This window comes from Rhinolophus sinicus, linkage group LG05 (assembly GCF_036562045.2).
Source record: "Rhinolophus sinicus isolate RSC01 linkage group LG05, ASM3656204v1, whole genome shotgun sequence".
Taxonomy (NCBI): domain Eukaryota; kingdom Metazoa; phylum Chordata; class Mammalia; order Chiroptera; family Rhinolophidae; genus Rhinolophus; species Rhinolophus sinicus.
This window is the reverse complement of record NC_133755.1, coordinates 52,636,287-52,924,644: the sequence shown is the minus strand read 5'-3', so window position 1 is coordinate 52,924,644 and position 288,358 is coordinate 52,636,287. Positions and strand designations below refer to the sequence as shown.

The 288,358-nt window shown below is 39.7% G+C and overlaps 7 protein-coding genes across 18 annotated transcripts in view; 1 reads left to right on the top strand and 6 right to left on the bottom strand.

The window, feature by feature from the left end:
* ACTG2 (actin gamma 2, smooth muscle) overlaps nt 1-21,775 on the bottom strand; it is a 22,442-nt gene extending 667 nt beyond the window's left edge. Inside the window, exons 1-8 of the mRNA XM_019712879.2 lie at nt 21,683-21,775; nt 12,750-12,911; nt 11,737-11,865; nt 6,948-7,058; nt 6,607-6,691; nt 4,827-4,988; nt 3,979-4,170; nt 2,051-2,232 (exon numbers count right to left, since the gene is read on the bottom strand). Of these exons, the coding sequence (XP_019568438.1) occupies nt 2,051-2,232; nt 3,979-4,170; nt 4,827-4,988; nt 6,607-6,691; nt 6,948-7,058; nt 11,737-11,865; nt 12,750-12,875 (987 nt within the window). The 5' untranslated portion in view covers nt 12,876-12,911; nt 21,683-21,775. The remainder of the gene's footprint in view (nt 1-2,050; nt 2,233-3,978; nt 4,171-4,826; nt 4,989-6,606; nt 6,692-6,947; nt 7,059-11,736; nt 11,866-12,749; nt 12,912-21,682) is intronic.
* A 19,568-nt stretch (nt 21,776-41,343) lies between these two features.
* On the bottom strand, nt 41,344-67,759 carry STAMBP (STAM binding protein). 6 transcript variants are annotated; one of them, XM_074332180.1, is made up of 11 exons: nt 67,641-67,688; nt 65,524-65,741; nt 56,167-56,254; nt 56,006-56,081; nt 55,619-55,714; nt 54,131-54,497; nt 52,100-52,224; nt 51,073-51,210; nt 44,154-44,266; nt 43,410-43,509; nt 41,344-42,003 (listed from the first exon to the last, which is right to left on the bottom strand). In XM_074332180.1, exons 2-11 carry the CDS (start codon nt 65,552-65,554, stop codon nt 41,947-41,949), a joined length of 1,191 nt encoding a protein of 396 aa, XP_074188281.1. In that variant the 5' UTR covers nt 65,555-65,741; nt 67,641-67,688; the 3' UTR covers nt 41,344-41,946. The 6 variants fall into 6 exon arrangements, with proteins under 6 accessions (XP_074188281.1, XP_074188280.1, XP_019568427.1 ...); XM_074332179.1 differs by lacking the exon at nt 67,641-67,688 and adding an exon at nt 67,138-67,632; XM_019712868.2 differs by lacking the exon at nt 56,167-56,254 and having other exon boundaries at nt 67,641-67,759.
* A 6,811-nt stretch (nt 67,760-74,570) lies between these two features.
* On the bottom strand, nt 74,571-92,974 carry NAT8 (N-acetyltransferase 8 (putative)). Of its 3 annotated transcripts, XM_019712860.2 has the most exons (3): nt 92,844-92,961; nt 78,937-79,118; nt 74,571-77,826 (listed from the first exon to the last, which is right to left on the bottom strand). In XM_019712860.2, the coding sequence occupies exon 3, from the start codon at nt 77,751-77,753 to the stop codon at nt 77,076-77,078; it is 678 nt and encodes a 225-aa protein (XP_019568419.1). In that variant the 5' UTR covers nt 77,754-77,826; nt 78,937-79,118; nt 92,844-92,961; the 3' UTR covers nt 74,571-77,075. The 3 variants fall into 3 exon arrangements, with proteins under 3 accessions (XP_019568419.1, XP_019568421.1, XP_019568418.1); XM_019712862.2 differs by lacking the exon at nt 78,937-79,118 and having other exon boundaries at nt 92,844-92,974; XM_019712859.2 differs by lacking the exons at nt 78,937-79,118; nt 92,844-92,961 and adding an exon at nt 77,977-78,049.
* TPRKB (TP53RK binding protein) lies at nt 84,239-92,975 on the bottom strand. Of its 2 annotated transcripts, none has more exons than XM_019712863.2 (5): nt 92,844-92,975; nt 89,470-89,629; nt 88,436-88,558; nt 86,922-87,098; nt 84,239-86,415 (listed from the first exon to the last, which is right to left on the bottom strand). In XM_019712863.2, the coding sequence occupies exons 2-5, from the start codon at nt 89,608-89,610 to the stop codon at nt 86,329-86,331; spliced, it is 528 nt and encodes a 175-aa protein (XP_019568422.1). In that variant the 5' UTR covers nt 89,611-89,629; nt 92,844-92,975; the 3' UTR covers nt 84,239-86,328. The 2 variants fall into 2 exon arrangements, with proteins under 2 accessions (XP_019568422.1, XP_019568423.1); XM_019712864.2 differs by having other exon boundaries at nt 89,470-89,569; nt 92,844-92,951.
* A 9,311-nt stretch (nt 92,976-102,286) lies between these two features.
* DUSP11 (dual specificity phosphatase 11) lies at nt 102,287-120,911 on the bottom strand. The gene is made up of 9 exons (XM_019712873.2): nt 120,695-120,911; nt 119,190-119,265; nt 116,229-116,360; nt 113,168-113,291; nt 109,765-109,825; nt 104,223-104,269; nt 103,872-103,947; nt 103,470-103,646; nt 102,287-102,938 (listed from the first exon to the last, which is right to left on the bottom strand). The coding sequence occupies exons 1-9, from the start codon at nt 120,796-120,798 to the stop codon at nt 102,743-102,745; spliced, it is 993 nt and encodes a 330-aa protein (XP_019568432.2). The 5' UTR covers nt 120,799-120,911; the 3' UTR covers nt 102,287-102,742.
* A 6,557-nt stretch (nt 120,912-127,468) lies between these two features.
* On the top strand, nt 127,469-133,264 carry LG05H2orf78 (linkage group 05 C2orf78 homolog). The gene is made up of 3 exons (XM_019712844.2): nt 127,469-127,565; nt 129,718-130,479; nt 131,345-133,264. The coding sequence occupies exons 1-3, from the start codon at nt 127,469-127,471 to the stop codon at nt 133,237-133,239; spliced, it is 2,754 nt and encodes a 917-aa protein (XP_019568403.2). The 3' UTR covers nt 133,240-133,264.
* Nucleotides 133,265-144,834: 11,570 nt separating this feature from the next.
* ALMS1 (ALMS1 centrosome and basal body associated protein) lies at nt 144,835-287,903 on the bottom strand. Of its 4 annotated transcripts, XM_074332174.1 has the most exons (25): nt 287,524-287,903; nt 271,048-271,243; nt 267,590-267,707; nt 266,042-266,370; nt 264,599-264,757; nt 264,225-264,343; nt 263,969-264,118; nt 253,033-253,192; nt 230,584-236,229; nt 229,372-229,505; nt 213,254-215,103; nt 201,762-202,006; nt 196,866-196,991; nt 190,779-190,949; nt 188,156-188,311; nt 186,181-186,351; nt 175,460-176,625; nt 168,005-168,079; nt 157,496-157,616; nt 156,280-156,483; nt 155,639-155,868; nt 154,708-154,891; nt 153,713-153,776; nt 146,294-146,393; nt 144,835-145,197 (listed from the first exon to the last, which is right to left on the bottom strand). In XM_074332174.1, exons 1-25 carry the CDS (start codon nt 287,863-287,865, stop codon nt 145,153-145,155), a joined length of 12,261 nt encoding a protein of 4,086 aa, XP_074188275.1. In that variant the 5' UTR covers nt 287,866-287,903; the 3' UTR covers nt 144,835-145,152. The 4 variants fall into 4 exon arrangements, with proteins under 4 accessions (XP_074188275.1, XP_074188277.1, XP_019568424.2 ...); XM_074332176.1 differs by lacking the exon at nt 153,713-153,776; XM_019712865.2 differs by lacking the exon at nt 168,005-168,079.
* Between the last annotated feature and the right edge of the window lie 455 nt (nt 287,904-288,358).

Below are 288,358 nucleotides of genomic sequence, written 5' to 3'. Positions count from 1 at the left end.
CTGACCTTGACAACCTACTCCTAGCTGGCCTGCGGATACCTGAGCGATGACTGCTCCTTGTTATGTGCCCTGAGATTCCACAGCTGCTTGTTACTCAGCAGTAGCTGAACAGCACAAACATCTACAGGAGGAGAGCAGTTCGGTTCTTGCCTGGAGTTTGCCTGCATGGGCAGCTCAGGTTGGGCCTCCTCCGTTCCTGAGTCTGAGCCAGTCTACTCAGACCCTGTCTTGAGCGTCATCTGTCAACAGCCAGTCGTATCTGAGAAGTTCTCAAATTCACACAGACATTGCTCATTCTTGCCACTGGGAGTCCTTAGCGTAGCCTTTAGAAATTGGTTGTCCTGTCAAACAACTTTGAACTCCACCTAAAAATGGGTCTAGAAGGATTGCGATTCTTCAACTAATTTCCCAGTTTCTGAAGGGTCTAAGACTTCAGTGCTAAAACAAACTAGAAACTAGTTTTTTTGTCTCCTTAGAACCTCTCTACGTATTTCCTAATTTACAGAGCTCATGGAATTGCAGAATAAGAAGGGTCTTTAGAAGGTATCTTATTCAGGCCGACAAAGGTTACCCCATCACTCCTTGGACAGACACCTCAGGGACTGGCAGAGGCACTGAGAAGGTAACAGATTTTATGGCTGGGCAGGTCTAGTTGTGAGAAAACTCTGGCTTGTCTTGGGCTGAAGGTCCTCAGTCTCAGCCCCACCCCAACCCCACATCTCTTCTTCTGTATCCTGAGGCTTGCCTCATCTCCCCCAGTTCCTCTACACATATTGTGCTGTTCGATTTGTCTCAGGTGCTCGTACACACACACACACACACACACACACACACCCTTGGACACCTTTGCTCGCTCTATTGCCTGGAGTGCCCTTTCCCCTCTTCTCGTCTTACTTAAGTTTCTTTGATCACGTCTATTAATTACACCCTAAACCCTGAAGGCTGGTACATGATGTTAAACTCAGGCCGTGGCTCACAAATAGGGATACGCATTAAACCACTGGTGTTCATTTATCAGTGTAGGTGATGAGACTTCCTCGGACCTGATGAACCAGAATCTGGGGGTGAGACTAGGTGTGGCCTCCTGACACATGGTCCTGGTATAAAGTCCCCGTTCCAGGCCTGGCGCGATGCCCCCCAGAGGGCAGGCCTCAGTAAGCGAGGCTGCTCCAGTGGCTCGGGGTGCAGATAAGAACGTACACGTTCTCATTTGTTTTCTGGGGAAAGCTTTGCTTCCCTGTGCTGAGCACCCTCTATCTGCTAGGCCGGGGGGTGGCCTGGGGAAGCCTTCCTTTGTGAAGAGGGTTCTTAGAATACTGACACAGAGAATATGCTTCCTTAGGTCAGGCCTCCTTCCCAGAGACCAACTTGATTGTGAGACTTTGTAACTTTCAACCCATTCATTATCTCCATTCTATTCCCAGCTCTTTTTCCAAACCTGCTAGCAGCAAAGTGCCTGCACGTTCCTATTATTGATAGCTTGGGGACCAGAGGCTGGGCAGGAGCAATAAGACAAGTGAGCTCCCATTCCACCAAGGCTATAAGGTGAGAAGCCCTGGAGAGAGGCAGTGGGGAGCGCTGTGGCTGAGCTGGGACAACAGGCTGTCTAGGAATCACGGGTGGCCCTGTGAGTTCAAACCAGCAGCCTGCCCCATGGCCAAACTTCCTCTCTTTGAAATTTTCATCCTCCTCGGGGGTAACACCCAAGTCCTTTTTAAAGTTCAGAGATGCTGTAGTGTTGCTGCCTTCTTTTCTTCACGTCTATTTCCCTCCTCCTGATTTCCTCCTCAACCCCCTCAATATTCCCTTCCCCCCAAATTCTTTCACCCCCTTGTCATATGACATCATGTGATTATGTCTGAGAACCCATGCTAAACGTGTTTCCAGCTCATCAGTCCCCAAGGAACACAATTCTCCCAGGATGAAATCTGGCCCATACCAGGATGAGCGGAGCCCAAGAGACCTCCGAGCAGCAGGCCTGGCAGTGTGACTGAGCATCTGGGAGCTCACCGTACAAGGGACAGGATGAAGGAACTGCGTCAACACCCACCTTGATCTTCATGGTGCTGGGGGCCAGGGCTGTGATCTCCTTCTGCATCCTATCAGCAATGCCGGGGTACATGGTGGTGCCCCCGGAGAGGACATTGTTGGCGTATAAGTCCTTGCGGATGTCAATGTCACACTTCATGATGGAATTGTAGGTTGTTTCATGAATTCCGGCGGACTCCATGCCTAGTGGAGAGCATAGTTTTTGGTCAACATCCATCTCTCATGAACACTGGCACCCCCAGCTCCTCAGGTGACCCTTCTGGTGTTGCAACTACTTTGGTTCACACCCTTAATCACCTCCCAAATGGTTTTCAAGATCAGACCTTCTAACTGGTTATTGCCCTGCCTTTCATTTCCCCTGTTCTGATTGAGCTTTCCCATTGTTGCCTGAGGTATATTTCTGAAGGAACACTTTGATCTATTTTCACAACTTACTTGAGATATAGTTCACACGCCATGAAGAGTACATCTTTAAAGAGTACAGGTTAGTTTCTAGTATATTCACAGAGTTGTGAACATTGCCACAATGTAATTTGAGAACATTTTTAACACCCTCCAATAGAAACCCCAGGCCATTAGCAGATACTCCCCTTTTCCCCCTTCTCCAGCTCTAGGCAACCACTAATCCACTTTCTGTCTCTAGCTTTGCCTATTCTGGGCATTTCACACAAATGGAAGCATACATTATGTGGCCTTTTGTGTCTGGCTCCTTTCACTTAGCATGTTTGCAAGCGTCATCCATGTTACAGCACGTGTCAGTACTTCCTTCTCTCTTATTGCCACATGGTCCTCCCTCGGGTGGACATACCCATGATGCCATCTTCAGCAGTCCCCCATTGACATTTAGCTTCCTTAGCCTGGCACCAAGATCTTCCTGTGCGCCAAACCGGTTCATACCCACCTACCTGCCTCCCCCACCTCTAGTCTTTTGTCCATGTGGTATAATTTCACACAGTAGGTAGAAGAATCTTCCTAAAATACAAACCTGACCTGGCTACTCTGCTGCCTAAAAGCTTTCAGGGGATCTCCACTGCTGATATGATTAATCCCTATGTTCTTTGTGTCGTCCAGCCATTCTCCCCCATTTCCCGTGTGCAAGCACGACAAACACACACACACACACACACACACACACACACAGAATTCTTTCATCATATCCCAAATAGAACATGACCTTTCACACCTCCATGCCTTTGCATATACAATTCTATCTGCCTTGTACGCCATTCCCCACTCTGCAGTGCTTCCATCCCCAGATACCATAAAATGATATTCATTCTTCAAGGTCCCGTTCAAATATTCACCTTCTCAAAGAAGGCTTTCCCGATTTCTTAGGCCTGTAACACATTGTCCAGTTTGCTATTGACTGCTGCGCTGTGTATCAGCATTTGCTTATAGGCCCATCTTTCCTTACACACTTCTCAAGAAAGTAGTTGTCCTTGTACTATGCTCTTATTTAATCCTTGTCGCAACCCTATCTGGTAGGTACTATCATTATTTCCCCTTTATAGATAAGAAAAGTGAGATTTGAAGAAGGTAACGTCCAAGGTAACAGGGCTTGAAAAGGTAGAGTCAAGACTTACAACCAGGTCTGAGCCCCAAACCCATCCTGTTTATTGCTACAAATTTCAGCCCCGTGACCTAAATGTTGAGTGATCCAAGAAGTGTTTTGTTTATTAAACTCATTCTTAGTTTCTTATGATATTCCCTCTCCTGCTTTTCCTTTACCTTGATTTCCTTACCCTGTTATTTAAAATTAGATTTTATCTACTTGTATTGTTTATGTATTTTTGGCTCTTCCTGGAAAAATATGGCCTATGTATAAACAAAAAACAAAGTTTGTGTGACCCCTGGTGTTTGTCTTTCCATCTCTTACCCACCCCTGCACCCTGCCCTCCCAGCTGGCAGGGGCTGGGGGCAGCGCCTCACCAATGAAGGACGGCTGGAAGAGGGTCTCGGGGCAGCGGAAGCGCTCATTGCCGATGGTGATGACCTGCCCGTCCGGCAGCTCATAGCTCTTCTCCAGGGAGGAAGAGGAGGCTGCTGTGGCCATCTCATTCTCAAAATCCAGGGCCACATAGCACAGCTTCTCCTTGATGTCTCTCACGATTTCTCGCTCAGCTGGAAGGAGTAGAAGGACAGAAAAGAGATACTCAGTGGGAAGGGGGAGTTCAAAGCAAAATGTCTCCTGGGCTTTTCTCCTTGCTATGACAATGGTGCAGACCTTCCTGAGGGCCCTGCAGGACACATTTCCTGTCTAGATAGAGGCTTGTATGTGTGATCTTATAGATTCTAGGACGGCCTCTATCCCAAAGCCCCTCTTGCCCAGGGTGCCCACTGAGGCATGACACCTCCCTCTTAGCCAAACCATAAATGCCCCCAGGTAGTGAAATGCATCACGCATTACTACCATTCAGGGCTGTTCAAAACAAGCTCTGATTGAGTGTGTTCATGGACAGCGGTGGCAGGTTCCTGGGGAGGGAGGGGTGCTGTGAAAAGGCATGTCTGGAGGGCTCAGCTGAGCACCGTGTAGGAGAAGTAAGCCTAGGCCTGTCCCCCATCCCGAGGCATTTCGGTTGGGAACCTTTGTGCTTAAATAAGATGGCCTTGACTATCTGGTTTTGTCCGGAGGCCCGGCCCCAGCCGAGGGCTTCCCTGTCTATCCTAAGAGAGCTTGAGCACACAGAGCCACGACGTCTCATCATTCCTAAGAACTTCTGGTCCTAGATCAGATTTGGTCGTGAACTGCACTCCGAATCAGGAAAGGGGCTGGATACCTGTGGTCACAAAGGAATAGCCTCTCTCTGTGAGGATCTTCATGAGGTAGTCTGTGAGGTCGCGGCCAGCCAGGTCAAGGCGCATGATGGCGTGGGGCAGGGCGTAGCCCTCATAGATGGGGACATTGTGGGTGACGCCGTCCCCGGAATCCAGGACGATGCCTGTGGACAGAGGGGATAGGACCTAGGAAAACCTTTCTGGTCTTTCATCTGTCTCGTCTGGGACCCGTTACCAATATCTCCAACTATCATATTTTCCTTTTGCAGCTGAGAAAATTCACCCAGCATGCAATAATCAACCATATTTTTTGTTTACATCAATTTATTCTCCCAAATGATACTGCGGTCTTCTGGAAAGTGAGAAAAATGTCTCCTCTTCTTGTATTCCTTGAAACATTTTTCATGATAACGCACAGTTGTCAATTTGCATCTAGACGGCACGCTCTTTAAGTGACACTGGATAATTTGCACATCTTTCATGCATCAAATTAACACATATGCACATGCAATTGGAATGCTTAATCTGAAAGGGACTATCAAAACCAAGCAATTTGAAAAAATTAACATTCTCTACTGATGAAACGTTTAGGAAACCATGAAGAGAAATATGCTTCCTCAACATGATAAGAAATCGCTCTCAATCCTACAGCCACACCATAATTGATGGGGAAACACCACAAGGTTGTTATTTTATTATTATTATTTAATATTGTCCTGAGAGTTCTAGCCAATGCAATAAGGCACAAAATGGAGATAAGAGGTATTATTGTCAAAAGGAGACAGAATTGTCATTATTTGAAGATGATGTGGTTATATACCTAGGTATATAACCCAAGAGAATCAACTGAGAAATGATTGGAGCTAAAAAGATGGTTCAGTAAGGGCCAGATGTAAAATAAACATCCAGGGACCACCAGGTTACTCTTGTACAAGGATGCTGATCATAGTATATTTTATAACAAAAAAAGAAAAATTGGAGACAACCTAAAGATCCAGCAATAGACAAATGGTAAAATAAATAAATAAATTATGGAACCATCATATAATGACTACTGCATGGCCATTAAACATGATGTTTACAACATAAAATCAAGTGCAAAGCACAGGACATAAAACAGTATACACCCTGTACTTCCCTACTACTGTCCTTATTCACCTTCAGTGAAATGCCTTTGCTTTTGTCTCTCCCCCACTAGACTGTTAGGTCCATAATAGCTGGAGTGGTCTTGTTTGTCAGTGTGTGCTCACGGCCTGGTACAATGGTTGGCACGTGGTAGACAGTAATGGAAAATATCAAATGAATGAAGGAATGGACAAATCAATGGATACATGAATGAATGTTTGAACAATATTCATGGAAGTTGTCGAGCCTCTATTAAAAATGGCTTTTATTTTGAAGGTCTCTCTAGTTCCCTGATCACTTTTCTATACCAAGGCCACACACTTCCATATCCACCATCACAGGTTCTGCTGTTGCTGCTTCATGAGCAGAAACATTCCAGCATTGTTGGGAAGTGTGTATAAGCTCCTGGTCTGGCCACTATGAGGGAAATGGCCCTTGCTGGATATACTAATCATGGTTTGTTTATGCGAATTCTTTCCAGCTATACTGGGCAGACTCGCCTCTGCATGGGCTTCCCTTCTGTTATCCCTATGCAAGGTTTTCTCTGGACTTTGGCTGTCCCTTTGATTCTTCTGAGCAGGAACCTCTGCAGGAGCCCAGCTTCCCCTTCCTCCCCCTGTAATCAGAAAGGGCATGGATTACAGCAGGGTTACTCACCTGTTGTGCGACCAGAAGCATAGAGGGAGAGCACAGCTTGAATGGCAACGTACATGGCAGGGACATTGAAAGTTTCAAACATGATCTGAAAGGGCAATGCAGAATTAAAGACCGTCTGGCAGAAATCACAGCACCTCTTGGCCCAAAGAATGGCTTATAAACTTATTAAGGGCAGGAACTATGCCTATTTACCCTCCTCCCACCTACCAGAGGGCTTGGCATGGACTACGCACATAGCAGGTCTTCAAAAAATTTCTTTTGCATTAATGCATGAATGGGAGAGAGGATTTGGCCATCCGTGTTGCATTCTCATGCCAGTGCAAGTCTGCCTGGCCTCTTACCTGGGTCATCTTCTCCCTGTTGGCCTTGGGATTTAGGGGGGCCTCCGTGAGCAGGGTGGGGTGCTCCTCAGGTGCTACCCGCAGCTCATTGTAGAAGGAGTGGTGCCAGATCTGTTTGGAAGAAAAGTCAGATGAGTCCAGCAGACTCCCAGTGGGCTGGAAAATTCCAGTCGACATGTGCATGTTGGGGGAGTATGGCTCAGTGTTCTCAGGATGGGCTGGATCTGGAGAGAACCGTCAGCCCTGGAAGTTTCTGATGGACCTTTAGAAGTTATTATATCCCTTCTCAAGAGAGCCCCAGACAGGACTCAGGCCTGGGGCCATTATACTCAGTGTATTGATTATTTCCCTCCGATCTTCCTTTCTTTCTATCCTTCTCCCTCCTCACCCCTGCTTTGTATGTTCCTTGCTTTTTGGCTTCTGACTACATGTATGTTTGGCTGATGGAAGATACCAGCAAAAAGTTGGAGAATGGGAGGAGGGAGCGAGGTCAGGGTGTTTCTCCCGGCAATGGTGTGGCCTTCTAGAGCACAGTCCTGTTGGGTGGCCCCTCTCCCAGGGCTCCAGCTCTCACCGAGTTCTGGTGACATTGTGCCCCCCACCCCCCAGCCTAGTGGTGTAAGACCTACCCTCTGTTCCTTTTGGTTCCCTAACTCTGCTCACACCTCTGTAAGTAGTTCTTCCTTAAATTAATTCCCCAACCCCAGCTGAGTACATATACTGTCTCCTGCTGGGAACCTGACAGTTGAGCTTGAACTTCTACTGTTTATTATTGAACAGGCTGGTGCGTTAGAGCAAGGCTTCTCAACCTCAGCACTTTGACATTTGAGGCCGGATAATTCCTCGTTGCAGGGGGGCTGGCCTGTGCCTTATAGGATGTTTAGCAGCATCCCTGGCCCTCACCCACCAGAGGCCAAGAGCACCCCTCCTGGCAGCTGTGTGACAAGTGACACTGTCTCCTGACATTGCCAAATGCCCTCGGGGAGGCAAACTTGCCTCAGTGGAGAGCCACCGTTTCAGAGGAAGTTATTTCTTCCCTCTGCGTCCAGTTCCCGCTTCAGTGATCGAGGACCACAACACAGGACTTTTTCACTTTTTCATCTCAGAGGGATTCCGCAAAGAGTGCCAGGGACCTTGGGCTTTCATCTCCTGGGAGGCGGGGCACAGGATCATTTCATTCCACTGTACCCATATATTTACAGGCCCCCGGCTTTGTGCTAGGATGGTGCTAAATGTGAAAAGGGCAGACATAAACCAGACATGGCACCTAGACCTTAGTTTCAAAGTCTGGAGGGGAGAAAGACAAAAAGACAAAACACAAAGACACATGCACATTTTAAGTGAAGCACTAGGGAGCTGCAGCTCATTTCCTGGGGGATATAGGTGGGCTCTGGAGGCAAAGGAAGGTTGTCAGAGGCCGGGAAGGCCATCTGAGGCAGAGCAATTGGCACAAGCCAGGGCTCTGGACTGTGAAAGTGTCACAGGAGATGGCAATCAGTCTGAATAAGTAATGTTAGTCTTTCTTCAAATGTGGGCGTCAGATGCCTTCTAGCAGCACCACCTGGGTTGTTACGGGAGGCACAGGTCCCCAGACCCATGACTCAGAACCGTTGGGTGTTGGGCCCAAGTAGCTGCACTTCATTTTACTTCATTTTTTGGAGTTTTTATAAAGTACTTTAAAAATGAAAGATATTGATAATGTTAAAATTAGAAAAAATGTTTTTAAGAGGAATAAAAATTTTCCATATTTCTATCACCTAATAATAAACAGTAAATATTTGGCTGTTTTTCTTCTTCCCAATCTTTCACTTTTATGTATTTTCAAATGTATCACTATTAGTATTCATTTATTTCATATACTTTTATTTATTATTATACTATTACATTTTTATGTTCATTGCTTCCTGCTACTTTTCAGTTAATATAACATAATTTCCTTTTTATAGTAAATATTTATCTTTAACAAGCTGAGCAAACATTTGTGTGTAATGCTTACACATCATTTCATCAGATACCATCATATATTTAATCACATTACTATTCTTGGTATCTTCAATTTTTGTTTTCAAATAATCCTCTGATAGTTGTCTTTGTGCATATTACATTTTTTTCTTTTCAGAATATTCGCCAAAGAAAAGAATTTTAACAGTGCAATTACTGGGCTAAAGAGTATGGTAATTGTTAAGACTTTTTGACTTTTATTACCAAAAAAGAGGCTAAATTACTCTTTACTCCAGAATAATAAAGTGCCTTAACCTTCGTATGTGTTCTTTCTCTTAAAATATGAAATAATTGGATAGATAGAAATAATACCTAGTTGTTTTACTTTGAGTATTTTTGTTTCAAACGAGTTTAATAATTTCTATTTGGCAGATTATCTGTTCATAGGCTTTATTTGTCTCATGGAGATTGTATTTTTTTCTTTTTTTTTAAGGAGGGCGCAGCTCACAGTGGCCTATGCAGGTATCGAACTGGCAACCTTGGTGTTATTACCAGTACCACGCTCTATCCAACTGAGTTAGCTGGCCACCTGAGACCATATTTTTAATTATCAATTTGCACTAGCTGTTTATATTAATCCTTCATTGCACTTGTTATGAATATATTTTGCAATTTGTTGCTTGCATTTTAAATTTGGTTTTATTTTTCACATGCTAGAAGTTAGGATTTTTAAGAAATCACATTTGTTACTTTTTTCTCTATGACTTCTTTCACCAGAACTTTGATGAATACTGTGTTGCCCCAAAAATAAGACCTAGCAGGACCTTCAGCTCTAATGCATCTTTTGGCGCAAAAATTAATATAAGACCCAGTCTTATTTTCAGGGAAATACAGTATAAGACTTGGTCTTATTTTCGGGGAAACACGGTAGTTGTGGAGGGTGCAGCTCACTGGCCCATGTGGGAATCAAACTGGCAACCCTGTTGTTCAGAGCTCGTGCTCTAACCAACTGAGCCATCTGGCCGCCCCTCTATATTATATTTTAATATTTGGGTATGGAAAGTCTCCTCTCATAGTTTTTCTTATTCATTTTGTTCTCATACATTTAGCCTTATTTTTTCTCCAACTACAGTTTTAATTATCTTGCATAATGAAAAATTGTGATTTTTTTTTTTTTAAGTCAAACTCACAGAAGTGGAGAATAGAATGGTAGTTACCAGGAAGTGGGCAGAGGGAAAAATGAGGAGATTTTGGTCACGGGATGCAAAGTCTCAGTTATGCAAGATAAATAAATTCTGGAGATTTAATGTATAGCATGGGGATTATAGATAACAGTACTGTATTATAGACTTGAAATTTGCTAAGAAAGTAAATCCTAAGTGTTCTCACAAGAAAAAAATGAGTAACTATGTGAGGGGACAGGTATGTTAATTAGCTTGAATGTGGTGATTGCTACACTATATATATATATATATATATATATATATATATATATATATATATATAAAATATATATCAAAGCATCAAATTGTACTCCTTAAATGTATACAGTTTAAAAATTGTGAGATTTTTATTGGAATGGCAAAGAGCCCATAAATTAATTTGAGAAGATTTGACAGCTTTATCTTATTCAGTTTTTCTCTTAAGGCACAAAACATATTTTCGGGGTTTTAAAAAAAGAGTTTATATTGTTATTGCTGTGAATAAAATGTTTTTGTCGTATTTTCAAATTAGATATTATTAGATATATACAAGTACTCTGTACCATTTATTGAGCATTAAGTATGTTCCACGCCTTGGGATTACACGAAATATTACCTAATTCAATCTCCAAAGCAACCTAATGAAGAAAGTATTTTTATCTCCACAAATGAGGAAACTGAAGCTTGGAGGGAAGGATTTGCAACAAGATCTCCCTCTCACTGACTCCAGTGTCTGTGCTCTTAACCATTACATTGTGTGAAATGAAAGCTATTGCCCTTTATCTGTTTATCTCACACCCAGAGTGACCCAATCCAGGAGTTAGAGAAAAGTATAGTGGATTACAGATTTTGAACCAGCATCCTTTATTCCCAGGGGCGCCCACACTGCTCAATAAGCCCTCTATAACATGTCAAAAGGCATTCACTGCAGAAACAAGAACTCTCAGCCAACTGTCTGAAGAATTTATCAAAAGAATATTTAGAAGGCTCTGTTAGCATTTTGCACACATGATTTTGTTGATCACACACTACCATTTAAACATTGCTCCCTCCCACATTTTCTCACACAAAAACAAGCTTCCAAAAACCCCTATAAATTCTTACTTAAAATTTTCGTTAGAGAATCATCATAATAATATAGCATCGATGCATTATCGGAGGTCACGACAGGGAAAATAAAAAGAAGAGAAGCTATTTGCCTCTCCAGAGGCAGTAGCATTTGGAAGAAGGGATAAGCACTGGCTTAGAGTGAAAGCGTGTGAAAGGATGATGCTGGGAATTAGGGAAGGCCAGGTCCTCGCATGCCAGTCAGGGAGTTCGGAACTCCTGTTGGTGAGTGAGGAGCCACTAACCTCAGGGAGATTCCTGAGGAGGTTGAGTGACATGACCTGAGCTGTTTTTAGAGAGATGTGCTTTGCAACAGTGTAAATTTAATTGCGTGACTGAGGCAGGAGACAAATGAAGGAAGCCACTGCAATGTCCAGTGAAAGACGTTGGCATCCTTGGTTGGAGAATAGCCAGGGGATGGACAGGAAGGAAAAAAAGGATGTAAGAAACATTTTAGAGGAAGAGTTAACTGGGCACAATGTGTCATGATGATGTATTATTAGTAAAATGAGCTTGTTCAAGGGGGAGTCCACCCATACCTTCTCCATATCGTCCCAGTTGGTGATGATGCCGTGTTCAATGGGGTATTTGAGAGTCAGGATCCCGCGCTTGCTTTGAGCCTCATCCCCCACGTAGCTGTCTTTCTGGCCCATTCCCACCATTACACCCTGCAAAGCAAATGAAGAGAGATGTGAATTGGCTGAGGGCTTCCATCAGAGGGACTCAGGCATCAGAGGGCCTCTGAAGAAAGATGAAAAGAGGAAAACTGTCCTCCAGGAAGCAGAACAGCAGGAGATAAGGGTAAAGCAGATGCCAGTGAATGAGAAGGTGATGGGGAGAGAAGGTGGAGGGTTTCTTGTGGGCTTGTCTTTCTTCCCTCTCCTAAGACAGTATCGTTTTCTTAGATAGAACAGGGACCATCCATACACTTCCTCCCCTTACTTCACACACACACACACACACACACACACACACACACACACACACACTACTTGTACTTGTCTTCCTCAAATACCCTATGTTTATACTATACCTTCAGGTGGTACAGTTCTCTCCACATGCTGAGATACTCCTTAGCCTCAGTTATCCCTTTTTCTACAGTCTTCCCCTTCCTTAGTCCCTCCGTTCACATTTAGTCTCTCCCTCCTTTGTGCTTGCTTGGTGGAATATTTTGTCTCTATTCCAGACTGTGATCTCAAGTGAGTTGTGGGTATATCTTCACGGAGTATGAATTTCTTAAAGGCAAGGGGCTTGCTTAATTGCATATATTTTTAACAGATTTCTTCCAAACCTAGCAACCTCAAAGACTTAAGCCAGACATGATACCATCATTGCATGCCTGATGGATGATTTTGGTTCTGGATATTTCTATCGAAAGTCTTGCTCCATTAGTTAATCAGAAGAGAGAACCCTACACCCAACACACGCGTGTACACGTGTACACACACACACACACACTCACTCACTCACACGCCCCCCAGCTCTGCATAGTCTCTGCAATGCAGCGCTTACTCCCAGTGGCTTGAAGCCTTGTGTCCCGATGAGCACACACCTGGTGGCGAGGACGGCCCACGATGGACGGGAAAACAGCCCGAGGAGCATCATCCCCTGCGAATCCTGCCTTGCACAGGCCAGAGCCATTGTCACACACAAGCGCAGTGGTCTCCTCTTCACACATGGTGAGTGTGGCTGAGTGAACCTGGGGCTGGAGCACCTTGAGGATTGGGGGAGAAAGGAACTAGTCAGCCACTTGTCAAAATCAGGTTGGAGACGGTCTTCTTGACTTTGGGGCCTGCCCCCACCTGCAGCCAGGGCCCAGCCAGGAGGAACAGCATGCACCTGGCTTCCAAGTCTCCGGCAACTGGGCCTCTTCCCTCTACCCTGCTGTTAAGGGCTGAATTGTGTACCCCCAAAATTCATATGTTGACGTCTTAACCTCTAGTACCTCAGAGTGTGACTGTATTTGGAGATAAAACGTCTTAATCCAATATGACTGGTGTCCAGCATGACTAATCCAATAGGATGGGTCTCCATAAGAAGAGGAAATTGGGACCAGATGTGCCCAGAGGGAAGAGTATACAAAAGCAAAGCAAGAGGAGAGCCATCCACAAACCAAGGAGAGGCCTCGGAAGAAATCAACCCTGCCAACACCTTGCTCTTGGACTTCTAACCTCCAGAACTGAGAAAAAATAAATTTCTCTTTTTTAAGCTACCCAGTCTGTGATACATGGTTATGGCTCTCGGAACAAACTAATCCACCTGCCTGTTAAAGACCTGAGGTAGCTACAGAGCTTTTATACAACGGAGAGAATCTCTAAAAAAAACTTGAAGGTTAGGAAAGGAGTTGAAAAAGTGTTCAGAATACATAACAAATGACTATTATTTACTATGTATAAAGAACTCATACAAATCAATGACAAGGAAACAGCCCAAAAGAAAAACAAAGACTATGAATAGATAATTGACAGAAAAGGAAGCCCAAATACCCAACAACTATATGAAAAGATGAACAACCTTACTGGTCACCAGGGAAGTGCAAATGAAATAAGACCATTTTCACCCATCATAGTATTAAGATTCAAAATTTCATAATAGGTGTTGGCAAAGGTGTGGGAAAACTGGACCTCTTTAACCAGAGAAACACACAAACACACAATTTGGAACTACCCCAAGGTCCAAATTATAGGATATTTACTGAAGGTAAGAGAAGAGCCAGGCTAATCTATACGGATGAACGTGGCTAGATTTCTAAATGGTTCTACTGAGTCAACAAAGCATGTTGTTGCAGAACAGAATGTATAGCATAAAACCACGTATGTGAGTTCTTTCTAAAACAACAAAAGAAAACCAATATGGTGTATTTTCCATAATTTGCTATTTGTGGATATGAACACACAGCAAAATGGTCTGGACAAAAGTCTAAGACATACAGTGATGACCTGTGGAGGTGGGAAGAGGGGGTGCTGGGTTATAGCTGTAATGTTTTGAATGTTTACAAGGAGACGGTGTTCTCTAATAGTTTATCATTAAAATCAATATAAGATAGCATTAAGGAAAAAAGCTGCAGCAGTTACACGGGAAACACAATCCTAAGGGTAGAAGCACCTTGAGGAGGAAGGGGCAGCCTGAGAGGAGAGCACAGCACGGGACTGACGGTGGGGCTCACTGCCCTCTGCCGCTTCAGATGGAGAAAACTGAGAAGTCCCTCTTCCATCACTGATGTCTGAATTGGGACGGCTGCAAAGTGATGGGGGAGTTAGTTTTTCCAACATCTATTGCAGGTTTTCTTTCTTTGGGGGAAGTTAAAAGACAACTTCTGAGACATTTTTGGCACTACATGATAAAGGAGATGCAGCAAACAGTCAGGAGACGGTGAGCTGATTGCCTCCTCACCTGGAAAGGCCTGAGTGGATCAGGGGGGGATGGAGGTGGGAAAGGTCCTAGCTGACGGGTTGGGAAGGTCGGCTTCCAGGAGTCCATAGAAAAAAAGGCAGGAGGCATAGAAAGAGCAGGTGGTGGCAGTGGAGAAAGCCCCACCCAAGCTTCATTCAGAATGTGCAAGCACAGAGGGGAAGGAGATGGGTATTCTGGAAACACATGACCTTGGCCCCTCAGTGCCCTCAGGCTGAAGATGGACAGGGAAGATGATGATCAAAGCAAAGAGGAGACAGAGTCACAGGCCTGTGAACACAAGGTCAGAAAGGCTAAGGAGAGACCGAGCGGAAGCTTATTAACAAAATGTGACAGCTAGAAAACCCTTCTCTGCTGTGTTCGAAGCAGAGGGCACACTAGGGGAGAGGCTCGCTGGGACCTCTGGAGCCAGGTCTGCTTCTGTCTCTGTTGATCCTCGTGACCCTCTGTGGCCATGGAAATCAAGTCCTACCTCTCAAACTTGGCCTCTAACAGGGCCCAACACGGCCTGGTCCCTGCCCGTGTCTCCAGTCTCATCCAGCCTCCTCTTGGCCTTCTCACTCTGGCCCTGTGGAGTTTCTCTCCATTCTCTGAACTGTGTCACTTCCTCTCCCTTCTGGACCTTTAGATGCAGGGTCTGGAACGCTCTTCCCCTCACCTGTTTGCTACTCTTAACTCCAATCACCTGCCAGGTCTCTGTGTTGACACTGCATTCTCATGAGGAATCTCCGGCCACTTGTCTTAGTTAGTGGCCCCACTTCTTTTTCCCACAGCACCTTGAATTTGCCCCAGCAGTGATCAACCCTGCATATCCCAGCTCATTCATAGCTCTGTAAAGGCAGGAGCTGGGTCTATTTGGTTCCCCAGTGATTCTTCAGTGTACCTACCCTGTTTCCCCAAAAATAAGACCTAGCCGGACTATCAGCTCTAATGCGTCTTTTGGAGCAGAAATGAATATAAGACCCAGTCTTATTTTACTATAATATAAGACCAGGTATAATATAATAAAGACTGAGTCTTATATTAATTTTTGCTCCAAAAGACACATTAGAGTTGATTGTCCAGGTAGGTCTTATTTTCGGGGAAACACGGTAATACAATATCTGGCACAGAGTGGGCTCTTTAAATGTTTGTTATCAAAATGAATGAGTGAATGCATCAATGGCTGTCAAGGAGAAAGGTATTCAGAACAACGAAGGGAGAACAAACATTGGTAAGAGGAAATCAAGATTTGAGGTGAAGTGGAGATTGAAGGAAAGCACCCAGCTGCTCTGGGTCTGGATTGCAGAGAAGATCCTCAGCCTCCCACCGTATTGGAAGAATGGAGGAGAGAGATGCTAGAAGACAGGAGATGGGCAAATGTTCGATGCCCAACAGAGAAAAAAGGCAAAACTCTAAAACCTCAGATAATCTTGAAATGTAAGTTAAGTAGGTTTCCAGAGGCATTATTAAAAAGCAGTGATTTCTTAGAACTGGTCATGATTTACCAAGAGCAAATGTTGTCAGAGTAAGAATCCTCCCTTTTCTCTCAGGACCACTGGGCAGGAGAAGGTGGGAGACAGTGAGCTTAGCTTGATCTTGGCATCTGACAAGGTCTCCTGTGATGTCTCTATTGATAAAGCCATGGGGGCTGAACAATAAATCAATTAGGCATATTTGTAGCTGCCTGAATTACTGTCACTGAAAGGTGATAATTGATGGGTCAACCTGGAGATAGCAATATGCCTCAGGGCTCTACTCTTGGTTTTTGTCTCATGTGACAATTTAATGAGTTGGATGAAAATATAGAGCATATGCTGATCAAATTTCCAGATAAAACAGACCCAGGGAGAGAGTAATATTAAATACGTTGGATGGAAGAGCAAAACCCAAGAAGATCTCAAAAGACAGAGAAAATAAGCTGACTCCAATAATATTAAATTTAATAGGATAAATATGAGGTTCTGTATATGAGTCTAAATAACCAAACCGTGAAAGCTTTGTTCAGCATCAGTGAGCAAGACCTGGGGGCTTGTTGGCAGTCGGCATTGTGCTGTGGCCAAGATAAAAGCTAACCCCACCTCCGGCTGGAGTACTGTGTCCGGTTCTTGGGGTCACCCTTCCTGGAAAAAAGGGGGCCTGCATTCACTGCTGATGTGTCAAATTGTACTATGTCTTGGAAGGGGAATTTGAAAATACTATTCAAATGCCTTAAAAATGTATATATCTATATCTTTTGTATATAATGTATATATCTTTTGACTTTACAAAGGCACTTGTAGGGATTTATCCTTGGAAAACACTCATGGGTGAGTGCAAAGATTTGGCCAAGAGCTAGTTTATCACAGCTTTGTTTAAAATAACCAAAATCAGAAACAACTTTAATATTGAGAAAGTTGTTGAATAATACATAAACTGGTTTATAACCTAATTGCCAGAAACGTCCATACAATGGAGAGAGCAGCATATCTAATTCAATAGCAAAGGCACAGCTGCTTTGTTAGGTGACTATATTCTGTGTTCCAGTTTTGGTTAAAAAAAAAAAAAAGTAATTTTAATTTTAAAAAATTGGGGGCCCTTCACATATATTATCTACTTAATCCTCACAAAAGCCCTGAGGGAAGATATTTTTCTTTCTGCATTACAGATTTTAAAACCAAGTCTCAGAGAAGTGAAAAAACTTAGCCTGAGGTCTCTTAGCCAGGAAGAGGCAGGGCTGGCATCGGCCCAGGACAGGTTCCAAAGCCTGAGCTTGTACCTTCGTCACCACCACTGTCATAACGTCTCCATGTTTGGTGTTTTTGCTTCTGCTTCTCTGTCTCTCTAGAGCTGTTGGCAGCAAAAGCCCTAAAACAAAAGGGTCTATGTTCTTTTCTCTCTCTGATCTTCTGAATCCCTCCTACTCCATGATTACATCTAGATTTGTTTATAACTCCTGACCCTGTCTCACTGTTTAGCACATAGTAGGTGCACAATAAATGTTGGATGGCAATCCCACCGCCTGACTGGCCCCTTCCCAGACGTGGTCTGCGCTGCCCCTAGTATTCCCAGGTCTCCACAGTCCAGTCTCATGACAGCGTGGTCATGTTGCACGGGCCGAGTTAGAACCACACAGAGACAGTTTTCTCATCACAAGCTGTTCAGCCAACAGTTAGGCTTCCCTGTTCTAGCAGGAGGCCCACCTTGAGAGGAAAGCAACCTTGGAGGCTAGAAAGTGGCTAAGAGGCAAAGCCACACCTCTCTGATTATCTCACTCTAGGGTCCCCTCAGCATCTCTCTCTCATGTGATTTATAGCTCAAGCCTGTCTGGCTTTTCAGTGAGCCCTTTTGTCTCCCCCTGCGTTTCCCACACACAGAAAGAGAGCATTGGACTTGTTTCCCAGGGACAAGCCACAAAGCGACTTAAAGCTGTCAACAACGCCATTCTGCAGCACTCTGGGTGGATTTAAATCTGCTTTCTTGAAGGCGGAACCAAATGAGCAGCCAGGGAGCCGTAGGCGGGGTCAGGGCTGCTGGCCGGGAGTGGAGCCTCCGCGGGGCCCCAAGCTGCCCCCGGAAGAAGGGTTTCACCGAGCACGGAGCCAGACTCTCCTGGAATGCCTCTGCCGAGAGAAATACTACACCCTCCTCAGCTGCTTGCTGGTAACTTGTGGCTAGACTTGAGCGTGTCCGCTGAGCCACAGCCAAAATCACTGTGGTTTCCAGGGGTCACAACCGCTTTGCACTCGCAGAAAGCTGAGAGGCGTGTTCTGGCTCTGTCAGCGCGTACTACATCTGGGCTTCATTGAGGAGTTCACAAAGTTAGAAACACAGTTCACCCCACCCCCAAAGGTGGCCCAAAACCAAAGACAATAATGAGTGCAAAGAATTTGCTCACTCACTCATCTCCCGGGCTGGCCCCCTAGCAACTATGAGGACGGAGGCATTAAGGCCCCTCCCGGTCACTCCGAAGCTTTGGCCTCAGACTTCCCTCCACTCCCCCTTTCTTTGCTCTTCTCCTCCCAACTGGCAGCCTCTTCCCATGGCTCAGTCCCATGCCTCCTTCTCTGGCCTTCAGTTTCCTCAACTATGAAATGGAAACCATAACATCTATCTCCCAGGGGTGATGGATCAAATACAACAATGGAAATGAAAGTGCTTTGTAAATTGTAAATCAGGATTGGTACACTAAGGCCTGTTTTTGTGCGTGTGGTCCACGAGCTAGGAATGCTTTTGACATTTTAAAATGGTTGCCGAAAAGCCCAAGAAAAATATTCCATGACCCCCCCAAATTACAGGAAATTCAAATTTCAGTGTCTACAAATAAAGTTTTATTGGAACACAGCCATGCCCATCATTTGTTCACAAACTGCCTATGGCTGCTATTACTATAGTGGCAGATCAGAGTCGTTGCAGCAGAGACCTTTAGGCTCACAAAGCATAAAATATGTACTGTCTGGCCCTCTACAGCAAAAATTTGCCCATCCCTGTTGCAAAAGACTGCAAAAATAATTATTCTTATTACCTCTCTTACTCTTTTGCATCAGAACTTGCTCCTAGGATGAAGTCTGTCATATTGGAAGGAGTTGAATGATCCACTTTACAAATGAATGATTACTGAAGGTTGAATTTTTGCCAGTTCCCAAGGACAGTTTGGAAATTAGCGGGAAGTTTAAGTCCTAAAAGGAAAGCCTTTCAGATGGTGAGACTTCAAATAACAGTTGGGGAAATACTGGGGGTGAGGGCTTCAAATGACATATAAGCAGCTGCCTATTATAATCTGCACACCACATATATTCATATGATCAAAGAGCCTGGCAGAGAGAAATCATTTCACGAAAAACGTTCTCTCAGTGGACAATTCTAGTAGCACCTCTAACCTCAGGGTATCTGGACTTGGCTGATGTATATTAATTAAATTTAAAATGATTCCTAATTAGTGATATTCCTGATCCTCAGGATTCTGCCTTTTGGACCTGTTCTGCCGGCTTCTGCCTGGGGCTCTCATTCACACCCCCAGCTGTATCCAGACCCCTCTCCTGGGCTCCAGATGTGCAGAGCCAGCTGCCTACTGCGCCTCTAGCCACACACCCTCTGGCAGCTCAATTCTACCTCCAGGACTGCTCTCCACATCACCACCCTCTAAACTGGAATTGCCCCTCACAGAACTGCACCACTCACCCTGGAGCCAACGCCTAACACCCTGCCTCCTCCTGCCTCCTTGCCAACCAATCCCCAGGGTGTCTTAATTCTATCTCCACACCACCCTGCATGACCAACTCAGTACCACTGCACTCTCACCCTGTTCCAGTCCACTCTCCTCACAGCTGCCAGAGCAGTCCCTTCAAAAGGCAGATCTCTTTTGTCACCCTTCTGTGGTCCCCCATTGCCCACTCCTTTAGTGTATTACATAAGGCCCTAATAATCCAGCCCTGCTCACTTCTCTGAACTTAGCTCTCCCTACTTCCTGCCTTGAAGTCTAAATTCAGTAGAGTGAGCCACTTAACGAGTCTCAAAGGCCGTGCTTCCTTACTACTGGGATACACCCAACTAAAGGACCCAGCTTGGGTACCCTTTCCTCCAGGAAGACTTCCCTGATAACTCTTGGGTGAGGGGCTCCTCCTGGAGTCTTTTCATACATTTATTTGTTCCTTAGTTATCATCTGTTTCTCTGCCTTTCCCAATGATTTCAGAAGCCTCTATACTGTCCCTATGGAGCCAGGACAGTGTTGGCACATAGTAAGAGCTCAATAAATATTGGTGGGATGAATAAAGGGAAGGAAAAAAGAAATTGTTCCTCAAGGTCAGGATGTTATACTACCTATCTTGGTTTCCCAGGCTTGGCATGTAGAATCTCTCTGCCCATTGAAGTTTCTCCAGCACCCATTCATCTCTGTCACAGGAAGCACATTTTTCAGCCCAAGGGACCACCTCAAAGTCTAAACCCATTCAATTAATAAAAGCAAAAGCAAGCGCTTAGTTATAGCCTCCCTATTCAAAGTGCAGTCTCAGACCTGCAGAATTAAGCATCATCTGGGAGATTATTAGGAATGCAAATTAGCAGGCCCCACCCCAGTCTCCTGAATCAGAATCTGGGTGAGGTGTAGGACAGACTGTGTTTTAACAAGCCCTCCAGGTGATTCTTAAAGTTTGAGCACTCAGGGCCAGGCCCTGATTGCGCTAAGCCAAGCACTTTATACATGTACTATCTCATTTAATCCTCACAACAGCATTGCCAAGTAGTGTTACTATTACTATTACTCCCATTGTATAGGAGAGCAAATTGAGGTCACTCAGTAACTTTGGTAGCCAAATGGCAGCCTGCCTCCAATGCCTGCAGCACTACAGCAGCCTGCCTCAGCCATAAAGAGATATGAAGGCCTGAGGGGAACAATGGCATTGGCAGGATGTGAGTCTCCGACAAGTCACTTAACTTCTGTAGGCCTCAGCAGCCTCGTCAGAGAATGACTTAGATGGTTTCTATATTCCTTCCAGGCCTAAAACTGCTTGATGCCACAGAACACTCATCCCTACCCCACTCCTGACTTTCCACCTCTCCCGTTGACCCTGAAGCCTTCAAGGGCTGAGAAAATTCTCTGTTCATCTCAGCCAAGCACAAGTCACAGGACAGGAAGACCCACAGGGGACTGAAGAAAATACACTCTTATTCCCAAAAGAGACATCTCACAGACACTGAGACCATTGTTGGCTTGGATACAAAGACCCTGAGAAGAAGCCGGCTTTCTAAAAAGCATCTGCTCCCTTAGAACAGCCTGCCAGACATTCGGAGCCCTGACAAAGCACAGGAGAGTGTGGATGGGCACTGCCCCTGGTGAGCAGGGCGAGTAGACACCACGGGTGTTATTTCCCACCCCCACCCAGTGAGGGGTGCTGGGAGCACTGATCCAGACTGCCCCTGCTCCCGAAGTCTCCATGGCCAGAAACGCCTGGTACTGGCAGGCGGCAGCGTGCTTGCAGGCACCACTGTGCGCCCAGGGCCTTGTTGTGTGACCTGGGCCAGCGTCATGGAAGCCAGGCCAATCTGGAGGCGCTCCTGCACCCAGGGGGCCAGGCAGCCCCGGGAAGGAAGAGCTGGCAGAAGCTGCAAGTACTCACCGAATGTATGAGAGGTCCTTCTCCCAGTGTCTGAGGGCTGGTGTGTCTTTGGCATAAATACCAGAGCAATATAAAACCCCAGAGGCGGATCTTCTTTAAACAGAGTCCCTAAAAAGGCCAGCTGACGGTGTGTTAGCCATATTGCCATATAAGGTGGTTTTTTCAATAAATCGGCTTTGGGGGGTGGGGGAAGAGATTGGGTAGAGTGAATTATCATTTGAAAAATGTATGCAAAAGGCCTTCAGTGGCAACAGCCCCAGTGCTGGTGGATTTGTTCCTTTTATGCTGCACTCTCATAAACAAAACTCACACCAGGCCTTATAAGCTGCCCAGAGTGAGGCCAGATGCAGCTCGGCTCCTGGAAAGAGAACCATACCAAGAATGGCAGTGGGCCTCCTTCCTCCACACCTCCTGCCTCAGGCCCTGCTGCCCGCCATCTGGATTGGCCTGGGACGCCCATGCAGTGGCCCAAAGTGGATGCAATTGTCCCGGTCTGGTGCAAGCCCAAGACAGCTCAAAATGGAAGGGAGATGCTATGGTACCTGGGAAAGTAATCTCCTGTATCCTACTAACCTGCTGCCCCTCACACAAGCTCCTAAGCCCTAGGCTGAGTCACCTGGGGTCCCAGGCCAACTTAAGCTGCCTCTGGAACCTCACTGTCTCCTATCTTTCTCCTTTCCTTACTGGATTTCCTCTACCAGTCCATAAATATTGGGAATTACAGACCAAGGGAGATGCCTTAGGGTTGAGGCACACCTAACAAGATTCATAAGCCTGGGGCAGCTGGTTACCTCAGTAGGTTAGAAGGTGGTACTCATAACACCAAGGTTGCCAGTTCGATTCCTGCATCGGCCAGTGAGCTGTGCCCTCCACAACTAAATTGAAACAACTACAGTGGTACCTCGGTACAGTGGAACGTTTCCATTGATGCACATTTAGGTTTATGAGTGCCGTAAACCCGGAAGTAAATGCTTCGGTTTTCGAACACGACTCAGAAGTCGAACATGTCACACGGCTTCCGCTGAGTGCAAGATCCTGAGGCCTAGCTGTCGGCTATTTTCGAACGTTTCAGAACTTGTGGATTACGTTTGAAAACCGAGGTACCACTACTTGACTCGGAGCTGATGGGTCCTGGAAAAACACATTTAAAATAAATAAAAGTTAAAAAAAGAAGACTCACAAGCTTGTAGAATTTTCCACAGTCCTGTGGTTTTTGCTGTTTTCATAATTCATGTACTCTCCCTGGGTGGCTGTTGCGTTTTCCACACCATCAGCCACAAGCTGTGTGGCAATGACCTTCCTCTCCACATTCCCAGTCCCAATACCTCATGTCAATCACAGTCTAAAGTTACTGATTGCCCATTAGGCACACACTCCCAGAGGATGCTCCAAAAACAGAACCCCTGTCCCGGGCCCTCAGTGCTGATGTGCCTCCTGGGCGCCCTGCCTCGGAATCCTACCCCTCGGCTCTTCGAGCTGGAAACCTCCACGTCAGTGTAGACGTCTCTCTCCCCTTCATGCTTCTCTGCCACCTGGTCACCTTTCCTGGTGGCCCTCTCCCCAGAAACGTCTCTCAGCTCTGTGTTCTCCCCGCTGGCCCTGGTCGCCATGCCCTACGGGCCCTGCCCTGCTTTAGGCTCTGGCTCTGTCTGAACTGGAGCCACCATAGCTCCCTGACTGGCTTTCCTGACTCTGCTTCATCTTCAAATCCAGTGGTTCCCAGAGTGCTGTCCCCAGTCCCACTGGACGGCAGCATCAACATGGCCTGGGACCCTGTTAGAAATACAGATTCCAGGCTTCACCCAGACGGATTGAGTCTGACACCCTGGGGGAGGGGCTCAGCCATCTGTGTTTTATAAACCTTCCCCTGCCCAGATGCCCAGGTGCCCAGGATACCTACCCTTCACCAGAAGGAGCATGCATCATGGGTGGAACACCTGCTTCATGTGACCTAGGACCCCAGGTGACTCAGCCCAGGACTTAGGAGCCTGTGTGAGGAGCAGCAGGTGTGTGGGGCACAGGGGATTTCTTTCCCCAGTATGGGTGACATTCCCCTTCGGCTTTCCTGGGCTTGCACCAGACCTGGATAATTGCATCCACTTTGGGGACACTGAATGGGAGTTCTGGTGGTTTCAGCTGTCCTGGCCCAATGGCTGTCCAGGTCCGTCTTCCTTATTAACTGAGGATTGAGGGGGGTGGCGACGTGGATAAGGAGAGCTCGCAGCTGAGAGAACCCCCTGTAGGGAAGGGGCACTGTAGGTGTACTTCCTCCTCCTTGGACGACTGTCCAGAGTGCTTAGCACTAAGTCTAAAATCTAAGGCTCCCGAATCTTGCAGGGCCCTGGAAAAGTCCTCCTGCGGTTGGTGGGGGCCTGCAAAGCAGCCGCTGAGGTGGGAGCTGTCCAGCAGGGACAGAGTGCTGTCAGTCCTGACTGGCAGAGGCCACTAAGAGCTAGTGCCCAGACCTCCTTCCGTGTCTCCCTCTCTGGGCAGGGACACGGTGCCAGTCTCCCTTACCCCGATCAGGAATCCAGAGGGGCATCGTTTCCCTTCACTGTGGCAAGGTTGGCTCCACTCCCTTCTAATCATTCAGCACCGTGGCCAAGTGGACGTTCACACCTTGGTTGGCGCAATCAGCTGATAAACAATAAAGAGCGTGTCATTAAAGAGGACTGGTTGTGATTCAGGGTCCACAGAGCCCAGAGAGCAGAAAGGAAGGCTGTCTGAATAAACTGAACCCTTAGGAAATGCTTAGGGAGGTGGAGTCTCCTCGACTTTGATAGAGAGCAGGAGGTGGGGGAGGTGGCAGGCTAACCTCGTGCCAGAAGCACTCATTTTTTTATAGTATGAGTAAACCCACCCTCAACATTTCTTTCTTTGTTCCCCTCCCTGTTTCAAAAATCAATGCAAAGAATTCAAAACACACAAAAATGTTTATTTTAGAAAGCAAACGTCCCTTACAACCTCACACAGACCTGAGTCAGAGATGGCCGCTGTTAACAGTATGATGTGTATTCTTTCAGATTTTTTTTCAGACTTTTCCTATCGTTTGTATATTGCTTCGTAAAAATAGGATTATGTTATAACATGTTTTTACAACTGTTCTGAAACTTGCCATGTTCTCGTAATAATACTCTTGGATGTCTTTCCAAATCAGTTTATGTAATTTTTAAACCCTACCATTGTTTTCCACCATAGAGAAACACCATCAATTATTTAACCAATATTCTATTGATGGGCTCTTGGGTCATTTCTAATTTTTTACTTATGCAAACATTGCTGAAATAAAATTTCATATGTGCCTGTGTGCATGTGTGAGTATATCTATATGTTAAATTTCTTAAAGTGCAATTTTGGGTTAAAGCAAGAACATTTGAAATAACGAAACTGCCATATTGTCCTCCAAAAACTTTGCACGAGTTTATACTTCTGCTAGTAGTGTATGAGACCACCTTGCTCTTCATACGCTCTCAGACACTGAACATCAATGTTTTTTGTTCAGTACATTTGTTTATTACATTTGGAAACGTTAATTTTCATATGACTCACCACTTAAGAATTGTTTAGCTTTTTTTCCTGATTATAAAAGTAATACATTCAATGGTTTCAAAAAGAAAAAGGGAAATATGAAAATAAGTGCCAACTGAGCCATCATGATTTCCTTGTGCCCAAAAGAACCATGTGGAACATTGGCAATTACCCATCTTTTTAATTTTTCTTAATCTAATACACTTTGAATCTTTTTTTAAAATTAAAAATTTAAATTATTTGGTAACTAATTAGAATGAACACATTTGGCCTCTATTAACCATTTTTTGTTTGTTTGTTTGTTTTGTTTTGTTTTGTTTTTGTCTTTCTCTGAGAAGAGCTGGATCATTTTCCTGTTATTAATAGATTGTTTACCCTTTTCTTCTTGAGTTATAAGCATTCTTGGTATATTACATTAGTGAGACAAGTAGCTTTTCGCCTGTCATAGGGGTTGCAAATATTCCCCCGCCGGTTTAACTCTGCTTTTTGATTTTATTTGGTAACATTTGCCTTACTGAAGTTTAATCCAATGTCTTTCCCTTTCGGTGTCTGTGTTTCATAACAGCCTTAGGAAGGCTGAACACTTTTTTTTTTCCATTTTATTTTTAATTGTGGTAAAATATTAATATTAATACACATAACATAAAATTTACCATCTTAACCATTTTAAGTGTAAAGTTTAGTAGTTCTAAATATACTCACTTTATTGCACAATTTCCAGAACTTTTTCATGTTACAAAACTGAATCTCTTATTGCTACCCTCCCCCTTCCCCCAAGCTCCTAGCAACCACCATTCTACTTTCCATCTTTATGAATTTTACTTCTTTAGGTACTTCTTTAGAATCATACAGTATTTGTCTTTTTGTGACTGGCTTATTTTACTTGGCACAATGTCTTTAAGATTCATTCATGTTGTTTGTGTCAGAATTTTTTTCCTTTTTAAGGCTGTGAATAATATTCCGTTACATGTATATCCCACATTTCATTTATTTATTCATCCATTGAGGGATGCTTGGGTTATCCCCTTGACTATTGTGAATAATGCTTCTATGAATATAAGTGTACAAACATCTCTTTGAGCCCTTGCTTTCAATTCTTTGGGGTATAAACCCAGAAGTGGAATTGCTAGATCATATGGTAATTCTATTTTTAATCTTTTGAGGAACACCCATACTGTTTTCATAGTAGGGATACATCATAAATCATTTAACCAGCAATTACATCATTTTACATTCCCATCAATGTGCATAAGGGTTCCAATTTCTCCACAACCTCACCGACACTTGTTATTTTCTGTTTGTTTGTTTGTTTTTCTATAGTAGACATCCTAATGGGTGTGAGGTGGTATCTTATTGTGTTTTTTAATTAAATAGATTTTTATTTTTTAAAGTAGTTTTAGGTTCATGGCAAAATGGAGCAGAACGTGCAGAGATTTCTTATATTCCCTCTACGCTCCACCTCCGTGCACAGCTTCTCCCACTATCAACATCCCCACTAGGGGTACATTTGTTATAATCGATGAATCCACACTGACACATCATTATCATCCAAAGTCCACCGTTTACACTATGATTTCCTCTTGGTGTCGTACGTTCTATGGGTCTGACAAATGTATGATGACATGTGTCCACCATTACAGTATCACACAGACTAGCTTCACTGCCCTAAAAATCCTCCACCTCTCCATCTCTTTCCACTCCCACCAGCCCCTGGCAATCACAGATCTTTTTACTATCTTCATAGTTTTAGCTTTTCCAGAATGTCATATAGTTGGAATGTTCCTTCATGTCTTTTTATGGTTGGGTAGCTCATTTCTTTTTAGTGCTGAATAACATTCCATGCATTGTCTGAATGTATCACAGTTTATTTATCCATTCACCTAATGCAGGATATCTTAGTTGCTTTCAATTTTTGTCAATTATAAATAAAGCTGTTCTTAACATCTTGAGCAGGTTTTTGTATAGACATAAGTTTTCAATTCATTTCAGTAAATACCAAGGAGTGCTATTCCTGGATCATACATAGTGAGAGTATGTTTAGTTTTGTAAGAAACTTTCAAACTGTTTTTCCAAGTGCCTGTACCATTTGCATTCCCACCAGCGATGAACAAGAGTTTCTATCATTCCACGTCATTGTGGTTTTGATTTGCATTTGAGCACTTCTTTTTAACGTCACAAAATTTGTCTCACCTGACAGTTGTTGATCTTCTAATTTCTTTGGGGGAAATAGCAAATATCAATTATTCAGATGCTCTTTAAATTAATTTTTGTCATTTTATTTTTGTCAAAATAGAAATTCATTTATTTTCTTCTGATTTAAAGGGAATACTCATTTTAAAAAATATGAAGTAGAAAATTTTTTAAAAACCCATCATCTAGATAAACACTATGAACTAAAAATTCCCAGACATTTTTCAATGTAAAACACTTTTAGAAAAAACAGTATCATACTGTATATACTGCTTTATATACTACATAATTTATGTTACTTTTTATTAGCTTTCATTTGCCACTAGAATGTCAGCTCCAGGAAGGCAGTAATTTTTTTTTTCTTTTTTGTTCACTGTTCTATCCCTCAGGCCTAGAGAAGGGCCTGACACATGAGGCCACTCCATAAATGTCTGCTAAATGAAGAAATAAATAAATCAGACTTTTACCATTTAAAAAGGTCTTGCAATTTCTTCTTTTTGTGTTCATTCATTTAGATTTTCAACATCATCTATTTTATCAACTGCATATATTTCAATGTATTTATCCAACCAGTCCTTTACTGATTAGCTGTGTAAGTGGTTTCCAATTTGTTACCATTATGAACAATATCATAATGAATTGTGTTTTTACTTATGTTTGTGTACCTGTGGGATTATCTCCTTAGAGCATTCTGAAAAGAGAAATTTCTTGGTCAAGGCACAATTTTAATTATAAATCATTTTGCTACGCCAATTATCCAGAAAGTAGCTGCAGTTTATTCTCCCACTCATGTATGAAGTGGGAGAATTTCCTTATAACCCAGCTAGAGAGCATCAAACCTTTTTTTTTATGTTTGCAATCTAATATGTAAAAAATAGTGCTGCACTGGGTTCTAATTTGCATTTATTTGCTTATTAGTGAGTTATGCATCTTTTCTTATTTATAGTCCATTTGTATTTTTTCTTTTGTGAATTGCCTGTTTGTGCTTTTTGCATTTGTATTAGAGTGCTTAATCTTTATATATTAAATATTAGTTCTTAGTTCTTTATATATTAAAGGTATTAATTAACCCTTTCTATGTGATAAATGTTGCAAATATTTCCTCCTAGTTTACTTCTTTTAAAATTATTTTCCAAACAGAAAATTTACTTGATTTCTTAAATTGAGGGATAACATACATACAGAAAAACAGACAAATTTTAAGTGTGTAATGAGTCTTTACACCCACATCATTACCCCAATCATGTTTCCATGCAACTTCTCCCAGTCAGTAATCTTCCCAAGGGAAACACTACTCCGATACATTTTTAACTTTTATCGTAATAATATCTGTCTTATCCTTCATTGTATCCATCTTTAGAAAAGCACATAATTATGTAAATATTCACCTACATTTTATTCTGGCATTTTGATTATTTATTATATTAAAATCTTTAATCCAGCTGAAATGTATTCTAATGTATTTTAAATGTATTCTAAACCATGAGATAAGTATTAAACTCTCCTGTCTTCCCTATTCCTTCAAGGGCTATGACCCAACACCACTGATTAATTATCCAATATCATTTGTAAATTAGTCAATACCATCTCCATGATTTGAAATATTCCCTCTTTCTATACTCTGCTATCTTCCTTTATTTGTCTGTTTGTTTCTGCACCAGTCTCTCATCATTTTAAATATAACTCTAGATTTTTAATATCTGCTGAAGTAAATATTGCATCATCACTCTCTTTCTTGGGTATCATTGCTCATTTATTCTGCCAGGAAAACTTTAAAATCATTTTGTGAAATTCTGTCACCACATTCCCTGAAAAAGTTGAGATCCTAATTGGATTTACAGTGAATTTATAAATAATTCAGAAATGTTTATACTTTTACATTGTTGGACTTTCCATTTGTGTCTTTCCGCTTACTTAAAACTTTATGTTCCTCAGTAACATCTCAAAGTTTTCATCATATAGATCCTACACAGTTCTAGTTTTTTAACTAAGTTTTTATTTTTTTATTTTTTTTTGTTGCTACGGTATTAACATTTTTGTTATATTTTCTAACTGATTACTGACATATAGGATATATATATGTGTGTGTGTATATATATTATGTATATTATACAAATATATGTATAATACGTTGTTATACACACAAATCTAGTCACCTTGCTAAACTCATTAGTGAGACATTTTTCTTTTTTAGATAGATAACATACCATTTGAAAATAATGTTTCTTTTAAACAAATTTCTACCATTTATTTATTTTCTTACTTTTATTTCACTATTTAGAACTTTCAGAACAATGTTTGACATTTTGCCTTTACAGCTGGCATCCTTGTCTTTAAGGAGAATGCCTCTAGTTCAGTGTTCTAAACCCTTACAACCCCCACAGGTTATAATTCATTAAATCTGGGCTGAGACCCAAGCAACTCTGTTCTGTGAATTACACAGATAATATTGAAGCATGCTCTCTCCCCCTACACCACTGAGGAGCCTAGTCTGGTGTGTCCCCATTAAATATTATTCAACACAATATGCATTATTTTATATTAAGGAAGTATTACTCCATTCTAGGTTTATTAAGAGTTGTTAATTGGCAGTTGCATTTAATAAAATGTCTTTTCAGCATCTCAATAGTCCTACCTCTAGGATAAAATATGAAAAAATATCTGTTTGAAGGCACAGAGAACTACGAACGCAGACAGGATGCGAGAAGCCAGAGAGAGAAAACTCATTTAAGTGACTCTGACATTCTAAGCCATTTTCCTCCTGAAACATCTTTCAGTGTTAAAGCAGCACAGAACAGAGGCCAAGCAGTTGAGCAAGAAGCAGTAACTCAGAGGCTGAGAAGCTTCTCAGTGCTTTTGGAGGACTTATGGGATTGGGAGAGAAACACTGGTGTTCATAGCCCACTGTGGAGGAGGAGCCTAGCAAACACTCCTGGCTTTCCACTGGGACCCGTGATGGTTCATTTTATTGTCACCTGGTCTACAGTATCCAGCTATTTGGTCAAATACTAACCTGTGTTTCTGTGAAGGGATTTTTCAGATGAGATTAACATTTAAATCAGTAGACCTTTGCGTAACACAGATTATTCTCTAGTATAATGTGGGTGAGTCTTATCCAATCAGTAGATGGCTTTAATAGAAAAGGACTGATCTTCCTGGAAGAGGGAATTCTGCCTGCAGACTGCCTTTGCACTGAAACTGCAGCTCTTCCTTCAGTCTCCAGCCTGCTGGCTCTTATCTATCTATCTATCTCCCCTCACTTAGTATCAGGCAGTTCCCTCTATTTATCTATCTATCTATCTATCTATCTATCTATCTATCTATCTATCTATCTATCTATCCATCTATATTCTAAACCATGAAATAAGGATTAAACTCTCCTGTCTTCTGCCAAAAAAATGTATACACATTTTAAGAAAGGAAAACTGTATTAAAATTGTAATACACAATATATAGCGATAACAAAAGATGAATACAAGTCACATTTCACTTTTGCAATTACAAGAGGTGCTCAAAGTGGTTACCATCAGCGTCCAGACACTTCTAATTATGGCGAACTACTGCTTGTGCAACGCTGACCAAAGTGTCCAGTTGTATACATTTTTTGGTACCCCCGGTACACACATATATATGTAAAATTGAAAGACTGAAAGTAAAACACTAATTAAAACAAGTTATACCATCATCAGACAAAGTAGGTTTTAACGCAAGGAGCAGTCCTAAAGATAAAGAGACATTTTATAATATAAAGGGTGAGTTCACCAAAGGAGATAACAATTCCATATTTGCATGTACCTAATAGCATATATATAGAGATTTATATCTATCTATCTATCTATCTATCTATCTATCTATCTATCTATCTATCTAATCTATGTCTATCTATATCTATGAAGTGTTCTATATCAATCTATATAGACGATATATCAATCTATCAATTGATATAGAAGATATAGATTGATATAGAGAGAACAATTGCCTAAAAAAGGAGAAATAGAGAAATTTGCAACCATATTGAGAGATTTTAACATGACTTTCTCAGTAATTGATAGAACAAGGAGACAAAAATTATCAGGAAGGATATACAAGATTTGAACAATAGGATTAACATTTATCTGTGTACAGAATGTTGAGTGAACATTTTTCTGTTTCTCTGAAATTGTCTCTATGGCCCCAGCTGCAAACAACAAGCTCTAGGAAATGGACCAAAATGGAGCCCACCACCTCCCCCTGGGTTTTCTGAGAGGAAGCTTCCCTGTCTAGTCCCCTCCCCTTCAGTGTCTACACAAGACTGAGTCTTCCTGTGGGGTCCTCAGCCGGTGGGGAGAGCAGTGTGTTGGGAAGAGGAGAGTCTTTCCTTTCACTGTGGGGAGGGCTGTACCCCCCGCCAAATAAGGAGGGATTCCAAGAGGGCAATGGAAGATCCAGGTTCCCACAAAGTTCTCCTGCACTAGGGTGTCTGCTGGTGCGGCAGCTGTACTGATCTGCCCCAAGCCCACCTGACAGCGGTCGGGGGAAGGCGATGAGTGAGGAAGTCTGTGGGGTGACTTGAGCCTTCTTGCCAATACCCCACCCAGGCAAAGGGCTATGGTGTCCACCTGGAGGAGGTGGGGATAAGGGAGGATGAAAGTGTTTGAACTAGGCCAGATTTCCCATATGAAGGAAGGATGCAGTTTGGGGGCTGAGGATACAGTTTGCACTGGACCCACATAAAACCCCACATGTGATCGCTACAAGAAAGCCAGCATTTGTACAGTTAGTGCTAAACGGAGAAGTGACAGCCAAAGGGGAGAACTCTGAAACCTATCTGCCAGCTTAGTAAAAAGACGCAGGTCCTTTTTCCTATCAGTCCTCTGGAATGACACCATCCCTGGAGCAGCTAGACGCAGACTACAGTGCTCTTCATTTTCCAAGTGTTCTGAGCCTTGGGCTGGCCTGGGAGCCCAGGTCCTTCTTACTTAGTATCAGGCAGTTCCCTCCCCTCACTCTGCCACCTGTGCCACCTGGCAAGCCCTTGGGGGTGTAGAGCCCCAGATGCCTGTTCTAACCCCTGCCCCTCCAGAGACAGGAATAGCTTGGGGGCAGGGAGGGTTGGTAGCCCCCTGTTGGCTAGCTCTTTTGAAAGTCAAGCTCTCCCTGACCTCAGGCCTGCATACCCAGCAAGGTGGCTTGTCAATGAAAGTTTTTTGTGATTAGTGGTTTCCCTAGGAAAGGCCTCAGCTGAATCGTGGCCTTTAGGATCCTCTGCCCATCTCTTAGGCAAGACAAGAGTCCCCAGAGGGTGATTTGGAGCATCCTACTGGCCTTGGGCCTCGTTATTACTATTGAGAGCTGCCGTTGATTGAGTTGTGTCTATGTGCTACACTGTGTACTAAGCCCTCTGTGTGCATTTCCCTATTTAGTCCTGGTATTATTCTCATTTTATAATTGAGGACTTTGAAGCTGGGGAGGATAAGACACTTATTGAAGTGACATAGCCAGTAAGTGAAGAAGCCAGGAATCCATCCCAGGCCAGTCTAGCTTCAGAGACTGTTCTTATAACCTTAGCATCATGCTCTCCCCTAGTTAGTACTGAGGGAAAAAAATACACTTGTAACTTGGTAATAGCTGAAAACTATTAGAAGCATCAATTGTAGTGCCCGGAAGGGGAGGTTCTCCCACAAAATCATAATGCAAATAATTTAGATTCAATCTTAATCTCAAAATGTTACCGTAAATGCAGGTCCTGCTTTTCCTGTATTTGGCGTAAGAATTCTTGGGTTGTTAAAATAACCTTCAACAAGTCAAATGAGGAAGCTGTAAAAAACCAAAATAGGAAGAGGCCACTCAGGACCTCATAAAAGTTAGAGTTTAGAATACATTTTTCACTGTCTTAAAAATACTTTACTTTGATAACACCTTGTGGTGAGAATGGAACCTAGCAACAAGGGCGGACTCTGGGAAGAGGCTTTTAAGCAGTTACCCTGGAAAAGTGAGTTCCTGTGGGACCAAGTATGGATAAGCCCTAGGAAGTTCACTTCCGGTTTTCACCAAACAAGTCAACTGCCCCAATTTTGATAAATATGAGGCCAGTCTCTGACTAGAGCCCAGTTATGGCCTTTCAATGCCCAATTTTAAAACTTGAGCTAACTAAAGCACTCATGGGAGACTTTTTGACACTGGAGTTGTTAATACTTCTCCTGAATGGTTGGCTTTGATCCCCAGTTTTATTTATTAATTATGCTTATTATTTATTTTTTACTCTATGGACTTAGCTGTTTGGCTAGATCCAGAGGCCAAACCTGTGCTTCCCCTGACTCAAATTAAAGGTCTATTTGTTTATAGACCAAAAAACAAAGATAATTCTACTCAGATTCTATACCAGCTCTTTAACAAGTTGTGCAGATCCAAGATTCTCAGATCAACATTTGACATGAGGAACACACGGGCTTCGAACAATAATTCTACCACACGTCACGGCCATAATTTTTGCCTGACAGTGGCAAGAATAATATCCAATTGCTTGTAACTTTCATTGACCTTTCCTCAGTCTTGCTATTCTACTTCATGGGCCAGAGCAGGGGAAAACAGCTTTCCTAGGACTGATCCAGGCTGAGTTCTGGCACCAATATTTTCCACTTGTCAAGAAAACAAAAAAAATCTGATACTATCTCTGGATAAGCTGGCTGTATGGCCTCTTGCCATCGAAAAGGGGAGATATTCTTTTTACTCTGATGCTATGACTTTCTTAAACAAGGAATGGTCTGTATATACAGTATACCCTGCTAACAAATTAGGACAGAAAGAAGGACTACAGATCAAAACTTCTAACATTGAAGTCATTACCTAGCTAAGTATTCCTGTGTTATTCCCAGGTTCATAAATAAGGCGACAATCCCATTGTCCATGATTTGATTCCCCAAATTTGCTTGTACAAAAATGCTTTGTGGTTACTGCCAATTCCTTTTCTGCTGTAAAGTGGGAATCAATGTAGTAAGTGGGCCAGGGGCTCTCTAACTCCGCCTGGGTGAGCTGTGTTAAAACAAAACAAAAAATGGTTTGGAAGTCGAGAACCTTGAATCGTACTTGGACACCAACAGAAAAATGGCAGCTGCACCCCAGGCGCTTGCCAAAGATTACAATTCCACGTTCACTGTCACTAAATATTTATTAAAACATTACCAAAAAGGAGCTTGGAGTTGTTTATAATCCATGCAGTCCATCTGAGCTCTCAGATATGGTCAAATACATCCCTAGGTTAAACCAGGTTAGCAGCCAGCTAGGCTCTGAGCTGAACTATACCACCCCCACCAGCGTGCCCACCTGAGTGCCAGAATTACTTTTACTGTATATTGTGCTTTTGCGAGATGCCATCTTTTCTATGGAAAAACAGACCCCTCTATGTGCTGTCTGGGTTTATAATACAAATGTTTATATTATTTATGACATCACACATCATGTGGCCCATCCATAGCGGGAACATAAGTGAACCTGGTTTACATTTTTGGCTCTATTATTGGATCCACTCTGTTGTATCTTTGTATTCTATATTCCTTTGCCCTTACTTTTAATCTGTTTCTTCTTTGTGATATTTTACGTATCCTGGAAAACCTTTCCACAGGTGTCCAGAGTCTAGCATGGGGCTTGGCATTTAGTAGACAGGCAGTGAATATTTGTTGAAAAAAATTAAAAGTGGAGCACAAATAAATTATAATTATAAATAAAGAGTATAAATTAAATGATAAAAGTGAAGTATAAATTAAAATGAAAACATTCACTTCTCTCTTACTTGGGTTCCCTCAACACCCAGGCAGAAAGTTGATGCTCATCCTGTGTACATGCATCAATTATGAAGAAATTACTCTTGTAATACTGTGAGCTCTGCACACAGTGTGTCCAATAAATGCAAGTTAAATGGATGAATGACCCATGGCCTGGATATGTGACCCACTTTCTTGGGGAGTGAAAGGGTTACTACCCCATAGTTCAGCTGCTATTATCTAAAGCCAGTAGCACTTGGTGTCCCATTTGTATTTTCTTAGCTCGCGCACCTTGGGTCATACTATCCATAGTGGTGATGGTAGGCCCTAGCTTTTTCTCCTAGACACCTGTTGTAGACATCTATCGCGTCAGCCTGCCCAGCATCCACACACCCTTCTACTGTTAATGCCATCGTGATTTTTCTTTGGAGAGTGAATGCTCCCCCATTTTCAGTGCATACGGTTCAGATGGGGTGTAGACATGTGACTCAGGCCTGGCCAATCAAAGCATTCCATTCCCCTGGCCACAGTGATTGGAGCTAAGATGAGTCATGACCAAAGCCATGTCTCAATGACTCAGTTCCAGGACTTTTGTTGATATTGTTGGACATAGAAATTCTTTTTCCTGTTGGATTTACCACAATAGGATATAAACCTATAGCTATCAAAGCTACCGTATTGGGAAATATCTAATTAAATGAACAAACACTGCATATATAAGAGCCAGAGAGGAATACAAAATGAGTCTTGATGACAATGGGCACTAGAGTCAGCCGTGCCTGAATACCAGTTTGAATTTTCTGTCAGTGCAACGAAAATAATTCAAACACAGCATTCTGTTCTCATTATATTGTCTCTTCCTAGGCCACGCTGAAGTCACAAGCACCATAATTAGAGGCCTTGTGCTTACAGAGCAATGCTGGGACTGAGAACTAAAATTTTTGTGTCAACTTATCCTGAGCCTACCATGGTTCAATGAAAAATAATTTAAAACTCCACAGCCATGGGAAAGGTATATGCTACTACGTAGGCTAGGTGAGAGAACTTCTAGACATAGATGCTTAAGTAGGGTGGGCAGGGGTGTTACCAGCTGTTCAAAGTGGCAAAAGGGCCAGTGCTGAAGATGGCACGGGCTTTATTTTGATGGAATTGTGCTTGGTATGATGCCACTGGCTTTTTTTAAGGCGATGCGAGGTGAACAGAGGAGATAGCCAGGGATAGGGAAGCTGACTACAGGAATAACTTAGGAATATCTAAGAATATGCTTCTTTCTTTTCATCTCGGTGATGTTTCCACTTCCTTCACCCACCAATAACCCATTACTATTTGTCCAACACAAGTAACATCCTACATTCTCGCTCAGGTCCAGGGAAAAGACAGAAATAACCCTGAGAGTTCTTTTTTGGAGGAGGGTGAGGTGGGGAAAACTAATCCTTCCCTAGGAACTGATCGGAGGAGGCTGGCTAAGCCCAGATAGACACACTGGACTTCTCCAGGCCATAAGCCCAGTTCTCTCTTCATTAAGTCAGTTCTTTCTTGGCTCTTCACCCTTTAGGTTTTGTCCAAAGAACTCTGCTAGCTCTTGCAGGCAAGGTTTACGTTGAATAGGTTCCAGTGGTGAGGTCATTCTCATGGAAGGTTTCCATATATGACATGCCTCCGCTGCTGTGCCCAGAGCGTTCCCAAGGCCCTTCCCTGATGCTGTCCAAGAATAAGGTCTTGGCTGGGTTCCCACATCGAAGGGGCAGTGGAGCTTTGGTTTCTGAAAATAGTAGAATTGTCCTTTCTGTTCAATTATAAAAGCAATTATAATGTTCTCTGTAGAATATTTGGAAAATTCAAAAAAGTATGGAGGAAAAAAATCATGCCATTTCTGTCACCTACAGATAACTAATAGTAATATTTTGGTATACTTATTTCTCATGGTTTTTATGAATGCATGTATCTATGTGTATTTTAGGAGGGCAGTATTGCGTTGCGGTTAAGAATGTGGTTTGGAAGTCTGACACCACTCATTTAGAGTTCTGTGGGCTTTGGCAACTTAATCTCTTTAAGTCTTACCTCCTTCAACAACCAAGTTTGTGAATTCTTAATCTAGTCCTCCACCAGCATGATATTATTTTAATTTATAGGTTTATAATGAGAGTTATCTGGTAATAAAATTTCCAACATTGTTCTTTGTTCAACTTTTTAAAATGGTTATTTCACTTATTCCAATTTTAGAATAATCTTTTCAAGTTAAAAAAATAAAATTTTTGTAGACTTGCTTTTAAATTTATGGATTAAAGGATTAACATCTTTAAATCATTAAGTCTTCCCTCATGGAATACAGCATATTTGTCCTTCCATTTATTTTCTCTATGTCCCTCTGTAAATCTTAGTAGTTTTCTTCATGTAAGTCCTGTTAATTTTGTTCCAAAGTAGTTTATAGCTTTGGTTGCTAGGGGAATGAGAGTTTTTCCCTCCAAGCACAACTGGCTATTACCTATAGTAGAAAGCTGTTTTAGAAGTTTTACATATATCTTTTACTGGACATCCTTGCTGCTTTCTTGCTAGGTCTATTTTTCATGATTATCTTCAGATTTCTAGGTAGATACTTAGTTTGAGCCAAAAACTGTGTCTCTTTATCCTGCTTCATTACAGCAGCTAGCTATCCTTCAAGGACACTATTCAATAACAGTATTTAGAATGCGCCTGTCTTATCCCCGAAAACATTATTTCTTTATTAAAGATGATGCTGGGTTTTGTTTCAGAAGTGTATTTTATCCTGTTAACAAAGCTTCTTACTTTCCTAATTTATTAGGGGAGTTTAAAAATAAAGGATAGATGTTGATTTTCATCTTCTAATACTTTATTATCTATGAGAGATTCTTGGGTCTGTTTTTTTCCTTTGACCCAATTCTGTGATGTGTTATGTCAGTGGATTTCTTTTATGAGGCCATCACTACCTTCTCAGCAAACTCACCATACGCATCAAGGCCTTTGGAGTCAGGCACACCTGGGCTGCCTTCCTGGCCCACCACCTACTAGCTGGGGGGTAATGGGCAAGTTCTAAATGGGATGCATCATAAATGCTGGCAGTTATGATACATTATTCCTTTAATATATTGATGAATTTGTTAGTGCTTTATTGAGGATTTTTGTATCTATATTACTGAAATGAATTATGTTGGTTTTCTTATTTTCCTATGCCCTACAGCAGTAAAACAGCAAGAGATACTTATACATCCCTGCACTATTTACAGCCGCACTATTTACAACAGCCAAAAAGGGCAGGCAACCCAAGTGTCAATTGATGGATAAATGGATACACAAAATGTGTTATATACATACAGTGGACTATTAGTCAGCCTTAAAAAGGAAATTCTGACATGCTACAACATAGATGAACCTTGAGGAATTATGCTAAATAAAATAAGCCAGTCACATAAAGACAAATACTGTACGGTTCTACTTATATGATGTATCTAAAGAAGTCAAATCTGTTGCGATTCAGACAGAAAATAGAAGGATGGTTGCCAGGGCCTGGGGGAAGGAGGAAAAGGGAAGACGTTGGTCAATGAGTACAGTTTCAGTTTTGCAAGGTGAGAAAGTTTTGGAGATCTGTTTCACAATAATGTGAGTATACTTAATACTGCTGAACTGTACAATTAAATATGATTAATATGGCAAATTTTAGGTAATGTGATTTTTTTTAACAGGACTTTATTGGGGGACAGTGTGCACTTCCAGGCCTTTCCTCCAAGTCAAGTTGTTGTCCCCCCAATCCCAGTCGTGGAGGGTCCCGTTCAGCTTCAAGTTGTTGTCCTTTCAGTCTTAGTTGTGGAGGGCGCAGCTCAGCTCCAGGTCCAGTTGCCATTGCTAGTTGCAGGGGGCGCAGCCCACCATCCCTCGTGGGAGTTGAACCAGCAACCTTGTGGTTGAGAGCCCACTGGCCCATGTGGGAATCGAACTGGCAGCCTTCGGAGTCAGGAGCACGGAGCTCTAACTGCCTGAGCCACCGGACTGGCCCTAATGTGATTTTTTTTAATGATAAAAAATGGCGTAAGAATTATCTGTTCCTTGAAAGTTTGAAAGAACTCATTCATAAAAGCATGCGGAGATAATACTTGCACACTTTTTCCCCCATTTCTTCATTGAATATTGATTTTTCAAGTTTTCCACTTAACATAATTTCGGTTTCATTCACATGTATAATTTTTTTTTTTAACCAGAAAATCATCTATTTCATTGAGTAGCAAATTCATTAGCCTAGTTATACACAGGACTTTCTTATAATGTACATTTGTTCTATACCCTTGTTCATTTCTAATTTTCATTTTCCTCTTTGACTACTTTATTGCTTTCTCAAAGAATGACATTATGAATTTATCTACCAATTGTCTTATTTTAAAATCTAGTAATATCTTCTTTCTTATTTCTTTCTTCCTGGCTTTCCCAGTATATCTTGTTATTCTTTTTTCTAATTTGAGTCAAATGCTTAATTCATATCTTTTGATTCTTTCTTATTAAATAATTAAAGCATTTAAAGTTCTAAATTTCCTTCTCTGTACAATTTCTAGAAAGTCCAGAAGTTTTAATTTGTGATATTGCATTATTATTCATCTCTAAATAAAGACAAAAGCTATATATGTAGTATTTATTTTTTCATGCTTTCCTTCTTTTACCTCCTAAACCGTAACCTTTGATAACTGTGAATTTTAAATTATACAATCTAAATCATTATTTAAATCGTGTACATTTACTACTCTGTTCCTCCCATCCCCCCAAAAAAACCCTAAAGCTAATTAATTGGGTGACTTTGGACAAGTCTGTGCATTTATTTTATCTTATTGAGTGTCAGGCACTATTATGAAAGCTGAGAATTACAAGGGTGAACAAGAGAGACAACCAAGATGGCGCAGTAGGTAAACGCTGTGTTTACCTTCTCTCACAAGCACATCAAAATTACAACTGATCTACAAAACAACCATTATTGAGAATCACCTAAAATCAAGCTGAACTGAAGCCTTTCAACTAAGGACTTGCAGAAGTAGCCACCTCCAGACTGGTAGGAAGGTCAGAGTCGTGGAACAGGCTGGTCCCACACCCACGTGTGACCATTAAAGATCGGGAGGGCTATTTCAGTGGTGGGGGTCCCCCCATCCCATAAAGGAGTGAGAGATACCAGCCCCATCCCTGCCCAGGGTTCCAGTGCTGGGGAGACAAGTCCCCATAATTTTTGGCTGTGAAAAACAGCAGAGTGGCCGGCCCGGTGGCTCAGGTGGTTGGAGCACCGGGCTCCTAACGCCAAGGTCGCCGGTTCGATTCCCACATGGACCAGTGAGCTGTGCCCTCTACAATAAGATTGTGAACAATGGCTCTCCCTGGAGCTGGGCTACCATGAGCAGCCAGAGGTCTGTGAGAACTACCATGAGCTGCCAGGAGCAGCCGGTGGCCAGAGTGAGTGGCTGGCAGGCAGGGTGAGCGGCCTTGAGCTGCTGTGAGTGGCCGGCCAACCGACCGGCGACCGACTGCCTCAGCTGGGGGGCGGGGGGGGGGGGAGAGCAAGGCTCATAATACCAGCATGGGCCAGGGAGCTGTGTCCTATACAACTAGACTGAGAAACAACGGCTTGAACTGGAGTGGGGTAGGGGAGGTGGAAGAAGGGGGGGGAAAAAAGAAATAATTCCTCTCCTATCCACGCTATTTACTTGTCTGCCCCCACCTGAGGGATCATGCACAACAGACCATGAGCAACACCATCATTTCTAGGCTGCCTTAGAACACTAGGCTCAGCTCATAGAAAGAAAAACACAGGATCAACTACAGCATTAAACACCTTCCTAGTTGTGGCTTAAGTCAGAAAAGAATAGCCAACACAACAAAATTGGTAGGGTGAGGCGGCATGGGAATGTAATCATTTCTTTGGAGTGTAACCTGGCACGCCAAATAAAGGCTCTATTATCTTCACCTGAAAGCTTTTAGGGCACAAGGAGGAAGTGAATGGGATGACCCACTTGAGACAGCACCAAAAGAACAGGTGACTTCACAGCCCTGGACGATGGCAACAGGCAGACAAAAAACACTAAACAATTAAAAGTGAACTGGGACACACCTTCGATGGCAGTACATCTCAAATTCCATTTTCCCCAAACAACCAGACCTTTCAGTCAGCCTGTTTAGACAATGCTTGATCAAACGGATCACTCTAGAACACACACAAACAAGTTAACTGTTATTTTATTGTAGAGGAAAAAATATCCTGAAATATTTGTTAAATAACAATAATTCCTGACACAGTCATTCTTCAGGGTTTTCAAGCCTCACCATTTGGTCAGACATACTGAGCTGTCCCTGGCCCTTGTAATAAACTTCATTAATATTGCCATAAACCACAGGAAAACCCAAAGATTTTCTGAATGGCTTCCAAATTTCTGCATAGATGCCCTTAATTAGTCCAAAAGTAAACAATAAACAAGTTGGCAGAGAAATTAGGTGAGCTGAAAGAAGAAAACCGTTAACTAGTAACTCGAGAACAAAGAGTATATGAGTGTTCACTATACCATTCTTTCAACTTAACTTTTTAGTTGCAGGCAGACTGAAAAGTTGCTTTAGCATGATAGTGCTATTTTCCAGACTTGCCTAAAAATGTATATTCAATTATTTCTTTTCAAGCCACAAATGGAAAGTCAGTTCTCCCTCAGATGATACTCACTTTCTATTCTGTCTAAAAAAGCTTTCAGAGCTTTTTGAAAAGTTTAAATTAAGGGGCTACAGTACACTGATGCGGTTTTATAGTTCTTGACAGGTGTCTGAGTCAAACTCTCATCGAAGGTCTGTGATGGTCACTGCTCTGTCCACAACGGTCACGTGGCTGCAGCTCTGCAAGAGGGAAAAAGGGAAAGTCCTGGAAAATTCTGGAAAGTCATTTTTTAAGACTGTTTACTTAAAACACTCATTCTGGCTAGTCGTTCCCAGTCTGGAAGCCAGGCTGCTTACTTAACTGGCAGTTATGGTAGGGGGTGTGGAAATCATTACTTTCGCCAATCCCTATCTTAGCCTGAATCAACATGGGCCCATATATTCTCATTTATTTTTAAAACGCATCTATATTCTAGAATCATTCATAAAGTATACATTTATCTAAAAGAACCGCTGAATTCATTGCAGCTTTTTTTGGTTACTATGTGAACCAGATAATAAATCACACCCACTCTCACATGGGAAACACTAACTTTTGACATGCAAAGGGAGTCTTCGTAACTGAAATCCTCGGCCTTTTGGGGGGATTGTGTAGCCTCTGTTTCAACATTCTGGTACCTTGGCATTTATTATATTCTAAGGCAGACTAACCTATTTGAAGAGATGCATCAGAAAGTTCTTTCTCATGATCAGCTAAAAACTGTCATTCCACAAGGTCTTAGTTTTATTTCTAGGAGTCATTGGAACTACCCTCAACACCTTTTCATACAACAATTCTTCCAACACTTACTTAGTTAGTTCTCAGATCCTCCCTGGGGTTTCTTTTCTAAACATCCCCAGTTCTTTTTATGAGACAAGGTTCTGAGTCCCTTTTCCATATTGGTCACTTTCCAGTGAACCCAAAAGCAATAATAATACTCCATGGCCAGCATGGAGTAAAGCAACGCTATCATATTAGATTTTTTTTTTTTTTTAAATCATATTGGATTTGAGAAACAAACTGAAACATACTGATCTTATCACCAACTGAAACTTTTTATTCTCAGAATACAACTTAGGGGAGAAAAGCGTCCTAAGAAAGTTATAAAAATCCCTATTATCTAAGCAAAATTCCAGAATCAAATATACTTTACCTATCTTAAGCAGCTTTTTTCCTTTGATTTCAAATCTCCTATCGAAGTATAGGCTTAGAAACTGATGTTGATGAAAAAAACAAAACAAAACAACTAACATTTAATAAGCCACCTTACTGCACTAGGTATTTTCTGTACATTATTTCATTTAATCCTCTCGATAACCCCATAAAATAGGTATTATTATCATCCCCACTTAGAGATGAGAAAGCTGAGGCCCAGGAAGGTTAAGTAGCCCGATCAAAAACACACAGTCCGTAAGTGGCAGAGCAAAGACTCCTAACAGTTCCTATCCCACACTGCTTCCCACGTATGTCCTTATTAGGAAGATTTGGAAAGATAGGTGACAAGGCTAGGCTTCTATGTGGGTCAGAAAGTGTAATGCACCTCATCAGCTCTGACTGTCCTCCCTGCTTGAGGCACAGCCATGCTGTCTCCTACACAGATACATACACAGAAGAGAGGTGGATCCTTGCTGTGTGGATGAAATCCTTTCTGGCGACAGGAAGAAATCTCCTCAAGTCCATGGTCAGTTAGTTTAAAAAATCCAGTTCTGAAATAAGAAAAATCAGGCCCAGAATCAAGCAAAGGTGGTCCTGCAATCCTGCACACACACACACACACACACACACACACGCGCGCACACACACACACACACACACGCGCGCACACACACGCACACACACACACACGCGCGCGCACACACACGCACACAGAGCAACAGGGCAGAGCTCATTTTGAGACAGCTTCAAAAGTGTTATGGCTCATAGGTCTCTTCCCTGCGAATGAATCAGAGTTAGGGAATGACTCATTGCTGCCACCACACTAACTTTGCTGGGAGAAGTCATAGTAAACAACAGGTTTTAGAATGAAAAAGAAGTTAACATTGAGATAAGCTGTTTGATTTTGAAATTCTCTAACCTGACATCAATCTCTTAAAATTCCTACTGCTTCACGTCAAACATTTCAAATTTTTCTTAAAAGCAACTAAATTATTGCTTGGATATCTTTTTAAACAAGTATAACAGATTTATCAGGATATGGGGCTTAAAAGGAAGTCTTTTAGAATAATCCATTAATACTACAATCTACATATTTCACAGAGAACAAGGCCTTAAGAATAGAGAGCTTGTCATCAGAGGCTTTCTTCCCCCACTATCTCCTTGTAATGCCCTGAGCCGCGTCCTGTGTACTTACTCCTGGAACTTGGGGGAGCAGACAATGGCTATCGACTCCGGCAACATCAACTGGTAGGAGCAGTGAGTGTGCAGGTCAACACTGGAAAGGAAGGCAGTCTGTGTAGGATGAGTCTGAGAAGAGAAAAAAGGTGAGAGACCCCCCTCATGAGAATACACAGCCATGAAGGAAGGTAGAGTCAAATAGTTCTCAACAGCTGGCACAAGGGCCTTGTCAAGTACAAAGCCATCTGCAGCCATGAGGGGAACACCTGAAGTTCATAATAAGTGATTTCCAGCATTGTAAATAAGTATAGTTTAACATGAGTATGTGAAGAGACTTATAATTTCTAATTGACCATCAAGACTTATTTAGCTCCTCACAAGCTCTCTCTATACAGTGGAGAGTCAGCCGTTCTGGAACAGAAGGTAGATGCTGCCCAATACTGCAACATGGTAGAAGTCAAGGACTTAACAAACCACACTTAGATGAATGATTCTTCTTCCTGATAGAGGTGTTGAAAGGTCAAGCATGAGTCTGGGGCTCTAAAAGTGGCAAAACCTGTCCTTTGTTTAAAGCATAACATCCATGGATATGAGAGGCAGAGGGTGGCTGGGATTTCAGTGGGGAGTTAAATCACACAAAGGACCCTGTCTTATTTAGGAAAAGGACCAAGATATTGAAATGTAAGGATAACACTTAAAGCACCATCTAAATGTACATTCAGTTTCTCTCATTTGTTTTCAATTAAATATATAATGTTTTATCCAGCACATACCTTGTATACAAATAAACAACTATATAACGACATGTTCATCTTAGAGGGGGTGTGATCTTAGATAACAAGAACGGGAAAAGAAAGACCCAATATGACTCGAAAAGACCGCCACTGTTCACTGCAGAAAAGCACAGAAAATAAATACGTGTACTTGACCAGTGTTTTTAAATCTGCTATGCAAAACAGGAAGCTCCTGAAGAGCTTGACAAAAGCACAGGCTCCTGTGCTCCACCCCTGGAAATACCCATCCTGAGAGGGAGCTCTTCTTTTTTAAAAAGCTCACCAAATGATTCTCATGTGCCGCCTTGTCTAAGGAGCACCATTCTGCAGAATGCTGTGAGCAGCTCAGGTGGAACAGGGCTGCAGGACAGGAACGTGGTAGCTGAGTGCTGACAGGAAATCCACACACACGGCCTCACAGACAGGTAACAACTTTGGTGACCACAAGGGAAAAACAGTTTCTACCTGATAATAATATGATCCTATAGACTGCTAGGGACAAATGGCCCGTGCCAGCACATTTCATCCCACAGTTAGGAATTCTAACTGGGAACAAACGAGGCCAACAGAAGCCAATCTAGGCCTCTGATCTAAAGTTGGGTTAGCTAGAAAGACAGTGTGGAGACACACAGCAGGGGCTCAATAAATAATTGTTAAACTAAAGAAAACTTGGCCTTGAGCCTCTGTTTTCCTCTAACTACTATGCCTTCTCTCTCTCCTTCCCTTTCCAGTTTTTTTTCCAAATTATCACAGTTACGAAATTTAATATTTATACACTACTATTATCTAATGCTCAGTTCACATTCTAATTTTAATAACTGTCCCCAAAAAGGAACTTTATGGTTTGTTTCCTTTTTTTAAATTTTTATTTTTTATTTATTGACTTTTTCTTATTAGTTTCAGGTGCACCAGTGCTGTGGTTAGGCATTTATATAATTTATGCAGTGAGTCCCCCCGATAAGTCTAGTACCCATCTGACACCATACACAGTTTTTACATTATTGGCTATATTCCCCATACTGTATTTCATACCTTCACAGATTCTTGAAAACATAGTTATGCCCACTGTGTCCATCATGCTGGAGACAGAGGAAGGCATTTTTATGAAGAGAAAACAACACACCAAAGGAACGGAAATGAGCAAGGGGAGTGAATGCTGAGGGCGGCCTGGGCCCCTCGGCAGGAGTGGAGCGGCCACAGGAGCGCACTGCTGGCTAAGTCAGGCTGAGACCACGTGAAGGCGTGCCTGGAATATTGGGTTGGGGGTAACACAATAGTTGTGATCAATACACAACCATACAAAGCTTTCGACCAGGGAACTTGGTTTGTATAATAGCTAGCAAGGTGCAGAAGGAAGAGCTGATCTTTTGCATTCTCCTCCTGCCAATTGTAAGACATGAATACACCGTTGAGTATACTTTTTGTTTGTTCATAATCCCAAGTTAGGAAGGAATAGTACAGAAATATCATGGGGAAAAAATATCAATTTAGGCCCTAAATTTGTTCCCAGCTGGGCCCTCACTGCTATTAGAAATCCTTTCATTAATTTGTGACTAAGTTCTACCTAAAGTCTAAACAGTAATTACTTCAAACTTTCCCCCATCTCCTCCAGTTTCTAAACCCTTCTCCCTCCTATGGGGCAGTGGGTCTAGACTCCGACCTTACTGAAATCAAGGTCACCTAAACGAGTTTCCTCAACCTCTCCAAATATAACCCCGAAAGTCTCTCTGGATCTTTCTCTCTTCCTTCAATTCTGTCTCTGAGAAATGCATGTTTCCTCCCCCACGTGAAGATGAGCGCCCCTTCTGTATTTTTGATTTGAGACGTTCCTATCTCCACATTACCTGTCTCTCCTGCCCCCACTGGCTCACCGGGCAATAAAAACATTCAGACAGCCACACACAAGAATGTAGGTAAGCCTTAAAAATGTTGAACAAAAGAAGCCAGACACAAAAGAATACATATGGTGTTTCCCTGAAAATAAGATCTAACTGGAAAACAAGCCCTAACATGATTTTTCAGAATGATATCCCTTGAACATAAGCCTAATGTGTCTTTTGGAGCAACAATTAATATAAGACCTGGTCTTATTTTTGGGGAAACGCTGTATTATGTACTTATGGTTATATACCTATGAATACCTACTGTTGTTATTTAAGATTTATGAAAATATTCATATATATGGCTACACAGCCATATTATGTACACAGTTATTCTATTACTTTCATATAAAATATTTCTAATGAAAAAAAAAGAGTTCATATTATATAATTCTATTTACATAAAGTTCAGAGCCAGGCAAAACTGGAAGCTATCGCATGTAGGAAGACACATTTAGGCGGTAAAACTGAAAAGGCAGCCAAGGATGTCCAGGAGTCAGGAGAGGGATTACCTGCCCCCGGGAGGAGTGTGACTGGGCAGGGCACGGCAGTGGGAGCGGGCTCCGGGCAATGTTCCGTTTCTTGACCTCGGTGTGTACAAGCGTGTGTACACAGATGTTTGCTAAATGATTCGTAATTTAGTTTATGTATTTTCTTATATGTTATATTTCAAATATAAAGGTTTCAAAAAAATAGAATTGAAGCAAAACACACGGTCAAGCCTTTCACACTAAACCATAAATGAGGCAACCTTTCTGTCAGCCTGGCGACTCCTTAATCCACCTCCCCATCTCTTTCCTTTAGAGCTGAGCTCTTCAAAAACTTAGTGTGCATTTTACTATCACCACAACCTCAATCCTCATTACTTTTTTTTTTTTTCCTCCCCTTCTTCCGCCTCCTCCCGAATCCAATTCAAGCAGTTGTATATCAGTCTAGTTGTGTAGGATACAGCTCCCTGGCCCATGCTGGTATCATGAGCCTTGCGCTACCGCCAGCTGAGGCAGTCGGGTCTGTTGTCTGACCACTGCCCAGCTCCGGGGAGAGCTGTTACAATCTTAGCTGTAGAGGGCGCAGCTCACTGGCCCATGTGGGAATTGAACTGGCAACCTCGGTGTTAGGAGCACATCGCTCCAACCATCTGAGCCACGGGGCCGGGGTCCACCGCCCCCCACCCCATTACTTCTTAAACCCTTATAATCTACTCCCACCACTGTTTAAAACCTACAAAATCGAGGTCATCAGTGATTTCACTAAATCCAACAGACTCATCCAGGTCTTCATCATTCTGGAGCTCTCTGCAGCATGTGACATAGTTAACATCCTGAAGTTTCTTCTTGAAATGTTCCTCCTCCTTTGGCTTCTGTGCCTTAACACTACCCTCACGTTTCTCTCACGTCTCTTTGCTTCATAACTGCCTACTTCCTATAACCCCCTGGCTAGCCTGTCCCCCAAGCGGCCAGTGAATCTCTTCTTGCTCTCCACTCTCCTCCAAGGTCAGCTCCAGTTCCAAGGCCTCCAAGGTCAGCTCTATGCAGAGGTCTCCCAGATCTCTTTCTACCTTGGCCTTGCTCCCAAGTTCCAGCCACATCTCCAACTGCTTGATAACTATCTCCACTGACTTACTGTCTCACCAGTACCTTAAATTCAACATGCTCAGAACTGCACACACCATTTACAGCTTGAGCCCCTGCTTCTGCCTGTGAGCTGATCACTGCCGCTCCCATGAGTCAGGCCCCGAATCTCCGTCATCACTGACGTTTACTCATCATCCTCTCTTACTCATTCCCACAGCCTCTGACATGTACATTCCTCTCCTCCCCCCCAAATGCACTGTCATCACCATAGCTCACATTATTATGAGATTTTTATCATCATTCTAATCTCTTCAATGATCTCCCTGCCTTGACCTATCTTAAAACTACCTTTATTTTACATTTTCTGAAGTATGGCTTTGATCATATCATTAACTGCTCTACTCAAAATGTCAAATCACACATTGTACACCTGAAACTAATGTAATATTGCATGTCAACTATACTTTAATAAAAAAAAGAAGTCATCATGAATACAGAAAAAGAAACCGAAAAACCAAAAAGCCTTTAAGAGTTCTCCACTTATTAAAAAGGAGAACTATTCTGCCTGTCCACCCAAAGTATCATATTAAAGCTTGTCTACTACCATTTCTTGATAAGAACCATCAGCTCCAGCAAACTGGACCACTCGATGATGTTGCAGGAATGCAGTCTGCTATTCCAGTGCCTTCCCTTACTTATGGAACTCTCCCTGGGCACATCTAGTCAAAATTTTAGCAAATCACCTGAAGTGCAACGCTTCCCTCCTCTGAATCCCACAGGGCTCCCTGTGCAGCTTGAGGCACTGGGCACGTTCTGCCTCACAGGAAGAGTTATGACTTGTCTGTCTGTGAGTCTAATCTCCTTAATGAGACTAAAATCGTATCTTACTCAAATTTGTATCCCCTGGCAGGTAAGGAACAAGTTTTCATCCCTGATATGCTATAATGGGGGATACACAACAGTAATTAAGCTGAATAAAGGACAGAGGCACATGGGACTGCCTCGCAGGTCAGTATTTCCCAAATTCTAACATACAAGTGTGTGTAATCTTGCCAAATCCAGAAATGAGCCGACTTGTTTCTAAGTAACACTGTCACACAACATGAAAAGCAGCTTGGTCTGTGAGAGTGAGGGATTGAAAAGGAATAGAAAGAAAAATTTAGAAATAATCTTTAGGGATAGAATTATATTTTACCTGAATTATTACCAAAAGATTACATAAGATATGCAGATACTTAAAAATCACCTATATTGGTGGCCCTTCTTGTTTACATAAAGGTATGTGCTACTTTAAAAAAAACCAAATGCAAGCAACTGAATTAACTTCTTTGGCTAATTTAAAATATTTTGACTTACATACTTTTAGAAACATCATCTGTATGAAGGTATAGTCAATGTCCACATATATTCTAGGCCAGCATCCCAACACCATTCACACTCCAGGGAAACTGGTACTTTAAAAACAGGTTTGTGAGATACCACCTCACTCCTGTCAGAATGGCTATCAAACAACAGGTGTTGGCGAGGATGTGGGGAAAAGGAAACCATCGTGCACTTGGTGGGACTGCAAATTGGTGCAGCCATCCTGGAAAACGGAGATTCCTCAGAAAATTAAAAATAGAACTACCTTATGACCCAGCAATTCCACTTCTCGGTATTTATCCAAAGAAATCCAAAACACTAAATTGAAAATATACATGCACCCCTGTTTACTGCAGTGCTATTCACAATAGCCAAGATATGGAAACAATCAAAATGCCCATCAATAGACAATTGGATAAAGAAACTGTGCTACATTTATACAATGAAATATTACTCTGCAATAAAAAAGGATGAAATCTTACCATTTGCAACAACATGGATGGACCTAGAGGGTATTATGCTAAGTGAAATAAGTCAGACTGAGAAAGACAAATACCATATGATATCACTTATGTGTGGAATCAAACAAACAAAACAGAAATAGACTCATAGATACAGAGAAAAAAACTGATGGTTGCTAGATGGGAGGGGGTTGGGGGTGGGAGAGAAGGTGAAGGGATTGGAAAATACAAACCAGTAGTCACAACATAGTCACAGGAATGTGAAATACAGTATGGGGAATATAATCAATAATGTTATAAAGATTGTGTAGGGTGTCAGATGGGTATTGGACTTATCAGGGGGATCGCGTCATAGATTATACAAATGCCTAACCACTGTGCTGTACACTGGAAACTAACAAAAAATAATATTGAATGTCAACTATAATTAAATATACATATATATTTATAGTCATGAGAGATAAAGTACAGCATAAGGAATACAGTCAATGGTATTGGAATAGCTGCAGTATGTACGATGTACAATGTCAGAGGGGTAGCAGACTTGGGGAAATCACTTTGTGAGAGGTGTAAATGTCTAATTATGTTGTTTTGCACACCTGAAACTAAAAAATAAAAATAAAAAATAAAAAAAACCTACTATTTGCCAAAAAAAAGGATCATTTCTATTAAAAAAGTTTTTCATAAAAAAAATTTAAAAGCCCTAAGTAGTTCCCAGCAGTCAATACTGGAGTATAAGTAATCAAGTCTGCATCCAAGGGAGGGGAAAAACAATCATCTAAATAATCTGAATACGATTCACTTTGCTCAAAGAAAGAAACTAGCAGTGTGTTTATAACATCATGAAAGAAGAGCCTAATCCTCGGAGCGCTCGGAACTGCTTACGTGAATCCAGCCGAGTGTGATGAGGCGCTGCTGATCCTGTATGAGGAAAAGCTCCTCTTCGTTCTCTGTGTTGCAATAATCAGACCCAGCACTTTGCTTGGGGATGAGAACATCGGTGATGGTAAATTCATTCCTCATCTGCCAAAGGAGAAAACAGCTCGTCACCATTCCCTGGCACTGATGCAACCTCCCTCTGTCACAGCAGTGGAAAGGTAAACATCTGTATAAGTGAAGGCCCCTCCTACCCCAGTCTACATCTTGCTCACTGAGCCCCTCACCTCTGGGGTTCGCCTCCTTCCCTGATCATGTGCATTGCCTGGGGGCGCTTGCAAAGCCACAGATGCCCACGGCCCTTTGGGAATCTCCTGCTGCAGTGAAATGCGTCTACTCGTGGTTCTTGAGAAGCTCCATGTACAGTACCACTGCTCTTCCTTTGCTCGTGTCCAAAGTAGTTTCCCTTTCACTGTTCCTCTGTCTTCCTCATCAGTTAAGACTCAGTCTAATGCAATTCCACTTCACCCATTTGTTCATTCAGCAGTTAGTAATGGGTTCTGTAAGTGGCTCCATTCAATGACCTTTCCTTCCTCAAAATTCCTAGTGCTCTTATTGTACACACTATTTAGCACACTATTTATCTTTTGGTGTATAGCTCCCATCTCTCCAAAGTGCTGGGGTACTTTTTATGGACACATGCTCTGTGCCTTACATATTTCATATTCCCAGGTCCTACCCTAAAGAAGGTGTTCGAAAAGTGATACACAGGTAATGACTGGATCTTCCTATGAAGTTTAGAATTAGGTATTTCTTACTACTAGCATTAAAAGAATCAGTTCAATAGTAATCAAAGGACTCTGAAAATCAATCAAATACAGGGTCACCAAATTCAAAGGGACACTGCATTTTGCTGTCCATGGTCCCTTCAGCAGAGGGGTCGGTGCAAAGAGTAACTGACCCTGGATATCTTCTCTGACTCACAGGAGGCCAAGGGGGAAGAAACAGTCTCGGCTCAGGGAAGTGTTTCTTTTACCAGTTTTCCACAGAGAATTCCACATGTCTCTACTCCCTGCGCAGTGTTGGCGCTGGCTAATTGGAGAAACTGTGGGCAGAGCCTCCCGGGCACCACCACGTGGCGCAGTCCGTCGATTGTAGGAGCTGCAGTGGAGAAAGGGGAACAGTCTGAGACCACGGGCAAAGCCTCCCCAAGCAGACTCAGAGCTGGCAGCCCTGGGAGAGCAACGCCAAATCACTGCTCACCCCACACCCCAATTTCAGGCTGTGAGTGGGAATTTCAACCTAAATGGCAGAAGAAAGAGGGCTATCAAGTCTCTTCTCTAACCTCTGGCCACAGCTGTTGGGAGTACATTATTTCAAGAAAAGAAAAGAGGCTTTAATCATTCAAGTTAAGACAAGAATAAACTACTAAAAAGAAGTTTCTGAGCTATTCAGGAATTCTGTCGCCATCTAATACAAAGGATTAAAAAATAATAATCTCATTCAACTAAATTTTCATTTTTATTTTAAATCTCTCTTTTCGCTCAGATAAGAATATCAAACAGTATGACTTTCAAAGAAATAAACCAGGATATATTCTAGATAACAGAAAGTAATTTGGGTACCTACTTACTTCTAAGTTAGTTCATTTAGAAGAAAGTTAAAGTGATAAAACAAAACAAGAAACATATTCTGGTCCTGAAAAAAGGCAAACATGAACCAAGCAGCTCATCGCCTCGTTCAGATGCCAACAGTGGACTCAGCGCCCTAACACTGGGCAGAAACCCTGTGAGAGAGCCAGCAGGCTAAAGTCAGGGAGTGTCGCTCACAGTCGCAGTTCCATTAAAAAGAAAAAGTGAAAAGGGGTGTGCTGCTTCTGTACATTCAACAGCAAGATCTGAAATGCCGGAGAGGCAACGTCAGAGCAGGAGCTAAAGAGTCATGTGGGAGTCTAAGGACGGGATCTGAAGATTCTGAATTAAAGTTTGGTACAGTCCTGTCCTTTCAATTCAATCATCACTTACCAAGTGCATACCAAGTAGATACTGTGCTCAGTCCACAGGGAACACAAATAGGAAAAAGACTCAAGCCCTAACCTGCAAGAAGTTAAAATCTAGTTATTGATAAATGACTACACTCTTAGGTAATGATTTCAACTGTACTACAGATGATAAGAGTTCTAGGAGTTTTAAGAACAGAATTAATCTGATCGAAGGGAAGGAGATCTGGAAAAACGTGAAGAAAAGTAAGGAAGGCAGAGATAGAGAAAGGAGATTTGAGGTTCAGGGCAAATGTTAACAGACGTCTTTGGGTAAGACAGTCCAGGAAGTGTTCTGGGAACGTGAGAGCTCAATTTTACCAGAGTAGTGACGACACATGAAGGAACAGTAAAACAGAAGACTGCGGTATGTGGGAAGGAACCCTAAAGGCCAGGCGTCAGAGTCCAGCACCCCCTGCCCACGCTTACATTGTCACTTTAAGTGGATCTTCAGTAAAGCTAACTTCCTTAAATGACCACTTGAAAGCTTGTTCCTACACCAAAAGATCTATTCTAATAACCAAGGTATTCTTATCATTTTGCAGTTACTGTTATTGTCTCAGATCGACTATATACGATATATTTCCCGACTAAGCTCCTTAAGGATCAGAACGCTTTCAGGGCAAGCACAATTCGGTTGTCCCTGTCCCCCACCTTACTGTGAAAGTCAGCGGTTAAATTGCAAAGTGGTACGATAAATTTCAAGTTTCCTTTAGAAAAGGCCAACACTGGTCTCTAGTTTTCTGAACATTTCAAATCTCTGTATAACCCTTCAAAGCTGAGGGTATGATTTTCAAAGACATTATTCGTGCTTCTGAAAGTCGACCTGGGCTCAGGTAAATGATATGGTTCAACTGAAGGCCACTTTGATAGTATAGGCAACGTGGTCAGATGGTCACATTGATCAAACGGATTTCTGTGACCAGAGCCTAATGACTGGAATCGTGGGGGTAATCTTAGGCTGAATGGCCTAGAATGACACCGTTGGCTGCAGCTGAGATGGAAGAGGACGTGAGCAAAGGGACTCACTACTTTTGGAGTTGCTCAGCGCTCCAGGTTTCAAGGATCTGTCCACCACAGGTGGCTTGGCAGGCCTCACAGTTGTATGACAGTCGGAAGGCTGTGTGGGTGCGACAGGTGCGGTGGGGGACACATCTAGGGAGGGTTTCTCCACATCAGGCACCAGAGGGCCACCTAGGCTGGGGTCCGCCTTCCCAAACTCCTGTACAATTTTCAGGCGCTCTTTTTCTAGCTCCTGGTTCCGGATCATCTCCTCAAAGGCATGGAACTGGTCCTGCTCCAACTGTTGCTGCTTCTGTTTTGTTACCCTCTGTCTTTCCTTTTCCAGCGCCTGCTGGATGGCCATGTTCCGGGCAAATTCTTCCGCTTCCTTCTTCTACAAGAAAAGAATAGGAGTTAGGCTAACACGCCAGTCAGGCGGCTTTACACCTCAGGAGGACAAGGCTTTCCAGGGGGGGATTTCCCAAAACGGACTTCTGCTCGGGCCTGATTTCCCCACACAGAATCCATGCTTCCCTCGGTACTTCTCCAGCCGTGGAAGCGTGGCCACTCCTGTCCATTTAGCCACTGTGTACCTATTCTTCAAGGGCAGTTCGAGCCCCATCCTCCCAGGACCATCCCCAATGACTCTAACTAAAGCATTTTCTTCTTTACCAAACTCTTGATGCAACTTCTGTCTGCACCTCATAATCGGTATCATACAGTTTTATTCTCTATCCGTGCCAGGTATACATTCTATATGCCCAGTGAGTCTATAAAATAGAACCAAATCCAAACTGAGACCGGCTATGTTGGGGGTCTCTATTGAATATTAACTCCGAAATTTTTCTGGTGACCAGTTCAACATAGAGTGACATTTTTAATGAACAAGAAATAGCAAGTAATAATCTCCTTCATTAAGGTTTTCACTCACTGGATGCCTTAGAAACACATGCCTCGTAGCTGTTCACCTCTCTGCTGATTCCCACCATCAGAGTCCCAAACAGAGCGCTACAAAATCAGGCGGAAGTGCCTGCAGCGTGTACTCACACCTGACAGAGCACTGACAGGGTCTTGGGAGTTTCTCCACGTGCCTGAGCTGACTCTTTCTAATAAGAATCATTTGAAAATGGCTTTTAAAAAGTCAATTATTTCAAACAGGTACAGCCTGTTTCAGGTATAACCAAATGTGAATCAAATCCAGCATATTCTCTGATCTGAAAACCTATGTTTTAGTGAGAATTTTCATTGTTCTTAGGCTCTCGCTCTAGATACAGCAGACAAGCAATAGATTTTCTGTCCCTTGAGTTACCCTGATGGACAAGCAGGCTAAACCTGTGTGAGAATTCTCAGCCTAAACACTTGTGTTTTACTTTTTTGAGTTTCTGGCCTTTGCCAAAAAAAAAGTAAAGCATCACGTTAAAATCGAAGGATCTGCAGAAATATCATATTAGAATCACAGGGTACAGCCTAAGAAACCAAAATGATTTCCTTTTTTTGTTGTTGTTATATACTTACTTTTTCTTCATTATATTCTTCATATTCTTTGGTATATTGTTTTAATAGCTTTGCCTTCAGCTCTTCTGCTTTGGGAAATGCAATCTCCTTTAATTTCTGAGACACAAACACACACACAAAACTGAGCATTAGAACAATTCCCAGCTAATTAAGTAGAACAGTAAAAAAGACGTAAGTCAAATTTGCAATGGCAACAATGTTTCCAAATATGATTTAAAATGGCCCCCGACTGTACCATACCTGCTACTTCATACTGATCTGGTGAAACGGCCTCATATCCTATTGCAGGATTTGATGCTCAGATGCAGACAGTACCACTTTTACCTTGAAGTTAGTGTGTGCCGCTTTGAAAATTTTAGATGGGCAACAGTGAAAGTGAAGACCCACCTTTAATGTGTCTTTCTTTTCAGGAATGACAGCCAATTTGTAATCTCGATGCTTTGGTAGTTTCTCAATAAAGAGCCTAAAGGAACAGATCAGAACGATTATGATACAAAGAAAATATCCACCCGTCCAAAAGACGCTGAAGCAACGCAACTCCCTTATACCGTAGCTGCTGCATGACGGGTTTCCAGATGTTCAGGGGAGGGTAACAGGCACACTCAGACAGGCCGGGTTCCCCAACCATCTCTAACCCTGTAAAGAGCAACAGAGGCAAACAGTAGGTTTCCCTCTACTCCCAAAGCAGGCCTGCAGCAGCAAGCACCAGACTACTTGCAACAACAAAAAAGCCTATCCTGTGCCCAAAAATATATCTCCAAAGAGATTATTTTCTTGTTGAGACAGTGACAAAATTTCAAAGGAAAGGGCTTCTGTCACAAATCATTCTTCAGAGAACAGTGTGGCAGCCAAGGGCAGGAAGCTAAAAGAAAACCCACGTTCTACTTCTACTCCTCCTCCGTGACCTTTAACTTTGGCTTTTTCTCTTTTGGGATTCGTGTTCCTTCAAAGAAGAATACTCTTTGCATCATATTAAGCATTACATGCATTACGTGTGCATGATATGTGCATGTTACATGTGGAATGTGCACTATGATCTCTGATGAAAAGTGCTTAGAGAAACGTTAAGTGCTAGATATTCTCTTTCAGTTCTTGTCCTTGGCTGTCAAGCTCAGTGGGAAAAATAAACTGACTCAATTCCCAGACCTCTAACATTAGGATGTCTACTTGGGGCCATCCACAAACAAGTGGAAGTGCAGTATCTTGTCAGAGCCCAAAGTGGTGAATCCAGGACTTCAGTGCCAGCAGGCCAGCTCCAGAGTCTACTCTTTTACCCACTGCACCACACTGCCTCCCGATGGCTCCTGGGAAGTTCACAACTGTTGGAAGGGTTCTGAACAAAGGGGTCTTTGAATAGAATGAAGTTGTAATAAATATAAGTTGAGACCCAAAACAAGTAAATTGAGGTTAGCTGGCCCATGGCCCTAAAATACTCTGCTGTAGTTGGGACTAACTGACTCTTTTCCATTTTCTGCCCTTGGGCAGGAGAAAACAGAGGAGGAAGCCTCAGTAAGGGGAAAAGAAGAAGATCCCCCCACCCTCAAACAAAGCCTCTATAAATTAGCCCTCCGCTTTCAGTTCTGTATTTGGTAAAAATTTTATTTCAATCCAATCTGACAAGACCCCTCAGGCAAGGAGGAATTCTAAAATCAAAATGATTCTAAAAACCTTCCCTTTGAGTTCATGAAAAAGATATAAAACACTTTCCTTGACGTCTATATTTAAAACAAGTACAGATTTATTTGTTCAACCATGGAGTCCTAAGAGGATATTAAGATAAATAAGACACAGTTCTTATGTTCAAGAGACTTATAATTCAGTAACTTTCTCACCTTGGCACTAAAGACCAAGGTGTACATGAATACCTTTTCCTTGTTTCAACAACTGTTGTCCATTTTCTGGATGGGGACACATGGGCAGAAGGGTCTCTTGAAAACAGAGAATGGGCAACATAACCCCCTTCCCATCCTGGAGGAAACAGAACTTAGTGGTTAGGAGGGCAAGCTCCGGAGCCACTCTGCCCAGGCTCAAATCCTGGCGCAGCCATTTACTAGCCATGTGACCTCAGGCAAATTACTTAATCTTACCATCCCTCGGTTTCTTTATACGTATAAATTATATATACGGAGAGAAAATAGTACCACCTGCTAGAGCTGCTGTGATGCTTAAAGAGATAAAGAAATAAAGTGCTGAGCACAGGGCCTAGTACACAGCTAACATCTACTACATGCTTACGTGATTGTTTATACTCATAAATAAAGAAACAAAACATGTGAGCAAGAAGAACGCTTGAAAATGTTAATACTAGGGTTAGAAACGTTCTAGGCATAGAAGAGCTGTGGCCCAGATGTATACTGTTCTCTGGAGTTAGATCTGGTTGCAGCCTGGAGAGAGGAAATGTACGAAAACAAAGACATGTTGGCAAAAACACAAGGCAAACAACCTCACAGAACAATGGAAGAAAAAAAAGACAAGAAAAGTAAATATAAAAGGTGAATAAGTATATGAAACGGTACTCAACTTTACTTATAACTAAAGGAATTGAAACTAAGATACCATTTTCATCTATCAGATTAGCAAGGGCTTACAGGTTGATTATAACCAATGTAAGGAAATGGGTGTCCTTACACACTCTTAACAAGACTATATATAATTTGAGAATATTTTTTTCTTAGGGGAGGGCGGGGGTGGGGAGACAATATTAAAAATTTTAATTGTGTATATCCTTTAAATTCACAATTCCATTTCTAGGAATTTATCCTACACAATAGTACAAAGATATATGTATAAGACTATTCAATATAGCATTGTTCATAAAAGCAGGGAAAACTGAAAACCTAAATGGCTATCAATAGAGGATTATTTAATAAGTTATGGTGTACTCAAATGTGATAAAAAACATAATCACCTATTCATTCATTCAACAAATATCTATAGAGCACCTACTATGAGGTCAAGCATTGTTGTAAAGGCTGGGGATTTGGCAATGAATGACAGTCACAAATTCTTCCCCAGGGAGTTTATATTACAGGGGAGGAACAGACAATAAACAAAACAAAAACTATGTATATAATCAGTACAAGAAAAAGTCATTAATAGGGAAGGGGACTAGGACATGAAGGGGGGGTTGAGATTTTAGATAGGCAGCTAAGGGTATCACTGGAAAGGCAACAGGTAAGTAAGGATGCGGAGAGAGGGAGCCATGGAGAGGTCTGGGGTAAGACTGTTCCAGGCAGAAGAAACAGCCCTGAGGCAGAGTGAGATAAACCAGGATGTCCTGATACGGAAAGAGGACTGTTAAGAAAGCAAGTTGTAGAACAGAATATATTGTATGATTTCATTCATGCTTTACAGAAAAGGGATAAACATGTGAGCCCACGTGCTTGCATGGGTAGAAACATTTCCTTCTACACACAAGACACATAACAGTGGTTATCTCTGGTGGATGAGGCTTTTCACTTTAATTTTTCCCTCGCTGTTGTTTAAAAAAAATGCTTTTAACCAGAGCAAATATTAATTTTGTATAAAAATAACCAATTAAAAAATTTAAGCAGAAATTATGTAACATGAATGTACTAAGGACTCTCATTTCTTCCAATCTTAAAAAGCTAATCGGAAAAATAAGCATAATCACAAACGAAGACCCTCTTTAGCCTACAAGCCTCAATCCTAGCTGGCCATTTTCAGTGCAGGTGACGGACCATTTTCAGAAAGCACGTTTGTGTTACAGGAGGCTCACTCACCAGACAGGAATTGCTTAAGTCCTCTGTAACTCCTTTCTATGTAGCCTAGTCAATGACCATAAAAAGCTGTGAAAGAATCTACTGCCTGGATTATTGTCTGTGCTCAGCATGAAAATATGTACTGCTTTCATCTGTGGAAGATTCTTCTATACTGGGGTCTGCAAAAGGCAAAGCATTCCTGCAGCAGGGAAAAGCTCTGCGGGGGGACATGTGCTGGAGATCATTAAGATGCCAGAACTGCTCCAGGGAAAAGAACAAACATGCCTTTTAAACTCCTGAATTAAAGGATCCACAAAAGGTCTAGAACAATGACTCCCAACGGTGGGGGAGGCAGAGGAGTGGTGAGGTACATGCCTGCCCTCCTCCTGCCTCTCTCCTCAGTTTAATAATTGCCAAATGGAGCCATTGTTACCGACAGGAATAAACCAAGCAAAATGAAATAGGAAAACAGACCAAGAATACTGAGCTAGAGCTGTTTTCCTACTCTTAGGACTTGTCAGTTCACAAAATCAGAATTAGGGTCTTAAGGATATCTGCAAGAAAAATGAAGGTAGCTACACTGATTGATCCAGGTCAAGTCAATCCAACAAAGTCCCAAATTAAACCCTAAATCTAACAAATTAAGTGAAAAAGCTGCTACATCCCACCCCCCTTCTCACTCAACTCTCCTCCAGGCCTACTTCATCATAACAAATGGTCTTATGAGTGGAACTATATACAGGGACAGACTCCCCATATAGTCTTGCTGTTAACACTAACGTTCATGAGATAGGGTGGGGGTAGGGCCTCCAAAAACACCATTAACCAGGACCAGTAAATGAGACAAGGAAACCAACCAGAACTGGCCAAGACCAAGATGGCAACAAGAGTCCCCTCCAAATAACCTCCAGCCACATTATACAGTCATTGTAACACATCTCCAAGCTAAATGACATGCCCACCTGCTCCATGACACCTCTGGAGAGGACCACATAAGGACAAAAAAGAGGTGTACCCCAAATTCCCGGAAAAACCCACCCCTTCCGAGAACTACTAAGAATATTCCTCCCCTTATTCCCATATTAAGAAGCCTAACTGACTAAAAGCCCAGCCATAAGGAGGATGGGGCTGTCTCTTGCCTACAGACAGCCTCCACTCCGCCTGTGGAGCAGATTCCCTCACGATAAACTACTTCTGTTCTTTTGTGTGGCGCACGCTTGCATTCTTTCCTGCGTGAAGCCAAGAACGCTCCTTCCTGCAACATCTATGTCACTCAAAGTAACACTAAGTCACAGAAAAATACCACTGTCTTAAGGATCCATGTACTGTTAATCCTACCCCTCATGCCTATTTAGGAGTTTACTGCTACCGTTAAGCTCTCTCTTTTCTGTAACACCAGCCTCTCCTCCACAGGATCTTTGCCATCAGCAAACAAGATGCTCTATAATCTCTCATCTGAAAATATATACCACACAGTCATGTCCTCCTTGGCCCCCTTCAATTACTTTCTCATTTTTCCACTTTCTTTACTTCCTATCCAAACTTCTACAAAGAGTTGTCTATGCCAGGTCTTGGCAAACCACAGCCAGTGGATCAAACCCAGCTCACCACCTGTTTTCGTAAATAAAGTTTCACTGAACACAGCCACACCCACTTCATTCGTTTATTGTCTATGGTTGCTTTCACCCTACAAAGTGGAGGTTGTGACAGAGTAAATGCCTGCAGAGCCAAAAATATTCACTGTGTGGCCCTTCACAAAAAGTTTGCTGTCATATACTCACTGTCTCCACTTTCTTGCTGTCCATTCACCTTTCAACACACCCTAATCTAGTGTCTCTTTAATCCTAGTGAAATTGCTTACCAAAATCACCAATGACATCACGTTCCCAAACCCAAATTCTCACCCATTTGACCCTTCTGACCCAGACGGCTTCTCTCTTGTAAACACTGGTCTCTTTTGGCTCCCAAGACACCACTCTCTCCTGAACTTCCTCCTACCTCTCGAACTTTCTTTCACAGTCTCCTTTGCTGGCCCTCCCTCCACTAACCAAGCACAGGGCTCAGTCCTGGGTTCCTTTTCTCATTCTATAGTCTCATTAACAAGGATCCTTCTGGCATTTGGTGAAGCCGATGGACTCCTCAGAATTTTTCTTTTTTAAGATATAACATACAATAGAAAGGGTTACAAAAGAAACCAATTCTAAAATACAGTTTTCAAAATACAAAACATTGTGATGTGTGCTTCTTTATTAATGAATTGTTAGTGCATTAAAAAACAGGATCTAGTCATGGGTTTAATAGCTCTGCACTGTAATTCTGAAGTAGTAATAAGTGTAAACGCTACCTTGAGATATCAGCAACAACTGTACTGTGCTATGAAATATCTTGATGTCTGTTGGCGACAAAATTACAAATACAGGCACACTTTGTTTTATTGTGCTTCGCAGATGTTGAATTTTCATCAACATGATCCTCCACCAGCAAAAAGATTACAACTCGCTGAAGGCTCAGATGGTAGTTAACAATTTTCAGCTATAAAGTATTTTTAAATTAAAGTACGCACACAGTGTTTTTTAGACATAATACTATTGCACACTTAACAGACCACAGTATAGTGTAAACATAACTTTTATATGCACTGGGAAAACAAAAAGTTTGTATGACTCGCTTTATGGCAAAATTTGCTTTACTATAGTGGTCTGGAACCAAACCCTCAATATCTCTAAGATATGCCTATATCATTACTACTACTACCATTTGAGGCCTATATTAAAAATGGAAGGAAATGCTAAATTTCAGTTAGAGGTAGTAAACATAATAAGTTTTTCCCAACCAAATCCATGGACCCCGAGTTCTATCACTGAACCCCGTGGGGTTTCTGGATCCCAGAGGAAGAACCTCTGTGCTAGAAGGTCTTGGTGGTTCTCATGGCTTCAGAACCACTGTATGCTGAGGACTCCTCTGGTTGTGTTTCCAACCCAGATGTCTCTGAGTTCAGACGGAAACATCCGACCTCCTACCGGACATCTCTACTGGGATGTCTCACATGAATCTCAACTGAACCCTTGAATTTACGCCCTACCCAACCCCTTTCAACACCACTCTCCCCATCTCAGTAAATGGACAACCACATTCTGAGTTACTCAAGGCAGAAACCTGAGGTTAACCTTGATACCACCTTCTTTCCCAAACCATAAGTAAGTCCCATGTACTCTACCGCCCAGATACCAAATCCATCTGCTGCTTTCCCGGCCACCACACGCCTTCAAGCCACCAGCCTCCTTCCTGAACCGCTGTTTCCTAACTAATTTCCCTGCCTTCTCTTAACACTCCTTCCACTATTCACCACACAGCAGCCAAAATTTATATTTTTAAAATGTAAGATTAGGTTACAGTCTCACTTAAAACTTTCAATGGCTTTCTACTGCTCTCAAGATAAAATGTAAATGCCTTACTGTGGCCTATAAGGTTCTGAATGATTCTGCCCTGCCTGCCTTTCTGACCTTATCTGGAGTCATTCTCCCTCCTCACCTGCTGCACTCCAAACACAATGACCAACGCTACTGTATCCTTCAAGCCTCGGTTTAAATCTTATATTCTCAGACAGCCCTTACCCTGACTACTCTATTAAAGTAGATATTGGTTACTCTCTATCACAGCACTCTACCTGTTGCTTTCCTCATTTTGTGACTACATATTTATTAGTTTACTGTTTGTTGTCTTCTCCTAGAACTAGAAAGGTACACCAATAAGGGCACGGGCCATTTTACTTACCATATATCCAGGATCTAGTGCAGTGCCAAGTAGATAGTAAGTATACGCGATATATATTTATTGAACGAATATGGTCCTCATCGTCAAAGCACTTTCTATGTGAGGCAACAAGGCCCTTCAGAAAACATCTGGTAGAGTAATTCCAGGATTCTACTGAACTTTCCCCAAAGAATTATGCCTCTGAGTCTCATTCTGGAAAAACTATCTACGAGATTACTAGAAGTATAAAAGAATACTACTTCTATCAGTAGCTAAGTATATGAAGAGAGGGCTAGATGCCAAAGAAACATCTCAGGAAAATAAAATTTGCACTCATTGTGCCTAGGAATGAAAAACTGAAAACAGCAAGGAGACGCTGAAAGTAATTATAATTCTATGAAACTTTATCAACATGAAGGCCACATGACAAGGTGTGACAGCATGGAAGAAATGTAAGATCTCTGAGGAAACAGGCACTACTTCTAAACTTAAAAAAAATAATAAAATAAAAAGACAACAGTGGTCCGTTTTCTCCTCTCTAAAATTACAATATGAATCCTAGGGAGTCCACTGTTCACACCTACTTTTATTTAGAGCACTGGTTCTCAACTGAGGCAATTTTGCCTCTCAGAGAACATTAGGTTAAGTCCTGCAGATATTTTTGGTTTTTACAACTGGTGGGGAGGAGGTGCTGCTGGCATCTAGTGGGTAGAGACTAGGGATGCTGATAAATACCCTACAATGCACAGGACAGTCCCCACATATTATTCAGCCCAAAATGTCAGTGATGCCAACACTGAGATAGATACCCTACTTTAGAGTAGTATGTGATCAAAAACTTATTGTGATATAATTAATATACATATATCATCTCTGGGAGAATACATGGGAAATTAAGAGTGAATGTCTCTGGGGAAGGTAACTGAGGGTTTGGGGCAACAGAGGAGTAGTGGGAGACTTAGTTTTTAAGAATTTATACCCTTGTGTGCCTTCTGAATTCTGCACCATATGTATGTGTTACCCATTCAAAAACGAATAATAAGGGCCGGCCCGGTGGCTCAGGCGGTTAGAGCTCCATGCTCCTAACTCTGAAGGCTGCCGGTTTGATTCCCACATGGGCCAGTGGGCTCTCAACCACAAGGTTGCCAGTTCAATTCCTCGAGTCCCACGAGGGATGGTGGGCTCCGCCCCCTGCAACTAGCAATGGCAATTGGACCTGGAGCTGAGCTGCGCCCTCCACAACTAAGACTGAAAGGACAACTTGAAGCTGAACGGCACCCTCCACAACTAAGATTGAAAGGACAACAACTTGACTTGGAAAAAAGGCCTGGAAGTACACACTGTTCCCCAATAAAGTCCTGTTCCTCTTCCCCAATAAAATCTTTAAAAAAAACAACCAAAAAACCAATAATAAAAAATAATCATAAAAACAGTCATTACGCTCAAGACTCAACTCACAGAACATTACTAAAAGGAAAACAAAAAGAACAGGACTGATGCTCTAGAATGAATCCTGAATTAAGAGTTGGAAAATCTGGGTTTTGTCACTCTACACTGTGGAACAAAGCATATCCCTAACCCGAGTGTGTTTCCTCACTTGCAGCACAGGATGATGATGTGGACTAATCGGGACACATGGAACTGTGAAGATCACATGAAACACCGCAGGGGAAATACTCTATGAACTAGTAAGAGCCATCCTACTACACTTTTATTATTATTGTTGTTTATAAGGTCCTGGTCTTATGAAAGAACGAGACTAGGAATTATAAATGAGGCCCTTAACATTATTCCTTTCTTAACTCACACACATCATTTCCTTATCACTGAGGCTTTAGGAGGTGTTCCCTGTGAATTATACAGAAATCTTCCATTTTTTGCTGCCTACGCTAAGATGCTAAGCAACTCAAGGGAAAGGTCTTACAATGAGCCACACAAACAGTAGGTGGTCAATTCCTATTTGATGAGTTGCATGATCATGATAAAGGTTAAGAAGAAAAAAGCTATTTCCTGAATCACTCAACTTGCTACAAAACAAGTACAGATGAGGAATCTTGGCTCTGCAAAGCCTTCAATATTAATCCCATGATTGGCTGCCTTGATAGATGAGAGATGACTGGAAAAACATTTATCCATACAAAACATGTGAAGTTTAACCACCAACTCTTGCCTAACAGCTGGGCCATGTGGGCACAGTCCAAAGAGCTAGGTCTCTTACTCATGAAATTACTGAGTCATGAAAAGAATACATTCAGTATTCATGCCTTTGAATGTCAAGGACAGCTAATATGTAGAAGCTGACAGAAAAAATGATTAATGCTAATGATGTTGTGAAGTTCTCTGGCATTAGCAATTCTGGCAAATAAATGAGCACAAGAGTGAGGCATCATCGGTCACCAGAAAAGAAAAAAGAAACTGGAGGTGTCTTACGTGATATACTTGTTATAGAGGATGAAAGCATGTTCAATGTTGCCTTCCTCAGAGTAAATGGATGCCATTCGGATCATTTCGACTCCAGAGCGGAAGTACCGACGGGGTGGAATGTCTTCATTTACCTCTACCGCGCTACCCATCTGGGAGAGAGCCCGCACCCGGTCTTCGGGAGGGAGGCTCACATCTCCATGGTCAGACATCAGGACCAAGAAGTTCTGAAACAGAAGAGAAAAAAGATGGCATCAACATAATGGCCCACATCATCCCAGTGCAACTTAGCATAGCGTGTGTTTATCACACAAACCTCCACCTTACGAAGACATGAAGAGAAAAATACCATATGCTATGGCTCATATCAAATAAAGTCCTTCTCCCACAAGAAGGCTGAGACCCTCGAGGAAGTCCGTATCACAATGATAAAACGATTGGCAGACTCAAAAACGCACGATTAGGTGATACAGGAGTATAATTATAACGGGCCACAAGGGGTTCAGTTCTACGCTTCATGCTAATCATTCCGTCATTAGGTGCCCTTGCTCTCTGCACTATAAAAGGAGGGACAGCACCTTATATTTTTTGCATTATTTCTCCTCCCGGTTACCCACTCCCATCCTCTCCAGTACCTGGCAGAGCTTACTCAACGAACTTTCACGATGATCATTAACTGACTTCAAGTTTAATCATTTTTATTTAACCTGAGAGTAACTGATATTTTTCTGTGGTGTACTTTTTCATATTTGTGCACAAGGTTAGTTAGGGGAACTGGTCTGGGAAGGAATGTTCATAATCTTACCTCTACTCACTAAATCACAACTCCAGTCTATGTTCATCATTCATCATATCAGGGCAAGGAATTTAGATCTCGAAAACAATTTACTCAAATCTAGCTTCAAATACTAAGCACTCTCTGAGTAACAAAAGAGCACAAAGGTAACTTGAAAGCAAAAAACAAAACCAACAAAAAACCTGGGAGTCTTCCCTTCCTGCGTCTCAAACTGCAGTAATTCTACAATCTTTCTAGATATTGTTGCTGTGGGAATCAGATTCCAGCTTCTAATTAGATATCACTCAATATCATTTCCAAAAAGAGTCTGGGTATTTGACACACATTGAATTACAGCACATCCTCACCAGCATGCTCTAGAATATACAAGCTATGGTAGAATTCATTTTGGAATTCAAGGCCCTATGTCAACTGGCCCCTTTTTGTCTTTTCTGTCTTAAATCTCACTCCTCCCCAAAAGAGATTATTTGCTTCAGTCAGGATGCTGATCTGCCCAGAAATCCTCACATTTCAGTTCCATTTGTCTATCAACTCTTTTCCTGCTTCTCCATTCTGACCCCTCCTTCAGAGACAGTCTTCTCCTGGCCAGTTCTATCTCTAGGTCGCACTTTCTCCATCCCGCTCTTTCTAAAACATCCTCACTAACAGTGCAATAGCTGTGGCTAATACCAGGGATGCAGAGGCATTCCATGTCCCACAAAGCCTTTTTAGGGGCTCAGAAAGCAACTGAGAAATCTGAAACCTCCTCAAGTTGTCTAATTAGTACACTCAGTCCAGGGCCCATTAAAGCTAACTGAAGCCGAGGATGCTTTGTTGCACCTCAGTACCTCTCGGGAGAGGATCTTTTGGGTCGAGAATGCAACCCCCTCCTGAGGCCAGCAAGTGGTGCCGGGTCCTACAGGGCCGACTAACACTCCAAAGGGGAGAGGAGCATCCGCAAATAAGGGGGAGGTCGGGGAGATGTCGTGAAGGGCTGAGGGGGAAAGGTGAGGAGGACAAAGGAAGTAGCAGGAATGAGCCGAGTGGGCGTATGCAGCGGACAGGGACCTCCTGACAACTGCTTGAGGCCCCCTTCTTGAAGACACTCAAGCCCAAGTTGCCAACCCCGGGCAAAAATCATCCAAGGTTTTCGGGTCTTTCGAGTACGAGAGGCGTGGACGCGCTGGGCCTGGCTGGCGACCGGGGCCGCCAGGGGCCTCGCGAGGGGCGGGCCAGGCAGGGGCCCGAGGGAGGCGAAGGCTGCAAGCCCCACACTCACGACGGCTGCTCCCCTTGAGTCCGACCACGCTCAGCGTCGCGGCCCCACCATATTCCCGGGACCCTTCCCCACCTGTCCCTGTGGACGGCACTCGTAGCTTCCGTGAACGTCACATCCGGCGCCCGCCCCGCCCACTCCCGCTGGTCTGTACTGGTTATATACCCAGGAATTTAGGAAACGGGAGTGTGGGGGGCGGGAGCAGGGCTAGAACAGCCACCTGAACATCTGACCAATCAGGAGAGAGCTCGCCGGCGGCCATCTTGGTAAAGGAAATCAACAGGGAAGAAGGCGAACCAATAGTTGAAGGAACCAATGACCAAACTAACTTGTGTTTTTGGAATTATTGTGGTTTGGGTGGGGGTTCTTATCAGATAGCGACTCTGTCGCACTCACACAAGTCCAGCATTCAAGGAGGCGTTGCTGGTCGGGAGCACCTGGCCAAACTAAGCACGGTTTCTAAATCAGGGAAAGGAAAATTGAAAATCTCAGCTTGTTTGTGTTACTCTCTACACAAAATTGATGGCCTGGGGTATTAGGCAATCAATTTTATGTCCTAGAAAAGAACAAAGAGTAATTCTTAATGTCAGAACACCAAAATTGGTTGAAAAATGGGTGTTTCATTTCTAAGGGTCACTGTGCAAAGCAATGAGGACACAAAAATCTGTATGACAGTTTTTGACCCTGTGCCCAGGACAAGATGGTCATTTACACCAAATAGAAACAGAGTGACACATTCTGTGTGTGGATGTGTGTATGTATGAATATACATACAGCCTTTTTCTGAAAGAGTCCTGCAAGCCAGCTAGTCAGCCTATCTCAGGAGACTTTGTATGTCACCACTGAAACTGTATGCTTTAGTTTAAAAGTTTAACTCTTGGGACTGCCGGATGGCTCAGTTGGTTAGAGCACGAGCTCTCAACAACAAGGTCGCTGGTTCAATTCCCACATGGGATGGTGGGCTGTGCTCCCTGCAACTAAAGATTGAAAACTGGACTTGGAGCTGAGCTGCGCCCTCCACAACTAGATTGAAGGACAATGACCTGGAGCTGATGGGCCCTGGGAAAACACACTGTTCCCCATTATTCCCCAATTAAAAAAAAAAAATGCTTAACTCTGTAGGGATACTTTATCCCCCGCCTCCCTGTAAATTTGTTAGTGATGTTAGTGATGACATGACCTGTCTTTCAAAGCCTAGCTTAAAGTTCTCCCTCAGGTGTTACCTCCTCCACCAGGCCATCATCCATATTTCTAAAATCTCCCACTCCCTTTTGTGTATATTCCTCTTGGATTTCCTTGAAGTGATTCTGTGTGGTCATTGGCTTTTCAGACTTATGGCTGAAAGCACTTAGCAGATTCTCCCCCCACCCCCAAGCATAAATATGTATGTCCGAGCTAAAATCCATTGTTGATTCTCCTGGGTCCCCTACGGATAACTCTGGGAAGACAATTGTAAAGGGCACTCTAATAGGTCTTCAAAACTCTCATTTCTCTACTGCCTCTTTCCCTTCATAATGTAAGCATACTGGATTGAGCCTAAAGAAACTGATGCATTGGGGGTGCTGGTAATAGGGAGGGTATACAGTGCAGATGGGGTCCTGGCAGGAGCCAACACAGGACAAAAATGAACCCATTTAATCTCTTACTCGGTAAATATTTCTTGAGCATCTACTAGTACGTGCCAGCTTCTATTCTAGGTGATAGGAACACAGCAGTGAACAAATCCAGCAGGTGGATACTATTTTTCTGGTAGTACAGACAGAAGCAGAGCTGGTGGGGTGTGGAGCAGAGGGATCTGCTCCCATTGAGCACAGTCTCCAAAAAAGTAGCTCTTTTTTGTAATGTTCAACTTCACAAGAGAGTTTACAAATGTGCTGGACATTAAGACTGTGATGACAAGGCTTTAAGAAGCTGTGACTTGAGAGCACATAAAAGAGGAATGTGCTTGGGCAGCTGGATGGCTCAACTGGTTGGAGCCTGAGCTCTGAGCAGCGGGGTTGCCAGTTCGATTCACAAATGGGCCAGTGGGCTGCACTGACCGCAACTAGATTGAAGACAATAACTTGAGCTGGGCTGCCTCTGAGCTCCCAGTGGTTGGCCAGACGGTTCAGTTGGTTAGAGCACAGGCTCTTAACAACAAGGTTGCTGGTTCAATTCCCACATGGGGTGGTGGGCTGTGCCCCTTGCAACTAGACTGAAAATGGTGACTGGACTTGGAGCTGAGCTGCGCCCTCCATAACTAAGATTGAAGGACAACAAGTTAACTTGGAACTGATGGGTCCTGGGAAAAACAAACTGTTCCCCCCGTAAAGTCCTGGAAATACACACTTTTCCCCTTCCCTAATAAAGTCTTAAAAAAAAAAAAGAGGGATGTGCTTAATCGCAAACACAGCAACCACCACACGCAGGCTGTCCCTGACTTCAGAAGTAAATATGCCCAGGTGCTGGCACTTCTTAAATTAATGGGTAAAAGGATATAGGAAGTAGGATCTGGTCCTTTTAGGGAAAAAAAATTTGTAAATGTCGACCAGAGTTTTTGGCATCTGGGGCAAGTGGTCAGCACTCTTGGCTTTATAGGGACCAGAAACAATAAGCAAGAAAACCCTGGCCAAGGTGAACATGTAACATTCCTCATTTCCTGATTAACTAAGAAGGTTGAAAAGTGGATAATTTTGTACATGCAACCAGGAAATTAAGGCTACAAAAATTCTGTTGGTTCTTGGCATAACTGAGAATATTCTACTTACTCCTGCCCCAAAGGTTGGAGGCTAAGCATGGAAGGTATTCTGTCAGCAAATGGTTTCAGCAGTTCACCTGGTGGGCCAAGGCCAGGCTAGGAAGTGAGGTGCTCTTTCCTTCTGGTGCCCACACTTGGCCATGGACACTTTCCCTGAACAGTCTCCATACGATCTCTTGCACACGTCAGTGTCACAGACTCCTGCACTCTTGCATGCTTATTCCTACCTGCTCCTTCCTGGGAAGCAGCAAGAGGCTCCTAGAAGATGAAATTTTCGATAGACAGCATCATGGTATAGAAAACAGGCCCAGATAAGCTTTCTGGGGGAGCTAAATGCTTCTCTGGTGTGAGTCCAATGAGCCTCTCCAACTGCAGGAAATGCATATTGAGCTGTCCAAGTGATGAAGGCCTGTCCAGGTCTGGAGTCAAGCACTTGCATTGTGATTCCTTTCTGAAACGGCCCTGGCCCTATGGTGAGTAAATTATCACAGACTAACCCAGTCTTTCCTTCTGCAGAGCCTGGAGGGAAAGGCAGAGGGGAAAGAGCCTGGTCCATACTCCTCCTGCTGGACTTTCGAGGGAAAGGTGGCAGCCTATGAACTTGACTCGAGTTTGGAATTCTGGGTAATTCCAGTAGGCCTGCCAGATACAGCAAATAAAATACAGGACTCCGAGTTAAATTTGAATATTAGATGAACAAATGTTTTAGTGTAAGTCTTTCCCATGCTATGTGAGACATACTTATACTAAAAAAAACGACCCTATTGTTTATGTGAAATTCCAATTTATTGGGGCATCCTTTATTTTATCTGAGAAACTTAGTCCACAGATACTAGAGGACAGCCTTTAAGTGGAAGCCGGCAACAACAGGACACATGAAGGGGTAATAGCGGGACAAAACTTTCCAATTGCTGTGTGGGTTAGAGAAATACTGCCAGTGAAAGAGGAGAGACCATACTGAGAGAACCCCTGCTGATGTCAGGCAGTGACCTCAGGGCAACCCAAGGGTGCAAAATGCCTGGGAAGGATTTTGAATCTGTCTCAAGTTATACACGAGACTTCTTTGGAAAGTCAACCTTAAAGAAGATAGATCTATTAAAGGGCACCAAGGATATGACTTCAAAGAGAACTGGATGGCAGGAGAAGGTCAGCCTTCACTACGACGTGACCCTGTCAGCACAACAAAGCAAAAAGCACTATCATAAAAACAATTTTAAATTAAAGATGCAAATAGACAAAAATCCAATGTGATAGTCATTTAGAGTGAAAGGCACAAAGAAATAAGACAAATATTGTATGATTCCATTTATATGAGGTACCTAGAGTAGGCAAATTCATAGACCCAGAAAGTAGAATAGAAATTGGGGGCTAGGGGGAGGGGGAACAGAGTTATTGTTTAATGGGTACAGAGTTTCTGTTTGGGATGATGAAAATGTTCTAGAAATAAATGGTGGTGATGGTTATACAATAATGTGAATATATTAATGCTATTGAATTGTACAATTAAAAATGATTAAGATGCAAAATTTTATGTTATGTATATTTTCCACAGTTAAAATATAAATGAAATATAATGAAAGGACTTATCATGTATAAGAAATAAAAATCACAAATATCATGAAATTTGTAGAATATATAGCTTGGAATTGAAAAGCTTAAATTAAAATATTTAAAATGTCAACAGAAGAGAAATTTTAAAACTTCAAAGGCATGACTTTTAAAAAGTAATAAAAATAATTTTTTTAAATACATGATTAAACCAGTTTATAAATTAAGGTAGGATAGGTATAAATTAAGGTAGCTTCCTTTCTAAAAGGAAGCTAAAAATGCCAAGTCAGGAAGTCTAAGTGAAGACAGGTTAAGCTAAAACAATTCAAAAGACAAACTACAATTTGTCAACAGTGAGGACAAAATAAACTAAGTCTTTGAAAGGAAAACAGGGTAGCAGTTTGAAAAGTGCGATGAGAAAGAAAACGAAGGTCATGCTGTGTAGAAGAGAGAAGGGGTGGCTTGTGTGATCTCCCCAGACAGACGGAGTGTGCGTGGCAAGCAGGTTTGTCTTGCTCACCCTTCTGTCTCTTACCAGGCAGTTCAAGTTCAGAGATCCCCAGGTTACCAGCATCATCAAGGCTCCAGCTGCTACTTGGTGCTTCGAAAGAGAAGCCGTGGGGGGCCTGCCCGGTGGCTCAGGCGGTTTGAGCTCCATGCTCCTAACTCCAAAGGCTGCCATTTCGATTCCCACATGGGCCAGTGGGCTCTCAACCACAAGGTTGCCAGTTCAATTCCTTGTTTCCCGCAAGGGATGGTGGGCTGCGCTCCCTGCAACTAGCAATGGCAACTGGACCTGGAGCTGAGCTGCGCCCTCCACAACTAAGACTGAAAGGACAACAACTTGACTTGGAAAAAAAGTCCTGGAAGTACACACTGTTCCCCAATAAAGAATAAAGTCCTGTTCCCCTTCCCCAATAAAATCTTTAAAAAAAAAAGAAAGAGAAGCCCTTCCTCCCTTATCTCTGGCACCACATGGGAACTCCTCCTGCAGGGTCACCTGATTGGGCCCAGGAGAGCCGGTAGGAGCAGCAGCAGAGGCTAGTCCCCGCCTCTTCCCTCCCCCTTCAGGTAGGACAGACTCAAAGCCCCATCATTAAATATGGAAGCCAGAACACAACTTGGGTGGCACAGAAGTTTGATTTGGAACCTGGAAGTGGGAGCACAGTTTCATGAGTGCTTTGGATGATGGAATGTTCTGCCAAGTTCGAGGGGAAGGCAGCAGACCTGGAGGAGGAAGATGGCCCGGCAGAAGGGACTGTGGGGGAGTCCCAAAGCTAGGGAGAAAAGAGACGGAAATAGAGGAACAGAGTTGAGGCCCAAGTCTTGGGCAAGAAAACATGAATGTTTGGAGCTGTACTACGCACTTGGTGAAAGGTCTCCATTTAGGTGAATTGTGCCTGTTACAATGCCCGGTGGCAGGTGTCATGTGTGGCGGCCTGTGGGGTTTCTGCTCCCTCTCCCCACATAAGAACACAGGATATGGTGCAGCCAAAAAGGAACACCCACGGAGCCATACCACTATAGTCTCACTGGAGGCTGGATTCACATGACGTGCGACCTGCTGTCTGCTTTTCTGCCAACTGACCAACTCAACTCTCCTCGACTCCACTCCCCAGCGCAGCCACGGCAGTTATATTAGTGGCCAATGGCTCAATGATTACAGCTGATGGCCAACTAGCCAGAGCTGATGGCCATCTACTACCTGAGCCAGCACCTTTCCACGTGAGGCCGAGAGCCTGGAAACTGCTCTCTGGGGCTCTGTCCCCACAGCAGGAATGGGCTTTGTTTGTGGCCTGTCTGACACAAGTTTGTGGAACTTGGCCTCTGGGTTGGGGATACCTGGTGAGAGGCTCCAGACATGTGTGGGGCACCCATGCTGGTGATGGGCTAGCTGGCAAGGGTGCATGGGGCTGCACACACCAGCAGGGCCTGAGCCCCACCTCGCCATTGATCAGGGGCTTATACGACGAAGCGGTCAGCCCTGAGGGACCTGTGAGTGTCTGGAGTCTCTGGGATTTGAGGGCAGAGGCAGGGTCCCCGGAGTGGCAGATCTAGGAAATCTGCCGATCCCATTTCCTCTTCCTGGACATGTATTTCACAGCCTTTCTTCAGGCATGCTGGGGGTTTCTGTGTCCTGGACAGTGGGATGTGGGTTGCATGACCTCTAGGTCTAGCCGATATCAATATCCCACATCCTGTCCCTGGCTGCCTTCTTTCTCTTCAGCGGAGCAACTGGGGGCCAGAACAGATTGATGGCATCAGTGGCCCCAGTCCTAATTACCTGGATTCATCCCACACTTTCCCAAGTCCCTTTGCCATGTGAATGCATCTCCTCTCGCTGAAGAGACAGGTCCTACTGAGTCTGGGATGTTAGCAGACGTGAGATCTGTAGAGGCTTGAAAAAGCATTTACTTGTTTCTGCTTTACTTTGGCTCATCTGCAGTCACCTTCACACAATGGCTGAGCAAGCCTGTTGGAACATGAAGAAACAGTCACCCTGTCACTTTAGCCATTGCCACACATGTGAACAAGGCCAAGACCAAAGAGTGGCCCAGCTAAGCCCAGCGCGAACTACTGATCCACAGACTCATGAATAAGTAAATGTTTATTATTTTTTTGGCACTCTTGTGGCACTGTTACCAGACAGTGGGCACCTTCTCGGCGCGGTGTCCAGGTTCTTGACGTCTCGAGCAAAGAATTGAACGAGATACCGAGGCAAAGTAGGTGAGAAAAAGCAGTTTATTAGAAGAAAAGGAAACACTTCAAAGAAATAGAAGCGGACCTGAGCAGAACGCAGTGGCTCAAGAGCCATTACTAAACGGGACAGTACACTCCAAAGAGTTTGGAGCCGGCTGAGCAATAGAAGAGGCTCAAAAAAGGCTCAAAGGCCCAAGGGGCTCAAGGTGGCATGATTAGGAGAAAAAGTACACTCCAAAAGGTTTGGACTGGGCCCCCAGCAAAGGCAAGGCTCAGGAGGCTCTAAGGGACTCAAAAAAGGGAAGGGGTGACTGGCGAGGACTTGGAGTTTTTATCCTTTTTTCTTCAGAATGGGCTGTTCCTTTGCAGGCGTGCGACCACTTGATTGACAAGAGGCTATTACCTCATCTTTTTAGACTTCGCATGTTCTTTCCCAGAATTCAGTCTCTTATAATGAACTTCTGGGCATATGTATGATATTATAATGATGGTATAATAAGGCCCAGGTGAAATGAAGGTCGTTGTGGCCTTTACTGCGCAGGTGTGAGTGGCCAGTAATCTAGTTGGGTATTTTGTACCCATTTGTTCCTCATAGATAATTACAATGAAAAGGGTAAGTTTTGGGCAGAAAGGGGAGTCTTTTGGGCGGTAATGCAGAGACCCGATGTCTATCTCTAACTGCCTGCCTTGGTTTCCCCTTGAGAGACATGATCCCCATACAATCTCTATGGGAAGTTGGGGGACAGGAGGTCTTTTCTTCTGTATCTGCTTCCTGCTGGGCAGGGGCGTAGAGCTGTTCCTACCTATTGGGGGATTCATGTAACTCTCACCCTATCTGATCTCAGATGAGAGGAAGGGGTCTCAAGATCCTCCTGGAAGACCATGCTGGACTGGCAATCTTGCTGGGGTATCCTCTGTATCCCCAAGGCCCCTACATGAGGAAAAGTAGATTTTAATTAATAAATCCATTAGCTCTATGGAGCCTGTGGTCATTCAACCAGTCATTTAGGTGGCGTCAATTGTCCAGGAGCTAGGCGCAGAATGGGTTGGAAAGAACTTTAGGCTTCAATGATTATAATCAACAAGTATACTGGCCTGGGGGAATGTTAAAACCTACATATTTGGTTTCTGGGATGGAATTATCCAAGAGTTAGTTCTGGAATTGCTTTGGGGGTGTTGGGAAGTCACAGGCTTTTAAGTAGTTATCTGAAGCAGGGGTGGGAGACTTTCGGTGATTCAGGTGATTTTAGGTGATTTTAGGATTCAGAAACTGATTAGGAGAGTAATCAAAGCCTGGGGCTAAGGAGCTAAGAAACTAGGGAAAGGGAGACTTAAAATTTCTTTAGTGAAGGAGGCTTAAAACTTCTGTAGCGAGGGAGCTCTCCCATGTCATTTCCCCCCAATCAGTAACAGGGTCTCATATCTTTGAGACCGTTGGGGAATTACAGCCCATTTGGTCTCCATGTGAGAGCTGGAGTTCTGAATTAGCTCCAACCACTGAAACTGGCCCAGAGCCCTGTTGAAGTGTCATTTGGAAGTTGAGCAAGAAATAAATTTTGTTAAAAGGTTTAGGATGCAAAGCCCAAAAACAAGGGTTAAAATGTTCATTAGCAATGGTCCGGCAAGGGGAAGAAGCCAGGATAGGACGCCCAGCTCCAGATCTTGGACCAGGATCCCCAAGATTCACTAAATTGCTGGCGGATCCTGGAGGCTCTATCTTTGAACTTTTGGGACTATGTCAGGCTGATTAACATAGAAACAACAGTCTTCTTCTAAAAATAAGCATAGCCCCCCTTTTCGGTGGTTTTTCAAAGGGAATGGTTAGGGACTGATTATTGGGGGCTATTTTGATCTTTGGAGCCAAGTAGAGGAAAGTATAGGTTGCTATCCAATTAGCTGGAAGGCACAGATAAGACCTCGTGAAGCTATAATGAGCAGCTGCAGCAGTTCTGTTTGAAGACAGCTTCAGGTCTTCAATTGGCTCACAGGAACAGGAGTGACAACCTTCCTTTTGGGGGAGTTCTGTGGAGACTTAAATGAAATAAGTTTAATTCGAGGGAAGTGGACTCAGCCACTGACTCTCTGAGGTCCAACAGCCATTGGGGTGCTTGGAAAACTTGCAAAGGGCTCCTTCCATATACTAGGAGCTAAACGGGTCTATTAGAGACTTCTCCCTTTAAGTTTTTAATAGTACTTGGTTCCCTTTATTTCTTAAGTGCCTGTTGAGCCTCTCCCAAGACATTTCAGGTTATTTGAAAATTTCTATAGTGAGGGAGGTTTAAAACTTTTGCAGTGAGGGGGCTCTCCCCTATCAGCACTAGATAAATGAAACAGGAACAACCCCACAAGGCTGACGAGAGCAGAGCCCCCAGCCACCCCATTGAGTTGCGATGTGAAGGAACAAGGCGCTTTTCCTATGCTGTCACAGCGAGAGTTCAGGGTTTGCTTGGTATTGCCACAGTGCTCATCCTCTCCTTTCTAATCCACAAGGAAACAGATCGCAGGCTCCCTCTCTGCTGCGATGCCTAAGAGACCTGAGTGGAGGGGAGCCGGTAGCTGAATTGTACCACAGTGACAGCCATGAGTGCCCAGATCTTGTTGTAGAAGTACTGGCCTGTCTCCTGGAAGCCCATGCGCTGGTAGAGGGCCAGGGCGGAGTGCTGCATCAAACTGGTGCTGAGGACAACTTCACTGTAGCCTTGGTCCCGCGCAAACTGGAGGACAGTCCTGACCAGGGCTTTCGCTATCCCCTCCCCCCGGCGCTCCAAGGCCACACTTAGGTGAAACAGCTCCACCTGCTCCTTCCGCAGGCTGGGCTCCTTCACGGGCAGAGCTCCCACTGTGCCCACCACCTGCCCCTCAGACTCGGCCACCCAGAAGCAGGAGCCACGCTCACTCATGTAGGATTTGGTGATGTCAGACATGTCTGTGTGCAGAGAGGTGACCACGTACTGGGTAAAGCAGTGTTTGACAATGAACCTCAAGGCAGCAAGGAGGGTGAGGTCGGCTCCGAGGGCCAGGAGCCAGGAGCCGGAGACCAGGAATAGGGCAAGGGGCCCCCCAAGCAAAAGCACGAGGGTTCTTGGCAGCTTCAGGACGTAGCGGAAGGTGGTAGGGATGTGCTCAACTATGCCTTGGGAGAACAAGGCCACAACCTGTTGGCGGTCACTCTCCTGGTATTTGCGGATGTGATAAGGAGCCATGGAAAAGTTCTGTGTCTGAATCTCAAAGTCCACAGGAGAAAGCTGGGCCTCCCTGCCCTCTGCTCTGGCAGCCCTGGGGAAGAGAAAGGAAGCCATGTAAGTAACCCCATCTCTTCCACCTCCCAGGAACCGGACAGACCTGCTTAAGGGCATGTCTTTCTGCTTTTGCCTGAGAAAACAGACCACAGCCACTGGGAGAAGGTATAGGGTCAGAAAGACTCACATTTGACCCTGATTCCATTCTTTTCTAGCTGTGTGACCTTGGGCATGTCAGTTAACCTCTTTGAGCCTGTGTTTCTTCATCTATAGAACAAAGTAAAATCAAAACCCGCCTTCTGAGGTTGTTTTGAGGATTTAATAAAATAACATATACAAAGCTCTGGTGTATAAAGTATCATCCCCTATACCCTTTTTCCCTCTTTTTCTGGTTCTCCGCTTCTTGGTACCTTGAGGTGACAGTGAATCCGGAGGCCAAATAAGTCCAGGGCTCATGCTGCCTGCGCCACTCAGCCAATAGACTGACACAGGAGTTGGGTCACAGAATAAGCGTTTATTATCAGAGAACCGGTGGTCTGAGAAGGCAGCGGGGCAGGTTAACACCTCCAAAAACTGCCTTAACATTCTCAGACCAGCTTGGGGTATTTAAGGGAAAATCTGGGCCTTCCTCCAGAGGTCTGTTGTGGAGGCAGCAACCCAAGGACAATGATGGGAGTAGCCTGGTAGACCATTGAGCTTGTGATCAATAAGCCAAAGGGTATTAATCATAAGTTTCAGGGTAATTTTCTAAAACAGGGAACTGGGTGGGACAGGGGACATTCCGAGCTCGAGCTCAAACCACAGGGGGATGACCTATTTTTAAAGTATAGGTAGGTCAAGGAAAGGTGAGGCCAGGGACGCGGAGAGGCCTCCGTTATGGGGGTGCCAACCAAGCCCTGTTTCAACAGCACCATCCAGAGCACATGTCCCACCCTTTGGTCCCTCTCCTGGGGACCATACATGGCAGGAATCCTGTTTCCAAGAACAGGTTTCAGCAAAGGGTTCTTCCCCCTTGATTGCAAAGTTTTAGGCTGCTGAGGTGGCAGAAGAGCCAAACACAAAAAATGGCCCAGCCTTGAGACCCAGAGGAGGGCGTGGGGCTCCAGGCCACACTCAGAGTGCTGTCCTTCCACCCATGTCCTCTCACCTGCTACCACAAAAGCCTTGTGTCCAGTGGCTTCAGCCTGGCCTCTTCCCTCAGCCTCTGAATGGCAACCAGGAAACTGTTCAGGGCGTGCTCCACCACTTCTGGGGACCAAACACTGGAGGCATCCTCTTTAGCTGGCTCCTGGACGCGTATTTGTTAATCATAAACCCTGTTGTGGCTGGCTGCTTGCCCACGGGTTGTGAAGGAATTCATGAATCAGGTAGAAATACAGAAGGAAGATTAATTAAAGTAGAAGTGTCAGCAGGGTAGAGTCTGCTGGAAACTACTGCTCCAAGTCTTTGTTTTATCTGAAGCTTTATGTTTTCTAACCAGATGTAAATTGCTTTGGTCTGTAGTGGAATTTTCTGTCAAGTTTGGCTTTGTCCTTTGGGGCGGAGGAATGTGCGCTTAAACTGGTTATTGCAACCTTTTCATGTGTTATGTAGATTTAAGTAGGAGCCAGGAGTGGATCCTGTACAGATGTAAAACCTTCCCCAAGTCACAGGGCCAGCATGGGCAAAGTTAACAGAAACACGGAAACTGGTTTGCATAGTAAATGTACTCAAGCAGAGCCAAAGAAAGCTTTCAAAGAGTCCCAAGCCAACTTATACTATTAAATCGAATTATACCAGAGGTCCAAATCTCAAAATAGAAGACTTAGTGCCACTGAAGCAGGGCCCAACTGGGCCCCTGTACTCAGAATGTCTCTGGGATGCCCTGCCCCGCATCCGGTCTCCTTTCACTCTATTTGGCCCTTAAACAGTAAATCTCACCCCTACGGCTTGAGCTCAGAATGCCCCTGGGCGGCCTTGCAGTGTTTTGGCTTCTGGCCCCAGAGCCTGTAGATGCTTGTTAATTACAAACTTTAACGCTTAGCATTTTTCCAGGTTACTCCCCCACCATTTCCAGACCAGGGACACCACAAGAGATACGATGACAAAGGGGGGCATCACGAAAGGAAAACAGACCTCAGAGACGTCTGTCATGCATCCTCTGGGAGAATGTCCAGACTTTCCCTTAAATACCCCAAGCTGGTCTGTGAATGTAAGGCAGTTTTTGGAGGTGTTAACCTGCCCCGCTGCCTTCTCAGACCTCCGGTTCTCTGATAATAAACGCTTATTGTATGACCCAACTTCTGTGTTGGTCTATTGGCTGAGTGGCGCAGGCAGCATGAGCCCCAGGCTCCTTTGGCCTTTGGTTACACTGACGCATGAATATGTCTCTGTGAGTCCCCAAATGATGTAGGGGACTTTGGAGTGAGTGCGGAGATCGTGTCTCGTGAGACCGAAGAATGGAAACATGGACTCAGGAGAGGCAAAGAGTTTTAGAAAGAGGACAGTTTATTGAAAGCAAAGGATCAGAGCTCCTGAGACATTGTGTCCTGTGAGACATTGTGTCCTTTTTATTTTTTCTCTAAATTTCACTATTGATATATTAGCACCAAGGCAATTTATTTAGCCCTATGATGAAACATGATATATGAACGCTGGATAAAAATGTGCAAGGCCTTTAATTATGTTATTTACAAAGGAAAGGAGTTCGCCAATATCTTTTGTTGCTTGACCTCTGAGGAGATATTGTAATTGAGGTCACCCACAGTTTCTGAAGGTCTGATGTCTTTCTAGGATACCACCTCGTCTTCTTGGACCCCTTCCCGCCACCACCCCCCAGAGAGAAGGGGTCCCAAGTGGGGGTGCCCATGATTGAGGCAAAAGCTCTTACTTTTATACCTTCCCTTGCCCGCTTGGGGAAGGGGCTGGAGCCTTCTAATTGGATTCATCTATCAGGTTTGTCCTGTTTGCTCATCCTGAAGGGATTAACGAACCAACCCATTCCTATCTATCAGATCTGCTCCTTTGTCCGGCCAGAGGGGATTTGAGATCATTTATTAACCTTAAGGCGAATTCTCATGTCTCTGTCCTGGAGTGAAGGAGCCATTCCAGGGCCTGGAGTTTCAGGATATGGCTGCTTTTTGTTTATTCCATCAGAGACGCCCCTGTCCACCTAGCAACATGCTAACTAACCTGTCTCAACACCCCTATTACAATCCCGTCTTAATAAACCCTAGTATCAAGAAGCTGGGCTGTGACGAGGTAGGGAGCCTGTTTCCATTCACCTCTGGGATCACCAGAAATTAGTGGGGAGGTGTGGGGGAGTTGGTAAGCAGGGTCTGAAACAGCCGAAAAAGAAGGCACAGGGTTTATGACCAGTCCCTGTAGTTTTGAGTGTGGGAGGTGGATAGTGGATAGGTGATTAAAAAAACCTTCCCATGAGGTGACTCAGCTTCTGCTGCTCTCAAAACTGGGGAGATGGGGAGCAACAATACCCGGGTAACAGAGCCCCCTTCCCTCACCCTATCCCAGGGCACAGAGGACACAGTCAGCTTTTTGCTTTAATATATAATCCTTGACTAAGGAACCAAGCCCACGTGGCCTACCCAACTGCATCCTTCTAGCACCAAAGACCCTGTAGTAACAGGTTGAGTTTGCTGGTAGAGGATTTAGACTCTGGAGCTACCTGGTTAATGCAAAGGGCACTGTTCCTAAATTGGCTCAAAATGACTTTCCCTACGAGACTTGTGGAGCTTATGTTAAATTCTTCTTTCCCAGGAAATGACATTGCTTTTTCCCCCTTCTGTCACAGAGTTGAAACATTATAGTTACAGAGTTCAACCTTACCAGTAGTCGGACATCTCAAAATGGCAAAAACTGCTTACAAGAGGCTGGCGAGCTTGCTGACATCAGCAAGTGTGTCCTCTGCTTATTGATAGTGCAAAATGGTACCTTTCTAGGATTAAAAGCCTCTTCCCCAATAATCCCACTTCTGGGAAGCTATCCTAAAGAGAAACATGTACCAATATTTACTTGTAAAAGTGAAGCGAAAATTTGAAAGCAACACAAATGTGTAAAAATAAAATTACATATGTTACATGTTACACGCTGGTAAAAAGAATGTTTGAGGTGATGGCATAGGAAGAGGTGCTGCGATGGAATCATCAGCACAGCATCAGGGGTCACACATAGATGTGAGATTTAACCCTGACTATAGCATTTTGAGTTTTGGGGGAGCTTCAACTCTCTAAGCTTCAAGGGAAAAGCTGCCTTTATAATGGACAGGTCTGGGGATACCACCTGAACCAAGTGGTTAGGTAGAAGTTAGAAAATGTAGGAAGGGGGGGGGGGAGGAGGGGGTCCATAGTGCCTACAGAAAGAGCTCATAACTTGCTTTGATTAACTGCCTCCAGCCACATATCAGTTTCTACAACAGATGACAAGAGGTGGTCTGGAGCAAGGATCTGAGTCAACAGACCTCCACCCATCTTAGGATGTCATACCCTCCAGTGGAAGAGCATGAACCACTTTTTCCTGCCAAATCAATATATAACTCCCTCCTCCCACCCAGCAAACTATAAGTCCTAGGGACAAGGGTTCTCTCTCTCTCTCTCTCTCTCTGGCCCTTAAGCTCTCTTGCCCTTGCTCTCTACCTCTCCCCCCGCCCCCCTTGGCTAGGCCCGTTCTCTACCCTGAGCATGTATCACTAATAAACCCTGCTTGCACATTAATCAGCTTGCTGACCTTTGATTCTTCACTGTGTTGGCAAGAAGAACCCAGACTCTTGCAACAAAGTAATCAACTTTGTATACCAAGGTGTTAAGCCATAGTGTAGGCCAGGAGCAGAAATCTTAAAATCCATTTTGTCTTGATCCTGTCTGGCTTAATCTTCTAGGGGCCTGGGCAGTCCGGTCGGAGACCTGGGGCCAAGGTGTGGAGTTGGAGGGCTTGGTCATGCCCGGAAACCCTTTGTCATTGAAGGGGGAACAACCTTGTTTACCACTCCTATAAAAGTCCACACCCCTTGGCTCAGGGAGGTTATGATCTTCTCCCTCTGCTCTTGCCTGACCTCCCGCAGCTCAAACACACCAACTAAATTCTGATAGACCAATCAATCTTGGTCTCCTGCTCCTCTGGCTGTGCCTAACACAACGTGGGTGCCAACAGACATTGTGGGCCTCTTGATGACACCCAATGGGAAGGACACAAAAATCTATTATCATTCCCTGAAATATTTAAAGACTCGAATCGTGAACAAATCCAGATTGTGGAATTCTGAAAGACATCTAGGGTACTCTTAAAAAAATGTCAACATCATGTATTTTATTTTATTGGGGTGGGGGTAATGACTTAATGTGTGACTTTTATTTCATACTACAGAAATACAAATCAAAACCACCCAGTAGTCAGGCCAATGCCAAGCAGTATGACAAACTCTCTAAAGAGATTACGAACTGAGTTTCTCAGATTTTTAGTATATTAACTGGGGCCAGCCCGGTGGCTCAGGTGGTTGGAGCACTGTGCTACTAATGCTGAGGTCACCAGTTTGATTCCCACATGGGCCAGTGAGCTGCGCCCTCTACAGCTAAGATTGTGAATAATGGGTCTCCCTGGAGCTGGGCTGCCGTGGGCTACCACGAGCAGCTGGTGGCCAGCGTTGAGTGGCCGGCAACCTGTGTGAGCAGCTGGCAGCTGGTGAGAGCTGCCGTGAGCTACCAACAGCCAACCAACTGCCTCAGCCAGGGGAAGCACAAGGCTCATAATACCAGCATGGGCCAGGGAGCTGTGTCCTACACAACTAGACTGAGAACGGCTTGAACTGGAGTGGGGGGTGGAGGCAGAAAAAGGGGGGGGGGAAAAGAATGAACTGTAGTTTGTTTAAAATGAAGATTTTCAGGCCAAACCCCAGATTTTAATTTAGTAGGCCTGGGACAGAGTCTAGGAATCTGCAAATTGTTCACCACCTCAAGGACTCTAATATGAAATAAAGAGATGACTATGGAGTTAAGCATGCTGGTTCTTACTTGACCTGGATAAATGGATGATGGGTGGGACACAGTGAACAGTATTAGGAGAATCAAGGTAGAGGGAAGAACAAGCCATGGTGTTTCATCCTAGCTTAAGGGGTTCTGATTAGAAAAGCCTTCCACTATCAACCTACAAAACCTGGGGATTAAATCTTGAACCATCTAAGGTTTCAGAATAGGGGAATATGAGTGTGATTTTTTACAAGAATGTTGATTTGATGGGATGAGTTGTAAAGCTAGAAAGCCAGGAAGGTTTAGAATGAGATGATAAAAATAAGCATCAAGGAGGAGGTACTGACAAAAGAAAATGTCAGGAAACATATTGGTAAAAATGGTGAACTTCCTTTCAGATGCCTAAGGATAGTTAGTTAATATTAAATACATTAAAAATATCCATTATGAACATAACATCAGCAAAAATAAAATAGAATAAAATAACCAACAGATTTTTCAGACGTTTATTTGCCTGGTGCTTAAAACTCCATACGAGCTCAATAGCAGTTTGTATTGCCTTCTTTTAAGAGTTTTGAGGGCAAAATTTTCTTTACTTTCATGAAGAAAAGGCTTCGAAGGATCAAAGTGTTTGATATCCAGAACTGTGTTCTCATGAGACAAGTAAAGAGTTAACAGGAGCAAGCTTGTGAGCTAGCAGGAATGAGCTTAAAAATGAACTGCTTGGCTCTGTATCCCCTGGCTAGCACTGCCCTGCAAGCTGAAAAGCATCTTACATCCATCACAGGCAGGACCAGAACAGTTCCCAATCGCAATGGCAAACCCCTGCAAGCTAACAAACACCCATCATAGATGGGAACAGAAGAGTTCCCGGAAGAAGCCAGTTGTAACAGCAACCCCTACAAGCTGACATCCGTCATAGATGGGAACAAGACAAAATAATTGCAACGGCAGGCCCCTTGGAAGCTGACAAGTACCCTAGAACATGCAGAGAAAAATATGAAACGGGGTGGCCTGTTGGCTCAGGTGGTTGGAGTGCCATGCTCCTAACGCCGAGGTCGCTGGTTCAATTCCCACATGGGCCAGTGAGGTGCGCCCTCCACAAGTACATTGAAAACAATCACTTGACATGGAGCTGAGCTGTGTCCCCACTAGATTGAAAAACAATGACTTGACATGGAGCTAATGGGTCCTGGAAAAACACAGTTCCCCAATATCCCCACCACCACCCCAAAATGAAACCCCAGCACTCCTCATCGGGGCAGCCATCTCCTCTAGACACTGCCATGGGCACCCTTGCTGCTCGACTTTCAATAAACCTTTTCTTGCTTTCCTACTTTTTCTGAGTCTCGTGAATTCTTTCATGTTCTGCAAATGACCAGGAATAATTATAAACCAATACATGTTGAATTCCTCCTGAAGTTTTCTCTCACTTTGTTTCTTTTTTAGCAAGCTGAGTGGAGTTTTGACACTGTAAGGGTGAAATTTAGTAAATCAACGTAATTAGACAAACTAGTTTGCAGTTGACTAACTGCATAGCTTGCTATCTAGTCAGCTGTACTAATAGTTACTACTTAGTGTGCAGTTTGAGCCACTCTGATATTCAGCTATTTCCTCTTTGCTTCTCCCCTCACTGATTAACTGAGGAACTGTTTTATTCCCTTTCTCAAGGCTATCCATACCTTGTTAACCCATTTAATCAATAGAATCCTAACCTGAAAAGAACAATTTCTTAGTCCTCAGGCACCCACACACCGGAATACACATAAAGCCCCAGCCCTCGGTGGTCCCGACCGAGTCCAGATAACATTATTGTAAAACAGACCGACCCCAGGAAGGATGTCAGCCCTCGGACCTGCCTGACAGACGCCCCCTATCCTTTGTTCTTCTTGTGTAACCTTCTGAGCGGTCTAAGGACGGGGAGGTGGCCTTTGGACAGGAGTTCGCCATCCTCCCAGAATGTCGGCATTCTGAATAAATCCGGCTTTTCTTTCCACCAACCATGTATCTTGATTATTAACTTTTTAAAGCGGCAGGTAGCCGGACCTTAGCACGGTATCAACACCTCCAATTTGAGTTGGTTATTTTCACTTTTCATTTCACAACATGATTGATTTTTTGCTGTAGATTCTGATAACACAATAATTTAGCATATGAATCTCTAGTTCATTTAGCTGTTCCTAAGCTGTACCAGCCTGTTTCTCTGCTTCAAATGTAGCTGAAAAAGTTTTATTACATAGTTCTTCATAAAGGACATGCCACTTATTCATTTCCTCAGTTAATTCTGCCATTGAACTTTCTTCTCTAGTTTTTTCTTGTAAATGTTTGCAATTGCTATCCCAATTACATAAAAATAAAATATATTTGAACAGAAATAAAAAACTAGAAGACAGTAACAAATAATAGTAACAGTGATTATCTTTTAAACTATTAAGAGGTAGGAGTAAAAGGTTTTTTTCCACCTTTGCTGTACCATTCTGTGTTTTAAAATTGTCTATGATGAACAAATATAAATTTTGTAACCAGGAAAAGAAAACCAATGTTTTTTATAAATGCTGAAAATTATTAATATTTCTGTCATTTCACAAAACATCTTTTGTTGACATTCTACAAATGACACCATCCAATAGTGTTCCAATACTTTCTTCTTGTGAAGATAGTTTATATATCTGTAAAAATAAGACAAAGTATGACATGCTGTTATGTTCACAAACTACCAATTTTCACCATACAAACATGTATAAGTGAAGTTATCATTCAATTATTGGGATAATGGTATGAAATTACAAATGTGATTAAAATATACAAAGTTAGATGGCAAGTCATCACATGTCAAATTGCAGGTATGGTGGTAACTCTCTAAACATAGAAACCAAATTTGTACCAGTTTTAAAAGCATACATCTAGACATTGACTTCATACCAAATTAATTTTTTATGTAGGCTTGATATTTAAAGTTATTCTTTCTTAATTAGAGAATCAAGTTTCTAATTTTATTTTACATAAACCTACATCCAATCTTTGCATCTATAATTATTTTTCAAGTAATTTTTAGTAACAGTAACCTTTCTTAAAAGTTAAAAAAAAACAGGAGCATTGGTGATCAATAGTAAACAGCATTGTTAGTATTATTCCTCATCGATCACACTCTTTTTACAAATGCAGATTTACAAACCTTTTTGACTTCTGGAATATTTGTTATTTCAGAAAGATTTTCCAGAGAAACTTGATGACCTTCTACCTGAGATATTAGGTTTTCTTGATCTATTTGTTTTTCTCCATCTTCAATGTAAACAATTAGAACTGAAGTGTCATTTACTGAGACACCAAATTTTTTCAAAGCCTCTGAAATCTAAGGAAAAATAAAAACAATAAACCAGTAGTTTCTATATCTGAAGCATCTCCCCCTTCACCTTCTTCTCTGCTCGGGTTCTTATTTTCACATCCTAAGGGTTCCGTCTGCCACATCTTTTCTCTAATAATCCCTTCCTAACATTGACAAGTTCTGTCTCTAGAGTGCGCCCTGCTCCAAGTTGCACCTCATTCCTGTGGAAGCAAGCCCAGAATTCTTGGCATAGCACAGAAACATCCCTCCCTCTGGCCTCACGTGACCCTAAGCCATGTATTCCTGTCTTTCAGCCAGTCTGGACTTCATATTTCTTTGCCTGTGCTCATACTTTGTCCTCTGCGAAGTGCCCTCATCTTTCAAGGTCCAGTTCAAATGTCATGCCCCACTGTACCCTCCTCCTTACAGAATGTTCTTTGTTGCTCCCACAGCTTTGAATTATTATTCCCACTATATCATTTATTGTAGAGCACTTGAACTTCTGTCTTGTTCAAATGCCTTCCTCAGGAACATATTTGTTTCTTCTGCCTCTAGAACGGCAACTGGAACAGGGACAAGCGCAAAGGATGTTTACTGAATTAAATAGCTTCTGGAATTATTTCAAATGATCTCAAAGAAACAATAATTATCTGGCAATTTTTTCCTCCCGGTACTGGGGAATTCTATTACCATGCATTTTATAAAGTTTTCAAATATCTGTATTTCAAACCATGCCACAGGTTTCCTAATTTTTCTCTTGATGATATTAGTACCTCGTTGTATGATTAATAGTAATACTAACGCTAAAACTTCACCAGCAAAATTTCAGTTTGGTTTTTTTATATACCACATGTGGAATGTTGTTAGCTCAGTAACTTTGATGACTATCACCATCTCACACCACAAACTCCTCTGTGCACTAGGTGTGTGAATGAGAACGTGTTAAGGGCTGATCCAGGTACCAGAGAGGCTTTTGGTATATGGAAAAGACACAGATTCTTCCTCAAGGAGTTTACAGAGAGGATAAAAGATGCTTATAACTCACAAATATCTATGCCTCATGTTTCACCATTTAGTTATCATTTAGAGGGATCTTCCTGACCTTATATGATAAAGAGGACAGATAAAGCTATCCTCAGTTAGCTAAACTTTTGCTTACTCACATGTGAAGTGACTCCAAGCTTATTTATCTAGTAAGAGGTAGTGCTAAACCTCCACTCTCTGTCCAAAGCTCTCTTCATTTATTATTTTGGTTTGTTACTAACATTAGGCTTACAGGAATTTAGCCTCCAACCCAACACTAGGAAACACACAGGTTATCATGACAAGGTCAACAGAAATAAAGTAAAATCCATATTGATTACATTGTTATTTGGGGAAAGGTTGAAAATAATTTCAGTAGATAGAGTTCTCGTCTTCATTTTTCCCAGTTTGTAGAGGTGAACTGCTTTGTTTGCTGCCACAAGTATCTGAAATGGATCAATGATCTACCAAAGAGAACAAAAAGAATTACACACAAGAGTCTGGAGCACTCTGAAGATGCATGCCCTCTCATGGTAACTCCAACGTCAGGCTGTTTCACGTTATCACAATTTCTATGGACTATATTTTCAAAATTTCTATCTCAAGGGCCTGCATGTTCAGAAAATCATAGACTTTTAAAGCTGCAAAAACAAACAGTAAAAATTAAAAAAACACATTAAGAGCTAATGTTATGGGAAAGGCCATATTCTGAACATTTTGTACCTGTATCTTCTTTAATTCTTAAAACCATACTATGAAATTGGTATCATTATTCACATGCAGTAGATGAGGAAACCAAGGCAAAGAATGTGTGGGTTTGAATCTCAGCTCTGTCACTTACTAGCGAGGGAACGTGTGCAAATTCCTTAGATTATCTGTTAGATGCAGGTAATCTTACTTCATAGAGTTGTTGTGAAGTGAGTGAGTATATGTAAAGCACTTAGGAGAATGTAAGTATGTATAAAGCCAGATGCAGAGTAAGCACTCTTATAAAGGTTGGCTTCTACTTGCTCAAAGTCGTAATAAATGGCAGAGCTTGGATTAAGTCCTGGAAATGTAATTTCACACGTGTGCTCTTCATCACTATGCAATGCTTCCTTTGCAGAGATTCTGTAGTTCAGATGAGATGGAGATCTACTTATCTGCCACTATGTCAGTGCCAGACTACAACCTTTCCCATCTCCTAGAGCAGGGCCTGGCACTGCATCTTCTATTCACTGTTAAATTCAAGGTTGGCCAAATGTGATTCAACTCGACAGCTTGGACAAGAACTTTTTACCTGAAGATGACAATTTTAGGCTAACCTGTAACATTATGGAAAATGAATACATTCTTAAATGCCCTGTAGACCTCACTCATTCTCACTTGTACTTACCACCGTAGGGTTTATTAATGAACCATCAATGGCACCTTCCATGGCCTTTTTTCTCAAGTCTCCAGCATTTTTTACATCTTTAAATAACAGAAGGGTCACCCTGCATTCGGGAAATAAGTCCAGCTGATGTGTTAACTGCATTTCGTAGATAAGCAGGATTCTATTATATAAAACCAAAAAGACCAGAGTCTTTTGTTTAAAAGTCAACATTATAATTCATTAACAAATATCTTTGCTAACAAATAAATTTTCAAAAAGTTAATAATATGATAGAACTGATAAACTAGGAAAATCCATCCCCAAAGCACTTTTGGCATCCTCATGAGATGTTGTCTTCCTCACACTGCTAAGCTGTTTCTAGCTTCCTTTATCATTCCTGGGAAAGGACCAAGGTTGCTGCCTGCTCTTCTGGTTGTACAGATGAGGTAAGCTCAGCTGCACGGCTGAGGGGCAGCTTCCCCAATAGACAACTAGGTGCAGAATACAAGGAATATTTTTTATTTAATTTTTATTGGGGAATATTGGGGAACAGTGTGTTTTTCCAGGACCCCATCAGCTCCATGTCAAGTCATTGTTTTTTCAATCTAGTTGTGGGGTGCACAGCTCAGCTCCACGGTCAAGTTGTTGTTTTCAATCTAGTTGTAGAGGGCATAGCTCACAGTGGCCGATGTGGGTATCGAACCAGCAACCTTGGTGTTATGAGCACCGCGTTCCAACCACTGAGCCAACCGGCCACCCACAGGTGGCTCAGGTCCAGGCTTAAGCTGTTGTTTCTTGCTGGCCCAACTGGCCTATGTGGGACTCGAACCAGCGACCTTGGTGTTATGAGCACCACACTCCAATCACTGAGCCAACTGGCCACCCACAGGCGGCTCAGCTCCAAGCTCAAGCCGTTGCTTCTCACCGGTCCATGTGGGAATCGAATCGGCAACCCTGGGGTTATGAGCACCTCGCTCCAACCACTGAGCCAACCGGCCATCCATCAGGAATTTTTTAGACCACAGGTTACCTATGGTATTAACGAAACCTTACTAGAACTTAGCCTTTTTAGCTTTCTGATCTCACTGTTTTATTTATATTTTAGCAGAACCTAGACACACATATTAAGGAAAAAAATAATTCTAGAGAAAAGAAGTATTATACTTGACTCAAAGATATTCAGTTCACACATGCAATTTAACCAGAGGGTACAACTATTAAATAATTAATAAGATTGGCCCTTTCTTAGACATAAGTTTAAGAAGGAAAAGACAGGGTATGTATAAAGACATAAAAGATGCATGAGACACAACTTAAATAACTAGAAGAACATAACCATATTTGTTAGGTCCCTGAATGTTAGAGACCTTGACTTAATGCTAGGTCCATGAATGTCAGGTCTCAGAGACCCTGACTTACGGACAAAGCCATGCCTGCAAGAAAACAACAAAATGTCTGTTGACCTGTACCTACAGACAGAGCCGAACTTGTGATACAAGAAAACAAAACAGTATAGCTACTGGCTTACAGGCAGTCAACATTTTCTGTTCAAACAATGCCACCCTGTCAGCACAGCCCCTATAAAACACTCCTCAACCCCTTTCGGGGCTGCAAGTCTCCTTTACGGGTGTAGCCCAGACTGTAGTGGTCTTTGCTCAGTACGATATATACTTTTCTCTCTTACCATAAAAACTTCCTTAACTTGCCTGACCATGCACGTTCCTTTACTGGCTGACCTGTCAATATTCTTGAATGGGAAAACAAAGTATTACAAAAATGTGATCTTTAAAACAATTTTAATCAACGTCTTAATGAGATATTTGGGTGAGGCAATTTGATAGGTTCATTTTACCCTTTTATCTGGTAGGTTCCATATCTAGGACTCTTTCTCAAGGAATAAATTGGAAATCTGAGAATTTAGGTAATAAAAAGTTCCTCTCATCATCCTAACAGTAAAAAGTTGAAAACTTATCTAGCTAACAACGGGACTGGTTGTGACTAAACAACCATTAAAAACTGAAATCTTGAAGAGTAAAGATGTGTGAAAATAGCAATAAATAACATGAAGTAAAAATATCTGACTGGAAAACAAAACATAAAATGTGGCATAAATCGTGGGGTTTTTAAAAAGGTAAAAAAAGAAAAAACATTGCAAGGAAAATTCATCAATAAAGTTCTCTCTGACTTGGTGGAATTCTATCTGTTTTTTTTTGTGTTATAATGAGGAGTAAAATATCTGTGAATAAAGTCCTGGCACATAGCAGCTCAATCTTTATTGTCATGATAGTGTCCAACAGAAAAACTACAGAAATCTGTAACAAATTATACAAAAAGATGAACACAGAAAACAAAAGCATGAAGGAAACACACCAAAAGACAGCCATCTTGGTAACTGGATTATAGGTAATTTATATGGTCCTCTATAAAAAAAAATATTTTTGTATGCATGTTCTGAATTTTTTATAGGGAGCACACAAAATATAATGAGCACATATACTCATGGAGAAAAAAATCTTACGTAGTTTTTGTTTTTACACTAGTAAAAAGGACCCCTAGCACACGTCAAAATAGTTTGTTTTATATAATTCACTCACCTAGGCTAGAAATTTACATTAATCTCAAGTCCCATTTCTAATCCATAAAATCGTGCCAATTTTACCTCTTAAATACCATTTTAATCAGTCCACTTCTCTCCCTTACCCACTGCCACCACACGAGGCCACCGTCTCTCATCCACACCTGTGGCCTCTTAGGAGCGGTCGCCTCACAATTCCTGCTCTCCTATCATCCAACCTCCACCTGGCAAAGTGACCCTTTCAAACTGTAAACCAAACCTTGTCCTTCCGCTACTCTTGTGCTAAGGCCACAACTCTGTGTCAAAGCGTTCCGCTTTCTATGACCTGGGCCCTTCCTCTTTTGCTTCCAAGCGCACCTCTTCCCTGACGGCGCTCTTTCCGCTGCCGCCGCAACGGCCGACTTAGCTTCAAGTCACCAAGCTTTCTCCCCACCTCTGCCCTCCCGGGTAGGGAGTTCCCGACGCAATTCCTCCCTCCCATCAACTCGCCGTTAAAGGGTCTATATACTGGAGAGCCCAGAGCCCCGGGGCTGGGTCCCTATTATACGAGCTCCTTCTTATCCCTCGTCACAGCTTCAATGAGTCGGGACCTGACTGGTTTTCTGTATCCTCACTAAGGTGTATAAACCTTGAAGGTAGAGACTGAGTCCATCACTTTGGCGCTACATTTCCAGGGCCTGGTCTCGTGAGGCGCTTGTTAAACAAGGGCGGAAGGAGCTCCAGGCGTGGACTCAAAATAACTGGGTTACAGCTGCCCGGTATCCGCCCTCCCGTCTCCCACCTCCAGCCGTCTCCTCCCAGCCCGGCCCGGAGGACTCACCGCCGCCTGCGCCGTCCGTGTTGGAATATCTTCCCCTCGGAAGGAAAGCCCACAACTTCCGGAAGCCTGGCCCCAGCATGTCTCTCCGGATCCCGGTGGGAGGGAGTTTCCGGTGCGCCGCCCCGCCCACTCCTCCGCGGGTCCTTCTTCCCCCACGTGAGTCGCCTTAGCGGACGCGAAGGAGAGCTCCGTCCGTCGCGTCCCGTGAGGGAGGGCTGGAAAGGATGCGTGGGCCGGGGTCTGGGTGCGAGCCTCCACTTTGTTCCTAACTTGTATTGGGCCTTGAACGAGACGTCTTCACCTTCCTGTGCAAAGCATTGGCCAAGAATAGCTCTACATGTCTCCGATGGTCGAGATTCAAGGTTTTTCTTGGCACGCGGGACTCGGTTGCCTTTTTGCTCTCGGTGCGGTCATTTAGGGAGGATCTGTTACAGCAGATGGCGCTAGGCTATTTGCCTTGGATACTTATGAAGAGATTGGTGACTACGTTAATGAAACCAACCTTTTCCTTCATCTACCAGGCACAGGAATTTGGTTTGTCATCCCTGAATGTACCAGCCTCCAAGAGAGGAGGAAATCCCCTAAACAGGCTGTAGAGAGTTATTTTCCATGTTCTTTATGATTGGGGTTCATTCTGGTCAATACTTTACACAGCACAGGTAAACAACAAACAGCTGTCAGTGAATATGTGCCATGGAGAAAAGGAGGAATGCCAGGTCGTATTACTATTTTAAATAGGACGGTTAAGAAATACCTCACCAAAAAGGACCATTTGAATAGTGACTGGAGGCGGTCTGGAAGCAAGCTGTGTGTGTATCTGGGAGAGCAGCATTCCAGGCAACAAAGAGACTTCAAAGGCTCTGATCCTATTTAAGGAATAGCAGGGAGAACTGTGGCTTGAACCAATGGGAATACATATATATTGGTAAAAATTTACTCTGACAAAAGACTTGTATCCAGATTCTATAAAGAAGTACAACTCAAAAATAAAAGAAACAACCTAAGTTAGTAAGAATGGGTGACATTTGAACAGACACTCCACAAAAGATATCTGAAAGGTCAACAAACACGTAAAAAGATGCTCAACATCACTAGTTATCAGGGAAATGCAAATTAAAAACATAAATATTACTATGCACCCATATGATGGCTAAAATTTAAAAGACTAATAGTATCAAGTGTTGTCCAATATGCAGAATAACTACAACCCTCATGTACTGCTGGTCTGAATATAACACAGTATAACCACTTTAGAAAAGACTGGCAGTTTCTTTAAAAATTATATATAATTTAATAAAAAATTACTTACAAAATATACTTACCATACCCAGAAATTTCATTCCTTGGTATTTACCCAGGAAAAAATGAAAATGTGTGCAAAGGCTCATACATGAATGTTTATAGCAAATTGATTCATAATAGTCATAAACTGTAAACAACCCAATGCCCAACAACACATCAATGGATAAACAAATTGTGGTAAAACTATACAATGAAATGCTACTCAGTAATAGAAAGGAATGAATTACTCATACTTGCAACAATACTTGCAACAAGAACAAGGATGAATCTAAGAACATGATCAGCAATAAAAAAAAAAGAAACTGAAATTATGTTACTGCATGATCCGATTTCTACAAAATTCTAGAAATTACAAATTTATTCTACAGTGACTAATAGCAAATTAATGGTTGCTAGGATTGGGAGAATTGGAAACCTTGTCTGGAAAGGACCCCAAAAGAACCTCTGCAATGAAGCCAATGTTCTGTATCTTGATGTGTTAGTTACAAGGAAATTGAATTTGTCAAAATTCATCATATTACACACTTTAAAAGGGTACATTTTATAGACTATAAATTATGCCTAAAGTTGTTTAAAAAATAGACATTAAAAAAAGTTGTCACCATTCATAGTAGTTTGAAGTTGTCTCTGTTCAGAGCAGCTTGTCTGTAACCACCAAAAGCTAGAAACCACCCAAATGTTCATCAAGTGAGTGAACGGATAAACAAATTGTATATCCATGCAACGACTGCAACTTGGGAATAAAAAGAATCAACTATTGCTACATTCTATAACAGGGATGAATCTCAAAATAGTTATGCTAAATTTAAAAAGCCAGACATAAAAATACTACATGCTGTGTGATTCCATTTATATAAAACTAGTCTATAGTGACAGAAAGCAGATCAGCGGCTGCTTGGGTAGGGGGCATGGGGTGGCAAAGAGGAATTACAAAGGGGCACAAAGAAACGGGGTAATAGGTATGTTTGATTTTAACAGTGGTAATGGTTTCATGGAGGTATACATGTCAAACGTATCAAATTGTGTACTTTAAAAATGTACAGTGTATTGTACATCAATTATATTTCTAAAACTCATTTTAAAATCACAAGACAACACTATATCTGTATTAGAATAACTAGAATAAAAGAAAAAAAAGGACAATACTGTGCTGGTGAGGATGTAAATAACCAAAAGTCTTATACCTTGTTGACAGGATTATAAAACAGTACAGCCATTTTGGAAATGTTTGGTAGTTTCTTATAAAATTAAACTCACAGCTACTTACTCCATAGCAGCAATTCCACTCCAGAGGAAAACATATATGCTCATAAAAACCTGTACACAAATGTTTATAGCATCTTTGTTCAAAAGTCAAAAACTGGAAACCCAATCCTTCAACTGGCAGATGGGTGAACAAATTGGGGTATATCCGTACAACAGAGTACTAACTCAACAATAAAAAGGAATAAACTATGGGTCCATTCAGTGACATGGATGAATCGCAAAAGCATGCTAAATGAAAGAAGTCACATTCAAAGGTTATATATTGTATGATTCCGCTTACATGACATTCTACAAAAGGCAAAACTACAGGGAACTGAAAACAAATCAGTGGTTGCCAGGTCTGGGTTTCGTAGGAGCAGCTGGGTTACAAAGTGACATGAGTGAATTTCCAGGGGTGATGAAACTGTTCTCAAATATAGTTACAAAACGGAATGCGTTTGTCACAACTCATAGAATTGTACACTTAAAAAAGGATGCATTTTACTGTTTTTCAAAAAGGCATCTCAGAGGTAAAGATGATCCTTTTACCTACAGCTGCACAGGAAGAGAGATCATTATGTATCATAAAATTAGTTCAAAAGATCTGATTTGATGAAGTGTTAACTGAGAACTTTCCTAAGACTATCAACCTTGTTCTCCCCTGCAATAATAGACTTGCCTAAATATACGTAAGTGTTATCATCTGTTAAAGTAAATCTAACCTTGGTAGTGTTATCTGAACAAGTGGGTCATAGACGACACCCAGACTCCAAAAACGATTCCCATGTCCTGACAAAATAACCCACAAAATGAAACCTGTACTTCTTGAAAAACTGTTATGTTGGATGTAATTGACATTTCTGTATTCCTAAAAGATGAATGTGTTGGATCTCAATGTTCAATCAGTGGAAGAGCTCTGGTACTTCCTGCTCTCATATGCATAGTTGAACATTAAAAAGTATGACTTTGCCAGATTTATTAACAAATACTAGTGTCTTACCTAGGTCCTACAAAGCAGAGCCTGAGGCAAGGATTAAAGTGCTGGTGTTTTATTTGGGTGGTGAGAGTGAGGAAAAAGGGAAATGAAGCAAGGAAAGAGGGAAAGCAATGTGAGGAAATGTATTACCTTCCTGGTAGACTTCACAAGGAACCAACCAGAAGGAAACACAGGTTGTTTGGTATGTGTGTTCGCTCAGCAGGCTGGACTTTCCCTGGGAGGCGTGAAAGGAAAAACCATGCCTGAGAGTAGTCCACAGAAGAGACAGGAGGGGGAATTTGCCTGTCAGGCTCCTCCTGTCTCTTGTGTTTCATTATGCAAAGATCTCTACTGCGGGAGCTTGTTGTCATGCAGCAGCCTACCTGTCTGTCCCCTCATACCTACCCCTAAAGGAGAGTCTATGAAACTGATCCTTTCAGGGACTTTGCATCTCCTTTGTGCTTATACCTTATATCTCCCTTTTTGGCCCCAAAGGATGGCTGGTTAGTCACTGACGGGTAGGATTCCTTGAGGGAGGAACACCTAAGAGAGGCACAGTCGCATAGGAGCCATCTGGAGAACTCATGGGATTGATAGAGGTGGGCACAGCCACTCACCTAAGGAGAGCTTCTGCCTCTGTGGCTATATTCCTTCCCACAACCTGCTTGGGAAGAGATTCAATGATGTGATAACATCAGTTCTCCATCTATTCATATGCATAAAGGTTTTGTCCCTTGGGGAGGTACATACATCCTGAGACTTACAGTTCCGGCTGCCTGCAGGCGAGGGTGATTGGTTTGAATCAGTTTCCTAGTATAATGTGTGAAATTCACAGATCTTGAGATTAACAAGCTTTACTTTCTCATTTGTTAACCATTAAAAGCTATGCGTTGGCCTGATTTGGGGCTCAGTCCTTGAGGCTGGAGTCCCTTGGCCTCGCTTGCACTCTATTTTTGGCTAGTCTTTCTTAACCCTGCGCCGCCCTTCTCGCTTCCCACAGCTCGTCATGCAGGATGCGACAGGAGCTGACTCCTTCACACTTCTGATCATCTCACCCTTCAGTGGCAGCTCAGAAAACCCGATCCTGTGGCCCATAGTGTGGCATTTCCTCCGACTCTAAAGTGGAGGCATGTGGTGTGGGGGTTGGAAGGGCCATGCAGGCGCAGTTTAACCTGGGCTCTAGTCAGCTCAGGGAGCACAATATTGGTAAAGCAATAAAGAAGTGTGGTGCAGGTGGCAGATGGTACCTTCATGAAGGAGGAGGGGGTTGAAGGAATCTGAAACCATGCTTAGAGCCTGTGTTTCACCGAACAGGAGATATGAATGAAATAAATGCTAAACAATGACACAAGGTACCGTGTAGAAAAAGAAATCAGTAGAAGAGTAGAGTTGGGAGAAGGCTTTAGTGAGAAGGGGCTTCAAAAATGAGAATGGTTTGCTCACAGAAACCACAAGAGAACCATTATAACCAAGCAAACAACTTGAAAGACAAAGGTATGGGGGTATAAACACGCACAACACAGCGCACTCAGGACACGGCCGGCACACCGACAAACGGGAGAGGAGTATCGCAGGGAAACGTGGGCTGGGAGTCAGATCACAGAAGGCCTTGTCCAGGACTTAGAAGTGGCTCCTGAAGGCCATTAGCCGTGCAAGATTTCCAAGAGGGGAATAACATGAATGAATTTGTTTCCAGAACATAGTTCTGGGGCAGTTATTAAAAGTATGCTAGAAAGGTGGTTCAGACAGGACCCTGGATGGGATCCCCTCCACAGTAGGAATGTTTGTAGTTGACAGTATAGGACCAAATCATGACTTAGGGTACTCAATGGCCTACACTCCTGGGACATGATGCATAAAAATCAACTTACCAGACAGGAAAAACCCAAAACCCACTTTTATTGGCTCATTTATAGTCTCATTACACTGGCTGGACTGAACTCATGCCTATGCCTATGTCTCTACTCCCTAGCCAAAATGACAGTAAGGGAATTTTTACAGATTGAAAACTCACAAGAGAATGGGAGAGATTACAAAATGGTAGATGAGAGACAGCAATAAAATTATCAAAGACGGTAGTGGTCAGAATGGAGAAAAATAAAACCTAAATGTATACAGCATGGGGAAAGGAAACGAAAGGCCAGCTGACCACCTTATTACAAATCTACCACAACACAACCAGGGTATCCATCAGCTTCAAGTGCCACAATTCTTAGTACAGAGAAATGGGCAAAGGTCACCGGATATTTCAAGAATACCTCCAATATGAAAGACAGGTATCAATAAACAGGAAAAAAAAAAAAAGAAGGAAAACAGTTGATGCAGGGAACAGAAGAAACCTAAAAATAACTGATAACTTGATAGCAAAGATAATACATCCATAAAAAAAGAATCAATTCACAAATATGTGTTCCTCTAATCTGTACATCATCGGCCTTGGGTATTTGTATGTCTTTCCTCAAGAAAAAGAATTAGTCAGTTGAACTTCAAAGAATTTTCAGAATATGCTAAAATTTGGGTAAGGATTTTGATAGAAAATAGAGGTTTTAATGGGTACTTGTTATAGTCAGTGGTGATAATCACTTGTCAGAATATATTTTTCTTGCAAAATTAATAAAATTATCTAAGCGTTATTTAAAATGAAGTGCCTGGGGAAAACGTCATTTGGAAAATAAGAGCTAGTTCTTGGAAATTAAAAATGTATATAAAAAAATACATAAATAGCAGAAAATGTAAACTATTAATAGAAGAATAGAAAATAAAGCTGAGGAAATTCTCTTGGTTTAAAAAAAGCAAAAAAGGTTAAAAATAGAAAATAAGAGAAACAATATATTATTAATCTAGAGGTACATTTCAGAAAATCCAATATTCAACTAACAGAAGTTCCTGGAAAAGAAAATTGGATAAAGTAAAAAGAAAGTTTCTCAGATGCACATAAGTTGCCAGACTGAAAGAGCTCACTAAGTATCTAGCATTATGAATAATAGTAATAAAAAAATACCCATACTAAGGCGTATCATGAAATTTCAGGAAATCTTGAGATGAAGATCCTAAAGCTTTCAGAAAGAAAAATTGTAGGTCACAGATAAAAGCTCTGGAATCAGAATAGCACAGGGTTTCAACAGCAACAAACGTGGAAAACAATGAATAAATGCATTTGAAAGTGTCTACCTATAATTCTGTAATTTATCAAATTATCAATGCAGTTTAAGAATAAAATAAACCCATTGCAGAAATGCAAATCTCAAAAAATTTACATCCCATTAACCCTCCTTGGGAAGCTACAGGAGGATACACTCCACCAAACAGGGAAGTAAATCATGAAAGCAGCGGCTATGGGGTCCAGGAAACAGAAGCGGGTATAAGAAATGACCAGGGCGAAGGTGAGGAGAAATCCCAGGGAAAGAGCTATGCCCCAGGTGTAGAGAACCACCAATGTGCCTATCATGGGCTGAGTTGTGCCTTCCCAAAATTCGTATGTTGAAGCCATCTTAACCCCCAGGACCTTAGAATGTGACTATTATTTGGAGATAGTCTTCAAAGAGGTAAATAAGTTTGTATGAGGTCGTAAAAGTGGGCACTAATCCAATATAACTGGTGTCCTTGTAAGATGGGGAAATCTTGACACAGACACAGAAGGAAGACCATGGAAAGACAGAGAAGATGGCCATCTATAAACAAAGAAGAAAGGCCTCAGAAATCAACCCTGCTGACACCTTGATCTCAGACTTCCAGCCTCTGCAACTGTGAGAAAATAAATTTCTACTGTTTAAGCCACCCAGTCTGTGGTACTTTGTTATGGTAGCCCTAGCAAACTAATACAGCACCCAATATGGAACAGGCCAAGAAGGTTCAAGGAACGATTTTAAACAAAAAAGAATCTGATGTGTTCATCTTATCCATGTTAAGAGAAATGTTATAATGGTGTCAGAGATTTGAGGATGAATTAGTGATAGGTCCATACATAGGAAAAGAGGCAAATGGATTAGGCAAAAACGAAGTGGACAAAAGTGGTACAAGAAAGGAAACATAATCATGGTACACTATGGCTCAGAGGTGAATGATATTTACCTAGTAAACAACTTGAACTTAGAATATTGATTTAACCAAAAGCTGGGAAATAACTATACTGAAAAGATGAGGCAACAGAAGTGTGTGTGCAGGTAGATGATGTTTTTAAAAAGCTAAATCCTCATCTTCCACAGTAGGAAGTCAATAGATAATATCACAAACTGAAAAATCAAGAAGTGGCAGTACAAGCATAGTATTTAACTATGGAGGCAAATGCAGAAAATAATACAAAAATCCTTAGTGACTGCCTTTGGGGTTGTGGGTGGTGGTGGCTAGGGACTATTCTTTTTCATGGTAACCTTGGTAGAACTATTTGAACTTTAAACTACTCATATGTGCCTTTAAAAAAATATATTTAAAAGCTTAAACAGAACATTAAAGACCTTTTGAAAAGGAGTTGCTGGTCCTTTCAGCCAGAAAACTTTAAATGGTCGGGTGTGAGCAGAAGCCAGAATTACGCTCTATTGAATAATAAATGAGACACAAGACAGGAAAAGGAGACTAGTTTTTAACAAGCCTGTTGATAACTGAAACAAGAGGAAGGGGACAATAGTGTCATGAAAGGTTTTTTGAAGGTGGCAGTGCTTGTATGACACTTCTGCTGGCAAGGTCCTCCTCAGAAACTGCCTGCCAAGGAACCATTAGAACTATTAGACTAGCAGATTCCCATACCTGCCTCTGCTTGTTCTTTTTACCTCATCAGTTGTCTTCCTCCCATTTCTTTTCCAGTGAGCCTTCAGGATGTATCCTGGGGAACAATTTCACAAGAGCAGCCTTTTAGCAAGAACTCTTGTATCTCTGTTAAATGTGGTAGGCAGAGAAAAACTTGATAAGCCATCACTTAGATGAAGGGTAGCAACTTGACTGAGCTACCTAATTAGACACAGACCAGGGCAGTAGTTGAATTACAGGACTTCCTTAGGGTCAGGTTCCATATGTCGTTCATATATAAAAGAGCAGAGAGACAATAACTATCACATGAAGAATCAGACATGCTGATACAAATGTTGAAAATCAGAGGCTTTAAAAAAAATCAAGCCAAGTTGCTGAAATATTCATCAAATATCTACCAAGGCTTATGATGTCATGATGGTGAGACACTCCCCCCCTTTTTCTGCCTCCCCCCGCCCTGCCGACTCCAGTTCAAGCCGTTGTTTCTTAGTCTAGTTGTGTTGGACACAGCTCCGTGGCGGCCCATGCTGGTATTATGAGGCTTGCACTGAATCGAACCGCTGACCTCGGCGTTAGGAGCATGGTGCTCCAACCACCTGAGCCACTGGCCGGCCCAGTGAGACATTCTCTTAAGCAAACAAAGGTTTGTGGCTTCCTTTGCAACTAAAAATTATGAACAACTCTCAAGTGATCTATCTGTGTGTTCTAGAGGTATACAAGCAAAACAAACAATTTAGAAAAAGACAAGGTCAAGGCACCACTCCACTGTGATAGGAAAGTGGAGAAAGATCCCAGCAAGTTATGTTTAATAGAGAAGCAAAAACACAAGGAGCCATGCAAGTCTTCCAGACATCCCAGGCTTTATATGTCATATCCTATACTGTTCATTAAGCAACTTTTATTGTCTATAAAAGTTTTCAAGTTTTCTGAATTGTTCTACCCAGTTGATCCCAATTACCCTGTCAGGTAAATTACCCAGCATTCCAGTTTATCAATCAGTCTCTCCCATCCAATTGACAATCAATCCCTCAAGGTTTATCCATTTCTGTGTTAGATGGCATATCTGACAATTCAGTGAAAGGAAGTTGGTCAAATCCCACAAGAGAATGTCAAAGAAAGAAATGGATAACTACAAAAATACCACAACTAATTACAAATAATGATTAGATTCCAAAGAGACTGTCTCCTAGGTAGATTTTAATAGAAATCTTGAACAGTTAGGGGTTAAAAAAAGATACCCTTAATGATTGGGTTAGAATCAGAACATGGCAAAATAGAACATGACTAAAAACTTCTGTATACACATATTCGTATCACAAGTCTAGTCAAAAGGAAATACATAGAAAAGATAGAATTTAAAAAAATTATGTAAAAGGGATGATCTTTATTACTTTATCAGTTCTAGAATAACATCTTTTAAAAAAATTTAAGACTGGAACAAGATTACTTCTTTCACTGTTGCAAACACTGCAAATTTATCAGCAGTTAAGTATCAATATAATTTTTCCATAAGTTTTAACATATAAGGGAGAAGTAAAATAGTTTTTATAAATCTCATTTGACCTCATCTTATAAAAAGTCACTCCAGCTGTCTTCCTCCTGTCTCCAGATAGATTTCCAGGACAGGTTTGTGTCACTCGGTCCACCCACAATAGCTTTGATAGGATAGTCCATAGTAACTGTCAGGATACCATCTTTTATTCTGGACCACTTGACTGGCGTTTGGCTTTACATTCCATGAATACCTTCTTTGTGAATAGTCCTCCCTGCGAGGACCATGAGGACGGTTATGGCCTCTGTGGTAAACGTTCTGATCCTGTGAAAATTTTCTTAAAACAAAAAATTATAAACTATTATTAATTTTAATAAAATACATAATAAACTTATAAAATAATACATAGATACTCTGCTCTACTGTTTTCTACCTGTGTGACATTAGCAGAAAAATTGCTTAATCTTTGGATTTCTTAGTTCATTTATCTGTTCAAATCCTTGGCAAATTTCTCTACTAGAATTTTACTATTTTCCCTATAATTTGTATTTACTCTTTAAATAACAATCTTCCTTATTCTGAAAACTATACCACTATTAACGTAGCCAAAGAATGCAAGATCCTTCTTGGAAGTCACATCAAAGTATTATTGGCTTAAACTAAGTTTATAGTCAATGAAAATTTCTAAGTCCCTTTCCCAATTGCCTCTGAAAAGCCACATATTCCTCATCCTATATATGATTTTCCAGCCCTAAATTCAATCAGTAAGAAAACATCAATTCCTCACCATTATCATAATGTGTTTGCACTAATTTATAATACTATTGATTTCTAATGTCAATTTTAGAAAAAGGGAAAGCAGGGATACCTTACTGACTGCTGCAAATCTTGGGTCTGGGTGTGGAAACGCCGAGAAGGTGTTGGGTAACCTTGGGTCCAATGTATGTTATTGCTAGGTCCTTGGTTACCAGTGGTGTGGACTGGTTCCATCATATATGTTGAGTATTCACAAGCACTTGGTCTGGATACACTGGAATCCCGATCCCTCAAAAAGAATGTTTTTATACACAGTGTGACTGGTTTCCAAATTTGGTAGCCAATTTAGTGTCTACATTTCAGCCCTTGAAACTAACAATCCCATCCTCCCCGCCCATTCCTATCTGTTTAGGTTTCCCTGGGCAAATAAACAAGAAGAATGGGTATATGCAACTTAAATGATATAAAAACAGATCGCCTTAACCACAAATCTCACATATAAAATGCAACTTACTTTCTGATGGGACCATTCTGAAGGTCTTCAATGTAGTTTTGTCTTTCTAAGCAATGTCCCCGGCACCTATTGAATACTGAGGAATTGAAGAACTGTTAAAAATAACTGTACGAAAAGCAAACAAACCTTTTCCAGAAGACAGCAGTTCAAAGGTGAAATCCACTGACTAATTATCCAGGCTGTTAAATCTCACTATTTCCAGATACATCACTTTATAAACTTTTCGTAAAAGATTACCTTATGTCAGAACAATGAGCTACAAACTTTTTTTTTCTAAAATGTGACATTCATCTACACTTCCACCTTCAATTTTTATCGAAAGGGAAAAATGGTGACAAGCCTTGTACTTACATTCAATTGCATCATCTGGCCTCATGCCTTCTACATCAATCAAATATCTAACAAAACAACATAATTCGAGTCATTTATATATAAAAAGAAAAAAATCAAGTTTTTTCAGAAAAGGTCCAATTTCATTTACAAATATAAAAATCCTAAGAAAATATCAGTTCATCTAATCCTATAATTATTAAATAACAAAATAACATGACCACAAAAAGGCTTTATGCCAAGAATACAGGGATGACCTAACTTTAGAAAATCTATTAATAAAATTATTTACATTAACACAACAATTTAATAAAATGAAAGAGAAGAAAATACAGAACCAAATCATCAGGTGTTAAAAAATGTATCTGGGGTGGGCCGGTTGGTTCAGTTGGTTAGAGCGAGGTGCTCATAACACCGTCACCAGTTCAATTCCCCAATAAAAATTTTTAAAAAATTTATCTGATAAAATACAAGTCATTTTTTTAAATTGGGGAATATTGGGGAACAGTGTGTTTTTCCAGGACCCATCAGCTCCAAGTCAAGTTGTTGTTTTCAATCTAGTTGTGGAGGGCGCAGCTCACTGGCCCATGTGGGAACTGAACTGGCAACCCTGGTGTTATGAGTACTGTGCTCTAATCAACTGTGCCAACCAGCTGTCCAAAAGTCATGTTTTATTTTATTTTTTTTATTGGGGAAGGGGAACAGGACTTTATTGGGGAACAGTGTGTACTTCCAGGACTTTTTTCCAAGTCAAGTTGTTGTCCTTTCAAATTAGTTGTGGAGGGTGCTGTTCAGCTTCAAGTTGGTGTCCTTTCAGTTTTAGTTGTGGAGGGCGCAGCTCAGCTCCAGGCCCAGTTGCCGTTGCTAGTTGCAGGGGGTGCAGCCCACCATCCCTCGTGGGAGTTGAACCAGCAACCTTGTGGTTGAGAGCCCAGTGGCCCATGTGGGAATTGAACCGGCAGCCTTCGGAGTTAGGAGCACGGAGCTCCAACCACCTGAGACACCGGGCTGGCCCCTAAGTAATTTTTGATCAAAATGCTTTGTTCACTGAAAACAGGAGACTTACTAACTATGATAGAGTATTTACCAGGAATCAACAAATAGCAAAGACAAATTGGGAAACATATTAGTATCATATCTAAAAAATGTTATCTAACCTACTGCATGAGCCAGAAACTTGAGTCACCATCACTGTCAGCCATTTCTTCCTTGTCTTCATCTTCAACCCCACCACCGACCTAACAATATTACTTAAATGTCTCTAGAATACGTCCACATCTTTCTACCAAAATGACCATCACACCCTGATCCACGCCACCATTATGCCTCAATTTCTACAAGAGCCTCCTAACTTGTCTACTTGCTTCCACTCGTTGCCCCTGAGTGTATTCCCCACTCAGTACCAAAATGATAGGCTGAAACTGCACACTTCATTATGTTCCACACGCTCACCCTCAGGAGTACTAAAGAAACTGTTCTGTAACACAGAAAAAGTTCTATGGTTTTCTATTACTCTTAAAATAAAGTCTAAAACCTTAAACATAGGCCTGCACGATCTAGTTCCTACACATACTTCCAGCTCCATTTAAAAAAAAAATTTATTAGTTTCAGGTGTACAAAGCAATGTAATGGTTAGACATTTAAAACTCTTCATAAAGTTACAACCCACCCTCCAAGCAACTACCTCTCTGCCATCTTACATGGCTGTTACAATACCATCAACTATCTTCCCTATGTTGTACTCCACATCCCGTGACTATACAAAAACTTATATATTTAGTTATAGTTCACATTCACTATTATTCTACTTCAGCTCTTCAGGTGTACAGCCCATTGGTCAGGCACCTACACAGTCTATGAAGTGATCTCCCTGATAAGTCCAGTGCTCATCTGGCACCTTACATGATCTTTACAACATTGTTGATTGTCCCCATACTGTATTAACTATCAATTTGTATTTCTTAATGCCTTCAACTTTTCCACCCTGACCACAACCCCATTCATAACTATAATACTGATAAATCTAGTATCTATCTGGCACCATACCTAGTTATTACAATATTGTTGACTATATTCCTTATGCTATACCCCACATCCCCATGACTACTGTATAACAACCAACTTGTACTTCTTAATCCCTTCCCCGTTCACCCATCCTTAACCCCCCTCCCATCTCAAAGAAGTCCCTCTAAAATTCCTTGTAATACTGGTTTGGTGGTAATGAACTCCTTCAGCTTTTTCTTGTCTGGGAAACTCCTTATCTGTCCTTCAATTCTAAATGACAGCCTTGCTGAGGAGAGCAATCTTGGTTGTATGTGGTTGCTTTTCATCACTTGGAATATTTCCTGCCACTCCCTTCTTGCCTGCAAAGTTTCTGTTGAGAAATCAGCTGACAGTCTTATGGGCGCTCCCTTGTAGGTAACTAACTGCTTTTCTCTTGCTGCTGTTTAGATTCTCTCTTTGTATTTAACCTTTGGCATTTTAATTATGATGTGTCTTGGTGTTGACCTCTTTGGGTTTATCTTGTTTGGGACTCTGTGATTCCTGGGCTTGTATGTCCATGTCCTTCACCAGGTCAGGGAAGTTTTCTGTCATTGTTTCTTCAAACAGGTTTTCAATTCCTTGCTTTCTCTTTTCTCCTTCTGGTACCCCTATAATGCGAATGTTGGTACGCTTGATATTGTCCTGGAGGCCCCTTAAACTCTCCTCAATTTTTTGGATTCTTTTTGTTGTTCTGGTTGGGTGTTTTCTGCTACCTTATCTTCTACATTGCTGGTTGGATCCTCTGCTTCATCTAATCTACTCTTGATTCCTTGTAATATATTCTTCATTTCCATTATTGTATCCTTTATTTCTGACTGGTTCTTTTTTTATGGTTTCCATCTCCATTATTATGCTTCCTATCTCTCTGTTGAAGTTCTCCCTGAGATCATTGAGCATTCTTATAACCAGTGTTTGGTACTCTGTGTCTGATAGATTGCTTATCTCCGTTTCGCTTAGCTCTTTTTCTGGAGCTTTGTTCTGTTATTTGGGACATGTTTCTTTGTCTTCCCATTTGGGCTGCCTCCCTGTGTTTGTTTCTCTATATTAGGTAGGGCTGCTATGTCTTCCAGACTTAATAGTGTGGCCTTATGTGGGGTTCAGTGGAGCAGTCTTTCTGGTTTTGTTGTGCTCCAGGTTGTCCTTTGTGTGAGTTGTGTGTGCCCTCCTCTTATAGTTGAGCCTTGGTTGATAATTGCCCATCAGTGTGAGGGACTGACCCTTGGGTTTACTGGTTGTGAGGACTGGCCTTGATTACAGTGGAAGAGTTGTGCAGGGGCTGACCCTACGGAGCAGGACCTGTCTCAGAAGGATTCTGGTGCCTGCCCAATCTGCCCCATGGGTGTCGTACTTGGAGGTAGCTGGGTGATGCTCCAGCTTGTTTTGAAGCTGGACATTGGAGGTGCCAGCCCCAGGACCATCTTGGAGGGGATTCGCTGGAGGTTTACTTCAGCCACCGCCCGTGGCCCACCCAGGACTACCCAGTGGGAGCCAGAAAGAAATCCATAGATGGCTGACGCTGGTGCTGTGCTTGGAAGTGCCCTGAGAGGCCAAGCCACAAACCAAGGCTGGCTGCCACTAGTGCCAGCTTAGGGCTGCTTAGCCAGAGGTACAGGACATACTCAAGCCAAATACTGCTTATCTGGGTTCTGCAAACCTTTGAGAGACCCTAGGAAAGTCTGAAGCTTGAGCCAAGGCAGGTGGTCTGCACGAAAAAGCCACTGAAAGCAGCCTGGGTGTGCCTGAAAGTTGGGTGGGGCCAGATCTCAAATCGCCAGGGCGTGGCAAACTAATCGCGGAGACGCAGAAATGGTGGCTGCCTGTGTTCGCATGCAGGGAAAGGGGAGGACTCAACAAAGAAACAATGGCCTCCACCAGCTACCCAGTCCAGGAGAAAGCCACCTCTCCAGCCCGTTTCCCAAGCCAGACAACTAAATTCCCCACCATTTGTCCCTGCTGCCTCTCCAGCTGCTGCCCCAGTGCTTGAACTCAGAGCGTGCGATTCCGTTGGTGGGTAAGTCTGCACACCCCATCCCTTTAAGAGAAGCACCTGTGAGTGCAGCTGTACTCAGTCTCAGTCAGTCACAATCTCCACTGGTTTTCACAGGCAGAAATTATGAGGACTTCTCTCCCTGGCACTGGAACCCTGGGCTGGAATCTCTCGCTCCTCTAGGGGATGGGGAGGGGATCCCCACCACCAAAATAGCCCTCCTGATCTTTAGTAGTCACACGCAGGTGTGGGACCAGCCCGTTCTGCATCTCTGACTTTCCCACCAGGCTGGAGGTGGCTTCTTCTGCAAGTCCTTAGTTGAAAGGCTTCAGTTCAGCTTGATTTTAGGTGATTCTCAATAATGGTTGTTTTGTAAATTAGTTGTAATTTTGATGTGGTTGTGAGAGAAGGTAAACACAGTGTTTAACTACTGTGCCATCTTGGTTGTTGTCCACCCAGCTCCATTTTGATACCATACTTCCCCCATGGCCCAGCCTCCCTGGTAAGTTCCTCCAACACAGTATATGCTTTCCTGTTACGCGGTCCTCACCATTCCTTATGTATAATATATTCCAGAATTGTCTCTCCAATGTCCCTATCTTGTTGATACCTACTCATCCTTTAGATGTCAGCTCAAACATCCCCATGGAAACCTTCTCTAATCTCCATGATGAGGTCAAATCCTATTAACATGCTCTCATAGTACCATGTCCCTCTCTTTCTTGGCACTTGTGAGAGTTGTAATTCTATATGCATTTGTGTGATTCTTGAATAGCTATTACCTCTCTAGACTACTAGGGTCCAAAAGGACTTGCCAAGTCTCTTTGAGCCCAAAGTCTCACAAGTCTTTTTGCTAGCACCCTGCATAGTGCTTACACATATCAGATGCTAAACAAATATTTTTGGAATGAACAAACATAAATATCCACAAAAAGCATAATGGCATAAACTCTTTGATTCATAAATTCCATTCTGAATGAAATTATTTTTGAGACAATAGCATATATATATTCAGATGTTCATGGAGGGATATTCAGCATTTCAATGTTTTATAATATCAAAATCTTCTGATTTTTAAGTTCATCAGCTAGCAAAGGAATAATGCAGCTTTTAAAAAGAATGAGGTCTCCAAATACTTTCATAGGAAGATGTCTACCGTATACTGAATTGTAAAACAGAATGTCTAAATATTATACCAATATACAGAGGGTGCCAAAAAATATATATAAACATTTTAAGAAAGGGAAAAAAACTGTATTAAAATTGTAATAACCAATATATACCGATAACAAAAGATGAATACAAGTCATGTGTATATATTTTTTCGGCACGCCCAGTATACCATATGCTTATATCTGCATTTTTAAAGTGTGAAAAAATAGGTACCAAATCATTACTGGTGGTAATCGAGGTGAAGGACTGTTTTCTACTTCACACATTTCTGTACCGATTGCATTTTTTACAACTAGTTCATATTACTGTTTACAAAAAAACCACTTAAACATGGTCTGCCTCTTGGGGTTGGCAACTCACCTGCAGATGAGGTAGCCAGTCCTGTTTAAACCATGGGTACAGTGGACGCCAATAAGTTTATCTATAAAATAGGGAATATAGAGTTAAATAAATGAAGTAGAAACCCTAAAAACAAATTACACTATTTTATTTTCTGAAGAGTAACATTTATTAGTTACAACACTAGCGCTGCCCTGAAAATAAATAATTCTGAAGAGAAATGTGTTTTTTTAGGAACATACTATAAACAATCATGTAATATAAAGTCAAAATTCATTGTCTCTGGGAAATTTTGCATAGTCCTCAATTAGACACAATAGTGTAAACTGGGAAATGCCTGGTCAGATACTAACAATAAAACTGCACTGAGACAAATCCATTTGTCTTAATATAGAATGTTCATCAGTAATTGACTTAATTATAGAAAAAGAGAGTTAAAGAAAAACAGGCTGTACGAAAAATGAAATTTGTTTCTGAGTGAAACAAATGGAATGCCTTAATTTTTAATACTGAATGCTAAAGAGAACATTTTCTATAGTACTCCTGAGTTCCCAAGGCACTTCCAGGCCTCCTCTCATTTGCTGCTTCTTACCCGCTACAGGTCTATGTGCCCAGTGAATGAAGTACTCATACGCACTTGGATAAACATTTTGTAGTTTACAATGAAAAAAGTAAGACTTGGAGATGTAAGACCAGGCTACACAGCAGGCATTAGAACAAAGATGAGAATCAAGTCTAAGATTTTTCCAACTATGCAATAGGATTTCTAAGTCCATCATTTAAAAAAATTATATGAGAAACTAAATAAAAAAACAACATGTAATAATTCTCTGCAAAATTTATGCCTGTGACTAGGTGGTGTCTGGTAGGAAGGCACTCGCCATCTCCTGCCTAGATTACTACCTAGTTCTAATCTCTTGTATTTCAATTGATCCTCCATATGGAAGATGTCCTTCCTAAAATATATACTTGGCTGGGTTGCTCCCTTGCTTAAAAATCTTCATTTTGCAGGGAATAAAGCCCAAATGTTTAGCAGAGCATTTAGAACTCTTTATAAATGAGTATTAATCTATCTCACTGAACTGTAAATCCACAATGATCTGAACTGACTTACAAGGACCTACATGATCCACGTCCTCCTGCTCCTTGCCAACCTCTCTGATCCCATTTTCTACTGATTTAACTTCACTCACTCTCCCTGCTCCAGCCACACTGTCTCCTCAATATTCTTCAAACATTCTGAGGCTAGTCATGCCTCAGGGACTTTGCACCTACTATTCCCTCTGCCTTACAACACTACCCACTTGCCTCCCCCAGATATCCAATGGCTTGGTTCCTCCTTTCCACGAAGACTCTGCTAAAATGGTATCTTAATAAACAGGACTTCCCTTCACCCATATTCTCTCATCCCTTTATTATTTTGTTATTCTCCAAAGCACTTACCACCATCTGATATTCCATATATTCACTTGTTTCTGTCTCTCCCCCACTAGAACGTAAAGTGTACAAGAACTTTCTTCTGTTCCTACTTCCTACAACAGTGTCTTCAACTTCGAAGGTGTTATATAAGTATTTGTTGAAAATGAACATATGAATTCTATGCCCTTTCACACTACTGTCTAATGGTACCAGAGACCACCTCTCCATGCCACAAGTTTAAGCCCTGTGCCTTTTTCTACCTATTCCCAATACCTGAGCTGTCCTTTCCTCATTCTGGTAAAATCTTCTTTCCCCCCAGCCTGGCTCAAACATTGACTCCTCAGTAAGGCCTTCCTAAATCTCTATATTCCCAATGCACTTAACTTATTCTTCTATTATAATTAACCCACTGTCTTATAGTTACATGTTTATCTTCCTAGATAACTGTAACGTTCTAATGAACAAAGACTGCTATTCACCTCTGAGTCCCCGTACCCTAACAATAAACCTAAAAGGCTCTCAAGTGTTTACTGAATAATTTATTTTCTGTCTCTCTACCAGTTCTAGGGAGGGGATTATGTAGGCTCCTCCTCTTCTTCAGTGTGCCTGGTATCTGTGGGAGGGGCTTATAGCAGAGGTAGCCCAATGGATCATAAGCCAGGTCCCGAGCCCGCTACGGCAGGGAGCATTGCAAGACACAGAGAAGTCAGCACAACGCAAGCAGAAGACGAGTAAGGGGGTCAGCCTACGCAACAGACTACACTCAGTGTAACGTGAACATCAAGGTCACACACATGTTCTCATGCACTTTCAGCCCTCACAGAAACAGATGGAACATTTTATAGTAATTCCACACAAAGGAACCTGGAAACAGTGAGCAGGCTGGCAGCTGCACCCTAGTATCTTAAAGAGGTAATATTTCTGTGACTACAGTTATGAGAAATAAGATAATTTACCTCTGTAGACGTTGTGGTTATCACAGGCAAAGTCCAACCTCTCAAGTTTTAAAGTACAGGGGAGATCTATGATCAGGGCTTAAGATATTTAAGAGCTAGTGCCTACATTAATAGACCAGGTTATAGTTGGAAAATTTATCTTAAAACCCACTGACCCCCTCTCTCTCTCACCTCGCACTCCCTACCTTCCCATCTCTATTCTAGTCTTTCTCCCCTACTCTGTTTATATGCATATACATACACAGATATATGGCATATTTACTACGTTAGATTTACTTAATAAGGGATACACCCCTTAAGCTAAATTTAGGAAGAGGGTAAAATGAACACTTTGTCCTGTGGGTGAGTGGCTTCCCAAGAAAAAAGATGCCTGTCTAAAAATTTGGCAAATGCCATGTTCCTTCTGATAGTCAGATGCCAGAAAAAGGCAACTGAATGCTTAAAATTTAGAAGCTATTAAGATCTATTTTCAACAGAGTAAGGTAGATTTTAAAGCAGGAACAAGAAAACACCACCCTCTTAAGTTCTTCCTGTCTGAAGACTAAGAATAAGAGGAGGCAGTGCCCTTCCTCACTTGCACCCGAAGTGGAAAAGCAGCAGAATTATCTTAAATCAAGTACATATGAGGAGGATGCAGCTGCACTAGTCCACTCCGTTTTGTTCTGCTTCTAGGCGTCTGTTTCACTCCAAACCTTTGCCTTTTGTTTACTCCAAGAAGCTGAGAGTCTAATCTTTTCTTCCATGCACCTCTTATCCAATAAATAAGACAAATGAACATATTTATTTTAATATATATATTTCCCATTCAAATTGCTTAAAAAAGAGATGCGTGAGCTAGTGCAGTTCACATGTCTCACTAAATCCACTTTCCAAACTAAATTATTTATTTGTAACCATGAAAAGAAAAAATGACTTACTCTATCAGTACCACTTGGTATGTCCACATTAGCAAACATAAGGCCTAATTTCAGAACTATTAAAAATATTAAAAATCCCCAATCCCATTCAAAATGCATACCCAAGTTCACGTAAGAAAAAAATAAACTCACCGTTATCTTTATTTTCTTTCAAAAACCCATTAACAGCACACTTGAATTTAAAAATAGTGTCATCATCAGGTACCTGATGCCCAACTGTATAAATCTTTAAGTAAGGAACAGTTTCTGGTAAGTCCTATGAGGCAGAACCATGAAAATATATATTATTTCTTTTGTAGGAAAATAATTAAAAATTAATTAGAAGAGCCAGAATATAAACCAAGAGATTATAATAAACTTAGTATGTCAGTAATTCTGATGAGAGAGACATTTTTTCCAAAGCTGCTTTAACCAGGAAGAATCGCTTGATTTTCATTAAAACTACAGAATGGATAGTCAATAGGTATACAAAACTGAAAGCAAAATTCATGTGAATGAATGTATATATAACTAAAAATTGTATAAATAGTTCTACCTAATATTTTATATTTCAAGGGTCATAAAGCAGCTGTGATTTATATAAAATAGTCAGAAAAACTTAGATTTGAATTGTGAGACAGAGTAAATTCCAGGCACTATTGAGAACTACTATTCTTGGGGTGGGAGAAAGTAGATACTGATAAAAGCCAGAAGCTAAAAAAATACCCTATAGCTCTGAATTTAATTCTGTAATTCTGAAGTATGAGCCTATGGTGTATTTTATATTAAAAACAAACATACAAACACATTTCCTAACTGTGACCACTGAAAAAGTGTAGGAACAACTGATGTCGTGTTATGTCTAAAGGATTCAGGAATCAAACTGAGAAGCTCCAACTGGCCAAACAGGGCCTCGATTTGTGCCTCAATAAGAATACCTGCAATGAAATCCATAACGATACAAAAAAGTAAAAGCTAACTGGTCACTACTGGAGGATGTTAGTGAATCAACTCATTATTTTGAAAACTGATAAAAGGAAAGAATCATACCTCTACAACTGGGCAACCAAGTAGTTGATGAGGGAAAGCTTCTCTTGATAGAAATATACCCAGATTATAAAAGAAAAGAACAGAAATCACCACTTTTGAAGCCCCAACTGAATTAATGGATGTGGGCATCAATCATTAGTGACTTAGCTACTATTACAGAAAGAGGCCATCACTTGCATGTCTACATAGAAAAACATGTTATCACCTATAAAAATGTCTTGCAAAAAAAGAAAAGGAAAAAAAAATAAAGCCTGAATCTGATCCAATCGGATCTAGTTTCTAGATCCGATTATCAATTTACAATAAAAGGACTGAAGAATATGTTAACAACCCACGGGGATGCAATCACCAAAATCTATATGGGACAAACTACCTGGTTTCTTCAGAAAATAAAATTCAAGAGGGGAAATAAAAGAAAGTGAGAGAGAGACATGGAGGGAGAACCTATAGGTTAAATAAGACTTCAGAGACCTAACAATCAAATGCAAAATGTGGAACTTATTTGGCTCTAATTCAAATCCTCAAAAACAAGTGTTTAATGACATTTAGAAGACAACTATAAATTTGTGTGCTGACGGGATATTTAATATTAAAGAATGATATTAAGGAATAAAAGTCCTTTATTTTAAATATATATACAAAAAATGTGCAATTGAAATGACAGATCTGGAATCTGCTTCAAAGTAACACAAAATGTGGTGAAACAGGAGTGTAGATGAAACACGGTATCAGTTGATAAATATTAAAGCTGGATGAGTTCATGGGAGTACAACAAGCACTCCACAGTATAATGTCTACTCCTATACATGTTTAAAATTTATATAACTGTTTAAAAACAAGACAACACTGTGGAAAACAGTCTAACGGTTTCTCAAAAGTTAAACAGAACTATCATATGATCCAACAACTCCATTCCTACCCATACATCTAAAATAACCGAAAGCAGGGATTTGAACAAGTATTTGCAAAACCCATGTTTGTAGCAGCATGATTCACAATAGCCAAAAAGTGGGAACAACCCAAGTGGCCATCAACAGATGAATGGATAAAGAAAATATGGTACATACACACATGGAATATTATTCACCTATGAAAAGGAGTGTCATTTTATTACATGCTATAACATGGATGAACCTCGAAAACATGTTTAGTGAAATAATCCAGACAAAGGACAAATAATATATGATTCTGCTTCTATGAGGTACCTAGCATAGGCAAATTCACAGAGACAGAAAATAAGAGTTGAGGGGAGGGGAAATGAGGTTGTTATTGCTTAATGGTTACAGCGCTTTTGTTGAGGAGGATGAAAAAGTTTTGCTTATAAACAGTGGTGGTGGTTACACTGTGAAGTATTTAATGCCACTGAATTGTACACTTGTGGTTCAAATGATAAATGTCTTTTATGTATATTTTACTACAATAAAAAAAGAACTGAGTTCAAGCTTTAATTCTTCCTTTTCTAAGCCTCAGCTTCATCATCTGTAAGATGAGTAACTGTGATCACAGTGCAGCGCTTAGTGCAGCTGAGCACTCAGTAGGATGTATCAGTACCACCACTACTTCATCAGCAAAGGACTGTTGTGTGGATTAACTAAGTCAAGGTATGTGAAATTGCTTTTTAAACGGCAAACTACTACATAAATATTAACAAACATTGGGTATTATTGTTTTCCAAGGCCATGGAACTGCTCAGGAGAATTCTTCCCCACAGATATGCCATATGGGCTAACAGAATATATGGGGTTTGTATTACACCAAAAGGTGTTAGGAAAAGCAATATACAATTTGAGAACAACTTGTCTTTTACCGTGATGTTTATACAGGCTCAGACTACTGCTTAAAATAAGTGCTAAAGACATAATGAATATTCCTTTCTTTCCTTCTAGGCTACTACTATGCTTTCTAAAAGTTTACTTCATTTTCAGAATACAAAACACAGAAGCGTATAGAATTTAAGCACATACAGAGCCTACTGCCAAATATCGAGTTCAATTCATGTCTTTAATCTCATTTTGAGACAGCAATTAGTTATTTGTAATTAAGGAAACTACTTGGTTCCCTTTTTGAACTCATGAAAGGCCTGGATTCATCTTAGCATAAGGTGATAACTACTAATTACTATGAATTATTATAGAATCAATTTTCAATTGAGGTTTCCATTTACCTCTGGTTTATAATAGCGGTGCGTATACGTTAAATCAATAATCAGTCCAAGTTCTTCATTCTGTTCTTGGATTTTGTTAAAAAGATCCAAGGGAGAAAAACGTTCTTCTGGAACAAGATTCTCTTCAAAACTCTGTCAGAGACAATGAAATAATAAGAAACAGCAAAGGCATACTTAGAATCCTTTATTACATTATCCATTTATTCAAGCCCTGTGATGCTAACATACAATGAGACTCAAAGGCAAGTTCACGTTTCTGAAATTTACAAGCTATGTGACAGTCCTTTCTTCCAGAGAGATTGGAGAGAAGAAAATAAATTTATATCTATATATTTATTTCTGTGTTGGTTTCATGTTGGTCTCCTACCAGACTGTAAACTCCCAGAAGGCAGGGACCACATCAATTTTGTACACCACTGCACCTCTAGCTCCAAGGGGAGTGCCTCCACAAAGGCACTTAAAAATACTTCTTAAATGTCTCTATATATGAAGAATGGCTTTCACCGCTAAGTATTCTTTATGTACTTGGCTTATTTATGTACTCTGTTCCATTGATCTTACTGGTTATTCAAGTGCCAGCAACACCATGTTTTGTTTTGTTTTAATTATAGTTTTTAGAGCACTTTTAGGTTCCCAGTAAAACTGAGCAGAATATTCAGAGTTCCCACTTATACCCTCTCTCCTTTACCCCACACAGCCTTCCCCGCCATCAATATTCCCCACTAGTGTACATTTGTTAGAATCAATGAACCAACACTGACACATCATTATCAACAGAAGTTCATAGTTTACATTATGAATCACTCTTTGTTTTGTAATTCCATGGGTTACGACCAATTTATAATAATACGTATTTACCGTTATTGCATTATACAGAATAGTTTCACTGCCCTAAAAATCCTGTGTTCCAGCAACTTTTAATATGTATGGTTTAATATCTGGTAGGGCTAGATGACCCCCTTCCAACATTCTTCTTCTTTTTCAGAATTCTCCTGGTTATTTATGTTTATTTTTCTATGTGAGTTTTAGAATCAGCCTATTGGAGACGTTAAACTTACAAATTAACTTAGGAAGATTTAACAGATTCATGATGTTGAGTCTTCCACATAATATTGTAAAAGTTTTGAAGAGTAAATGAATTACAAGGCAGACAAAATAATTTCCAGTTTCTTGCAGACTTGGAGCTGATGGGATCAATGATCATCTCGAGCTATCTGAAAAATAACTAACTTTAGAAAATGAAATAAGTCACACCCTTTAGGAAGCCTCCTTGATTAACTCTGTTATTATTTTCCCCTCCTTTGAATTCCTAGGTATTTCTTGCCCTCATATTTATCTGACACGTAACATATTCTATTTTATATTCCAGTGTGCTTGAGAAGTGACTGTCAAGGATTGAGGCTGCTTTTCCATGGGTGACTTCCCTAAAACACATGGGACACCAATGTCACATTTCATTGCCACACAGGGGTAATTACTTCATCTCCCTCACTCTACTGGATGAATAGGGACTGCACTGGGAGTGGTTACACAGCTTTGTAATCCCCTTTATGGTGCTTTAAACAATCCCAGCACTGAATAAAATCACTTGAGTATACAGGGCTAGAAGAGGCTTTTAATAATGACATCACATAGGGAAGAGGAAGGAAAGGAAACTGAAGAGACTGCCTGTTTTCTCTCTTGCTGATATACTTTCAGGCAAGGGACTAAGCGGGGACCCTTATAAAACCTCAGGAATACACGTTCAGAGGCCGTGGAGTAGGGACTTGAGGAGTCAGGACAATTGCATAGAGAGGAGGAGGACTATGCAAGACAATTCACAGCAATTGCAAATGTGGGTGGGGAGTCCATTCATTCAACAACAGGGTATTAAATATTTCTTATATGTCAAACAGCATGCTTTGGTGTTGGTGGACGTGAATGAGAACCATGTTCATCTTTATGAAATGACTGATTTTTAAGCCCAGAAATGCAGAAGAACTGACATAGTAGGTGAAGAAGAAACTATGACCTGAGTCACAAATTAAATTCCCAATACATTCAAAGTGTGCTTTTCCTGATCCAAATCCATGCTATGCTGGGCAGTTTAATGAGACATCATCTCTTCTCACCTTTTGTACAATTGATGAAATGCTTTCCCCACCTATTTCTTTCTTAGTTCAAACAAAAATCACAATTTTCAAAATTTCCATGCTGAAATCCTAACCTTGCTGATCTAGGGCATTTTTTTGGTGGTAAAGATGGGAGCGAAGGGATCTCACTGGCATTTACCTGGGTGGGGTCAAGGATGCTAGACATCTTGCCAAATCAGAACAGTCCTACAAATGTGTCGCATACCTGAATGACTCCTGAATGTCCTCAACTGTTCATAATTATCTAAGCCTTAGATACTAATGCTGTTTCACAAATAAACACAAAGGGTTTTTGCACAGTTTTAACGTACGTTGAATTTTCTTGGATAGTAATCACCTTACTAACCAAGTGAAGACTACATTTTGTTTTATTTGGAAGACTACTAAGAGCTGTTCACTGTCATGGAAACTCCTACCACTAAGGCCATATAACCCAACTAGATCAGTCTGCATTTGCAGTTTCTGCATTCACGGTGCAAGTAACTACTTCTTTATATCTAGTACAGTCATCCCTAAACATTTACATAATGAAATATAAATACATTACTTTATTATAAATTCTTTCACTTATTCCTTATATTAAAGCATTATCCCGATTTTTTTCTTTAAAATTAAGTGTGTAAGTAGGTCGTATTTATCTATGATGGGAGCGAAGGGGTCTTACTGGCATTTAGTGGGTGGGGTCAAATTTCATTTCAGGACAGTAAAGGGTGGATTACTAAGTATTTGCTCTATAAAAAGAGAAAATGGAGTATGATAGGACTGAGAATCAGTGTTCTACATGGTGAATTCAGATTTCTGAAAGAATATTGAATTAACTTTTGCTTACCTTCTTCAAAGGAACTTTGAAAGCAATGAAACGAGTCCCAGGCATCCGCTGTCCAATTGGGAGATAGTCTTTCCACCTATTAATATATTTTTTGTTAGCCAGATTGTATGTTAGCCTGTCTCCCTGCAGACTGAAGACTCCTTGAAAATAGAAATCATATCCCACACAGTAAGTCCCCTCTTCTCTCTGCTCTACTTTTTCAACCCCGCCTACTAACCACCTCTACTTCCTTCTTCCTGTTTCCCCATCTCGAAAACAGATACAAGGCAACAAAACCGTGCCAAGTTTTCAACAAAGCAAGGCATACCTATAAACCACAGATGGGCAGAACTTCTGAAACCCTGATAAAACCTAGCCTCGTCCTGAATACTAAGGTGTCACTAATACATACATGTAGACTGAAAATAATTTATTTTCAATTCTTTCCCTTCAAAGTTTATTTTTAGTTCTCATATAACTCATGCCATCAAATTCAATCAGTAGGGAACTTCAAGTTGGTATTTTAAAAGAAAATGAAAAGGGACTGTGAACTTTACTTAATAATGCTAGGAGTCACAGCGAAAATATGTGAGCTGACTTCTGTCAGATGCCTTAGAATTCAGTAAAGTTAATTCAGTATAACTGAAGCACAGAAAACGAGGGCAAAAGTGGCACAAGTTGGGGCAGGAGAAGCCAGACAAGATTCTAGACCAGACAGTCTTAAAGGTCATGGTAGAGTTTGTTTTCATTCTTGAAACAATGCTTTTGAGCGATGTTTATGAGCTATGTCCCAATTTACCTATTAAAAAGGCTTCTTATGTGAAGAATGGGTTGGAAGGAAACAAGAGTAAATATATATACACTAGTTAGGCCCCAACTGCAATAGATAGGGCAAGTTCTGTATTAGGATGCTGACAAGAGAAGCTGACAGATTCGAAATATTTTCAGGACTTAATGTGGTATAAGACGGAAGGAAAGAAGGTCTCAAGAAATAAAAAAAGAGTTCACTGCACATATGACCAAAGTCATAAAATTAATCATCTCAACCTACAGAAAAAGCTACTTCACATGAGACCTGTTAGGAAGCAACAGTGTGCCCTTTGTGACTCCGGTAAACAATATAAAGCTCGGCGGCAAAGGTGGGTTTTTTTCACTCAGACTTAGTTCTTATTACTCACATTTTCTGTGCCAAAATAACACAGTTCCAGGAATTCAGGGAGACTCCATTTTGGTAACTAATGGGTGTCCCCAACGCGGATGGTTCCATGTTGAAGAAACAGTCCCTCTGCATTTTACCCAAAGGGCAATGGCCAGAGGCTCCCTTTTCAAAGGGTGGGAGAAATCACAGCATCACAGACAGTCCCTTTTAGCTACTGGGGGCGGATTAGCGAAAGGGTCAATGCCTCCTAGAAGTGACGGACGGGCCAAGCGCGCAGCAACAGGGACAGGCAGACACCCTAAAAGATCGAAGCCCAGGCCCAAGAGCAGAGCTGAAAGGGCTACGCCTCGCCGTGGGGGCGAATTACCTTTCGGGGATATGGTTTCCGCCCTTCTTCTTCTTGACTGAGGAACGTCCAGAAAAGACGCGTCCCTGGCCCCAGCTGCCGCGGGCATGACGCCACTGGCTCATGTGGGCCCCCAAATGCCGCCCACCAAACGCCAAAAGCGCCCAAGGAGCCAGGCCAACTCTCTCCGTTCCAAAACAAGACGCCGGACCGGAAGAGCCTAGGCAGCTCCCAGGCTCCTTTGCTACCGCAAATCGCCGCCGCCCGTCGTGATGACGTCACTCCGCAGGCTGCCTGAGAAACTTGCTTAATAAGCAGGGCTCTGGTGGCTGCAGTGCCCTCCTGAGCCGGCGGCCGGTAGCAGAGGTGCATGAGTTCATGCATGCACCCTTCAGGATTCACATACTGCAGCATATGGAATGAAAAGGCCTACTCCCCTACTTCCTTGAGTGGCTCTTTTAGATATTTCCAAGTGCTTACATTCACACTTGTTGTATAGTTTATACAAATATTTATTTGTACATATATGGACATCCTCTATCTCACATAAAAGCAGCAGACTATACATATTCTACAATATATCTCGGATTCTGATTTTTCCCAGTCAATTTATGTGTACATGCTATTATGTTTAATGGCTGCATAGTATCCCACTGATCATAAATACCACCATAATTTACACAACCAGTTCAATATCGATGGACTTTTAGGTGTTTTCAGTTTTTTTGTTCTCCATTACAGAAAGGCTGCAATGTAAACATCCTTAAACATATATACAACTATAGCTAAATTCCAGAAGTAGAATTGCTGGAATGAAGGATGTGCAAAACAAATTTTTGAAAGATACTGCCTAATTACCCTCCAAAAATATTGTATCAATCTACACCCCTACTCACAGTGACATTTTTATTGGGTTCCTATTATATGCCAGGTATCATGCTAGAAGATAACAGCATATATTTACATTTATAATATACTAAAAATAACTGGGAGACAAGAAGGGAGCTCAAGTCTAAAATGTCCACACAATATCAGGCATGGAGATCTGTACCTGTTAGAAAAAAATCTCTGATTTCTGTTACAAGTGAAACAGCAAAGACCTACTACATGTCCTACAGTAGGTCCAAAGGCAGAATAAAATACTAAATTCCAGAGTAAACTGTAGATAATTATAATAGCAAATGTTTTTTATGTTTTTCCACTTTTTAGTTTCTAATTTCTGAAAGTATCTTACATACAAGGTTAGTAACATTCACAATCTTTTGAGAGCTAGGTAAATGGAGGGTCAGAAAGGTCAGAGTTATTGAATGAATGAATGGGTAAAAAGATCACTAGCTTTAACATTTCTGGGACAGTCATATTCTAACCAAGTTTAGATCCACAAACATTTACAATTCTGAAGACTTCCACATAATTAAAAATTAATCAGTATTAAAAAATTGCTATTTGGAGGGGCAGTCAGATGGCTCAGTAGAGCATGGGCTCCTAACAACAAGGTTGCCAGTTCAATTCCTGCATGGGACGGTGGGCTGCGCCCTCCCTGCAACTAAGATTGAAAACGGCAACTGGATTTGGAGCTGAGCTGCACCCTCCACGACTAGATTGAAGGACAACAACTTGACTTGGAGCTGATGGGCCCTAGAAAAACACACTGTTCTCCTATATTCCCCAGTAAGAACAAAAATAAATTGCTATTTAGAAAAAGAAAAGACATCAGTTAGCACAGGACATTTTACACACTTACAATTAGGCACATTCAAATTTGGTGCTAAATCATAAAATATTCTTTTGGAATTTATGAAAAAATATCCAATAGGTGTGTAGTCACCAAAAAGTATTAATAGTACAATAACCATAAAAATTACAAGTTCTGACAATTAAGTTCGCAAACTCTTCCTAGAAAAAGTGCTACATACTTCACTGCTGAATATCACTATGGTCAACTTCGAAGTACTCCCCTTGGGAAGGTATGCACTGACGCCAGTGCCTAGTCCACCCTTCAAAGCAATTTTGGAATGCTTTTTATGGAATGGCCATCAGAGCTGTCATTGTATTACCCTTGATGTCCTGAATGTCATCAAAATGTCTTCCTTTCAATATTTCCTTTATCACCAGGTAAAGAAAGAAGTCACTGGGGGCCAGATCAGGTGAGTAGGGAGGGTGTTCCAATACAGTGATTTGTTTACTGGCTAAAAACTCCCTCACAGACAGTGCCATGTGAGCTGGTGCATTGTCGTGATGCAAGAGCCAGGAATTGTTGGTGAAAATTTCAGGTCATTTTCGTCTAACTTTTTCATGCAGCCTTTTCAGCACTTCCAAATAGTAAACTTGGTTAACTGTTTGTCCAGTTGGTACAAATTCATAATGAATAATCCCTCTGATATCAAAAAAGGTTAGCAACATCATTTTGACTCTTGATTTGGACTGACAGAACTTTTTTGGTTGTGGAGAATTGGCTGACTTCCATTGTGCACTTTAACGCTTTGTTTCAGGGTCATATTGGTACACCCATGTTTCATCACCAGTGATAACATGGCCCAAAACATCATCTTGCCTCTCCAAAAGGTCTTGGCAAATTTCTACTGTCCTTTGGTTTTTTTCATTGGTGAGCTCCTTCGGGACCATTTTGTACACACCTTTCTCATGTCAAGATTTTCAGTTAAGATTTTCCTAAATGCTTCTGTCTCATTTTTACTTGGTCTGCTATGCTTCTCACAGTCAGCTAATGATTTTGACGCACAATTCGATGAATTTTTGCAGTGTTTTTGTCAGTTCTGCTTGTTACTGGCCGCCCTGACCTCTCTTCATCAGTGATGCATTCTCTCCCTTCAGAAAACTGTTTAACCCATTTGTACACTGCCGTTTTTTTCATGGCATTATCCCCATAAACTTGGACTAACATGTCCCTGATTTCACTTCCACTCTTGTCAAGTTTAACAAGAAACTTAATGTTTGTTCATTGTTCTAATTCAAGCTCAGACATTCTTGTGACGGCACACAAAAATACGCAACAACAATAATGAACGCCACTTAGCAAGACATCGCCACATGTCAACATGAACACAGCTGTGAGACACTGATATACCAAGGTTATGAAACCTTACCAAGCTGTGTGTACAGTGCTGCCAATATAAGCGCATAGGGGCAAGTTCTCGAACGTTTGTCAGACCTCGTATACAAAATGGGACATAAATCTATCAGAAATTTAAAAAGTTATACTGGTTTTGCATTTCCAATTTGCTTAAAGACACAAGCTTGGGGTGGGAACAAACTCAGTTATAGATGATACAAGAAAAATTCAGACCTATGCATAATAGGATTTCTAGTAAGTATGGAAACTAGCAAAGCCAGACCTAGACATAATAGGGTTTTCAGAAAGTATGGGATGGGAATGGGTCCAACATGAGGTAAAATAATGTTTTAATAGGTGCGTAATAGATTGAAATGGAAAATATAGAAGCAAGGGATATTTGGAGCACCAAACTGCTAAGTAGTTGACATTACAAAATCTACCAGTATCTGGTAGGGTCCCTGGTACCATGTGGGTGTTTGAGGGATTCCAGTCTTTAATTAAATCAAATAGTGACAATGGGGAGAATAAGGAAAAGCCTACAGGTAGATGGACTTGGTATGTTTCACTGAAACAAGTCCCAGTTATCTTGATGGGTACACAATGCAGAAAGTGGGTTTATGGGACAGGACAATACCTAACTGTAAAGATAAGGCTGTAGGTCAGGGTAGGGCTTGATGCTAAGCTTCAGAGTCTTGGACTAAAGTTCTTTAGGTTCTTCCTCCTACATTTGAGGTTATTTTAGAGGTTAAGACGATGCTGAGCCTGCAAGCGAAAGTTAAATGGCTGCAACTATGGAGCAAAAATAGCCATAGAGGCTGGGGACCAGGAAAGGCCTAACTAAGGGTTTGCCTAAATAGAATTAAATGTTGGAACTGAGTATTTTAACATGTAAACATTTTACTGCTACCAGAATTTGTCTCACCACACTTCCCCCAGTCTTATACTACCCAGCCTAACCTGCAGTAGCTATGAATTCCCTTTATTTCCATGGGAACATAGAAAAAGGAGACTAGTCTGGCTTGCAGATATTTAGCATATGTCGTCAGCCTCACATTGCATACTATATCATGGAAGTTGGTTATCTGAGGTGTGAAGCTTAAGGGAAATACCTTGAAAAAAATTTATAAGTTTAAGCTATAACTCTACACTGTAACACCCTTCACAATTTCTTCTCAGATAAGCATCATTCCTCATCATTGAAAAAACTCATATTTCATAATAGGAAACATAGGCTTATAAATAAAATATGTATCTTTGGAGAGCCCATCTATGAGTATCTTCTTGTGGCTCTTGGTAACTTGTATCACACTTCCTACTCATTGGCACTAGAAAAATCCCCAGACAGGTTGATCTAAGTACCGCTAAATACTTACCACCAAGGAAAATGACTAGATTAATAGATTTCCTCCCCCAACCAGCTTACTCCATATAGGAATCATTAGCAACTCAGCCCTAACTGACAGTCACAAGAGTGGTTAGAGAGAAAGGCACTAATCAGGGGAAGAAAACAGAGGCAATCCAGGCCACGTCCGGCTGACTGCAGACTCTGTTCCTTGTGTTTGGCTGCACAGTGTAACTCACCACATGCGTTTTTTTCATCGACCCCTTTTGAAGTTTCTCCACAAAATCCATAGATCAACTTAGTTCATGATTCTTCAAAACAAAGTTGAGAGAAAACCATGTTTTACAATGTTAGATTTTTAAAAAATACAAAGGGAAAAGAACATGTAGACAAAACCAGAGCATTGATACAGAGCACAAAAACAATCTCTCTCTCTCTCTCTCTCTCTCTCTCTCTCTCTCTCTCTCTATATATATATATATATATATATATATATATATATATATATATCTCACACTTGTATCACACTTCCTCAAAGTGATACATATATATATGTGTGTGTGTGTGTGTGTGTGTGTGTGTGTGTGTGTGTGTGTGTATATATATCAGGGATACACTTGTCAGATGAGCTTTCCACCATGTAAGTTCATGGTGGGAAGTTCGTGAACTTAATTGTCCAAACTTTTCTCGTGTGTAAATAAAACAGGGGTGCCAAAAACATGTATAAAGTGGACACTTTGGTCAACGTTGCTCAAGTAGTAGTTTGCTGAATCAGAAGTGTCTGGACACTGATGGTAACCACTTTGAGCACCTTTTCTAATTGTAGAAGTCAAATGTGACTTGTATTCATCTTTTGTTATCGGTGTATGTTATCACAATTTTAATACAGTTTTCCTGTCTTAAAATGTATATACAGTTTTTGGCACCATATATAAGAATCTATTTATGTGTATATCTAGCTACATCTATCTATCTCTCTCTCTCTCTCTCTCTCTCTCTCTCTCTCTCTCTCTCTCTCTATCTACCTACCTACCTATATGTATTCTGTGAATACAAAATGAGGCCAAAATATGTCAACTTGTTTCTCACAGAAACCAAAACGTCCACATGAATCTCTCTTTTACTGTACCCTTTCACCTTGCCTGTTCCCTATTTTCCATAAATGTCCTTTTCTTTGTCTAACAATTCTTCTCTTCATTTTGCCTGGCCTTGCACCCAAGCATGAGGAGAGAGAGAATCCTAAATGCCCAAGATTCCATAGTGGCTGTTTGTAAGGGGGGAGGAGACTACAATAACTGACACACTGGATACATTTATGTGAGAAGGAAAAAGGAAAATATCACAAATGCCTCTAACGTACAAAAGAGAGGGACGGCAGGATGCCTGCATGGCCCAAGGAATCAAAGGTAGTAAAGTATGGGCAAGAGAATTGCACCCAAAGGCTGAAAGAGGAAACGTTTGCAATCAGCTGTGTCTCTTAGCTCTCTGGTGTTTGTTTCTAATGAGTAGAGTCCATTTGGGGACGTATCAAGCACTGAAGAGAAGATCCCTGCTGCTGGAAGTTGACAGGATGTAACATCCATGAGTGTAAGAATGCAAAAATCAAAGCTTGTGTCAGAAACAATGCCTACAATGAAGATGAAAAAAAAAAGGAGAGCAGAAGAGAGATGCAGGAACAACCTGGCCCAGCCCAGCCCAGCCCAAGGAAGGTAGGAGTCAAGAAGAAACTGAAAGAGAAGAGCTTTGGCCCATCGCATTCTCCGCAAGGTGCACTCAACAAACTTCACCCTACTCTTTAACCAAGTTACAGAAGGAGCGCCTTAACCCCTTCTTTGTTCCTCAAAAGCTGCAGTAAGTTCACGAATCAGATGGGCTGAGATGATTTCAGAACAACTGTAATTGTGCAACCTAAATTTCCCCTTCCTTCCTCTCTAAGGATATTAATTAACAGTATATATAATTATAAATATATGTAATAAAATATAATATGGAGACTATAAATAACTCCTAGTGAATTATATTAATGAATGTATTTAAAAAACATTGAGATTATTTCCCTATCATAAGAGCCTCAGGAAAGTGAGACTACCACATGTGTCTTGTAGACCATCACATCTGTCCCCAAAGCTCAGCCACTAGGAGTTGGCTTAACTCCCCTATGTCTTCCCCCACCCAATCCTATCTTCTTGTTGGGAACCTGACCCCCCCCTTATTGGCTCTCTCATACCTTTAAACTGCCTGCTTTGTGACATCATTCTCCCACCAAACAAACCTACCACCACCTGGTAAAATCTTGTTTCCATGGAGTTGTCTGTAAATACATTTGAATCATCACAAGTGACCAGTGACCAGTGTGACCAGTGATCATCTTACTGAACACATGCGCTCTTTGGCTTCAGCCACTCAGACAACCTCCAGTGTCGTCTCCTCATCCACCGTATCTGCAGTGGATGTTTCTTCTCCTCTGACCATGTCAGGTAAGGAAGGAAACTTTCTAAAGTTTTTCATTAGATTTTTTTGGTCCCTAAATTTAGCAGGAGAGTCAAAATCACATAGAATAATGGGGGAAAGTATTGAACAGGAAACCTGGAGACCTAATTTCAGTTTTGATTTTGACATTTACTAGCTGTGTGACTTTGGACAAGTCATTGACTCTCTCACAAAGTCTGTTTTTTCCTCATCTGTTACATTAGGATATTAGATTGGTTGTTCTCTCTAATCCCTTTCTTTTGTAATATTGAGTCTTAAAGGAAACCCATATAGAAAATGAAATCAAAGACTTCTTGAGAGTGTTTCAACAGAAACAGAGAGGAAACCTAGGTGATGTAGAAAACTAGCAATATATACACGATGTCTCATATGTAATGGTCTCCCACCACTAACATTTCAACTTTATTATTTTAAATGTAATGCTGTTTAAAAAGTAATATTCACCTGTTTTGACGTTTTCTATCTAAACTAGGTGAAAAGAGAAACTAGGGAGAGAGGGTGGAGAGTACTGGGCTATAGGAAGGCAAGGATTTAAAGATGAGTCGGATTGTCTCCATCAGCACAGGCCAACAGGAACCAAGAGGGAGGAGAAAACATAAGATTGAGGGAGGGATAAATCAAAGAATGAAGAGGGAGAGCGTGGAGGAGCTCTCCAGAATAAAAGAGGTGGTTAGGGATGGAATGTTGAAGGGAACCAAAGATTTCAAATTAAAGCAGCAAGAGCATAGTGTGAAATCTGTTCACAGCAGGACAAAAGAAAGTTTATTTTACCAAATGCTTACATTAACAGACTACTAGGAGGGAAAGTAAGGCCAGAAATGAGTATCTCTAGGCAATGCAGCTGATCAGAAAAGTTATATTCAGTTGTTTGTGTTTTCCTATTGCCCTTCTGAACACAGATGGCACTTGACTGTTGTTAATATAAACATTTTAGGACTGATGCTTCCTATAAATAAGAAACTAATAGAGGTGGTTATCTAGGAGGCTGGAGGAAATAGAATGTTCAGTGTTTAATTTCATTCTGATTTTTAAACTATGTAGATGGTTTGCCTATTAAAAATAAAATTATTATTCTTCAAAAATGATACCTCCTAACTTGAATCAGAAAGATTAATTCCTTTGTGTGAATAGCTTCCAAGTCAAAGCTGCTTTTCATCTTTACAGTTATATTCTCTGTAACACAAAGAGCACACCGATAAATAGCCATCATCTCTTTTTAGATCTTAGCCACCTAGGAAGAAAATAAGTCCCACCTCTCTAATTTCACATTTATCTAAAAGCAACTTTGTCGAATCCTTGGGTTTTCCTACATGAAAATTTTTTAAAAATTGGATTCTAGTGATGATGGCTTTTAAGGCTTTGGGGATGACACTTTCCTGGATGTTGAAGATGATTGTGATTTAGGTTTTAGGATAAATATAAAAACTTTGATGATACTTTTAAAGAGTTCTTTTCTGTTTGGTTTGTGGTTATATTAATTGAAATATATATATTTTTACTAGGCTGTTAAGCCTATTACTTGCTGGGTAGTATTCAGAAAAACACGAATGAGCACATAATGGATTTCTTCACTTTATTTCGCTCTCTGCTTTGCACCAGTTTTTACTGAAATGTTTGTCTACATATATTGTGGCTACCTATGCATTCACCTTTATTACATCTTGCTGCTTGTTATACAATTTTCCTGATATATCTTTTCTGTCTGTATGTACTGGCTAGGAATCACCTTCTCTTGTGGGCTGTTTTTTGGTTAATAGGATTCACTAAAATAGAGTAGGCAATATTCACTTTCATAACATTGCATGTATGATACAAAACTTTATAAGTAAATGTATTATGCTTTGATGCTTGCTACATACCCGTTTTCATTACCTATATATTTCTTTTTAGTTCTGTGATATGCTTTCCACGATTTTTCTCTGTCTTTCCAAAACTTATTGTACCTTCTTCTATATAAATCATATGTAATATATCACTTATTCATGTATGAATTATTGCTGTTATTATTATAATCACTTTATAGATGATTGGTATTAGAGGTTTCCTGATAGCAACAACCTTCAGATAATGCTATTTCTCAAATACAGTGAGAGTTTATCAATCTCATTGATTTTTCCATCACCCTCTTGTTCCCTACAGAGAATTTCCAAAATCCACCTTTACTTGGAACTCCAAATTCTGTGCAGCTCTCTCTTCCTGTAGTGAGCAATGCAGCCTCCCTAACAGAAAGTGCCTGCAATTTCTCCAGTCTCTCTGCTCCAGCCGTCAGTTCAGCATGGCTACTACCAACAGCCTCTGGAACCTCTTTCCAGCCACTCATGGGTAGTGCCTATCTTTACCAACATTCTAGCACAACTATGCTGTCTGGAGTTACTGGCCAGAGCCAGCTCTCCACTTCTGCTGCTTCCTACCCAGGTGTTTTTGAGTGGGATATGACGAGAGGCACAGAAAAGCAGTCTTCGTCACTCAGTGACTGCACTGTGACTGTCATTGACCAGAACACAGCTGGGCCTTCCATGTCTATGGCACCCCAATATGATAAAACTTCAGATGGCTATAACGTGGTCCCTCTGTACCCATCATTTTCTGCCAGCCTTGTTCAGAGGACACCATCTCAGATTCTAAATCATGGACATAGCCTGTCACTTCCCTACCAGGAAGGAAGTCAGGTATATTACTATAATCAAAGCACACTGGGGCATCTGCTCTCTGGAGAACTTGGCCCCTGCCTGCAATCCTATGGCTCTGTGTCGTACACAGGGAGTGGGGTCTCTGCCTCCCAACCAGAAATGGTCATGGTACTGAAAGAGGTTCAGCCCACAAATGTCCTATCACCGGCCTCCACCTCTGGAATCTACTACCCTGTGTCTGCTCAACCCATCGCAGAGACAGGGTTTCAAGGTGAGTACCAACAACCGTGAGAAGGGAGAGGAAGAAAGTCAGCATTCAAAACTAGGGTCTGTCTGCATCTGGGAAGTGGAGAGTCTACAGATAAGTGGAATTTAAGTCTTGAGACTTTAATAACCACTGCTCTCACTCAGCGCTCTCCATTTTCAGACTCTATATCACCTAATAGAGGTGGGACACTGTAATGACCATGCGTGCTGTCTGTATGAGAACCCCAAGGGCTTACCAAGGGATACCACACTTTTCACCGCCCTACCAATCAGTCCTCGGGTACTACCACACTGTAAGAAACCCCCTTCCCTGACCTATTGGTTTAGTCTCTTTGGAAGGTGTTTCAGAACTCTTACTGTCATAGTGCCAGTTTAACTTCCCCTCACTTCTTTAATTTACACCAGGATTTAAGACCTTGTATTCCAAGATCTTGCCCAAAGCAAGCAGGCTAAGAATCTCTCCTTGCTTATCTGTTTCAGCAGGAAGCACTCCATCCCCTTTCCTAGGGCATGGTGTGAAATGTTCTTATTCTATCAGGAAAGTGAAGAGAATTAACAGGATTCCATATGAGAATGCCAGGCTTGTAAAACATAAAAAAAAACCAAAAAAACACAAACTTTTACTTTTTATTTGACTTATAACAACCCCGTGAAATACAAAGAAAAAACAAGAAATGATAACATGAAATGATCACCATAAGAACTAGAACAGTTGCCTCCTGTCTCCTAGCACAGGGTGTGTGCATGATCCTTAGGAAGAGCTGGTAGAAATGACTTTTCTATTGTTGGAAGGTGCATGATTGCTGTATTGGTGATAGGAGGAGCACCTTACTTACTAGGAACTGACTTCTTCCTTGATTCCTTTGTAGTGATGGAGACTTCCCTGGGATTGCAACCGTCAAACCAAACATTTCATCTACCACAAACTTCTACCCCCAAGTCCTGCAAAAACAGGAATATCCAGGTATTTGAGAGTAACCCACCACTTGAGCTTGGGGAAATTTCAGTGATCGCTCCGGTCCAGAGTTCTAGTAATCTCCTGGCACTGCCTTCAGCTCCAAGACAGGAACAAAAAGAGAATAATACTTTTGATATTAATATTAAGCTTTCAAAGCCTCTGGACGCCTACCAGATCCCAACAGAAAACCAAGATCCTCCACTGCTCCCTTTAGAAGTCCCTGATATTCACCAGCTCCTGGCCTGCATCGATCCCCTTGGCCAAGGGGAGCAACCTGGTTTTGAAAACACTGATCTGGGAAAGAATAGCCTGAGTCTTAAGGACCAAGGGACACTTGAAAAAAATGTGATTGAATCTAGTGGCGGTTCGCCTGACATCACAATGGTGGAGGACTTTCACCTTCCCCAGCTCTTCAATTCCTTGAATGACCTTGATCAATCCAAAGGTCCCGAGGTGTTCAAAGCCAAAGAGACCACAACCATCAAGGTGAACCAAATGCAGGAAAAGTCAAATGTCATAAAGGCTCCCTCTGATCAAGTCAGAAAGAACAAACGTAAAGCCTCTGAGCCTATCAGTAGTGCTCCCAAAGCCAAAATCCAGTCCAAGAACCCAGAGTGCCCGTTAGAGGAAGAAGTTGTCATTTGCAATATTACAACCAGTGACAGGGCTCCTGTGAACACAGCCAAGCATCCTTCCAACAGCAAACCTAAGAAAGCTGCATCCAGCAGGATCGGCAAAACTAAGAGCCATGGGCAGGAAAAGAGCAGAAAGAGCAGAGAAAACAACTCCAAGAAAACGGAAGAGAGTAAGCAGTCAGGGAACAGAGTCAAGGCAGAAGAGAAGCCAATCATTCCCAAGATGAAGCGAAAGAAAAATCAACCTGAGCTGAGCCAAGAGACTTTCATAAAGCCTCGAAGCTTCCTGGGGATGCACATGCTGGAGTCCGTGCAGGTTTTTCACGCACTAGGGAAGAAGAGTGATAAGAAAACTGGACCCTCTTCCTCCTGGGCCCTGGGAAACTCAAGCAACCCCAAAGGCTGCCAACCATCTCCAGCTCTCAAACGATGGCGGGATACCTCACATGAGGAAAAAGGTCCTGAGAAAACTCAAGTCAAACCCCAGAAACCTGAGGGCAGTGCTGACAAAGAATGTTCATCTCCATCCCAGTATGAGCTGCCACCTCCTGGGAAGGTCAAATTGGTACCGTTGCCTTTTCCAACCTTGGACAAGCCTCAGGCTCGACCTGTTCACCGCAGGCCACAGTCCCTGGCACCACATCGGCGTGCTGTGACCTGCCCTGCCCAGCCTGTTTCCGCTCACTCAGCTCAGCCTATTGCAGTCAATTCAGTTCGGCCAGCTCCTGTGTCTTTGACAGGTGCTCCCAGACCACCTCGGCCAATTTTGACCAACCCAACCCAACCAGGTTTGGCAAACCCTACCCGACCTAGTGGCCCTCACTCTGCTGCTCCGAGGCCTGCACCCTACAAAACATCTTTCACTTCTGTCCAGCGGGAGCCCATTCCTACTGCTGTGCCCAAGGTGCAGTCCCCACCCAAGCCTCAAACCCAATATCTACTCGAAGACTTCAGCTTCCAACCAATCCCATGGAGAAAACCCAATGTTCCTGAACCTGTAATGTCAAAGCCCATCACAAAAGAGCAAAGGCCAGAGCGGGAGGCCATGAAGAAGAAGGCTCAACGAGAGCGCGAGAATGCTGCCAAATACACCTCTTTGGGGAAACTGCAGTTTTTCATTGAGAGGGAAAAAGATATGGAAATTGCTCGATACTATGGCTATGCAATGTAAGAGATGCTAGAATTGTTGTTGCCACTTTGGATACCAGCTGTTTTCCCATAGATAGATATAAGTTTCTCTATTCTGATATATTAAAAACAATAAAAATGAATAAATAAATGTAATAGAATTTGTAGATGAGTAATAAAGAAACCTTTGGAGTTTTGAGATGCTGTTAAGAGTGGTTTTTCTTCGGTGAGGGTGGGGATCAAAGGCTGCCTGAGAAAGAATTCGAAGTTAAGATGGGAGAATGAGGGAAAAAAGATAAAAGTTGAGGCAAGAGGAAGAAACTTATTCCAGGACCAGAAAAGCCAAAATGGGGCGAGATTTTTATGGGTTTATAAAAAGAAGTGGGAGTGGGGAAAATGGCAGAAGTAAGAAGCAGGGTCTGAGGTTAGGGTTAAAAGAATAACATTGGAATAGAGTTGAAGATGGCAGAAGATGAGTCTAGCTTGACCAGGAGAAATGTAAAAAGTCTCTCGTGGAGGCTGGCCTTGCTCATGACCACCAGATAGGTATTTTAGAAAACAGATTCAGGACGCATTTCCAAAAGGTTTGGATTGCCTTAGCCATGTATGATCATAGTTGGGGTAGGTGAGTACAAATCAGGGGAATCTACCAGATGAGTGGCAAGGGCTCAGAGTTATCCTGGGGGAAGCTGATAACAGGGGCTCAGCTAAGTGAAACGCTGCAGCAGGAGGCCCACCCAGGACAGAGCATGGGATATAAATTGCCATTTACTCAACACCTAGGCACCAGGCCCACTAATGTACTACTTTAGTTAGCCTTCACAACACCACCTAAGGCCAGTATCACTGTGCCACTTTATTAGTGAAGTTCAGCAACGGTCTGAGATCACATTGCACGTGGTGGAGCAAAGCCCCATCCTGAGCCTATCTACCACTGAAGTCCTCAGTATTTGCGGGTGTCCATAGGTGGCCAACCTGTCGTCAGAGCACCGCATCCAGAGGTTCCTGGTAAACAAGGTCAAACTTTGGGAGGGGCCTAAATATTAACTTGAGGGGCTGACCAAGTCCTCCATCAAACCGGTTTCCCGCGAGCCGCCTTGTTTAAACACCGCCATCAACAGAAGCCCACGAGAGAAATCCGCTGGAAGCGTCCAACCCCCCCGCCCCGTGAGAGCATTGGGCAGGCGTGCACACTGGGTCACCACTTGAACAGCCCGCGGGACGCAGGAGCCAGTTTAAAGATGCTCGTTGGTAGGCCGGTGGGGCAGCTGGAGGAAGTGAGGGCGGGGGGAGAGTGGGCGGTGATCAAAGGGAACAGGATAGGAGAAGGGGAGATACAGGGATCTTCACCAGGGGAAAATCAGTAATTTACATATTTAAAATTACTTTTAAAATATAACTTACAAATCATAAAATTCACCTTTTGAAAGTAAATTCAGTAGCATTTAATACATTCACAAGCTTGTGCAACCATCACCATGATCTAACCTGCAACATTTTCGTCAGTCCCCACAGAAACCCCCTTAACCATTTGCAGTGGTTCCTTTGTCGCTCCTCCAGCTCCTGGCAACCACGAGTCTGCTTTCTGTCTGTATAGATGTGCCTTTTCTGCACATTTCACATATGTAATACAATATGTGACCTTTGTGTCTGGCTTCTTTCACTTAGCATGTTTTCAGAGTTCATCCGTGTTGTCACGTGTGTCAGTGCTTCATTCTTTTTTATCACATGGATCTACCACATTTGTTTATCCACTCATCATTTGATGGACATTGAGTTTTTTCCCACTAGTAATTTACGTTTATTGAGAGTTTATTCTGTGGCAGGCAGCACACGCTAACTTATTCACCCCATTTCACAGATAAGTAGATAGGTTTGGAGCGTGTCAAGTATTTGCTCAAGATTAAGAGCTAGCAATTGGGGGAGCTAGGGTTTGAACTAAAGCAGTCAGACTTCGGAGGTAATACATTCACATAACAAAACATTAGGTACAAAGGGTATTCACCCTCTTGCCTAAGTTCCCCAGCCATTCATTTCCCTCCTCTCTCAGACACAATACTGTGAGCCTTCCAGGGAAATTATACTCCGACATATACAGAGGGCGCCAAAACAATGCATATACATTTTAAGAAAGGAAAAAACTGTATTGAAATTGTAATACTCAATATATACCAATAACAAAAGATGAATACAAGTCATATGTGTACATGTTTTTGGCACGTTGGTATGCATCACCATTAATTGATGACTCTGTCCCACTAATTTGAAATGTCACTTTTATGGTACCCTAAATTCTTACACGTATTTGTATTAATCTGTTCAGAATTATCCTGGATTTTTGGCCTATCTTTTACATTTGCCATTTCTCTAGGTTCTTTTCATCTTGTTTTTGATTGTTAAAAATGTTCTTTTCTTGTTTGTTTCTCTTGAGGCATTATCCATTTGGTTCATTCAGTCTTGTATTATATTTAGTTTTCATTTCTGAAAATTAAAAAAAATTTTAATTCTCTCCTGAGTTCTATCATCTCACCTAATTCTGATTTATGTTGTTCTTTTACGTTTTTCTATTACAGCAAAATATACATAACACAAAATTTACCATTTTAACCACTTTTAAGTGTACAAGTCAATGGCATTAAGCATATTCATAATATTGTGCAACCATGACCACCAACCAAATTTAAAATAATTATGTCAAAAGATTGAGGACTTCAGAAAAATGGAGGCAGCAGGATAGTTTTTAAATCTCCCCCCACCCTCTCATGGAAATGGATCAACTCAAACCAAACACCCATGGGTAGCACTTACCATTTCCAGAACTTTTTCATCATTCCAAACAGAAATACTGTCCCCTTTAAATAATAGCTTCCCATTCCCTCCTCCCCCATGTTTTTTCATCTTTTGCATTGTTTTTCCTAATGTCTTTTAGCTCATTTTGAAATAGCAGGTTATGGTTCTGATCTGTCTTGTGGGCCTGTCTTTTCTGACTTGTTTTTATTGTCTGAGGACATGTGTGCTGCTTATTTTCCTTTTTCATATACTACCTTTCTATGGGATTTGATCTCAAGCCTTTCTGTTATTTATTTTGAGGTGAAATCAGTTTTAATGCACTTAGAAAAGGAGGTGAGGTTAATGATCCCTTTTCTAACTTTACAGAATTTGTGTGCGTGTGTGTTTTAATGGAGTATTCAGAAACATGGGGTTTGCTTTCTGAGGTTTCCTGGCTCTGTTCCCCTCCCCAACTTTATCAAGACATTTCCTTTTGTGTCTGTGGTTCTTCCCAGAAGTGTCCCCTCTGTGTGGGCTACATCCTGCAAAGGACCTCTGGTGCTTCAAGTGTAGAGGGGCTAAACTGCTCCAATCCTTCACACTCTGTCCCAGGCCCCTTGTATTAGGTTGGTGCAAAAGTAATTGCAGTTTAAAGGTTAAAAAATTGCAAAAACCATAATTACTTTTGCACCAACCTAATACTTGTTTACTTTGTTGTTGGGCAAAATCCCTTCCAGTCTCGGCTGCTGCTCCCCAGTTGGCCCACATTGCTTTCTAGTGACTACCTGCTGCCATTTTAAAGGCCTCATGCCCTCATGTCTGCCAGATGCTTCCTCCTGTCTGCCATTTACTCGTGTGTAGATGCTGAGACCAGGCAGGTCCGTGTCTGGTGGTGGTGGTGGTGGTCTGCTCCACCCTCTTGTTTGGGGGTTTCTATTCTAGTTCATGGTAAATGTTACCCAGGAGCATTTGGTTTGGGTTGATCTATTTCCATGAGTGGTTTTAGGGGAAATTAAAAAACCATGCCACTGCCTCTATCTTTCTGAAATTCTGCTCCATCATTGGACATAATTATTTTAAATTTAGGGGTCCTGTAAGTTTTAGTTCCCCAAAGCGGAGTCCCATTTGCCCTACCCTCATTAGGACTCTGGGTCAGACGGGGCTTCCTGGGTCTCCTCTGTCTAACATGGCTCCTCATGTCTGTATTTGCTCAGTACATGTATTGAATAAGAAGTCAAAACACAACAACCTAAAGGGCTCATGGGTAGAGGTACATTTGGCCACCGTGAAAGGTGGAATAAGCCTGTGGTCAGGTGGAGTCTGGAAGCAGGCTCTGGTCAGGAATGTGCAACTTTTCCTTCCCTTTTTATATACTTTTCTAAACATGTACAAAACGAAATCTCCAATCTGCCCTCCTCCCCAGCAAAAAAACTATAGTCTATGCACAGTTTCTTCATCTCCGTTCATGGTAACACCTTTTTTCCTGTTGCTCTGGCCAAAACCCTTGAAACCATTTGACTCCTCTCTCTCTCTCCCAACTGCACGTCCCGCTGCCGTACCCTCAACTTGTATCTAGACCTTGTCCACTTCTGACCACTTTCCTCCATTTCCACTCTAATCCAAGTCTCCATAATTTCCTGCCTGGATTATTGAAAGTGCCTCCTAACTCGGAGGTTCCCAAACATTCTAGATTCAGAGCCCTTTGTGTGTTATGTCTAGGCTAAAAAAATGACAACGGTCACATTTATTAAGTAGTTAGGTGCCAACAGTGAATCAGTATTCATGCCTGTAGCAGGCTAGATAATGGCCACCCAAAGAGATCAGGTCCAAATCCCTGAAACCTGTAAATATTACTATCTTATTCAGGAAAAGGACCTTTGCATAAGTGATGAAGGATCTTGAGATGGGGAGGGTATCCTGGATTATGGGGGGGGGGGGGAGCCATAAATGCAATCACATGTGTCCTTGTAAAATGGAGGCAGGAGATTTGACAGACAGAAGGTCATGTGACCATGGAGGCAAAGACTGACGTGTTGGCAGCCACCAGCCAAGCAACGCCAGCAGCCAGCAGAAGCTGGGAGAGGCAAGGAATGAAATCTCCCCCAAGGGCCTCTGGAGGGAGTGTAGTCCTGAGGACACCATTTGTCCCAGTGATACTGATTTCAGACTTCTCGCCTCCAGAGCTGTGAAAAAAGAAATTTCTGCTTTTTTTAAGCCATCACCTTGTGGTGATTTGTTAGAGTAGTGTCAGGAAAAATCCTCCAATAAAGCAATACAGTATACAATAATACAATATTCTGACAACTAAGTAGACATTTGAAAGATAATACATGTGAATTTAAAGGAAAGAATATTTTCATTTCACTCTTAAATAACCATAGTTACTTGCTAAGGGAATGTGTGTGACTATTGAGCGCTGTACAACATCTCAAACCTTGGAATTAAAATGGACACTGCCAGCCCCATTTTCTGCTCCACGTTGATTTTCAAATATTACTTTTTATTACAGCTACTGTTAAAAACTCAGCTTCACAAAGATATGACAGTATTGAAAAGAATACAGCACGACCTAAGGTTGAACCTGTGGAATACCTACTAGGTGGAGGCTCACTGGCATCTAGCAGATGCCAAGTATCGCTGTGAATCCCTCAAAAATTTAAAATATCCTGCTACACCCAGTGAATTTGCTGCGGTGTCCTTGGGACACTCGTGTACCATGTGAACCACAGTGCTAACTGGTTTACCTACTCCCATCCTTGCCGCTCTAAAATTTGTCAGTACAGCCACCATAATGATCCTTTCAAAACGTGAGCCAGATCCTGTCCTTCTGCTCTAACCCTCTCAGGACTCCCTGTTTCTCTCAGGTCAAAGCCTGTTATAGATGGCTTAGAAGACGCCATCTACAACAGGGGTCAGAAAATATTTTCTCTAGAGTCAGATAATATTACTGTCTTATTCAGGCAAAGAGTCTTTGCATAAGTGATGAAGGATCTTGAGATGGGAAGGGTATCAATATGTCTTTGTAGGCCAGGTTTTCTCTCTCTACTCCACTCTGCAGATGTAGCATGAAAGCAGCCAGAGAAAATACTATGCAAATGAATAGGCAGTAAAACTTCATTTACAGAGACAGGTCACACTAGTTTGCTGACCCCTACGCTACTTGATCTATCGTGTATGCTCTCTTTCTCTCACTCCACTCACTTCACGCTGAGCCCTTGCTGTTCCCTGCCTGGAATGCTCTTCTAACCTCCAAGTCTTGACTCAAATCTTTTCAATGAGGGTGTACCTGGCTGCACTATTTGAAATTGCAGCTGCCTCCCTGCACTTATCCTTTCCTTCAATCTGATTCCCTTCACCGAGAGCCACTTCTCCCACAGGACTTAGAATCTTCTAATATACTATGTAAGTTACTTGTTTATCACAACAATTGTTTATAATCCATCACTCCTTCACCCATCACTAGAATGTAAGATCCTTGGGGTCGCAGGTTGTTTCGGTCTGCTTTGTTCACTGATATATGTTCAATGTCTTGAACAGTGTTTAGCATGTAGTAGGTACTCAATAAATATTAGTTGATTGACAGAATGAATGTTTTTCAAAGACTAGAAATATACTGGCATGGAATTCTACCTCACATTCAAAGTTATAGTAGTGCCTGCTCATATGCCAATATTTTTGCAAAGAAAATACATAAACCAAGTATAAAATGACAATTTCCCTCGACCCAAAGTGTCCAATTCGAATAGCCCTAAAGTTCTTTGTCTCATTTAACTCTTGTTGATAATTGCCAATTTTGAAAATGGCATTCTTACTTAAAACAAAAGGCTTTGAGTTATTAGGACATAGATTATATAACTTGCAGCTAACTAGTAGGTAACAAAGGAAGAAAATACGTCTAAAATAAAATTGACCCCCTATGTACACATTCAAGCATTAATTGTAATAATACACACACACACTGAAAACCTTTCCAATCGTGCATAGGAACACATTTTCCCAACGAGACGTTTTTTCTTGGTGACAGGACATATCAGTCTTCGAATGAACTACGGGTGAAGATCCAAACCTCAGAGTAATCTTCATGTTCCTGGATTGACTGTAGCCTTCTTCTCAAGGAACAGATTCTTCATCAGGTCATTCCAAATCCAAAAAAAGGAACATAATTTGCATGCATTTGTAATACACAAGTGTAAAAGAACCCAGTACACTTGCCATATTTCTCTTTTTTGTGAATAGCTCATCCCATGTATTTTTCTTCCCAGGTACTTACTTTTCAAATTGTATGTGTCATTTTATATTCCCAATGGGTTCACAGCAAAAAGTTCAACAATGTGAACAATTTGTCTTTAGTACACATTCCATTTCTGCTTTCAGAATGTTCCAAGTAGGCTGTTTTAGTGTCTCGATGCTTGGAACTCACCTAGCATCCTCTTGAGAAACTTAATCGTCTTTCATAGATATTTTTTTCCTTCTGGTGGCTCTAAGCCCTCTCCAAGAGGGCCTTAAAAAATAGGAACTGAGTTTTTCTTTCTCATTATTGTAGACCCATTGGTAACATAGATCCAGGAATATTATAGGTGCTCAGTAAATGTTTGCTCAATTAACAAAGGCCTTTAGCCTTGGAGGCTTTCTGTTCCTAGTTCTAACTGCTTTGTAGAGAAGACTTGGTCCCAAGAGCATAAAGGCCACTGGTTTTCATCATTCATCTCAGTTATCACCATAATTGGCCACCCATCTCTGTAATTCATTTTGGGGACAGTGAAACATTTAGTTCAACAACATTTGAACATCCAACCACCTTTATTGTCACCTGAGGTTAGAAGCTATTCTAGGCACTGGGAATAGAGCTGTGAGCAAGTCAGAAAAAGCTCCTGTCTTCCTGTAGATTATATTCTAGAGGGAAATAAAAGACAATTAACAATCCAGACCATAGTGTAAGGGAAGGAATCCTCCCAAATAGGCTTACAAAGGACACTTAGAGCTGAAGTTGGGTCCTGATGTTTATGGCAACATTATTTACGACAGCTAGACATTATGTTTAACTATTTATGTTTGTTCAAACTGCTTATTCTAAGATTAGAAAATATTTGATACATAAAAATAATCTTACTAAATTATAACGCATAACATGAATACCCATGAACCCAACTAAAGAACTAGAAAGGTGACACAATTTTTTATAAGAAACTATGTCTCTTCCCCAATCCCATCATACTCAAGAGGTATTCACTATTGAGTTTTCCTTAAAAAAAAAAAAAAAATCCGTCTTTCTATCCATCTATCTCTCATCTTAAAGCAACATGTCCAAATAGTCATGGGGATATAGTCATAGAGAATATAGTCAATAATATTGTAATAACTGGATAATGCCAGGGGGTACTAGACTAACTAGGGTGGGGGGAGAGATCACTTTGTAAATTACATAAATGTCTAAGCACTATATTGTACACCTGAAACTAATATAAAATATTAAATGTCAACTGTAATTGAACATGTGAAAAAAACCCACGTGTCCCTAAACAATGTCGATCTGGCTTGTTTTTGAATTTTGTAATGATGATGATGTCATACAATTGTTTTCTGCAGTTTGCCTTTTCTGATTCAACACTATTTCTAAGATTCATCACAGCTGATGTGTGTGGCTGTTGTTCATTAATTTTCTTATGTGTCTAGAATTCTACTGTGTGACCACTCCTTATTGATCCATTCTCTTGTCAGAGGACATTGGACTTGTTTACAGTTCTCTACTATTATGAAGAATGTTGTTGGGAGCTTTTCTGGGGCTGATAGCTGGTGTGCCTTTTTCCCCAGAACGCAGACTTAGAATTAATTGCAGGTTGCAGGGTGAATACAAACCTCAAGCGGCACGTGAATTTCATTTGATCCACATCCAGTGTCAACACTTCAGTGTCAGACTTAAAAATTTTTGCCAACCCAGTCAGTGTAAAGAGGTATTTTTATTCTAATAATGTGTACTTCCCTAATGATAAAGTTGAGCAAATTTTCGTATTTTTACAGGCCAGTTGTGTTAGTTGTCCTGTGCAACTGCCTGCTTATGTTTTATTTAGCTTGTCTTCCTATAGATTGCCTTTTAAAAAAATTTACTCATAGGTGTTCTTTATATATTTTGGCTATAACCCTTTGTTGGTTATATATGCGGCAATTATCTTCTCCCATTTGTGCCTTGCAGTTTCACCGACTTCATGTGTTCTTCGATGAACAAAATTTTTACATTTTATCAATTGAATTTATCAGTATTTTTCTTTATGGTTTAAATTTTTTTTGTGTGCCTTGACATTTTTAAGTTCCTAGAGACACTCTCCTATATTTACTTTTAGTGTTTTAATGTTTTGCCTTTCACATTCAAGTCTTTAATTTTTCAGTGTTTGTTTTTTTTCAACCTCTGTCTGAGTTATATATGTACCTGCCTATTTTAAAGAGAGTGCTATGGATTTGTGATGTGCAAGAGCAGCCCGACACTTCCCCCTGCGCACATACTTCCACTTCTTAATCGAGCTTGTGCGGCTCCTTCCTGCCTGTTGCCTACCCCCCAGGAGGCTGAGGCCACGTCTCCACCACGCACATGCACCCTTCCTGTTCCACGGCTTCCCAAAGAGGATAGGTCCCTGTTTGGGGTCCGTCAATATTCTGTGCTTAAGCTAAGCTACATAGTAAAACTATGATTATATCTCCTCGTGTAGGTGTTTGCTTTGTATTTTTTCCCTTGGAACGGGTAATTATCTGTTATTGGTTGTTGTTCAGTTTTCTATGTATTTATCACTTATTCAACCGCCAACTCCGTCAGATGTTTCCATATGTCTTCACGACATTCAGGGGCCTCCCGTAACCTACCCGTTAGAGCTCCCTAAAGTCTCTCCCAGAGCCCCTGGTCTCAAATCTGGACTGATCACCTTCTGCACGCCCTTCAACAAATCCTTACTGAGTCACAGTGTTCTAGGCCCTGGCAAAACAAAAGGAACAAGGCAGGTATGATTCCTGCCTTCACAGCGCTTACTATCTAACCGGAGAGTCAGGAAATCATGGGTTTTCTTTCCTAGTATTTGCTGGGGTCTGGAGTTGATGCCTACCTGTCCTAAGATGGCACTAGGGGTGTGTCTCCTGAGTATGAAGGCTGCTCCCTGGTTTCCTCCCTGGCCAAAGCTCCCAGCCTAAGTCAGGGACTGACAGTGGGTCCCCACGAGCACTTTCCCACTTTTTCTCAATGGGACCCTGTGTCATGAAGTTAAAGTAGGAGTATTTTTAGTTCAGCGCCATCTGCCCCATGGTTAGTTGGGGCTCAGGACTTGGATTCTGATGGTGCACTGCCTCAGGGGGAGCAATGGTAAGGCTGGGCGGACGCTGCGATGAGAATGGGTCAGGGATCCTAGGCACATGTGACTCTGGTCACACCTCCGGGGACATGCTGGGCCCAAACCCCAGGCAGAAGTCTAGAAAGCGGGGCTGGCCTCAGAAGGGGCTCTATTTCCTCTAAGTCCAGAGAACAGCCTCAGATTTCACCTGTGCAACAAGACTTTCCAGAGTAAAGGTACCAGCAGCAGAGGAAAGAGCAAGGAGGACAAGGAAAAGAAGAAACAAAGGGAGGACTTACCCTAGTGCCTAAGGAGGAGTTGGTTTGCACTTCTGGGTTTTTTCTGGCCAACTATGGAAAGACACGTAGGAGAGGAGCAGATAGGACTAGGGCTGCAGACCAAGAAAACGAAGAACCCATAGCTCTGTGCCTTGTGACTGTAACCCCCTTAAAATGCAGCCCAGTCAGATTTGGAAAATGAGCCAGCCTTGGGGGAGGTGCTGGAGTTTCCTTAGATCAGAATCTTTACCTTGGACAGTGTGGGGATGGATTCTAAACAACTCTCACTTTCTGTCTGTGTTCTGAGTAGTAACTTCCCACAACCTTTCACAACCTTCTGGTCAAGTTAAACTTCATCTTCAATTTTCCTTCCCTGCCCACATCATTTGGGAGAGCTCTGAGAAAAAAACATGGTTTGGTAAAATGTGTTTTTTGGTTTGCTCCAGTGAAATCCTGTGGTTGTTGGTTTTTTTTCAAGTCACAGCCCTTGAGAGCTGAAACGGGGCTTACACATGTTAACCCTCTCATTGTACAGGTAAACTGGCCCGCAGGGGTTAATTATCTTGTCCAGTACGACAGGGAAGAACTAGGAGTTCTCACGCACACACACACGCACCGTCGGATCTTTTCTCTGAGCCTTCTTCACCGTCTCCTTCTGAGTTAGGGAGTCTAGATGGCATCATTTGAAAGCTCTGAGTTGTGCTTGGTGGCAGGGCCTGCTCTTTGATATGTCCTCTCAGGAAGCTCTCTGGGGAGGCAACTGGCCCCTACTGCCCTGCTGGAGCTTCGCTGAACTCAGAATAAGCCTGCTTAGCACCCTTCCCTGCTCGACTTTGAGCCTCAGCTGTAATTCCAGGTGCTTTCTGTGCATTATCACATATATTAACTCCTGCTTTTCAGAAGTGGTTTTCTAGGTTATGAACACTGATAAATGGTCTGAGGCTTCCGTCCTGAAAACAAGAGGGTGGGTGGAGGAAAATTCACCAAAGGCCTTTCGTCCCGGCATGCAAAGCGGTTGGGATGAGGCTAAGGGGAGGTTCGGGATCCACGGTGCTGGGGGCTCTGGGCATGCCCAGCGGGTACCCTCACCAGACACCCTCCCCACAAAGCCTACCATAGCGCTCTTGCCACGTTGAGCTATGTTTCTAGAGAAAGGCTGCATTTCATTCTCACAGCCCATTTTCCTTGATTGATGCTTTTTAATGGAGGCTCCTGGGGTGGGTGGAACAATTGCTCCCTGCACATCTCCAGATGCGAAAGAAATGATCCTTTGTTGCTTGGTTTACGATGAATCAATAAGAAGTCATTTATTTTCTAAAAGTATAAAAACACATACAAAAAGGGTCTAATTCTTGGCTAGAATTAAGAGATAATATAGTTGTAACAAACATCCCTGTGGGCAAGGCCATTGCAGAAAGTATTGCTCCTAAACCACAAATTCTCTTAATCACCCCTCTGTTCCAGACTCTTCAGAAGGTTACCACTTCTAAATTACACATGGACAAAGAGTTTTATTAAACCATACTCATGAAAGTAAGGATTGTGCTTCTTCAGGTTGATAAAATAAAATTTGAAGGCTCTGAGGAAAATAATCTTATGTCAGTCCCAGGGAACTTTTCTCCCCAAGAGTTGATTGGTCACTTTCTGTGGAAGAAAAGAAAGGCAGGAAAGAAGTCAGAAACTGTTGCTATGAGAGGCAGACAGGCACTCTTTACCCCAGACATATTGCTGAGGAGACCAGTGTGGCTCTCCCCAAATCTTGTTTATCTTCCCCAGCTACAGAAACTGTAGTAATTATACAAAAAATGCTTCCTGAAGTGTTTAAGGGAAGATGATCTATACTCAGTATCGATTATTTCTATACAGACACAGATAAATCTGTAATCCTGGTAGACTAATGCATCCGTCAGTTCACAAACACACCAGCACAAGGAGAGGCCTGATGCTTACACACCACACAGGCCGTGCAGTGCCTGGGCCTCTCCACTTGAGGGAGCCCAGCCCGAGCTCTGGGGTGCACTCCAGAAACAGTTTCCAATCCCATGTCAGTCTGGTAGGAACTTGCCTTTTGGTTTCTGACTTTCAGAGTCTTCTGGAGGGGAAGTGAGGGGGTTGGGAAGGAAACGAGGGCAGTGAAGGATATGGACCGTCAGGCACAGTGGCCTGTCTGGTTTCTCAAGGAACTGACTGCTAGCAAGTCCCCTGGCCTGTGAGGTTCTGGGCCCTGCACCCCGGTCTCCCTGGGGCTGTGGGCAGGAAAGGGTAGTGGCAGCTCTGACTTCGTAAGCCACCGACTCTTAAGCTATCCCCGGATGTTTTCCAGTTTATTTTAAAAGTTCTAGAGGCACCTGATTTACCCACAGGGGCAGAAAGCTACCATCTGGGACTCTGGAATGCAAACCCAAGGATTCTCATAGGTTTGAATGTTACCTCCATGACATATGTCTACACTGATGCCTAAGGATGAAATTTGGCTTCATTCCAAATGTATGCCTGGAAACTGCCTGTTTTATATTTGCCTTTTTATTTTTAGATCTGAAATCTATTTTTAGACTTATTTTTAGATTTGAAAACTGCCAGTCACAGGTGCGTTTATCGTCTAAATTTCAGCAGTGGTACAATGCATCAGGAGCTTAAGTTCACCCCCTAAATGTCATTAATTCAAACAGGTCAGATGTGCTTCTCTCAGTTTCTGTTTCCCCTGATAAACTTAATCAATCCCACTCTAAGGCTGACTGACCTTTTTATAGAGCTGGGCTCGCAGCCGGTACGACTTATATTCCGATCTCCTCTTCTCTTCTTCTCTCTTTTTCTGTATTTCTGGAAGCTGCTCATAAATCCTTAGAAATGGCACCAATGGAAAGACAGAAAGCAATGGGGTTACCAAACTCCAGAGACACACGAGCTCTTCTCACCACATCTCCCTAAGCTCTACTGCTCTTAAGGCCTTCAGGCCTTCACAGACAGGCTCTGGGCCCCTGTTGTGCTCCCATCTGCCTGTTAGACACTGGCCCGGGGAGCTTATGATCAGGAAGGAAGACAGATAAATAAAAACACAATAAAACCCTGCTAATAGTGGTTACTGCTGGGAAAGGAGTGGGAGAAAGGGGTGGAGATAAACGGCTTTTCACTCTATATGCAAAAATGTATACTTTCAATAGGAGATAATGAACGTGTATTACTATTCTATTTTTAAACATAAGGGAAATATCGGGAAAGAAAAGTACTATAAGGGTCATATCACCAAAATGCTACACAGAGTGACAGGAAAAGAAGAAACTTATTCTGACTGAAGGAGGTCAGGGAAGACCAGAGAAGAGATTAAGCTTGAGATGGGTCTTGAAAAATAGAAGCAGATAGGGAGTCAAAGCTTCCCCGAGAGGAGTGAGTGGAGCAGGTGGGAAGCGGATGGGGTGAAGGTGAGGTGGGCTGAGGAGGGCCGTTAGCCAGGTGAAAACCGTGGGCTCTGTCCTATCTGAGATGGTGCCACTGGTTCTAAGTAGGGAGGAACATGATCAAACATGCATTTGATAAATATACCCTAAATGGAAATAATCTAAATTTCCAACAAAAAACAGTTAAACAGATTATGGAATTATTATAAAACATTAAAAAATATGTTTCGAAGAACTTTTAATGATATGGGGACATGTTCACAATATAATGTTGAGCAAAAAAAAACAGGCTACAAACCTGTATATACCGGGAGTGCCAAAAAAATGTATGCAAGTGGACACTTTGATCAACATTGCTCAAGCAGTACCGTATTTCCCTGAAAATAAGACCTAATAGGAAAATAAGCCCTAGCATGATTTTTCAGGATGCTTGTAATATAAGCCCTACCCCCAAAATAAACCCCAGTTAAGATCGTCAGCCAGACGGATGCATTTAGTATGTCCATTGCAACACATGATGGACATACTTAATTATAAAATAATAATATATAATTAAATAAATAAATAAATAATATTGACTTAATACTTAAAATAAATGATAATATAAATTATAATTATTTGTAAATACCCAAGTGGGAGACTTTGGACGAGAGGTAAACGCCTATGTAAACAGATGAACTCGAGACCAATCGGAGCACAGACACAACACATGAGTAACATGCGCACTTGGTAACGAATGGACGTGGTTGTGTCTAATATGAATCTTCATAATTCAATATGTCGTGTGTTGCAAGGGACGTATTTAATGCACTTGTGTGAAATAAAGAAACGTTTTCTGAATTTTGGTGCCTGCAATTTTTCATCACTTTTGTGTGGACCACCATTCTTAACTGTCATAATTTTTGTTGCCACTCCTGTCTCATAAGTCTTCAATTAACACTTGATTTAATGATAGATTTAAAGGGAATAATATTTTGACCCCCAGATGAGTGCAAAAATAGCTATTCCGTGAGTACAAGAAAGGAATCATGGAGGACTCCCGGGGCAAGAATCTTATGGCTTTCTGCAAAGAGAAGTTGGATCTCTGAATGGTCCGAAAATGGCGAGCAGAGTACGATAACCTCAGTCAACAGGTGGACGAGGGAAATGCTATGAAGCACAAGTGTGGATCAGGTCGGCAACCATTATTTCCTGAGCTGGAAGACATCATCTGTGAATGGATTGCTGACACGAGAGCAAAAGCTTTGGTTGTGCACAGGGCTGACAGTCAAGCATTTGCCCTTGCAATGGCACCACAGTTAGAAATATCCCCAGAAGAATTCAAAGCATCACAACACTGGCTGGATGGCTTCCTTCAGCGATATGAACTGTCTCTAAGATTGACAACACTGTTCATGCTGGCAGATACTGAAGTTATTTAACGTGCACTTGCATTCAAGTCCTTTGTTGATGGCATCGACTTTTCTAAATACCACCTCTTCAACATGATTGCTATGGATGAAACTGCAGTGTTTATGGGCCAAGGATCTCAAACGACAATTGGTCAGAGGGGTGCCTCGTTAATCTACATTCCCTCCACTGGTTATGAAAGTGCATGTTACCTGTATTTTAGCAATTCGTCTGGATGGAAAGAAAGCTCCACCTCTAATCATCACTAAGGGCAAGAAAGATAAGGTTGACCGTGTTTCAGGCATTTATGTTCTTGAAACCGAAAAAGCCTGTTGCACACAAGCAGTTATAAGGAAATGGGTCGATTGAATGCTGCCACTTGTTTTGCGAGGTGGCCAAAGAGATCTGCTAGTCTGGGATTCAGCCAGCACTCACTGTGCTAAAAACATGAAGAACTTCCTTGCAGAGAGGAGAATAGATGACATAATGATTCCCGCAGGAATGACTGACTATCTTCAGACTCTTGATATTGTAATAAACAAGCCATTCAAGGGCCATTTGTGTATGGAAATCAATGACTACAATGAAAATAGAATGGAGACAAATCAGCGTGGAAACTTTGTGAGGCCTAGCCTGCAAGAGGTCGTGACTTGGGTGAAGAATTCATGCGATACAATCACTGACAGCTGTGTTGCCAATGCACTACGAGCAGGCTAAATGGACAAGAAGTGCTCGTTTAAGGAGAGCTCTATTGCTGGACATGAGAGATTGGGGCCAATGGTTCTACAGGAAATGGAGTTGCAAGAAATTCAAGCCGGAATTCGGGATTTGGAGAGTTATGATGATGTTCCAGAAGATGACATGACTGTATTTGAATAAATGTAGATTGCTGCACATGAAAAAATAAGACATCCCCTGAAAATACACCCTAATTCGTCTTTTGGAGCAAAAATTAATATAAGACCCGGTCTTATTTTCAGAGAAATACAGTAGTTCGCCGTAATCAGAAGTGTCTGGACGCTGATGGTGACCACTTTGAGCACCTCTTGTAACAGCAGAAATAAAATGTGGTTTGTATTCACCTTCTGTTATCGGTATATATTGAGTATTACAATTTTAATACAGTTTTCCTTTCTTAAAATGTATATACAATTTTTTTTGGCACCCTCTGTATATAGTTTGATCAATTTGGGGGAAAAAAAGTGTGTGTTAATACGGGTCTCTGCAAAACCTCCACTCCTGCCAGAAATAGGAATAGTATTACTTATGTTTAGATGGAAGGATTACAAGTGATATTTATTTTATTTCTACTTTTCTCTACATTTTTCAAAGTTTTCTATAATCTGAAAAAAAATCATTGGAAATGATGCAGAGGCCCTGTGGATTAGATTAGAGAAGGCAGAGAGTGAGCAGAACGGGGAGAATAGCAGTCCTGTGTGAGTGGAGGCCAGCCCACTTCAAGGCAGTGGGGAATGGGTTCCAGAGCAATCAGGAAGCCGACTCTCTAGCCTGTGCTGGCTGGCTGCATGTGCAGTGATGGGTAACATGGCTGCAGGGGACCGCTCCCCAGCTCCCTAGCTGGGTGAGTGGGTGTCCTAAGCAAGCGCGGAGTGGAGAAGGGGGAGTTCCATTTTGGCATGATCACTAACTGTAAGCACAAAAGTGGCGATCAGGAAAGAGACCAAAGAGGAACAAACACACATTTTTAGAAGTCACTGTTTGCGAACACTACAATAAGCTATCACCTCACATCTGTTAGAATGGCTATTATAAAAAAATAAATGATAGATAATGCTGGTGAGAATGTAGAGAAAAGGGAACCTTGTGCACTATTGGTGATAATGTAAATTGGTGCCACTATGAAAAACAGTATGGAGGTTCCTCAAAAAACTAAACATAGGACTACCTTATGATCCAGCAAGCCTACATCCAGGTATGTATCTGAAGGAGATGAAATCACTGTCTTAAAGACACGTTCATTGCTCCATTATTCACAATAGTGAAGACATTGAAACAATGTAAGTGTCCATCGATGGATGAATGATACACAATGAAATACTGAATTATTCAGCCACAAAAAAGAAGGAAATCCTGCCATTTGCAAAAAACCTAGATGGACCTTGAGGGCAATATGCTAAGTGAAATAAGTCAGACAGAGAAATAAGTCAGACAGTGATATCACACTGTTTTTCGAAGTAGAATCTAAAAACATCAAACTCATAGAAACAGAATAGAATGAAGCTTGTCAGGGGCTGAGGGGTGGGAGAAAGAGGAGATGTTGGTCAAAGAGTACCAACTTTTATAGTAGGAATAAGTTCTAGGAAGCTAATGGACAGTGTGGTGACTCTAGTTATCAATACTGTATTGTATACTTGGAAAGTTGCTATGGGGGTAGAGCTTCAATGTTCTCACCACAATGACAAGAATGACAAACGGTAATTACGTGAGGTGAATGATTTTTTAATTGACCATACTGTGGTAAACATTTTGCAATATATACTACGTGTATCAAATCATCCTATTTTATACCTTCAACTTACACAATGTTATATGTCAATTATATCTCAGTAAAGCTGAAAAGAAAAGTCACTGTTAGAGAAGGGATAACAAAAGAAAAGAAGAGTTAAAGAAGAGTTATCACGAGAACGTGTGGTGTGAAGGGAAAATCTGCATGGACCAAGACTATTCCAGGAATGCTGGGAGCCAGAAGAATCAGAGTAACCAGAAACTATGTTTTGGAAATGGCTCCTTGAAAGCAATTATTAAATATTACTGAAACTGTCCATCTGCTCGTGGTCTGGAGTCAGTTATCGTTCATCTCTGGCACCTAGTCTAGTGCCTGGCACATACATTAAGAAATGAATGAAATAATTTCTCTTGAAGGACACACTGGAAGAAATGTGTCCAGTTAAAAGAGTCAAGTTTTCTCTTCTCCAAATCCTTTCTTCTCACCAGAAACCTTTAAACATCTTTGGCAGAGGTAGGCAATGAGTGAAGATGATGAGTAACACAGAGATCCAGAGGTACTGGATGGGGAGCTCTCACCCCTGCTCTGGCCCTGACTTGCTGGGCTATTTCCTCTCTCTGGGTTGCAGTTTCCTAACAATTAAGGGTGGACGAGATGGTCTCTAAGATCCCATTCAACTCCATGATTCTCAGACGGAAGTGGATGGCTTCCTTGAAAAGGGGTCAGATGGGTCCTAGACTTATCAGGGTGATCAGTTCATAAGTTAAGTAATTGTCTAATCACTAAGTTGTACATATGAAACTAATATAATATTGTACGTCAACTGTAATTGAAAAAGAAAAAAAAAGGGGGGCCATACCAGAAATAAAATTGAATAGAAGCAATGTAATGAAATGGTGTCAATTTAAAACCTGAGTCTCTTCCCAGAGATGGGTACGTATCCATTTCTACAACTATGATTATGTTTTAAAGCACTGACACCTTACAGAAGGCACCTGCCACTCTTCCTGCCAGCAGCCCTCATGGTCCCTCACGGCCAGAGCTCTTTACCGAGGTGAGAATGTAATCAGCTGCCACAGAGTGAACACTGTAATTTCCCCTAATTCAATTTTGCGACAGAATGAAGAACTGGTTTTCATACTTTTTTTGGACTTAGGACCCCTTTATACGCCTAAAAACTGAGGCCCATTTTGGTCAATGTGAATTTTATATATCCATACTTACTGTATTAGAAATTAAAACTAAACATTTTAAGTCTAAGTATTGGGAGGTACTCAAGCTCATAATGGTAAACACGAGTTTCCTAGAGTTCTATTCTTTGCTTGAAAGCTCAAATTTTCTCTTTGGCAACAAATACTCTCAGCTGTTTTCCCTGAAGTGACAGATTCACTTCTCCATTTTTCAAGAAAATGCCTGTCATATACCCATGTCAGAATTATCAGTTTTATCTGTCATTCTTTCAAGTAAAGCTGTGTACTATGATAAAGGCAGCTAGTTCAGCTTGCCCCACAAACCCTGGCGGAAGTGCTCTTCCTGGAGCCAATCATCGATGTTGGCCCGCAGCAGGAGTGCTGTGTGTACTTCCGGTACAGCACTGGCAGGGGCTCTGAAGACTCCACGGCCTACCAGGCCAGCACAGATTGGTGCCACTGTCTCAAACAGTGTTAAGGCACCAGCAGTTTTACCTCTCCGCCCATTACTTCCACACCAGTGCAAATGTCAACACAGTGAAAAAGGCACAGAACATCCTGGTATTATTTTGAGATTCATTTTGACCTAGCAAATCCCCTGAAAGGGTCCCAGCAACTTCTAGAGGTCCGCGTCCACACTTGGAGGACCACTTGATTAAAGCATCCCTCTGAATTACATCTAAGGAAAGGGTTTACTAAATGGCAAGTAAAAACAAAATTTCAAGAGGAATGCTTTAGTTACCTAAGATAAACTCTTTTCAAGCCTATGCTGACTATAAAACTGTTCTTATTTAACGAGGTAGCTTATGAACCCCTAAACGGTAACTCTTAACTAAGTTATTCCATGGCATTCTCATGATCAATATACGCATATCTCTAATTAATTAATTAACAGCTAATGCACGCAATGGCATAAAATTCAAAAAGTATAAAAAGGCAAAAAATTAGTCTTTTCTCCTACTTCTGAACCCTAGTCACTCAGTTCTTTTCCCTAAAGGCAACCACTATTTCCAGTTTTTTGTGCTTCCTTCCAGAGATATTCTATGCATATAAAGTACCGTATTTTGCCACATATAATGTGCTCCCGTGTATAATGCGCACCCATGTTTTTGGCCCAAACTTTCAAGGAAACGGAATTAATATTACTCATGTATAATGAGCAACCTTATTTTTCCCTCACAAATTTGGGCAAAAAAGTATGCATTATACACGGCAAAATACGGTATTTTAATCTATATAAACATAAGTACTTCTTTTTAAAGACTATAAATAGTAGCAGTACACACATGCTTCTGAAACCTGATTTTTTTTTAAGCTTAACTTAATGTGTCTTAGAGAGTATTCCATTATTTCTCACTGTATTGGATAAATGCCTAGAAATGGGATTGCCTAGAGAAAGGGTAAGGCCCCACATAAATATTTAATTCCAAATATTCTTTGTTTACATTTAGGTTTCTAATAAAGACGAGTCTGACTAAGGCATGAAAATTAGTGGGGATTCTTTGTATCTTTTGTACACAAGTCATCCATACCATAATCTGCTACCTAGTTTTCTTTTCTTTTTTAGAGCCATACGTGAGAAACTACTTTCCCAACTCATTTTCTTATAATGTTTTAACTTGAGCAGAATGCCTTTATTCTGGGGGCAAGCCAGAGCTCTTGGCCACTTGGTGGCCTGTTTTGTGCTTTTGTAATTACTCTTATTCTTTTGGCCTTACCGTTTGGACCTCTGAATCATTTCCTTCTTGCCAATAGGCCTGTCCTTCTGGGCAGCCAGGAAGCCTAAGCAAGAGAAGAGGGGGATTTCAGTGGATAGTGAGTTAACAAGGAAGGCTGTGGTGTGCAGGAGCTGTGAGCGGGAGTTGCCAGGACTTTGTGCTGCTTCTGGGAGCTGACAGTGATGGGTGGTCAGCGATGGCCAAGGCCAAGGCCAGTGTTAGACTATGGTGACTGTGACAGCAGCCTGCCTCTTGAAGACAACACTCTGTGGCACAGACTCGAGAGTGTAAACTGAAACACCACCAGTTTATAGGTAAGGCGGTGACGAAAGCATTAGGTAATACTTTCTAGTTTTCACAGCTGTCATATATTATTTTATTGAGATATTACACCTAGCATAATTGTTAAGAGCACAGACGCTGGAATCAGCCCACCTGGGTTAAAAATCCCAGCTTATTAGGTGTGTAATCTTGGGCATGGTACTTAATCTCTCTTTGCCTCAGTTTCCTCACCTGTAAAATAGAGATATTAATAGTATCTACCTCAGAGAGGTGTTGTAAGCATTAAATGAGAACAGTATCTGGGTAAAACATAAGGGCTACGTAACTATTATTATTATTATTATTACTATTACCACAACTATTAATATTATTATTGCTAATATTATTGCTACCCTATGAGTAAGTAAGCCTGGAATCAGACCTATCTTTAAAGAAAAAAACATTATATTATTTTTAGAACTAACTTGCCCAGACACAGAGCTGGTTTACAAAAACACCCTTCTCACCGCACATTCTCGTATTTAAGATTCGGTGACAGAGCAAGAGTAACTGGGCTTATTTGGATCACAAAAGTGCTGATTGCTAAGGAGATGTGAATCTCAGCAAGCAAAAAGTCACTTTCTGTCCACATAATGCCCGGCATTGAGCAGTGCTCCCAACCAAGAAGCAGATCTTGCCTTCTCTACCCAGTAAGAAGAAAGTGAACAGTGTACCTGTCTTAGGCAGCGGGCGTATGGGGTGCCGGTAGCCCTGCCATTCTCTCACAGTGTTGAACAGGGCCTCCCGCTCACTCTGTAACATGTTCTGCAGCTTCCTCTCCTGCACTATTAACTTGAGGCGTTTTATCCGCTCCCCAGAGCGGGAGATGAAGTCAGGTCTGTGAAGCTGCAGTGACTCCTGAGAAGGAGAAAAAGTGCACATCCTCACATTGACGATGCTACCTGCTGTCCCAGGGCCTAGAGAAACAGTACTTGACCGACAGGTTTGGAGAGTGTGTTTCTAGAGATATTTTCTACTCTATAGAAAATATCTTGAGTTGAAGAATAATCTAACAACTCTCTGTGGGGGAAAGCGCCATAATGGAAATCAGAGGGATCAAAGAAACGCCTTTGGAGTAAGCCGAGAATTAAGACTGTGGCAATTACAACTCTCCCAAATGTCAATGGGATTGAGCTTGGTCCATTGTGCTCCTTTAAATATCCCTTCAAACAAATACATCGCTAAATAACATTTCCTTTCCTTTAGCTCCAAGGGACACATAAACAGACTTGGACCTTTTAAACCCTGTGCTAAACAGAAATAGGAGTTAAATAAATGGAGTAACGATAGAAGGCTGAGGCAAACATGAGGCCTCCAGAGCTCTCCACGTGCAGGTGTCTACGAACCCAAGCAGCAGTATCACAACATCCTCCCTCTATGACCTTGTCCCCAGGTACTGAGGGTGCTGCATGATTTAAAGTGGTTAACAGAGTAAGGCAGCCTTTGGTTAATGACGAGACTGAGGACAGATGAACTACAGAGGTGCTAGAAATGAGGGTCACAAGACCGTACTTCAGAAGACCGTGTCACAGACTTAACTTCTTTCTATCTTGCCCTTTCTTCCCCCTTAAACAGAGGGCTAAAATGAAATCAATGTAACTGTACCTGTAGGGTCACTCTGACAAATGGCTTCAGCGGGCCCCTGCCTGGGCCTGCAGGTGACCCGTGACTGTCCACGTGCTGGCCCTGCCAGTTCTGTTCCCGTAGTGGCTCCCTCCAGGGCTTCGTGTTGGTTACTGGTGCAAACCAGGAGATACCAGGGCCATAAAGCTTGGGCAGGTTTTCCTTCTTAGGACCAAACTTCACATTTTCCACAGGAACAAACCATGAAACTCCTATAGGAAATATTTTTAAGTAAGAAAAAAGAGTTTTCATTTTTCTTATCAGAGACATTTGCGTAATATAGGCTCTCAGCAGACTCAGCTGTCAGAGGTCACCATGATGCCCAGGAGTCTGCTTAACTGCAGGTATGACTGTAATTGTAGTGCGAGATACTCTGAAAAAATATACCATATATATATATGTGTATATATTTATTATATATATATATATATAATATATTATATATATTGTATATATATATTATATATATAGTGTATATATATATATATTATATATTGGCATGATGGTGCTGGGGGAAGGTGGGGGGTCACAACAGAGTCACTTAGAAACAAAGAATCTTAGCATTGCAAGAGGCTTGAAATTCTCTATTTTTTCTGCTACAAAACCAAGCATTGGAAACTGACCTTCACAACAACTCTGCTTGTTCTTCTTTAACTTTTTGTCCTTAAGGTAACTGGTAAGAAGTCTTTTCTCTTCTATTTTTTCTTCTGACCAAGATGTCACATCACTGTCCTCTTCCACTCTAGTCTCGCTAGAACTTGGAGTTGGGAAAGTCATCCCAACATCTCGAGTGTGTTTTTTGACACCATTTACAATCTCCAAGTTCCCTGAGGGGAAAGATCACAGATGTCTCTGAGAGCAGCCTTGAAAGAAATTTAGTTGGCAGATTTATTCACGTCAGTACATGAAAATTTTTTAAGTCTTCAAAAACGCAGGTTTCTGCCTTTGCTGGGTGGGTTGGGGGTATGCAAGGGAGAGAGAAGAAGAGAGGAAAGGTTGGGGGAAGAAGAGGGTATTTCTAAGTCAGTTTAGATACTAGAGGGAAAGAACTACCAATATAGATTTCAATGGGTAAATGATTTCAGTTCTGATCCCAAGAAAAACAGTAAGTGTTTGTGGTCCTACTGGCAGTTGCCCAGGTAAGGAAGAAGTTGACAGATATAAAGACAAGACTCGAGGGGGAAAAAAATCAAGGGGGAAGTTTATTTTTGTTTTATAAAATCAAAAGCTGTAGAAAGGCATGAAATGGAAGGCTTCCTTCCCACTCTTGTTCTCCCTTCACTCAGTTTATAACCCCATGATTCCAGAGAATTTTTTTGCACACATTCAAGTGATTTCTTTCCTTCCTTTATTTTTTAAATACATGTAGTTGCACGCTGTTTTGGACCTTGCGTTTTCTTTCTAATTATATATCTTGGAGAGCCTGCCATATCAATAGAGAGACAGAGCTTCGTCATTCTATGTAGGATTTCATTACATGGATGTACAATAATTTATTTAACCTAAATAAATTCCAAAAGTAAAAGTGCTGGGTGAAAGCAATATTGATAGAATCTGTTAAATTGCCAGTCCTAGGGGTTGTACTTCCAATTTACACTCCTACTAGACGGTATACTCCCAGTAGGTAATCTTATATATATGTAGTACCTATTTCCTTATATTCTTGCCCACAAACTTGCTATTAAACTTAGATTTTTTTTTTTTTTGCCAATCTGATAGGTGAAAAATGGCATTTGAGTATAGTTTTAATCTTCGTTTATTATGAGTGAGGTTGAGTATCTTATCATGCTTAAGAGCTACTTCTATTTCAATGGAAAGGTTTAAATTCAAGTAACTTACCTGCTTGCACGCCCTTGTTTAACATATGTACATTCTGGTTGTTGTAAAGGGTAGAGCTGGAGCTCCAGAAACTACTGGTAGAAGATGAAATAGAGTCAGAGGAAATCACATGGTTTGCCACCTAGAAAACACAAGAGACCCTGTTATCATTACCTGCAGTCAATGGCACAATTATACACAGGATAAGGAAACATATGAAGTCACCAAGACGAGCCCTTTGTAATCCAATTCAAATTATTGAGATACAGTTTCCAGGAAGCTTGACAAGGTGAACATGGTACCACATAATCTGTGGTAGGAAGGAGAACGCTGCTGTAGTCGGTTAAGGGCCTGAACTATCTCCAGAGTAAGACCAAAAACAAACAAACAAACAAATAAAAACCAACCAACCAAACAAAAACAACCTGGGTATATTCCTAGGACTTGAAAAAGCTCTGAAGAGGATGCTAACCAAAAATTAGCCTGGTGGGTTTTCAGAATGAAATTCTGACGACACCCGCATAAAATTTTGATGAGAACGAGAGGCTGGGGGTAATTAACGAGAGCGACGAGCTGCGGAGTGGTTCCTAACGAGATCAGACTCAGGTACTTACACGGGATAAATGCCAAAGCGCTGAAAGGCCTGAGAAGTCCTGAATGAGCGGAGTACTGCAAAATCCATTAAAGAGCCCAAAAGGCCTTTTTAGGTAAGTTCAGAGCAAGTAGAGAAATGAATGGGAAGTTCATGAATGAAGTTGATGCTGGAATATTAGTGGAGGACAAAAATATGAACAAAATCTAGTTGAACAAATCCAGTATAAAACAGTATTTCTTAAACTTGTGTATCTTGACAGTCTTCTAGGGGAGGGGCCTGACCTGGAATGGAACCTCATGGGGCATCTGCCTTTTGAATAAATGCCAGGCGCTCACCTCCTTAAGCAAGTTTGGTTGAGGTGAATGGAAGCCCAACTCAGGAAAGGGAACTGAGGGTATCTGCTCCCCACTCCCCCGAACTAAGCAAACTATATTCCGGGGCCTCCGGGAAACTGCAACAGAATTTTCGAAGAGAGGAGCTATGTTAGATGTCTGGGGACAGGAAATGTTTTAATTTTCAAAAAGATAAACATTGCAAACTGGCAGGTTTCACTTTGATAACCTGAAAATTTCTAGAATGGGTCACCAATCTGATAATTTGAAACACTTGGGGGTCAAATAACAGACTAGCAAATTTCAGCCAGGACTCAGTGAGGCAGGCAGAACAAGCCCTGCCAGGCTAGCTTGTTTTTCTAATAGATATGGTCACTAACCGGCAAACCAATGTGTAGTAACTAGATTTTCATAAAATGACCAACTTCTCATGATATCTTTGAGGGCAAGATGGAGTTATATGGGTTGATTGTTAACATAAGTTGGTAGAACCATAACTGATTGAAACACTCTTACCTAAAAATTGTCAACACAGTGAGAGGCCTTTACTGTGTGCTGTATCTTGCATTCAACAACAAATATTTACTAAGAGCCTACTGTGTGCCAATCTCTTGGTTTGCTCTGGCTATTCCGTCTTAACATACATCTGGGAAGGCCTAAATGGCTGTCAGAATCCCCAATAATAACAGAAATGATGGGCCAGATCAAACAAAGGGTAATTGTAAGTCCCACCCATTAGGCGGCAGGCATGGCAGCAACTTTGATGCAGTAGAAAAAGCTCTGGGTCTGGAGTCCGAGACCTAAGCCAATCTCAGATCTTCCTAGCTTCCTCAGATCTTTACTTGCTCTCTCTACTTGAGCAAGCCATAACTTCTCTATGCTACTTTCCCCATCTAGAAAAGGGAACACCAACATTTCTGAAATTACAGAAGTGTTAGAAAGAACAAATGATTTAGCCTATGAACAGTAAAAAGTTAATATAAAACTATGAGTTTACTATTGTTGAAAAAAATAAAAATGTATGAGTACAGAAAAGGTGGTGAAGAAGATATGACTGACCAGCAATACACACTTCTGCAGCTGTTAAAAATGAAAAAAGAGGGGCGAGGAGGAAGGGAAAAGCACTACAGGTACTGAAATGGGCTGATTTTCAAGATAGGTTGTGAAGTGCAAAAAGCAAATATGCTGCCATTTTTGTGAAAAGAGGTAGAAAACATATGCAGGTATTTGCTTTTTAACATATAAAATACCTGTGAAAGAAAAGAACTCAGATTGGAAAGGGAGAAGTAAAACTTTTTATTTGCTAATGACATGATCCTACCTGTAGAAAATATGAAGGAATCCATAAAGAGGTACTAGAACTAATATGTTTAGTCAGCTTGCAGAATACAAGATCAATAATAAAAAATCGATTGTGTTTCTACATTGTAGCAATGAGCAATCTGAAATAAAATTCAGGAAACAAGTCCATTCATAATATCACCAAATAAAATATTTAAGAATAAATTTAACAGAAGTGCAAGGCTTGCACTCTGAAAACTACAAAACATTGATGGGAGAAATTAAAGATCTAAATAAATAGCGAGCTATTCCACATATGTAATTTAAAAATGGGTAAGATTTGAATAGACATTTCACCAAAGAGATATGAGTGGCCAATAAGCACATGAAAAGATGTTCAACATCATCAGTCATTAGGGAAATGCAAATTAAAATCACAATGAGATATTACTTCATACCTACTAGGGTATCTATCATAAAAAAGATGGAGAATACTAATGTTGACAAGGAAGCGGAGAAATTGGAACCTTCACATATTGTTGGTGGGAATGGAAAATGGTACAGGCACTTTGGAAAACATTTTGGCATTCCCTTAAAAAATTAAATATAAACTTAATATATTACCCAGCAATTCCAGTGGTAGGTATAGACTCCAAATAAATGAAAACACGTCCACACAAAAATATTTACACAAATGTTCATAGCACATTATTTATATTATCCAAAAGATTAACCAATCCAAATGTCAACTGGTAATTGGATAAAGAAAATGTGGTATAGCCATACAATGGAATACTAATCGCCCATCAAAAGGAACTACTGATGCATGATACAACATGGAGGAACCTTGAAGATATCATGCTAAGCCAAAGAAGACAGATACCAGAGACTACCTGCTATGATTATTATTTATATGAAATGTCCAGAAAAGGCAGAAGGCAGGTTAGAGGTTATCTGGGGCTGTCATGCAGATTGGTTGTAAACAGGTACAAGGGACTTTTTTGGGATGACAGAAATGTTCTAAAACTGGATTGTGGTAATGATTGCACAACTCTGTAAATTTACTAAAAATAATTGTACACTTGAAATGGATGAATTTTATGGTATGTAATTTAAACTTCAGTAAAGCTTCATGAGTGACTCTGGAAAGGAGATCTGGGTACCTGGGGGAACAGGAGTGGGAAGAACACTCTTTATCAAATGCTTTTATACATGTTTAATTTTGTGCCATGTGATGGTATTACCAGTTTAAGAAGTGAGAATACACAAAACGAAACTTAAGAGTGTGGCAATAAAGGTCTAATGGCTCTGGTGAGTTACACAGGAGTAAAGACATGTTAGGCCATGGAAACATGTTCTAGCCACAGGAAGGAACATGATACATCTGCTGTCAACACGCTCTCACCTGTGAAGTACAGCATGCAGAGTTTAGAGAGACAGGTTTAAAAACAGGATATTGACAAACTTAATGGACCCAGGAAAGAGAGGGGAGTAGAAAGCATGACCCGAGAGGAATGATTCAAAGAGTGAAGACCTGAAATAAAAAAACACTTAAGGGAAGGAAGTGGAGATCCAAATTGTAGAGGATCAGACCTATTTTCTGGGCCTTCAGAGAGCAGAACTGGGACACAGAGCCAGGAAATCGAACACAGGCAGATTTTGGATCTTTGTAAGACACAATCTTTGATAACTGATGTCTTAGACAAATGGCATGGGCTGCCATGAGCAGGGAGTGGTGGAACTGTTGAAGCAAAGGCTGGAACACCCTCTGGTACAGGAGCAGGCCAAGTGTTGATGGTCTTTTCCAAGCCCGAGTCTGCGAAGCTCCTGCACTTCCAGAGTACACACCCAGTAAGGGAGTGCCCCACTGGTGTGAACGCACACGTTATATCTGATTAAGGGAGGAGCCTTGGTGTGTGCGTTTTCATTTCTAGTTCCAGTCTCTCTTTCTGATTAATTCCTACCTAGAAAAAGGTAAATATTTAAAACTAGAAAATAGTCTAAAAATAAATTCCCTCTCAACAAAATATATTTAGTGAGCCCTTTAGAATGGTGAAAATAAAAAGTACATACAAGTGTTTTCAAGTACATGGAGAAACTGGAACCCTCATACATTGCTGTGGGAATGCAAAATGGTGACAATACTTTGGATAACGGTCTAGTAATTCCTCAAATGGTTAAACATAGTTATATATGATCCAGCATATATCCACTTCCATGCACAAAAGAAATGAAAACATATGTCCATATAAAAACTTGTACATGAATGTTCACAGCAGCTTTGTTAATAATAGCCAAAAAGTGGAAGAAATCCAATTTCCATGAACTAGTGGTTGAATAAATAAAATATATTTATACAATGGAAAAATATTATTTGGTCATAAAAAAGAATGAATACGTTATAATGTAGATGAACCTTGAAAACATTACGTGAAAGAAGCCAGTCATAAAGGATCACATAATGTATGATTCCATTTACATGAAATGCCCAGAATTAAAAAAATCTATAGACAGAAAGCAGATTAGTAACCATGGGCGGGGACAGGGGCAGGGGTGGGAGGTTGGGGGAAATGAGGAGTGACTGCTAATGTGTATAGGGTGTTTTTTGGGGGTGTTGAAAGTTTTAAAATTAGTTTGGGATGATGGTTGCACAACTCGGTCGGTGCCTATACTAGAACTCATTAAACTATATAAATAGGTGAATTTTATGGTACGTGAAAGATCTTAAGAAAGCCGTAAAAATGTTATCTATTCATGTATGCAAACTGAAATATATGTAGGTTACGAAGCCTTATTTGGAGGGAAGCTTCTCACGCTCTGTGGTCCTGCATCTCCTGTGTTACTGCGTCAGGGCTACCAGCACAATGGAGGGTGATCAACAATATCACTTTCACACAATAAAGAATAAACAGTCCTAACAAAACTGTGGGGACTGGATGTGGTAGGTATGATAAAACACTAAACACTCTCTATGGCTAGAGCCAAGTGCGCCGTCAGCATCATGCAATCACGCCATGTTGACTTCCCCAGATTCCCAATAATCACAACGCACAGGCCTGCACTGTGTCTGACCATTTGTGCTGAGAACCGAGCATGGGACAGGACCTCATGTTTCCCGAACTCATTTAGATGCTGTCGGTAAACCACAAAGTCCATGGGAGAGACTCAGGCATCTCCTCTAACGATCTCATCATCCTTCAGGGCCTGGGTGTGGATCAGCCAACTCAGTTCTCTGCAATGGGGCTTTCACATAAAGATTTAAGGGACTACACGTCAACTGACATTATCAGCTACCATGGTTTAAGCTTTCTGTTGTAGAGCGTCTTGGAAGGAAGTTCATGCTGGCTGGCTGCTTCTGCTTTAATTTCTGTATTTATGAGAGCAAACTCACCTGCTGATGCCTTATTCCACACTGGGCAAAGAAAGTAACTACCACAATCTCAGAGATGCTTCCGGCTTTTTGTACCACTTTTTTAGTTTAACTAAAATCTAGGTGAGACTCATTCCCATATTTATTGATTAGAGACACCATCAGATAGACCCAGAAAAAAAAAAAGCTTTTCAATTAAAAATTTACTTTTAGGTGGAAATAGGAAAACATATCCAATACAGGAGAAAGGGCACGTTTTCTTACGTGACCCTATATGGCTATTGTTCACGTAGAGATTGTTATTGCTGACCTGGCAGCCAGGTGCCTGCGGGGAGATGCTTTTCAGTTTTCCCAGAGGAATGGGTTTATGCTAACTCATTTATAATCACTCAAGTTTAGGACCAGAGCCACACATTGATAAGACAGTAAAATTAGAAAGACTATGGCATCAAAGACATTCTTTTCTTGTGAAAAGTTTTTAGTTATGTGTAGATCAAACTGGCAACTGTAGTTTCAGTAATAAAACTTACTAACCAGGAAAGGGTGACACAATCACGTGTCTGTCCAATAAATAATATTTTAACTCCCAGAGACAAGAGCAAAGCTTACAAAAGCAGGAACTCAGGTGATAACTGTCTTATTACTCACCTTTAGACAATCAGAACTGGTCATTTATTTCTGCAAGTATGGTAGATAATAACAATGAAGAATCCTCCCAGAAAATTAAGAGTGCATTGTGCCCACATAATAAAAGCAGCTCAGAAAATTTCTTTTGTTATGAATGAGTAAAGATTACAGAGATGGAATGATTCCAGATGATGCCAAAATTCAAAGTATGGTCAAAAGACTGGATGTTAAAATGGGAACTGAGGTCAAGAAACTCTAACAGGATAGTCAAGTGTCCCAGATAATGGCAGGACTTGGTTAGAAAGAAAATGAAGAGCCAACGTCCTCAATTAACAGATGGGAAAAACCAGAGGTTAACAAATGATCATGAAAATCCTGTAGAGGGTGGGAGATTACATGGGTTCCAAAGGATTTTCTATCAGGTTTGAAAACATCATGGTCTGGAAGCGGCTCTTTCTTCCTTCTCTGCATTCTCACATATCTTTCCTCTTGGCTTTAGTATTTATAAGGATTATGATCACCTTTACATGATGACCCTAAAATCTTTATTTCACTCATGAAGTCAGATATATCTATGTTTGTTAGATATTTTCACTTGGATGTTCTGATCCAACTTCAAGTTTAATATACGAAACTCCTTCATATTTTGGTCAGAATTAGTTTCCTCTTCAGATCTTTCCATTCTTATATATATGTGTGTGTGTGTGTGTGTGTGTGTGTGTGTGTATATATATATATACACACACATATATATGTATATATATATGTATTTATCTGTTATATGTCAAAATCTGAGAAAAGCAATTAAAGTATCCCACTCTTATACTGTTGTCACATTCTATATTATAATTACGTCTGGATGAATGAACAAATAAATGAATGTATTCTGGTTGAAAGCACAGCAGTAATTTTGGAAGTCTCTAAAAGACTCTCTTTCCTCTCTTGAAAATTACAGAGTAGGGGTAGGGTAGATTCTCAAGACAAGTAACATTAAATAAAAAAACAAACCAACCAACCCACAAAAAACCCTACCTTTCCATAGTATAGAAAGTTGTATTTCTAATCTCCCAACAAAAGTAGAAATTATTGGCAGAGATATGGCAATATAGGAATTTGTATACACTGTACGTAGGAATATAGACTGGAAAGCAATTTGGTACTAATGTAGGAAATTAAGCACACATATGGCTTGTGATCCAAGAACTCCACTTCTGGGTACATATGCCAAAGATCGTCTCACACAGGTCCATCAGTGTGGTGTTTTGTGGTGCTGGGAGTTGACAGCAACCTGGCTGTGCATTACAGGGAAAGCGCACGGTAAACTGGCAGATACACTCATACACTCAATGGAGTATTATGCCATTAGAAACCTGGATTAGATGTACTTATAGCAATGTAGATGGATCTTAAAAATACAATGATTAGTGAAAATAAGAAAAAGCATGATATACCTTTTCATATAAATTGAAAATACATGCACACATACAAAACGCACATTTTTGTAAGAACTCTTGAAAGCCAATATATATTTATAGAACAAGACTAGTTCTATAAATATAGCCTACGGGAGGACAGGAATGAGTTGGGGGTATGGGATAAAATTTTGAAAAGAGACAATGAACCTAGGAGTACATTTAACTCAACCTTTGGCACCTGGAGTTAAAATTTTCCTTTATCTTGGCATAGAAACTGTATAATACTTCTCTAATCCTATTCTTTTACTCTGCTTCTAAAAGGTTCAAACAGGTATTTATGAGGTTCAAATAGGTCTTTTAGGCAGAAACTAAAAAGCTATGAAAAAGCTTGAGAATTCTCTTTCCAGCTTATAACTAACATTTTGTGTTTGTTTGATCAGTCTGGCTTACCTCACATTTTTATTAATGTTAAACAAAAATAACTTCTATGATTTCTTACTAGAAAACACGCTTCTTGTTAAAAAAAAAACAGAAAATTATAAAGGAAAAATTATAATCCCATAATTTTAAGTAATCTGTTAATATTTCATTTTGTTTCAGTCATACATATATACATGTATGCATTATACTTGGGATGATAATATAAATATAGCTTTACATCTTGCTCTTTATCTCTTAATAGATCATGACATTCATTCCAAGGTACTGCTTCTGACTGTTGTTTCTCTTCATATGTGATCATGACTATGAAGTCTGACAGGAAACCAGCCTGTTTTATAAACATGTAGGAAACACTAGTAAACGTTTGATTTGATATTACTAAAGCTCTCATTCTATTCTCTCATGGAGGTCTCTTTGTTTGGTAGTTTGTATTATTCATTTGCCAAATTGCTGGAAATGTAGGTAACTGGCAATAATGAGAGGCCAAAAATACAGAGAAATAATTCATCTCCAGCTTTTTCTCCATTAAAAGAAACTGAAAAACTAGAATTTTCTTTCTTTTATACCGAGAGTAGCAAACTATACCCCTTCTTCAACCCAAATACAGAACCAGACACTGAGAAAAAAGAGATGGGGGAGGGAGGGAGGGAGAAAACACACACACACACCAGAGACAAACACAGCAAGAACATGAAAGAAAGGGAGAGGAGAACCAGAACAACAAGAGACACATAACAGAGACAGTGAGACAAGAGACAGCACGGTGGTGAGAAGGGGGAGTGCCGTGCACAGAGGCAGAGAGAAAGAATGGAGAAGCAGACAGAATGAAAAGACACAATATTGAGAGAGAAGCAGGAACTGTAGAGACGGAGGAGAGAGACTGCATAGATACAGCGAGAGAGGCACAGAAAGAGGGAGTCAATGGAAGAGACGGTGTCATCAAAGGAAGGAAGGAGGCGTGAGCAGGCGGCTGCAGTTATTCCCTTATACTAACTCTTAAACCCTCAAATGTACAAAGACTTAAAAAAAAAATATCCTGGGGACACATGTCAGTACAAAAAAGCATTAGCACATGTAAGGAAATCTTAGATGTTAAAGACAAGACAGGCATTTCAAAAAAGAAGAAACAGAAATGGTCAATAAACACACAGAAGAGAATAAAAATTCAGTGGGTGTGACTTAAAAAATGTGAAATCTGAAGAGATACCATATTTATTTGTGGCCCATCTGACTAGCAAATATTAATAAGAATGCTATTGCCAGATATTGACCAAAATATTATTATATATTACTGTAAAAACATAATTGATTCAACATTTCAGGAGGACACTTTAAGAGTGTGGATTAAACATTTTTAATGTGCATACACAGTAACCCAGTAATTCCATGTTTAGAAATGTACCTCAAAGAAATAGAAAAATTCATAAAGATGTAACAAGGTTACTCATCAAAGTGCAGATTATAATAAAAAAATTCAAAACAATTTAAATTATCTGTATTAGGGAACTAATTAGATAAATACTATATTCATACAATGAAACCCATAAAGGCATTAAAAATGACTACCTAAATCTGCATTTGAATAGAAAAATGTCTATGATATATTAAGTGTAGAGCTTCAAAGCAATATACTTAGTATGATTTCATTCTTTCCATTGTTTCTTTCCATATATGTATGTGATTGTAAAGACTGATATGAAACCAGCCTGTTTTATAAAAATGTAAGAAACACTGGTAAACATTTAATTGAACATTAATAAAGCTCTCATTTTATTCTATCATTAAGGTCTCTTCATTTGGTACTTAGCTACATTAGAACATGGACATAAGGAAATAGACCCAGCACGAGCAGCAGGTGTGTGAATCATAAAATATAAACCTGGAAGCTTATTTACGAAGATGTTAATCGTGACTATTTCAGGATGGTGAGAATTATGGGTGACTTCCAAGGTCTTTATAGCATCTGAACTCTTTATATTTAGTTAACTTTTTACCTTAACACTCAAAAGAAATAGATATCTTTTTTGACAAAATATCTGGTAATAAAGAGAGAAAGATACAAAGTGGTAGAAGCATCAACAGAACTATCCTGACAGGTAAGGCCCCCACAGTCTGTGATGAGAAAACACATAAACATGGTTCTAGTTGAGAGTAAGAAGCCTATAGAAAAGGAAGAAATCCAATATAAAAGAGAAACACAAAGAAAATAGATGAATGGATTTTAGAAAATAGCAAAAAGATAGGCTTAATGAATCTCTTCTATAATTGAAAGACACAAACAAAAAGCAACAAAAAGTGAAAAGAATAATCAGAATCTAGGGAAAGATCTCAACTCATACTACATAATTCCAGAAACATTATCTAGAGAAACAACTGGGACCAAACTTAAGAAGCTATCACAGACTTCTTCCTACACAAAGGATTATACCGAAGGGTTAAAGGCTAGTTAATGAAATTCAAAATACCCACCAGTATCTCAGAAAAGGGGCTGCGGTAATAAGTGGCCCAGGAGAAAGGTAAATGTTCCAACTGGACACATATTCCCTGTGAAAAAATAGAATGATTTACCATATACTCCCTTTCTGGCCAGGAAGAAGGCAGAAAAAGGTCTAGAAAATAATCTCTTAAGTCTAAATATCTTAGTGGCATTACTAAGATTTGCTAGAAAAAAAGAAGACCTCAGCCATATCACTGCTCACACGACAATGTCATGAAAGCTTCCATCAGCTGACCCTAAAGCAGTACAATAACAAAACCCCAAGTGTGTGTCCCACAGAACTACAAGCTTTCCTTATCTCCACAGTAGGGATGGTGGCCATCAGTTTACGACCTTTAAAACAATGGGGGAGAAAACTGGCACCTACTGTAGCTGTTCAGAGTCCTAGAATCACCTACTATCTCCCTGCCTTTCCCAACTCTGAGGGGAAATAAAATACAAACCGTAACATACACAATCAGCCTTTAAGTTCTCGTCCTGGGAAGGGGATTCAAGCAATATCTTGTAAACAGGTAATAAAACAGTCACAGAGAATTCCCCTACATTACTTGTGGGCAAATAGTTTCCACAGAACTGTTCAGAGAAAAAGACAGTAATCTGAAAACAAAAGAGAAAAATTTATGTAAATATTTTATAACATTAAAATGGAAGAAAGGGAGAAAATAAGAAGGGAAAGAGAATTTATTTTGCAAGAGGTTTATCCATTTTAGTCAATGAATAATTTGTATTCTCACTCTAGTAAAAACATAGACCTAATGAAATAGATCCAAGATAAGACAATAGAAGGAGATTAAAAGACAGTTGACAAAATTAACAATTCATCAAAAAATTAATGAATACCTATTATATGTTGGAGACCAAGGCCAGGCACTAAAGAAGAAAACTAAGGAAAAAAAATAATAGCATTATATCACTGCAGAACTAATTTATGCAATAGAAAATAAAAATTTGATTAAGAAAACTTAGCCAGTGGAGATTACAGATCGAAAATCTCCTGAAATGCAGAAAAAAGATACAGAAAATCAAAACAATTAGAACGCTAGGAGAGGAAGACATACAACAGACATCTAATACTTGAATAAGTGGCATTGACCCCATACCTCACTCCTAAGATAGAACACAGCTTGAGATGAAAGGAAAAACATTCGAGGAGGCAGGTAAAGAAAACTTCTGCTGAAATGAAACTAAATCTGAATATACAAGGGATATAGTTACTTGGTACCAGAAAAAAATTAATACCCAAAATACATAAAGCAAAACTGATAGAAATGAAGGGGAAAATAGATAATTCAACAGTAATAATAAGAAACTGCAATATAACATTTTCCAAATGGATAGATCAACTAGACAGACCGATAAGGAAATAGAAGGCTTGAACAACACTATAAATCAACTAAACTTAACACATACAGAAACTTCAACCAACAAAAGCACAATACAGAGTCTTCTCAAGGGCACATAGAATGCACTTCAGGAGAGACAGGCCATAAAACAAGTCACATTACATTTGTGAGGACTGAAATCATACCAACTATGTTCTCTGACCACAATGGAATGAAACTGGAAATAAAAAACATACAGAAATTTGGGAAATTCAAAAATATATGGGGAAATTAAACAACACACTCTTAACAACCAATGGTCAAAGAAAAAAAATCACAAGGAAAATTAGAAAATATTTTGTGATGAATGAAAATGAAGACAAAACACACCAAAATTTATGGGATGCAGTGAAGGCAGAGCTTAAAAGGAAATTTAGGTGTAAATGTCTATATTAAAAAATTTCAAATCTATAACCTCATCTTCTACCTTATAAAACTAGAAAAAGAAGAAAACACAAAGCAAGCAAAAGGAAGGAAAATAAAGAGATTAGAATGAAAATAAATAAGACAGAGAATAAGAAAAGAGAAAATTTTAAAAAAAATCAAAAGTTGGTTGTTTGAAAAGAACAGTAAACACTGACAAATCTTTAGTTAGGACCACTACCACACCCCTACCACCTGCATACAAAGAGATAAAACTCAAATCACTGAAATTAAGAATGAATGAGGGAACCTTATTACCAACTAGACAGAAATTTAAAAGGATTTTAAGGGAATACTATGAACAATCAAATGTCAACAAATTAGATAACCTAGATAAAACTGACAAATTCCAAGAAAAACAAACTATCAAAATTGACATAAGCAGAAATAGAATATTGCACAAACTTGTAACAAGAAAAGAGACTAAGTTAGTAATCAGAAAATTTCACAAAAAGAAAAGCCCAGGACCAGGCTTCACTGGTGAATTCTATAAAACATTTAAAGAAGAATTAACACCAATCATTCAAAAACTCTTAAACACAAACAAGAAAAAGGATCATTTCCAAATTCATTCTATGAGGCCAGTATCAGCCTGCTATAAAAGGGATGAACCTTGAAAATATTGTTAAGTGAAAGAAGCCAGACACAAAGGTCCACATATTGCCTGATGCATTTATAAGAAATGTCCCGAATATGTAAATCCATAGAGACAGAAAGTAGATTAATGGCTGCAGGGGAAGACGAGGGAGGCTGGGAAATGACAGTTAATGGGCACAGGGTTTCTTCTTGGTGTGACAAAAATGTTCTGGAATTAGGGGTGATGGTCATGGTGAAGGACTGATACAGAGGCCTGCCCATGTTTTACCTTCTCTGACTCTGCTGAAAGCCACCAGACTGTATACTTACAAGAGTAAACTGCATGGCATGTGAATTTTATTTCATTAGTAAAAAATCAATAGACACTGACCAACACTGAGACATACCCTGAGACGTAATCAAATTTAAATTTTAAAAAACAGACAAGAATTCAGGAATAAAATACCAGGCACCCATAGGGGGGAAAAATCAGGGTTGCCTCTGACACAGGAACATTAAATATCGATGCCCAGAAAAAGGGAGCAAAATTGACAGTTTTGAATTACGGATTATTATCCAAAAGTTTTATACCCAACCAAGTTGTTGTTCTTACATAAAGGTAATAGTCTCAAAATGTTAAGAACTGAAAAGATGTTCACTTCTGAACAATTGTTTTAAAATCTAGCCAAACCACAGAATTATTTAAATTAACAAACTCATAAACAGTTATGTGAGAAGACTCATGGTAAATACTGACCCTATGTTTAAAAACATTAACTAATATAAAATTGAGATTTTGCTTATAACATAGAAAATGTTATAATTCTTGAAAACAAAGCTAGTCAATGCAATAGTAATACTACCATAACTAACTGAGATGAACTTCACAAAATACAATGAATATTGGCAGGCTGGGGGAAGTTTGTGTGTGGGGGCGTGGGTGGGGAGAAATAGGATTAAGTGGAACCAGTTTCTTAATTTTTCATATGACGGAGTCAATAGATACTGTTTCATATCTGAGGGTGGACAGTGAATAGTGGCTTAAACACCTTATTAGATTACATGGATGCTAAGTGACCAGAAAAAACAACTCAAAGAAAATCATACAGCAATGAACAAAAAAGATTGGAAACAGTAAGAAATCATTGAAAATGATAAGAAACCCTGAAGAACCAAGACAATTTTGAAAGGAAGAACAAAGCTGAGGATTCACACTTCCTGTTCTCAAAACATATTACAATGGTATAGTAATATAACACTGTGGTTCTGGCATAAAGACAGACAAATAGACCAATGGACTAGAATAGAGAGCCCAGAAATAAAACCTTGTGCATATGGTCGGATGATTTATGGTCAAAGGATTTTGACCCTTTGACAAGGTGCAAGACCACTCAGTGAGAAAGGGCAGTCTCTTCAACAAATGGTGCTGGGAATACTGGATATCCACATGCAGAAGAATGAAGTTGGAGCCTTACCTTAGGCCATATGCAAAAATCAACTCGAAATGGAATAAAGACCTAACCTTAACACCTAAAACCATAAAATTTCTTAGAACACAAAACTTCATGGCACTGAACTTGGTAATGATTTCTTGGATATAACACCAAAGCACAGGCAATAAAAGCAAAAGCAGACAATTGGGACAACATCATTATTAAAAACATCTGTGCAGCAAAGGACATAATCAACACAACAGAGTGACAAGGCAACCCACTAATTGGGGGGAAAATTTACAAATCATGTATCTGATAAGGGGTTAATATCTAGAACATATAAAGAACTCCTACAACTCAATGACTAAAAATAAATAACCCGATTCAAGAATGGGCAAAGAACTGGAATAGACATTTCTCCAAAGATGATATAATGTATATTAATAAATGGCCACTATATGCTAACAATGAACAATGCGAAAATGAAGAAAACAATTACACTTAAAATGCATCAAAAAGAAAAAACAAACTTACTAAAAATCATATGGTATTCCAAGGGAACCCAAATAGCTAAAGTAGTCTTGAAAAAGAAAAAAGTTGGAGGCATTATACTTCCTGATTTCAAAATTTATTTCAAAAGATAAAGTAAACCAAAACAGTATGGCACTGGCACAAAGATGTACATATAGACAACGGAACAGAACAGAGAGCCTACAAATAAACCCTTACATATATGGTCAATGATTTTTGACAAGGGTGCCAAGACCATTTCATGGGGAAAAGACAGTCTTTTTTCAACAAATGATGCTGAGACAACTAGATATCCACATGCAAAAGAATAAAATTAAAGGCTTACCTTACACCATATATAAAAATTATCTCAAAATGGATTAAAGACCATTTTGAAACTTACTACAAAGCTACAGTAATCAAATTAATGCAGTAATGGTGTACAGATATGTAGATCAAAGGAATAGAGTTGAGAGCCCAGAAATAAACCCTCACATCTACGGTCAACTGATTTTTGACAATGGTGCCAAGACCACTCAAGGAAGAAAGAACAGTCTGTCTTTTCAATAACTGGTGCTGGGACAGTTGGATACCCATGTGGAAAAGAATGATGTCTGACCCTTATCTCATACCATATACAAAAAGTAACTCAATATAAAGATGCAAATGAAAGAGCTAGAAGTATAAAATTCTTAAAATAAAATATAGGGACAAAACTTTATGACTTTGGATTTGGCAATGGTTTCTTAGATATGGCATCAAAAGCAACAACAACAACAACAAATAGGTATACCAGGACTTCATCAAAAGTAAACTGTTGTGCATCAAACGACAGCAGTTATCAAGTGCAAAGACAACCCAGAGAGTGGGAGCAAATATTTGTAAATTATACATCTGATAATCATCTACAATCCAGAATATATAAAGAAATCTTACAACTCAAAAACAAAAAGACAACTTAATTAAAAAGTAGGCAAAGACTTGAACAGACATTTCTCCAAAGAAGATACACAAATGTCCAACAAGCACATGAAAAGATGCTTCACACATTATTAGTTATTAGGGAAAGAAAAAGGCAAATCAAAACCACAATGAGTATGGATACCACACTCACACTCACTAGAATGGCCAAAAAAAAAGGTAAATAAGTCTTGGTGAATGTGGAGACACTGGAACCCTCAAATATTGCTGGTGGAATGTAAAATGGTGCAGCCACTGTGGAAAGCAGTCTGGCAGTTCCTCAATAAACTAAACATAGAATTACCATATGACTCAGTATTTCCACTCCTGGGTATATAACCAAAAGAACTGTTTACAGGTGTTCAAATAAAAACTTGTACACAAATTGTTCGTATCAGCTCTATTCACAATAGCCAAAATGTGGAAAGAACCCAGATGTCCATGAATGGATGAACGGATAAATAAAACATAGTATATACATGCAATGGAATATTATTCACCATCAAAAGCAATGAAGTACTGATACAAGCTAGGACATGGATGAACCCCCAAAACATTAAGCTAAAGCGAAAGAAGCCTGACACAAAGGTCACATATTGTATGATTCCATTTATATGAAATAACCAGAATAGGCAAGTTCACATAAACAGCAAGTTAGGTAAGTGGTTGTCAGGGGCTAGTGGGAACGGGGAATAGAGAGTGCTTAATGGGTATGAGGTTTCCAATGGGGCGATGAAAAAGTTCTCGAACTAAACACTGGTGGTGTAATGTGCTCAGTGCCACTAAATTGTACACCTTAAAATGGTTAAAATTATTACATAATCTTTATGCTATGTATACGTATTTTACTACACACACAAAAAAACCCTCTACCTGGATTTTTTCCTCTATCTCCTCTACGGAACAAAAAGCCTTAATCTGTGTCATTCTCAATTCTTTTTTACTTAAAAAAAAGTCATATTGTACTATTTATATACGTAATCACTGTCATTTAATACCTACCAAAACCTCAATTATGAGAAATAATACTTAACGTAAACTGTCAAAACGTCCTGTGCCTTTTTTCCTCTAGTGTTCTCTCAGTTATTTGATCATGTGGTGCTACTGATAAAATATTTTTGAGCATAAATTGTCAAAGTAGATATTTATAAGTTATATTTACTACTGCACTCATATACAAAATTATGAATTTTAAAAGATTGAGAAAAAGGAATAATCTAAAATTTTTCTTTCTATACGCCACTGAACCATTTTGGAAGCATCACTTTTGGAGAGCACTTCGCTAGATACCCTAAATTTTATTTTTGGGTTAAAGTAACGGTCTGATTTGCTGACCCCTTGAGATCTGTCTTTCCTGAACTCCCGACTAAGGCTGTATTAGCCTTATAGGATTTGTTACCGAACCTACTGTAAGGACACTGCTCAGGCCTTGGACAGATGAGTACAATTTCTCTTAGGTCTCTGTACTGCAAATATCTGTAATGCTTTTGAAAACTCAGTTAGTTTTTATATTACAGACTAATGTAATTGATCGCAAAATTCTAGCCATACTAACTGGTAGAAAACAGAAAGTGAAATTTGTGGCTCTCATCTAGCAAGCATATCTACCAGGTATATTTATCTCCCCTTTGGCTTTAACGTATCTTCCTATCACTTACAATTCTTCATTTATTTATTTTAAAAAAATTATGTTGTAGCTCACCCCTCTCTGGTTTCCATTTAATTTTCTTTTGTTCCAATTTATTTACTGTTAAAAAATCATATTGTGTTACTTGTGTGTGTGTGTTTAAAAGCAACTCAAAATTTCTTGAAAGACCGGGAGAAACAAATAAAAAAAACAAAACAACCCAGGCAACATAGATCGAAACTCGAAGCTCCCCTGTGCCAGGGGTGTACTTTGAAGATTCCGAAGCATTTAGCAGCAAAGCCCCTCATCCAAATGGTAATTTATAAATGAGTGTTGATGAAAAGAATGACAACTCACAATAGCACTGTACTACACTTTCTAACTCTTTTCCAGTTGGTAAGAAATGTTATAGTGAGGAAAGGCAAATGGCTTTTTTTTTCACCTGTATGCAAAGCTTAACTAGAAAGTCCATGAAAAAGGCAGTCACATTGCCAGAGGAAATTTGTAGCCATGTACCTGGATGTGCTTCCTTCTGGTGTGCTCACAAGTCATTTGGGGATAACCTGTGTTCAGTGCTCTCTTCATGTTCTTGCTCCGCTTCTCAATGAATCTCCTCTGATGGTCAGTGATGCTGCTGTATAAGTTAATTCGTCGGGGTGACAGACAAACTCTTTCATGGCCAAAGGCCCGGATCAATCGGGCGGTGTCAATGGTGGAGATAGAGCTGCTCCTCTCATGCACAGTCACTTCTCTATCTGTTTGGGTCAATATATCTGATTCCACAGCAGAAGTGGTGCTGGAAAGGATGTTGGTGGCAGTATCTGTGAGCAGCTCACTGTCCTCTGAGGGTCTAGAATCTGAAGAAGTGTTGTTTAGATAATGAAAACCGGGCTGTTTTCTCAAAACATATTTATCAAATTTAACCTGTTCAATTTTAATATGATTGGACCTCCCAGCTTGATGAGTAGAAAGCACCTTGCTTTTTTTGAGATCTCCTATGTTTTTATGGCATTTCTCTAAACTCTTATACCGCTTCTTTTTATGAAGCTTGTTTTTCTGCTGTTGCTGTCTACCACTCCATTCCTTAGCGTCTCGTTCCCCTCTGCTGTCATCCTGAGTACTTTCTGAGGGCTGGAGAGAATGTGTGATGGGATTCTGGAGAAGTTTAGCCAAACGGTCAAGTCGCTCCACCAAGGATAATTCTTTCCTGTCACTGAACCCTGGGGGTTTCTGCTGCTTCTGTCGCTCCCGATACTTGTTCCAGAGTTCATTCAAACTTGCCGTGTGCTGAGTTGTTGGCTCTGGAGGGACCTTATCATTCTTTTTTGGTTCATTCATTGGTTTGTCACACTTTGCATAATCTCTAGTCTGAGTTTTAGTGGGATGTATTGTTTCTTTGTTTTCCAAGTTTACGTTGATACTGAGACTCTCTATTCTGGTAAAATCTGTCTTCGTCTTTTCCTCATTTTGATGAGGGGAGGGAAGACAAGTGTATTCTCTCTGTTTGTCTGGATGATGCTGAAATAAATCTTTCCAAGAATGTCTCACGAAAACACTCCTCCCTGAGGATTCATGGCAAATATCTTGATCAGTTGGTAGGTGCACTGGATGATGAAAGTAAAACTTGGCTGACCTGAACACAGAATGAGTAGTATTTTCAAATTGTGAATGACGTCTGGACTCTGAAAAGGAGAAAAGAAAAGATTTTGAAAGACTTTCAAAATATTTTCATTGTCTTTAGTAATAGTATTCACACTTAATTCTTTAGATATAGAACAAAAAACTGAAAGAAAGAACAGCTTATATAGTTTCAGAAAATTCACTGCCTGTGCAAATGATTTATGCCTTGTATCTGGTGGCCAGCTGGTACAGTAAATGTTTGAGACTCAGGGTCAGAAGACCTGGATTCTAGGCTGAAGTCTGCCACAGACTGGCTGTGTGACCTTGAGAAAGGCACTTTAGTCCTCTGCATCGTAACAGCTGCTTTGTAATCACTGCCTGCTATGTGTGGGGTGTTATGATATGTGCTCTAGATCTGTATTTTTTTCCCTTTTTAATTCAATTGTGTTGATAAAACTGAGAGCCAGGTATTGTTAACCCTCTTTCCAGCTAAGAAACATGAGACTTCATTTTCATCATCAGTAATTAAATGAGTGGGATAAAAAGGAATAACTCTTTTTTTTTTCCATTAAAGTTTATTGGGGTGACAATTGTTAGTAAAGCTACACAGATTTCAGGTGTACAATTCTGCATTACATCATCTATAAATCCCATTGTGTGTTCACTACCCAGAGTCAGTTCTCCTTCCATCACCATATATTTGATCCCCCTTACCCTCATCTACCATCCCCTTCCCCACTTCCCCTCTGGTAACAACTAAACTATTGTCTGTGTCTATGAATTTTTGTTGCTCATTTGTTTGTCTTGTTTTTTTGTTGTTTTTGGTTTATATACCACATATCAGTGAAATCATATGGTTCTCTGCTTTTTCTGTCTGACTTATTTCGCTTAGCATTATAATCTCAAGATCCATCCATGTTGTCATAAATGGTCCTATTTCATCTTTTCTTACCGCCGAATAGTATTCCATAGTGTATAGAAAACTCTTTATATGTCTTAGAGCCTCTGAAAATTCCTTTCTGTCAACCACCTTTACATTTTTCCTCCATTTTTAATTTACTGTGGTAAAATATACTTAACATAAAATTTACCTTCTTCCATCTTCACTTTTTGACCGTCATTATTCATTGTCAAAACAGGCATTTTTAGATGTAATAACACCTTACAATCATAAACCCTAATTGTAAACACTAACATAGGATCAATACACATTTTTTGGAATTCCAAGGCATGGGTAGAAACAAAGACCTATACATGCAACAAAGTAAAACTTGTAAGTATGGGAACCTTTTCACCTATACTTAGATTATTGGCAACTAGGGTTTTCACTAAATCCTCTTGGAATCACTAAAGCAAGTTCTTCAGAATACAATAAGACACATGGAATCTGCTTTAATGTCTAAAGTTTAAAAAGACTCTCAAACATCCCAATGAACAAAACATCCAGGACCAGATGGCTTTACTGGTGAATTCTACCAAACATTTAAAGAAGAATTAATACAAAACCTTCTCAAATTCTTCCAAAAAACAAGAGGATGGAACTCTTCCAAACTCATTTTTTCAAGGCCAGCATTACACAGACAAGGACACTACAAGAAGAGAAAATTACAAGCCAAAATTCCTGATGAATAGAGATGCAAAAATCCTCGATAAACTATTAGCAAACCAGTATCAACAAGATATTAAAAAGATCATACACCACGATTAAGTAGAATTTATTCCAGAGATACAAGGATGGTTCAACATTTGCAAATCAATGTGATGCACCTCATTAACAAAATGACAGATAAAAATCATGTGATCATCTCAACAGATGCAGAAAAAGCATTTGATAAAACTCAACATTCATTCATAATAAAAACTCTCAAAAAGTAGGTATAGAGGGAATATACTTCAACATAATAAAGGCTAAATATGACAAGACAACAGCTAACATCATACTCAACGGTGAAAAACTGAAATGTTTCCTCTAAGATCAGGAACAAGACAGGGATACCCATTCTTGCTACTTCTATTCAACATAGTACTGCAAGTCCCAGCCAGAGCAATTAGGAAAAAAAAAAAAAAAAGGAAACAAAAGGCATCTAAATCAAAACAGAAGAAGCAAACCGTCATTATTTGCAGATGACACATTACATATAGAAAACCCTCAAGACTATCAAAAAACTCTTAGAACTAATGAATTAATTCAGTAAAGTTGCAGAATATAAAATCAATATACAAAAATCTGTTGTGTTTCTGTACACCAACAACAAACTATCAGAAAGAGAAATTAAGAAAACAATCCCATTTACAACTGCATCAAAAATTATAAATTTAACCAAGGAAAGGAGTAAAAGACCTATATACTGAAAACTATTAGACACTGATGAAAAACGTTGAAGAAGACACAAAGAAATGGAAAGATATTTTGTGCTCATAGATTGGAAGAATTAATATTATTAAAATGTCCATACTACTCAAAGCAATCTACAGATTTAATGCAATCCCAATGGCATTTTTCACAGAAATAGAACAATCCTAAAATTTGTATGGAACCACAAAAGACTACAAGTAACCAAAGCAATGTTGAGAATGAAGAACAAAATTGGAGGCATCCTGCTTCCTGATGTCAAACTATATTACAAAGTTATCATAACAAAAACAGTATGGTATTTGAATAAAAACAGACATATAGACCAATGGGAGAGAATGGAGAGCCCAGAAATAAACACGCGTATATAGAGTCAATTATTTTATGACAAAGGAGCCAAGATTGCACAATGGGGAAAGGACAGTCTCTTCAGTAAGTGATGCTGGGAAAACTGGACAGCCACATGCAGAAGAATGAAACTGGGCCACTATCTTACACCAAACACAAAAATCAACTCAAAATGGATTAAAGACTTAAATTTAAGACCTGAAACCATAAAATTCCTAGAAGAAAATAGGGATAAGCTCCTGTACATTGGTCTTGCCAAAGATTTTTTGAATTTGATACCAAAAGCAAAGGCAACAAAAGGAAAACTGAAAAGTAGGACTTGAAACCAAAAAGCTCTGTACAGCAAAGGAAACCATCATCAAAATGAAAAGGCAACCTACTGAATGGGAGGAAGCATTTGGAAATCATATATCTGATAAGAGGTTAACATCTAAAATATATAAAGAACTCAGACAGCTCAACAGAAACACAAACAAATAATCCAATTTTAAAATGAGCAGAATATCTGTAGGTAAGCCCGGACAGCTGGCATTTCTTTTTGTAATGCAAGCGCCTGACTTAAGCTTTGATTGCCCAGGCATCCTCTTCAAAGAGATATCCACTTTAAGGAAGGCTGTCTCGAATAAACACACTGTCTGTATACAATTAGATAAAAGAGCCAGGATGTGTACCCACCCCACCAATAACATGAGGCAGCTTTATTTCAGATATTGGTTGATTTAGATAACTTGCCTTTTGGGTTGTTGGTTGTTGTTTTCTTTTTTCTCTCTTTTGTGCTTTAAATTCCTGCTCTTGTGTTTTAAATTTGCCAACAAAGAGTTAGCCCCTGAAACCCCAGATGGCACTCTTTACCCCAATAAAAGCAGAACCTCAGGTCCATGCTTGTTCTTTCTTTCTCTATCCACGACCTTGCTGGGTGTTCCTGGCATGTCTTATACTATGTTCCAGGGCCTGAAGTAATAAACTTTTTTTCTTCAGAGTTTCCTGATGGTTACTGCTGAAGGGTGTCTTGCAACCATAAGAACCACAAGGGTCGGTCCAGTCATAGCATTGGTTTGGAAAGGGGAGATGTCTGCAGATTACCCACAGGCATTTCTAACTGACAGCATTACTATCAATAGATTGAGACCAGCACAAAACAGGATCTAAATAGACATTTTTCCAAAGAAGACATTCTATGGTCAACAGATACATGAAAAGGTGTTCAACATTACTAATCATAAGGGAAATGCAAATCAAAACCACAATGAGTTATCACCTCACACCTGTTAGAATGGCTATTATCAAGAAGACAAGAGATAACAAGTGTTGGTCAGGATGTGAAGAAAAGGGTTCTCTTTTCTGTGTAGTGAGGGTGGGAATGTAAATTGGTGCTGCTACTATGGAAAACAGTAGGGATCGTTCCTCAAAAAATTAAAAATGGTGCAGCAATTGCATGTCTGGTATTTATCGAAAGAAGATGAAGTCACTATTTTAAAAAGATATCTGCACCCTCATGTTTTCTGTAGCATTATTTACAATAGCCGATACACGGAAACAACCTAAGTGTCCTCTGCTGAATGAATAAAGAAAATATGGTATACAAACACAATGGATATTTTTCAGCCATAAAAAAAGAAGGAAATTCTGCCATTTGCAACAACATAGATGAAACTTGAGGGCATTATGCTAAGCGAAATAAGTCACAGAGAGAAAGATGAATACTGTATGATATTACTTATATGTGGAACCTCAAAAACAAAAACAAAGCCAAATTTATAGATAAAGAGAACAGATTGGTGGATACCAGAGGCAAGGAGGGGAAGTGGCAGGTGGGCAAAAAGGGTGAAGGCAGTCAAAAGTCACAAACTTCAGTTACAAGATGAGTAAGTCCTGAGGCTGTAACGTACAGCATGGTGACTATAGTTAACAGCACTGTGTTGTATATTTGAAAGTTGCTAAGAGAGTAGATCTTAAAAGTTCTCATCACAACAACAAAAACGTAACTGTGTAGTGATGGATGTTAACTAATTGTGGTAGTCATTTCATAATGCATACATATATCAAATCATGTTGTGGTATACCTAAAACTAATACAATGTTATACGTCAATTATATCTCAATTAAAAAAAAAGACTCTACAATTTTAGAATTAGCTAGCAACATTTAAAAACTGGGAGGTTTTGCTTAGTTTCTATAGATATTTGAGACTGCAGCTATATAATTATAAATTGTATTAAAGGCTATGAATGATTAAAAAAAAAGTGGTGTAAGAATAATTAAAATGGGAAATGGTAGTTAGAGAAGGCTTCTTCTCTTAGGAAGCTGAAATGCAAAGTGAAAATGAGAGGAAAACCAAAAACATAGCAGTTGAAGAATATTCCGGGCAGAGAGATCATCATGTAGGCAACACTAATGCCACCCCCCTCTGCCAATCCACCTACACCTACAACCTTCCCAGATGCAACAGCAGAACCCATCCTCCTTCTTTTCAAGGTGCTCTGGAGCCCAACTCATCTTCCTTTCAAGATCTTGTATCCTATTACTTTAATATCTCTCTCATATCTTTAAGCTTTCTCTATTTATTGGATCATTTCCAACATCTTGAAAGCATCAGTTAGTATGTCATAGTTTTAGAAAACCCTGATATCCTCCCTCAGGGTCTGGCCCATTTCTTTGCTTCTCTTTACAGCCAAGCCTCTAAAGTGGAATATATAATTTTTCCTTTTTTTTTGTTTTTTACAAAATCCAATCCCTTTTTTGATAAAAACACTCAGCAAACTAGGAATAGAGGAAACTTCCTCAATCTGATAAAGGGCATCTATGAAAAACACACAGCTGAAATCATACTCGATGAAAGACAATGTCTGCCCCCTAGACAGGAACATACAAGGATGTCTGCTCTTGTCACTTCCATGCAACACTGTACTTAAGGTGTTAGGCAGGCTAATTGGGGAAAAATAAAAAGGTGTGAAGTCTGCAAAGGACGAAGTAAAGCTATATTTACAGATATCAAGATCTTGTAACTAGAAAATCCTAAGAATACGTTAAAAATCTATCAGAATTAATAAATGATTCAGCATGGTTGCAAGATAAAAGATAAATATTAAAAAGTCAATTGTATTATACACTTGGAATTAAACTGAAAACAAAATTAAGAAAACCATTCTATTCACAATAATATCAAAAAATTAAAATATTTAGGAAGAAATTTAACAAAAGACTTCTACTCTGAAAACTACAAAACACTGGAAAGAAATTAGAGGTCTAAATAAATGGCAAACATCCCATGTATTCTGAATTGTCCATTTCTCCTTGAAGGTCCTCTAGGGTTTTCTGATAGTTTATGGTCTGTTTTGTAATTTTTGCCCCCTCTAGCAAATTTCCCTCCCCACCCAAGCATCTTTTGCCTAACAATATATCATGAGTTGTTTTCATATTATTCTATACCTTCATTCTAAGGCAACATAAACTTCCGTACTGATGGTGCTCCCAGTTTTTGTTTTATATATTTTTATGCGATTTCATGTTTAAAGATTTGTGTTACAGCCTCATTGTGAACTGCAAATCCGTAAAAAATATTCCTCCTTAATTCCTGCAACACTTTTGGTATTGACTTTAATCTCATCTATATTAATATTATGTCTCCAAATTTCTTTTTCATATGTCTCATTTTACTTTTATTTTTAAACTTTCTGAGTCACTTTATTTTCAGTGTGCCTGCTATATAGCATGAGACTGAATTTGTTTCTTAACCTAACCCGAGTTTTTCATATTTTGAGAGTTTTTTTTAATAGGTGAATTTATCCTATATATATTTACTTATATAGTCTTATTATATACTACCCATTCTCTCTTTTTTTTATATATATTTTTTTAGACATTATGTTTTATTTTTATTTTTTTAAGGAGGGCACGGCTCACAGTGGGGATCAAACCGGCAACCTTGGTGTTATCAGCACCGTGCTCTAACCAACTGAGCTAACCCCATTCCCTCATTTTATGATCTTTTTTGTTACAAATTTACTTTCTGATTTCTTTTTTCCTCCCTCTATATTCCTGCTGCTCCTACCATTTTTCTAAATATTTTGGATGTTTCATAATTGGATTTTAACACTTTTAGAGGTAACCTTTATAATTTTAAATACTATACTTACATATATATTTCTTGACTTACCAACTTTAAAGATGAAGGTAGCTCACTTATACTTTAACTTCTCTTTATTCTGTTTGTCCCTTGGCTGCCTTTTCTCCTTGCTTTTTCTGCATTTTCTGTATGATTTTTTTTCTTTTTCTTTGAAGTTCCATACTATCACCAACATCCATCTGGGTGTTATTATCTATACATTTTTCCTAGGACTTGGTATGTCCTTGTAAATTACAGGTTCAGTTTTACTTTTACGTTTTATTCTTTTTTTGTTATGTTCTTTAGAGATACCAACAGACATCATTATGGTGGATTTTCACTGTCAGTCCTCAAATAATTATTTTTTTTCCTAATCGCCTTCATCTCCTTTTTCTCTTAATTGGTACATTTTTTTTCCTTCAATTTGTTCTCTGATACCCTAAGTCTTTCTTTACATCTCATTATTATCTCAACTTATATTTAACACATTTCATGCTTTCTGTAATTATACAGAGTATGAAAAATTTAGGAAAAATTTTCTTCTCTTCTAGATTAGAGCACACTTTTACAAATTAGATTTCCATCTTTCTTTTCGAAGTTATATCTCCTACGTTACCCATTGCAGAGTTGCAGTGTTGTTTTCTCATCTTATACAGTCTTATTTCTTTTTTATTGTGGTAAAAAACACGTAACATTAAGTTTAACATCGTAACCATTTTTAAAGTGTGTAGTTCAATAGCACTAACGATATTCACATTGTTGTGGAACCAATCTCTAGAACATTTTTATTTTGCAATACTGAAACTCTATATCCATTAAACACTAATTCTCCCTCCTCCTCTCTTGGCAACCACTTTTCTGTTTTATGTTTCTATGATTTTGACTACTTTTGATACTGCATATAAATGGAATATACAATATTTTTCCTTTTGTGACTGGTTTATTTCACTTAGCACAATATCCCTGAGGTTCACTTATGCTGTGGCATGTGACAGGATTTCTACTTTTTTAAGGCTGCATAATATTCAATTGTATATATACACTACATTTTCTTTATCCATTTATCTATTGATGGACATTTGGGCTGTTTTCATATATTGATTAATTTGAAAAATGCTGCAATGGACATGAGTGTGCATATATCTCTGAGTTCCTGTTTTGAATTTTTTTTGATGTATACCCAGAAGTGGAATTGCTGGATAATATGGCAATTCATTTTTAATTTTTTGAGGAACCTCCATACTATTTTTCATAATAGCTGCCTCATTTTATATTTCCACTAACAGTGTCAATGGTCCCAATTTCTCTGCATCCTTGTCAACAATGGTTATTTTCTGTTCTTTTGATAGTGGTCATCCTAATGGGTGTGAAGCAACATCTCACTGTGATTTTGATTGGCATGTCTCTGATCATTAGTGATACTGAACATCTTTTCGTATGCTTATTGCCCATTCATATGTTTTCTTTGGAGAATTGTTTATTCAAGTCCTTTGCCCATTTTTAAATTGGGTTTTTGTGTTGCTGCTGAGTAACAGAAGTTCCGCATATAACCTTGATATTAATCACTTAAAATGATTTGCATATACTTTCTCTCATTTCATAGGTTGCCTTTCACTCTATTGATTGTATCTTTTGATAGTTTTTAATTTTGATGTAGTATAATTATTATTTTTTGCTTTTGTTACTTGTGCTTTTGGTGTCATATCCAAGAAATCACTGCCAAATCCAAGGCCATGAAGATTTCCCCCTATGTTTTCTTTTAATAGCTTTATAATTTTGGCTCTTGTGTTTATGTTTGATCCATTTTGAGTTAATTTTCATATGTGGTAACAAGTAAGGGTCCAAGTTCATTTTTTGCATGTAGCTATCCAGTTTTCCAACACCATTTGTTGAAGAGACTGTTCTTTCCCCACTATGTAGTCTTGGCACCCTTGTGGAAAATCATTTTTCTTATACATTCCTTTTTTTTTTTTTTTGAATTGGGAAATATTGGGGAACAGTGTGTTTCTCCAGGGCCCATCAGCTCCAAGTTGTTGTCCTTCAGTCTAGTTCTGGAGGGCACAGCTCTTCTCCAAGTCCAGTCACCGTTTCCATTCTTCAGTTGCAGGGGGCACAGCCCACCATCCCATGCAGGAATTGAACCGGCGACCTTGTTATTGAGAGCTCGCGCTCTAACCAACTGGCCATCCAGCCGCCCCTTTCTTATACATTACTGATGTGAGCAGCTTCACCTGTACTATTTCAAAATACAATATGGGTAGATTATAGCTCCTTGACTATTTTCTTTCCTTATTTGGGTACTGTTCTATCTTCCTCAAAGACATAAAGTTTGACAGGTAGGTAGTAATGGCTTGTGTCCTCTATGCTTTTCTTTCACGTTAGAAAAAGGGCGCCTGAATAAACATAAATAGATATGATCTTGGCTCTTTTTTACTGGAATTATCAAAAAGTTTGTATTGAGGATCTTTCTGTCTTTGTTACAGTCTTCTGGAATACCTTTAGGTTTTTCTCTTTCAGTACTGGGCCATGATACCTCACTTCTAATACTATCAGCCTTAGGTATTTATTTATAATCCTGTTTCTAAGTTGCCAAATCTTTTCCCACATGTAACAATTACTTTACAAATCAATATGTACATCTACACAAAGTAGCACTGAAGTAATTTACATAAGAAAAAAAAGAAGAAAAGATAAAATGGAACTCTGCTTAAATCGTGATGCTATATTCTTATCAGAATGAAATGTAAATACACAGACAGAGCCCCGCCTTCTGTTTCACTCTCTTACACACACATACCCCAATCCCATTACCTTCCATATCTATCTGCAAGGATTCTTTATCTTCTGACCAGGCTTCCTTAGGAACTGTACTCTTCCTATGGATCTCCTCTTTCTGTTTAATGGCTTTAGTGTCTGATGGGCTTTCAATCTTTGTATCTTGTAGTTGAGCTGAGTGCTCTGCAGCAGCAGCGTCACTGGAATCTAAGAGAGGGCAATTAACACCCTATCCAGGCAGGAAGTTGAGAAAAAATATTTTAAAATACCTCTCTGGCATCTACTATGTGAAAGGCACTGTTACTGGTGTTAAGAAAAAATAAAAAGAGCAATCAGAAATGTGTTTAGAAACTGTTGAACTGTTGATCTAAATTGGAGTTAAAATATATATATGTACACAAAAATCATACAAAGTAAAAAAAAATTATACCAGAAGAGAAAGGCAGATAAGGAATTGTAAGTACTCAAAGTAGGAGAAACTAATTGCTGCTAGGAAGATCATGCTAGAACTCTGCAGTAAAGTGAACAACTAATTTTGGTGCTAGAAGATAGTTGAGCTGAGATACACACTGGTATGGAAAGAGAAAGGCATTCTAGGCAAACGTGACTACACAAGAAAAGAATGGAGTCAGAAACTTAACATCTAAGAAATAGAGCAACTATATGGTTGATTTGATTATAGGATTTAAAAAGAAAAGAGGTAAAAATTAGAGTTTGAAAAGTTGTTTTGGAGCTGATTCTACTGTTCTGAAAGACTATGCTAAAAAAGTTAAGATTTTATTCTTAAAGACAAGGAGAACTTTTTGATTAGGAGGTTAACATGATTGAAACTGTTTCTGGAACATTCATTTAGCAACAGCAAAAGGTGGGTAAAATTTTGAAGCGTTGCCCAGAATATAACTTTTGGAGAAAAAATAATATACAAAACAGGAGATGTGGCTAATTATGCTCCAAAATATTACATTGTGGCCGACGACCAGCTGTCCTCTGAAGTCCATTTTCCTGTTCCTCTAAAATAGAACCCTGATTTAGCTGGGCATATACTGTGTTATGCCCAGGTCTCACATAATTTAAAAGCGGGTCTCATATAATATAAGACCCAGTCTTATATTAATTTTTGCTCCAAAAGACACATTAGAGCTGATTATCCGGCTAGGTCTTCTTTTCGGGGAAACATAGTAGTCTCCAGAATAAAGATTATCTTTCCCAGCTTCTGTGGCAACAGCTTAGTGTGACCATGTGACGAAGTCCGTCCAATAGGATGGTACATGCATTTTGAGAAGTATTTTCAAGAAAGAATATGTTTTTTTTCTTTCCTTTTCTTTCTTTTTGCTGGCTGGAATATGGACCAGATGGCTACAGCATGAGAATGGAGGCTAAAAATATTGGAGCAAGAGGAGAGAGAGCTTTGTTCCCTGACACTCTGGAGTTCCATGTCAATCCTGGATGCCTATTTCTGGATTTTTATGAGAAAGAGAAATAATTTCCTGCCTTCTCTAAGCCAAAGTTATTTTGTTTTCGTTTTCATCTCTCAGAGCCAAAACTAATCCTAATTTAAACTCATTTTTATAGGCATTTTTCATCAGCATTGTCCCATTGAAGCAAAATTAACTGGATAAGTAGTTAAGGCAGTAAACAAGCTGAATTCCTAAAGCACAAAGGCTTATGTACAACAATGATATTAGGAATTCAGCATCTCATGGCACTGGATTTCTATCATCAGTAGAGTTTTTAAATGTCCATTATGTGAATTTCTGGGAATGAAATTAATTTGTGCACTATATTCATAGTTCTCCAGAAATATCTCAAAGACACTTTAAAAATGTTTTATAAAATATTTGATTTTATACCAGCCAATGTAGACTAAAAATTACAGCTAATATCCTACTTCAGATATTGCGTAAATTAGAGGAGGTTTGAAGACAGCTAGAAAAGAACAGAGAATACTGTTCTGTTACAGTCATTTTAGAAGGCCAGGAGAAAATAACATGCAGATAATCCAGTTACCTACCTGCAGTATCTTTCTGAAAGGATTCTTTTTCTTCAGGTTGGGCAGTGTTAGTCACTGCGTTTTTACTGTAGATCTCCTTTTTCTGGTTTTTGTCTGAGAGGTTCTCATCTCCAGTGATAAGAACTTGAACTTGGGAACCTGAAATAATGGCATCACCTGACGCCACAGAGAAGGAAAAGATAATAAACACAAAAGGCAAGTAACCCTACCCCCAAAAAACACAAAAACAAAACCAAAAATTTCTTTATATATATTAGGAAAAAAAGCACTTCTCAGGCACCCCCACGTAAAAGTTGTGACAGTTATGGTGGGTTTATAACATGAATTGGAAAGCTCTCTGTACTTTTCTGCGTACAATGGTTTAAATAAAAGTATCACTTTATGTAAAATCTGTTCTTTGCTGGTTTGACACAACAGTAAATAAAAACGTCTAGATCAGGCATCTTTTTCCAAGTAGAAAAGTAGATATGAACAACGCTTTCAAGTTCTTTGGCCTACTCAAAGTTTTTGTTACTTCATGGAGCCAATTTTTATATTTCGTATACTCCTAGAAAAGCACTTATATCATGTACATTATATAGATAGTACTCATACAATACAAAATGGAATACTATTCTGCTATAAGAAAAGATGAAATAGTACCATTTGTGACAACATGGATGGATCTTGAGATTATTATGCTGAACGAAATAAGTCAGACAGAAAAAGTCGAGAACCACATGATTTCACTGATATGTGGTATATAAAATTGAAAACAACCAAAAAACAAGACAAACAAATGAACAAACAAAAACTCATAGACACAGACAATAGTTTAGTGGTTTCCGGAGGGTAACAGGGGAGGGGAGTGGTAGATGAGGGTAAAGGGGATCAAATATATGGTGATGGAAGGAGAACTGACTCTGGGTGGTGAACACACAATGTGATATATAGATCATGTATTACAGAACTATACATCTGAAATCTATGTAACTTTACTAACGATTTCACCCCAATAAACTTTAATTAAAAAAGAAAACAAGTTATATCCTTTTAAACTTATCCAATACTTTCTATTTTCTTTCTGTTTTTCTTGGTCATACTTGCTAGGGATTTATCTATCTTATTGGTCTTTTTAAATCAGCTCTTTTCTTTTTTAATCATATGAGAAAACTCGTGTAAAATAATGTTGGCAAATACATTTAAAAAATCACCAATACAATAAACATAACAGTCACCAAACAGTTAATAATGGTTATATGATTTTATAATGGGTTGACAAGAAATTCATTTTCTACCTCTAAGTATAAATATTTTTCAACAAAGAAACCAGAAAGGCAACAGAGAGTACTAAAAACTTAACATAATGAACACCAATGTGTTTACCACAGAGTTTAAGAAATAAAACATTAAGAAATAATGATTTCCTGTGTAAAGACTCAATGATGCCTGTCTCTTTTTTTTCAGAAGCAACCTTTATACTGATTTAGAGTTTACCAACCTCAAGGACGTTTTTGAATTTTTAAAACTATACTGCATGAATTAATCAACAATGTACAAAACTGTTTTGCACATCTTTAAATTTTATATAAACAGTATATAATACTCTATGTATCTTTAAACAACATGCCTTTTTCACTCAATTTGGGGATTTACTCACCCTAATATATATGGCTCTCATTAACTATTTCTCTATTGTCTCTTGGAACACCTGTTTTTTGACATTGAACCTTTTAGGCCAATCTTGAATTTTCTTATGTTTTTTTAAATTTATCTTCTTTTTATGTTCTACTTTCGAAGAGATTTTCTCACTTTTATGCACCAATCCTTCCACTGAGATTTTCATTTCTGACATATTTTATGAGCTCACTTAGCTATTATTATACATAGGTCACTATTCAATTTCTTCAGGCAGGCATCTTCCCCTCTATCCTTCTTAGTCATTTAAGGTGAGGAGATCTAAGGCTGGGCTTTTCCGGGGGTGAAATGGCTACACAGGAGTAAGTCAGGAGAAGGCTTTCCCTTAAGATACAAAGTTTAAAAGTAGACCAAGAATAGCAGCATCAGTAGACCCCTATAACAGGTGGGAGGTCCCTTAGGTAGCAGAGCCGTACTTCATTTCAAACACATCATTCTTACAATGCAGCCTATGGATAAGTTATAGCTGGCGAGTTCTTCGTGCAGACTTCTGATGGGAGTTCCCTTAGTCTATCACTTTATTCCCTGCCAAGTTTTCCATATCCTCCCCCTCTCACGTGTCTGTCAGCAGGATCACAGGACTATCTGTGTTTACCAAAGTGTCACTAGTTTCCACCATCTGACAGATAACTTCATCAGGCAATTTAATCAAGATTTTCTATGGATTCTAGTCTCTAAAACAGACTTTATTGGATATTGTTTGTTTCAGGAGTTGCAACATATTTTATTTCTCATAGTGAAAATAAAGTTTACAGTTTTCAAAAATCTGTGAAGCATTTTAAAAGATTTTATAAATATTTTACTTTCTTGTATATACCCAGTAAAATCGCTTAGAGAAAAGTCTGTGTAACAAAGCAGAAAAAGATACAGACTGGACAATATTCTCATTTAGGATGAACAGGAAAAAAAAAGAAAGCTACAAAACATGCAAAGCCAATCCACTCACCCGCGTTATCTTTCTGAAGGGACTTCTTCCCTGTTGACAGGGATGCCTTGGTCACCGCCCTCTTACTGTAGATGCCCTCCTTATGCTTAATGTTAACAGTGAGTGTCAGGTCATCATCTCTCGTGCCCAGCACCTGAGCTGGGAAGTCTGGGGCTATGGCATCATTGGATCCTACAGAAAAATGGGAAAGTAGTACAATGAACACAAATATAGACATGAAGTTCAAGAAAAACAAAAAATTAGCATCTTAAACCAGTTTAAACAAAAAGGCACTACAATGGTAATCCTCCATCATGACAATGCTCAGTGTCACACATCGCTTCTGGTATGGCAATTTCTATCTAATAAAAACATTACGGTGTGCCCTCATCCACCTTATTCACTAGATCTAGCACTGTGCAACTTCTGGCTCTTCCCCAAAGTCAAAATGACCATGAAAGGGAAAGTTTTGAATTGATTCAGGACATCGAGGCAGCCATGACAGCACAACTAAAGTCACTCACGAAAGAGGACTTCCAGAACTGCTTTAGAAAGTGGCAAAAACAAGGCGATAAGTGTGTTCAAAGTGAGGGGGAGTATTTTGAGGGTGATTAATGGCAATGTGTCTTTTACTGTAATAATTTTTTTTAATTAAAGTTTATTGGGGTGACAATGGTTAGTAAAGTTACATAGGTTTCAGGTGTACAATTCCGTAATACATCATCTATAAATCATATTGTGTGTTCACCACCAGTCAGTTCTCCTTCCATCACCATGTATTTGATCCCCTTTACCCTCATCTACCACCCCACTCCCCCCTTAATTTAAACATTCATAGTATTTTTTTTATCACACTTTGTATGCACTTATTGTCGTCTATTTGTTTAATATCTGTATCCTCACATGAACATACATTCCATGATTATAGGGACCATGTTTATTTTCCACACCCCTGCAAATGTAACACCTAGCACAGTACCTTCCAGGAACACAGAGTTTTAACACTTTTTGGCAGAAGAAAAAAAATGAACATGAGATGAAAGCTTTCTGTCACCTTAGGGGAAAAAAAAATCAACCTGGTCATTGTAGAAAATTCAGAAAAGTATGCAGAAAACACCTTTAGAAAAAACCAACCAAACTTTGGTTATATATCTTTCTAAGTGAAGATATACTGGGATCACAATATATATAGTTTCATATCTTTTATTCTCTCAAGCAGAGATACATTTTAAATGGAATCTAGAGTTTAAAGTCAGCACATAAGTTGAGAAACCATGCAGGGTTGAAATCACCCTTGAAGGGTCCTAAGAAAGGCACAATGTTGAAATTAACATCCTGTCTGCTCAAATCCACTACAGTCTACTTTTTGCTAATGGCTTGCAACAAATCACTGTGCCTGCACTTGAACACCTGATGAAGTACCTAGCTTGGGTTTAGAGGCCATGTTGTACCAAAAGACATTTTACATTTTAGAATCACACTTAGGGAAGAAAGATAAAGATAAGATGATTAAACTATAAACGGCAAATGAGGACAATGAACTTTGCGAATGGAGGTTTCCCACGTCCTATTTCAAACACCCTCATGGTAATATGCTCATGAAGTGTAGAGTGCACAAAACAGTTGTACTTTTAAAATTCTTTACTTCTCTTTTGTTAAATAAGTAATTGAACTTGCTTAAGTTAAATGCATGTATGAGACAATGCCAATGTATGCTAAAATTATTTATCATAGCTATAAATCTTTCATTGTAATCCATCTATCTGACCTGTTTACCCTATCTTAAAGTTTATATCCTATTCTTGTTCTATATTATTTTGTTAAGTTTGTATACTCAACAGTAATTTGGAAGACAGATACCTAGTTTTAAAATTCTATTATAGTTTTTCTTGGAAGCTTTTAAAAAGCATTTTTTGTTGTGGTAAAATATATATAAAATTTACCATTTTTATCCATTTTTTGAGTATACAGTACAGAGCATTAAGTAGTATATTTGCATTTGCAACCATCACACCATCCATCTTTAGAATTTATTCATTTTCCCAAACTGAAACCGTATCTATTAAACAGTAACACCTTTTTCTTCCTAGCACCCCTTGGTAGTCCCCATTCCACTTTGTCTCTGTGAATGTATACATACTTCATATAAGTAGAATCCTACAATATCTGTCCTTTTGTGACTAGCTTATTTCACTTAGCGCAATGTTTTCAAGGTTCACCCACAGTACATCATATGTCAGAATTTCACTCCGTTTTAAGGCAAACAATATTCCATTGTATGTATACATCACATTTTATTTATCTATTCATCAGATGATAGAGATTTGAGTTGTTTCCACCCTTTGCCTATTGTGAATAATGCTGCTATGAACACGGGTATACAAATATTTGTTCAAATACCTAATTTCAATTCTTTTGTGCATATACTCAGAAGTAGAATTGCTGGATCATATGGTAATTCTGTTTAATTTTTTGAGGAACTACTACACTATTTTCTTTTTCAAATTAAAATTTATTGGGATGATAATGATTAGTAAAATTATATAGGTTTCAAGTATACAATTCTGTAATATGTCATCTCTATATAACACTGTGCTCACCACCCAGACTCTATACTATTTTCAATAGTGACTACACCATTTTAAAGTCCAAGCAGCAATACACAACGATTCCAATTACTCCATACCCTTGCCAACCCCTTGTTATGTTTAATAATAGCTATCCTAATGGGTATGAAGTAAAATCTCTCACTGTGGTTTTGATTTGCATTTCCTTCATGACCTGATGTAGAATAGCTTTTCATGTTCTCTTTGGCCAATTGTATATCTTGGAGAAATGGCCAGTGTTCATTTTAAAATTCGATTGTTTTTGTTGTTGATGATGTTAAGTTGTCAGAATTCTTCCTATATTCTGGATGTTAATCCCTTACCAAATATATAATTTCCAAATGTTTTCTCCAATTCCATGAGTTACTTTTTTACTCTGTTGATAATATTTCTAGATGCACACAAAATATTTAATTTTGATGAAGTTTAATTTATTTTTTCTTTTATTGCCTTGCTTTTGGTGTCATATTACAGTTTAATTCCTATGGTGACTTTTGCCATATATTTCTGAGTTATTTTCTTAGGGGTTGTCCTGGGAATTACCATGCACATCTTAATAGAAATTAACAATCTATTTGGATTAAGGCCAGTTTCACTAGTATACAGAAACTTTTTTCTTCTATAGCTATTGCCTCCCTTTATACTGTTTTATTCCCACAAGTTACATCTTTATACATTTTGTATCCAGTAACATAGATTTATAATTATTGCTTTATGCATTTTAAGTCATATAAGAGAGAAAATGGATTTACAACAAAAATACATTTATACTGCCTTGTATTTTTCTGTGTAGTTACCTTTACTGGTGCTCTTTTGTTCATGTGGATTCGAGTTACTGTCTAGTGTCTATTCATTTCATTCTGAAGAATCTCTTTAGTATGTCCTATAGGTCAGTTTGAACTAGCAATGAACTCAGTTTTTATCTGACAGTGTCTTAATTTCTCCTTCATTTTTGAAGGGTAGTTTTGCTGGATACAGAATTCAACATAGACAGTTTTTCTTTCAGCTCTTTGAATATGTCATTGCAATGCAATGATCTTCAAAGTCACTGATTCTTCTGCCTCCTCAAATCTGATAATGAGCTCCTCTAGTGAATTTTTTATCTTAGTTCTACTTTTCAACTCTAGAATTTCTATGTGGTTTCTTTTTGTAATTTCTATTTCTTTATTTATTTTTCTATTTCTTTATTAATACTCTATTTGGTAAGACACTGTACTCACACTTCCTTTAGTTCTTTAGACATTGTTTCATTTATGAAATATGTCCTCTGAACATATTCTAAATAGCTATAGTCTTTGTTTAGTAAGTTCAATGTCTGGGATTCCTCAGGAACAGTTTCTAAGCTGCTATTTTACTTGTATATAAATATATATATATTTTAAATTTCTATACCTTGTAAATTTTTGTTGAAAAATGGACATCTTAAGTAATATGTAGCAACTCTGGAAATCAGATTCTACTCCCTCCCCAGGGTTTGCTGGGTTTTTTTTGGGGGGGTTTTTTTTAAGTAACTTTTCTAAATTAATTCTGTAAAGTCTATTGAAGTTTCTATTCAATTTCTCAGTGGTCAGCTAATGCCTAGATAGAGAGATCCTTAAACAATTAGGACCAATAAATCTTCCAGTCTTTCTGAGGGGCTGTGTGTGCATGTCAGGGCATGCCTTCAACACTGAGCCAGGTAGATGTCAACTCTGGCTTAGCCTTTTTCACAGCTTCAAGGGCAGCCATAGGTAACGGGCAGCGCCTTCTGAGCTCTTTCCTGAGCATGCACACAGGCCTATGCATGTGTGGGTTCTTCTAGAGCAGGGGTGTCCAAACTTATTTCAACATTTTTCACCAGGGGCCATATGCGGTGAAATACACAAACAGCCAGGCCACTCACTTAAGGTGAAGTACGTATTGCCTCACCTGGTTTATTTAAGTAAACTAAATATATTTTTGGAATTTGCAATGGATCATGGGCTACAGTTGGCCCGCGGGCCGCAGTTTGGACACCCCTGTTCTAGAGTCTCAGGAATATGTCAAAACTTTTCACATCTATGGACAGCTTAACCTCGGTTTTCCTTTTTCAGCTTTTGGTTAATCTAGTGTCCTCCTCAATTGTTATCTATCACCTCGGGCATTATGACATTAAAACACTTGCCTATAAACATTTTTGACAAGTAGCTCCCCGCCCCCCCAATACCACACACACAGAGGCTTTTCACCACTGGATAACGCTGAGGTTAAATAAAGACAAGCCTTTTGAGTGGTCTTCCAGGGAACCACCAGACAGGTAAAATATCGACAATTCTTTGGGAATGTCAATCCCTTCTCTGTTCTGCTCCCTTCAGCCCTAGGAATGTAGGATGATATCTTTCAAGGTTATCACTGAGCTGAGCGCAAGAATGGGAGTAGGACAAACTAAAATACTACAAAGCTTACTGTTCTTACTAAGATTCAGCCATTTTTACTTGAATAAATGCTTTAGTGGACTGTTATAAGACTTTGGTTAACTTGCAGAGTTTTGGAAAAGTTTTCTGAGAAGTTTTGCCAATTTCGTTGATGCTTTTATTTAGGGGTGAATTCTTGGGAATTATTTACTCCACCAGTTTTCTGCCATAACTCTACACCACACACACCCCTAAAAAATTCCAGCCAGTTTTCTGCTCTTCTGGCTTTCTGCTCCTATTGACAGTGATGATTAATATATAAATATTTGATGTCTTTAATGAACAATAGTATGAGGTATAAAATAGCTTACAAAAAAAGCACATGGCACCTTTCTTCAAAGAGGAGTCTTGTTACTACTTATAAATGTTACTGGGTCTAATAAGTAAATTTATAACATCTATGTCTTTCTTTGGGAGGTTGTAACCTTCGCCTTGTTTGTATTTTTTTAAAGGATTTTATGAGTTTAACTGCTTTCTCATTCTCAATTAAGGAGAAATCTACTTTGCCCTAATATTTGCTAACAGTAATGCATGACTTGCCCCTGACCCCAAACTCTATTTGGATCCTTCTCTTATCTATAGATGCACAACTTACTAATAGAAAATAGCTATTAGAACAATTCCTAGGCTTTCATCTACAGTAACTCCCCTGGTCTAAGTTGTTAGATCAAGACAATAAGTATTTGTGTCCTAATAACTTATATTTACATACATTCCACATGATTGGAAAAAACCCCACATCACCGAAACACTAAGGGCACACTATGAACAGAGAAAACTTGGAAACCTTGTCCTAGCAGAGTCCTCTAAGCCAAACAAACAACTGTCCATACAATTTTCGTCATCAAATATTTATTAAATATTTAAGTGTACATAATATATCTATCTGACCAAATAACTCACCTAAATGAACCAGAGATTGAGGCATGAAAAGGTCCATATTTCACTGAAGATTAAAAAGCACTGAATTAATCAGTGCTTTTTAAAGATTAAAAAGTCATTCCAGAATTAATCAGCCAATCTACAAACAAATTTCAAAAAACAAAATTTTGAATAATTCTGTACAATACCTGAGTGTGAGCTCTCGATGGTAGTATCTGATTTGGAATCCAGAAATGAAGGAGTCTGACTTAATTGTGGAACATAGTACATCTTTGTACTACCAGAAGGCTTATAAGGCAACAGTGAAGGCTGGGCTAAGGAAATAAAGATCAGAATAATTAATAAGAAAACATTTATTAATTCAATGAACAAATACTGAGTGCCTTCAATGTGCCAGGTAGTGTTCAAGTTCTTGGGATATTTCTGCCTTAAGAGGAGAAAGACATGTAGGAAACAATTAACATACTAAATAAATTACTCAGTATTTTAATAAATCATAAGTGATATGAAGAAAACAATCGGAAAATGCTGAGGGAGATTAGGAGTACCGGGAAAATTGGGACAGGATGCAGTTTAAATGGAGTGGTAGAGATAGGTTTCAATGAGAACATGAGCTTTAGAATCTATTCCATATATACGAGTACGTGGCTGTAACTAAAAAACACTTCACCTTACACTGAACCCAAACCTGTTCATTGTTAACCCCTAGTACTGGTCTGACTCTGCCCCCAGAGAGATAGAAAATAAGTCCAATTCTCTTCTATGTGACATGTCTTCAAAGTAAAGTTTCCATTATAAAAATATAAATTCTAATATTAAGAAAATGCATAAAAGTAAAAAAGACAAAGTCCTACCTCTCAAAGATAACTATTATGAACATTTTAATGTATTTCCTACATGTCTTTTCTTTCTGTTTGTTTACATAGTTGTCTGCATATAGTATATATAATTTGGAATTCAGCTTTTTGACTTTACATTGTAATAAAATATTAATTTTATTTCCTCTCTTTACATTTTTAATGATTATACTACAGTTTAAATGTACTTAACTATTCTCCTAATATTTAAAACATAGGTTGAGCTAAATTTTCAATTACAAAAAATTCTGTGAATAAACATTTTGTTTATAGCATACCAATTCTCCTTTGCTGCCCTATTTCAGGTAAATTCTCTGATTACAGAGTAAAACATTACACCATTTATAAAGTTAAAAAAAACACTAACTGCAAAAATGCTTTCTAAAATGTCTGTGCCAAAGTAATAAATTTGATTATTATAGAGGATGAAATCTTTTTCTATATACTTATTTTTCTTTCAGGATGTGGTAGAATATCAATCTCTCTCTCTCTCTCTCTCTCTCTCTCTCTCTCTCTCTCTCTCAGCTTCCTGATTTTTGCACGTACTACCCACCTGTACACTATATTTTCCAATCTACCTTGCAACTATGTATGGACATATGAGAAAGTTTGGGACCATGGGAGGGACCAGTATTGAGAATAATGTGCGCAACTTCCAGGCATCTCATTAAAACACTCCACTTCCTAGGGACTGGAGATTATGATAGCTGTAGCAGCCACTTTAGAACCAGAGATGGAAGTAACACTGTAAGGATGCCAGAGCCATTAGACATGGTACAGAGATATCTACTCTAGACCACTTACCTTTAATTTGGGAGTTTCTGTGATAAAATAGCTTAATCTGTACCCCAATACATACTTAGTAAGTAATCAATTAACTGTAAATCCAATGGAGCTGCAACTTACTACCTTTGTGACCTTGAACAAATTACTCTTCTTTTTGCCTCAGTTTCCTTCCCTAAAAAATGAGCATGATAATACCTACTTCTTAGGGTTACTGTGAAAATATAAACAAATCAAAAAGATTTAAAGTGCATCAAACAGTAATTCTGATGTTTGAAAGTGTCAAGTTCTTCAAATCTCCTTCTCCCTGAATAAGTAACCAAGTTACTCTAATAGCACTTATTATATAATCCCTATTTTTCTCCACAGCAATACCTCCTTCCTCACACGTTAAACTCAAGTAAAACAATTCATTTTTGTGCTTTCTGTTCTATCCCATCAACACGTTTATAGACGTTTAGGTTAGTACTACACTCTAAATTTGGCTGCTGCTAAAATACACTCTCCCCATTACTCTTTTTTTTTCAGATTTTCTTTGTTATTCTTCCTAATAAATTTTAAGATCAATTAAACAAGTTCAAGAGTAAAATTCCATTAGAATTTTGAGCATAATTAAGAGTGTAAATTTATTTGGGAATAAATGATATCTTTACAATATGCAGCCTTCTCCAATATTTAGAAACTTCCCATCCCTTCTCTTAATTTAATCAACTGTTCTTTTCTATCTCTGCACAGGGATTAGTATTTCCTTCACATAGGTCCTATAAAATTCTTGTTTCGGTTATTCTTGCGTATTTTCTGGGGTTGTACTGCTATGAATAGAATTTTGCAGGTAGCTATCATTTCTCCTGAACACCTCCAGCTCCTTCAATTTTTCCTTCCAGACCATGGTTTCCTCTCTCATCCTGTCACCACCTCTAAATGAACTCCTAGTTGCCCATATATAGTTTATAAAAATCAAAATACAGTAGAATGAGGTCTCCTTCATTCTGGATATAATAATAATCTTTGACTACTCCATCATTCTGATGACCTATTTTGACACTGAATTACTTATTATTAGGACCCTGCTTCCAACCCACAGTGAAGGAAATGAGAAAAGGCTGATGCCTAAAGCGATTCACAAGCCTCATCACCCAAAACTGTACTAAATTTTAAAAAAAGGGGAGGGGGAGGTGAGTGATTTACTAATAACTGTCATGGCACGAGCAGGTGGGCACCACTCTCTAAGGCTGGAATGCCAGCTTAGAATATGGCATATGCTCAGAACCACATGTGGTACTTGCTTGTCCCACAGAAAGAATGCATACATTCAGGAACAAAGGCAGAGCCTTTTTTAGAAACTTTTCCTTTCCATCTCTGTGACTCTGAGCCTTGTTAGATGGGAGATCTTAGAAATAAGAGGGATACTTCCACCAGGAGACAGGAGCCACCTGGTCATTTCACATTCGTCATGTCACTGAAACAACTGGAATAAGATGCCAGTGTTGACTGTCATTACGCCTGACCTTAACTGTCAGGGAGAAATAAAGTTGCTTTAGAAAAAGGAAGTCATTAGGAGTATGGCTAATACCTGGGTGACACTTTACCATGCTTGGTGACAGAAATTAACAAAAAATTACTTTAAACCTATATGTGAAGGGCTAATAAAGTCTCAGACTATTTAGGAATACTTGTATCACTCTATCAAGCGAAAACAAGCAAATAACACACACACACACACACACACACACACACACACACACACACACACGACATTGAGAACCTGACTAAAGTTAAGTGGAACAAAAAATTTGTAGAGGAGTGAAGAATTTAAACAACAGAAAAAACAGGCTGTAGCCTTCATTTCTATTTGGTCATTGCTGTTGTCATTATTGTTAGAATATTGATTTATTAATTTTCTTCCACCACTAGTATATATAAGCTTGATAGTGATGGCTAAATCTACCATTTCAAAGGTTGCAGAAAACGACTAAAAATAATTGGGCTGAATTACAATGTACCCAGACAAGAATGGTTATCATATAGAGATGGAGAATTCTGAGAAAGAAGTGGCTTTTTGAAATTCTTGTCAACTTTATAGTGAAATGCAATAATCTTAAGGTTATTTTGGACTGCTTGCCCAAGAGGGGAAGAAGTGACTACACAGCAAATAATGGTTGCTTTTAGGAAAGGAAGGACTAGAGAGGGTTAAAAAAAGTTCAAAAATAAATTTCTTCAAAAAATTTGAATATAGATCTGAATATAAACATATAGTATATTATTCTGAATTTAATTCAGAGTAGTGGGTAGATAGTCATGTGTTTAACATACTATTCTTTGTACTTCAAAATGTTTTCATATCAAAAAAATAAAATAAAATTTGGAATTTACAGTATTAAAAATAATATTTTATGGGGAAGGGGAGCTATCACTTTGTGAGGGGTGTAAATGTCTAACTATTACATTGTTTTGTACACCTGAAACTAATACATAATAATAACAATATTTTATTAGTAAACCAGATAATATTAGTACTTTAAAGGAGTCCTTTTTTCTAAGGTACCTGTATGCAAAGGTAAAACCATAACTTGTGGCCTCTATACAGATTTACAGATTGATCCATTTGCTGTGAATAGACATTTAAAATACACTTTCACATTTGGCTTTCCCCTCTTGTGCTTCTGACACCACCATGAGAACAACCTACCCCAGGGTAGCTATTGTCCCATTAGCCTGAGTTTTAGTACAAGGCAAGTGGAACAGAACCAAACCATTTCTGCTTCCTGGCACCAAACTCCAACTGACACACAACCCGGTGAGTGAGAAAAGCAAATATTCGTTGCTATAAAGCACTGAGATTTTTATATATAGATATATGTGTGTATATATTTATATACATACACACATATATATATAATTTTTTTTAAACTTATATTTATTTTAAGTGTGTTTTTTCAGGACCCATGAGCTCCAAATCAAGTAGTTGTTTCAATCTAGTTGTGGAGGGTGCAACTCTTGGTCATTGTTTTATGAGTGAGAAATAGTAGACTGGTATTTTGTTTGTATTACTATATATATTTGCATCTATTTACTATAATATGCAAATTTTACTATAAGACAAAATGCCAATAACTCACCTGCCCACCTAAATGAAACCTCTACAGTTTTAAGTTTTTATAAAATAACTTGCAGTCTTATTACAGTTATCATGAGATGAAAATATGCCAACCACAAGCCACATGAGTTCCACATGTTGTTCACTGCATTCAAAATTAAGGTAAAACCATAATAAATCATATTTTCCTCATAGCTATGAAATGAAAAGATGGATATGATCATGTGGACCCTAATGCTTACAATTAAAATTAGGTTTTTTGACTAGAAAGACACAACCACAAGTTTCTGAGATAATTACACATAAAAGTTGGTAACATGACCTAAAATGTAAGCACCTTCTCTTACCTCCCTCTGTGCCACGAGGAAAAGTAATCTGCTGGACTGAAGATGAGGAAACAAACTTGACAGGAACTTTGCCCAGCTTCTGGGTACTGGGCTCTGGAATTTCATGTCCATCATCTTCAGCATTAATAAAAATTTCAGATGAAAACATGGTTTTTTCTGGACTTTCGGTTGTTATCTGAGTAACTGCATCAGATGATAATTTTCCAGAGAATGCACAAGATGGGGGCTTAATCTCCTCTAGTGAGCTGAACAAAGAGAGAAAGGATACAGCAAGTCATATCCTAAGCTTATAAAATACTATAATCTCTTTCCAAAAGTAGCTTCAAGGAATATTTTGTGGAGACACATCAACCTCAAAGGGGTAAGTTATTTCTGCAGTACCCTTCCTTTCTTGTATACTTATTACAATGCCCTCATGTATGAGTTTACTTTTATTTATTTTAAAATCTACTTCTGGTTTCAATTTAGAATGCTATTATGTAATTTAGCTGAGAAAAGAGTACTTTTCAGTTCAAGTGAAAATACATTCATTCATTTTTTAAAAATTATTAGAAGTCCACCATAAATTAGGGGCCGGTGCTAAATGCACAGAGTGTACAAAGATAAATAAGAAACAAAGCCTTCCCTCAAGGAGTTTATATGTCAGTGGGGGAAAGAGAGGTTTTCAAGGTTGTGATTATATATTCAGATTACAGAGAATTCATATTAAAACAGAAGGGAGTAAATAAATGATTGAATGAATAAATAATAGGGGAGAGGAGTCAAATCTTGCTCATAGAAGAATTCCAAATAACATGTAGCTATCACCCCCATCCGCACCGAAGGGGGTGAACGTCACCTCTCCCTCTCCCCTTGAGTATGGGCTGAACTTAGTGACTGGATTCCAAAGAACAGAATATAAAAAGGGAGAGACAGTAACTTTACAGCGGAGAAACCTGGCGAACACCATGTTATCCAAGTGAGAGAAATTCACAACTCCAGTGATGTCATGTGGACGCCACATACTCTGCTATGATGTGATGAGAAGGGTATTTCTCTTTTATGGTATTCTTTGACAAACCCTTAACTTTAGTCTAATCATGAGAAACACACCAGTCAAACCCACATTGAGGGAAACTCTGCAAAGTATCTGACCAGTATTCCTCAATATCGTGGAATACAAGCAATGAGATCTCCAGAAAGACAAACAAGTTGGGTCCTAGAGCAAATTAAGCCTGAAACATCGTTGGGAGTGACAAATGATAAAACTGAAGCTGTCCCACTTCGGGCACATCATAAGAAGGCAGGGTTCTTTGGAAAAGACAACACTGGGAAAAACAGAAGGTAGCAGGAAAATAGGAGGACCACATATGAAAGGGACTGATTCCGTAAAAGCCATAGGCATGAGTCTACAGGAGCTGAGCAGGGCTGTTGAGGACAGGACATTGTAGATCATTGTAGATGTTACTCACTGAATTCGGAACCAACTCAATGGCACATAACACACACACACAAATACACACACACACAAATATACCATCACACACTAAAAATATACCAAATCATACAGTAATTTTAAAAAAGTTTAAATATAATGAAATCATAAATTTAATTACCATGAATTAAATAGAAACAAACAATAATTAGAAGAGTTCCCATATAACTGGCAATTAAGAAACACTTCTCTACATAAGCCCCTGAAACAAAACAGAATTGAGAAACTATTTTCAAGATGATGATGAAAAATTACATAAAAATTTGTGTATATTAGAAAATGCTACAAATTAATTAAAATTAATATATTAAAAAATTAAGTATTCTCAGAAAGGTAGAAAAAGACCATCAAGTCAAAACCCCAAACAGAAGGGAAGAAATGAAGATAAAAGCAGAAATTAATGAAATAGAAAAAACACATTAGAGGATCAACAAAACCCAAACTGTTAAACCCCTAGCAAGAGTGACCAACAAAAAAAAAGGGAAAACACAAATCACCAATATCAGACATAAAAAAGCTTTTATCACTAAAGATTCAGAAAATGAAAGGATAAGAAGATATTATGAAAATAACTCATGCCAAAATTACTCAGCATGAAGAACCAGAAAAATCTCAACTCACATGGGAAAAGACAATTAACCGACATCAATGTTGGAATGAAAGAGACGTTAGAACTATCTGACAAAAACTTTAAAGAAGTTATTATAGAATGCTCCAACAACTTAGGGTGCATACCCTTGAAACAAATGTAAAAAGAGAGAACAGAGGAAAAAAAATATTGAAAACAATCACCAGAGCTTCAGGATAATACCAAAGGTCAAGCATTTGTCATCAGAGATGAAGAAGAGATATATAACTTTGTACCACACTCTCTTTTTCGTCTACATATATAATATATATGTAACATATATGTATATATGTATTTGATGAAAACTCCGTAAATATGATGAAAGATAGCTCAAACCCCAAAGAAATCCATACCTAAAACAAAACAAAAATAAAGCAATCAGAGAAAAAGGACACATTGCTTCTTACTTGCTTAATGATTACTTGCTTCTTGCTTAATGATTTAAACAACTATAGATTTCTCATCAGAAACAATGGAACTCAGAATTGAATATTTTTTAAGTGCTGAAAAAAAGGACTGCTGACCCAATGGCATGAGCCATAAAAAAAAAAAATCAATTAATTGGACTTCATCAAAATTAAAAACCTTTGTTCTGTGAGAGACCCTATTAAGAGAATGAAAAGACAAGTCACATACTAAGAGAAAATATTTGCAAATAACATATCCAGCAAAGGCCTTGTATCCAAAACATATTAAAGAACTCTCAAAACTCAACAGTAAGAGAAAAAAAACAAGCCTATTCAAGTCACTTCACCAAAGAGGATGGTAAAAAAGAACACGAAAAAAAGCCATTAGGGAAATACAAATGAAAATGAAAACTATGATGAAATACCACTACACACCTATAAACAGGGCTAAAATATACTGACAATACCACATGTTGACGATGATGTAGAGTAAACTGGAATGCTCACTCATTGCTAGTGGGAATGCAAAGACAGAGCTACTCTGGAAAAACAGTTTAGCATAGTTTAGTTCTAAACAGTTCTTATGAAGTTAAACATGCATATATACCATATGACTCAGCAACCCCACTTCTGAGTATTTACTCTACAGAAACAAAAACTGGTACATACGTGTAAATGATTCTAGTAGTTCAACTGTAACTGCCTCACACTGGAAACAACCCAAAAATCCTTCAAAAAGTGAATGCCTGATAAAGAAAGTATGGTAATCTATACAATGGAATTGTGACATAAAGGAATAATAAAAGCAATATTAGTGCTTTTAATAAAGCAATACAAAGTAAAATAATACTGATTCACAAAACAAGATAGGTCTTTTTTTTTTTAATTAATGTTTATTGAGGTGACAATGGTTAGATGGGTGAATCTTAAATGTGATGTGCAAAATAAAAGAAGCCAAACCCAAAAGTCTGTTACATAGTTTACAATTTCATTTATATGACATGCTGGAAAGGCAAAACTAGAGGGAAGAAAATAGAGCAGGAATTGCCAGGGGTCAGGAGAGAAATTGCCTATAAAAGGATGACCTGTGGGAATCTTTGGATTGGTAGAAATGCTTTGTACAGAACTGTGATGGTTGGATTTATGAAAACTGATAGAATTGTACACCACAGAAAGTGTACTTTACAGTACAGAAATTAAAAAAACAAAAACAAGATGTGGGGGCAAAGGTGGAATGCAGGATGTGACAAATGAATCTAACTGTTTTAAAAATGAATCACATATTGACACCGAGGGGTATAGGGAATAAAGAAGTTGACTTAGAAAATATCAGCAAACAAGTGTTTTGACTGGATATTGTAATGCTAAATTAAAAAGAAACTATACATAAAAACTATACTTTAGTTGGAGAATTTCTCACCTGGGTCTGGGTTATGAATTCTGAAACTACTTTATTTATACATAGGGTAAATATAATAAATATATTGTAAATAATGACAGCCAGGTTTACCACCACTGGAGACAGAAGTTATTACAAATAAAGGGGAAAGCCTAGAACCAACCCTGTAGCTCTGGATTAAGGTATCAGTATTGTCTTGTGGTTTAACACACACACACACACGTACACTCATTACTAGTGATGGAAAATATAAACGCAGGCATATGCATGAGTTAATATATACATGCAGGTAATTCTTAGCTTTATTCACTGAGAGGGGCTAGAATCAGTGACATCATCCTAGTAGGAATGCGCAAACCCAGTGCTCACATCTTGGTTTCTAAATATTATCCTCCATTGTTGAAAGTGGGCTATTAAAATCCACTATTATTGTACTGTTTACTCTCCCTTCAGATATGTTAGTATTTGCTTAATGTATTTAGTTGGCCTGATATTGGGCCTGTACAAATTTACAATTCTTATACAGGCATACCCAATTCTACTGTGCTTCACTCTCTATTGCACTTTACAGAGCTTTTTTCTTTCCTTTTTTTTTTTTTTTTACAAATTGAAGGTAAGACCCTCTGTCAGGAAAAAGATTATGAGTCGCCGAAGGCTCAGATGATGGTTAGTATTTTTAGCAATAGTTATTTTTTAATTAAGGTATATATATATATATATATTTTAGACAAAATGTTATTGTACACTTCATAGACTACAGTACACTATAAACATAACTTTTATATATACTGGGAAACCAAAAAACCTGTGTGACACTTTACTGCAATATTTGCTCTATTGCAGTGGTCTGGAACTGAACTTGCCATGTCTCCAAGGTATGCCTGTATCTTCTTGATGAACTGACCCTTCTATTATTATATAACGACCTTCTCTGTCTGTTACTGTTTTTGTCTACAAAATCTATTTTGTCTGAGATAAGCAGAGCCACCCCTGCTCTCTTGGTTTCCACCTGTAGGGAATATCTTTCTCCTTTCCCTCACTTTGAGCCTATGTGTCCTTTAAGCTGAAGTGAGTCTCTCGTAGGCAGCATATAAATTCAATGCAATCTCGATCAAAATTCCAATGGTATTTTTTACAGAAAACAACCCTAAAATTTGTATGTCACAAAAGACCCAAATAGCCAAAGCAATTCTGAGAAAGAAAAGAACAAAAATGGAAGCATCACACTTCCCAATTTCAAACTATACTACAAAGTTTTAGTAATCAAAATAGTATGTTATTAGCATAAAAATAGACACATACACCAATGGCACAGAACAGAGCCCAGAAATAAACATCTGCATATACAGTTAACTAATACTTGACAATGAAGCCAAGAATATGCAATAGGGAAAGGACAATCTCTTCAATAAATGGTCTGGGAAAACTGGATAACCACTGCAGAAAACTGAAATTGGACTCACATCTTACACCACTAGGAATTAAACTCAAAATGGATTAAAGACCTAAACATAAGACCTGAAACTATAAAACTCATAGAGGAAACAGGGAAAAAAATTCTTAGACATTGGTCTTGGCAACAAGTTTTTGGATGTGACACCAAGAGCACAAGCAACAAAAGCAAAATTCAGTAAATGTGACTACATCAAACCAAAAATCTTCTGTATAGCAAACTAAACAATCAAAACAATGAAAGGGTAACCTACTGAATGGGAGAAAACATTTGCAAATCATACATCTGATAAGGGCTGATTATCCAAAATATATATAGAACTCATACAATTAAATAATAAAAAAACAAAATTTCCGGGGCCGGCCCGGTGGCTCAGGCGGTTAGAGCTCCGTGCTCCTAACTCCGAAGGCTGCCGGTTCGATTCCCACATGGGCCAGTGGGCTCTCAACCACCAGGTTGCCAGTTCAATTCCTCGACTCCCGCAAGGGATGGTGGGCAGCGCCCCTGCAACTAAAAAATTGAACACGGCACCTTGAGCTGAGCTGCCGCTGAGCTCCCGGATGGCTCAGTTGGTTGGAGCCTGTCCTCTCAACCACAAGGTTGCCGGTTCGACTCCCGCAAGGGATGGTGGGCTGTGCCCCCTGCAACTAGCAACGGCAACTGGACCTGGAGCTGAGCTGTGCCCTCCACAACTAAGACTGCAAGAACAACAACTTGACGCTGAACAGAACTCTCCACAACTAAGGTTGAAAGGACAACAATTTGACCATTGTTCCCCAATAAAATCCTGTTCCCCTTCCCCAATAAAATCTTTAAAAAAAACACACAAAATTTCCAATTAAAAAAGGGCAGAGGAATTGAAGAGATATTTTTCAAAGAAGATATGCAAATGAAAGGAGCTCGACATCACTAATCATCAGAGAAATGCAAATCAAAACCACAATGACATATCATCTTCCACCTGTAAGAAAGACTATCATCAAAAACACAAAAGATAACAAGTGCTGGTGAGACTATGGAGAAAAGGGAACCCTTGCACACTGTCGGTGGGAATGTAAACTGGTGTAGCCACTACGGAAAAACGTGTGGAGGTTCTTCACAAAATTAAAAATAGAAAACCTCATAATCCAGCAATCTCACTTCTAGGTATACGGGAAAGGAAATGAAAACAGAATATCTGCACTCCCATGTTTACTGCAGCATTATTTACAATAGCCAAGATACGTAAACAACCTAAGGGTGCATCAATGGATGAGTGGATAAAGAAAATGTGTGTATATATACATACACACACAACGGCATATTATTCAGCCACAGGAAATCCTGTCATTTGTAACAACATAGAATGACCTTGAGGGAAGACAAGTACTATATCATACTACATAACGTGAAATCTAAAGCAGCTGAGTTTGTGCAAACAGAGTAGAATGGTGATTACCAAAGGCTGGGCGGTGGGGAAAATGAGGAAATATTGGTACAAACTTCCAATTGGAAGATGAATAAATACTGGGGATCTATGTATAGATTTGTGATGATAGTTAACAATAATGTAATATATACTTGAAAGGTAAGAGAGTAGTTCTTAAATGTTTTCACCACAAAGAAGTAATGGTAATTATGTGACGTAATGGAGGTGTTAGCTAATGCTATGGAGGCAATTACTTTGCAATTTCTAAGTGTATCAAGTCAACCATGTTGTAAACCTTAAACTTACGCAATATTATGTCAATTATATCTTAATAAAGCTAGATAAAAAAATCCTATTCTTCAAAAAAAAAAGAAACAAGGATTCTTTGGAGAAATGGTTGATTTCAGGGCTCGGGCACAGTATAGGAGCCAATATGAAAGTGTCCTCAACAGGTAAAACTGGAACAACTTGAGTTAAGTATTGAATTATAATCCAAAAATGAAATAAATGCCCCTGAGTCCATACTAATGTACATAAATTACAGGAATAAATGGGGAAGGAACAATAGTTCTTGCTTACAGAAGGATTACAATTAATAAATGTAGAAGGAATGAAAGAATATAAAAATGCTATTAGAATATCAGAGTAATAATTGCTACCAGTAAGATTCACTGATGGATGCTAAAATTCCTGATCAAAGTTTAAGCAGAACAGGATGTTTGCATAGTCTATCAGTCTCTCTCTCAAATACGTGGTATTTACAAAGGAAAACCAGTAACTTTACAGTGGAGAGTCTTGGTAGACACCACTTTAGCCAAGTGATCAAGGTTAACATCACCAGTAACGCATATCAGTGTAATGCGCTTCCTAATGCGATAGACAAAAAATGCATAAACTCAATCTAATCTTGAGACATCAAACAAAGCCAAATTGAAAGACTTTCTCCAAAAAAATCCATTCTCTTCAAAGTGTCATGGTCATGAAAAACAAGGCAAGACTGAGAAACTGCCACGGATTGAAAGAAACTAACTCTACTATTTCCCCCAACTCCTCTTTAAGTAAAAAATTATCTCAAAATAAAAGTTTAAATACGAGTAAATGTACTTGCACGTTTTATGCATACATACACACACACACTCATTCATTGCTTAATGATGGGGATGCATTCTGCAAAATACATCATTAGGCGATTTCGTCATTGTGGGAACATCACAGAGTGCACTTACACACACCTAGGTGGTATAGCCTGATACACACCGAGGCTGTGTGGTATATAGCCAATTGCTCCTGAGCTAAAAGCCTGCACAACATGTTACTGTATTGAATACTATAGGCAATTGTAACACAATGGTATTTGTGTGTCTAAACATGCCTAAATATAGGAAAGGTACAATAAAAATACAGTATAAAAGATAAAAAATGGTACACCTGTATACCACACTTACCATGAGTGGAGCTTGCAGGACTGGGAGTTGCTATGGGTTAGTAAGTGAGTGAGTGCTGAGTGACTGTGAAGGTCTAGAACATTACTGTACACTACTGTAGACTTTAGATAAACTGTACACTTAAGCTACATTAAATAAAAAAAAATTTTCCTTCTTCAATAAAACACAAATATTGTACAGCTATACAAAAATATTTTCTTTCATCATATATCCTTATTCTACAAGATTTTTCTATTAAAAATTATTTTCTTAACTTTTTTGTTAAAAACTAAGACACAAATACACACATTAGCCTAGGCCTACACAATATTACTGTCTTCCGCCTCCACATCTTCTTGTACCACTGGAAGGTCTTCAGGGATAGTAACACACATGGAGCTGCCATTTCCCATGATAACAATGCCTTCTTCTGGAATACTTCCTGAAAGACCTGCCTGAGGCTCTTCTTGAGGAGGTGACATTCTTTTCAGAAATACGAGGTGTGATAAAAAAATATGGTGAATATTTAAATTTTAAAAAATTTATTATAGTAAAAGACAAATTGCCATTAACTCCCATCAAAATACTCCTCCTCGCTTCAAACACACTTATCCCATCATTCTTGCCACTTTCTGAAGCAGTTGTGGAAGCCCTCTTTCGTGTCTTTAGTTGTGCTGTTGTGGCTGCCTCAATGTCCTCAACTGATTCAAAATATTTACCTTTAATGCTCATTTTGACTTTGGGGAAGAGCCAGAAGACTCATAGTGCCAGATCTGCTGAATAAGGTGGATGAGGATACACCATAATGTTTTTATTAGACAGAAATTGCCGCATACCAGAAGTGATGTGTGACACGAAATGTTATGATGGAGGAGGATTTACAGCACACTTTAAAACACACGTTCTCTTAACCGTAGCTCACACCCAACTGACTGCACTGAACAAGTTGAAACTTGTCACACACTGTTACTAGGTTTGACACTCCCCTTCTCGTACTGAAGATCCTTGCCTTTCCATTGGCATGAGGATGCCGCATTCACTAAATTTTTTGATCACACCTCGTTGTGTGTCCATAGTGATTTGCTGGTTTCTTTATTTCAACATATATTTGCTGGTAAGCAGATAATGTACCATAAACATTCCTCTCTCTTAATAAAAACCTTTCAGTGTTAAGGTCCATGCTTCTAAAAAATTTAAGGAGCTTGTTGAGGTCTGCAAAACCTTCTACTAAATCCTTCACTGAATTTTCTTGGAGGTTCCTCTTCTTTTTCTTCTCCTGCATTTCCTTTTCTCTTGCCTCTTCTTCAGCGTCCCTGTTCCAGTTCCAACAACTCCTCATTAGGCAATTATTAAGAAGCACCTCTAGGAGCTCCTCCATGTCACCCTCATCCACGCCCAGGTTCAAGCTGTTTGCCATCTCAATCATAACTTTGATTTTGCAACCTCCTATCCTTGGCTAATCCTCTGCAGTCACAGATATCACTGGGCAGTAGGAATTTTTCAGCTCCGTTATGATCTTATGGGACCACCGTCATATATGCGGTCCGTCATTGACCGAAACGTGGTTATGTGGCACATGACTGTATATACACACAGATGAGTGTGTATGTGTATGTAGTTTGAATTATTTATAGACTCGAGTTAGACAAACCTAGGTTCAAATGCTACCTCCAACACTCAATGGCCATGTGATATTGGGCAAAACATTTAATTTCTCTAAGTATTAGGTTTTTTAAATCTGTAAACTGAGGTAATACCATCTATCTCTGATTATACTGAGTATAAAATGATATAAGCAACCACTACAATGACTGGCATTTAGTATATTCTGAACAAGTGGCATTATTAGCTCATATTTATAAGCATCTATAATTTTCTTCTCATTCAAGGAACTCAGCTCCAATAACTAGGTATTTTATGACTTTGATGAGTTTAAGTACTGTATATAAACTTAATCTTTTAATTTCTAAATATTTTTCAAAAAAGAATTATTAGTACTAATCTCTACAGCACCCTACTACTTATAACACTGAAACCAGAGACTGACCCTGTTTGTTTGTTTTGCCCCAATTCAATTCTCAAGTCACTAACATTTAGAACTACAAGGGACCTTTCAGATTTCCACCCCTTCGAATTCCCCCATCATCCACATGCGTGGCAAAGATATTAAATGACTTGTCCAAGGAGACAGCTGGTAGAAGAACTGGAAGTGGGGTTCAAGATTCGGAGAGACAGGATCATGTGGTGAACAAACTCTTGCTTTGATTAAACACACTGTATTTGAATACCCAATCTGCTACTTACAAACAGCAATATTTAAGACATGACAAAGTAGCAATGTCACGTCTCTGTTTCACAGAGGGTAAATACAGATAGCACCATCTACCTCATATGGTTTATCATGAGTATTAAATGAGATAACATATGTAAGTCCCTCATTGCCATGACTACCACATGTGGATGTTGAAAAAAGCATTTTTCCCTTCCTCCTTTCCAAGCCCAGTGCTCTTCACTATGACATGCTGCCTTCTCAACTGTTAGAGGTTTGAACTGTAAGACGGAAATATTAAACATACAGGGTAGTTCTGTTTAGCCATAATAGAATGTTATCAGTCTCTCGTAAGAGACTCATCAATGTAAAACTGAATTTAATGACAGTCTTAAAATTAGGCTGAATAATATAAACCTAATGCCTTTATCTCTGACCCGGGTTTCCTTTCCTACAATACATTGTGAAGTAGGGCACATCATTCAGGGAGACATTATGTTGATATGCATTACTGGTGATACTAACCTTGACAGCTTGGCTAAAATGATGTCTACCAGAATTCTCTACTGAAAAGTTACTTTTTTTTTTTCATTGTAAATACTAAATATCCAAGAGGAATCAAGAAATGGAAACAAAGAGAGAGGGAGAGAAAAAGAGAAAGAGCACACGCAGGAGAGCAAGCATGGGTGTGCATCCCCTCCCAAAGCCTGGTCTTCGGCATATCTCTAACACAATAAACAAGGAATGAGTACATTGTACCACTAGATAATCAAAGATTCTTCTCAAAGTAATTCAACTTAAAATACTTGATGCCAAGTCTTGTCAAAAGCCCTTTGAAAGTATAAATACATTACTTTCAGATATTCTCTTTGGTATTTATCCCTTGCAAGACTTCTAGCATACTAGTCAGGTACAATCTCTCCTAAGAAAATCATACTACTTTTCACCCAAGAACTTACATTTGCTTAAGTTATTTAAAACCCTTTATTACAAATTTCATCAGCTTGCTTGTCATCACAATGAGACTCACCGATCTGCAGATACTGGAGTCCCTTCTGGATTGGGATATCCTTCCAAATCTGAAAAGTTCACTTGTGTTTGCCTTGAGGTTACTACTATCTGGCTATTCTGAAAAGGTATGGTTTTCAAGTCCTGAGTAACAGCATTACTATCTGGAAGAGGAGACTGTACAACTTGAAAGTCCGATGAAGATTTAGGTCCTAGGAAACCTAAAGACTCTTGATCCTGTACTACAGGTTTAACGGTCAGTAATTTGGAGGTTGGTTTCAGTGATCTTGAAGATATGGTTTGTAGGTCAGAGTTAAACTCACTATTCATCCTTGTTTTAGAAGCAGGATCCAATGAAACAAATCTTTCATCTAAGGTTCCACTATCCAACTTGGAAGGAGTCTTGGGAGCAAGAGTAATATGGACAAAAGAAAGTGCTTTTCTATTTGAAGGTGGAGTAGGTGGAGATGTTGCTAATGTACTTTGATTTGGGGCCGATTGGGAGACCATCTTATTTAACTTGGCTTCAACATCTATCATATTAGAAATGTGTGATTTAGGCTTATGTTGATCATTGTTTTCTACTACACAATCCTGACCTTGAGGAAGGGGGGAATATTGTTTTCTCATGTGGTGATCTACATCTGGGGCTTTGCTTTGCTCAAAGAGCTGACGTTGTTCAAGAAAAATGGAAGAAGGAAGGTCTGGAGCTATATAATTCTGACCTTGAGGAAGTGGGGAGTGGTTTTCTCTCATCTGGTGATCTACATCTGGGGCTTTGCTTTGTTCAAAGAGTTCTCGTTTTTCAAGAAAAATGCGATCGGGAAGGTTTGAAGCTACATAATCCTGATGTTGAGGAGGTGGAGACTGGTGTTTTCTCACATGGTGATCTGCATGTGGGGCTTTGCTTTGTTCAAAGAGTTCTTGCTGTTCAAGAAGTATGTGCGAAGGAGGATTTGGAGTTATACTTACATTCTTCTCTTTTACTCCTAATGTGGAACTCGGCCTGTCCATGTTAATGAGGGTATGGTTCTCACAAAAATGAATGTCCTTAAATTTGCTACAATTTGTACTGGTGCTGGGCACAGAATGACTGCCTTTAAAATCTGGTCTTTCTAAGTGTTTTTCTTCTTGGTGAGAATGTTCAACAGATAATTTTTGACCTTGCCTACTGTTTTCTGCTAAAATAGTCACAGCTTCATCTGGTGAATGACTAATGATTTTAAATGATGAAGGGGAAGAGGTTTTCTGTTTTATATCTCTAGGAGGATTTTGCTCTTCAGTGAAATGAGAATTAAATACCCCTACAGGTGCTCCAGTACACTGGGTATCTTCAGTAACACCAACCTTAAGAACAGAGGAATCTGAAAAGCACTTAGAATGTCGGTGAGATGAAAAAGTGATGGAGGTAGTGAACTTTTTCATGGATTCTGGGGGCAGCATTTGTGATGAAGAATGACAATCCATTTCTTCAGGTTGCACACAAACAGGTTCTACTAATTCTGACAGCCAAGGGTCCATCTTTTCACGGAATGGCATTTGAAAACCCTTGCTAATTTTGAAGTCATCAGCAGTAAAGTTTTGAAATGGGGAATGACTTTGTAACTGCAAGGAATTCCATACTTCGAAATGGGGGTTGCTCTGGTCTAGTGATTTGGAAAGGTTGATGTGCCTGGTTCTCCATGATGATGGGCTCTGTTGTCCTCTGAGCACGTCTAAGGGTTCAGCAGATCTGAAAACACAGGGATGGCTGTCCAACTGTGGTTGTTCAGCAGTTAGAGTCCTAAAACATCCTTTTTCATGGCTCTCAATAATTATGTGACTACATACAGCTTCTGGCTTGCATCCTACTTCCTGTGGACTCTGTAAACCCTAGAAAATATAAACAAGTTCTTACTTGAAGTAAATAGTTATATAAAAATTAGTTTCTTGATCTTTTATAATAAAACAGGTAAGAACACAACAAGAATAAGAGGGTTAACTACAGAATAAAATGGCTCATGATAAATAAGACCACACAGTTAATTTCTTTTAAAATTTTTCACTGAAGTATCTAATGAAAGCAAACTACTGTTGTCCCCCAGTAATCTCCCCTTTTTTCTTTTAGTAACAGAGATCTCTTACCCTAACATTTGGTGGTCACATGGACACCAAGCTGGAGATATTTCCAATTTCTTTTGCAGTTAGATGTGACCATATGGCTAGGCTTAGGCCAATAGGATATGAGCAAAAGCAGTAATACAACTTCTGCTTCCTGTCCTTTAAAAATCAAGTTCTTGGCCTCCATTTTCCCCTCCTACCACCATCACTACTATCACCATTACTATTACCAGCTGAAAATAATGATGTCTACAACATCCCTGGAAGCCATGTAAAAGGATGGCTCACTGCCCACCCAGCTTGGGTCCTTGGATGACCTCAAGGAGCTTGCTCCTGTTCCTACCCTAGACTGTCACATGAAAGAAAACACTCTACCTTACTTGTTTTTTGCGTCTCTTTGTTGCAGAGGTTTAGCCTACACCCTAATATTTTACCACAAAGAATAGGAAAAAGAACTAGTACCTCTTTCCTGGGGTGGAAGATCAGTGTCTAAAGTTACCATAAATACAAAATTTCTCTGAGATTTCCATGTTGACCTATAAAGTTGTAACTTGGCACTCTATTTGATGATATAGACACATTTGATTTCATATAGAAATATTTAAAAATATGCTGCCACTTCCATGTAATGGAGTAGATGTGATTTTCCTATTCCACCTGCTATGTCCACCTAGAAATCCTGGACATTATACATAAAACAAACTTAAGAAGAATCTGCAAGATGTAGACAAGAAGGCAAACTGGCTAGGGACTTCGGAATCTGAGGAATGGCATGGTGGTGAGGTCCCTGGTTTTTCTTTTTACCTCATATATCCCAGGGCTGGATCTGAAGAAGCCAGCAACCCAGGAAGAAGGGGCACAGACAAAAGCTCTAACAAAAACCTACTCTCATTAGCTAAAAAAAAATCAGTAAAGGTGACGTCCAATGAGACAGTAAACTTTTAGACAAAAATTGCTCTATTTCAGCCAAACACCACTGGGGTATGTGTGTGTGTGTGTGTGTGAGGGAGTGGCCTCACCCGCTGTCATGCAGGGTGTCATGCGGGGTCTCAGCTCCCGCTCCCCACATAAGAATGCAGGACATGGTGAGGCCAAAAGAAACACACACGGAGCCACAGATAGGGGAGTCATACCACTATAGTCTCGCTGGCGGCTGGGTTGGAGACACAGGAAGCAGGAGCCACAGGATCCGCAACCCGCCCTCCGCTTCTCTGCAATCCACAATCCACTCTCTGCACTCCGCACTTACTAGCTTAGCCACGGCAGTTATATCAGTGGCCAATGGCTCACTGGTTACAGCTGACGGCCAACTAGCCACAGATGACGGCCATCCAATCACAGCTGATGGCCATTTACTTCCTGAGCCAGCACCTTTACATGTGAGGCAAAGAGCCTAGAAACTGCACTCCTGGCTCTGCCCGCCCCCACACACTCATACCAGCAAAGGCTAAGTGAGGTGCATATATTTCTATCCTTCCAAAACTATAATGAGGCCCAACACCCAGGCCAAGGTGGTATTGGAGATGGCCAAGTAGGAACTTCTGATTTATTTTCACCCCTGCAGGAGATAATGAACCACCTCTCCCTGTGGTGTCATTGGAGACATCTGAGGAGACACTGCACTTTCATTCCCATTCAGCAGTAATGAGGTGCCCCTCTCTCTTCCAGCTACAGACTAGAAGAAAATACTTGCAAATCTCATATGCAATAAAGGACTTGTATTTAACATATGTAAAGAACTCTCAAAACTCAACAGTTAAACCACAATGCAAGCAGAAAAATGGGCCAAAAAAAACCATGTACATTTCACTGAAGAGAATAGAGAAGAGAAATAAGGCCATGAAAAGATGTCCAACACTGTTAATCATTAAGGAAATGCAAATTAAAACCACAATGAAGTATCACTACACACCTATCCAAATGGCTAAAATAAAAAACAGTGACAGCACCAAATGCTGATGAGGCTGTGGAGTAATAAGCTCACTCACACATTACTGGTGGGAATGTACAATGGTACAACCACCCCAGAAAATGGTGTGGCAGTTTCTCAAAAAACTAAACATGCGACTACCATATGACAGTAATAGTACTTTTAGGCATTTATCCCACAGAAACAAAGGCTTATGTCCACCAAACACCTGCACATGATGTTTATTGCAGCTCTATCTGTAATAGCCCCAAACTGGAAAACAACCCAGATGACATTCAATAGGTAAATATTTAACCTGGTATCTCCACACCGTGGAACACTCCACAGCAATAAGAAAAAGGAACAGATGACTGACATACACCACAACCTGGATATTCTCCAGAGAATTATGCTGAGTGAAAAAAGCCAATATCGAAAGGTTACATACTGTATGATTTCATTTATATGACATTCTTGAAATGACAGAATTATAGAAACAGACCAGATTCATGATTACCAAGGGTTCAGAAAGGGGTGGGGGCAGGAGAGAAGTGGATGAGCTATTACAGGGCAATATCAAGAATACCTGTGCTGATAAAATGTAGTCTCTGGACTATATCAGTACCGATATCATAGTTGTGATATATTATCACAGATTTGCAACATGTTAGTTACCATTGGTAGAAACTAAGTAAATGGTAAAAGTCATCTTTCTATATGATTTCTTACTATTGCATGCGAATCTACAGTTATTGCCAAATAAAACAAATCTTTAAAAAAACAAATCAATTAAACACCACTGGACAAAACTAACACTTCAAACTGCCATTTTTGTTTCATGGCTTCTTATAACCCTGACATGGCCTGACATATTTCTGGGAAATAAATACTTCAATCTGAGAAGCAATCTGACCATTTCCCACCCAGAGGAGGCACTCTTGGGGCCAGAGTCTAAGGAATTGTTCTTAAATGGCACCCTCCCCACCAAAACTATAAGGCCATGCTGTTACAGCTCACAGAAATCAGATACAGAACAACATGCATTAGACCACATTGATGCTGTAGCTACCACATGAAAATAAACTTTCCTAAAGCCCAAATCTTGTCTGGCAAATAGGCCCCATTGCCCCCTCAGCCAGGAACCCAAAGGAGGAGCCCTAGGGGATATGGGGGCTTCCTTATCACTCTCCAGCAAGGGCTGGTGCCTCAACCCAGCTCCCTCTCAAGAAAGGACCAATAGGTTTCTCTGTATTAGCAGGTCCTTAGATCAGCGGTCCCTAATGACAATCTCAGGTCAGCCTGAACACAAGTTAGAAACCTTTGCTCAGGAACTGCAGGCTCTTCAAGACACCACTGACCCTGCTGAGAGCAAATGCCATCACCTTCCAGAACTCCCCAGCCCCAGAAACAGGATCTGGAATCCAAAACTCTGACTTCTGAGAGTGACAGCCACCAAGGACCCTGCCCTAGGGACCTATCAGTTCCCCATATCTTGCCCCTTCTCTAGGAGACAATAATCTGTATACTTCTTTAATTATCTAGTGGGACACCCATAACAAAACAACCTTTTATGGCTCTCACTGACACCGGAGCCCAAATTACAGTGCTTCCCAGAAACCCCTCCAAACACAAGTGAGGAGTACCCTTTAAATTACAAGGCACAACAGGTAGGATGGTAGATAAAGTGTTCAACTTCTACTGGACGTCACTATTGGAACAATTTTTATTCAAAATCTTTTAGTGGTGGTGGCCGCTTCGACCCTGCCCTTTCCTGTTATAGGTATGAAGGCCTTGATATGCCACTTGGAACAAACCCAATTCCTGGCATTCCTGGTAGGAGCTGCACATTGGGAGCCTGTACAACTGCTATCCCCGATTAAAATGCTAAATACCCTCCCCCCCAATATCGTTTGTGACAGAGGACTGAGAGACTGTAGCCCATAATTCAAGATTAAAGGAAAAAGTCATTAAACGCACCATTTCTGCTTTCAGTTCTCCCATTTGGCCTGTATCCCAGCCCACTACTACTGAGCGACACCTTACAGTCCACTATCAGGATGTAAATGCTCAGGTGCCCCCAGTTAAGGCTCGCATTCCCAGCATTGTATAGTTAATTGAGGACATCCAAAGGGCTCCAGGGGACTACTTTGCCATGATCAATCTAGCTAATACATTCTATTTAGTATCAATCGCCAAGGAGTCTCAGCTGCAATTTGCTTTCACATTTGAAGGCATCCAATATCCCTTTACCCAACTGCCTATGGGCTATTTTAACACGCCACTGACCACAATCTTTGCTGAGAAAACCTAGATGCCCTTACAGTATCCCCTTGCACCACATTAGATGATGTTCTAATCTGGGGCCCCTCAGAGGATGCAATGTTTGAGGACCTAACGCAGCTGGTGACCCACCTACAACATAGAGGTTGGTTTATTGCCCCACATAAAATTGAAGGGCCAGCCACAACTGTTAACAATGTCTGGGCATTAACGGGTGCTCTGAAGACATTCTGCTTGCAGTTAAACATAAATTGTTAACTATTTAGCCTCCTACCACACTATAGAAAGCCTAAAACATCTTGGGTCTCCACATTTTGCCGGCAACACATACCGTATTTACCCATCATCCTCAGACCCATTTATGCTGTCACACACAAATCCTCTACATTTCATTGGTGAGAAGTTCAACAACAAGCTTTACAGTGGCACAAAGTTCTCCCCTTGGCTCCCCCTTCCGGGCTGAGACACCTGCCACCATGGACTATGTACTACCAGCTTTGGGACCAGGAAGCTGCTCCCCACAGCCCCCGGCTGCACTCCCTTAGAACGTCAATTTCTGGATCCTTACTGAGCTTTGTTAGAAACAGAGGCCCTCACAGGATGGAGCCTATTCTCCGGCATACCCACATTCCCATAACACCATGTTTCCCAACAGCGGCTGGGCATGGCCACCAATGCTTCTTTGCTAAAATGAAAATATTAGGTTGGAGCAAAAGTAGTTGCGGTTTTTGTAATTACTTTTAACCTTTTAAACCACAATTACTTTTGCACCAACCTAACAGTACCTTCAAGCAATGGACTAAACCTGATATGGCAGGTCTTTCTAAATTACGGGAGGATGTAATTCCCCAACCCTTAGCCCCCTGGACCTTGAGGAACTGCGCCCGTTGCCTAAGCCTCTGGAGACTTGGGGTAGCCCCTGGGAAGAGCTGACAGTGAGAGAGGGAGTCTGTGTACTTCACAGATGGCAGCGCCACCACCACACACGGTGGAGCCCGATGGAGAACAGCAGTGTACCATCCTGCCAGGGGCAGCACACTTGTCAAAGGTGGCAAGTAGGCAAGGCTCAGCTTGCTGAGCTTGCGGCGGTACAAATAGCTGTGCAGAGCACTGTTATCCTTGACAAGCCTCTTGTCCACATTTTTACTGACTCATGCGTGGTTAACTGGTTAGCAGTTTGGTCAGGCCAATGACAGCAGGACAATTTTCACATTCAAGGCTGTACCATTTGCGGTGCCCCAATTTAGAAGGGCATTGCCTAGGCACCAACCACAATTAAGGTTACCCATGTTTCACCACATACAAAAACTAGCACACCAGAGTCTATCTTTAAATGTGAGGCAAATGCCCTTGCCCAAATCCATGTTACCAACATTCAGGGCTCTCAACCAATGATTCTTTACCAACAACTCTATTCATCCCACTACCACAAAACCACAGGTCCCCGCCACCCCTCATCAATCCACCATTCCAGCCTTTTTTAGTCACCACTTCCATGCTCCTTATTCTCTGGACCAATGGTCCCATCTCAACAGGTCACAGGGAAACTGCTGCCACACAGGCCGAGGCCACCGCAGGGGCCTTCTGCTTAAGGAAGCCCTTGCAAACTGAGTGGTTCTGAATTGCAAATTATGCTCCCAAGCACTGGAAACTTCCCTGTCAAGCTTCACTTCCAAAGACTGCCCTATTAGCTTCGGCACGTTAATTTCATAGAGCATCTTCCTCCGACTAAAGGCACTATCTGCTTTCCTATATCCACCCGCAGAGCAGGGAATCTCTTTCCTAAGAACACCCCATTTGGCCCTCCTGATATCATTGACTCAGATGAAGGATCTCATTTTACTGCCCCTCTAACACAGCACTGGGCTCTCCAACAGGGCAACCAATGGAACTTTCACCTCTCACAGGCATAGGTCTCTGGCATTACTGAATACCACAATGGCCTTTTAAAATCCTTGCTCCTTAAGTTACAGGGTAGTAAATGGACTTCCTTGCTGCTAGGGGCACTTACCACTTTAAACTCTAGACCATATGGCCACCACTCTCCTCACACCAACTGGACTTGTCTGGTCATGCTGCCAATGATTGTTACCACAGGGGAATATGATGCCATCATCTTACAGGACAATATTATTTATATTTTTCCCGACGATATTGAGTCCCCTTACAGATTTCAAATGATCATCTCATCTTCCAACATTTATTGGCAACCCGATTGGGGATGGGTGGTGAGCTATGACCTCCTAGTCCCAGTCCTGCCCCATTAGAAGAACACAGACCCACTATGCTGCTGCTGGGTCACACTTACCTGCCAGATATGCACATTGCAGCTGAAGTTCCAGTGTACAACGACTTTAGTAGAGGGTTCATTTCTCCTAATCATACCTCCCCACAGGAAGTAGAAATAACTGAACCTGGACCCAACAAAAGAATGGTGTGGAACTGTACAAGGGGGAAGAGGCACTCAGGTTGGTTGACACCAGCAACATTAGAAGATGACAGCATGGTGATACGATCACAACACTTGACCCTACCCTACTTTGGAGGAGGCCACCAATGAGCTGCTGACCCACAGCAGCCCCTATCATAATAAATCGTCACATGAGATAATTATCGGATAGGTACGACACTATAAAATGCACATGTTTGCTACTGTTGGCCTTACACTGTGACTTTTCTGCCATCTGGGTCATGGGCTTCCCCTCGAACCCAGAGACAACACTAGAAAGTAGCTGGCCGCACACAACTCTTGCCCACAATTGTACCCCAGGACGGCACGTGTTGGAAGTCAGCCCTAGAAGGGCGAGGCCCAAAATGCTACCAGGTGTGAATAATAGTCAGGCAATTGAAGCCCTCTATCTTAAATGGAACCAATGCCACAAACGCTCAAAGGCCACCAGCCATTATACTACCCTAATTGGCAGGCTTATTCACTTCAGACCCATCTCTGGTAATACAAGGCCAAACATTAAATTGTTGGGAGCATTTAACTAAATTTCCTTTCAGCCAAAGCTACACATGTGCCTCCAACCTTTACTATTATGGATGGTCTCCACATCCTATAACTTGGAAGAAAGCACCTCCCAATCATTTGTGAGGTGCACCCCTGAGGACGCCCAAAATTTGCTGAGAATTTGTGAGACCAGTAGATGCTCCCAACGATGTAAGCAAACCCCAACCAGGGCATCCCAAATCTAAGCGATTCTGTTAGGCCCCTTGGTCCCTCAGGTCCCCTCCTTGGTGGCTACCTTGGGGAGACATCCCCAGATGATGTCTCCTTCCACCTGCAACAACACAGGTGATGACGCCACGGGAAACAACTTCACCCCAAATGCTGCCTCTGCAACCTTCCACTACAGCGTAGATGACGCCCAGGAAGGCACAGCAGCTGATGATGGCAAAGATTCCGTGGGACTTACTGAACTGAATGCCTGTTTATCTAAATTCCCTGCTGACAAATCCATAAGTGGCATTTTTGAGAGTTAACTATGTGTTTACCTTAAGGCCCCCTTGCTTATTACCATGTTTCCTTGAAAAATAAGGCCTACCCCGAAAATAAGCCATTAAGATCGTCAGGCAGACGAACGCATTTAGAACGTTATGATGATGTTCCAGAAGATGACACGACTATATTTGAATAAATGTAGACTGTTGTACATGAAAAAATAAGACACCCCCTAGAAAATACATCCTAATGCATCTTTTGGAGCAAAAATAAGACCCAGTCTTATTTTCGGGGAAATACGGTATGAGACCCTGTCTTACTTTCGGGGAAACACGGTACAATGCTTGCTGCGGTACTTTGCCTGCTATGCTGCTCTCTGCTGCACCTTTGAGCTTTAGAAGACAAAAGTTTGCGCTGAGTCTCATAACCTTACCGGGCTCTTTCAAACACTTCACTTAGTTGTTTGCCCTAACCACACCCATTAAATTGGTCCACATTCTGCATCCTCCTGGGGATTAGTGAATTTAATTTCTTTTGGGAGGACCCTTCCCTGACTGTGGATGCTACCAACACCACAGCACCCCACACACGCACCCTCCAGGACCACAGCCACAGTCACCCGCCTACACCACCCCGAGGGGACCCTTTCCCATTGTCACCACTCAGGGCTCCAGAATCCTCCCATTCAAACCCTCCAACAGTCCTAATTCTATTTCCTTTTTTGGTTTTTTTGTTTGCTTGTTGTCTCTTCAAACCCCTGTGTCAAGGGCTGAATTTCAGTAGTTCACAGCAAGCCTAATATTTTTATACAATGGGCAGAAAACAGAACTTATTTTTTAGGCTGCTGTAATTGTTGGGCATGTTACAGAGCTCAACAAAAATATTTTCTTGAGTTAGTGGTCTACCCAGCTGATTTATTGACACCGCCCCCATTTTCCCAACGGAAGGCACCCCATGCATCCCTGCAGCTTGCCCGGCCACTCTCTCTGGTGTTCAACTGCTCCAATGTAGAACACTTTCCATAAAGTATGTGGCAACTGGCAGGAGTGCCCACATGCCCTTTATAATCCTTCCTTTCTACCTACTCGGCACCAGTATCACATGGAAGAATATGACCTACACCTGGCCCCAAGGAGCACAATTCCCACCATATTGGGCCTCGCAGCTCAGTTGCCCAGGAGGCACCCGAAATTACATCAGCTTCCCCAATAAAACAGTTAGTGTCCACTGTGAGTCCAGTGCTCTAGTCCATCACACATTCATGGTTCTCCACACGTGCACTTCTCTTCCCCTCAACCTTTTTGCCGGCCCCTGGGGAGTCCTATGTGTCATACCATGTACCTGAGTCTCCTTGGGACTCCCCTTATACAGATCACTAAACAGGAATCCCAATCTACCTCTCTTTCTGCCCCTCACGTCAAGAGCGTGTGGTATTCATCCCCATTATGTCGGAAGTAGGTGAGTGACTATCCCTCACAGGAAGGGGTCAGGCACCACAAGAGGCACACAAGAACAAAGCATTAAGGCAAACACCAACCTGTCACCCGCACTGGCTAAACATATCAGGCTGGTACACCAAAGCAGGGCCTCATGCAACAACATGAATCTTTAGTCAGATGGTTTTGGATAACTGTTTCGTTTCAGATGACTTACTGGCCAAGGAAAAAGGTGTATGCATTGTAAAGGGCACCCGGTGCTGCATGCATGTTAATAATACTGGACAAAATCAAACAAATTTACAAAAGATAGCCCAACAGGCACCAGTATTCCATAACCTGACCCAAATTTTTAATCAAATACCTACCTTAAACTTATCCATGGGCTTTATTTTCTTGACAAATGGGGGGGATAATTATGGACAGGTTTTCAAACTATCGTTTATCTACTGATGTTCTTGACTGGCATTTTGCTTCGCTCATGCTTCATAGGCTAGGTGACCAAAACCCTGCCAGTGGCTTTTAAAATCTCCACCATCCTGACAGTGCCCATGGTTTTCCCTAAACACTAATGCCTAGGCATCACAGGGTCAATTGTGATGAGAAAACAGCTATTTTGAGTTGCTACCTAGGCATTTTACAGTATGACAGCCCTGCTCACACCCAGAGTCTGGACAATTAGATAAGGACCCGAGTTTAGGATTCCCACCACAAGTTCCCTCTTTGTTTCTTCCAGGGCACCTTTTAAAATAATCTCTTAGAGTTGAGTCTATGAAAATTTAGTGACTTCTGTCTCAACCACCTTATAAGTAAGAGGTACTTGCTACCCTGCTTTCTATCTCCTTGACAGAGGTCTGCCCTTCACTCAGTTCAGTGCACCCTACCACTCACACTACTGGGTCTGTAAGTAATAAATCTTGTGACTTTACTTCCTTTGTGTGAGTATATTCAACTTGTGTCTTCAATCAAAACAACCCTGGGGTTTTCATTTCCCCAAAGTGGGAGCTCAGATGCTGAGAAAGCTACCTGCTGACCCCACGTAGGTGGCTTGTGTCTCCTCATTCAAGAGGTCATAATCTGCATATTATTAATTTAATATACCAGCTCCAGGCACCACAACACAGCATACTACAATGCAAAAATTTTTCTTGAAGAAACAGAGCAAGCATTAAACCAGACATGGCAGGAATGTTGCAATTATCAGACCAGGAATTTTAAAAAAACTACAATTAATATGCTAAGGGCTCTAATGGATGAAAGGTACAGCATGCAAGAAAACAAAAACAATGTAAGCAGAAAGATGAAAATCCCAGGAATGAATGAAAAAGAAATGCTAGAGATAAAAAACACTGTAATAAAAATGAAGAATGCCTTTGATGGGTTCATTAGTGATAGGACATGGCCAAGATAAGAATCTTGAGCTTCAAGATATCTCAATAGAAGCCTCCAAAACTGAAAAGCAAAGAGAACAAAGAATGAAAAAAGAAAAAAGATAAATAACAGAACAGAGAACATCAAAGGACTCTGAGACAACTACAAAAGATGTGGCATATAAGCAATAGGAATACCAGAAAGAGATGAAACAAACAAAAGAAATATCTGAAACAACAATAACTAAGAATATCTCCCAAATTAATGTCAGACACCAAAATACAGATCCAGGAAGTTCAGAGAACACCAAGCAGGATAAATGCTAAGAAAACTACACTTAGGCATGACATTTTCAAAGTACAGAAAAATCAAACATAAAGAAAAAATCCTGAAAGAAGCTAAAGGGCAAAATGCCTTATTTATAGAAAAAGAATTACATCCAACTTCCCCTCAGAAACCATACAAGCAGGAAGAGAATACAGTGAAATATTTAAAGTGTTCAGAGAAAAAAACCACCAACTTAGAATTATACTTCAATCTGAAGGAGAATTAACACTTTCTCTGACAAACAAAAACTGAAGAAATTTGTGCCAGTAGATCTGCCATGCAACAAATGTTAACAGAAATACTTTACAGAAGAAAAAAATATAGGTCAAAAACTCAGACCTACATAAAGAAAGAGCATCAAAGAAGTGATAAGTGAAGGTAAAAAAATAAAATTTTTTTCTTATTCTTAATTAATCTAACATAAGTTTGTTCAAAATACTGCTTGAATATGTGTGTGTGCACGTGTGTGTGTTTGTGTGTGTAAAATGATGACAGGAATGACAGAAGAAACAAGAGGGAAAAATCAGGATTATTTTATTAGAAGGTACTCATGAAGTGATATTTAAAACTGAATTAGTTGTAAGTATATGTTACAAACTGGGGCAACCACTAAAAACATATTTTTTAAAATTATATATATGCACTAAAAAATGAGAGAAAATGTAATCATATAAAATGCTCAACTGGAACTACAAAAGGCTGAAAAGACTGGAAGACAAAAACAGGGACAAAGAACAAGGGCAACAAATAGAAAACAGTATGAATATAGTAGATATTAACCCAAGTATATCAACAACTGCTTTAAATAAAAGTCAACAGTCTAAGTGCACTAATTAAAAACAGATTGTCAGAATGGATCAAAAAACAAGGCCCAACTCTATGCTGTCTACAAGAAAGCCACTTGAAATATGAAGACACATATAATTTAAAACTAAATGGAGGGCCGGCCCAGTGGCTCAGGCGGTTAGAGCTCTGTGCTCCTAACTCCGAAGGCTGCCGGTTTGATTCCCACATGGGTGGGCTCTCAACCACAAGGTTGCCAGTTCAATTCCTCGACTCCAGCAAGGGATGGTGGGCTCCGCCCCCTGCAACTAAGATTGAACACGGCACCTTGAGCTGAGCTGCCGCTGAGCTCCCGGATGGCTCAGTTGGTTGGAGCACGTCCTCTCAACCACAAGGTTGCTGGTTCGACTCCCGCAAAGAATGGTGGGCTGCGCCCCCTGCAACTAGCAACTAGCAACTGGCAACGGCAACTGGACCTGGAGCTGATCTGCACCTTCCAAAACTAAGACTGAATGGACAACAACTTGAAGCTAAACGGCACCCTCCACAACTAAGATCGAAAGGACAAAAACTTGACTTGGAAAAAAGTCCTGGAAGTACACACTGTTCCCCAATAAAGTCCTGTTCCCCCCAATAAAATCTTTAAAAACAAAAACAAAAAAAAGAACACCATAGGCTGATATGACCATTAGAAATCATAAAATATGATTTCTAAATATACTTCAAAGAGAATACTAAATATACTTCATGCTGGTCAGATCACATGTGAAATTCTGTGTTTAATTTAATTCAAGACACCATATTTTAAGAGGAATACAAACTATAATCTACCTAAAAAAAGGTAATTTGCTTTAATCAACATACGAAGATTAAAGAAATAAAAAAATATAGATTACTGGGGAGAATATATACTTTTAAACAAAGGGTGCTAGGGTAACTAATTACCCATTTTATTGTTACTTTTTTCACAAGCATATATGTAAACCTAAAATCCAATCTAATTTATACTTTTAAAACACTTTTCCAAAATTGATAAGCCAGTAATTATGCTATATCACTGATGAACAATTTTCTAAGCAACTAAGAATTAGGCTATAAAGTCTATGCCTATGATACCTATATCAATTTTTATACGATTAATAATTACAGCAGTTGCAAATTACTGAGCATTAGCTAGATATCACACATTCTACTATGCATTTGATAGGCAGTATCTCATGAAAGCCATACCAAAACCCTGTAAGGCAGATATTATTATAATACCCTATGATCATACATAATAGAAGACCAAACTCCCTATCTATCCACAAGAGAATAAACTACGACATATTCATACATTGAATACTTAAATAAAAAGGAATAAACTAAAACTATGTACATCTACATAAAAGAATCTCAACAACCTACAACTGTATGGAAAACACAATTACATATACCATGTTAATGACATCTATCATAGAGTTGAAAACCATACTAAACAGCAAGAAAATCAATACATGTCAGGATAGGAAGTAAAAGAATTATGACTGGGGAAGGGGACACAGGACTTCAAGTGTTTTTGCTAACATTCTATTTCTCAAACTGAATGGCTGATATACAGGAATTAATTTTAATCTATTCTTTATATACATGTTTTATATATATTCTTTTCTATGCATGAAACAGTTCACAAGAGAAGGAAAATAAGTACTATTAAAAAAAAGTCGGGTTGGCCCGGTGGCTCAGGCAGTTAGAGCTCCACGTTCCTAACTCCGAAGGCTGCCGGTTCGATTCCCACATGGGCCAGTGGGCTCTCAACCACAAGGTTGCCAGTTCAACAACTCGACTCCCGCAAGGGATGGTGGGCTCCGCCCCCTACAACTAGCAACGGCAACGGGACCTGGAACTGAGCTGCGCCCTCCACAACTAAGACTGAAAGGACAACAACTTAACTTGGAAAAAAAGTCCTGGAAGTACACACAGTTCCCCAATAAAGTCCTGTTCCCCTTCCCCAATAAAAATCTTAAAAAAAAAAAAGTCATTTATACATAGGCCATTAGCGCTCTGTGTTCCTAAGCAGAGAATACACATCTGAAAATAGCTGGACTTCATTTGCATCTCAAGATACCACCCTCAAGAGGAAATAAGAATGATGATAATATATTGATAAAACAAATCTATTTTATTTTCCAAAGGAGGTAAATGTTTTTAAATAGATGAATTTGGAATTAATCAAAACCTACAGAATCTAATCCTTGATCTTAATTTTTGAAGAATTAAGGCTCCTAATTCTGTAAGCCAAAGACTACTAGTGATTCAGCTCGAGTCATCAAGGCCCAGGTAAGAGATCCAAATTCTATTATACTACCCTTTCTTTCACATTTTCTCTCCTCATTTCTAGATTTCTTTTCTTTTTTTTTTTTTTCTTCAATTACAGTGGACATTCCATATTATTTTATGTTAGTTTCAGGTGTACAGCATAGTGGTTAGATTCTAGATTTCTTTTATACCTTGGACAAGTCAGTTGTTCTTCCATGACCAAACAACTTTGCTTTGATCTCTTCTACTTTTCTCCTGTCATCCTCATTTAATTCTGAAATGGAGTAGCCACACTCACGAGCCATGTTAAACTTCAGATTCCAGGCTAAAGAGAAAGCATAAAAACACTTGAGATAATACAGTGCAGACACGGGAATTTGTCAGTGACAAGAGCACAGATCATCAATATATCCAGTTTCTACCACATGCTTAGCAAAAAGTGTGTGCTCTCAATTATGTGACAAGCTCTTCAAAGTTCCTGAGATTATTTCACTGAAAAGTCTGATTTTTTTAAACCTTATTTTACAGATCTTTCTTCAAAGAGACCCCTTTAAATATGGTATTCAAACATTTTTATCTTCATCTTCCTTCTAATCCGGATAATCCCTTTGCCTTCCCCATTAGCTCCTACTACAGCTACTGTCACTTCCATGAGAGCTGATATTTAAAAATAATAAATAAAAGTTGGAGTTTTTTGGAGGATCAAAATATGCGTAAGTGATAGAAGGAATGGTATAGGCAATTAATCTCAAGGGAAGATTTCCAAGTAGGCCTGAATTGCTTATAAGTTGCCCTCCAAAATATACTCCCCGTATTGTCAAGATTTTTTTCTTTTTTAATGGAATTCTATTATTAGTGATTAATGCGATTAGTAAATATTCTCTTTTAAACTTCTGACTCAAGTTTTAGTGTGAAATACCTTGTATTTTTTTCTAATGTCTAACATTTGCTACAAGAATTTCATTAACAAAGAGGATGTGTGAGAAAGGATATAGACTGATTTATAGAGTTTTAGAGTTTTATATAGAGAGTTTTACAATATAGAATGATTTAGAGCAAAGCAAATGGGTTTCGTTTTTGTTTTTTCTGCCTCCAAAATAAGGATATTATAATGGGATTAGGAAAACCTGAGCGCTTTAGGAGTCTGGAAACCCAAGCTATCTCCTTACTCTCCTTCAGACATCAGAACCAAATTTTCCTAAGACCCTATTATAAAATCAAACTAGCACTATTAATACTGTGATTTACCTACACTATTGGTTAAGTGGACTTATTCTGGATTGCGGGTGGAAAAATGTAATCATCCTAACAGTTCTACAAGAAAATAATTTAGAACTCCAAACACTTAACTTTAAACAAATGATTAAACGAATGTTTATAAGCTTCACATTATCAGTGCCTACCTCGTGCTCGTACCCGACATTCCTCTTCCTCTGCATTTCTGAGTATCTGTTTAGCGTGATTCAATGAGGATTCACACTGCAGAAGGTTTTTCACATGTGCAGCCAATGAATCTACACTACTACCACCCCCATCATCACTCTCTGACGTACCCTCGTCCTCTCTGCTATCTGTCATGCTTGTCTTGGGTGAAGCGCATGGAAAAAAGTTTAGAAGAACATCAGAAACTGACTCTAAGGAATTACTGTCCCATGAGCAGGAACTTGCATCACTACTTGAATCACTTTTTATGATAGTCATCATAGGGATAAGAATTTTATTCCTAACTGTTCCACTACACCCTTCAGGTTCAGATCTCATTACAGATTTGGCTGCTTTATGTTGCCTAAGGTTTTCGTCTAATGCTACTCTGGCTTGGCTTTCTGCTTCCTGTAGAGGACTTCTAACTGTAGCTGAAGGAATAAACTCCCAATTTTCAATGCCTCTCTGGCATTTTAGGTTTGTCTGTGTGCTAATATCCTTCTGTATGCACTTGTTGCTCGGACTTTCCTCTGTGAATGGCTGTCTCTGAAGCAAATCAACATTAGATTCATCAGCTGTAGGGGGTTCTTTGAAGCAAACTACCTTCTTAGATTGAACAAATGAAACATCACTAACATCTCTGAAAGGGACAAGAGCAGGGAAATTGCGTCGTTTCAGTGCTATATTTTCTGCCTCCATTAAAAGTGTCCGAATCGCTTTAAGAGTTTTAGAATCACTGTCTGTATCCTGGAATTCTTCTGAGCCAACATTGTCAAAATCTGAAGGCTCTGGCTGATTTATTACAACTCTACCATCAGCCTGAGAATTTAAAGGCATATTGTTCGAGATAATACTAGAGTTAGAAGAATCCAAATTATCTATTAGCTTTTGGACATGACCTGAAACAAGTTTGTGCTTCTCACTGTGTGAGTAAGCAGCAGGGGGAGCTGTGGATGACCCAGTAATCTGCTCAGCTTGCCCACGACCACTTGAGAACTTCAGGGCGTCTTCAGTTAGATGTCCATCTGGCAAACCCTGTTGATAGAATGTATCTGGTTTCTCTATGTGTGAAAAAACACTAGGAGGAGCTGTTGTTAACACAGTTGTCTGGTCAGCTGGTCCAGGAATCTTTGAAACCTTTAATGCATCTTCAGTTAGATGTTTGTCTGGTAATTCCTGTGAAAATTTCTCTCTGTGTGAATAGGAACTAGAAAGAGGAATTGGTATACCAGAATTCACTGAAGTTGGTTCAGGGACAGATGAAGTCTTAGGAATATCTTCATTATAATGTCTACCTGGCAAATGCTGTTTAAAGAAAATACTGGGCTTTACTCTCTGAGAATTAGAATTAGGCAAAACTGTCAGTAATGGAGTCTTCTGGTCATCTGATCCAATCACAGTTGAAATTTTGGGTTTCTCTTTATGTGAGTAAAAACTAGAAGATGCTGCTGGTACCCCAGTTTTCTGGTCAGCTGGTCCAGGAATAGCTGAAATTTTCAAAGTTTCTTCAGTAATATCTGACAATTCCTTCTGGTAAGAAGAGATGGTGCTCTCTCTATGTGAATGGGAAGAGGGCACAATTCGTATACCATTCTGGTCAACTGGTCTAGGAACTACTAAAACTTTTAAAGCATCCTGATTAGGATCTGGCAACTCTTGCTGGTAAGAAATGATGGGCTTTTCTCTGGGTGAGTAAGAAGTAGAGGTTACTACTGGTATCCCAGTCTTCTGGTCAGCTGGTTTAGGAACCCCTAAAACCTTTAAAGTCCCTTGAGTAAGATCTGGTAACTCTTGCTGGTAAGAAATGGTGGGCTTCTCTCTAAATGAATAGGAACTAGATGGTACTGTAGGTGTCCCAGTCTTCTGGTCAGCTGGTCCAGGAACAGCCGAAACTTTCAGAGCCTCTTCAGTTAGCTGACTGTCTGGCAAGGCTTGTGGGTAGAAAATAAAGGGCTGCTCTCTATGAGAGTAGGAAGTAGAGGACATTGTAGGTATCCCAGTCTTTTGCTCAGCTGGTCCAGAAGCTGAAACATTCAGGGCCTCTTCAGTGAGATGTCTATTTGCTAAGGTCTGATGGTAGAAAATAATGGGCTTCCCTCCAAGTGAGTAGGAACTTGAAGGTAATGTTGGTATCCCAGTCTTCTGATTGCCTGTTCCAGCTGAAACTTTCAGAACCTCTTCAGTTAGATGACTATCTGGCAACTCTTGTTGGTAGAAAATACTGGGCTTCTCTCTATGTGAGTCGGAACTAGAAGGTTCTGATGGTAACTCAGCCTTCTGGTCAACTGGTCCACGAACACCAGAAGTTCTCAGAGCCTCTTCAGGTACCTGACTCTCTGTCAAGCCCTGTGGGTAGAAAATAATGGGCTTCTCTCTATGGGCGTAGGAACTAGAAGGTTCTGATGGTAACTCAGTCTTCTGGTCAGCTGGTCCACGAACACCAGAAGTTCTCAGAGCCTCTTCAGGTACCTGACTCTCTGTCAAGCCCTGTGGGTAGAAAACAATGGGCTTCTCTCTATGGGCGTAGGAACTAGAAGGTTCTGATGGTAACTCAGTCTTCTGGTCAGCTGGTCCACGAACACCAGAAGTTCTCAGAACCTGTTCAGGTACCTGACTCTCTGTCAAGCCCTGTGGGTAGAAAACAATGGGCTTCTCTCTATGGGCGTAGGAACTAGAAGGTTCTGATGGTAACTCAGTCTTCTGGTCAGCTGGTCCACGAACACCAGAAGTTCTCAGAACCTCTTCAGGTACATGACTCCCTGTCAAGCCCTGTGGGTAGAAAACAATGGGCTTCTCTCTATGGGCGTAGGAACTAGAAGGTTCTGATGGTAACTCAGTCTTCTGGTCAGCTGGTCCACGAACACCAGAAGTTCTCAGAACCTCTTCAGGTACATGACTCCCTGTCAAGCCCTGTGGGTAGAAAACAATGGGCTTCTCTCTATGTGAGTCTGTACTAGAAGGTTCTGATGGTAACTCAGCCTTCTGGTCAGCTGGTCCACGAACACCAGAAGTTCTCAGAGCCTCTTCAGGTATATGACTCTCTGTCAAGCCCTGTGGGTAGAAAATAATGGGCTTCTCTCTATGAGCGTAGGAACTAGAAGGTTCTGATGGTAACTCAGTCTTCTGGTCAGCTGGTCCAGGAACAGCTGTAACTTTTGGAACCTCTTCAAGTAGATGACTGTCTGGCGAGGACGGTGCTGAGACAGTAATGTGCTTCTCTCTATGTGGGTAGGAAATAGAGGGTAGTGTTGGTATCCCAGTCTTCTGGTCAGCTGGTCCAGAAATGGTGGAAACTTTCAGAACCTCTTCAGTGAGATGAATGTCTGGTAAAGCCTGTGGATAGAAAATAATAGGCTTCTCTCTATGAGCATAGAAACTAGAAGGTTCTGGTGGAAACCCAGTCTTCTGGTCATCTGGTCCAGGAACAGTTGTAACTCTCAGAACCTCTTCAGGGAGGTGACTGTCTGGCAAGTCCTGTGGGTAGAAAAGAAAGGGCTTCTCTCTGTATGAGTAAGAAGTAGAGGTTACAGTTGGAATCCCAGTCTTCGGCTCAGCTGATCCAGGAACAGCTGAAACCTTCTGAGCCTGTTCAGTTAAACGACTATCTGGCAACTCCTGTTGGTAGAAAACATTGGGCTTCTCTTTATGTGAGTTGAAACTAGAGGGTACTGTTAGTATACCAGTCGTCTGGTCAGCTGGTCTAGGAGTAGATGAAACTCTCAGAGCCTCTTCAGTTAGATGACTATCTGATAATGTCTGCTGGTTCAAATTACTGGGCTTCTCTTCAAATGAGTAGGACCCAGAGAACCCTGTTGGTACCCCAGTGTTCTGCTCAGCTGGTCCTGGAACAGCTGAAACTTGTAGAGCCTCTTCAGTTAGATGACTGTCTGGAAACTCCTGCTGGTAAAAAATAACGGGTTTCTCTCTATGTGAGTAGGAAGTAGGGGGTGCTATTGATATCCCAGTCTTTTGGTGAGCTGGTCCAGAAACAGCTGTCGTGTTCAGAGTCTCTTTAGTTAAATGACTAACTGGAAACTCCTGTTGGTAGAAAATACTGGGCTTCTCTCTATGTGAGTAAGGAGTAGAAGTTACCGTAGGTATCCCAGTCTTCTCGTCAGTGAATCCATGAACAGCTGAAACTTGCTGAGGCTGTTCAGTTAGATGACTTTCTGGCAATGTCTGTTGAAAGAAAATATGGGGCCTCTCTCTATGTGAGTAAGGAGTAGAGATCACTGTAGGAATCCCAGTCTTCTTGTCAGCGAATCCAGAAACAGCTGAAACTTCCTGAGACTGGTCAGTTAGCTGACTGTCTGGTAACTCTTGTTGATAGAAAATACTAGGCTGCTCTCTACGTGAATAAGAAGCAGAGGTCACTGTAGGTATCCCAGTCTTCTGGTCTGCGAATCCAGAAACAGCTGAAACTTGCTGAGACTGTTGAGTTAGATGACTTTCTGGCAATGTCTGTTGAAAGAAAATATGGGGCTTTTCTCCATGTGAGAAAGCAGAGGTTACTGTACGTATCCCAGTCTTCTGGTGAGCTGGTCCAGGAACATCTGTGACTTTCTCAGACTGTTCAGTTGGATGATTGTCTGGTGACTCTTGCTGGTAGAAAATACTAGGCTGCTCTCTATGTGAGAAAGACACAGAAGTTTCTGTAGGTATCCCAGTCTTCTGGTGAGCTGGTGCAGAAACAGCTAAAACTTGCTGAGACTGGTCAGTTAGCTGACCATCTGGTAATTCTTGTTGATAGAAAACACTAGGCTGCTCTCCATGTGAGAAAGAAGCAGAGGTTATTGTTGGTATCCCCGTCTTCTGGTGAGCTGGTCCAGGAATAGCTGTGACTTTCTCAGACTGTTCAGCTGGATGACTGTCTGGTAACTGTTGCTGGTAGAAAATACTGGGCTTCTCTCTATGTGAGTAAGGAGTAGGGGTCACTGTAGGTATCCCAGTCTTCTGGTCAGTGAATCCAGGAGCAGCTGAAACTTTCAGAGCCTCTTCAGTGAGATGACTTTCCGGCACTGTCTGTAGATAGAAAATATGGGGCTTTTCTCCATGTAAGTAAGAAGCAGAGGATACTGTTGGTATCCCAGTCGTTTGATCAGCTGGTCCAGAAACACTTGAAACCTTCAAAGCCTGTTCATTTAGATGACTGCCTGGCAGCCGTTGCTGGGAGAAAACAATGTGCTTCTCTCTATATGAACTGGAAGGTGCTGTTGTTTTCTCAGTCTTCTGGTCAGCAGGTCCAGGAACAGCTAAAACTCTTAGAGTCTCTTCAGTTTGATATATGTTTCCCAAGGCCTCTGCGTAGAAAATATCGGGTTTCTTTCTTTGTGAGTAGGAACTTGGAGGGATTGTAGCTATGCCAACATTCTGGTCAGCTAGTTTAGGAACAGCTAAAACATTTAGTGTCTCTTCAGTTACATGACCACCTGTCAGTATCTGTTGGTTGAGAGTATCAATATGTTGACCAATAGTATTCTCCACAGAAGACCTTACAACCAATTGAGGAAAGTCCTCAGGGGACGAGGGTAAATGAGACCTAACATCAGAATCTCCAGGAGTGGTAGTGATGCCTGGTTTCAAGTTGGATTGAGTAATTTCAGTTATGCCTCCTTTAGAAGTATCTCCTAAAGAAAACGAGATTTGTTAATACTGTTAATATTATATATTTTTTTAATTAAAAACATATTTCTTTTATTCACTAAAAGAAATAAAGCAAGCTTTCCGTCCTTAGGACTTTACACTTCTGGAATGGAATCCTAATGAAATAGTCATCAAAGGATACAAATATGTACACTCAAAGATATTTATTACAAAGCCATTTAAAGCAGCAATCTAATGTGTAAAAAATTTAAATACTCAGCAATCAAGCAATAAATTAAAAATAGCAGTATTTTTTATGGCTATAAGCAGATCTTAAAATTTGGATTTTTGAAGAATTTTCAGTGTGGTGGGAAAATGGTCTCTACTCAGGAATTTGATTTCACCCTACTTATAGCCAACAAGTTAGCCTGTTATTGGGTCATATATGCTGGCAGAAGATATAAGACTCCTCAATCGAGACAAAATACTTTATTCCATAACATAGCAAAGGTTCATCAGCTTATTTTCATGGGTTCCCCTTTCCGCCAAGACCTACAAGGGCTGCGCAATATGGTCCAGACAAATGCTATGCATGATGCTCCTAATAAATGCATCCATAATAAGATACATATTTTTAACTATAAGAAACTCTAAATACTCTAAAGGTTACACTAAGAAGTGTGAACTTAATTCTATATGGCATGGAGAGTTGTTGACAGATATGATCAGAACTATACTGCAGAAATATAGACTTCAAGATGGGTGGGAAATGAATACAAAAGTGTAATCAGCACTGTCTAACAGAACCTTTGGCAACAATGGAAATATTCTATATGTGTACTGTCTAATACAGTAATTCTAAATAAAAGTAGTTCTAAATGGCAGTAAATGACTGCAATATAAATGGCAAGATTTGACAAGTAATGCATTCACTCATTTATTCATTAAAAAAATGACTGTTAATATGGCCCAGTCACTATTCTAGATATAGGAAATAGAAGCAACAAATAAACAGACAAAGCATGCATTCTAATTTTGCCTCATAAAGCTTACATTCTAATAGGAGGAAACAGACAATAAGTAAATTGGTAAAATGTATAGTATGTCAGATGTTAGTAAGATGAATGATATATATAGCAAGTATTATCTATAATTTACAAATAGGGAAATTAAGTTTCAAAGATAACAATGTAAGAGTACTGCTCAATGTGAAGAGCTTGTTAAATTCCGATTCAGTATGTCTGGGGTGGGATCTCACATTCTGCATTTCTAACAACCTTCCTGGTGATACCCAATACTACTGGTTCTCAGGCCACATCTTGAGTAACAAAGATATATTTTTCTAGAGTTGTACAGTGAGTGAATGACAAAAACAGGTACTTTAGCCTTCTAATTCTAAAATTTCTGAACTCTTCACTACAACTTGCTGCCATTCTAAACTCACTGGTGAGCTTCAAAAAAGTAGCTGAACATAGAATGAAATGGGATAAGGATTGAATTTTAAGGTAAAAAGGTAGAAATAGCAAGTGTTAACTCCAAGAAAACTAAAAGGCTAGATGGGAAGGGGGTTGGGGGATGAGTGAAAAAGGTAAAGGGATTAAGAAGTACAAATTGGTAGTTACAAAAAGTCACTGGGATATAAAATACAGTATGGGGAATATAGCCAATGTATTATAAAAACTATGTATGGTGTCAGATGCATACTAGATATACCAGGGGAATCACTTTATAAATTATGTAAACATCCAACCATTACGCTGCACACCTGAAACTAACATAAAATAATATTGAAATGTCAGCTATAATTAAAAAGTATATAGTCACGTGATGTAAAGTAAAGCATAGGGAATATGGTCAATGGTATTTAATAGCTATGTACCATGTCAGATAGAGAGTAGACTTGTTGGGGTTATCGTTATCACTTTGTGAGGTGTATGTGTCTAATCATTATGTTGTTTTATACACCTGAAACTAACAATAAAAATACAATAACATAAAAATACTTCAATAAATGACAAAAAAGAATGAGGATTGAAATAGTTGTTGAAAGTTGAAAATATCTTTTCTATTTTCCAGTACTCTACTACTAATAATGCATTTTCCGAAATACTTGCTTTTATCCTATAGGTATAATTATATTGAATTATATTGACACTTAGTAAAAAAAGAAAAAAAGAAAGAAAGAAAACAAAGAGAAGGAAAGAATGGGTGATAAATCAACAGATTGAAAAACTGAATAACCAATGGGTCAAAGAAGAAACCAAAAGAGAAATTAGAAAATATCTTGAGACAAACAGAAATACAATGTACCAAAATTTATGGGATGCGACAAAAGCAGTTCTAAGTGGGAAGTTTATAGGAATAAATGCCTATATCGAGAGACAAGAAAAATCTCACATAACCTAAAAGAACTAGAAAAAGAAGAGCAAATAAAGCCCAATATTAGCAGAAGGAAGGAAATAAAGGTCAGAGCAGAAATAAATGCTAACATAGAGAATGAAAAGACAATAGAAGAGGTCAATGAAACTAAGAGCTGCTTCTTGAAAGATAAATAAGATTGACAACTCTTTGGCTGGACTCACCAAGGAACAGAGAGACAGGACTTAGTTAGAATCAGAAACGAAAGAAAAGACATTATAACTAATACCAGAGAAATACAAAAGATAATAAGAGACTGCTATGAGGAAATTAAAAACCAACAAACTTGACATCATAGAAGAAATGGATAAATTCCTACAAACATACAACCTACCAGGACTGAATCATGAAGAAAAGAGAAAATCTAAACAGATCGATCACTAGTAAGGAAATTGAATCAGTAATTGAATACCTCCCAACAAACAAATATCCAGGACCAGATGAATTCATTAGTTAATTCTACCAAACATTCAAGGAATTAACACCAATCCTTCTCAAATTCTTCCAAAAAAAACAGAAGAGAACACTTCCTGACTCATTTTACAAGGGCAGAAGCACCCTGACACCAAAACCAGACAAGAATGCCACAAGAAAAGAAAATTACAGGCCTATATTCCTGATGAACATAGAGGCAAAAATCCTCAACAAAATAGCAGCAAACCAAATTGAACAATAAAGGATCATATACCACGACTAAGTGAGATTTATTCCAGGTATGAAAGGATGGATCATCATCTGCAAATCAATCAATGTAATACAACACATTAACAAAATGAATGATAAAAACCAACAGGTCACCTCAATAGATGCAGAAAAAGCATTTGACAAAATTTAACATCCATTTATAATAAAAACATTCAAAAAAAGAGGCATAAAAGAGACAAACCTCAAGATAATAAAGGCCATATGAAAAGCCAACAGTTAATATCATATTCAATCGTGAAAAGCTGAAAGCTTTTCTTCTGAGATCAGGAACAAAACAAGGATGCCCACTCTCATCACTTTTATTCAACATAGTACTGGAAACCCTAGCCAAAGCAATCAAGCAAGAAAAAGAAATAAAAGACATCCAAATCAGAAAGGAAGAAGTAAGTGTGTCAATGTTTGCATATGACCTATTATATATAGAAAGCCCTAAATTCTCTGCCAAAAAACTGTTAAAATAAATGAATTTAGTCAAGTTGCAGATACAATATCAATACACAAAAATCAGTTGTCTCTATACACTAATAATGTAATATCAGAAAAGGAAATTAAGAAAAGAATCCCATTTACAATTATATCAATTAGAATAAAATACCTAGGAATAAATTTAACCAAGGAATAAAAGACCTGTACAGTGAAAACTATAAGACATTGATGAAAGAAGTTGAAGAAAACACAAAGAAATAGAAAGATAGTCTGTGCTCATGGATTGGAAGAATAAATATTGTTAAAATGTCCATACTACTCAAAGCAATCTACAGATTCAATGCAATCCTTATCAAAATTCCAAAGGCATTTTTCACAGAAGTAGAACAAAAAAATCCCTTAATTTGTATGGAACCACAAAAGATCCCAAACTGCCAAATTAATATTGAGAAAGAAGAACAAAGCTGGAGGCATCATGTTCCCTAACTTCAAACTATAAAACTATACTAATCAAACCAGTCTGGTACTGGCATAAAAACAGACTCATAGATCAATGGAACAGAACAGAGCCCAGAAGTAAACCAGGCATATATGATCAAACAAAAAAACCAAGGATACAGAATGTGAGGAAAGGACAGAATCAGTGAATTGAGGACAAATCAATACAATTAATAAATCTGGGGGCCGGCCAGGTGGCTCAGGCGGTTAGAGCTCCATGCTCCTAACTCCGAAGGCTGCCGGTTCGATTCCCACATGGGCCAGTGGGCTCTCAACCAGAGGGTTGCCAATTCAATTCCTCGAGTCCCGCAGGGGATGGTGGGCGGTGCCCCCTGAAACTGGGATTGAGCACGGCGCCTTGAGCTGGGCTGCCACTGGGCTCCCTGATGGCTCAGTTGGTTGGAGTGCCTCCTCTCGACCACGGGATTGCCGGTTCGACTCCCGCGGGGGATGGGGGGCTGTAACCTCTGCAACTAGAGGGCGGCGGCTGGACCTGGAGCTGAGCTGTACCCTCCACAGCTGGGACTGAAAGGACAACAACTTGAAGCTGAACGGCACCCTCCACAACTAAGATTGAAAGGACAACAACTTGACTTGGGGAGGAGGCCTGGAAGTACACACTGTTCCCCAATGGAGTCCTGTTCCCCTTCCCCAATAAAATCTTTAAAAAATAATAATAAAAATAAATAAATAAATAAATAAATAAATAAATCGGAACAACAGAGAAAAAGGATTTAAAAAACAAACAAACCAGGAGCTCTTGGATTATAACAAAAGATCTAACAGTCATACAAAGACTGACAATTAAGTTTGCAAACTTGTTGCTAACCTTTTTTGATAATAGAGGGATTATTTATTATGAATTTGTACCAACTGGACAAACAGTTAACCAGTTAACCAAGTTTACTATTTGGAAGTGCTGAAAAGGCTGTGTGAAAAAGTTAGATGATCTGAACTTTTCGCCAACAATTCATGGCTCTTGCATCACAACAACGCAGCAGCTCATACAGCACTCTCTGTGAGGGAGTTTTTGGCCAGTAAACAAATAACTGTATTGGAACACCCTCCCTACTCACTGATCTGGCCCCCAATGACTTCTTTCTTTACCTGAAGATAAAGGAAATACTGAAAGGAAGACATTTTCATGACATTCAGGACATCAAGGGTAATACGACGACAGCTCTGATGGCTATTCCAGAAAAAGAGTCCCAAAATTGCTTTGAAGGATGGACTAGGCACTGGCATCAGTGCATAGCTTTCGAAGGGGAGTACTTCGAAGGTGACTGTAGTGATACTCAGCAATGAGGTGTGTAGCACTTTTTCTAGGATGAGTTCGAGAACTTAATTGACCTCATAGTATCAACAGAGTGCCAGAAGTAGAGAAGAAAGGTGGGGGTTAAATAAAAATACTCACAGAAATAATGGCTGAAAATTTCCCAAATTTGGTGAAACATACACCTACAGTTTCAAGAAGCTAAGTGAATCCCAAATAGGAAAAATCCCAAAGAAATCCACACCAAGAAACAACATAATTAAATTTCAAAAAACTAAAGACAAAAATCTTGAAAGCAGTCAGAGGCAAAGATGCATGACTTATATGGGAACACCAATCTGACTGATAGCAATTTCTCATCTGAAAATATTGAGGCCAGTGGGAAGCGGCACACCATTTTCCAAGTGGTGAAAGAAAAAAACTATGAAACTAAACTAATTCTATATCTCGTTCAATTACCCTTCAAGAACAAACGGGGAATAAAGACATTTTCAGGTAAAGAAAACTAATAGAATCTGTGACTAATAGACCCATCCCCAAAGAAAGGCTGAAAAGTTCTTCAAACAGGAAGGAAAAACAGGAAACACCATGAAAGTTCACAAAGGAAAGACCAACAGAATAGATAAAAATAAAGGTAAATATAATAGACTAGCATTCTTTTCAAAAGTTTCTTAAATCATATTTGATGATAGAAGCAAAAATTTTAACACCGTGTGCTGTGGTGCTCAGTGTATGTAAAGGAAATATTAAAACAGGAGTATTTTAAAAGTGGGAAGGGTAAAGGGAACTAATTATACTTCATTCCCACGGGGAGAAGTTGAAACCAGTAGGACAGTTATAAATTATGTATGTATATTGTAATACCTAGAACAAACTAAAGAAACTACAAAGCAATATACTCAAAATACTATAGATAGATCAAAATTTCCATGTAACCATAGTAAGGCAAGAAAAGAGAAACAGAGGAATAGAGATAAAACAAATAAAACGGCAGAATTTAAGGCCTAGTATATCAATAATTACCTTAATGCAAATGGTCTAACTACACCAACTAAAATACAGATATTAGCAATGTTTTAAAAAAATACAGTGATAGGCTATCTACAAGAAATTTACTTCAAACACAAAGACATAAAAAAGTAAAACGATTGAGACAGAAATATTGTACAAACATTAATATTTTTAAAAGTAGGAGTGGTTATAATATCAGATAAACTTCAGAATGAAAAAAATCACTCGAGACAAAGAGCATTATTACATAATGATGAAAAGATCAATTCACCAAGAAAATGTAGCAATCCCACACATGTATGCAATAAAATCCAGTCTGATATTGTGAAGGCAGTAAGAAATGGGAATGGAAACTGAATGGGCAAGAACTAAAATCTGAATATTAATTTAAATAAAATATCTGTTTCTTTTCTGTATTCTCTATTGGCTCCCCTTTCTCCTACTGTGTTCTATAAGATTCTGTCCTTGGAATTTTGCTTTTCTCTATACTCATGCTCCCTCTAAAAAGCTTAACTATTCTTGTAGCATAATTAAATCATGGATTATTGAGGTCTTCCAAATTTACATTTCCCATTTTTTCAACTGGTTTTGAGCATATTCCAAATTGAATAATTTCCTGAAAATCAAATTTAATATGTCCCAAACTAAATTCACTTCCCTACTTGCTAATGGTGTCAACAATTCTCAATAATCCAGACTCCAGTTTGTCATTCTACTTCCAATCTCTCCTGTACTCTGAACTACTCAAATGTATTATGGTAGCTAGCATTAGTTGAGGCTAACAGCTGATACCAATAGTGGAATACAAGCAAAAGCTTAACAAGGAGAAAAAAAAGAGAGAAAGTAAAAGAGAACTAAGCTAAACCCATACTCGAGGTGGGGGGTGGGGTGGGAGAAGAGTGCAGGTCAGCAAGGCTGTACACATGCCAAAGGCTATGCTTTCAGGTGAGGAAATTCAGAAGCTGGAAATAGTGCAGGGGAAACTGACTTCAAAATGACTGAGAGACATAGCAGATCTACCTGACACAAAGAAACAAACAGGGAGGCAGCCAATATGGGGAGACAAAAATAACATGTCCCAAATGAATGGTCAGAACAATGCTCCAGAAAAAGAACTAAACAAAATGGAGACAAGCAATCTACAAGACATGAGTTCAAAATGCTAGTTATAAGGAGGCTCAATGAACTTAGGGGAAGAGTAGATGAACCCAGTGAGAACATTTACAAAGAGATAGAAAACAAAAAAGAACCAGTCAGAAATGAAGAATTGTCATGCAGGAGATCCTGCTTGCTGCGCCATTTGTCATGGGAGGCAGCCTGCGGGGTCTCAGCTCCCACTCCCCACATAAGAACGCAGGATGTGGCTAGGCCAAAAAGGAACACCCATGGAGCCATAGGTAGGGGAGTCATACCACTATAGTCTCACTGGAGGCTGGAGCCACACGACCTGCAACCTGCTGTCCACTTTTCTGCCTGCCAACCAACCAACTGACCAACCAACACAGCCGTGGCAGTTGTATCAGTGGCTAACTGGTTACAGCTGACAGCCAACTAGCCACAGTTGACGGCCATCTACTACCCAAGCCAGCACCTTTCCACGTGAGGCTGAGAGCCTGGAAACTGCTCTCTGGGATTCTGTCCCCACAAGAATACAATAACTGAAATTAAGAATATAGGACAGCCAGTTAGCTCAGTTGGTGCTCATAGCACCAAAGTTGCTGGTTCAATTCCCACATGGGCCAGGGAGCTGTGCCCTCCACAACTAGATTGAAAAATAACTACTTGACTTGGAGCTGATCGGTCCTGGAAAAAACACACTTAAAATAAATAAAAGTTAAAAAAAGAAAAGAATACATTAGAGGGAATCAACAGTAGATTAGATGAAGCAGAGTACTAAATCATCTATTTAGAAGATAAGGTAGCAGAAAACACGCAACCAGAATAGCAAAAATAATTTTTAAAAAGAGGATAGCTTAAGGGGCCTCTGGGACAACATCAAGCGTACAAACACTTGCATAAGTGTGCCAGAAGAGAGAGCGCAGGGAATTGAAACCCGGTTTGAAGAAATAATGACAGAAAACTTCCCTATCCTGGGGAAGGAAAAAGACACACAAGCCCAGGGAGCACAGAGAATACCAAACAAAATGAACCCAAAGAGGCCCACACCAACATATCATAATTAAAATGCCAGAGGTTAAAGACAAAGAAGAATCTTAAAAGCAGCAAGAGAAAAGCACTTAGTTACCTAAAAGAAAGCTCCCGTACAGCTAATTTCTCAACAGAAACTTTGCAGGCCAGAAGGGATCAGCACAAAATATACAAAATGATGAAAAGCAAGGCCCTACAACCAAGATTACTTGAACCAGCATAAGGCTGTCATTTAGAATTGAAGAACAGATAAAGAGCTTCTCAGACATGAAAAAGCTAAAGGAGTTCATCACCATCTAACCAGTATTACAAAAAATTTTAAAGGGACTTCTTTAAAAAGAATAAAAGATCAAAACTATGAATAATAAAATGGCAGTAACTACATAACTATCAACAATTGCTTTAAACGTAAGTGGATTAAGTGCTCCAATCAAAAGACAAGGTGGTTGCATGGGTAAGAAAACGAAACCCCTTACGTATGCTGCCACTTCAGATCGAAAGACACACAGACTGAAAATAAAGGAATGGAAAAAGATATTTCATGCAAATGGAAATGAAAAAAAAAAAAAAAAAGCTAGGGTAGAACACATATATCAGACAAAATAGACTTTAAAACAAAGGATGTAACAAGGGATAAAGACAGACTCAGCAATTCCACTTATGGATATTTATGTGAAGAAACCCAAAACATTAATTTAAAAAGACATATAAACCCCTTTGCTCATTGCAGCATTATTTACAATAGCCAAGATATGGAAGCAACCTAAGCGTTCACCAATAGACAGACAGATGGATAAAGATGACTGGGTATATACAATTACTCAACCATAAAAAAAGAATGAAATCCTGCCATCTGCAACAACATAGATTGACCTAGAGGGTATTATGCTGCGAGGAGTACCGTGTTTCTCTGAAAATAAGACCTAACCAGAAAATAAGCCCTAGCATGATATTTCAGTATGACATCCCCTGAACATAAACCCTAATGCGTCTTTTGGAGCAAAAATTAATATAATACCTGGTCTCATTTTCGGGGAAACACGGTAAGTCGGGCAGAGAAAGACAAATGCCATATGATTTCACTTATGTGTGGAATTTAAAGAACAAAAACAAACAAACAAAACAGAAACAGATACAGAGACCATTTCAATGGTTTCAAAATTGGAGGGGAGTTAGTGGGGTAGGTGAAAAAGGAGAAGGGATTAAGAAGTACAAATTGGTAGCTACAAAACAGTCATGGGGATGTAAAGTATATCATAGGAAATATATTGTAACAACTTTGTATAGTGTCAGATGAGTCCAAATTTATCAAGGTGATCACTTCGTAAGTCATATTAAATGTCTAATCACTATGGTGTATGCCTGAAACTAACATAATATTGTATGTAAAATGTAATTGAAAACTAATAAATTATTTTAAAACATTTTTATATAAATATTTGCTCTACCTAATTCTCTCAGCTCCTTTAAAATACGTAAAATTATATAAATAATTATAACAATGTATTCTTGGGTTTGTAACACATACGGGTGTAGTATATATAAAAACAATAGCATAAAAAAGGAAGAGGGAATAGAGCTATACCAGAGTAATGTCTCTGCATCATACTAAAATAAAGTTAGTATAAATCAGGAGTATATTACAATACAATAAATCTTGTAAGCCCTAGAGCAACTACAAAGAATATAACTTTAAAAATAACTAGAAAGTCATTAAAGAACCTAAAATGTCACACTAGAAAATATTCACTTAATGCAATAAAAAAGTAAAGTAGAACAGAAGAACACAAAAGACATGAGACACATGGAAACTAAAAGGTAAACCAGAAAATGTAAACCCAGTCTCATCCACAATGACACTAAATGTGAATGGATTAAACAATCACGTCAAAACGCAAAGATTATCAGTCTGCATTTTTCTTTTTGTTTTTTTTTCTTGTTTTTTATTTTTTATCAGTCTGCATCTAAAAAAAAAAAATCCAGCTATAAGCTGTTTATAAGAGGTCCACTTTAGGGCAGCCAGTTGGCTAAATTGGTTAGGGAGCAGTGCTCATAACACCCAGGTCACCGGTTCGATTCCCACATGGGCCAGTGAGTTGCGCCCTTCACAACTATATTAAAAACTTGACTTGAGCTTATGGGTCCTGGAAAAACACACTGTTACCCAATATTCCCCAATTAAAAAAAAAAAAAAAGATGCACTTTAGATTCAAAATACAAATAGATTGAAAGTAAAGGGATGAAAAAGATATGCCATAAGCAACCATAAGAGCTAGAGTGAGTAGCTATACTGATATAAGACAAAAGTTTAAAACAAAAATATTACTAGAGTTAAAGGACAATTTATATCCACAAAACGTCAATTCATCAGGAATGTAACATATTATAAATTATAATATATAAACATAAATGCACTTAATGTAATATCTCAAAATATATGGAACAAATCTGAAAAGAAGGGAGGAGACAATTAAACAGTAATAGTGGGAGATTTCAATACCTACTTTCAAAAATGGAGAAAACAAGTAGGCAGAGATCAACGTGGATGCAGAAGACCGGAACACTGTAAATTCACTAGAACTAACAGATATGTATAGAACTCACCACCTAACAACAGCAGAATGCACATTCTTCTCAAGCACAAACTGTACATTCTACAGGATAAACTATATGCTAGGACATAAAACAAGCCTCAATAAAATTTAGAAACTGAAATCATACATACAAAGTTTATGTTCTCCCAAAAAAACACAATCAAATGAGATCTCAATAACAAAAGGGAATTCATGAATATGTGGAAATTAAACAACACAATCCCAGATAACCAAGTGGTCAAACAAGAAAAATTACAATGGAAATGTGGCAATATTTTAGATGAATTAAAACAAAAATACCACCAAAACTCACAGCATGAAGCTAAAACAGTGCTTAGAAATTTATCGATGCAAACACCTGTATTAAAAAGAAAGATCTCAAATCAATAACCTAACCTTTCACCTTAAGAAACAGTAAAAAGCACAAACTAAAACTGAAGCAACTGAAAGCAAAAAAAAGTACTAAAGACTAAAATGGATATAAATGACACAGAGGTATAAATAGTAGAGAAAAAAATTAGAAAAAGTAGAGAAACTAAAGTTTGTGTCTTTGAAAAGATCAACAAAAAATAAAAGATATCTTCCTTAATCTGATAAGGAGCATCTGTAAAAATTCTACAGCTAATATCATATTTAGAGTCAAAAGACTTGATACCATCCCACAAAGACCAGGACAAGACAAAGATGTCAGCTCTTGCCACTTCTATGCAACACTGTACTGGAGGTTCTATCAGAACAATTGGGAAAATGAAATATATAAAAGGCATCCATATTGGAAAGGAAGAAGTAAGACTGTATTTGCAGATGACTTGGTCTTATGTAGAAAAATTATTAAGAAAGCCACACAAAATTATTAGAAATAATAAACAAGTAGTTCAGGTTGCAGGCTACAAAATTAACATATAAAAGTCAACTATATTTCTATACACTGTCAATGAATATTCCCAAGTAATATTAAAAAAATACAATTCATTTTACAGTAACACCAAAAGATTAAAATACTTGGAATTAATTTAACAAAGTGCAAGACTTGTACACTGAAAACTACAAAATATTGTTGAACAAAATGGCAAAAAAAACAGAAAGACATCCCATGTTTATAGATCAAAATATTTAATATTAAGATGGCAATACTCCCAAAACTAATCTATAGATTCAATGCATCCCGACACCTGCTACAACATGGATAAACCTTGACATTATTCTAAGTGAAATAAGCCAGTCACAAAAGACAAATACTGTATGATTCCACCTATATGAGGTTCCCAGAGTAACCAAATTCATAAAGATGAAAAGTAGAATGGTAGTTGACTGGGGCTAGGGAGAGTGGGAGTTACTGTTTAGTAGGTAGAGTTTCAGTTTTAGAAGATGAAAGATGGATGTCTGTGACATTTGCACAACAATGTAAATGTATTTCACACTGAATGTATATTTAAAAATGGTTAAGATGGTAAATTTTATGTGTATTTTACCCCTATTTAAAATATTAAGTATTTAAAAAGAAGAGAAACAGATAAAGCAGATTTCATCAAAATTTAAAACTTTTGTGTTGTAATCGATACAACTAAGTGAACAGACAACCCATAAAATGGGAGAAAAATTTTGCCAATAATACACCTAATAAGGGACTTGTATCCAGAATATATAAGGAACTCTTACAACTCAATAATAAAATGATAAATAACCCAATTAAAGTGTGAGTGAGGATCTGAATAGACATTTCTCCAAAAAAGATAAACAAATGACCAATATACATAAGAAAAGATGCTCAAGGTCATAATCCATAAGGGAAATGTAAATCAAAACTACAAGATACCACTTTACACTCACCAGAATGGCTATAATCAAAAAGACAGAAAATAAAAAGTGCTGTTGAGGATGTGAAGAAATTGGAACCCTCATATTGTTGGTGGGAATGTAATATGGTACACACTCTTTGGAAAACAGTTTAGTTGTTTTTCAAAATGTCAGACATTGGGACCATGAACCAGCAATTCCACTCCTAGATAAACAGCAAAGAGAAATGAAAATATACACATACATTAAAACATGCACATTGATGTTCATAGCAGCAATATTCACACTAGCCAAAAGGTAGAAACAACCCAAATGGACATCAACTGATAAATGAACAAACAAAATGTGACATATCCATACAATGGACTATTATTTAGCAATAAAAAGGAATGAGTACTGATACATGCTATAACAACATGGATAAACCTTAAAAATGCACTCAGTCAAAAAAGCCAGTCACAGAAGAACACATGTTGTATGATTTCATTTATACAAAAATGTCCAGGACAGGCAAATTTATAGACACAGTGGGATAGTGTTGCTTAGGGTTGGGAGTGCTGAGGGAGGTACAGAGTAAGTAGGGAGTGACTGCTAAAGGGTACGGGGTTTCCCGGGGGACACGAAATGTTCTAAAATTAGAGTGTAGTGATATTTGCACAACTCAGTGAATTGTGCACTTTAAGTGAGTGAATTGTACGGTATGTGAATTACATCTCAAAAACGCTGTTTTTACAAAAAGCTAATGGTTTAAATTTTCATTCTAAATATATTATTTTCCTTCCAAAGCTCTAGCTTAGTTGCTTTTATTATATATCTGAACACTTTTTAAAAAAGAGATTTTTCTTATCCAACATGTAAATAGCTTAGAAGTCACTCCCATATCACAAGAGCTGAACAAACTGAAAATCAACAACTCTTCTTAGACCCATCAGAGAACTGAGTTTACACGGTAGACCAACATCCTGAAAACTGTACAGACAGGCAAATACAGAAAACCACAGATTATGGGTAGCAGAACCCTCTGAAACCAGAAATTGGTAGAAAAAATTAAACTGTAATTGGCAAACTGCTAGAGGCTAAGTATGGACTCTCTTGAGAGATAAAAACTCCTGGGAACCAGCCTTAGAGGGGACCCCACACTTTCATGAGTTTTACTTCCTGGAACCCTGAGGCTCACAGGATGATGACGGGACAAAAATGCCCTCACATTTATAGCAAGGGAAGGGGGGAAGGAACCATTTTAGAAGCCTAAAGCCCTCTGGTCTCCATAACAATAGGCTGACCTCAAGGGAAACTAAATTACCAGAGCATGATTTGGTTTTATCAGAGACTAACCAACCTAAGAGAAGGGAAACACCCAATTCCAGCCCCTTTTGGCCTTCCTGTTTCACCTAAGGAGGGGAAAAATGCTGAGAAGCACTTGCAAAGTAATAGCCCCAGGAAACAGGCTCACTAAAAGACTGAGACCTAATCATAGGGTTATTATAATGCAGCCTCTCCCTTCCACATATTACCACTACATCAACAGAGCTCCTGTATAAATAGCTTACAGATGAAAGAATGCAAACAAGCCTCAGATCCTATTTAAGGAGTCTCAAGGGAAGCCAAAAGACAACCTGGGAGAAAAAACAAGGACACCACAGGAAATTTTAGAGTCTTGACACCACAGTTACAGCTAATAGTAATATAGCCTAACTCCTAGCCAGATAAACTGAAAACTTCACAACAAAGGCCCATTTACTTCAGTCTTTTTACCTAATACATTATGTCCAATCTTCAACAAAGAACAAGGCATGTCAAAAGGCAAAAAACAATCTGAAGAGAGAAAGCAAGAAATAGTACCTGACTCAGACATGGCAGAGATTTTGGGATTATCAGACCAGGAATTTTAAGTAACTATGATTAATATGCTGAGAGCTCTAATGGAAAAAGTGGACAACATGCAAGAACAGATGAGTAACGTAAGCAAAGAGATGAAAACTTTAAGACAGAATCAAAACAAAATGTTAGATATCAAAAATACTGTTAACAGAAATGAAGGATGCCTTTGATGGGTTCATCCATAGGCTGGACAAGTTGAGGAATAATCAGTGAGCCCTGAAGGAGGTCAACAGAAACTTCCCAACCTGAAATGCCAAGAGAAAAAAAACAAACAGAATACCCAAGAACTTGAGGACAACTTCAAAAGATGTTAGGGAGGATAGACTGCAACTTGAGAATTCTTTACCAAGGCATGCTATGATTTGTTAAAGAAAGCCACAAAAAGACATTTTTAGACACAATGCCCTTCTCAAGTCCTATGGCAGTCCTCATTTCATCTCTAGGACCAGACCAGATACGAATTAGGACCCTCAGATTGTTCTAGTATCAAAATTACCTCTGGTAATTACTATTTTTGAGGCCACTCATTTCAACTATACTCATCACTGAAATCCCTGGTCAAGATAAAAGCAACTATTACCAGTCTCCTGTCCCCACATTCTGTTTCTGCTCTGTTTTCTTACCTTGGTTCCTCCCACTATTCATTTTTTCCCTCCCTTCTTTCCTCTGTGACCTTTGAAACCATTCTATTTAATAAACAACCTTTCTCAAAATTTTCAGAGAATAATCTCCAACTTTTTGCTTTAAAAAAACACACCTTGATTTTCCTTTTGATTACCTTGAGGGTAATCAAGAGGAAACATTGATTACCCTCTTCCATAGACCATGACTCTGGAAACAAGGGGATATGAAAGTTGGCATTGACCGCTCACAATCATGTCCTTACCCTTGTTTTCTATTTTCCTCAAGTAAACAAATAAACAAAACCATACAAATAAAATCTCCTTTTGGAGGCTCAGACCACAAACAGTTTCAATATCACCCTCAATTACGTTCTCCTTGTGACTCCCAGCTGCTTCCATTCATTTTTTGAAGACTTCAAGGTCTGAGACACAGGCTTTCTGTAAACCCCAAATCCCACATAATCCGAAAATATTTAAACACAGTTAACCAATCCAATAAGCTAGCCTCAAAAAAATCTCAATTTTCTTTATCCCAGTGATTTTTATATTCAACTTCTATCCAATCCCAGGGCCAAGCAATGGATCTTATCACCCTTCAAACCGATCCCCATCTAAATGAACTAAATCACTCTTACCAAAATTACCCATTCTTCTAGCTCTCTCACTAACTCACACCCACCTCATCTATTAAACTTCATAAATAAATCTCTGTTCCTTCTATTTTCTCCCAGACTAACAACTCTCCTGACTTCTATTTTTCCCCTACGCTGGCTGAAACCAACAGCTGATCAACTTTTCTCTCACTGACTCCCTTCCACTGCTATCCTTCCACCACGCCCATCCACTCAACAAATCCCTTAACCAAGGATCAATCCTGTAATTTATCTCCTCCATTTCTTAGTTTTAGTAGAGAAAAATCAGAGATGCTATATAGGCTAACAACGTTGTAAAATCATCTTTAACCTCAGCTGACTTCTCAGAACTACCTGCCAATCCTTTTGCTTGGCCTTGGTCAGCTTCATCCCCTATTCACTTCAACCTAAATTCTGAGCCTTCACCAAGCCACTCTCCTCCAACCTCCTAATACCTCCACCAGTCCCCACCTCCTGCAGCAGACAGATAATCTTGCTTTCTACCTCAAAACTAAGCTCTCAGTTTCCTCTCTACAAACTTATTTGCATTTACTATTGTCCTCTTGTGCTCAATTATTTTTCACTTCAAGTCACAGGAAGGAATATAGTAACAAACTGACTCTACTATCAGACCCCTCCACATAATTCAGTTCTAAACAGTGTCATGAAGAACGCAATGGAAAATCAAATGGCTCATCTAATAAAAGACCTGGGCATTTATAAATACACCTAATCCAAAGTTAACATTACTACAGGAGTTCAAAATAAAAAATTAGTTAGCCATAGCAAAATTTTTAACCAGTTAGTTAAAAGGACACTTAATATTTCCTTTTCTATGTACCTGATAAATGTTTGAGAGTCTTTGGCACAGTCTCAGGAGATATCCTCAACATTCTGAGATCTGAAGTGTGATACTCCGACTCCCCGGTTGGCTCATGAGGAACAAATGGAGGCAACACAGATGAAAAAGATTGATTAATGTCCATATTAGAATGACCTACCTATGAAAAGAGATAAAAAAATGAAGGAAATAAGATTAATTTTAGACTTCATCTGCTAAAAACAAACCTCACTTTTATAAAGGTTTATAAATTATACTAGTTATACTAGTTCCTTAAGATTATATTCTTAGTCCTCTTGAATTCATATACAGGTCATATCTTGTTTGGTCAATTCCGAGAAGTCTCTAAAAATCATTCTGAGGGTCTGGAAGCCTGCCTGTGTAGAATATTACAGATAGGAGGGCTACAAATGTTCTATAACTCAGAGTTTGCTCCTTATAATAATGTGATCATTGCAGGATTTGAACTATGGTACAAGGATTTTTTTTTTTTAAAGGAGAGGTGTGTGTGGAAAGGTAAAAGAAAAGGAGGGAAGAGAGAACAAGAATATTTTCAAGAAATCCACAAATGTTTAGAAGGGAAAAAAAGCATCAAAAACGGTATCTGTGATCAATTACCAAAAAAACAAAAGTCCTCAAATTTCTTGAAACTAAAGTACTGGGAAGCATAAACTGACAGTGAAGTAAAGGTTAAATGCTGAAAAAGTTCCTAAAGTTTCATCAGATCCCAACATGTCCTTGCTAGAAAAGAAATTAGAAACCATAATTGGTGATGTTAGTATATAAACGTATACAACTGTTCACCAAATTCACAGTATGCTCTAATATGAAAACAATATACCACTTTTAGGTTTCTTTATTTTCCTAGAAAAATTATTGCAGTGATGCCCTCTCAGGAGGGAATCTAAACATGTATATAAGCATGAATTTTTCTATCCTCTTTTATCAAGGTTTTTTATTGTGTAGTAATGAATATTCTTAGGAAGCTGGCAGGGTGTAGAAACATATTCTACTTCTACTGCCCGTATAGGTTTCTCTAGACTAGTGGTTCTTAACTGGAGGAGATTTTGCACCCACCTATTCCCTACAAACAAACGTTTGGCAAGGCCTGGAGACATTTTTCATTTCATAACTTTAGGTATGGATGCTACTGGCATCTAGTGAGTAGAGGCCAGAGATGTTGCTAAACATCCTAAAATGATGAACAGCCACAGAACAGCCACACAGCAAAGAATTTATTCAACCCAAAATGACAGTAATGCAGACAAACCCTGCTCTAAACATAGCACAAACTTTAACGTAGTTTCCAATTTTTCCACTCCTGAAGATTTTTTAGAAGTGCAGCTCATTAACATACATATTACACATATGATCTATACTTATGTATGGGCAAGCATGCGTGTTTATTTTTTTATTTTTTATTATTATTATTTTTTTTTAACAAAACCAACTACTTTTACTACTTTTTCATACATATTATATGGACCCTCTGTTTTTCATACATAAAGAAGTGCTTTTGGTAGTATCTTGGTTACTATGACTGTGCGTTTTAAAAATCACGCTGCATATAATTAATACTATTTTACATATATACAACAGGTAAGCTTCCTAGCATGAGGCACAATTTATCTGAAGCTATTTTTTTTTTATTAAATTTATTGGGGTGACAATTGTTAGTAAAATTACATAGATTTCAGGTGTACAATTCTGTATTACATCATCTATAAATCCCATTGTGTGTTCATCACCCAGAGTCAGTTCTCCTTCCATCACCATATATTCGATCCCCCTTACCCTCATCTCCCACCCCCCACACCCCGCCCCCGTTACCCTCTGGCAACCACTAAACTATTGTCTGTGTCTATGAGTTTCTGTTTCTCATTTGTTTGTCTTGTTCTTTTGTTGTTTTTGGTTTATATACCACATATCAGTGAAATCACATGGTTCTCTGCTTTTCTGTCTGACTTGTTTCGCTCAGCATTACTCTCTCAAGATCCATCCATGTTGTCACAAATGTTCCTATATCATCTTTTCTTACTGCCGAATAGTATTCCATTGTGTATATATACCACAACTTCTTTATCCATTCATCTATCGAAGGACATTTTGGTTGTTTCCATGTCTTGGCCACCGTAAACAAAGCTGCAATGAACATTGGGGCACACGTGTCTTTATCTCTAAATGTTTTCAGATTTTTTGGGTAGATACCCAGGAGAGGGATTGCTGGGTCATATGGCAATTCTATTCGTAATTCTTTGAGAAACCTCCACACTGCCTTCCATAACGGCTGCACCAGTCTGCATTCCCACCAACAGTGTATGAGGGTTCCTTTTTCTCCACAGCCTCTCCAACATTTGTTACTATTTGTCTTGTTGATGATAGCCATTCTGACTGGGGTGAGGTGATATCTCATTGTGGTTTTGATTTGCATTTCTCTGATGATTAGTGATGTTGAGCAATTTTTCATATGTCTATTTGCCATTTGTATGTCCTCTTTGGAGAAATGTCTCTTCAAGTCCTCTGCCCATTTTTCAATTGGGTTGTTTGTTTTTTTGTTGTTGAGTTGCATGAGTTCCTTGTATATTCTGGATACTAGCCCCTTATCGGAGGCACTGTTTGCAAAAATCTTCTCCCATTCAGTTGGTGGCCTCTTTATTTTGTCAATGGTTTCTTTTGCTGTGCAGAAGCTTTTAAGTTTCATATAGTCCCATTCGTTTATTTTAGCTTTTACTTCCATTGCCTTTGGAGTCAAGTTCATAAAATGCTCTTTGAACCCAAGGTCCATAAGTTTAGTACCTATGTTTTCTTCTATGCAGTTTATTGTGTCAGGTCTTATGCTTAAGTCTTTGATCCATTTTGAATTAACTTTGGTACATGGTGACAAATAGCAGTCCAGTTTCATTCTTTTGCACGTGGCTATCCAATTCTCCCAGCACCATTTATTGAAGAGGCTGTCTTTGCTCCATTGTATGTTTTAGCTTCTTTGTCAAAAATTATCTGTCCATATTTATGTGGTTTTATTTCTGGGTTCTCAATTCTATTCCATTGGTCTATGTGTCTGTTTTTCTGCCAATACCATGCTGTTTTGATTATTGTAGCCCTGTAGTACAAGCCAAAGTCAGGAAGTGTGATACCTCCATTATTGTTCTTTTTCCTTAAGATTGCTTTGGCTATTCGGGGTCTTTTGTGGTTCCAAACAAATCTGATGATTTTTGTTCTATTTCTTTAAAATATGCCATTGGGATTTTGATGGGGATTGCATTGAATCTGTATATTGCTTTGGGTAATATGGCCATTTTAACTATGTTGATTCTTCCAATCCATGAGCACGGAATGTCTTTCCATTTCTTTGTGTCTTCTTCAATTTCTTTCAAAAATGTCTTATAGTTTTCAGCATATAGGTCTTTCACATCCTTGGTTAAGTTTATTCCTAGGTATTTTATTCTTTTTGCTGCAATTGCAAAAGGAATTGTTTTTATTTCTTTTTCTGAGATTTCATTGTTAGTATATAGGAAGGCAATGGACTTTTGTGCGTTGATTTTGTAGCCGGCAACTTTACTGTATTCATTGATTGTTTCTAATAGCTTTTTGGTGGAGTCTTTAGGGTTTTCTATATATAGCATCATGTCATCTGCAAAGAGTGATAATTTAACTTCTTCATTCCCAATTTGGATGCCTTTTATTTCTTTCTCTTGCCTGATTGCTCTGGCAAGGACTTCCAACACTATGTTGAAAAGCAGAGGTGATAGGGGACATCCCTGTCGTGTTCCTGAACGTAGAGCAAAGGGCTTCAGTTTTCTCCATTAATTATGAGATTAGCAGAGGGCTTGTCATATATGGCCTTTATTATGTTAAGGTATTTTCCTTCTATACCCATTTTATTAAGTGTTTTAATCATAAATGGATGTTGTATCTTGTCAAATGCTTTTCTGCATCAATTGATATAATCATATGATTTTTGTCCTTTATTTTGTTTATGTGATGTATCACATTGATGGATTCGTATGTTGAACCATCCTTGTGCCCCGGGGATGAACCCCACTTGGTCGTGATGAATAATCTTTTTAATGCATTGTTGTATTCGATTTGCTAGAATTTTATTTAGGATTTTTGCATCGGTATTCATTAGAGATATTGGTCTGTAGTTCTCTTTTTTTGTGCTGTCCTTACCAGGTTTTGGTATCAGGGTAATGTTGGCCTCATAAAATGTGTTAGGGAGTACTGTCTCTTCTTCAATTTTTTGGAAGAGTGTGTGCAGGATTGGTATTAGATCCTCTTTGAAGGTTTGGTAGAATTCACTAGTGAAGCCATCTGGTCCCGGACTTTTACTTTTGGGAAGGTTTTGGATGACTGATTCAATTTCGTTACTGGTGATCGGTCTGTTTAGATTTTCCAGTTCTTCATGGTTCAGCCTTGGAAGGCTATATGTTTCTAAGAACTTGTCCATTTCTTCTAGGTTGTTGAATTTGGTGGCATATAGTCCTTCATAGTATTCTTGGATGATCCTTTGTATTTCTGTGGTGTCCGTGATAACTTCCCTTTTACGTTTCTGATTTTGTTAATCAGTGTCTTCTCTCTTTTATCTTAGTAAGTCTAGCCAAGGGTTTGTCAATTTTGTTAATCTTTTCAAAGAACCAGCTCTTTGTCATATTAATTTTTCTATTGTCTTTTTGTTCTCTATTTCATTTAGTTCTGCTCTAATTTTTGTTATTTCCTTTCTTCTGCTGACCTTGGGTTTTACTTGTTCTTCTTTTTCTAGTTCTTTAAGGTGTAACATGAGGTTATTTATTTGGGAGTTTTCTTGTTTCTTGAGATAGGCCTGTAATGAGATAAATTTCCCTCTTAAAACTGCTTTCGCTGCATCCCAAAAATTTTGGTAGGATGTATTTTCATTGTCATTTGTTTCTATGTATCTTTTGATCTCTCCTCTAATTTCTTCTTTGACCCAGTCCTTCTTTAAAAGTATGTTGTTTAATCTCCATGTATTTGTGTTTTTCCGCTTTCTTTTTACAGTTGATATCCAATTTCAAAGCCTTGTGATCAGAGAATATGCATGGTATGATTTCAATCTTCTTAAATTTGTTGAGACTGATTTTATGTCCCAATATATGGTCTATCCTTGAGAATGTTCCATGTACACTAGAAAAGAATGTATAGTCTGATGTTTTAGGATGAAGTGCTCTATAAATGTCAATTATGTCCATTTCATCTAATGTGTCATTTAGGGCTACTATTTCGTTATTTATTTTCTGTTTGGATGATCTATCCATAGCTGTCAATGATGTATTTAAGTCCCCTAGTATAATTGTGTTTTGGTCAATTTCTCCCTTTAGTTCTGTTAGTAGTTGCTTGGTGTATTTTGGTGCTCCCTGATTGGGGGCATAAATATTGATGACTGTTATGTCTTCTTGTTGTACAGTCCCTTCACCATTATGAAATGTCCATCTTTGTCTCTTGTTATCTTTTTCACCTTGAAGTCTGTTTCATCTGATATCATTATGGCTACACCTGATTTTCTCTGGGTACCATTTGCTTGGAGTGTCAATTTCCACCCTTTCACTTTGAGTCTATGCTTGTCCTTGTAGCTGAGATGTGTCTCTTGGAGACAGCATATGGTTGGGTTTAGTTTTTGATCCAATCTGCTACTCTGTGCCTTTTTATTGGTGAGTTCAGTCCATTTACATTTAGGGTGATTATTGATATGTGAGGATTTCCTGTCATTCTATCTTTAGTTTTCTGGTAAGGCTGTGTCTCCATTGTTTCTTTGCCTTTTTGTTGTTGTCTATTATTTCTGTGTGGTGGTATTCTATGATGTTTCCCTCTGTTTCTTCTTTTATTTCAGTATATATTTCAATTCTGGATTTATTTTGAGTGGTTACCCTTAAGTTTATGTAAAAGAAAGTTTGATATTTAGAGTATTCCATTTTCTTCAGCACGCTTACTTTCTCCATTCCCATATTCCGGTTCAGGCCTTTACTCTCCTCCTTTTTGAGTTGTGGTTGCCACAAATTGTCCCTGTTGATGGTGGTCGAATAGCCTCCTTTAGTATTTCTTGTAGTGCAGGTCGTGTATTAGAAAATTCCCTCAGCTTCTGTATGTCTGGAAAGGTCTTTATTCCTCCTTCATATCTAAAGGATATCTTTGCTGGATATATTATTCTTGGCTCATGGTTTCTCTCTTTCAATAGTTTGAATATTTGGTTCCACTCCCTCCTGGCTTGTAGAGTTTCTGCTGAAAAATCTGATGATAATCTAATGGGCTTTCCTTTGTAAGTTACCGTCTTCTTTTCCCTGGCTGCCTTGAGGATTCTTTCTTTGTCGTTGATTTTAGACAGCTTCAATACAATGTGCCTTGGAGAAGGTCTGTTGGGATTGAGGTAACTAGGTGTTCTATTTGCTTCTTGGATTCGAGGGTCCAGTTCTGTCCACAAATTTGGGAAGTTCTCATCGACAATTTGTTTGAATATATTCTCTGTTCCGTTCTCTCTTTCTTCTCCTTCTGGTATGCCCATTATTCTTATATTGCTCTTTCTGATGGAGTCAGAAAGTTCTTGTAAGTTCTTTCATTTCTTTTAAGTCTCAAGTCTCTTTCTTCTTCTATTTGTGTCATTTCCAGGTTTCTATCTTCGATGTCACTGATTCTTTCCTCCATCTGGTCAACTCTACTACCTAAGCTGGTTATTTCATTCTTAATTTCTTCTATTGAGTTCTTAATCTCCAGAAATTCTATTTGGTTCTTTTTAAGATTTCAATCTCTTTCGTAAAATGCTCATGCTGTTCTTTGATTGAGTTTCTGAGTTCCTTTAACTGCCTATCTGTGTTTTCTTGTATCTCGTTGAGTTTTTCAGAACTGCAATCTTGAATTCTCTGTCATTTAAGTCACATATTTCTGTATCTTTAAGTGCCTTCTCTGGAGATTTTTCACTTTCTTTCTGAGCTATCTTGTTGCCTTGGTTATTCATGGCGATTACTGGTTTACTATTTCTCTTCCTAGACATCTACAGGAGTGACTTCTGCAACAGGTTGATAGAAAGCGGTCTTTCTTTTGTTTGCCAGTACTTGTTGGTAGAATGTTTTATTATTTCTCCAACTGCAACTTATTTTTCTTCTCCCACACAGTAGTGCTATGTTTTCTCTGCACTATTCCAACTTCTCACACAATGGGGGGATTCCCTGGGAGACGGGCTTCTCCTCTGTTAATAGTTCATCTAGGTCACAGGGCGCAGTGTCCCGGTGGGTATGCGGAGAGCTTTTGATGTTCCAAAGCTCTTCCAGCTCCTGATTCAGAGCCCGTATATTTCAGCAGTTCTGTTTACTCCTGCAGGGATCCGCCCAGATAGGTGGGGTCAGGGGCGGGGTGAGTTGTGAGAGGTGGCCCAGAGCAATGGCGGCGACCACCACCACAGCCGGTCCTGCTTCCACAGCTCTCTCCCCTTTGCTGGAACTAGTTGGGCTGTGAATTTGTGTTTGCGGTCCACAATTCTCAAAACAGCAAATTTTCTGTTGTTTTGATCTGACACTGCTACTGTTTCGCTTCTAGCACCGGGCAGGTGGGGGCGGGGCGAGCTCTGGGAGGGGAGGGAGGGGGCGGCTAGTCTCAGTGCCTAAGGCTCCGTTCTCTGCTCGGCAGTGCGGGCTTAAACCACCGTTTTCAGCCTTTTTCCCTCAGTCTTTTCTCCGAGGTCTCTGCCGTGAGCGTTGGGTTCAGCCGTGTTATATGCTGTCCCCTCAGCCCTGTGGAGCCCTGGCGGAGCCCTAGAAGTCCGATCTCCCGCAGCTGCGGTAGTTCTGGGAAGCAGCGAGCTCGGCGCACTGAGCTAGGTCTGCGTCCTGCGCCCACGGGGCTCCGTCTCCGAGCAATTCTCCCTTTCCTCCTCCCTCCACTCGCGCGAATCTCCCACCTTTAGGTGATTTCAGTCGGTAGTGGGCCTCTTCGTGTTGCCTGTCTGCTGTGCAGGGAGTCCTTTGTGGAGTTTTTGTTGTTTTATTCTTTGTAAATTCCAAGGGAGCTTTACAGAGGCTCACCTCACTCCGCCATTTTTCCGGAAGTCCAAGCATGCGTGTTTAATAGGAAGCAATTCTATTCCAATCTTGACTTCAATAAAACTTCATTATATCAAAGTTTCAAAATACATACACAGATATTAGAGTAGGTATTATAAAAGAAAATGTAGAATGAAAAAGATGAGAAGTATTTATTTAAGAGATCAGATCTTCATTACTAATTGAAAATGGGAGGAATCAGGAAGAAAAAATATCAACATTGATTTATCTCCCAGTTTTTAATCAATAATGAAGAATCAAAGGCAACATTTTTGAAACCAAGAAATGCTAACACCTCTATAAGAACTGAGAAAAATCTACAACTCAGTATGATTTTAGGAAAAAGATGTTTGATATAGACAAGTTGATTTTGAGGTGATGAGAATGGAATGTTCACAAGAAAATTTTGTGCAAGATAACATATGGGTCTATTATGGTCTAAAAACAGAGGTGATAACCATCCACACAGAGGAAAGCATTTAAATCTTGAAAGCAATCTAGGTCTTTTGGAGGAGGTGGGGGCAACAAAACAAAGAGAAAAGTAATCTAAGGAGTAAGCCTTAAGTAATATTTAGAGTTACGTGGCCAAAATAATGGATTCTAAAACAGTATTTTAGCAGAGGCTAAAAGAATGTTAAGTTGCTGCTACCAGGAACAAGGAGAAAGAAAGAACAAAATAACAATAGAGTAGGAAACTGGTGAGAATCCAGTAGTCTAGTTTCAGTGAAGTGGAGAACTAACAGCCAGGCACTGTGTAAGTGCTATATACCTTACCGCATGTAATATAACAATATATGAGGTTGAATATTACTATTCTATCTCTTTATGTGGATGAGGAGCCATCTGCCCAAGGCACAAGGCTAACAAAGTAACTGAACAGGGTTTTGACTCCAAACAGTCGTGTTCTTTTTAAAGCCCCAGGCTACATCCATTATACATAAGTGGATACCCAAATAATGATTTAGAGAATGACAAGTAGGTGTCCAAGTCAGGCAAACAAGCATGAATGATTCTTCAGAGACACAGATGAGAATAGAGAAGAAAACAAACCTCCTGAGAGGAAGCTGAGCCACATGGGAAGGTTACTGCCATCTCTGACTCCTTGCACCCCTAAAACTGGCATTATGTAACTCCCAGACCACTGACTGAATAGAGCTAAAAGTAAAGGACACACAGGGAACAGCATCCTCCCTAGACTGAAAAAATATACTTAAGGCTATAGTTAAGGGCCAAGAAAATCTGTAACGTGGTCAGAGTTAATCTCAACACATCACTATTAACTGAATATATATCTTTATTTCTTTAAATATATTTTAACTACTGAAAAAGTTGATACAAGTTACAAAAGTAGTACTATGAAAAATAATAGAAATTCTAAGTTTAAAATTGATCAAATTTTGCCTCTCATTCTTATTGAAACTGACTTCAAAGCCTTCACTCTTGCCAAATAATGCAAAATCTTGGCTTGGTTTCACTGAAGAATAGCTAAATAGGGAGGCGGTTTATGCAAGCTGGTTAAGTACACAGATAAAGTTAGTTTCAAATTCTAGTTCCCCTACTTGCTAAATGATCCTAAGCAAATTCCTTGACCCTCTAAGTGTCAATTGTAAAATGGGGATGATAATAATCCCCACAATCCTACCTGATAGGACTGACGAAAGGACTAAACAAATCGACGTATATACTAAAAGTTAGCATGATATTTGAGCACAGTGTTAGCTTTCATTTCTATCCCCACGGTCATTAGATTGAAAACTAGAATGAAACAATGCCTACTTTAAAATGCTGAAGAAAATAAAACTAACCTAACAGTTCTCTACATTAAAATTCTTTTCAAATTCAACAAATTATAAATAAAAAGAAAAGTTCATCACAATATCTTCATTCATTCCTCCTATCAATTGTGTGAACCTAAGGGTCTAAATACGAGTATGACTGCAACCCAAATTAGTATCTTTCCAATTAACATACTAACCTTATACATGGGAGAACAGGAAAAGGAAAGTAACATTAAGTATGCCACATATATTATCTAACTGTATTTAAAGACTAACAGCATATAAAAATATATTATAAGGAAGTGGGATCCAGATTGGCGCTTCTAGTATCAGACAGAAGAGGGTGGGCACTGGGACCAGAGGAACATTAAAGCCACGGGATCCAGGAAAATAAAGCCTCATGTAAAAGAAAGGTTGACACAGAATTTTTATAACACCCCAAAGTTATAATTTTCTAGCGCGCGCACACACACACACACACACACACACAATGATGATGATGAGTTAAACGGAGAGGAAGGGAATGTAATAATATATGAGTATGTTGCTCATTTGGGAAAGGGGGTAGTTTCCTTTGGGGATACTGACCAGTTTGGACATTAAGCACCTCAGTATCCTTCTTGGGGACACACAGGTTCTTACGATTTTCAAGATACCTCTGAACTCAAATCTTTCACAAGCTTCTAAAAAGAAATACTTGAATATATGTGAATACTTCCAGGGCCTATTCCAAGGCTTGTGCGTTGAGGGTCAGAGCGGGGAAAGCACAAATCACTGTTTCCATGAATGAGTCTAATCTTAACACTGTCCCAACGGTTCTTCCTGGCACAACTTAAAAGAGTTAGGATGCCTCCAGATGAAAGGCCTGGGAACTCCAAAAGATGGCCTTTTCGAGGAAACCACAAAACTCAGTAAGTCTTACTGTCTAGAAAACAAACATATTTCTTTTATGCCAACCACTAACAAATTGATGCATCTTATTTCTGCATATCAGATAAAGACCAGATTACAAGTCACAAACCGGTATTAGAAGATAGAAATGGGCACTTTTATCCCCATTTTCAACTACAGTATTTCTTTCCTACCCCATAAGAAATGTCAAATGGAAAAACTTACAGGCTCTTCAAAACAGCTGTCTTCCTTGGATGGTAGTTGTAAAGCAGACTGCCAGTGCAGGGAGCTGTCACAAATCTCTAGATCATCAAGCAAATTTTCTAAGCCTGCTAGCTCAATGCACTCACCAGTCAAATCACTTTGGTCACATATCTGGGAAATAGTAAAAAGTAAAATAAAAACAAATAGCAATACCATTTCCTGAAACAATAATGGAAAAGACCATGTTTCTCCCAACTATCATCGTATTGTGTCTCACCTCTCTTTGTAGTTCAGCAACTCCTTCACTGCATATAACAGCATTTTCATCTAGGCCACAGCATTCAGTATCATCACCCAGGGTACAGGTGTCAGATTCAGCCTTCCCCTGCAGGCCCTCTACAAAATAGGAGTCATTTTGCATAATTGTATGTATCATTAAAACAGACTTGGCTCCCATAGGCCAAGGAATTTCACCTAGGCCTCTATCTGCTTTCAGCAATGTCTCCTGGCCTACTGCAATTAATGATGCATCTTTGGTCATTGGTAAAGCACCTTGTGACTTTGCATCATATGCCACCAAGTTTGCTAAAAAGCTAGTTCCTATAGTTGCAAATGGACCATCAATGACATACCTAGAATTTACATTCTTACCCGAAATACAGCTTGAGGAATCTGCAACTTCTTCAAAGGTCTGCTGCTTTAAATCTTGTACAAACAATGAATCTGAAGTTGACGCTTTCAGTGGATAAATGTTTGAAGATCCTACCTTCTCTGCAAGGTCAAGAGCAGGAACAGACTCTGTCTTCCCAACTGGAAGAAATGGTTCATTGTCTGTATCACATTGAATTAAAGCTGCCGGTGTTTTGCAAGGACCAACAACCTGTCTGTGAGATTTTTGACTTAAAGCAGCACATGAATTAAGCTCTGAAATAAAAGGAGGTGGCTTAATAAACATTTCCTGAGGAGGACTGGGGACTGATTTTAAATTAGGGCACCAGTACAAGGAGCTAACGTAATCATCTTGTTTATGCAACAATGGTTTTGAAGCTGCTGGTTCAAACACCCCAGGAGTAGACTGACATAGTGGATGACCAAGTTTATCAAAGAAAGAGTTTTTGTCATTATAACTGAATAGAGAAAACTCTGAATTTTGGGGTTCACTTTCTTGGCTGTTGTTTGTTAAAGATTTATTGATGTCAGCTTGGATTTCATTTACTGTCCTCTCTTTCTTGGAAGGCTCAATAGAAGCAATCACTGCCTCAAAGGCTACATTTTCAGTAGCATTAACATTTTTCCCACCAAAAGCAGAACTTGCCTTTTGGTTTCTTTCCCCTTGAAAATATAGTTGTTCTGATGTCTCATCCAAGTTGGATGTAATAGTCTGAAGAGGACAATCAGAAGCCTCTACCTTAGAGGTATCATGTCCCCTGGAGAGTATACGTGTTTCTGAAACTTCTACAAAATTATCAGGAACTACAACATTCTCAATATACTGTATATCTGAAGATCTGGGATGCACCTCTGAAAATGTCAAAGTATTGCTATTCTCCTTTAGTTCAAAACACTGAGATAAGTCTTTCCCCAGACCTTCTTCATTTCTTTCATAACCCTCCAAAGAATCCATCGTTTGTTTCACCTCATTCTCAGCTGGAGCCCTTAAATAAATACTCTGAAAATAACTATCAGACATCAAGGGAACCCTTTTTCCTCTTTTTTCCAACAAGCAATGCAAGAAAGAATATGACATTTTATTATTAAAATGAGGAGCAGCTTCATGTGCAAAAGAAACATGTTCCTCACTGATTAGACATGTTTCTGGATGGTATGAAACTCCTTGTTTGCTCCATGACATATATGAAAAAGGGGCACTGAAATTGTCACTTCCCTCAGGAATTTTATTTTTATCAATTGTATCAGATGAATCTGAACAAGAATCAAGGTCCTTACTGGTTAAATATTTTTCTGACTGCTGTATAACTTCCTGTTTCCAATATTGCACATATGAACAAGCAGCATCAAAACTGCCACGTTCTTTAGGAGTTACATATTCATCACTTGTATCAGATGAAGTTGAAAAAGAAACTTGATCTTTACCAGCTAAATTGGTTTCTGGTTCCTGTGTAACTTCTTGTGTCTTCCACGACATATATGAACAAAGAGCATCATAACTATCAGAGTCTTTGGGCGTTTTCAATTTATCAGCTGTATCAGATGAAATAGTCTCTTCTTTGGTTCCTTGTTCGCGAGGTAAAAAAGAGTCCTGAGATTCAATAGCTGTACTACCTATAAGTGGATGCTGAGACACACTAAAGCGGCTGTTACCAAAGTCTGAAGCTACTTCTGAGGTTGCCTGGAATAAAGCTTCACTAACTTCCGATGGTCGAGAAAACCATTCAATGTCTTCAGACTTCCCAGGAATTCCCCTGAAAATTCACAGTTAAAAATACACGTTAAGAACATTTATTTTTTTAAATACTAACATGAAAAAATACAAAACTTGTATGTCACTGATATTGAGGTTATTTGAAAAGTGTGTTGAAAAACAAAGTTCTAATTTCAAATTGCTTTAAGGTGGCTAATGATGAAGTAAGGCAAATTTTCTAAAAACTAAGGTGAACTACCATCCTATGACCCTGATATTTTCTCAGCCTTCTCCTAAAACAATATTGCCAAAAAATATAAATATTTTCATAGTGACAAAAAAGAAAAAAGACTCTTTAAATAAAAAATTCAAACTTTACTATTTAAAATGTTTACCACCTACCATAATTTAAAATTTGCTTAATCTGCATTAATTCTTTTACTAGTGACTTATTAAGCTCTTTTTTTCATTTATTATGGTCTTGAAAACCACTTAAGAAGAGATCTACTCCCAAAAATACAACAGTGACCTCATCATTGATTGACTATTATATACAAAACACTTCTCATAAAAGAAATTTTAAAGTACTACAAAGTAATATAAAGCAGGAGGGGGGAGGTTTTTACTAGGTAAACATCTGTAGTTTTTAATTTAAGAGTTTTTTAATATTTTTTTTTAGTTCTAAAAGAAGAAAACATATTCTTGGATAATTTCAAATGTTTTGGAGAATTCCAGACTTGTCTTCCATTATGACTATTCTAAAGGGCATTAATTTGGAATAATTGTTAATTTGGACGTGTGTCTGTTAGAATAATCTTATTACTTCATATTCGCACCTCCTCTAAGATAAAGAAAGACAACTAGACTGATTCAATATCAGCTGATCAAAATGAGTGTATCAAACAAGTTAGTGACCACGAAATAAATGCTTTTTACAAAATGGGGTTGGCCTGATGGGAAACAAAAGGGGAGATTTATAAAAAGAAAAATCCAGTTTGCCCTCTAAATTAAAATACACCTACAATGCTAGAATACATTAGAAATATTTTGAAATAAACTACAGTAACCTGGCTCATTTTCACACGTTACTAGGCCAAATTGATACGCATCAGGTCTTAACTTAGGGTCTTTTACCTTCAGAGTATTTGCTGAGAATATCTAACCCTCTCCCCCAAAGTCTCAACTTAGGCTGAAGTCATTAATATTTATTAGTAACAACTCAGAACAAGGAAAGAAAGAGTAGAAAGGTTACACGCAAATTAAAAAACAAATCACCTTACCTCAGAGGTGCAAAATCAAGTTCACTTTGGTGAAATAAGGAGTCAGGACCAAACTCTTGATCTTCTGTCAAACATGTCAGCAAAGGTAAATCAGGAGAAGCAAAGCTGTCTTGTATGACTGCAAAGTTTCAAATACGAAAATACTGGGAATGCTGAAAATTAACTGTTTAGCTTACTCACATACTTTAAAGAACCTAAATACACTGCCATCTGGAAGTTTCTACAAGCTTTAGTATGATAACACACCAACAGCAGCAGCAACTGCTATTTATCGATAGCCGGACAAGGTCCAGGCACTAAACATGCAATATTTCACTTAATCCTCATAACCTTAAAGGATGGGTATCATTATATCCATCTTACAGGTGAAGAAAAATGATTACAAAACTTAAGAAATATTAAATAATTTGTCTACATTCAATAGCCTAAGTGCCAGAATAAGATCTGAACCTAAACACTAATTTTTTAGGAAGTGTTCTTAATCGTTATGAGTGTTTCTTTCCATTTTATATCAAAGTGTGGTCTACGGGCTCCTGGGCATCCCTAAGACACTCTCAGAAGGTGCCTCGGGTCAAAATTATATTCAAAATAATGTTAAAATATCATTTGCTTATTCTCTGTCATTCTCTCACAAGGGTACAGTGAAATTTTCCAGAAGCAACATCATGTATGATATTGAATGCAGAAGCAGATATCTGAAACTACCTGTTTTCTAGTAAGTCAGACATTACAGAGATTTTTTTTTTTTAAGTACTCTCCTAAAAATTTTTGTTTTGGAATACAGTTACTTTTCTAAGAAAACTATATAATTTATATTAAATGCAATGAAGTTGTTTTTAATGAGTTAATAATCTTTAAAACTGGTGAGTTTTAATTTTTAATATGGGAAAATATCAATAACCCACATTAAACAAAAGGTCTCTGACATCCTCAGTAACTTTAAAGTGTGCAAAGTAGTCCCATGACCAAAAAGTTTGAGAACTACTGATATAAAGGAAAATCTTGTGAATTCCTGAGTACCAACTTAAATAATTCCTATAATAATGCCCTTAAATATGTACAGACCAGGTATAAACTCCTTATTACTGATAACATTTATACAACTACAAAACAAAAAATTAAACACTAATAGAAACAAATCTATACAACCAACAGCATCCTGTTTAATATTAATTTAACTGGATAGGTTATGTTTTGCTAAAACTAGATGGTTCTTCCAATATGCATGTAAAACTTGCTACAGTTTACTTTCCTGATTTCAGAATACCTATACTACTGCACCCCTTCCCTATTACAACTATTACACTCGTTTCAATCTTTGGTTTGCCTGCTTTCAACCTAGATTGGAAACTCCATGTCTGCTTTATTCACAGGTGTATCTTAGTGCCTAACAAAGTAACTGCTACACTTAGTGGGCTCTTTGAATAGATTTATTATTTATTTACAGAATGAATGAATTAAAAACGAGAAACCTTTTCCACAAAGGACCAATGGGTATGGTTCCTCTTTGGCCCTGTCTTAGAGATGGTCTGAACCTTCCTAACCTTCATGTTATCACCTTCACAAGTCCTTCACCCTTCGAAGAATCATTAAGATTTTTTAACAAAGACCCCACATTTCCTCACATTTGGACGCTACTGATAGTTTGGATCACTCTTTTTCGAATCTGTTCCAGCACGAGACTAATATAACCCACAATGACTGTATCCATGCATAACAAAACAGCAATGATGAAATTTCCTGAGCCATCAAGATCTGCTCTAATAATTTAAAATGTTCTACCTTATCTATAGTAAATGAAAAGCTGGAGTTATAAAACTTTACATTAGAAAACATTTTAGAAGCCACACACACAATGCCATCTCCCACACAATGCTGAAGTTCTTCTATTAGAGAATTTTGCCTGACATTCTGCCATGACATAAGCTCACTTTGTTGTTGTTATAGCCTTTCCCTATTAAATGACCCTATTAGAAAGCTCTTTCTTATATCAAGCTTAAAATAGCCTCTCTATTAAGTTATGTATAATCATTTTAACCTCTAGACTAGGAATTAGCAAATATTTTTATAGAAGTCCAGGCAGTAAATATTTTAGACTTTGTTGGTCACATATGGTCTCTATAGCATATTATTTTTTGTTTGTTTTTACAATCAATCCTTTATAAATGCAAAAACCATTCTTAGCTGATGCAAAATCAGGCCTTGGCTTGCAGCCTGTAGTTTGCACATCCTGGTATAGACCATTAAAATCCTCATCCATGATACTGGTATTTTCTGTTTACTGGACTGTCTTCCCAGAAGAGGAGGTAGCTTTGATCTATATATCCCTAACATCAAACACACACAGGACTTAGATATTTGTTAAAGAAATGAATGAATGAAAATAAGTTGCTTCCTCTTCAGCATGACAGCCCTTCAATACCTGATCACAGTGGTCTTCTCTTGCATCTACTCTCACAGTCATCTCCTCCCACAAAGAAACACTAATGTTGTCAACATCTTTCTTAAAACGTGAAACTAAAATTGAATTTAATGCTCTACACCGCAGAATACACTGGCACTAATATTTTGATTTGGACAGCATTAGCTTATGTTTGAAAAGAACTTGAATTAACTCCTATTCACGCTCCTCTAAAAAACTTTTGACAACTTCATGGTTGAATCCCATTCCTCAGACAAAGGCTAATTCTAAAAATGTGGTGGTTGTATTTTTTTCAATATTCATAAAACAAAATCTGAAAAAAGAAAGAACAAAATAATACTTGTCTGAATTATGATTTAGGCATGAAAAACATTACATTACCGTATTGGCTTAGTATTCTTACATATCCGCAATGATCCAAAGTAGTAACAGTACAATCCCATCTCCTATTTTGATGACCTGAAAGGTACTTAAAAGTTTACCTTTTGTATAGAGCTAATAAATGAGTTCCATATTAAGCAGAGGAAAGCAGTCAAGATCGACCTCAGACAAATCATTTAACCTCTTTATCTCAATTTTTCGGTCTGAAAACTGAGACCGTATGTTTTAACTAATTCTAAAAGTCTAATGAGGTAAGTATCAACATTTGCTTTTAGTTTGTATAAGGATCATGGAGTCACCACTGCTGAGGAGTAAAAGGATAATATATGATTTACCCCAAGAATAACCCCCACAAATTCAGGAATGAGGAGGTATACCCACCAGAGAGGAAGTTATCAGCTTTCTGCTTTCTGTGAACAATAGAGCATGATAAAATGAGAGGCAACTGCACATTTAACATAACTACACCAGCTGGCCTGTATGGAAAACTAGAAATAAGCTGATAACTTTGAGTATGGACCTACAGAGCACCTCAACTAAAGAAAGGATTTAGCTGCAAGACTTGCAGTCTCCCAAAAGTATTTTATAAATAAATGTGACGTATTACTACAAGTTTTGTTTGTTTGTTTGTTTGTTTTAAAAAAAGAGGCATTACCTAGCAACGGAGAACAAAAGAGACCTCTGCTGGGTTCCTTGACTCGATTTTCTGCTTGGGTCAATATACCTTCCTCCACAGAGGGGAAATCTGTCACTTCCGTTCTTTCCTCTCTCATATTAATCCTGGTCTGTGTTGTGTCCGAGGTGTGGGAAGAGTCGATTTCTTGAGGAAGAAAATGCCAAGATTCTGTTCTCTAAAACAATAAATGTAAAGGAAAAAATATGCTAAGTTATTAACTGAATTAACATACATTAACATTTTGATCAAAATGTCCATTCATGTAGCATATAGCTTCCTATTTGATGGCATTCTCCTCAAAATTTTGAAAAAGTAATGCTGCTCTATGTTTTTCACAATATTGACTATATTTTAGACCTCCTTCACATACCTACCCATCTCTCAACGAGTTGAATCACTGGCACTTGTGCCAGCAATTCTTTAACAGTTAATTCTCATCATTAAAACAAATTTGGTTCTGTATGATGAAGTGTGTTACAATTATAAAACTGAAAATATTTTCCAAACCTAAAGCTACAATATTTTCTACATGTGACTATTACACTGAATTCTTATTAGCTATACTAGTTTCCAGTGGACTAGTCACTCCTCTCAATAAATAACATTATCATGTCATCCATGAATAGTGATACGTTTGTCTCTTTCAAATATTTACTCTTACATTAGTGGCATGACTCACAGCAATGCTTCTAAAAATATCTATGAGAAGGACCAGTTTTTCCCACTTCTAATTCATCACAAAAACACGTTTTATTAAAATACTAATAAAAATTAATAAGTAAATAAAAATAAACTAATAAAAACTAGTACAAATAGCTAGAAAAATGAAATTTGATGTCGAGTGTGCCCCAAAATGTACTGTTTCCCCAAAAATAAGACCTAGCCGGACAATCAGGTCTAATGCATCTTTCACAGAAAAAATTAATATAAGACCAAGTATTATATTAATTACACCCGGTCTTACATTATAGTAAAATAAGACTGGGTCTTATATTAATTTTCGCTCCAAAAGATGCAATCAGCTCTAATGCAACTGGGTCTTATTTTCGGGGAAACAGAGTATATACAATTTTAAGAAAGGAAAACTGTATTAAAATTGTAATACTCAATATATACCGAAAATAAAAGATGAATACAAGTCACGTTTGACTTCTGCAATTACAAGAGGTGCTCAAAGTGGTTACCATCAGCGTCCAGACAATTCTGATTATGGCGAACTACTGCTTGAGCAACGTTGACCAAAGTGACCACTTGTATACATTTTTTTGGCATCCCTAGTATAAGCCCAACTACAAAATATAAGCCCAAATGTCTCATTACTAATTCTGAAAAATATAAAATCACTGTCAAAATGCTATAAAAGTCTCTAAACTCTTCCTCTCATTTCTCATACTTATTTCTTAAGAGACCAGTAACAAGAAATTCATGGACTAGCACCAATCCAGACCATACTAAGTAGCAATGTTGAATTAAAGTTGAATTAAATACTAATGATAACCAGTTTTATAAGGCACCTTCCTTCTGAATTTTGTATTGGTTAATAATTAAGAATATTCTTTCTATCATGCTATGAAAGTATTCTTTCATTTTCACATTGAATTAATTTGATTAGGAATGAGCACTGAATTTGCTCAAACTACATTACTGCATCTTTTTTCCCAATTAAATCTCATAAAGTATAGCAACAATAAATTTCTTTATATTGTAACATCTTCACATTTCTTATTTGGTAGTGGTAGATTAGACTTTTAATCATATTTGCCAGCACAGTCTTTAACATTTTCAGCCATATATAGGCATAATAATATTAGTTAATCAGCATTTTTCCTTCATAAAAATTTTTATTCGTTATTTAAACTTAAAAAAAAAAAACAGTTCACCCATTTCTCCCACCCTCTAGAATCATCAATCCATTCTCTGCATCTAGGGCTTAGTTTTTGTTGTTCTTGTTCTTTTAGATTCCACAAAAAGAGAGATTATACAGTATTTGTCTTTCCCTGTCCCACTTATTTCACTTAGCAGAATGCCCTCAAGGTCTATCCATGTTGTCCCTAATAGCAAGGTTTTATTTTTTTTATGGACAAATAATATTCCATTGTATGCATATACAATGTTCTTCATCCATCGATGAACACTTAGGCTGTTTGCGTATCTTGGCTACTGTAAACAATACTGCAGTGAACATGGGGGTGCATATTATATTTTTGAGTATTTTCATTTTCTTTGAATAACTACCCAGAGAGGAATTGCTAGCTTATATTATAGCTCTATTTTAAATTTTTTGAGGAACTTCCATACTGTTTTCCATAGTAACTGTATCAATTTACATTCCCACCAACAGTGCACAAGGCTTTCCTTTTTCTCCACATCCTTACCAACACTTGTTATTTTTTTGTCTTTTTGGTAACAGTTATTCTAACAGGTGTGAGATGCTATCTCAAGGTTTTGGGTTGCATTTCCCTAATTAATGATGTTGCGCATCTCTTCATGTACTTGTTGGCCATCTACATGTTTTCTTCGGAAAAATGTCTATTCAGGTCTTCTACCCATTTTTTAAGTGGATTGTTTGTTTTTTGCTATTGAGTTATATGAGCTATTTATATATATTTTTTGCCTATTAACCACTTTTCAGATGTATGACTTGCAAATATTTTCTCATTGGTTTCCTTTGCTGTACAGAAAGTTTCTAGTTTAATGTAGTCCCACTTGTTTATTTTTGGTTTTGTTGCTTTTGCTTTTGGTGTCAGATTCAAAAATCATAGCCAAGGCCTATGTAAAAGGCCTTACTGTCTATGCTTTCTTCTATGAGTTATATGGTTTCAGGTCTTACCTTCAAGTCTTCAAGCCATTTTGAGTTAATTTTTATATATAGTGTAAGACAGTGGTCCAATTTCCCCACCACCATTTATTGAAGAGACTGTCCTTTCCCCATTGTATATGCTAGGCTACTTTGTTGTAAATTAATTGGCCATATATGCATGGTTTTATTTCTGGGCTCTCTGCTCTGTTCCATTGATCAATGGAGTTTGTTTTTATGGCAGCACCATACTGGTTTAATTACTACAGCTTTGTAACATAGCTTGATATTAGGGAGTGTGATGCTTCTAGCCTTGTTCTTTCTCAAGACTGCTTTTGCTATTCAGGGTTTTTTGTGGTTCCATGCATATTTACGGATTTCTTTTGTTCATTTCTCTGAAAAATGCCATTGGAATTGCGATAGGGATTGCACTCAATCTGTAGCTTGGAGTAGTATGGACACTTCAACAATATTAATTCTTCGAATCCATGAGCACAGAATATCTTTCCATCTCTTTGCATCTTCTTCAACTTTTTCATCAATGTTTTACAGCTTTCAGTATACAGATCTTCCACCTACCGTGTTTCCCTGAAAATAAGACCTAGCCAGACCATCAGTTCTAATGCGTCTTTTGGAGCAAAAATTAATATAAGACCTGGTCTTATTTTAATATAAGACCGGGTATAATATATGATATGATATATGATATGATATGATATGATATGATATGATATGATATGATGTAATATAATACTGGGTATAATATCATATAATATATAATACTAGGTATAATATAATATAATACCGGGTGTTATATAATGTAAGACCCAGTCTTATATTAATTTTTGCTCCAAAACATGCATTAGAGCGGATGGTTCGGCTAGGTCTTATTTTCAGGGAAACATGGTAGAGTACACAGGATTTTTAGTGTAGGGACACTATTCTGTAGGATACTATAATAGGAGCTATATGTCATTACACATTTGTCAAAACCCATAGGATGTACAAAGAGCAAACCCTAATGTAAACTATGGTCTGTGATTAACAAAAATGTATCAATATTAGCTTACAAATTACAGCAAATGTACCTCACTATTGCAAGATGTTAATAACAAAGAAAATAGGGGAGGGGAAAGTGCTATATGGGAATTTTGTACTTTCTGCTCAATGTTCCTGTAAACATAAAATTACTCCCAAAAAAGTCTGTTAAAAAAAAGATGGTCATCATGACAGAAGACCAACGAAATATAAGATCTGAACACCACTATAAACAAACTAGATCTAAAGACATTACAGAATACTCCACCCTAGAGGAGCAGAATGCACATTCTTCTCAACATCTCAAGCACAAATGTAACATTCTCCAGGACAGACCAGATGTTAGGCCATAAAACAAACCTCAAAAAATTTACGTAACTGAAATCATAGAAAGTATATTCTTCAGCCAAAATGGAATGAAATTAGAAATCATCAACAGAGGGAAATTTAGGAAATTCACAAAAATGTGGAATCAAGCAACACACTCCTAAATAACTCCTAATGGATCAAAAACGTAATCACAAAAAGAATTTTCAAATACTTTGAGATGATAAAATACTACATACCAAAACATATGGGATGCAGCTAAAGCAGTGCTCAGAGGAAAATTTATATCTGTAAACACATATATCACAAATAGAACAAAGATGTAGATCAATAGCCCTACACTTGCACCTTAAACTAGAAAAGAGAAAATTAAACCCAAAGAAAGCAGAAGGAAGGAAATAAGACTAAAATAAATGAAACAGAGAATAGTGAAAATCAATGAAACTAAAAGTTGGGTCTTTGAAAAATATCACCAAAATTAAAAAACCTTTAGCTAGACTCACCAAGAAACAGAGTATTCAAATTACTAAAATCAGAAATTAAAGAGGGAACTTGACTATAGATCTAATTATGATGGTGCAGCTTACAATTTTTTTACTTTACAATGATAGAAAGTTATATACAGTCAGCAGAAACCATACTTCAAATTTTGAATTTTGATCTTTTCCTGGACAAGCGATATACAGTAAGATACTCTCTCGTGATACTGGACAGCAGCAGCAAGCCTCAGTTCCCAGTCAGCCATGAGATCACGAGGGTAAATAACTGATACTCTACAGAATACTATGTTGCCAGCATTTTTTGGATATTGTTTTGTTTTCATATCCCATCAAGCCTACAAAATGCCCATCTGGGTCTCCTATTTCTGGTGAGACAGAGGAAAGCAATTACAGGTGCTCTTCGATTTATGCTGGGGCTACATCCCAATAATGTAAGTGTTCTGAGTACATTTAAGGCTACACTAAGCTACGGTGTTCAGTAAGTTAGATGTATTAAATGCATTTTCAACTTACAATATATTCAACTTGCAATGGTTTTATTGGAACTTACCTGCATCATAAGTCAAGAAGCATCTGTACTACGAAAAAGTGTATATTTAAAAATTTGATAACTTAGAGGAAATGGACAAACACCTAGAAAATAACAAATTAGTGAAACTGACTCAAGAAGGAATAGACAAGAAAGTTCCAGTCAAGATGGCAGAGTAAAGGCTGTGCTTACCTTCTCTGACAACCACATCAAAATTACAACTGAACTACAATACAACCATCACTGAGAATCACATGAAATCTTGCTGAATGGAAGTCCTACAACTAAGGACATACAGAAGAAGCTACCTTGAGACTGGCAGGAGAGGAAGAGACACAGAGCAGGCTCATCCCCCACCTGCATGTGACCATTAAAAATTGGGAGAGATATTGTGGCTGTGGAGGTCTACTCTGAAGGAGCAAGGGGTCCCAGCCCAGGATTCCAGTGCCAGGGAGAGAAGTTCTGATAATTTCTGGTTGTGAAAACAAGCGGAGATTCTGGCTGATTGAGACAAAGGGCGGCTGGAGTCCCAACAGCTCCTCTTAAAGGCACAAACGCACATACTTAACAATGGAATCACTGGCTCTGAGCGCCAGTGCTGGTACAGCAGTTAGAGAGGCAACAGGGACATCCGGGGGTAGGGGGGAACTGAGTTGTCTGGCTTCAGGACAAGGGCTGGAAGGGTAGCTTTCTCCTGGACAGAGGAGCTGGCGGAGGCCATTGTTGCTTTGTTGAGCCCTCCCCGTTCCTGCGTGCTGACACAGGCAGCTGCCATATCTCAGTCTCCATCAAGTTGGCTGACACAATTCCTTTGCCATGCCCTGGTGATTCTGAGACCCCACCCCACCCAACTTTCAGGCACACCCGAGCTGCTTCCAGTGGCTTTTTCCTACAAACCGCCTGCTTTGGCTCATGCTGCAGACTTTCCTAGGGTCTCTCAAAGGTTCATGGAACCCAGACAAGCAGCATCAGGCATGATCATGTCCCATACCTCTGATACAGCAGCCCTAAGGCTGGCACTAGTGCCAGCCGGCTGTTGTTCGCAGGTTGTCCTCGAAGCACTTCCAAGCACAGTGCAGGCGGCGGCCATCTGCATATTGCTCTGTGGCTCCTGCCATGTGCACCTGGGTGGGGCACGGGCTGCGGCTGAATCTGAACTGAAGGGGGTACCTCACAGGTGGCCCTGGGGCTGGCACACCCAGTGGCCAGCTTCAAAACAAGCTGGATTATCACCCAACTGCCTCCAAGGACGACACACCCAAGGGGCAGACTGGGCAGGCACCAGAGCCCTGCTGAGGCAGATCCTGTTCTGTAGGATCAGCCCCTGCACCACAACTCCTCCACTGTAGTCACAGCCAGTCTTCACAACCAATGAGCATGAGGGTCAATCCCTCCCACTGTCATGCAAACAGCAACTAAGACTCGACTACAAGAGGAAGGTACAGTCAACCCACACAAGGAACACACCTGGAGTCTGCAGCTCAGGTGACTGTTGAGACTGTGCCACTGGGCCCCACAGCACACCTACAACATAAGGCCACTCTATTAAGACTGGGAGACATAGCAGCCTTACCTAATATATAGAAACAAACACAGGGAGGCAGCCAAAATGGGGAGACAAAGAAACATGTCATAATAAAAGAACTGAACAAAGTTCGAGAAAAAGAACTAAACAAAATGGAGACAGGCAATCTACCCAACATATGGTTCCAAATACTGGTTATAAGGATGCTCAGTGAGCTCAGGGAGAACTTCAAAAAAGAGCTAGGAAACATAAAAATGGAGATAGAAAACAAAAAAAGAACCCGTCATAAGTAAATAATACAATAACAGAAATGAAGAATACATTATGGGGAATCAACAGTAGATTCGATGAAGCAAAGGACTGAATCAGCAATTTAGAAGATAAGTTAGCAGAAAACTCCCAATCAGAATAGCAAAAAGAATCCAAAAAAAATGAGAATTTAAGGAGCCTCTGGGACAACATCAATCTTACCAACATTTGCATCATAGGGGTACCAGAAGAAGAGAGAGCGCAAGGAATTGAAAAACTATCTGAAGAAATAATGATGGAGAACTTGCTTAACCTGGTGAAGGAAGTAGATAGACAAGCCCAGGAAGCACAGAGAGTCCCAAACAAGATGAACTCAAAGACGCCAACACCAAGACACATCATAATTAAAACGTCAAAAGTTAAAGACAAAGAGAGAATATTAAAAGCATTAAGAGAAAAGCAGTTACCTACAAGGGAGCTCCCATAAGACTGTCAGCTGATTTCTCAACAGAAACTTTGCAGGCCAGAAGGGAGTGGCAGGAAATATTCAAAGTGATGAAAAGCAAGGACCTAAAACCAATATTACTCTACCCAGGAAATCTATCATTTAGAGTTAAAGGAAAGATTAAGAGCTTCCCAGACAAGAAAATGCATCACCACCAAACCAGTATTACAAGGAATCTTAGACGGACTTCTCTAAGATGAAAAAAACAATCAAAACTATAAATAATAAAATGGCAATAACTACATATCTATTAACAATTACTTTCAATGTAAATGGAGTAAATGGTTGAATTGATAAGAAAACAAGACCCTTATATATGTTGCCTTCAAAAGACTCACCTCAGCTCGAAACACACACACAAAGACTGAAAGTAAAGGGATGGAAAAAGATATTTCATCCAAATGGAAACAAACAAACCAAAAGTGGGGTAGCAATACTTAAATCAGACAAAATAGACTTTAAAACAAGAGACAAAGGACCTAGTAATCCCACTTCTGGGTATTTATCCAAAGAAACCCAAAATGCTACTTCAAGGGAATGTGCTCATCCATATGTTCATTGCAGCATTATTTACAACAGTCAAGATATAAAGGCAACCTGGATGCCTTTGAATGGCTGAATGGATAAAAAGGTGGTACATATATACAATGAAATATTACTCAACCGTAAAAAGAAGAACAAAATCTTGCCATCTGAGACAACATGGATGGACCTAGAGGGTATTGTCCTTAATGTAGTAAGTCAGACAGCCAAAGACAACTGTCATATGATTTCACTTATAAGTGGAATCTAAAGAACACAATAAACAAACAAATGAAACAGAAACAAACTCATAGATACAGAGAATATTTTGATGGTTGCCAGATGGTAGGGGGATTGCGGGTGGGTGAAAAAGGGGAAGGGATTATGAGGTACAAATTGGTTGTTACACAGTAGTCATGGAGATATAGGTTTTAACAAGGAATATAGTCAGTAATATTGTAATAACTACGCATGGTGTCAGATGGGTACTAGATCTAACTGGGTAATAGATAGGAGGAAGGTTTGAGGAACGATGAAAAACATGAAGGGATTAAGAAATATAAATCAGTAATTATAAAATAGTCATGGGGATATAAAGTAAAGCACAGGGAATAAAATAAATAATATGATAGTAACTACCGTGTTCCCCGAAAATAAGACCTAGCCAGACCATCAGCTCTAATGCATCTTTTGGAGCAAAAATTAATATAAGACCAGGTATTATACTATATCATATTATATGAGATCCAGTATTATGTTATGTTATGTCATGTTATATTATACCCAGTCTTATATTATAGTCAAATAAAACCGGGTCATATATTAATTTTTGCTCCAAAAGATGCATTAGAGCTAATGGTCCAGCTAGGTCTTATTTTGGGGGAAACACGGTATGCATAGTGCCAGGTGGGTATTAGTTAGGGGGATCCCTGAATAAATTATACAAATGTCTAACCACTATGCTGTACACCTGAAATTAACATAAAATAATAATGAATGACAACTGCAATTTAAAATTTTTGAAAGGGAGGAAGATAAAGGGGAATAAGAGGTTCAAAGTACCATGTATAAAACAAGTAAGTCCTGGGGATGTAATATATAGCATAGGAAATACAGTCAATAATATTGTGATTGAGTGGTATGGTGTCAGATGGTTGTTGGACTTATAATGGTGATCACTTCCTTAGCACAGGGAATATAACCAATAATATGGTAATAATTATGTATAGTGCCAGGTGGGTACTGTTGAATAACTATGATGTACACCTGCAACTAAAAAGAAGGAATAGATGACCTGAGTAGAGCCATAGCAAGAAAAGAATATGAATTAATAATTAAAATACTTCCCAAAAAGAAAAACCCAAAACCATATGGTGAAATCTATCAGTCAAAGAATTGTTAGTGCCAAGATCTTCCCAAAACAGAAGGAACACTTGCAACTCACTTTATGAGGCCAGTATTACCCTGATAACTAAACCAGACAAAAAGACACAAGAAACTACAGACCCAATATCTTGGGAATATAGATGCAGAAGTTAAAAAAAAGAAAGGACACTAGCAAATTGGTGTATTAATGTTCCAGCAACATATAAAATATTCATACACCATAATGAAGTAAATTATTCCCAGAATGCATATTGGCTTAACAATCCAATATCAATTAATGTAATACACCAATTAATAGAATAATTTGACAAAATTAATATCCCTTTCATGGTAAAACACTCAAGAAACTAGGATAGAAGAAAACTATATCAATCTGACAAGGGCATCTATGAAAAACCCACAACTAACACCATACTTTTGGTGAAAGACTGGATGCTTTTTCCCTAAGATCAGGAATAAGACGAGGATATCCACTCTTACCACTTCTGTTCAACATTATACTGGAGGTACTATCCAGGAAAATTAGGGGAGAAAAAAATAAATAAAAGGCATTCAGATTGGAAAAGAAGAATAAAAGTATATGTACTTGCATGTGACATGGTCTTCTTTTTTAAAAAAATCTTAGCACATCCACTAAAAAATCTCTTAGAACTCATAACAAGTTTAGCAAAGTTGCAGAATACAAGATAAATATACAAAAAAATCACCTGTCTTTTTATACACTTGCAATGAATAATCCAAAAATGGGGGGTGGGGGGGTTCCATTTACAATGACACTAAAAAGAATCAAAAAATATTTAGAATTTAAGAAAAGTTAAAACTTATACTCTGAAAACTACAAAACATTATTGAACAGATTTACGGAAGATCTAAAGAAATAAAAAGATACCCCATGATCATGGATCAGAAGACCTAACATTGTTAACATGGCAGTACTTCCAAATTGATCTATAAATTCAATGTAATTCACACCAAAATACCAGCTGACTTCTTTGTAGAAATTGAAAAGCTGATCCTAAAATTCATATAGAATTACAAGGAACCCAGAAGAGCTAAAAAATCTTGAAAAAAAAGAATAAGGCTGGAGGACTCACACATCTTCATTTCAAAACTTACTACAAAGCAACGGTATTCAAAAAAGTGTGGCATAGCATAAAGTTGGACATATAAAATAATGGAATAGAATTAAGAACCCAGAAATAAACCCATACATCTATGATCAACTGATTTTCAACAAGGATGCTGAGACTTATCAATTAGGAAAGAACAGCCTCTTCAGCAAACAGTGCTGAGACAACTAGGCAGTCACATGCAAAAGAATGAAGTTGAACCCTTTCCTCACACTACATACAAAAATTAACTCAAAATTGATCAAAGACCTCAATGTAATAAAAAAACTATAAAACTTTCAAGAAAAAACACAGGGTAAACAACTTCACTTTTGGCAATGGGTTCTAAGATATGGTACCAAAAGTATGAACAAAAGAAAAAGACGATAAATAAGACTTCACATTCTTGAACATTATCAAGGATGTGAAACAACAACCCACAGACTGAGAGAAAATATTGCAAATCATCTACCTTATAAGGGAATCTGAAGGTTCACATTGTGGAGAATATGAGAAATATATAAAGAATTTGTACAACTCAATAGTAAATAGACAAATGACCCAGTTAAAAATGGGCAAAGGATCTGAATGGACATTTTGCCAAAGAAGATATACAAATAGCCAATATGTACATGAAGAAACACTCAATATCATGAGCCATCAGGGAAACGCAAATCAAAATCACGAGATACCACTTCACACCCACTAGGATGGCTATAATCAAAAAGTCAGATAATAAGTGCTGGAGAGGATGTGGAGAAACTGGAACTTTTATATATTGCTGGTGGGTTGTCAAATGGTGCAGGCACTTTGAAAATCAGTCTAGCAGTTCCTCAAAAGGTTAGAGTTACCGTGTATCCCAGCAATTCCACTCCTAAATATACAGCCAAAAGAAATGAAAACATGTCCATACAAAAACTTGTACACAAATGTTTACAGCAGCATTGTTCATAATACCCAAAAGGGAAAGAAGGAAAAAGTCCATCAACTGATGAATGGACAAACAAACTGTAGTATATCCATGCCATGGACTGTTATCCAGCCATAAAAAGGAATGATGTACTGATGCATGCTAAATACATGGATGTTTCCCGAAAACATTATACAAAGTAAAAAAAGCCAGTCACAAAGGACTACATAATATATGACTCCATTTATATTAAGTACCCAGAATAGGTAAGTCTACAGAGAAAGATTAATGATTACTTAAAGGAATGGAAGATAGGTGACTGATAGCTGAAGTGTACAGGGTTTCTTTTTGAGGTGATAAACATATTCAAAATTGACTGTGGTAATGGCTGCACATAACTATGAATATACTGAAAACTAGTGAATTGTGCACTTTTAAAAAATTTTTGTAAGAGTTTATTTGAGCCAAACTGATAACAATGGCCAGAAAGCAAAATCTCAAATGCTTTTGAATTGTGCACTTTAAAGTAAGGGTAAATTGTATGGTATATGAATAATGTCTCAATAAAGCTGTTAAAAATGTTTTAAATAAGACAATTAAGAATTTAGTACATTAAGTAAATCAAAATAAATCTAGGGAAATAGTAAAGGATGAAAACTGAATTAATGAATTATGTTATAAAAAGAAATAGAACTAAACTTAAATCCAAGAGCTGTTGCCTTGAATGAAACAAGTAAAATAAATAAACCCCTCGCTAGTCAGATCAAGAGAAAAATAAAACACAATTACATAAAAATAGGAATGAGAAATGGAAATGACCACAGATGCAGTTGAAAAAATAAACAATACTATATAGCACTCTACTATAATTAACTAGAAAACCTTGCTGAAATGATTTTCTAGAAAAATCATAAATTACCAAAATTACTCAAGAAAAGTGAATCTATATAGACTATAACCCTGAAAGGAATACTGACTCAAAGTAGTTTCACTCATGATTATTTTTCAAACATGCAAGAAAAATTCATGTATTACTTAAACTGTTTTATTAGAAAAATAAAAATCCTCCCAATACTGATGAGGCAAAAAAGGGTTAATAAAAGTGAGCCCAAAAAGGGACTGCCCAGGCCTGAAACCCCTCCCCAGGAACTGCCCAGGCTCATCCCTACAGATCAATGGAGCTGTCCAAACATCCCTAAAAAGGGGAGTTAAGACCCAACTGGAATTAGCTGGTTTCTAACACATGTGCAAACTGCTGGAGCCTGGCTGCTATCTCAACTCTGGCCCAAAATAAAATAAACATTAAGGCCTGCCCCCCACCTCCCTGGGTTTTTCTGTATGCATTATGGGTAAGAGCAAGTGCAGAAAGAAACTAGTTATATAACCTGCACATATCAATCAAATGATCTCAGAGGGATGTCACATCTCCTGCTGTAAGAAAATTTACCTACCAATTTCTATATAAGAAAAAGCTAGCCTAGATTATAAAGGGCAGGAGTCTTCCTTAGATCCTGCCACTAGCTTCTTTCCTCCTGACTTTAATAAAACCTCTCCTTGTTTTCTCACTTTTCTGAGTCTGGTGAATTCTTTCACTCTGCGAATGACCAGGGGTAGCAAAGGACAATACAAATACCTTGCATGAAAATGGCGTAATACTGATGTCAAATCTGACAAAAACAGGTCAAGGAAACAATTTATTTTAAAACTTAAAATGGGTATCACTTATAAAATACCTGCAAATAAAATCCCGCAGTTCCTGAAGAGAATTACATACTACGACTAACAGTTTTTAGCCAAGGAGCAAAGAAAGGATTAATATTAAAAATAAAATACATATTAAGAGGTGAAAAAAGATTAAGAATTGTGCAGTGTAGATAAATTTGGAGATGGGGAGCTGGAAAGTGAAGGGATTCAGGTGCGTGTTCTCTCCTTCTACGAAATGATAACCTGCTGATGGGAGGATGTTGAACACTGGATGAGCGCTACCGGCCTACCTAGCTAAGAGGGAAGAAGTAAAAAGAAGCGAGAAAACGTAAAAAGATTTCCAAGCACTGTTGATGACCCACCCAGTTAGAAGTTGAAGACCAAGAATTGCTAGAGATAGCTATACACGGAACTGAATCATTTTCCCTAGCACAGCTCAGAAATTTAGGTTTAGGAATTACAAGGAGAGGTCTTTGAAATGATCCATGTTGAACGGTCTGCAGGACCAGCAAAAGACCAACACAACAAGGGCTTCAAAGACGTGGTTGTAAGGCTGATCACATTTCATTCTGAATTTAAACAGTTCCATGCCTTAGCAGGAGTACAAACTTAATCACTACCTTATACATCACCACTACATCTTTATATGTAGTAAGAGATGCATGAGAGAGCGAATCAAATATTACAATTTTGTCATTTAACTTGAGACTAAATAAATAAATTAGTGTTTCCTATTATTTGGTCTCATCTTTTTAATACACTGCATTAAATACTACACAACAAACTCATCTTCAAAAAATGTTATAGTTCATAAATTTCTAGCAAGAAACATTAGTTTCTCCTTTAAACATTTTCCAACTTAATGCCAATAAGTTTTAATATGTCAATGAACTAAAAGAAAAATTATCTTAATACTCTTCATATTATCTTAAAACTACCTTTAATACATCTATAACTTCATATATTCTCTAAGGTAAGTAAGAGAATATCTTTGATTTCTCTTAAAACACACACACATTCTGGGCTCTAAGAAGCAAGATTTTCTATTACACATAGATAAAGCGCTGTTAAACAGGACAATAACTTTTCCACATTGGCTGTAATAAGAGTTCAAGTGGTTTAATTAAAACATTCCTCCTTAGGCTTGAAGATATAAATTTAAGCATTAATAGTTATTCAAACAAGAAGTCATAGAACAAAATAAAAGGAGACCTTGTCCACAAGTGTGGCTTTAATTACAGTCTATATGTAGGTAACTTACAACTTTAAATCTCCAGCCTAGACCTTTCCTCTGATCTCCAAAACCAAAACCACAACCTTAACAACCATGCCAACCAATCCTATCATCTAACCCCCTGACCACCTCCCACACCATAAACCTAGCCATATCTTCATATTCAGCACAACCATTCTTCCAATAACCTAACAACTGGACCCCTTCTTGCCCTCATGTTCCACATCTAATCCATTATTACTGTAATAATAAAGTTAGTGTATAAGTGTGATGATGTTACCTCTTAAATCTCTCTGAATCAGTCTACTTTTTTCTATATCCACCACCACTTCCCTCTTCCCAAATACCTGGCAATACTGCAATGGCCTCCTAATTAGCATCCCTGACCTTATTGTTACTCCCCACTCCACCTTGCTGTCAAAGCTGTTTTCCACTCTGCTACAAAGTGACCTTTCAAAAATACAAATTTATCATATACCACCCTCTGTTGAAAACCTTTTCAATGACTTCCCAAATCCTCCAAATCCTTGGCATAGCACACAAAGCCTTGAAGTCTCTGTTCAACCCACACTGGCCTTTCATTCCTTAATAATGCCATGCTCTCTCTAACCAACAGTACCTTTCCATGTGCTTTCCCTCAACTAAGACGGCTCTCTCCCTTCCCTTTGCCCAGTTAACCTTAATCTGTCTTCCGATCTCAGCTCTATTATAACTTCCTAGGAAAGCTTTCTCCAGCTTCACTGACAAAGTCACATTTCTTACTGTATGTTTTCAAAGCATGTTAACATGTATCAGTTTTACTTTTATTTATGGCACCATCTACATATTGTCTGCCTGCCTCTCTAGATTGTGAACACTAGAAAGGCAGAGATAAAAAAACGTTTTTCACCAAGGTTCCTTAGCATCCAGCACAATGCATGGGCCATGGCGAATGCTCAATAATATATGCTCAATGAATTAAGGGATATTTACCAGGCAAAACAACTATTGTTCTTTAATGATCAACAGTCCATAGCATCACTGACCAAGAGAACTTTCTGTGATGATGGAACTCTTCTATATCTGCATTGTCCAATAGGGTGGCCACTAGTCAAGTGTGGCTACTGAGCACTTGAAAAGTGGTTAGTACAACACAGGCACTGAATTTTTAATTTTACTTATTTTTAACTAAGTAAGATGTAAAGAGTCATATGTGGCTAGTGACTATTGTATTGAACAGCATAGATCTATACAGTCTTTTTTCTGTCTTTTCAATTGTACTTTTGTTGTCTCACTCTGCAGTTTATATCTTGTCTAAGGGGCAGTCCTAGACAACAAACCCTACGCTTCTTTTTGTCCCCACAATGTAGAATAGAAACTTAATAAATGTCTGAGGACTTGATATCCGAATTGTATGGCAAATCTATCTTTCCTCCCTGAAAAGCAACCGGTTAAATGCAATTATTTTCAAAATGATCTTTAAGAGCCAATCATTAAAAAGGCTTTTTCTCCACTGCGCATTACCTTGTACTTCCTAGTTTTCCAGACTACTTGGAGCTACGGCATAAGCCTCTCCTGCATTTCTAAGCCCCTCCTACCGGCTGGGAACCCCTTTATTGCTACAAGCGAGGGTCCAGAGAAGAACAATCTTCGAGGAGCCTTTTGAGACTAACTACTCGTGCAGTATACTTAATCCACCCAACTCCCTGCGGGGAGTCCTGCACTCAGGCATTAAACTAATCTCCTAATTGTCTTCCCAACAAGATAGTCCCCGGGTAACCACTCTCTCCATCTCTCCAAGCGGACTCCGCCTTTTTCCCCTCCTTCGCGACACGATAGACCCCACCTCCTCCCCAAAGCGGTTTTTAACTACACAGGCAGGGAATACTGGCTTGTCTGAACACCTGGTGTAATTCTAAAGGCCCAGGATCCCCGAGGGGGTGAAACAAGAGGTCGTTGCCCGGAAGAACTGGGAGATTGGAGTCATCAGCCAGAACCTGGATAAGAGTTGAGATGGTCCTTACAAGCCTTTAAGCGCATTTATAGTATCGGTCAGGCATCGTGACAGGCGGAGAGCAGGAGGCAGCCCAGGCAGTCACCCTGCCCGACGGCGTGCCACACCGCTCCCCGCCCAGGCTCACCTTCTCCAGGCCGGTCCGCTCGCCCTCGAAGTAGCGGTACTGCGCGAACGAGGGCAGAGGCAAAGGCCTGCCGGGGTGTGCCTGCAGCCAGGCCTCGGCCTCCTCGTCCTCCTCGTCGTCTGTACTCTCCCGGGGCTGGCTCTCGTAGTTTAAGTCCGCGTCCAGGTCCCGACCCTCCTCGTCCTCCACGTCCTCCACCATCACCACCTCATCCTCGTCCAAGCTCTCCGCCTCCTCTGGCACCTCGGCCTCCTCCGTCTCCTCTGCCACCTCCTCCGTCACCTCCGCCCCCTCCGCCTCCTCCTCGAGCTCGCCGGGCCACGGCAGGTCCTCAGGCTCCATATTGATGTCTCGCTCCGGGAGGCTGAGGAGGAGGAGGAGAGAGGAGGGGGGGCGGGAGGGGCGGGGAAGAAAGCTGACTGGCGGTTGCGGCCACGCGCAGGCGCAAAGACGGCCCGCCTCGCGCCGCGCGGACGGGGCGGGGCAGGGAGTGAGCGCGCGTGTTGCTAAGGACGCCCGCGCGGGCGGACGGGAAGGCCCGAGGTAGGGGAGTGGCGACAGGCGACGCTGCCGCATTGTCACCGTCACTGGCTAGAAGCTTGATCACAGCGCTGTAAGCTCACAATAAACCCGGACTGGCTCCTGCCGCGGGAGGGGAGAATTTAGTCCTCCGCTGGGTTGGGCCAAAACTGAATTTGGCCCTGCACCGAGGGAATATCAGACCCAGGACAAACCCTGATAATCAAACTTGCAAATTATAAATTTTTAAAGGTTAAGGGTCTACGGTGTGACAAGCTGTGTGGTGGGCACTTGAACCTAACAAAGGAAAAGTGTC

Excerpts from the sequence above, each read along its gene's own strand:
- STAMBP (XM_019712868.2), bottom strand. The coding sequence starts at position 65,726 with ATGTCTGACCATGGAGATGTGAGCCTCCCTCCCGAAGACCGGGTGCGG. Across the intron at positions 51,211-52,099 it reads GAATTCTCTGTGGAAAACTG|ATGAGGAATGAATTTACCAT; the intron begins GTAAAAGAAACA and ends CTCCTTTGGCAG. Across the intron at positions 43,510-44,153 it reads TGCTCCCCCAAGTTCCAGGA|AACTGGATTTTTTAAACTAA; the intron begins GTAAGTACACAG and ends TTCTTATTTCAG.
- TPRKB (XM_019712863.2), bottom strand. The coding sequence starts at position 89,610 with ATGCAGTTAACACATCAGCTGGACTTATTTCCCGAATGCAGGGTGACC. Across the intron at positions 87,099-88,435 it reads ACCTTTCCCCAAATAACAAT|ATTTCAGAGGCTTTGAAAAA; the intron begins GTAATCAATATG and ends ATTTTTCCTTAG. Across the intron at positions 86,416-86,921 it reads ATATTCCAGAAGTCAAAAAG|ATATATAAACTATCTTCACA; the intron begins GTTTGTAAATCT and ends TTATTTTTACAG.
- DUSP11 (XM_019712873.2), bottom strand. The coding sequence starts at position 120,798 with ATGAGCCAGTGGCGTCATGCCCGCGGCAGCTGGGGCCAGGGACGCGTC. Across the intron at positions 119,266-120,694 it reads GGAAACCATATCCCCGAAAG|GTGGAAAGACTATCTCCCAA; the intron begins GTAATTCGCCCC and ends ATATATTAATAG. Across the intron at positions 113,292-116,228 it reads ACCGCTATTATAAACCAGAG|GACTTACCAGAAACTGTTCC; the intron begins GTAAATGGAAAC and ends TCTGCCTCATAG.
- LG05H2orf78 (XM_019712844.2), top strand. The coding sequence starts at position 127,469 with ATGCGCTCTTTGGCTTCAGCCACTCAGACAACCTCCAGTGTCGTCTCC. Across the intron at positions 127,566-129,717 it reads TTCTCCTCTGACCATGTCAG|AGAATTTCCAAAATCCACCT; the intron begins GTAAGGAAGGAA and ends TGTTCCCTACAG. Across the intron at positions 130,480-131,344 it reads CGCAGAGACAGGGTTTCAAG|TGATGGAGACTTCCCTGGGA; the intron begins GTGAGTACCAAC and ends ATTCCTTTGTAG.
- ALMS1 (XM_074332174.1), bottom strand. The coding sequence starts at position 287,865 with ATGGAGCCTGAGGACCTGCCGTGGCCCGGCGAGCTCGAGGAGGAGGCG. Across the intron at positions 266,371-267,589 it reads CTTGATTTTGCACCTCTGAG|GGGAATTCCTGGGAAGTCTG; the intron begins GTAAGGTGATTT and ends GTGAATTTTCAG. Across the intron at positions 202,007-213,253 it reads ACTCCAGTATCTGCAGATCG|CTCACTAGAGGAGATTAAGC; the intron begins GTGAGTCTCATT and ends CTCTTTGTTCAG.